A 278,256-nucleotide genomic window follows, 5' to 3' on the forward strand; every position below is an offset into this window, starting at 1 on the left:
CCCCAAATACACCCCGCGTTCTCCCCCCGAGCCCCCTCCCCAGGTCAGCTCCGGGGGGTGGGGGGGGGGTCCCGCTGCCTCGGGGGGGGGGGGGCTAAAGAGTGTGTGTCCCCCCCCCCCACCCAAGACACCCAAGCTGAGCCCCCTGCTCCTCGCCGAGCTGCTGCCGCAGGTGGGTGGGGAGGGGGTGTCGGGGTTGGGGGGGGGGGTCCCCGCCGGAGGGGGAAGATGCTCCCGATCGCATCACAGGCGGGGAAGAAGCAGCGAATCTTCCTCGGGGTGGTCGTCAGCCTGTGGGGGTGTTTTGGGGGGGGGGGGGGGGGGCGAGGAGGTCTTCTTCCAGCTCGGGTGAGGAGGGGGCCGGGCCGGGGGGGTGTTTTGGTGTTGCTGGAGCCCCTCATCGTGTCGTCGGGTCTGCACGGTGACTGCTCGGGTACCGCAGGTGGGGAAGATGCTGGTGAAAGCTGCCTGCAGCCCGGGCCAGGCGTTCTCCAACCAGGTATCCCTGTTCCTCTCCCTGCTCCATCCCTCCTCTTTCCTGGCAATTTCCTACCGTGACTTGGGATTTTTTTTTTTTCCCCTTCCCAGCAGCGTATCCCGCAGCCTCTCCCGAGACCCCCGGCACTGCTGCCACCCGTGCCATCCCTGGGCAGCAGCAGGGCATCCTCGGAACCCGGCTCCTGCGCCTGCTCCGGCCTCCTGCATCCCACCGCTTCTTCCCGGGAAACGTGAGTGCTCATCCTTAACGCGGGGGACGGATCAGGGCACCGAGGGGTGGCAGGGGGTCTCTGGCAGTGACCCCCCGGGCAAGGCTGGCTGTGAGCACAGCGTGATACGGGGATGCTGGAGGTGTTTAGGTTTTCTGGGTGGTACCACAGGGTCTTCTGATCCTTGTTGCCCCCTCCCCAGCAGTGAGTATCTTCCCATCACCCCCATCCACTCGTTTGAGCCACCCGGGGGGATGCCCGGGGTGAGGACCAAAGGGCAGGAGCGACTCGGGTAGATGGTAAGGACGGGGATGTGTGTCCCTGCTGTGGGGTGGGCACCTGGGCAGCCCCCTCCCCTGCTGCCCTGCACCGCCTGTGCCTTTTGGAGCACTAAACGCTCACCGGGGCCAGACCTTAAGACACGGGACCCTTCCCTACTGGGTGCTCCGGTCACGTAGTGATTTTCGGGGGGGGGGGGGGGGGATAGCTGTGGTCAGAGAGGATCTCTCTGGTTTCTGTACATCTCGGGGCAGCCAGCTCTGTGCTCCCACACCGCGTCCGTGGGGACCGCTTTCGGATGAGCCTGTGCAGAGCAAGCCCCAACGCCCTCGGGGCGGTTCTCTGCCTCCAGCCCCTTCTGTGATGCCGGGGAGATGCTACGGCAGCATCTGGCTGCCCCGTGGCTTCCGTCACCTCCGCCTGGGCTGGCTGGACGCCTTCCCCCTCGGGTGGTACCCCAGCCACATCCTGGTGGCTGAATCCGAGGAGGATGCTGAGGTCGCTCCGGATGATGCTGATTCTGCTTTCAGGGCCAAGGTGAGGAGGAGGAAGGTCTGCTCTCAGCGCAGGGGCCTGTGGCTCTCTCGCCCAGGTGATGGCCCCGGTGCGTCTGGATCACCTGGAGCAAGGGAAGGCTCCTGAGCACCCAACGAAGAAAATAGAGTTGTGGATCCAGGTGTGTGCTGGACTTTGCAGTCTTGGCAAGGGTTAATTCACCTAGTTTTGCTACACTTACTGCCGGACCGGTTGTGGCATGGCTTCTGCAAAAGCTGGCTGTGTCCCCTGGGGGTCTTGTCCCCAAGGGGGACGGGGGCTTTGGGGAGGAAGGGGGACAGTCGGGATCCTGTGATGGCAATCGGGCTCACCGCCTGTCTCTGCCTAGTCCCTGTTGGGGAGGAAAGAGGACGAAGCTGTGCTCATCGGTGGGGAACGGTCCCCATCACGGGGTGGTCCCATCCTGATGCTGACCCCACGGTCCTGGTGTGCACGGCCGTTTGCATGACACAGGCTGGGCTGGACCTGAAAAGCGGTGAGTGCCACTGGTTTGGGCATCTCTAAGCGGTGGCATCCCTTTCCTCTGCTTTTTGGAGGTCTGGCTGCTGACGTACTTCACTCAGTAGTGCTTCAGAAATCGAGGCTGAGCGCACACCACATTGTAGGGTTAATTTTCCCTTTCTGCAAGCTTTCCCTATTAACGCTGGGATCTTGTGGGTGGTGCGAGAAACCGGTAATTATCTTTTTTTACTATATAAGAAGGAGTCCTCCTCGCCAGCCCGGTGTGGAGAGCACGCAGCGTGCAGCCCTGCTGGTGTGCAGACCCAGCCCTGGCAAAGGGCCGCTTGTTGAGGAGCAGGTTTCCAGATGCGAGCAGAGTTTGCACCGCCGGGAACGCTCGGGTTTAGTTTCCAGTGGGCGAAATCCCTCTCTTGAGCGCAGGGACGGCAGGAGGAGCTGACGGCACGGAGCAGGAGCTGGGCTTTGCTGAGCAGCTCTAGGGCTGGAGGGCTTAAGGATGGGTGGATGCAATGGATGGAGGAGAGGCAGGTTGCTGGGGATTAGGTGGCAGGGGAGGGCTGGCAGCCCTGCCCAGGGTGACACAGCGGTGCGGACAAAGCCACAAGGGAACCAAAGTGGATTTTGGAGAACCCAGGTGAGGTTTAATCCAGCTGCGGCAGGCAGCGAGGAGCGTGGCACCTCCGGGCCACGGAGCGACCGGCCAAGAGGCAGCCCGTGGCCGCTGCCCACCCGGGGCACTGCAGACCACCCCTGCGGGGCTGCCACGGACCTTTGCCCGCTCGGGAGCCGGCACAAGGTCTGCCAGGGCTCAGCTCCCCACGCGTCGCCCATGGAAAAGCGTGGCCCTCGCTTGGGCGCATAGGCTCGGCTCCTCGCATGGCAGTTATATATAGCATCCCTGCTCTGGGTAACCGTGGCAACTGATTTTATTTTGCTTAAACCTGGCCCGGCATGTGACGCGGTTGGGAAGGAACAGCTGAGGGGAGATGAAGTTCTCCATGCCGGGTGCTGGGGGAGGAAGCTTGGCTCGGTCCCGGTGCCCACTGTACGAGACCCAGGTGTGGGCTGGGCAGGGGATGCGCTCGGACTCGGTCCCAGCAAATGGCCTCGCTGGGGACAGTCACCAGCCTTTCCATAACCTGTCAGGGCTCTGTTCCCATCCCCTTCACTCCTGTCTTTGCAGCCTCCCTGCTGGCAGTGGGAACATCTTAGGGGGTGGTCCAGCTCCCCGCTTTCTGCTGGGCTTCCTGGGGCGCACCTCACCCCCACTCCCTGCCATGCCGCAGGGCCCGGTTTGCCAAATTCGGGTACTGGTGGGAGGTGGTGGTGATTTTCCTGCTGGACGTCCGGGCAGGACTTCCCGGAGGAGAAGCCCGCAATGGTGAGGCTTTGCCACGGAGCTGAGCGTGGTGATGCCCGCAAAGATGTCCCAAAAGGTGGTTTCATTTCTGTAGCTTCTTGGACAGGGCTGTGTTTTGGAGAAGGAGAGGTCCCGCTCTGGCTGACAGCTCCCAGCACCTTCTCTTCCCGCTCTCACCTAAACAGGGCAGTTTTTAGCAGGAGATGGAGGCCATCGAGCAGCAAGCACCACTGAGCTACTGCTGGAGCCCAAAGCCCCCAGGGAACCAGCCCTTGTAGCCCATTCCCACCAGGACAGGCAGGCTGCCTGCTCCAACATCTCCCTCTTCACCCTGCTGCAGCGCAGGAGGCGGTGGGAGAAGCTCTCCTCCGAGGTAGTTTCGGCACAGCACGGGAGGGCAGGTCCCCTGTGCCCCTCTCCCTCCCCGAAGTGGCCGTGATGGTGGCTGAGCTTTTCTAGGAGATGCTGCAGTGGGATTTTTGGCTACAAGAACTACAAGGCGCTGCCAGTCTTGCTGGAGAAAGAAGAGCCACCAGAGACCAGGAACCTGGAACCAAGAAAGGGCTGCCGACACGGCAGAGGAGGAAGCTGAGCAGATGTAGGTACATAGCCAGGGGGGAACCCGGTGTCCCTGGTGCAGTCCCACTCATCCTGGGAATTCTCAGCGCAGCCTGCACCCCGCTCCGCAGCGCTGTGTTTTGGGGAGCTTGACCTCTCCCATCCCTAATGCACGTCTGTGTTTTAGCAGCCCAAGGCTGCGGACCCAAGCGTTGTCCTGCCCCTGGATGCTCTCCTAGCCTTTGTGTACTTTGATTTTGAATTTCTGTGGCTACCTGTACCAAGGGAAAGAGGAGCTCTTCGGTAGGCGTAGGGATGATGGGGGGGGTTTGGTGGAGCCTGTGTTGCCAGAGATCGTGCGGTGGGCGACGAGTCGTTCTTGTCCCAGGAAAACTCCCTCGGCTGCCTCCTGCCCTGGCCCAGGTCTCCCACAGCGTCACAGTGTTCAGCCTGGGGAAGGCGCTGAAGAAAGCAGAGCAGCCGACTCCATCTGGAGAGCAAAATCCAGGCGCTGGAGGTCAAGCTGGGTAAGCCGGGGTGAGATGTGCTGGGATGTGGGGTGCCGTCTTTGCGAGCTGCCGGTCACCCCCTCTCCTCTCTTCTAGACTAATGACTGCTTAGATGAGGAACCAGCATCCACCAGATCTCCACCAGGACCAAGCAAAGTCCCTGCACACCTGGATGTCACGCAGCGGGGTCACGGATGGTGGCAGGGTCCCTGTGAGCCTTTTCTGTCCCGGCCCTCTCCCTGCAGAGATGGGCTTGAGCTGGCTCCCACCCCAGGGCTGCAGAGCCAGGGCAGCCGTAGGGATGCGCAGGGTTTGCTCTGACGGGTTGTTTGCATTTAATGGAAACCTCTTAAGCAGGAAATCTTGTATCGGAGACGGGGCTCGGGCCGTCTCGGTGCTCTGAGCTGGATGCCCAAGTCGGGGACAGACTGGCTTGTTTAGGATGGAGGGACCCAAACACGGGGGCTGGTGCTCGCTGTGCCGCAGGCTGCCCAGCAGCTCGGAGGAATCGCTGGATGCGGCCGTGCCTGTAGCTATTTCTTCGCTGCAGTGATCCGCACCGTGCCGGTGCCGTAACTGCTGTCCAGCCCCTTGTCCCATGCAGCAGCGAAGGCTCCTGCAGCCTCTCCGTATGCTGAAAGGTTCGAATTCACTGCATTCGACTGTAAAATTGTATTTCTTGTGCTTTGCTGAAGCCTTTTCCTTCTTGCATCTCCAGGGGCTGTTCAATCCCTCTTCCCCCCCACCCTCACACCCCAGCCCCGTAATACCTGTCTTAAAATTACACCTCCAAACCAACAGTGTTCTGCTGTAGCCGGGGGGGGGCTGGGGGCCGTGCCAGCCCACGGTGGGGGGAGCATCCCCTCCTCCGTGGGTTCCCCCCCCCCCCACCCGCGGCAGTGGCTGTCGGGTGGCGGCAGAGGGCGACACAGACCCCGGCCGGGCGCTGCTCTACCAAAAACTTTTATTAGAGAAGAAGGGCAGAGCCCCCCCCCCCCGCGTCGCTGTCCCCCCACCCCTCCCCTGCCAACCTACGGTCAGGTCCGGCTCTAGGGACCCCCCTCCCCACTCCAGTTTTCCCTGGGTTTGCTCCTGGCTGGGTTGCATTTCCCTTTTGCATCCCCCTGCCCTGGGGTCTGGGCACCCCCCCACCCATCACTTTGCAGATGTGACACCCCCCCACCCCACCCCTAGCTGTGGGGCAGAGACATTTTGCACCGTTTCTGCTCGAAACGGGGCGGATTCAGAGCGCAGCATCACTTGATGCTCGGCACGGGAACCGCAGCGCTTTCCTCACCCTCTCCCCATGCCTCAAAAAATGGGATGTGAATGCTTTTACCCTCCCCCGGGGCGGGGCTACTGGGCTCCTAAGGCACAAAATGAATGGCCAGCAGCAGCCACAGGAGTGGTCCCATCCTCCTGCCACAAAGGCAAGGAGCCTGGGCCGGATCCGGACCTGGGGTGTGCTGGGCCAACACGGCTGCATGATGGTGCAGCGTCGAGCTGGGGTCTGGGATCGGCCAGCAGCACCCAGCCCGCTCCCCAATTTTCCCCTCCTTGCTCCACCACAAACCCCTTTTTAAGGCAAAGCCTGGCTGCAGGGGGGGCAGAGACAACAAGCTGACTGGGGGGGGGGGAGGGAAGCCCTGCTGTGCCCCCCACCCTGGCCCCAGGCAATACCTTGTCCTGGCAGGAGGGCAGAGCCATGGGGGCAAAGGGAGCAGCCAGCAGCTAAAGCCCCCCACCCCGAGTCCATCCCTGGGAGGGAGGAGGTGGGGAGCAGCCCCCAGTTGTGGGAGCCTGGGGGGGGGGATCCCCAGCCCCTTCCCCATCACCGGCATCTGCTCAGTCGTCGGCCACGATGGACAAAGCCCGCAGCTCGCTCAGCTTGGCATCGTTCTCCCGTTCCCGCTGCTCATCGCTTAAGCCAGGCCGGTCGATCTGTGCCGTCAGGTCCCCGAAGATCTTGTGCATCTCCGTGTAGTAGACGATCTGTTGGGGGGGGGGGGTGGACGAGATAAAGATGGGGGCGAGTGGGGCAGGATATTGGGGGTCTCCTTCCCCACCCCACCATGGGAGCCAAGAGGTGAGACGCTCCCAAGCCAGCCCCTCTCCTTAGCATTTCTGTTTCTAAAATAGCTTCCTCCCATGTGTTAATACCACCCCCTTAGATTATTACAACTCAACACATTTTAATAACACGCTGCCCTTCTCTGCTCGCTTCCCATCTGGGGAGCTGCGCACACAGGGCTGCTGCCGGCACCCGGCGCTGCCGCGCAGCCGCCGACCCTGTGCCACAGCCGGACTGTGCCCTGCTTGTCACCGGTGTCACCGGCACCGGGACGAGCCACCCGCCTGCACTGCTTGGTCCTTCAACAGGTCCCTGCTCCCTGGGCAGGGACACGGCGAGCGTGGCGAGCATCACGCCTGGCAGCACCATACCCTGCATAAAGCTGGGGGGGGGGTGGGTGGTGGTGGTGTTTTAATAATGTGCTAATTAGCACCGCCAATTAACTCTGGCAACGAGCAGCGCTTCCCGGAGTGGGAGCCAGTGGGTCAAGCGCAGGCAGATGGCACCGGGCTGCCTGCTCGGGCGCAGAAGAGAGAGCCGCGGTGCCCGGCGGGTGCTGGCAGCGAGCCCTGCCTGCGGACAGGGTGGCAGAGTCAGGCCCCCCGGCTCAGAGGGGTGCTGTGCCCCACGGGAGGAGGGCGATGGGGATGCCTGGCCTGGGTATCCCCCCATTTCTGATGGGGAGGGAAGCACTGGCCCGCCGGGCTGGATGATGCCAGCGTTGCCCCCATTTCGCAGAGGGGCACAAGCGAGGCTCTGTGGGCACCTGGGACTGGCCCCGGCATCTCCGGCAGCGCCGGTGCGGAGACACGCACAGTCTCCATGGAGACCGGTTCCCCTAATCTTGCTCAAAAATGTTGCTTATTTTGGGTAGGGCCGAGGGGAGCTGCTGGGGACCCACATGCCTTTGCCAGCCGCCTGCATTCCCCCTGCCTTCCCCTGGGTCCAGCGGGGTGCAGCGGGGGCTGCTCCAGGGCCAGGTCTCCCCACGCAGTGGGCGCTGGGTGATTCAGCATCAATGCTCATTTACACAGTGACTAATGAACCCCGCTTCACAGCGGCAGGGCCAAGCAGGCAGGCATGCGGGCATAAACCCTCCCCTTAGCCCCTCTCCGCTCCATTGCAGCCCCCTCCACCAAACCTTGGCCCTGCAGCCAGGTCACCCCAAAGCATCCTCCCCGCCGGCTGCAGCCCCCGTCCCATGCAAGCAAGAGATGCTGCCCCGAGCTGAGCATGCCAAAAACACCCCCCCACCACCACCACAATCCCTTGGCGATGCCATGGGTGAGCACGGTCCCTGGATGGAGAATTGTGAAGCCGGGCACCAGAGCAGCCCTGCGTGTCCCTCGTCCCCAACCCCGGGGTCAGACGGGCTCGGTTCATTCACATACGGCCAAGCGGCGCTGCCAATTCTGGCACAGAAAAGGCGCCGGCGTTGTTGAAACGAATTTCCCCGGGGTGGCAGGGCCGGAGGCAGCTGTGTGCAGCCGGGGGAGCTGCTGCCCGCCCCCCTTCCCAAGGATTGCCCCCCCACCCCCCAAGCCCCTGGGCATGCCAGCATCCACAGCAGCATCTCCTCTGTATTGAACGAGCAAGGCAGAGCAAATATTTCGGTCGCTGCCCCCCCACCGCCCACATGCCGCAGCCATTGAGCCTTTCCTGCGGGAGACCATGGGTCCCCAGGGCCCAGCGGCTCTCCTTGGGGATGCTCTTCTCCCCCAGTAGGACCCAGTGCCTAACCAGCAGGCAGTCATCTGGGGTGTTAGCGTGCATCGCCATCCAAGTCTCCTGTGCTTTATCAACAAGATCCCACAGGCATTGATCCCCCGATGCTTTTCTCCCATTGAAATACGGGTGAAGAGCATCACTGCCTCTATAGGGGGGGGGGTCCCTGGGGAGGGGATGCACCCCAGACCGATGAGGATTGACAGCTCCAGCAGCGGGGACCCACAGTCACCGTCGCGGTACCCACTGCCGGCAGCCCCGCGCCTGCCTGCAGCCCAGTACTTTTCCAGCTATGGATACCATATGCTCCGTCCCCATCCCATCAAATCCCATCTCCAACTCGCCTTTGAGACCGAGCCAACGGCCCCGAGTCCACCTGTCTTGAACTAATTCTGTTTCGGGACACCGTGTTCTCCTGATTTTCTATAGATCGCGTTTACAATGCCACAGCCGGGCAGCAGCGGTTTGTGTTTATATCAGCCCTACACAAAACAAAAGCCCAGGGTTGCTGCCAGAGCTGGATGGCAGCAGCCCATAGCCCTGCCCCATGGACAGTCCTGCCTCATAAGCCCCATCTTTCTCCCCATTTCATTAAAGACAGAGGAGTATCATGTTTTCTAGCTGGAAAACAAAGTGTAAGGCGGGAAGGAAGTGTTGTTCACACACTCGCCCCAGTGATAGAGCTCCAAATCTCCCCCTTTCATCTTCATGTGGCCACTTCAAAGTCCCCAGCCAGGGAAATATTTGCCTCCGTTGGCTTGGCCCAGGCACGTGGGTGGACAGAAGTATTTGGTGTTGAATGTTACAGCCCCTGCGAGCTCGGGGCATGTCATGCCGGCAGGAGACACCCGGCACCGGGGCCCACGGCCAAACTGTGCCATGGGAACCCAGCCACCCGGTGAGAAGGTCTTGGAGGGTCTCGTTGGGTCAAAGCCATAAAGCTGCTGCTCCAGAGCTGGTTTGAAGCGGGGTCTTTCCCTCTGCCATGGCACAGCTTGTTCCCAGCAAGTCAGTGGGTCCGTTCACAGCTCATCGTCGCGCTGGCCGGTGCCACTTGTCACACGCTTGTCTCACTTTAACACCGCCCCCCCCCAGCTTTCTCCCGGGCCAAAATAAAAGGGAAAAAACTACATGATTTTGCACCCAGGTCCACCTTTGAATGGTGGGTTTGGCCTGGGGACAAGGAACCCCAGAGTCACAGCCCCCGGCATGGTGCCAGCCACCGTCCGCCCGCAGCCAAAGGCAGAGCCGACACCAGCCTCCCAGTCCCCATTTGCCCCTTTCCCTGAGGGATGCGCGCTCAAGCCCCATCAGCCAACCATCGCTCCTAGAGGTACCCGCAGAAGAGGCTGAAAAATAGAAATTCCACTGAGTAACAGGAACACCCCCCCCCCCCCAGATGCTAAATAAGCTCATTGAGACATGGAAGGAGAGAGAACCTGGGAAGCAGCAGCAGGATGAATGGGGCTGGCCGGGGGCAGCAGCACAGCCCCATCCCTGTTCACATGCCTCCCATCGCCAGCTCAGACCTGGGATGTTGGGATGGGGATGCTCATGGCATCACTGCAGCAGCCTCCCCCCCGGGCTGCCCTCCCCTGCCCAGGTCCCTGCAGGTGAGCAGCCACTGCAGTGAGTCAGGGCTCCTGGGTGCTATTCCTGGCTCGCCACTGACTCATTAAGTTACCTTGGGCAAGTCACTTCCCTTTTCTTTTTTATTTCAGCCACCTGGAATGGGGGAAACGCTGCGCAGCCCCCCCGGCAAGAGCTCCTGAATGGGGAGGGGGCAGACGGCCTGAGCCCAGCCTCGGCACAAAGGAGGCAACCGGGGAGTGCCGAGCTCTCCTCCCGGCAGTGGAGATGCCGTCGTGCCGGTGCATCCCTCCCAGGGGGGTGGAAGGATGCAGCCAGCGCTGGGGAAGAGGGATGCGGCTCCCATCTAGGTCGGCGGGGAGGGCGGGATGTGACATGCTTTAGCATCCATCTGGGACCAGCTTTAGTCTAGCCTACAGGAGCTGCATCAGCTTTGTTATGACGCTGCCTCTTGGGTATCAAAAACGCGATTTCGCTCGCCTTTCCTAACAAAAATCCTCACCTGAAGAGAGGCAGGGCAGACAGCCAAGAAACAAAACAGAGGATTCCCAAGGAAGAAGAGGGTAGGAATGGAGAGTCTTGCAAACAAACGGCCCCGGCAACAGCACCCTGCACCTCCCGGTGCCCTGAGCCCATCGCTCCCCCCCGAGCTCCCGACGAGCCGAGGCAGGAGCCAGCTGGCAGCCGGGAGCCAGCACGAGCGGAGCGAGGGACATCATGGCCAAGGACAGAGGGGCAAAGCTGCTCTCTAAGGAAACTGCCAGCGGATCACAAACACCCAGACAGGGCAGGTGACATTTGGGTTTCAAGGTCTCGTCCAAACAACCCACCCACAGCGAGCGGCCGGAGAGGGTTTGCAGGGGGGAAGGGCCAGCGAGACTTTGCGGTGGCTCCAGGGAGTCTGGTTATTTCGGCTGCGATGGCTGGGAACAGGGAGCCCCGCGCGCCCGATTGCTAAGGGAACAGCAAGAACAGCATCCCCAGCACCCACCGAGGCGGCGGCAGGGTGCATCAGCACCATCTGGTAGGTGAATCAGCCTGCAGACAACTTGCTGGCAGCTCTGTGGAGAGGCCCCCCCAAGTCGGAGGTGAGATGAAACACGTGCTCTTTGCACCTCCTTGCAGCCACCCCACCGCACCTGTGTCACTGCAGCAATTCCCTTCCAAAAAAATACCGTAGGAAAACGCCCACGCAAGGAGCAGCACGTGGTTTCGCCCACCTCCTGGCGCTGGACCACCCCGCGATCCAGGGCACGACGTATGCCCGAGATGCCAGAAGTTCAAAGCTAGATTAGATCCCGCTAACGTTCCTCTCCAGCCTAAAGAAAAGGGCGAGAGGAGAAGGAAGACGGAGGAGGAGCAGCAGCAAGTCACAGAAGGAAGCTGGAGGATGGAAATTAAAGCAGGCTGTGGTTTATTTAGGCCACCCCTTCCTGCAAATCCTTGGTGTGGAGATTACACAGCAGCCGCCTCTATCTCTGCCAGCACACACCGGTTCTGTTACCAAGAGCTAGAAGAGACCCTTAAGATGAGCCCTGAGCATCTCATAATCTCAAACGAGATCCAACCCTGAGCTCATGACTACAAATGCAAAGCGACGACATACCCAGATAAATAAAGCCATCAAATGCCAGCGGCTAATGTATAACCAGGGCTTGAACCGCATTACACAGGCAACCTCGTGGCACCGGACATCATGTATGTACCCGGAGTGTCCCTGATATGAGGCAGACCCATATAAACCAGCGAAAACTCATCTCCAGCTGTCCTTTCTATCCGACAGCCACCACCACATCACCGCAGGTACTGGCAGATGCCAACGTGCTCTTCTGCCAGGACAAGGTCCGATGGTTACCTGCCCAGTGTCCCACCACTGCTCCCCATGCCCTCTCGCCACTTGGTAATTAAATTGCTGGAGGTACTGTGTGTTACCTGTGTATAATATTCAGCTCAAGAAGGTGCCTTTGCCCAAATTGCCATTCACACCCAGGTGGGACCCTGGATGCTCTGCAGCGAGGATGCCCACCAAAGGGACTCCTGGCAGTGCCTGATAGACGGGGGACAGCATCTCACCTGCGCCCGGACCAGCGACTCAAAGCTGGGTTTGAAGTAATCGATGCGGCTGCTATAAAACTTGGGCATTTCCTCCAGGAGCTGCTTGTTTTTGGCTTCAAAGTCCTCCTTCACCGGCCTCAGCTCTTCGCGGGCCTGGGAAAGGAGAGAGGGTGGGGAGTCAGACATCTGGGAAAATGCCCTTCCCTTGGGCAGACCTGCACAGAGGCCACCCCAGGCCAGTGGACTGCTCTGCTTTAACCTGAGGACAACCAGCAACCAGCTAACGGGGACCCATACGACCATCCACTGGAACCTGGTGGGACCCATGCGACCAGCTAACGGAGCCTGGTGGGACCCAAGCTCTGACCCTGGACCATGGGGAAAACCATGGGACACCTAGAGAGGCTGCTGCAGAGATCATGAGCCAGCTGGTCTTCTCCCCTTCAGAAAAACGGGGGCAAAAATCAGCCCCAAAGCTCAGTCAGGCTGGAGGACATCCCCAGCCACGTCCATGTCCCCTCGCGCTGCGATTCCCGAGAGCATCGCCACAGGATCCTGCCCCCACCGTCATTTTCGCCCGTGACCTTCAGCTCAGCGCGTCCAACTGGCTTCTTTAAACAGAAGCGTGGGGAGAAAGGGAAATGTCTCTGAGATGGTGTGGAAAAGGGCAGGAGGGGGTGGGCTGTGAAATATTAGACCGGTTCAAGTCTGCCACTTAATCCGGGTGCCATTCCGACGGGAGGGGGATGCGGGAGAAAGCCGGCAAGCCGAGCCCAGCCACGGCGCCGGTCCCGCTCCCTGGGACAGCACGCCGGAGGGATGGTATGGACAAAGCCTTAAATCATATCAGGCTTAAGTAGGTCTGAGAGGCAAATGAGCAAATTCATTGTCTGCCATGATACAAGGAGCATTTAAACTCCCGGGGTGGAGTTCACATGGGGCAACAAACAGGAGAAGACTTTGAGCAAACAGCTCTGAAGGGAAGATGCAAATTTGCAGCTCAATAAAAATACCTGGATGAGATTACGCTATTTTTCCATCAAATCTGTGGACCTCTCAGATGCCCTGGGTTCGGGATTGCTTAAGGTTCCTGCAGGCATTTAAGCTCACGCAGTGGTTAGTTAAGATCTTTTTTTTGGGGGGAATTAGATCACACAGAAGTTCATTAAGGGAAAAAAATTAAATAACTAAAACCTGCTTAATCACCAGGACAAAAGCATTCACATTTTTCCAGCCCCAGCTTTAGTCACCGAGGCTAAGCGAAGTAAGCTGCTTACTATTAAATCGGAGGTCTCTTTTGTTAAGGCTGATAGGGCTATTCTTTAACACAAAACTTAATTTTTGTGCGGAAAGTCATCAGAAAATACATGTTCTTTGACGCCGAGAAAGTCAACTGTTTCTTCAAGGATCAAGTAATGTTCTGCAGGAGCGACAGATTTGGGGAGAAATGCTGGTGTAGATTTAATTTTTTAAAAAAAATCATGATTTCGCTAAAATTTGGGAGAGAGAAAAGAATCTGGCAAAGCTTCCTGTTAACCAATTACTGCAATTTTCCAAGACGAATTTTTGTAACAGGTGGCAAACATAAAGCCTCAAAACGCTCTGATCTTCCCCTTTTCCCATCCAGCTGCTTGCTCAGACACGGAGGTCGGGGGAAAGCCCCCGTGCTTCGACTTCAGCGCTGGCTGCTCCTCTGAGCATCCCCAGCTCCCGTGGCTTTTATTTTCTTTTCATTTATTTTTTTGGTTTTGGAAAACTGGCTCTTTCCCTTTGCTGAGCGCTCCAATTCACATTTCTGTTATCAAGCGCCCTACGTGGCAATTTTACAACGATAAAAGACATCCTTCCAAAATGTTTTCTTTCACGGGGGCTTGGCATGGATGTCAAACGCCAAGAGAAAAGCTCTTCTCGAGTTTTCCCAGTGACCCTGCTTGGGTTTTGGGTCTGTGAGCATCACGGTACCTGGTGCAGCTTGGCAAGGACGGGGCCGGTCCTCTCCTTCTCCTCATATTTCTCCACCTTGGACTGCAGGCGCTTGTAGTCCTGCAGTGTTTGCTCCCGTCTCTTCACTGCCATGTTCAGGCTGGGAAACACACTGCTGAACCTGGTGAAAGGATGGGAATGGGTTTTGGGTGGGATATCTTGGTCGGATGCATCATCCAAGGCAATCTCCCCAGCTGAAAGTCCCCAAATAATTCAGGATTCAGACCAAAAATACCCAGGGGTTTAAACAAAGCCCATTCCAAACATAAAAGCTTTCATTGCAGTCTTCCAGGAGACTGGAAGAAAGGATCAAGTTATATATAAAGATTTGCAACGCCTTGCCAGGGTACAATGTTTGAGAAGAGAGCTAGAAGCACATGCTTGGGGATTTTTGTGAAGGTCAATTCATGTGTCGAAGGGTGTGTTTTTAAATAATAATAATAAAAATCGAGCCAATTTTGCAAAGCCTGGTAAAAGTACTTTGAAGGTCCCAACCTGCTTCTGACTTCTCCTGCCAGCCCTTATGCTTTTACCATTAGTTCTTTATTTTTAACAGTTTTCCTCCTCTCTTCCAGCTGCTGTATTCAAGAACATGGAGAGCTGCCTTATCTGGGACGGGGGACGGAAGCTGCTGCTGCAGAAAACAAAGCTGTTAACTCCACCGAGCAAACCAAAGAGAGAAAAATAAACAACTTTTCCCCCATACAGAGTTAGCTAATGTGTTATTTCCCCACATTTGGAAAGGGAATGAGCAGGCAGAGGACCTGAATCAAAAGTCCAGGAAAAAATAAACATGAAGTGCAAAATAAATCTGAACCATAGCAAACTTTGCTTTTTCGGGCAATTTCTGGGGTTGCAAACCCCAGCCTGCTGTACAGCAAGGCTTGCCCAGCTGAAGAGGAGCTCTGTACCCCACACAGAAGGATTAACAGCAGCCAACAATTAGCCAGGCTACAGGAAGATTCATATTATTAAAATGTGTTACAAATTGAGGAAACATGAACATCTGACGGGAAAGACAAGAGAGAATATTTTTGAACACGACAGAAGAGGGAAAGCCAGAAACTGGAGCATTGCTCTTGTCTCCCAAATTTCAGTAAATCAAATTATACTGGTGGGGACTGCACCGGTGCTGGGCTATAGGTTCATATGAAATGGGTCACACTACCTCCAGATATATTAATTTAACCTCCATAAATTACAGGGTCATTCTGGGGGGCCAAGGTCAGGAACCGGTCGTGAAAAATGTGTCTGAACAGCCTGGTGATGATTTTCACTTCCGAGAGGCAAGCAAACAGCTTTCCCATCTCTTTAAATTGAAAAAAAAAAACCCTCTTATAATCCAGGCTGGGGGGCACATTAGCAAAAAGAAAAACACAAATCTCACTTTACGACTGTAATTTGCTTTAGATGTAATCAGATGCAGGGCTAATACAGAGACATTCGGGTTCAAACAAAACCACGGGCGTTCGCAGCCCTGCACAGCCGCTCCATCCCCTATTAAAACCTCATTTTCCGCTGCCGTGCTCGCCCCGGAGGGTGCTAATGTGCCGGACCAGCGGGTGTAGAGGCAAAGCTTTTGTCCCTGAGCCTTACCCGTTTGCAAAGGGCAAATGCCATAAGCGAGGGGGAAGGGGAAATATTTGTGTTCAAGCATTTGTGTTCAAGCATTTGTGTTCAAGCATCCCTCGCTGAGATGGTGAACCGGGGATGTGTTCTTGCAATCCTGCTGGCCGAGGATAACCAGGACCGGTGCGTGCACGGCTCTCATCTGCTCACCACCCTGATATTCTCCCTCTTGACCGAGACTATCGCGAGAGACTATCGCAGCTGGGGCCGCGGCATGAGAAGCAACCTGCAAAAGTCATCAGGGAGCTCGCCCAGCGTCACCCTGCCGCCCAGCTGCCCGCGCGCGGATCAGATGCTGCTGCCCTGACATTGCTTTTTATGGTAACCTTCACACGCGGCTCCCCATTATATTTAAATGCCGCGGTGCCTTACACGTCCTGGCTGCGCCGGGCTCCAAGCGTGGATTCACCATCTCCTGGGCTCTGGGCTGCTGCTAAAATACCTCCTCCCTCTACATAAGGTCCAAAAATACGCCGTGAGAAGGCTAGGGAAATAGGGATGGGCAGTGAGGACCTCAAGGAGAAAGGGAAGGGGGTACCCAGGTTGGGAGGTCTCCTCCGTATAAAAGCACAGACGTTCTTTGCCGACGGCGCACACTTAATGTCAGCAGCTTGCGGTTGCAGCTTCTGCAGACATTTCTCCCAATTATTAATGAGCTGGCAATGGAAAGGAAGGATCCCGTCAGGCCAGCGGCTCTCGGCTTTATTTTCGTGTTATATCCCTGATGGGGGCAGGTTTGGTAATGACACGCAGCCTCTTGCCTCTCTGCATCGCACCCAAAAGCAGGGCAGGAGCAAGTTGCAGCTCACTAAGGACTATAGGGGCTGCTCCTCCGCAACACGCTGCTCCTCCGCCGTGTGCCTCCGGGCCTGGGAAACATCGGAGGAGATGGCCCGGGGCTGGGAAATCCTCCCTTCTCTGGTCTGCAGGGAGGCTGCGCACCAAACGCTGAGCCGTGGCCGTCCCCTCCGGGGCTGCCAAGCCACCAGCGTGGCCTGGATGTGGCCGTCATTGCCCGCGCATCCATCAACTCTTGGAAAACGCTTATCAAGAAGATGCCTCAAAAATGCTGGTACCCAACACTAGTTTTTCAATGTTTTTTTTCTGATGGCCCAGCTTTTTAGCCCTTTCTCTTCCACACTCTCTCATGCTCGGCACTTCCATGGTGCTCGTGCATTAGAAGAGCCATGAGACACCAGAGAATTAGCACGCAGCCATTTACATCTTACAAACTCGCTACCGCAGGGGAAGAGTGAACCCTTTAGCTCAGAAATGCAGCAAGTGAGAACACAGAAGACGATCAGCGACACAGTTTCCATTTACTTTGAAGTTAAATCTGGTTTCAAAAAGGAATAAGGCTTGATTTTTATTTCCCCCCCCCCCCTTTTTGTTCCTAGTATCAACTTAGTGTGATTTTGCAGCCCATAATGGAAGGACACTGTACTCCAGCAGCACTTTAAAAAAATATCTACAGCGCTGGATCTGAAGAGGCTGTTACTGTGTAGGCACAGCAACTACTGTCTCACAAGGACTTTTAATGCATAGATTATACGCTGCATTTCAGAGAGAGGGAGGGGCGGCTCAGCTCCACAAGCTGCCATTAGCACAATGCACCAAACTGGCTCCCCGGATCCGCAGCCATGCTGGGCACTGCCGCCCGGCTCTGGGTGTCCCGAGCTCCAGCCTGGGTGCTGGAAAACATCAGCGTTAAGCGATGGGTTGCTGAGGGATGCGCGCGAGGGGCTCGAACCACCCCCCCGAGATGCTCGAGGGGTTTTAAGGGCTGTGAGCAGCAAAGTTGAAACCCACTTGAGTTTCTGCTGAGCAGCCGCAGCCGAGAAGCGAAGCGGCGTGGGGATTTCTAAGAAGTTGCTTGCAAAACCCCACGTGGCAGCTGAGGTTGTCTCAGTGCAATGGTCCTTCACCGCCAGCACCAGCAGAAAGGACCGGGCCAGCCGTGGCTCCTCCAGACCCCACCAGTGTGCCGACCGAGCTCTTCCCGTGCCGACCGAGCTCTCCCTGTGAGTCACCTGGTTTAATTTTCATGCAGGATTAGCTTAGCTCAAGCAGGGAAGGATGCTCCTTCCTTGGACTGATCTGGATTGAGGCGAAGCTGCCTCTGGCTCCTGAAGGAATTACTCCGTATGAATTCCATATTAACCCAGCAGCTCTGAAATTCCCCTGGAGTTCAGAGAGAAGAGGGTTTCTTGCCCACATTGAAGTCCTGCCCGTTTTTTACTCCCTGTGTGTACAGAAATACGATCTCAAGCCAAGTGCCAGGGGTGGTAAACACCCGTGAAGGGTGATAGGGGCTCCCGCCACTGCCAAGTTATTCCGATGACTTAATAAACTGCTGCATTTCACGTCACCCCAGTGTCTTCACAAATATCTCATGCATGTTATTTACAAATGCTCCCTGTGGAAAGCCTGGCAGAAAGGCCATCTACAGAGCCTCCCGAAGCTGCTGCCATCCACAAACACATCCCTCACTCTCCCAGGCCCTGCAAGAACAACCCTACGAGGATCTCAAATGTGTTCCAAAGCCTTTGGCTAAGTATCACAAACCCTCCTGCCAGCGGACAAGGGACAAGGACCTTCCTTAGTGCCATGGGTGGTGAGCAACATCCGAACGGTACTAGCCACTCTGGAAATGAAGTCTGAACAACTACACCCAAAATTTTAGCATTTTAGCAGGACCAGGGAAGCCTCGCAAGCAAACCCTGGTTGTTTCACCCATCCATGCCCCCTGCACGTGGAGCAAGGGCAACGATTCCTCCTGCTGCAAAGTGCTCCGAGAAGCACAGATGAAAAGCCCTATAGCAGATGTGGGTATTTATTGATAAGCCCAGCACCATCCTCCTTCGTACGCTCCACCCAGACCCTGCTTTTGTAGGGGATGAGAGGGTCTGACAGCCGTAACCACTCACAAATCCCCAGGACCGCCCTCTGTTACTCGATACTTTCTTTTTTAATACAAAGCAAAGAAAATTGAAGCCGACTTAAAGAAAATTTGGTGGGTACGGTGCTAAAAGCACAGAGCAGGAGTGAAGGTAAAACAGCAGCACAGGGCATTAGAGCCCCCGCCACAAAAGCAGCTTGCAGAATAAGCCGCCGTTGTTCCCTGTCACTTTTTAGGCAAGGCTGCTGAGAGGGGATTACAGTACAGGCAGCTTAAGAGGAGCAGGTGAGGGGAGATACGCAGGGATAACTAAAAGAAAATACAAATTACTGTCTCCCCGCTGCTGTGGGGGGAGAGGGGGAACGTACCAGTGAACTCCTCTTAGGATGACAGTTTAGCCTTGGAAAAAAAATATAAATCACCCGATTCTCTGAATTATAAATCACGTTGCCACCTCGTCTCCACGCCAGCCTCCCATCAGCTTCCCGTAATTAAAGGACAGGGCTGGATAGACACTGCCACGGAAGATAAAAGTGCCACCAGGATTCCCATCACTGCCAGATTCGTTCGTTAGTCAGCCCAGCTGACAAGTCTGGTGCTTGAAAATTGAAAACTTCTCTCCCTCTCTGGTGGAAGGCTGCCGGCAAGCCCAGCGAGCGGCTCGTTGCGGGGATGCTCGAGGAGCGGGACCATCCTGTCACCTCCCCGCCTGCAGCAAGGTCCCCGACCAGCCCGTCTTCTCCTCTTCCTCTCCGTCCCCGCCGCCCGCCCCAATGCATCCCCTCTGCTCGCCCTGCGCCTTCCTCCAGCCCCCATTTGTAGTGTCAGCAATGAGAAAGAGGTTCTAGGGCTTTGGCGCAGGGAAAAATAATGGTAAAATCTTTATTTCTCCCCATTCGTCAGCGTCTCAACCACTTGTTGGCAGCCCTGTGAGCTGGACCGGGCTGGCATGCACGTGCGCTCTTCCCTATGGCATTATTTTAGGGACAACGGCTTGGATAACGAAAGCCAAAGGAAGCGGACGGGATCTACGGCTGGCACCGGAGAGGAGAAAAAGGAATACCAGAGCTGGGGAGCATCAGATGCAAAAGAAAGCGACGGTGGATGAGACGAGGAGGAAGTTTGGAGAGGCACAAGGATGGCTCAGCGCGAGGCCGAAGCATCTGGGCTATGTTGGGGGATGCCTGCCATTCCTCAGCCCGTGCCCACACGTCCGTCGTGGGCCCATCCACCCACCAGGAAGGGGGAAATTAAAACCAGCCCTTCCGACTAGAGCGAAAAGGAACAGAAACGAAGATGACGGTACAAAAAAGCAGCGAGCTGGGGATTAGGCTGAGCGCCCCGCGCGCGGCGGGAGGGGGCCAGGCAGCCATGTGGCTAGCTTTGTGCACGAAATCCTCATTAGGGGCTCGTTAAGGACATGAAAGCGGCTTTTCCTGCTTCCGGTCCCCGGCACCCCTGGGGCTGCTCATGGCCGGTTATCTGCTTCGGCTGCCGGGGAGGAAATCCAGCTCGGGAGTTCATGTTAATGGCAGGGTTATGGGAAGAAGAAGAAAAAGAAGAAGAAGAAAAAGAAGAAGAAGAAGAAAAAGAAGAAGAAAAAGAAGAAGAAAAAGAAAAAGAAGAAGAAAAAGAAGAAGAAAAAGAAGAAAAAGAAGAAGAAAAAGAAGAAGAAGAAGAAGAAGAAGAAGAAGAAAAAGAAGAAGAAAAAGAAGAAGAAAAAGAAGAAAAAGAAGAAGAAAAAGAAGAAGAAGAAGAAAAAGAAGAAGAAGAAAAAGAAGAAGAAGAAAAAGAAGAAGAAGAAAAAGAAGAAGAAAAAGAGGAAGAAGAAAAAGAAGAAGAAGAAGAAAAAGAAAAAGAAGAAAAAGAAGAAGAAGAAGAAAAAGAAGAAGAAGAAAAAGAAGAAGAAGAGCCCCTGCTCCGTGGATGCCAAGCACCGGTTGCTATCACCAGCAGATATTTGCTGACATACAACCCTGATTGATTGATTTTATGCATCAATCTGCTGCGAACGGCTCCTGGATCGCACCTCTGGGACCTGCCGCTGTGCTGACACCCAAGCCCCGGCTGATGGCACCTGCTGTGTCACCCCTGCCAAAGCCTCTCCGGGTCCTGCAGCAGCCCCTCGGCTTCGGCTGCAGGAGCAGGACCACACTCCAAGCCGAGGGGATGGTACCGTGCCACCGTGACCAGGACACCCCGACGCTCAGAGAGGTTCAGACAGCTCGAGTTTGTTAACTGGAGACCCTGCGGCACTGAAAATCGGCTCCAAATGTGAAAGGCATTAAAGCCCGTGAATCTCCAAACCACCTGGCTTATTTAAGCTGCTTCCTTCCTTAAATACTGACACACAATATGTAATACTAAGATGACACTACACAGTCTATCGCCGCTCCGCGATCTAGCCAATACACCTCGCTGCTCACCCGAGCCCGAGTGAAGAACTGGAAGACTGAAGTAAAAACCAGCTGTTTTTCTCCCCCCTTGCCCCAAATCCTCCAATCTGGTGTGAATTTATGCAGGCATCTCCCAAAGAGGAGAGCAGATCCCTCCTGACCTTTCCCAGCCACCCCAGCTCCTTGCCCAACCCACATGTTGAAATATGCAACATTCTCGCTAGAGCTTTGCTCCTTCCCTTAAGTTAAATGAGTGATTCCCAGCCAAGGGCTTCTTGGGGCTCAAAAAGAAAAACTCTGAATAACCCTACTTCCCCAGAAGCAGAAGGATTTAAACAATACGAGCCTCCACCCCCCTCTAAATCTACTACTGCTTTCTTCTACGTGGTTTAACAAATTCTCCAATATTTGTCTGAAACCTACTATCCCTGGACAACTGAATGGAGATTTTACTGCACATGTGCCTCTGATTACAATATATTACCACTAATGATAATTGCCTGGATTATACTTATCTGTTTCTTTGGCTAATAAACTATAAAAGACCACCAGTGAAGATGTAATAAAGTGCAGCTGTTGTAGCAAAAGCCTTTTTCTAGGTCAAAGCAAGTTTGGGAGAGGCTAGGGAGGACTGTCTCTGCGAGGGGAAGCAATACCTAACTGGAAATAAGAAGAGCTCCTCAAGGCAGCTTTCATTAATCTGAAACTTTTATCCTAGAAATGTTGCTGGGGTTTATCTGCCAGCAGGACAAGGCGAGATGCAAGCTCTGCATTTCTCTCCTGCATCTCATTAGCCTCAAAATGGACCCTTGGGCTCCTTAGAAATGTTCCTGGCTGCACAACTCGGCCATGAACGTACCTACACTTGCGGAGAGTCAGAAAGAGGGAACGAAAGGAACATTTTTTGCTCGGCATGGAGATGCAGCCTCTCCGAGCATGAAACATAAGCTGTTTAAGAGCACACAGCAACTGTTTGCAGGTGCCAAAGGGCAGGAAGGGAAAAAATACCATATTCAAGTTCAATGGAAACGTAGGAAGTTGGAGAGAATTGCCAAGACTGGAAAGCCGCCAGGATGCTGAAGTAAACACAGGACTGGATTGATAACCAGCGAGTTGAGCGTTACACCTTAGGAGATGCATTCCCAGGCACTGTGCTGGTGCCAAGGAGGAATAAACTAACTGCCCCCATGTCCTGCAAGACTCTGTTATTTCCCCAATGTTTCCCCACAACAGGAATAATATAACGTGATCTTGCATAGCTGCCTCAAACCTAAAGCAACAGGAAAGGGTTCTTCCCCTTCTGTACTGTCTGTGCTACAGCACAGTATCTAGACCAGCAGCTGAACACTGCATAAATGCAGAATAAGATGCCGGTGACGTGGAAATGGCTTTATTGTCTTTAATTAACAGCCCCGTACACTGCCCAGGGTTTAAAACACAAGGCAAGGTTTGCAGGGAAAGGTATTATCTTTCATTTCATCAACTAACGCAACTTGGGGAAAAAACCCATAAAGATTTCAGAGACACAAGCCCTTCTTCCTTCCAATTTTAACAGAATGCTGGAAGAAAAAGTTAATGTATCTTTCATGAGGACAATCTAGATAATAAGCAACACAATTCCACAGCACAAGCCTGGGATTTTTTTTTTCTTTCTTTCTTCATTTTCCTTTTCCTTAAATAATCAATGATTTCTGGTCATGGATAGATGACCAAGGTAAAACTTGAGTCATCAAACATCATGCCCCAGATAAAAACACACTGTAACCTCATGCACTAAGTGGTATATGAGATTTTACTCTCGGATTTAGGCAGAAACAACAACTTAAAAAAAACAAACCACCCTGTGTCAAACCTAAACTAAAATTGTTATTCAGCAATTTGCAACACTTACTGTCATATTAAAGTAATTTTATTTTATTTTCGCTCGCTTGCTCTGTTCTTGTAACAAAATAGCAAATCTCAGGATTTCAGAAGACATTTGGTACAGCAACTGAAGCACTCCTTAAATGTTCGGGGGGTACAGCCTGTGACACTGGTAATGGCTGCTAACGCCAGTGGAAATTGTGCAGACAGAGGGGAACTGCACCAGATGAGACCTAGGTGACAAAATTGCCATGGTACCGAGGCATGACTGAGTACTGACGCACCGTACGGCACCAGTTAGCAAGGAATGGAGGAAAATATGGAAACCTGCTACTAGAACGATACTGTCAACAGCTCCGGCTCTCACTCTCGGATAAGAATTTCTTTCCAAGCCGTGCAACCTGCGGACGGGCACAGTTTGGAGCGAGGTCCAGCTCCGGCACGCTCCCTGCCACCTCTCCTCCCGGTGACAGGGTGGCTCTTGGCGTGACCCTGCAGTGGGCTCCCCTCCACGTGCACACCGTGCTGGCCCTTCAGACCACGCATGGTCTGAAGCTTTTCCTGCAGAGCTTTGCAAGACTTTCTCCAGGGTCTGAGACGTCCCATCCTGGATCAGTTACCAGCCCGGGATGGGTGATGCTGGGGTTTTTCTGTCTGTACTTCCCACCTGCTCACTGTCTAGCTACGATGGATCTGGAACGTCTCTTTCTTTCCTGCATGGATGTATTATTTATAAACACGAGAGAACTTTCACTAAAAGCAAGCTTCTACTTTTTTATTTAGAAAACTTCGAAAGGAAAGAAACTTCTGTTCAAACAACCAACCACTCACCACCCTGGGCTGGATGGCACCCTGGGCTGGATGGCACTGTCTGTGCCTGCTGCCCACAGGGGAGCTCCCCGGTCGATTTTTCTCCGTCCGCTGGAGCAAGGTGTTGGTAGTAACCAATGCATCAACGGAGAGAACTTGAATGCTTTCATGCATTCAGTATTACTCATCTCAGGTGTTCTTTAGAGTACAGCTGAAGACATCTGGCAGGCTAAGACACAAGCGGTCTTCACCCTTGCCACAGAATAAGAGTATGGACTCAGCTAAACCAGCCCACCTCTCCATGCCCCAGCTGTAAAGCAAGGAGGATGCCATTTTGTCACAGGGATGTGAACTATAACCTCTTTCGGAAGGGCTGATTTCTAACCTGACAACATCTCTTTTGATGATACACTTCCCTGAAGTACACGGTTATGACAAACACTCGATATGGCTCATAAGACAATGTTGGTACTTACTTTTTCAAAGGCTCTATGACTGTCTTTTGGATCTGATTCACCTGTTGAAAGCAAAAGAGATGATAATATGTCAGGCTTGTTGAAAAAGCCTGTTTGCACAACGACACATTTGCACGGTGCCTACCATGGAATGATGTGGGTTTCTGAGCACAACCACAATGCCCCTTAACCAAAAAATAGCAAACTTCTCCCATGTGCTCCGGATGAGCTGAAATCCCCAGTACGACCAGAGTCAGAAGAGGAGTAAGATTATAGAGAAAGTCGTATGGGAAGCATCTTGGAGATGATGACAAAAAGGGAAGGAGGATCTGTCTGGAAGGGCGAGATACCACCAGCACCCCCTGGTCTCCCCTTCTTCAGCCAAACCCATATTCACCTTCTCCTGGTTGAAAGAGTCCATCCTCTTCATCGCCGTGTCGAAGGCTGTGACCATCTCCAGAAAGCTGGGCTCCTGTTCACACAAGGGGTTAGACAACAGGTCCGAAGAGATTTTGACAGCTGACTTGGACATGGCTGTGAGCAACAGGAGCATGCAAAGGAAAGCAGAGAGGGTCAGGTCGCAGCGGCTGCCTGGTGGGACAGCCACACAACCCCTCATTGCCAGGGCTGGCACCTGCATCTGCAAAGGGTGACCATGGGCAAAAATCGGGGACCTCGGCCACCGAGGCGGGGTTTAGCACAACTTTCCAGGAGACATTCACTGCTGGTTGAGAGAAAAGAAAGGAAGAGTCACCAATTCATTCACGTAAACACCCAGAGAACTGTTTTTATATAAGTAAGTCTGAACCACTCCAATGTACAGCTTGTGATGTTGCCAGAAATAATACCAGACTAACAAAAGCACTGTTCTCTTAAAAAAATGTAGATGTGGTTTTTTTGTATGTCTTTTCTCGACAGACTATTAAGTGTCACTCTCAGTCTCACTACAGCTCTTCCACAATGAGAAAAATCACAGTCCATTAAGTCTTTCAAATGGCTTTACAAAAATATATATTTGAAGTGGATTTAGTGCTGGTGGAAAAGGACCAGACTGACAGGACTGGAAGACGAGGTTTCTCTTTTACTCTCAAAATAGGCACTACACAAGCAGCAGAGACGCAAGCTGGCTAAGCACTTTCCCTCAATGAGCCTAAATTTTCTGCCTGTGGAGACCAACCCCACAAGCCAGGGGAAAATGCAAAGGCTGAAGTCTTTTTCAGACCCTGAGACTGCCACCAAGAAATCCAGAAACACCAGGTCACACTCTGACAGGCTTCAGTTCCTGTCTTGCTGAGCACTTTTGCTTGTTTTCCATCAGACACATCTCTCTTCCTATCCAAACACGTGGTCTTCAAAGGGAAAATTAAATCAAGGACCACTACAAAAGAGCAAGAAAATAGCTAAGGTACAGAATGGAAAAAAAGATTAATAAAAAGGCAAGCATCAATATAAACGGGAATAAAGAAGAAAAAAAAAGTCATGGGTACTAAAAAAAAATGTTCTTTTTCGTCAGCACTGTTGCTGGAAGTTATTCCAGTTTAAGATCAGAAAGCCAGATGCTTGAGCCGTGCTACAGATGAGCTTTGGAAAGACTCCTACTGTACTCACTCAGATATTAAAAGTTAAAGTCATCTGAATAATGGGGCTTAAGATCATAAATCAAGGGGTTAAACATTCTGATTTAAAGGTTACACACAATTATATAGAGAGCTCAGAAGCTAAATAGCTGGGAAGCTCAACGCTGAACGAGACGCTAACTACGGAATAACAAAGCTACCGTATCCGTCTATTATCCAAACATTAAGGGTTTAGGCATTTAAACCTTTAAACAGATGGGATATAATCCATATGTGTGACCACATCTGAGGAAGGATTTGTGCCAAAATGGGATGGAGTTAAGAATGGCAGAACTCCTTCAGCTGGAAGAAAAATTAGTTTCCCTTCACAAGGAGAGGACTGAAAGTGTACTGTAGCAAGGGGAGCTGCTGCGAGCAGCGGGGTCATGCCAGGAGGCCAGAATCCGGGGTTTTTCAGGCACATTCAGCAAGACTTTGGGGCAGGCACTTCCCCTGCATCACCAACTTCACCTGTACGGCTCTGAAAAAGCAGCCACGGTGCGTTCCATGGTTCTCGAGGCAGCTTTGCGGACCCCGGCACATGCTGGGTCCCCACTGGTGCGCAGGGAGCCGGGACTTCGGGAGGGCACCCCCTGGTCCCACCTCCACGTGCCCGATGGTGAGCCCCCTCTTCCAACTCAACAGGCACACTGCTGACGTGGGAGAGGAGAGGAGAGCATCGCCTGCCCCTCGGGGTGGGCTTCAGGAGGGTCTGTACTGCACTTCGCTCATAAAGCATGAGGGATGCGACTCCAATTAAAGGCAGTGATTTTAGAGAGCCACTGCTTGTTTGGATCGTGATAGAAGTAGTGGAGAACAGCCAGGCACGCTCCAGAGAGCAAAACTGAGCCACGGTGATCCACCTGCACCTCAGTTCAAAAGGAGAGCTTTTGTCTCCCATTAAAGAACATCCTCCTATTCTTTAAGATCGTATTTTGTTTGGGAAGAGGGTGGAGAAGGGGGTTAGTGATCTTCTGCCACAGTACAGAGAGCACTGCTAATAACCCGTGCCCTGTTCCCAGCCATGCTGCTGCAGCTGGCAGGGCAGCGGCCGAGCCTCGCAGGAACATTTTCGTGCAGACTGAGGAATCGGTCTTGTTCTGAGCTGAGTCTTTTTTGGCAGAAGGTGGAGACTCAAACCACCAGGTCCAGTTTGCTAGGGAGTGTTTGCAGGCAGTGAATAATCAACCCCCTCGGCACAGAGGTACAGTGGAAGAAATAAGACACTCAGGAGGACACAACAACGCTGATACACTGCCATCCTCGTCGGATATGGGGGCTGGATGTTGGCTGAGCAAGCACAGCTATCTCCCCTCGGGAATGGGCACTGCCAGGTGAGGAAAGCAGTCCTCAGCGCTCGATCCGATCTATCTCCTTTTCCTTCACCCATCCCTCACCAGACCACATTCAAAATCTTCCCTTACACTCATGATTTCATGCCTTTAAATGAGAAATCAGATCTTACTGGATCTGGCCAAGGCTCATTTGTGACTCTGCCATGTAGCAGAACGGAAAAAGAAAGTCCTCCCACAGCTCCTCTGGGACTTGAAATGCTCCATATAAACAACGCCCACTGCAAGGGAGGGGAGGGGAATCCTTAACAAGGAAAAACTTACCAAGGATCCCTGACAATGACCAGAGTCCCCAGAAAGGGCAGTTTTCACCCTGGAAAGAAGTCCTGGCAGCACCGGTTACCGGTGCCTTTCCCACCACTCTCCCTGTGCAAGCACGCGCATGTGCCAGCACTGTGCTGGGAACAGCGGGAGAGCGCAGGCAAGAGCCGGGATCCATGTTTATGTCTGGCAATATCCGAGCATGCACACACACATACGCACAGGTGAGAGCCTGTATCATGGGAAGCCCCAAATTTGCCAGCCCTCCCGCTGGCAAAGGGCCCGGTGGGGCTCCTTCCCACTCCCCTGCCCCTCTGTGAACCAAACTCCCACGAGATGAGTGTTGGACCAGTCCAGCCCACACCTGTTTGCGCTGGTGCATCTGCCTTGGCTCCGGAGCTGTGGGGGCCCGGTACAAATAGGGACTACTCCAAACCACATGCTGAGAAAAGCCATCTGTGTTTAAAACAGCTCTTTGCTGCATGTTTCTGCAGGCTGCCCTGCTCGGTTCAATAACCGGCATCCACCGAATCCACTTCTCCCAGCTCCCCTCCACCAGATCGCTCCATCTCCTCTCTCCCATCTTCGTTTAAAGCCCGCGCCACGCGGTGCGGTCGCACCGGTTTCCTACTAGAGAAGCTATGAATGGAGCGGGCAGGGGCTGCCGTGCCTTGGGACAGGACACCTGCAGGGCAGATGTCACCCCGCGCAGGCAGCAGCAGGCAGCTGCGGCGGTACACGCAGAGATGACTTGTTTATTGCTTCCTACATCGCCCACTGCCACGAGGTCAAGCCAAGGCAAGCAGCCACCAAGGGAACGAGCGGGGTTATTCCTGAATGAGAGCTGCTAGGTCAGCAGTTCGTACGCGGAACACGTACAGCGATGCCTACGTGGTGTTCTGCAGACCCCCCCCAAGCCTCATCCCACCTTCCTTGGGCTTCAGATTGCATAAGATGCCCTCGACTGAAGTAGGTGAATATGCACTGCTCGACACAATAGGCTCAGCTGGAGACTGCTCCTGCCTGTCAAACATGAGAACTGGAATAATTACTCCTTTTTTTTCAGCTGCAGAAACTGAGGCAAAGAAAGTGACTTGTCCAAGGCCACACAGCAAGCCACAGCTCAAGAGATAGGGACTAAGCCCGTAACATACTTTCTGTTCCCTCGGTTGAGATACTGCTCAGCAGCCCTCATGCAGATGGCCTTGTAACTAAGCAAACTGAGTGGGACTGAGATCTAGATTTGTTTTCCAGACTTGTCACAGATTACTCATGTGATCTTGAGAAAGTCACTTCATCTCTTTGTGGCCAAGTTCACAGTCTATGTATCCTACAGTTACATACCCAAGTCTGCATCTGTGCTTTTCTTCATATCCTTCTGAAGTTTTTTGGTCTGATCTTCCAATCTGAAAGATGGGAGAACAAGGCAAAGTCTGAATCTTGGAAAGAAACAAACCGAAGTGTATCATACGTGCAACAAATCATTTACGGGCTGAATATGCTGGCTTCTGTTATGAGTTAAAAATATCCAGGCAAGGCTCTATGAAGTTCAGTGCTGCTCAACCTTTTCTGGTTGTTTTCAGATGGTTTTCAACCTTTTCAAGTTTGTGATCTCTTATTCAAAGTCACATATTTTCTTAAGTCCTCACGCTTACCACAAATGGTAAAGCCAAATGCTTCCAGATGATAAGTGTGAGCTTATGCGACACAGTCGGTACGGTAAAACCAATATTTGTCCTCAGAGGTGTTGAGCTGTTCGGTAACCCCACAGTTTTCTGGCAATTTTACACTCTTTACTTTAGAGCTGCCATAATCTGCAAGCCTCAACCCCACTGCAAATACTTCTTAGGACACCTTTGAACACCCAGCCACCAGAGAAACTCTGAAGAATTAGAAATTACAGGGCAGTGAGCGATTTGCTGGGAAGAGCATAACTGGCTAAAATTTCCTGGGAAGACGCAGTAAGAGGGCACAACAGAGAAGTATGCTACTGTTCCTGTTTTACCAGTGTGGTTGATACTTACTGCTGAAGCTTTCCATATTCCCTTTCAAAGTCTCTCTCCACCTGTGGAAAGAAGAGATGGAAATCAGCTCAAAGGTACTGCAGCAGAGCCTGGAGTGGCAACTACCTGTGCAGGGAAACTTGTCCTCAGGAAATGCCTACGTGAACCCAGGCAAGCATAAGCTGCAGCTATAATGGGAGTTACACTTCAAAAGTAAATGAAGTCTTGGGTTTTTTTCCTCTAGACTCTCTCAGAGCAAAAGACACTGCCACCAACTGCGTCAGCTCATTCCAAGGATGTGCTCCAGCACATGAATTGGAAGCTGACAGAGTAAACGGGAATGCCTTAAAAGCAGAGAGATCGCAACTTAGCACGCGCTGACACAGGCGCCCACAGCTCGGCTCGGTGCTGGCGGGGGACGAGCCCGTTTTCTCTTCCAGAGGCACGATCGTCCCAGAAGCTGAGGAGCTGCTTCTCCTCCAGCAGCGTGCTGTAAAGGAGCCCTGCGGTGGGTCTGCCCGTGGCTGGCTGCCAGACCCCCATCCAGCCGCTCTCTCCTTCCCCATCCTCAACAGGACGGTTTTTCTCCCCGCAAACCCCTCGAGCCAACCCTGAGCCCCCCAGTCTCCATAATATTTGCCCCCTTGCTACACTCCTTATTCCTGCAATAGCTCCCTCTGATGAAATACTTCAGCTGGAGCAGCTGTCCAAGCGGACTGCGACACCTCGCAAAGGGAGGAGAAACCTGGGCTGGCGAAGAGCGCAGAGCTAAAGAACAGCCTTCTCCCAATGCTACATCAATGACTGCTTCCTCCTACTTGCTATCTGGCAGCAAATCTCCAGTGATACAAGATATTTTAAGGAACTTTCCTTCCATGCTGACTGTTTTAACACACACTTAAACAGTCATTCCACACCTCGTCGACCAAATAAGCAAATGGATTTCAATTGACCAGCCAAGAGTAAATACATGCGCTTTTGTTGTCATGGGATCAAAACTGGGTTCATTTGTGTTGTCAAGCTACCATGCTATTAAGGAAATGCTAACTGTTGCAAGCAGCCAGGACTAGAAGGATCCAAAGGTTTGTTCCAAATCTTCATGCTGTCCTCAGGATTTCAAACCCAGGCTTGATGTAACAGCATTATGCGAAACCAGAACGCTTAATAGGGACATTTGCTTTTCAATCAATACTGCTATTAAAAGACCAGTATTTTAAGACGGAGCCCAGTAATCCCGGTTTTCTCGAAACCTCCTTTTCTAAATATCTTTTAAATATCTTTCTAAATATCTTTTCGGTCCGCACTTTCAGATACACTGGAACTCCGCAGCGATGCGACCAGCCTGATCTGAAGGCAGCGGGTGACCGGCGCGGCGAGCGTGCCGAGTTTCAGCCCCATCCCCGGTGGACAGCTGTCCACGCCATCAGCTCCCACCATCCGGGGGATGCATGCTGGCTCACCCTGCCGATGAAAAACCTCCACCGAGCTCCAACTCCCTTTCGTGCTGCTAAAAATGGTCGCTGGAGAACAGGCATGGAGCAGTGTGGGGGCAGCTCACACGACTTCTGCCTGGTTCACAGTTCTGCAGAAATCCGCAGCAGCTGGTGCCTGGAGGTCAGGTAACCAGCACATAGTAAAAATCACCCTCGATTTCTATGGCTGTTCCGGCTGCTAAAATAACCAGGGAGTATTGCGCTCTATTTATATGCCTTATGTGTGAATTGTTTTGGTTGCAAACCAGAGAGGGTCGGGCACGACTCAAAAATATGTCCTCTGAAGGCTGGTGGCATGCTTTCCCTGGCATGGAGCTCCGGCCCTCTCCACGTTCGGGAGGCTCGTCCTTGTGTCTGCTCAGCAATCAGTGCCTCCGAGAACCGGAGGTTTTGGCCACGAAATGAAACTACCTGCAAAGATTCACGGTATCTGCCCCTTCCTTTTTGTTGTTCGATTCCCCCATCCCTGTGCAATGAGCGGAGATGAGCAAAAGGCATCGTCGCCTAATGGATACAAAAGAAGGCAAAGCTTCCCCACCCTGCGACCCTCCGGGTGACGTGAACCCCCAAGTCTTCCAGGGCTTCCAAGCTTCCCCGAAACACCCAACCCAGTCTGCCTGTGCGCTTTCTACGTACGATCGAGGTGAATCTACCAGGCGGCACTTCAGCTGCCCGGCCTGACTCACGTCTCCAGTGCCATCTATGCAGAGACAGCTGCCCAAGGATTGCTCTTATTTTTCACGCCCACAGTAGCAACTGGCTACCAGTCATCACAGTCTGCAGGCTGATGTAGCCCTCCCAGTCATCGCTGCTCTCATTTGCATCGCAGGAGCCCAGATATACGACACAAGCAGTGAGAAGCAGGGTCCCCATGCACTAGACAGAGAAGACCTGCTCTCACGTGCTCCCACCGTGCAGATTTACAGGCGGCAGCGACCGGTGGATCAGAGGCGGGCAAGGAGGACAAGCTGAGAGCAAGCCAAGTACGTTTTGCAGAGTACACAGTAATTCCCGCTCCCAGTAGCTATCATCAATGGCCACACATACCCAACACTTACGGCAAAAGGCTATGGATAGGATTATCACGTTAAGAGTAACGAGAACAAGAAGTACAGGCAAGAAAATTACAATATCCTGAAGGGAAGTTTCCATAATATTAAAATAATCCCACTTCTCTGCAGCCTCCTTCTGAAAACTCAAAATCAAAATGTGTTTCTGTATTGAACGCTTTTTCTTCTAGGCATTCAGGCTAGTTAATGCAAGATTGCTTGTCTCTGGGTTTTTATTTAAATCTACATAAAGAACGACGAGTTCTTAAAAGCATTGAAATAAAACGACATTCTTCTTTTTCACCCAGTTATTTTTGTTTGCAAACACTGGGCCTTCCACCTGTGATAACATCCCTCCTGCTTTAAGGGCAATATCATAATCGACACCATGGTTACAAGGCAACAAAGCAAGACCAAAGCCAATACTACAAAGAGATGGAAATAAGGGACTGTGATGAACCTTCTTATTCCCCTGAGGTTTATTTCTTTTCCTGGAGGAGGAGGACTAGCTGATTTCTACATGTTCCAGTGGTCTCAGCATCTTCGTGGGTCTTGGGAAAAAGAGGAAAGCATATGCTTCCTCCTCCCTCCTCTCCAAAAAAAAAGAAACCCATATAATTAGGCCAGAAATTCTGCTATAACCTGGAACTTCTGCTGAGCTTTTGCCATCCCATCAAGCAAGAGGAGATTCAAGGCAAGTAACGCAGGCGAATATTTGTTCTGCGTCTCGCAGCAGAGCCCTGAGCCAAAGCCACACTGCAGAGTGCGGGGGTATCTGGGACTTCACAGGCTTCGCCACCCAGCAAACTCTCCCATCTAGCCAGAAAGCTTTCAAGAAAGGCTGCTTAGGCGGCACGCTAAAAGGGAAAAAGGATGCACCTCCGAACTGCAGAGGCCAGTTACGTCCCGCTGAAGATTGAAGGAAGAGAGTGAAAACGAGTGAATCAATTTAACTGGCGTCACTTGACTTCACCCCACCATTTCTGCGACATTTGCTCCGTTATTTTGGGATTTCCAGCTCGCTGGTGGAGCCCAATGGAAAGGCGCTGACGGCCGGCAGCTGCAGTGGAATCCTCCTGCTCATGGAGCTCCTCCGTCCGACATCCCTGGGGAAGGCAGAGCTGCTGGGATGAGTCAAGGAAGGGAGGCTTGGCAGGCGTGCAGGCCCACAGCTCAGGTCTCCGCTCCCTGCCAAGCTGACTCACCCAAGGTTAGCCAGCGAGGAGGAGGAAGGCGAGCCGTCTGAGTCAGCCCAGGCCAGAGCGCTGCCGAGGGAGGCAAGGGAGGGAGGAAGGGGTAAAACCTGGGTGACGTGAAGGGGCTGTGCGCTGGGTTGCCCCATCCCAAGAGCCGGCTGACTCCCCCGGCTGCCGACCTGGCTCCGCGCCCCGTGGGGATGCACGGCTGGCTCTTCTTCCCGGCTACCTGCCAGCTCGGATAACCCAAGCCCCAGTGAAGAGCAGGGTACAACCTCGGGGTGACGCAGATGAACTTCAGCAAGCTGGAGCTGCGGGAGAGCTCGGAAGACAACTACAAGCTCTGGTTCCAGCGTAACCTCTGCTCGGACCGAAGTTGTCCTGGGGGAGGGAAGAACATCTCTGCCGTAAGAGGCTTCATCGCTGCATCGGATTTGAGCAATAAACATTCTGCAGAGAGATATAATTCTAACAGGTTTAACTCCTATCACTGGGCATTAGTTTAATTGGGCTGTGTTACTGTGTCCTCTGCAGCTCCGCTGACAGCAGGTCCTCTCTGCGCATTAGATCCTCCCACCCGGCTCCTGGCCTCTCGGCAAGCCCGGTGACAGCTGCTCTTTTCAGGGGAGAGGAGGGGAGAGATTATGCTGTCTGGAATTGGATTTGCCCAGGTTAAGGTGGAAACAAAGCAGAGGCATGTCTGGGGGGTGGGAGATCACTTCAGTTCACCAGCCGATATTTTCTACGGGGGTTTCCTTCTACCTGAAGAGCTAAACTGTGGCTGACACCATGCCCTTCTTCAAAGGATCAGAAGCGAGTGGGCATAGGGAGTCATGACTAATTCCCTCTGCAGCCTAGGCAAATTGCTTTTCAGTACTACTGCCGGCCTAGATTTGACACCAGCCCCAGCATCGTTTCATCAAGAAAAGAAAAAAGGTCCGTTGGCGAGCTAAGCCTCTCTCGGCAGAGCGATTCTCCCCTCTCCTGCACTCGAGTTACATGCCTCATGGAGAGCCAAATAAGTTAGCTCCTAACAAATGCCTTTTTTTTTTTTTCTTTTTCCCCTCCCTCCCCTCCTCTTTTGTGGTCCAATCTCTGCGAGTGGGAGATCCTCTACCCGCAACCACTTCCCTTCTGATCGGCTTGGGATGCAGCCTTGGAGATGCCACACCTTCCCACTTCCTGCAGCGGGCTCCAGAGGCCAACATCTGGAATATCACAGACCTCGGCTGCTACCGCTGTTCCCAAAAGCCCGCACAGATGGAGCGTCTCAGCTTGCAACTGGGAGGTAAAGTTGGGGGCCTCGAGCTCGCTAAAGCTACAAAGCAGCCCCATCGCTTCCACACCATGACGCTGAACGCCTCGCTCCCAGGGGAGATCGGTGGTTTCCTGCCATTTGTTCTTCTTTGAAGAGCTGCACTTTACACTTACTGTGAGGTTGCAAGGCTTTGGGCTTCCTGTTTTCTGCTTTCCACGTATCTGCTGCCTGGAAAGTATCATCATCATCAACACACGGCAAGTGGAAGCCATTTAAAAATCGACATCCGACTCTGAGCTACTGAGTCGTTGACACAAGAACTTGCTGTTCTTCTTGGGGGAGCTAAGGAAGAGGGGGAAGGAAGGAAGGAAGCAAGGAAGGAAAGGGAAAAGGCCTGGAAACACTCAGGCTACTGAATAAACCTCTGCCTGCCGGATATTCTGAGCTGTTCTATTTAATACACACACGCGCGCGCGCGCACACACATATAAGCAATGCCTGCCAACTGCCTCAGAAGAGCATATACCAGCAGCCCAGGGGAAGGCAAGCTCTCAAAGGTGCAATCGTTCATCTGCATGGACCCCAAGCTCCTGCCGCAGCTCCGGGGATGGCTGATTTCAGCTGCAATGGAGCACAACACAGGGGAGACAAGGTCTCTCAGACAAACCTCTCGCAACAGCAAAAGCAGCGGGAGCAGAGGGAAATCTGAAAGTGCTGGCAAGAGGAAAAAATATAGTCAACTTGGATGTGAGAATGGGTGGGATGGAGATCTCCAAGAAAGCTGGTCAAGACACCCAGAGCTGCAGAGCAGTTGGTTCCTGCAAGAGCCTGGAAGGACACCGGTGTTGGAAACACCAGTAAAGGGGACGAGAGGCAAAATCTCACGGAGCAAGGCAATGTGGGGTCTCCTGAAATGAATGGGAATGGGTGTGAAGACCTGAGACTGGTAGACTGCCTTTCCTGGGGGACCACAGAGAGCAGCTCCTTCCGCCGGCTGGTCGCCAGCCCCTGGAAAAAGGGTGGCTGAAGAGACGCAAAAACCATTGAGGGATTTTATCAGTCCTTGTCTTCATTGCCTGCCTGGCTTAAATTTTGTACTGACAGTTTGGAGCCGTTACAGAAAATTGCTGCTCTACGGCAGCAGACAACTACCAAATCCTTTAAAATAAAACATGACAATCAAGCCATAAAGGGAGTGGCAGAATTAGCCCTCTGCCTCCAGGGGAAAATGTCATGTCCCAAGGAGAAACTGCCCCGTAAACACGAGTGCCCACGCATCCTGAGGAATTAGCCGCGATGAGTGTCCCAGAGAGGAAGGATCAGAGATGTTAGCCTGTTCAAGGGATTAGGTCACCAATGCCGTTATAAAGACAAGGTCTCCACCGTGCTCGCTGTCGGGGCACTTATTTTAGAGCAGGTATGCAGGTTAGTTTTCAGGGACAGCTACTGTGAGGTGCCACAGCTTTTTTTGCACGGGACAAAGGCAAAGACCATCTGCTTAAGAAGGGAAAATACCACAGCCAGCTGCAAGCAACAGCACTTGGGATAGGAGTCTCAAATACACGAGAATACAAAATGCTTTTTTAATTTGCTTTTAAAGCAAATGCTGTGCAGCACAAATTAATTCACGCCTGAGCACTAAGCATCTCAGCTTATAAGCCTTTCTTTGGAAACAGTTATATTCAGCGATCTGAACCACTCCTCCTCCTCCATCTGCTCAGAAAGGATGAACAAACAAGCCATTGCTGAAAGAAGGAAGGAAGGAAGGAAGCCCGTTCAGCCATCTCCGAGGAAAACTGTGCCAGACCAAAAGAGCTCTTCCCCTCACCACCCCCCCCACCCCCCAAAAAAAAAAAAAAAAAAAAAAAAGAAACAGATCCCAAACCAAAATACTCTCCCTGGTTGGGGCTCCCCCTCACTCCTCGCACGAGGAACCGAGCGCTGGTCACACGCGGCAACAGGTTCTGCTCGCTCACATCTCCCTCCCACGCGCGCGCACACGCACACGCTCGCAAAATGGGACGAGTCAAAGTGCCGGCTTGACTCATCAGCCACATGATCAAAGGCTGGATCTAAAAAGGGGGAACTGGTTTACTCACTGTCTTGGGTACAATCTGTTTCTTGGGCTGCCCGATCTTGAACGGTATCCTGGAAAAGAGAGAAGAGGGAACGTGTGAGCAAGCGATACTGGCCTCAAACAGCCCAGCCCCGCAGGTCTCGTCCTTGGTGATGGGTTTTGGGGTGAGCAGGGCTTGTCCCGGGGCAGCGGCACCCCCTTCCAGCGTGTTCCCCCCCCCACCCGAGAGCCGGTGTCTCCCCCGAGGTCAGCACCTCCATCTGCAGCCGCAGCAGGCTCTATTCCCCACCCTCCCACCCTCCAGTAAGGCAAATCAATGCAATGGATGCTCCAGGCATTCCTTGGCAAAATAACGGCTGAAGAACACGCTATGTTTAAAAACAAATCCGAAGGGGAGGAAGAAAAAAAAATTTTAAAAAAACCAACAACCAAACCTTGTAAATATTTAGAAAGAGGATATTTAAAAAAGTAACAACCCGAGTGTCTGGAGCTGTGAGCTGCTTCAAAGGATTTCTCTGATACAACAGCTGTAGGAGCGGCTCACCTGCCAGCAGAGCAGCCTTCATTCTTAAAATCTGTAATATGGTTGCTAGTAAAAACTGGGTTACCTGAATGATTTTCCCCACGCGAGCTAGCTCAAAGGTGAAGAGTACTCAAAATAAATTACACAACATATGTAAGGGTGGCTGGGTCAGATGGTTACAGCCGCGCAGCCATCCTGAAAATAATTGGATTTCTTTCACCTATCAGTATAATAAAAATCCGGGAATTCAACTGCTGTTTTCAACGTATTTAATTAAGTTAAAGAGGTGCTGCTTGGTTAAAGCATCCCACCCAAAATCTCCCAACGTTTTCTACATCATACTGCTTTAACTAGAAAGAAAAAATTGGTCTCATGATGAAATGCAAGTATCTTTTCCCAGAGACGCCTCACCTAGAGCGTGCCTATAGCTCAGGGGCACTGGCATCCCATCCCAAATCTGCACCAAGCGCTTCTTGGGAAGGTGCCCGAGTCCTCTCTTGGACCAGTCCAAATTCTCACACTGTTACCCAAAGCCTAAGCTAGTAACATGCATTTGCGGACTCTGGCTTGGCCGCTGCTCACATTGCCTCCCCAGCTGGCTTTTCTCTCTGCTGGGCAGCAAACGTGTGGCTGGTTCTCCGTTTGCTTCTCATCAGCTTTACTTACAAGTTCCCCTGCACCGGCGCTGCTATAACACCGCTCAATCGGACAACTGGAACCCCAGAAAACATTTTTATTAGCATAACGTGTTGTAAAAGCCAGCTATGAGCAACGCCACGCGATGGGAGAAAGCGCTTGAGACGAAGCAACTCGCCATTCACGTGGATGAAGGAAAACCAAGATTATCCGACAACCTGATCCCTCCCGGCCTCGCTTCTGCCCATCTTTGCCGCTGTTTTCGAACCAACAGTGTAATTAGCCACCGGTAATAAACCGGAGCTGCAACCCATGCGTACCTCCCGAGCAGCTCAGGGAGCAAAAGCCAACCTGAGTCACCAGGTTTAAATTTAAATTTTTCTGGAGAACTTCCTGTTTATGGTTCTCCGGTTGGACCAATATAATTTTAGGTTGTTAACCCTTTCCAGCTCCTGTGGCAGGCCTGGCAACCGTGAATCACACTTCTTTTATAAACAAACACTCGTCTGGTGTATAATTACCCTTTCAATAACTGGGTGTGTGGTGCCTTACAGGAAGAAAGCAAAAAAAATAAGCATTTTTTCTTTGTGTTTTCCTCCATGGGTCAAATATAAACTAAAATGAGGCACCTCCCTTACTCTCGCAGGCACAGGCTGTCCCATCTCCAGCCAGGTGCCGTCACTCGATGTTTTTGGAAGTGATGGCATCAACCTATCTTGGTGGAAGGAGGAGAAAAAGATGTGGTCTTTACCCAGGGGAGTGAGTTACCCCAAGAAAAACCAGCTTGCACAAGAAGCCATGGTGGCTGCTGGGCAATCTACGGCAGCGTGGGAGCAAGCGCAGGGTTCAAGCTGGAGCTAGGCTGGTTCCTAGCGGGAAAGCACAATTAAAAGGGTGATTAAAGCATTACCTGTGCACAACCTTTCCCTCTCCCTTGTCCGGCCAGCCCTGCCAAAGGGGGTTATTTAGAGAAGCAATCCTGACCGTCTTTGTCCACCGGCAAGCTGGGTTAAATCAAGGCAATTCTGATAATAAAAGATGCAGGGAAGGGGCAGGGCAAAGCCATCGGGTGCCACCAAGCTGGCAGCGCAGGCAGCAGCCAAGAGGAAGGCAGTGAGGAGCACAGGGGTCCCGTCCCGTCCTGACCCCCATCTCTGCTGCACCACAGAGGGGAAGAGGGGAAAAAAAAGAAATATCCCAGTTACTTTCTTCCAAAACAAAAGAAATTCACCGGAGGGCTTCACAACACTGCAAATACACTTTGAAGCAGTAAATATCTCTATTAGCATCATGATATCAGTTGGCTAATTATGTCTGTCTCGGTAAAACCTCTAAAAAATAACCCCGCGCAAGTAATGTCTATTCACCAATTATTATTTTTTTGTTGCTATTTTACAATTTGAGATAATCTTCCTGGTTTCTGAATCTTTGCCTTTTAATATGGTTCAGGGCGGGGGGGGGGGGGGGGGGGGGGAGAGGAAGATGCATAAGCAGGAACAAAAGCAGTAAGGAAGAAAAAAGATGAGAGGTATGGATCTTATCTGAGCTTTTAAAACAAATGGATACCCCGCGCCTCAAAACACGACAGCAAGCTGCTGCTGGCACTGAGAATTTTTGTCCCTCCATGAGTTGGCGTCCCAGTCTGCAAAACGGGGAGGGACATCGTGCGCCTGACACAGCAACGTTACAACCATTTGCTTAAAAATTAAGAGCCGTTGGGTGCTTTATTCTGTTTAGAAAACGTATGGTGGGCACAATGCAAACAAGTTGGAGAGAAACGGGATCTTTCGCTGCCATGGATTACCGGCGTAGCGCGGTTATCACCGTTACCTTAAAAGCTGAGCACAGGTCTATATACACCGAAGGAAAACCAGAATCGGTGCATTTTTTCTTGATCTCTCATTTCTGCTGAGCGAGAGAAAGCTGGGGTTGTGTTTGGGGTGTGAAATCCCTTGAAATCCTGTTCCTGAAGAGCGCGAGCGCGCTGAGTCACAGCCAGAGCGTTCCCACCCCGGTCCCCCCCCGCGCCGCAGGGCTGGGGGAGCATCCTGGCCCCTGGCCCCGACCGGCCACCCGCACCCCACCCGGGGAGGTCGCCAGGAGTTTGGGAAAGCAGTGGGGTTCAGCTGGGAGGAAGGAGGGCGAAGCACTGCAGGGAGAGGGTGGGAAGAGCTTAAAGTCGGAAAAAAAGTGTGGGTGGAGAGAATCCTGCAAGCTTCTACTCGGGGATGCTCAGGAACCCCAGGGAGGGGAAGGTGGGAGAAGCTGTGGCTAATTTTCTCTGAAGTTTCCCCAGCAATGTCATATATTTACTTGGCTTTTCCATGTGCAAACCCAGGGCCACACACCAAAGCAGCTAATTCTCCTCTGGATGCACAGGAGAGTTGCAAACAAACCTCGCAGGCAGGGGGGGAATACAGCTCAATGAGGTCTGCAGGGAGCTGGAGTTTAAAACATGTAGCTCCCCCTCCCACTCTCCGCCAGTCCCCTGAAACGAAGGCACGCAGGAATTGCCAGCGTGAATCAGACTAAATCATTGCTAATTTAGGGAGGCGATGGTCCTTTTGCCACGTCGGACCGAGCAGGACATCAAACCTTGGCACCATCCCCGGCCCGGAGCAGGCGGTGGGGAGGCTGGGAAGCCTGGCCGGCGTTCGGAGCGTGCGCAGGCGATAAATAATCTGTGGATGCAATCCTTTCCCCCGTAGCACCTTTCATCTGAACATCGCTTTGCAACCCCTAATCAGGCCCCAGAAGACCCCGTGCAGATAAGCAAGGGATAAGCACAAAGCATTTTCACCCACAGCTGATAAGCCGCTGCCCCTGGGGATGCCGAGCCGCTTGCTGCAGAACCAGGGGCTAGGGAGGGAAGGATGGATGGACAGACGGACAAGCAGCACTTGAGGGAAAGGGCAGGGAGAACTGAGGCCGTGGCAATGTGCTCGCTTACACCACATTCTGGAGGTTAATTACCCAGTCACTTAGGAAAAGTGACGCCAAGTGTCTGGCGACCGTGCACCATCAAAATCAGTATTTCTGCCACAGGCGGTGGTGGATGTGGGCAGCGTTTGCCAGGGACCTGCAGGTCTCGGTGCGGTATGAACTGGTGGTAACGACCGGTTTTTATCGGTAACACCACTATCGTCAGACTGCCAACTAAATTCATGTTTTGCGAAAAGTGCCCGCTTCCCGTGGAAAGTTTCAGGGCTTTTTTTTTTTTTTTTTTTTTTTTTTTTTTTTCATCGAAACCCCAAGCACCAGCAAGCCAGCGCAGCCTGGACTTCTGCCAGAGCTCTTCACTCTTTGAATTGCCACCAAAAATCTCAATTCTTTCACCGTAAAGAAACCTCTCTCTATGCAGCCAGGAGGATGACACCCAGCCTCCCGCGCTGCGAGATGTGACCCCAACCCACCGAAGCCAGTCTTCCCAAAGATTTTGGCACGTGGCATGCCGAGGGCTTCTACAAAACCATCCATTTATACCTGATCCAGCCAAAAACTGGCCCCAAGCTACCCCAGAAACTCCCCCTGCGACAGTCCGGGGCCCTTCCCCAAGCCCTGCTCTGCTCGGTGGCGAGTCCTTCCCTTCGCCTGGGCTGTGCCAAGCTCCTGCTTTGGGAGAGGACTCGCCTCGAGGTGTAATTGCAGCCAGGAGACCTGCTCTGTTCATGGGACTAGCTGCTACCCAGGAGAGATCAAAGCGCTCCTGCGAACATCAACAGGAAAGTTGGGAGCATCCAAGGAAGGATGCGAACAAGGAAGGATGCAAACGTGGAGGTAGTAACTTTCACTTTCTCATTGCCATTATCAAGTGAATTTGAGCGAGCATCTCCACGGCTGGAGGGTGCTTCTCCTCCCCATGCCGTGCCTTCCGCACTCAGGGAAGCATCGTTACAAGACATCGCTGCTGGGAAAGGAGCTTTCCATGGTGTGATATGGGAAATTTCACCAGGGCACCCTGGAAGTTCGAGGGCAGCTGCAACCACCATCAGTAGCTGCTGAAGCAGGAGTAATTATCTCATTAGTGTTCCTGAGTCCTAACAAGTGCTGAAGACAGCCTGCACAGGACCCGAGGAGAGGCAAGGTGGCAAAGGCTGGCAGGACGCGTGGTGCTACGCACATGCACGCCAAGAACACCGACCCCGGGCACCTGGGCCACCGGTCTCACGACTTTGGGCTTCCTAAAAATCGTCAAAAGCTGCAAATCCGTGGCCACGCGGGCTGCCCCAGAGGCAGGGCGGGATCCCAGCCCTGCCCAGGTGAGAAAGGCACAAAGGCAGACGCGGGTTAGGCATTAATCTCGAGCATCGCTCCGGATGCCTCGCTGTACTACATCGTGTCCATGGAAACTGCATGCACCGTCCCACCCCGCTCCCCCCGCCTCGCAGGAACTCATAGCAACCGCTCTAAACACAGCGCGAAGGCAAAAAAAGGAAAAAATTATTCAAACGGATCACAAACAGCTTATGTCGAGGGAGACTCTGCGCCAAATTCTGGTTTGGGTTTTCTCTTCAGTGGAGACAAGAGGGGAGGTCACGGGGTGGCGAGAGGCAGGGAGAGGAGCGATGCGGGGATACGGTCCCTCGGAAATAAATGCATCCATCTCCACAGGCGTGCACTTCCACCTGCGTTTCAACCCCGTCCCTGTGAACTTGCAGGCATTAAGCCACCAATGGATGTCAGGGTGAGCCCCTGCAGCAGGGGAGAAGGCAAAAAAGAAGATGTAAACGTCCATTTTATGTTTGTTTAGGTCAGGCCGGGGAACAAGGCACCTTCCTCAACTTCGGCAGCAGAGAGGTGTGCCCGCAGACAGCAAGCTCTTCGGAGCAGGGGCTGCTCGTATCTCTGCATCTTGCACAGAGCCAAGCACGGTGTCAGTGTTAAGCAAATCAAAAATAATGTCAGAATCTACTCTCCCACCCATTCCAAGATGAGCATGAAAAAAATAATGATATTTTACTCACCCATCAAAAGAAAATTACTCACGCCAGGCGCGTGGGCGAGCAGAATTTTGCAAGGCTGTTTTAGGCCCTGACTATGCTACAAAAATATCCATTTTAAGCATGGTTGTGAAACACGGTTGTGGCTCAACTATAACACTGTTTTTTAGCTACCTGTACAAAGAAGGCGGAAAAAATAATAATTAAGAAATAACCACGTGCTAATCGCACTCGGAGGACCACGCCGGGCGCTGCGATCCCCCACCACGGCAGAGGACGCGGTGCACAGCTCTTGCCGGCTGCTCCACCCTGGGAGATGCGGCGTCCAGCCGAGGTGCCGGTGCTGCCCGCCTTGCAGAGGGCACGCCAGCGTTTCGGTTTCGCTGCGATAATACCTTTGGGATGTGCAAACCACCTTGCACGGGTGCTACACACGGCAGCGCTGTGCAGGGAGGTGTTTGGGAGCTGCGCGCACCTCGCTCACCACTTTGGTATCCAGTTGCTTCATCCAATCTAATTTTATCCCGCGCTCATCTTCAAATCCCAGTATCGTTGAAACCCAGAGAGAAGGGGGAGCATTGCCATTGACCACAACAGGACTGTGATTTGGGCTCCGAAAAACATCAATATTGATTCACTGGAAAGAAAACAGCGCCTTGGTCTATGTTTGCATTGCACCTGCCCAACGTGGCCACAGCACAGCTCCAAAACACGGAAAACAAAATGAATAACCAACAAACCTACTCTTACGCTACAACCCAGCTATGCCTGCCACCTCCCCGTACTCTCCTCTTCCTTTGCTAGCAGGCATAAATCCATCCAGCCAACCGTCCTTTCTGAGACAAGCAGCTCTTCTTCTTCACCCGCATCCCCAAATATTTCAGAAAACACATTTATATTAACTCTGGATTGCATCCGATAAAGATGTAGGGAGTTAAATATCGCACAACCATACAGTTCCACTCCCAACTTTAAATCGATGCCAGCTCCTTAGTCCACTTAGCGAGAGCTCCCTGCCAAGAGGCATATGGTTTAGCAGTCCGGCAACGGCAACCCCCCATGCAGACCAATAATACGCTGCAGTGCAACAAGAAAACACGTGCTTCACACTGCCTCACTATCAACATTTGCTTAACATATTTTTTCTCCCAGTAAATACCAGCTGTTGCAGCGGTGCCGAGAGGCAGCACTCGGATATCGAGCTGTCACACTACTAAAACCCCCTTCCCATTTGTAAAGTCACCTGCAGGAGCTGGGAAACCAAAAGAGGAGGTATTTGGGAGTCTGGTTATGAGCTGCAACAACATTTGGTTTTACGCGGTTTCATGACCCTTAAAAACCCTTTAGATGGTCACAAATCAGATGCTTCCAGCAACTGAGGGTGATGATACAGTAAAAGCCATCACTTCATTTCTCTTTATTTTATTAGAAGGAGGAGCGATAGCCAAGGTAATTGCTGGAGTATTTTCCCCTCTCTCTTCCAAAACACATAGCTGCAGGTGAGTGGTGAGGAAGAGGGGGATGCAGACACATTCAAGAGACTCGAGTCCGCGGCGAAAAGCCTAAAGGAAGCCACCAAGCTCTGCCGAGATTTAGAAAACATCTCATCTGTCCTTGCAAGGCTGTTGCCCAAAACAAGCCTACTCCTGCTCTAAATGAAGCTTAGCCTAGAAAGACAGCACTGCCTCGTTGCCTAGGTGCAGGAGTCAGGATTTTGGGGGTTTAATCCAGCCTCTGCCACCAGTGGGTTACTCTTTGGTCTCTGGAGCAAAGTTTTCCTGTGCTGGTACAACGGGCATTGCCGTGTTCCCAGTCTCGATGCAGCACAGAGAGCACCGACCCGTCGAGCGCTCGCAAATAGCGAGGGAAAGCAAAGGATTAACCACACACAGTTCAACAAGGCATCTACCATCCCGCTTGCAAACAGCCTCTTTGCCGGTTAATCTCTAGGGATTTCTCACAGGCCTTTGCAAAAAATTAATTAAGGTAACGAGCGTACAGAAGCAAAACTGGAGGCAGAGTTACATGCCGCTTCCCCAGCGTGATCTGCAGGACAGAGCTGAGGATGAAGCTCCATCCTCTTGATCGGCCGCAACAGCTGACCCCTGCAAAAAGGGGTTTTAATCAACGCTGCCCCGGGTCTAATGGTGCCCGTTGCCGGAGAGAGATGCACACACAAACTAAGCAAACACGCTCTGCTACACAAATGAACCTCCCGCCCCGCCGGCCTGGAACAAAGCTCGCTCCCTCCATGGAGACGGCAGAGCAGCAGCATCGGGGATGGACATGTTTTACTCTGACATTTGAGGAGCAGGGCACGACCCCAGCACAATCGGTTCCCCCCCCGGCCCGGCACGCATGCCGGCATTCGTTACCGCTGCCCGCTGCCGGCGGGAGCGTAACCCCTCGCTGTAGCGGCGAGGCGGACGTCACGCCGAACCCATCCCTGCCAGCCGGGCGCTGAACTCCAGCCCCCCCCGTGAATAGGGCGATTCATCCGGGGCGGGCGTCTGCGTGAATTATCAGCCAGGAGGGTTGGCAGGGCCGGCTGGCCGAACTGAGAGCGATTGTGTCTCTGACACGCCGCTGAAGGCCCGCGGGGTCCGAGCCCCTCACGTTCACGCGTAAGCGGAGCCACGACACGCCGAAGGACTGACGCTGCTGGAGAAGAAAGAGGAGACTCAGATTTCAGCGGAGTCTCCCCCCCTCCTTCTGGCAATGACCTTTTATTCCTCCCCAGCAAAAAGCGAAAACACCCGATCTCCCACCAAAAGCCACGTGGATTGTAAGGAAGCCACCAGACGCCATAAGCTACGGTCCCCAGACGAGGTCCTTGGAAACAGCGTGGCCAGACGGACACTGGAAAGCGTAGAGGCGAAGCGTTGCTGCTCTGCACCCAAATTATTCCTCATCCATCATGTGAAGGGAATACTTATCTCTTACGTTTTTGGCTCTGCGGCTCCTCCCGGATCAGGAGAGCGGAGCAGGTCTCTTCCACTGGCTGGAGCTTTCTGAAAGCAGCCCCCGGGCCATGCTGCCCACAGAGCTCACAAGGGCAGCCCAGGCAAAAGGCGGCCCCGAGACCCTCGTTAACCAGTGTTGTCTATAATCATGGCTGCTCTGAGATGAGTAAAGCAGAACAAAAATGAACCTGGTGGATAAGTGTGTATTTTTAACCAAAAGGCCCCATTTTAATAGGTACCCATGTGTGCGTCACTATATTGTTGAAGTATGTTTCCAGACCACAACTTCCCCCGCTCCCAACTCTAAAAATCTTCAATTTTCACCATGTGCCTGCCCTGGCAAACTCAACCTGAGCCCGCCAGGCAAGGGGAAGGCCTTTTTCTCCTTAGAGCAGCACATCCTTCACCTCTCATAACGGTGCTGGCTCTACGCGACTATCCAGGATGAGAAATCACACGCAGGAGTGAAGATTAATTTCTAATATAATCAGTTTAAATAAGCAGTGGGGAGACGCGCAGAAGCAGCATGCCAAAGGCACGGGGGTATGCGAACCGAGCCCTTCGCGAGTCTGATTCAAACACGCGTAGGAATACTTTTTTTTTTTTTTTTAAACAAAAAAGCTTTACTTTAATGGAGTCGAAGGCAGTTTTACAGCATTTCAGACTCACAGACGCGCTGGGGACGTTTCGGGGACACCCCGCCTCCCCACAGCAGCGCCTGGGCATGGGGCAGTGAGCCCGGCTGCGGGGAGGTGGGAGGGCAGGGGGGGCGTCAAGGGGCTCAGCCCCTGCTCCCCATTACCCGGGAAGAGGGCCAGGCCCACCACAGCTTGGGGAGACATGGGTGAGATGCCCCCCGGGTGCACAGGCCTTAGACACCCATATACTGCATGTGTGCCTGCGGACACAGCTTCAGGGCAGCTACACTGGGGGAAAGCCCAGCCAGCACTGGGGCCAAGCCTGGCCAGCACCGAGGCCAAGCCTGGTCAGCACTGAGGCCTGCTCAGGGCCAGCACTGGGGCCCGCTCTGGGCCAGCACCGAGGCCCACTCAGGGTTCACTCTGGGACCAAGCCCGGCCAGTACCAGGGCCAAGCCTGGCCTGCTCTGGGGCCTGCTCAGGGCCAGTACCAGGGCCAAGCCTGGCCAGTACTGAGGCCCACTCAGGGCCAGTACCGGGGTCAAGCCTGGCCAGCACCAGGGCCCGCTCTGGGCCAGTACCGGGGCCAAGCCTGGCCAGCACCAGGGCCCGCTCTGGGCCAGAACCAGGGCCAGCACCGAGGCCCTCTGAGGACCCACTCTAGGGGCAAGCCCAGCCAGCACCGGAGCCAAGCCTGGCCAGCACCAGGGCCCGCTCAGGGGCCCGCTCTGGGCCAGCACCGGGGCCCGCTCAGGGGCCACTCCAGGGGCAAGCCCGTCCAACACTGGAGCCAAGCCTGTCCAGCACCGGGGCCCGCTCTGGGCCAGCACCGGGGCCCGCTCAGGGCCAGCACCGGGGCCCCCTTAGGCCGCCAGCCGCGGCAGCGCCCGCTGTGAGAAGCCGGGGCCTGTCGGGCCGAGCCGAGCCGAGCCCCGGGGATGACGGCGAGCCGCAGGCCGGGCCCGGGGGCTGGGAGTCCCGCGGCGGCAGATCGGACCGGATCGGATCCCGGCACGGCCGGGCCGGGCCCAGGGGTCCCGCACTCACCAGCTCATGGTCCCCCGCTGCCCCGCGCCGCTCCCGGAAGTGCCGCCGCCTTCACCCCGCCCCTTCCGGTAGCGCCGCCAGAGGGCGGGAGGAGCGGGGAGCGTTAACCCGCCGCGTGCCGCGCCGGGGATGACGTCGGGGAGGGGGCGTGACGTCACGGGGCAGGGTAGAGGGGCCCGGAGCTGTCTCCGGAGGGGAGAAAACCGGCCAGAAAACACTTAAAATCTTTCGGTTTCGGTGCAAACCCCGGGAACGGGGCGGCATAAAACCAGGGCGGCCCGGCCCCAAACCGGGGGGGGAACCGGGGGGTGGGCGAGGGGTGGCGGGGAGCACCCTGGGGTGGGCGAGGGGGGCGGGGAGGGGGCGGCCGGGAGCATCCCGGGGGTGGGCGAGGGGAAAGGGATGCCCAGGAGCACCCTGGGGTGGGCGAGGGTGAGGGGTGGGCGGGGGCACCCGTGGGGTGGGCGAGGGCACCCAAAGGTGGGCGAGGAGCGCTTGGGAGCATCCCAGGGTGGGCGAGGGTACGGGGAGGGACAGGGGCTGCCCCAGCCGAGGAGGTCCGAGGGGAGGGCGGCAGGGACGTGCGGCAGGTTTGGAAGAGCTGGAGTGCCCAGTTTTGGGGAGAAACCCCCCCCAAAACCCAGCTCCGGGAGGCTGGGTGGGGGCAGGTGGGGCTACAAAGACATTTTGGCAACCAAAAAACCCTCTCTGTCCTCAGCAGCGTCCCCAGTAGCCACCAGCAGACACCGTCAGCCGTGACCCCGGGGGTGGTGGGATGAAGCGAAACACCCCCCGAGCTCTGGGTGCCCTCGGAACCCCGTTGCCAACCCTGGGGTGATGTCCTGGTTAGGGGGGAACGGGCTCGGCCCCGGTGACACCGGCCTGGTGACGGCACGTGCCGCCACACGGGGCTGAGGGGAGGAGGCCCGGGATGGACGCCAGGGGTGGCTTTATCAATTAGCAGGTGGAGGTAAACAGGGCGGTAATTACAGCCAGGGAGGATGATGCTAAACTGGGAAGGTGTTACCGACACCGATGAGGACAGGGGATTAGCCGAAAAGGAGTGCGAGGTATTGGGGGGGGGCAGACCTGGGTGGGTAACCAGCGGGACGGTGTCCAGGGTGGCACGGACCCCAAGCACCGATTTTGTGCCGGGATGGGGAGAAGGAGCCGGGTGCGGCGAGGGTCGGTGGAGAAGGGAGGTTGCAAGTCATCGTGGTGATGCGGTGGAAAGGACTCAATTTGGGGGCGCTGATGGGGTGTCAGAGCAAACCCCAAGGGGAGGCAGCCAGGAGGACCCTGCCGCACCCCCGGGAGGAAGAGGAAGGATGGAGCAAGGCTGGTGCCAAGAAGGGTTTGCCGGCGGTTCCTGCTTGCCCCGCTGCTGCTCCTGGATGCCGTCCCCACCGCCATGCCCCGCGTCCGCACCTCCAGGCGCGGGGAACGCGGCAAGGAAGGGCCGGAGGCAGAGCTGGGACGAGGGGGGTCCCGGCATCTGGGCGTCCTGATGGCCACGGGACTCAGGGAGCATTTTCCGTGGAGGCTCTGCCCCACGTGTCGCCCTGGCCCTGGGCACGTGCCGGGGGGCTGCGGGGGGGCGAGTCTGGGCCTTTCCTCTGAAACGCTCTGCCGAGAGCGGAGGTTGGAGCTGCAGCCCTGGGCGGGGATGGGGAGGAAAGGGGGGGACGCGGATCCGCACGGTGCCGGGTCGGGGCGATCCAGAAACCATCCAGACCTTCTGCAGAAGATATCTCCCGCCGGGGCAGCAGGAGAGGCCGAGCTGGTGGCCGGAGGCTGAGAAGACCAGGGAGGGATCCCACCAACAGCTGTGGTGTCAAGGTCTACCAGCTGCAAACCAGGAGCTTCTGGGTGCGGGTCCTCGTCGCTCCCGACCCCGGGGACGGAGTCTCGGCTCTTGGTGTTCCTCCTCAGAAGCAAATCCCATCCCGCGGAGAGCTCTTGGGTTTCAACAACAGCTTGCAAAACCCCGAAGACCCTCAGCAGAGAGGAGCGAGGTGTTGGTGGCCTCCTCGGCAACCCGGAGCCACCGTCGAGAAGGGAAAGGCAGCAAGTTGTGTTGAGCTGGTACGTGACTGGCAAGCCCTTCCCTCCTCCCCAGAACACAGATAGCCCAGAACGGGGATGGAAAGTGCCGTGTTTCCGTAGCAACCAACATTTTCGTGCAAGGTGCTGCACGCACTCCACGCGTTTTGCCACCCAAGGGTGCTCCTCACCTTCCTGCTCCGCGCTGGGGGGTGGGGGGTCCTGCCCAGTGGGATGCCTGCGCCCAGGTGGCAGAGCGGGTCCCCAGCCGGGCACTGGGGGCCACGATGCCCTGTTGATGCCTGGTGGGCTCCTTCCCTCCTCCTCCTCGCCCGCAGCGAAGGAGCCCAAAGCGTTGAAGCAACGTTGGGTGGCTCCTCGCCGTGGCGCGGTGATGCCGGCGTGGCATCTCCCAGCAGCCTTCGCTGTGCCACCACCTGCCCGTGACCAGGATCTCCGACGTGTTCCAGCACGAGCCACCAGTGGAGACGGGCATCACCACCGCCACAACAGCAGCCTCAGACGATGCTGGGGGCCGCGGCGGCTCTCCCCGCACCGTCGGCTGCGTCCGTGGCGGCTCCGGCTCCTGCCCATCCGCCTCGGCTTGGCCGAGCCGCGTGTGAGGGGACATCGCGGGGACCAGCGCGCTCCAAAACCGACAGGCAGCCCCCGATCGCTGCGGGACCTCCGAGGTGCTCGGAGCACCGAGGGAAGGGCACCCTGGCTCATCCCGACCCCACGCCACGGGCGGCAGCCCCCGCTGCCCTTTCTGCCCTGCGCCTGATCCGGCGGCCGCTCCGACCTCATCTTAATGGTCACCAAAGGCTCAACCACGCGGGAATCCACTCAGGGACGCAGGAGCCCACCCGTGGGCTCCAAAGCCGGTTCTGCCAACACCACGAGATGCCGTCCCTGGCTGGGCCAGGCGTGCCCTGAGTCACCGGGGCAGCCACCCCGGGCACCGTCTGCCCCCGGGGTTCTCCCCAAAATTAAAGCCTCTCCGAGCCAAGGGAGCTCAGCGAAACCCCAGGGACGGGCAGAGCTGCCCTGGCCTGGCAGGAGCAGCAGCTCCTCCGGGCCCGGCTGCGGATGCAAATCAAAAGGCAGGAAATTTGACGGCGGTGCCGGTACCTCCGCACCCCGGGAACGCCGAGAAAGACCGCGGTGCCAGCGCCGGCCACCAGCACTGTCGGCAAGCCTTGGGAAAAGGGGAAGCTTGCGGGATGCTCAACCGCTCCGGTCATGCTCCAGCCCAGCAGAGCCGGACCCGCGTGGACCGAGGGACCCCCCCAGACCCCCCCAAGCATCCTCCAGCCTTCACCTCCAGCACCAGCCCAGCTCCAGGAGAGCCAGGGCTCCAGCCCCCATCGCCGGGGAAGGATTTAACCGTCACAGGCCACCACCCGTGCGCCCACTCCAAATCTCCAAGCGCTTCGTCCTGCTGCTTCTCCCACCCGTCCCTCGTGCCCGTACACTGGCTCTGAAACCCAGTGGGTTATTTTTAACCCAAGCGACCCAGCCCGGTAAAAATCCCCTCTCCGCTCTGTACCTGGGGCGATTTGGCCGGCGAAAGGCGCGGGGGCATTACCGGCTGAAGCGGCACGATCCTCTTTCGCCCACCGTTATCCGACAGATGCGACCCGGCGAAAGCCGCCGGCAAAATGGTGACGGGGTCAAGGCGGCGGCGACGGCACGAGCGGGGAAAAATAAGACGCAAGGTCAAGGGCAAACCAAGGACGCGGTGGTTTTGGGGGGAACTTCAGGGTGCACCCCGTCCCAGTGCGGCCGGGAAAATTGGGGGGACGCGAGGACGGAGCCGGTCGCCTTCGGGGTCACCCAGCGTCCTGGCCAGCTGGTCTCGCCACGCCGTCCTGCGAACAGAACTGAAGGAGAGGGGGGGCTGAGAAAAGGTTGGGTTATTTTTAAAAAAATCATACCAAAAAAAAAAAAAAAAAAAATTTTTTTTCAGAAAATACAACACTAGAAAAAAATGTACAAACAGGTTTCAAAGACGCTCGTAAAGAGGCACAGCGCCCACCGTCCTACACATTTCAAGCCATTTTAACATCCCCCTTACATATTAGAGAGTTCTTTTTTTTTCCAAACCAATATAGATCTTTTTTAAGCAAGATAAAATAAAGATATTTACTACAGATTTTGATTGTCAGCAAACACAATATATTTACTGCATTAGCATTTGCTCACAGTGCAAATGGTACAACAATACATCAGTTCAATATTTCTGATTTTTTCCCTTAAAAATGCTGTATGCATTAACTATCATATTTGCATTACAACATGACAAATGAGCAAATGAAATGTGTGTGAAAATTATCACCTTTTCACAATATCAAGCATAATTTTTTTTTAACCTTAGTATAAGGTACTATAAATCCAAGAAATAAAAACATCCACAAAATATATTACATCTGGTATGATTTTTTTTTTTTCTCTAAGTACTCAACTTTATACAAAAGTCTTTCAAAAAATATCATTCCCTTAGGTTTGTGTGGTTAAACCTGATTGTGGTTTTTTTTGTTCCTTTCGGTTCACATAAATTAGACTGCATTCTTTCTCTTCTCTTTATTTTTTGTACGTTTTTAATGTTTTTTTTTCACATGCAGACATCAAACCTGGATAGCACAACCTTTTGGCAACAAAGATTTTTTTTTTAAGTCATTATTATTTTTGCTTAGTTTAGCTTAAATGTCTGAGCACAGTTTTATTAAAACAAAAGAAGAAAAAAATCAGAGCAGTCATGCAATGACATGCACATACCAGAAGGAGAAAGAAAAAAAAAAAAAAATAAAATAGAGGACTAATTGATTTTTCTCCTCCGTAGTTGGTTGGTTGTTTTAAAGTGACCAAATAAAATAAAATAAAAATATCTCACATTATAAAAAGTATTCAGCAAAATACTGGGGGGTTTTTTCTGCATTTCTGTAAAGAATTTCCCTTCTGCTTAAAAAAAAAAAAAAAAAAAAAAGAAAAAAAGAAAAAAAAACAAAACAAAACAAAACAAAACACCAAACCCAAAAGCTGCTGCCGGGACATCGCTCCCCGCCGCCGCCGCCGCCGCCCCCCGAAGTTACGGGGGACCCGCAGAGCCGCCCCCCCCCTCCCCTTGCCCCGCCAGCCCGGCCTGGGGGGGCCCGAGCCCGCTTACCTCCGCCGTGGGGAACCGGTGCTTGGGGGGGACAGGAGGGAAACTACGGGGGGGGAGGCACAGGGGGTCGGATCCAGGCCCAGTGAGGCAGAGAGGAGCCGGATCGGCTCCATCCCTCCATCCCCACCCGGATGGACCGAATCCAGGCGAAGCCAGTTCCTTAGGGAACCGGGCGGGTGGGATCCAGGAGGGCCCGATCCTGAGCAGCCCAAGCCCTTGGGAAAGCGGGTGGGTGGGATCCAGGAGGGCCCGATCCTGAGCAGCCCAAGCCCTTGGGAAAGCGGGTGGGTGGGATCCAGGAGGGCCCGATCCTGAGCAACTCAGCCTTTTGGGTCGGATCCGGTTAGCTGGGATCCAGATCAACCGGGATCCCGGGGATCTGTAACCCAGGACAGCCCCGATCCGGGCCAAACTGGGTGCGGGCAAACTGGACCCGGGAGATGCGGGATCCGGGTAAACTGGATCCGGGTAATCCGGGTCTGGGCAATCCGGGATACAGGGCAACTGGGATCCGGGCAATGCGGGAGTAATCCGGGTGCAGGCAGCAGGGAGCCGGGTCCGGGTAAGGAAGGGTGCGGGCACCCAGGACCCGGGCAGCGCAGGTCCAGGCAGTGCGGGTCCAGGCAGCCGGGATCCGGGCAGCGCGGGCAATCCGGGTGCGGGCAGCCCAGGTCTGGGCAATCCGGGTGCGGGCAATCCAGGTGCGGGCAGCCTGGGTGCGGGCAATCCGGGTGCGGGCAATCCGGGTGCGGGCAGCCTGGGTGCGGGCAGCCTGGATCCAGGTGATGCGGGTGCCGTCGATCCAAGCGCAGGCAGGATCCGGGTGCTGGCAGCCTGGTGCCGGTCAATCCAGGTGCGGGCAGAATGGACCCGTGCAGCGAAGCCCCCGGTATCCTGAACCCGGGTGGTGGTGGTGGTGGGGGGGGGGGGGGGTGAGGCTACCCCAGGGTCGTCCCCCCCCTCCGGGGAGCCATGCGGTGCGGAGGGCAAGGGAGGAGAGGGGGTGTCACCGCGCCGCCCCCCACGGTCCCTCAAGCGCACGTGGTGACGGCGGGGGCGAGGGCGACGGGGGGGCGAGGTGGCGGCGGCGGCGGCGGCGGCGGGGGGCGCGGCGGGGGGCTGCCCGGCCGAACCCTTCTCGGCCTTCTTCTCCTTCTGCTTGAGGTGGATCTTGGCGTGCCGCTTGCGCTCGTCGGAACGGGCGAACTTGCGGCCGCAGAACTCGCAGGCGAAGGGTTTCTCGCCGGTGTGGGTGCGGATGTGGGTGGTGAGGTGGTCGCTGCGGCTGAAGCTCCGCATGCAGATGCGGCACTGGAAGGGCTTGTGGCCCGTGTGGATGCGGAGGTGGCGGGTGAGCTCGTCGGAGCGGGAGAAGCGACGGTCGCAACCCTCGGCGGGGCATGCGTGGGGCCGCTCGTGGAGCGGCGTCTTGCTGGGCCGGTTGGGATACTTGCGGGGTCGGATGGGCTTGAGGGTGAGGGGTGGCTGCGGCAGCCCCCCGAAACCCGGGTGGATCTGCTTGTCCTTGAAGGCCTTGATGGTCTCCAGCGGGGTGATGGGGGGCGGGTTGACGCGGATGGGGTCCAAGCTCTGGAAGGGTTTGTGCTCCGTGATGGTGCCCATGTCGTTGGGGTGGTGGTAGAGGTTATAGTCTGGGATCATGGGGAAGAGGTTGCTGTCCAAGGCGGGCTTGGCCGCCTGGTAATCCTGGGGGGAGTAGGTGAGGCCGGGGTTGCTCTGGGGGTCGTGGAAGGAGACAGGCTCCGGGTAGAGGTCACTGCAGGAGGAGTAGGGCGGCAGCGCGGGGTACATCTGGTCCACCTCGCCCTGCGGCGGCCCCATGCTGCCCGCCGAGCTCTGCGTGCTGGTGAGCGCGCCCGAGGACGGCGGTACCCCCAGGATGCCCGCGCTCATCAGGCTGATGATGTTGTCCTGGCACCAGTTGGAGGGCGAGTCGAAAGCGAATTTCCCCAGGTAGGTGACAGTCTTGTTGCCCGGGGCGGGTTGAAAAGTCCCCGAATAAGAGGACAGTTCCTGACCGGCCTTTTCGTTCGCTAAGCCAATGTCCATAACATTATCTGCAAAAAGCCAGAGAAGCGGGGCAGGGTGAGCCGGGGAGGGCCGCGACGCCTCGGGGAGGGCGAGTGGGGGGCCCACCGGGGATGCACCGGGGATGCTCCGGACCCCCCCACCCCGCTTCCTCCTATCCCTCGCTTCTTCCACACCCCAAAAACTCCGCTCCCCGCGTACTGCGCCGCTGGCTGCCGAGGGTCCCGGCCACGGGGGGACCGGGGGAAGCGGCCCCCTGGGCTGCCCCGGGTGGGGGGGGGGGACGGGGACACGGACACGGGAGACACACCATCGCCGCCCCGCAGGTGGGGCCGGGGGAAGGAGGTACCTGCGGCTACAGGTAGGTTTCCTCCCCGTCCAGCCCCCGGCAGCGCTGGGCACTCCGCGGAGCCGGCTGCGGCCACCGACGCCGTTACCGACTCGCCGCCTTCCCTGCGCCGAGCCCCGGCGAGGAGAAACGGGGAGGGAAGGGGGGGGTTGGAAAGGGGGTGGGGGGGGTGGGTTTAGCCCGGCAAAGCTCCGGGTGGGAGCGGGGACACGCGGGGAGCACCCCCCACCCCCCGCGCTCACCTGTGCCCCCCGTGTGCGTGTCCCGTGTCCCCCGTTCCTCCGTGTGTGTGTGTCCCCCCCCCCCGCATCATAAACCCGGCGCTCCGGGAAAGTCGGCGCCGCGTCCCGGGGAGCCCACGCCGCCGCCGCTGCGGGGTTTTGCTATGGTGGGGGGGGGGGGGAAGGCGGGCGGCTGCCACGGCCACACGCGTCCGCGGTGCCTCCGCACCCCCGCGGATCCCGGCGGGGGCGGGCGGGCGGGTGGCCCCTCCGTGCCACGGGGGGGGGGGGCCCGGCCGTTTTCCGCCCCCCCCCCCTCCACCACCACCACCACCACTACCCCCCCCCCCTTTTCCTCCCCTCCCTCTCCCTGTTCCTCCTTCCCCACGGAGCCCGGCCGCCGTCCCCCCCGTACCTGCGGCGGCTCGGCAGCAGCGCTCGGCGGAGCCCTGCAGCGATCGCGCGGAGACACGGCGAGGAAAGGGGTGGGTGGGTGCGGGGGGGGGGGACGCTTCCCAGCCCCAGCTCTTCCCTTCCCTCCGAGGCTCCATGACACCCTACCCACAGCGTCCTCCTCCTCGCCCCACCGGCTCTCCCCCCCACCCCACCTCCTCCCCTTCTCCCCATTTTCCTCCCACCACCAACCCCCCCCCCCCCAACCTTACCTGCAGCCATCTGGTTGTAGTGAGCCACCGAGTCGCTGCTGCTGGAGAAAATATTCAAAGAGTTGGGGATCTCCTCTGGGTACAGATTGTCAGGCAATTGGTTCATCAAAGTGTTCATGGTCCCCGGCAGCTTCTCCAGTAGTTTGCCTGTCATAGCACTGGAGGAAAAGGCTGGTTCAACGTGGCTCCGAGCTCAGCTCCCGAGGAAACAACATCCGAGTGGCAAATCCGTGCGAGGGAAATCATGCAAGAGAAAAAGTTGGGGCGGGGGCGGGGGGGGGGGGGGGGGGGAGGGAGGGGGGCGGCGAGGAGGAGGAGGATGGGGGGGGGGGGGGAGCCGGGGGTGGCCGCGGAGGAGGGGGTGCGGGGAGTGGGGGGGGGGGGGGGGGGTGCGGTCCTCCGTGGGTCCCTGGTGGTGTTTCCTCGAGGGGGAGGGGGCGATCTGGCTGGCAGATGTGGTTGTAGAAGCGGGTGGGAGGATTTAACCCCTCCTCTCGTTCGCTCGCTCCCGCTCCCCGTCCCCGTCCCCGTCCCCGTCCCCGCTCCCTCCCGCGCTCGGCTCCGCTCGCAGGTTCCCTCGCTGCCGCCCGACTGCTCCGCCGGGGACTCCGCAGCCCATTTATCCGGGCGGCGGGAGCGCTCCGTGACGTAGCTGCCCATATATGGACAGACAAAGCCGAGCCGAGGCCGAGACGTCACAATGGAAGCTCCGCACAATGGAACATTAGAAAGCAGGAAGCGGGGCCGGCCGCGCGCGGGGACGGGCAACGGGGAGAGCGGCACCGGGAACCGGCCACCGGGCACCCTGCACCGGGAAACGGCCACCGGTCACCCTGCACCGGGAAACGGGCACCCCGCACCGGGGAACCCCGCACCGGGGCATCCCGCACCGGCAACCGGGCAACCTGCACCGGGAACCGGCCACCGGCTATCCTGCACCGGGGCATCCCGCACCGGGAATCGGGCACCCTGCACCGGGCATCCCGCACCGGGCACCTTGCGGGGGTCTCCCCCTCCTCCGCAATCACGCCCCGCCCGTCCAGCCATGCCGTCCCACCCGCAGGTGGTGGCGGCGGAGACTTCCCCCCCCCCCCCCCTCCCCGCCTCGCCGCCCCGGGAAGAAGCGGGGGCAGCCCACCCGTGCCGTGCCTGTCCCCGCGTCCTCCCCCGGGGATGCTCAGACACAGGCCCTTACCTGGAGATTTTACCCCCCTCCCCACACTCCTCCGTTCCCTGGAGAACGGGGGCGGGGGGGGGGAGAAACCGGCCACAAACCCCATCCCGCAGCCCAGGAGAAGCGGGATGGGAGATGTGCGGGGCAAACAGGAGTTTGGGCGGTTTGGTGGGAAAGGAGGGAGGTCAGCAGGGAAGGCTCTGGAGCGGCAGAAGCCGAAAATTCCTTCCCTAGCTAGTGATGACGGGGTGGGGGGGGGGGAGCCGGCTCCGCACCGAGCTGTCCCCCTCCCCACGGCCCGGGTCCCACGGAGAACAGTGCTTTGAATACTTTCAAACAGGTAACACTTGTTGGTCGCCTGTGATTTTAACCTCACCTCCCCCCTTTAAAAGTTTGGCACTTCCAAGGCGTCAGTAATTAGGTGGTTTCGTGCTAAGTGTGCCAACTGATGCTATCTTTAAAACCCTCCGAGTTATATAGCAAATGTATGGAAAAATGCTGTGTTGCAATAGCTCCACTTACCCAATTCCTGCAGGGCCGGCTTTGCAATGGGAGTGAAATCCGTGCTACGGGAGTGCTGCAGCTGGAGGGGACCGGGCACTGGCTGCCGGCTGCGGGAGGAGGGGGGGGGACTCCGGGGTAGGGGGGGGGGAGGCACTGGGGAGGAGGGTGCCGGTACTGGGAGCCCCGGGGATTTTGGCCCTGCGGTGCCAGCAGCCTCTCGGTTTGGGGAGGGGGGGGGGGGGGGGGGGGGGAGATGCTGCGGTGCAGGGGGGGGGGGGGGGAAAGCATGTACTGGGACTGGGGGTCAGTGAGACCCCACCGTGGCCTCTTTGTGAGTGGTGGGGGGTGTGTGACCCGTGTGTTCTATCCACTCCAGCCCCCCCCCCATCCACCGCAGCCCCCCCCCCATTGCATCGTCACCCATCCATCTCAGCACCCCGCTTTCATCGGAAGCCCCCTCCATCCTTCGCAAACACCCCCCCCCCAATCCCTCGCAGCCCCTCTCCACCCTTACCCCCCCCCATCCTTTGCACGACCCCCCCCTCTTTCTTTTACACACCCCCCCCCCCCCCCCACCTTGGAACTCAACCCCCCCCCCCCCCTCCCACCCGGGGGACCGCGGCTGCAGAAGCGGCTGCGGGGGGTGGGTGGTGGGTGCGGGAGGCGGCGGCGGGTGACGAGGGGGGGGGGGGGAAAGCGGGACGGCGGCGGGCGGGCAGCCGAGGGGAAGAACCATACAAGGTCTGGATCCGGCCCCGCCTCCGCTGCCTTCTTTGGAGGCCGGTTCCGGTGCCCCCGGCGCTGGGGAGGTGCGGGGCGGGTGCGCAGCGCCGGGCGGCGGGGCGAGGAAGAGGAGGAGGAGGAGGACGATGGGGGACCCCGCTGCTTTCCCCCCCCCCCCCCGCCTTTCTTCCCACCCGTTTGTTGGTTTTTGGGTTTTGTTGGGTTTTGGGGTTTGGGTTGTTTTTTGGTTTTTGTTTTTTTTTTTTTTCCCCATCAGCGCATTCCCACGGGTGGAGGGAGCCCGGCTGCAGCGGCGGGGTTGGGGATACTGCGGGTTTCCCCCCCCACACACACACACCCCCCACCGCTGCGTGACCGGCTCCCACGGGCACCCAGATAAGAGCAGCCCCCCCCCCCCAAAAAAAAAAACCACCCAAAAAACCAACCGCGAGCTGCCCCTCCTCAACCATCAAGCATGTTCAGCAACACCATCACCACCACCGCTTCTCTCCAGTTCCTCCAGACTTTATACTGGAGGGGGTGAGGGTTTGCTCGGCCTTACCGGCAGGCACCGGCGAGGCTTGCGTTGGGAATTGCTGTGCCGGAGCAAGAAGGCACTGGTCCGGCTCCTCACCCCACAACAGAGCAACCCAGCATCCCCACGGATGCCAGGCTGCCCAGCCCCGCTTTTGGCTCCCACTGACCCGGGTGGGTATCTGCCCCCCCTGCGCCGTGGGCGGAGGGGTGACGGTGCCACGGGCGTGTGAACGTGAACCCGTACCCCACCTCGCTCTCCCCGATGGGCACCTGCTCCCCACTGGGAACGCAGCCGTCCCCCCCCCTGCCGAACCTGGGCAGCTGGGGCTGTGGGTGCAGAGATAACGCCCCAGCCCCTCGCGGCGGGGTTTAAGCTCGATTCAAAGCTCCTGAGTCATAAGGGCCTAGTTTACACAAGGAGCTGGGCTAGGAGGGAGGCACGTCGCTAAACCCGGCCTGTGAGAACGGCCTAATCCCGCACAGACACCGTCTCAGTTACTAATAGTGGTTTGATGCCAATTGATGGGGAACGGCCTTAAGCCAAAATAAACCGAGGCGGCCTTAGACTGGCATGAAAACGGCCGCGTGGGGGTTGGACTGGCTTAGTTACAGCTCAGCTTAATGGGTTGGAGCGTCCCGAGCGGAGTAGTTTACCCAAAGGGAGGAAAAAAAAAAAAAACCTCACCTGGGATGCTCTGAATGGTTTTAAATTACAGCCAGGTCTGGATGGAGGCTGCAGCTGAGAGCTTTCACTTATTTTGATCATCCCACACGCCTGTCTCTTAGGCCATGCGAACCCCATCCTGATCGGGGTGTTTCAGTAATGTAAATAATCATTGCTGGCATCAGTGATTTCGCAGCCTGGATCTATGTGCATGAAATGCTGCCGGCCCTTCCTCAAAGCCGATGCAGAGTGTCCCACACCACCATTGCCCCTGCATTTCAAAAGCTCGTCATGTTAATAAAGCTCCAGCTTGGCCCCTGAACCGATTGCCTCATTAACCCCAGAGATAATGGGAAGAGTAATGCCATGACACCCAGGCAGCACGGGTGAGCCCGACCTCCTCTGCCCCTGGCACCCGTCTCCGACCCCCTGCGCCTCCTCTCTCCCCACCCGCATGTGCAGAGGTTGGGACAAGCCCTGACATTATTTAATAGTGTCCCAGCTGGGTTCGGTCCCCATAAGACCCCCACCAAGAAAGTGCCGGCAGCTTCCCCTGAGCAAGGAATCAAACGCAGCCACCCGTGCCAGTGCCGAGACCCCCTCCAGCTCCCGCTGCCCCCCACAGCCCCCGGTCCTCCCTATGTGATGCCGAGAGCGATGCACCCATCCCCGCGCACGGTGTGCCAAAACCCCACCGGCACCCCGGGGGGCTCGGGGCCGTGTCCCTCTGGGTGCTGTCAGCTGATGGGTGATTTTTCCCCGCTCCTCTCGGTCTTGTGACCGGGCTCTGCCGCCCTCCGGGTGATTCATGTGCCGTGAGCCCTGCAGGTGCACCAGGCTGTGCCACAGCCGGGGCGAGAGGCCACGCTGCACACAGGCTCTCCAGGGACCGCCGGGGCTTTTAAAAGGGGAACTATTCAGGGGTTTTTTGCCTAATTAATGACAGCATAAACGTACTTATAGGGAGGAGAACATGAGCCTGGTTTTCACGCCTTGTGGCAAGGCACACGAGATGCTCGTCCCCATTAAAGTCATGCCTAAACCTTGCTGGTGGTCTTGAGCCGAGAGCTGAGCTTGGACAGAACCGAGCCTTGGAGGCTGAGGGACACAATGAGGTGCTCCTCACCACCCTGCTGGGCAGTTCAGTGTCTTGGGAGCTCCGGGAGGCTCTGCACAGCGCATGGCTGTGGCTTTCGGGCTCTGGGGACCCAGCGTGGTGATGTCTCTGGTCCCGGATTACAGAGGACGCTCAGACATGAAGCTTGAGGCAGGTACATGGAGGCTTTCCTCCCCAGCCCCTTGGATTTGCTGTAGATGTAGATCTGGGGCTGGTAAGGTCACAGAGTCGTAAACAGAGTGTAGCTGGTGGGGACCTGAAAGGTCACCTACCTCCTACCCCCAGGCATGACTGTACTGGGGCCATATGCGTAGGTGGCTGCTTGGATGGACGACAACACGAGCTCTTCTCAGGCAGCTTGGAGAAGGGGAACAAATAAACCCCAAATCTTTCAGCCACCCGAACCGCGAGGTGGGTGTCGCAGAAGTATCTGATGAAGCCGCCGTCGTTTCTCAGGGCTGCAAGTGTTTTGTTTGCGAGCGGCGAGGCTGCACGGGCGGGATGCGGTGTTTCGGGGGTGTCAGCTCCCTCTGCCAAACACCAGCTGCCCAGATGTGGCAGATGCTGCATCGGCAGCAATTTATTCTCTGGGCAACCCGTGGCCTTGGATGTGAGAAGATGCTCAGCACCGGCAAGGTTGGGATTCGGGGTAATCTGTAATTTCTGGAGGAGGAGAGACTTTCTCCGCTGCTGTTGGGCGTGGGAAATCCTCATTTCAGGCCAAACTCTGGCTTGGGAGAACTCCAGCCAGGAGAAACTGCTGGGCAGCCTTCCTGATCCCGGACCAACACCCTCCCGGCACGGCCTGCGTCCTTCCACAACACCGTCACCCGCCTCACCTAGGTTTTCCTGATTTGCCTGTGAAAATTACACACCCTCCTCCTCCGGAAATATTCAGAAACACTTGCACTGAAATATGCATGGCAAAGGAGACGGACATCTCCCTCCTCCCTCCTCTTTGGGGGGGTGGCGGGGGCGGGGGGAGAGGAAGGGATCCACGGGCAGAACTTGCTGCCCTGGGGTCTTGCTGCCAACAGGTCGGTCCCAAAAGGCAGGTCCCCATGTGTTTCAAACCCCGGGGGGGGGCAGCCAGGCAGCGGGGTACTGCGGGAGCACCGTGGGTGGCTGCGGGAGGCCCTTTCCTGCCTCAGTTTCCCCTGTGGCAAGAGAGAGAGATCAGCCCTGCCTCACCCTGTGCAACAGCAGTATGAAAAGCTTGGGGTGGGGGGGCCAAAAAAACCCTTTGGAGCTGCTGCAAACCCACCCTGCTGAACCTGGGGCAGCGGGGCGGCCCGGGGCACCCTGCGCAGGCAAATGGGTGCTGGGTGGTCGGGGCTGGTCCCTGAAGGTGGCAGCACTGGGAGCCGGCTGGAGGGCAGGGAAGCACCCACAGCAGCATCGGGTGCGGAGGGTGATGCCAGGGGAGGCTCTGCCCGCACCCACCCCCTGCTCCCCGGTCCCCGCACCGCTGCCGTCCCCTTCCCCGCATCGCCCCGGCGGTGCGGCAGCAAGGACGTGCCGGTTGCGCTGTGCCACCCCAAAGAGCATCCCGCAGTTTTCCGCTGCTCTCAGGGCCCGGGGTCAGTGGGTGACTTCGGCTTGCGGCGGTGAGGGGCGCGCTGCCGTACGCACTGGGGAGCCGGGAACCTCTGGGTCATCTAAGTCCGAGACAGGTTTTGGTTTGCAAACCCGGAGGTCTTTCCTGCTATTATCCAGCTCGAAGCAACGGAACAATAGCGGTGGCAGCTGGCGCAGTGTGACCCAGAGATAAGGAGACAGCGTGATTAGCAGGAAAACGAAATAGTAGGTCCAGAGCAAAAAGCAGTCCCGAGGGAGCAGCACCGCTGGGAACGACGGGCTTTCCAGCCAGAGGACCGCTAGCAGAGATCAGGCACAGAGCTGGCAGAGACGGGGCTGCAAAACCAGGGCTGATGTTATGGGACAAGGACGAATCTCGGCATCGTGGCCCCGGCCAGGAACCCCAGAGCGACCGGGCAGTGCTGCAGCACCAGCAAGGGGTTTGCAGAGAGACACCACAAAGGCTTTTTTTTTAACCTGAAACCAAGAAACAAAAGAGGAAATGGATGTTTGCGTTTCAACTCTGAGAACTGTGCCATGACACACAACTCTGGAGATGTGAGCGGTTCCCTAATGGGAGAGGACCTCGTGGCACAGCCGGCGCCAAAGCGTGGCAGAGACTGTCCGAATCCACCGCGTCCAACAGCGGTGCCGGAGAAGGGGCTCGACCTTGTGCGAACGCGGCACAGAGGCTGCAAAGCCGGAGCAGGGCGTGAATCCAGCACTCGGCAGGATCGGGGTATCCATCTCGGGATGCTGTGCGAGGGGATGGATGTCCTCCCGGCTAGCCGAAGCCAAAGGCTGTGCAGCCTGGGAAAGCGCTGCTCCCGAGGGCTGCAGGGCTTTGCTTTAACCACCGAAGGAGAAACTGGTGAGAGGCCAAAGGCGAGGGATCTGCACAGCCATTGAAACCAGCCCGGGGGGAATTAGCCATTTCCTAGCAATGAGGAAATATGAGGTTAGCTGAGGACCTGCAGGGCTGCGAGGAGGGAATGGGAAGCGAGTCGCTACCGACAAGTGAGGACAAGCCGGCCGGGGGCTGCGGGGTGAGACCGTCCTCTGCTCGTGGTGCAGGCAGGGGAGGCTGGCAGAGCCGCGCAGCCATCCAGCACCTTCCACCACACCTCTGGATGCAAACCCCGAAAGGCATCTGCCTCACCCCGCAGACAGCCGGGAGTAAACAGCACCGGGCACCCAGGCACAAACTGAGGATGACGGGTGCTTCTGGGCAGGAGCAAAGCTTGGTGGTCCAGGACCACCGTATCAACAAGCCTTTTTTTCTTTTTTTTTTTTTTCCTACCGAGGAATGTTTCGGGCAAACCACATCTGAAGGTGCTCGTGCTCCCGGCGGAGCGGGTGAGGCTGCGAGCTTCCCACTGCCGCGGCTCCGCGCGGACAAACCCAGCCCAAACCGACTCGGAGAGCGAGGTGAAAGAGGAAACAAAACCCCAACACACTTTGTCTCTGTTGAGCATCCCTTGATGGGATGTCTGGGCATCCAGGGCAGCGTCTCATGCAGGCGCAGCCGCTTGCCCTCAATAAAAGCCAGCGTTTGCATCCCGGGGCGCTGCAAGAGCCCGGCTGAACGGCTGCCAGCCCCAGGGAGCGGGATGGGGGGGCTGGGACCCCCAAACCAGCAAGTTCTGATGGGACAGCAAGGTGGACTGGGCTCCTCCAGACAGCCCCACAAAGCTCCTCTGACGATATGCAGCATTTTGGAGGCCCAATAAGAATTGATTATTATTGCTAATTAATGAACCCATCACACCAGGACCAACCTGCACGCCCTTTGCTGCCCGACGGCCCCCTCCGGGTGCTGGCACGGCGCGCAGAGGTGGGGTTGTGGCCCCGTCCTCGCCTCGCCCGCCTTCCCCTATTACTTCAGGAGCCCTAAATTCCTGCTCCAGCCCAGGCTGCCTCTCCCAGGGCCTGCCCGGCTGCCGGGTCACCGCTCACGGAGCGGCAGGGACGGGTCCGCTGTATCCGACACCTCGTGGCCGCCGGCGAAGCCGAGCAGCCGGCTCCTGGTGGATGCACCCACCGCCAACCCCAGCCCCGTGCATGCACCGTGGCACGTCGGGGACCCCCAGGCTGGCGGTTTCATGTGTCCACAGCACGAGGCTTGAGGGCTGGGGGCTCAGCACGGGGCATTGGAGCATCCCACCAGCGGTGCCCATCACCCACCCCGTGGCCGATCTGGAGAGCCCGGTCCCTTCGTGGTGCCGTGGGGATGCTGATGCTCAGCTCGCCTGGAAAATCTCCTACGTTGGCATCCAAAACGGGCCGCGTTGTTTACCCCCGTGTCATGCCGCGGTGTTTCCACCAGCACATGGGGATTAAGAATCTTGACCTATTTCCCGGGGGGTGCAACAAGGCTTAATTCACTGAATGCTTGAGGAGTGCATAAGATCTGCAGATAGAGCCATTATGAAGTGTGAGATATCATTAATTAATTCATAGGTTGATATAGTTATGTGCTTAGATCATCATCAGCTGATCCTGCTAATCTCTTCTTGTGCAAGTACCTGTGCGAGGGGGAGCTGCTGCCTGGCATCCCTTTGCTCCTGGCGAGCTGGATTGTTCCCGCATCGTCCCCACGTGCCACCGAGACCGGGGGGTTGCAAGGGGTGGCCCCCAGTCCCTGTCACTTGATATCCCCTGCCCCTAAATCTACATTTTCCCAGGGTGGTCCCACCAGAGGGGAGATGCCTCCTGCTCTCCATCAGGGGATGGGACCCAGGGCTGCCTCCCCTTGAGCCAGGGGCTGAAACTTTTTCTCATTAGAGTAATTATTTCAATAATGATTAAAAATAGGTCATTATTACCCTGTTGACTTAGGGGTCGTGTTCAGCGCAGGCTTCTTCTGGCCTCCAGCCCAGTTTTGGAAAGAAACACCCCCCATGCACAGCTGGGAGCTGCCGTTGCTCCCCAGGAACATTCGATTTTCACAAGCTCGTTATTATTTTTTTTGAACCCCAAGTCTTCCTCTTCCTCGGCCATCCCATCAGGTGGGTGGGTTTGCTCGGGGAAGGGGCTGGAAGCGTTCGAAGGCAGCACCTCGCGACCCCGTCCTGGGGAGAGCAAAGGGGCGCCGGGCTCCATCCCGCAGCCATGCCTGGGGCTCAGCTCGCTGCCGCAGCCCCCCCAAATCCCCAGGAGCGTGTACTCCCATGGGCCTGTGGCCTTTCAATTCCCTTGGGCTCTGCAAGGCTGGTGCACGCATGGCGGGATGCCCGGCAGATGCAGGCGGAGAGGCCAGCGGTGCCGTGGGTACCACGTTACACCCCATCGAGCCCAAACACACCTGAGCTCACCCAGCTCTATTTTCTCCTGCCCCCTTCCTGGACCTTTCAGATGAAAAAATAAAAAAGCCACGACAGTGGAAAGTCAAGCTAACAAATACAAATAAAACTTCCTCTGGATGCTAAAAATGACAGACGTAGACAGAGAAAAAAAATTATATCGGTGACAATAACAGAGCGCGGAGCTATTTCAGTGCTGGGCTGTTCCATTGCAGCACTCGGCGCTGGGGTTGTGGCTGCTGAAAACCAGCCACTTCCCCAGGGACGTGACGTATTTCCTTTCCATCACAAACTGATTTAGAAGCAAAACTTTCTACATTTAGGCAGTGAAAGACTCAGCTTCTCTTTTCTCTCTCACACCAATGGTGAGCAAATGGAAGGAGAGATAAAGGGGGTGGGACCAGCACAAAGTGACTGTACGTGGCTTCCTCCTTTTTTTTTTTTGCTTCGTTCTTTCTAAATTATCAAAAAGCGAACCAAAAAACCACAATTAATATTTTCCACGCCGTGAAGGCCTTGCGTGCATCCAAGTGAGAGTTTGTGGCTCTGGGCCGGCCAATGCTCCTGCCGCACCGTGTGTTTGCAGCCCTGTGTGTGCCTGGTGCAAGGCCAGCGGCGCCCCGTCCTGCGTCCCCGCAGGGCATCGTCCCACCAGGGTGCCCGCTCCAGCCACCCAGGCAGATTCATGCTCTGGACCATCCCCATCCTCATCTCCATCCCCATCTTCATCTGCATCCCCAGCCCCATTCCCAGCCCATCCCCATCCGCATCCCCATCCCTGTCCCCATCCTCATCCCTGTTCCCGTCCTCATCCCCATCCCTGTCCCCATCCTCATCCCTGTCCCCGTCTTCATCTCCATCCCTGTCCCCATCCTCATCCCTGTCCCCGTCCTCATCCCCATCCCTGTCCCCGTCCTCATCCCCGTCCCCATCCTCATCCCCATCCCTGTCCCCGTCCTCATCCCCATCCCTGTCCCCATCCTCATCCCTGTCCCCGTCCTCATCCCCATCCCCGTCCTCATCCTCACCCCTGTCCCCATCCTCATCCCTGTCCCCGTCCTCATCCCCATCCCTGTCCCCATCCTCATCCCTGTCCCCGTCCTCATCCCCATCCCCGTCCTCATCCTCACCCCTGTCCCCATCCTCATCCCCGCCAGTGACACACAAGGGAGAGGATCAGTCTGGGCTTGCGGCGTCTAGCGAGAGCAAGCCTGGCTCAGACTGGGCAGACGCGGTGTGCGTCTAACTCCTCTCATCTCCAGCTCAAATTAAAACCAAGAATGATGGCGATAATTTCCTAGAAGGATAAACATCCGATCGCCTTTTCTCTCTCGTTCCACCAAAAATAAACACACCAGCCACAAGGAATTAAAGGCAGGGAGGAAAGGATGACTATAGTTTGACTGCAGGATGTCAACAAAGCATGACCTTTCATTTACACCGGTCCCTCCGCATTAACCTAACGGGCCAATTACACCCTCAATAGAGGGTAAGTATAGAAAAAGAGAAGGAGAAATCCAACTTTAGCAGACTTCCATGACATCTCTCTAAGTGTCATTTCCTCTGCTGCTAATCTTAGCGCCGATGGCAAGCCGGGCAGCATGTTTTGTATTTTTTTCCCTGGGTTGTGGTATGTTACCCAGCTTCCTTTTTTTGTTGCTCTTCTTCCCGCTGCATCCTGCAGCTTCACCCAGCGGCGTGTGCCCGGGGTGAACCGGGACCCCCTGGCTCCCGCATCCTCCTTCGCACCTTGCAGCCCGTCACCCCGATCCTTCCCGGTGGGGACCGAGGCCGGCAGAGTTTTGCAGGACCCATGCGACACGCGGCTGGAGTGATTCAGCCCCTGCGAGGTAAACAGACATTTCCTGCTGGAGGGAAAGTCCCAGCCATGTTTAAACCCCCCTGGCACGGAGTGAAAGCCGCTTTCACAGCCAGGGAGGGCAGCCAGGCAGGCACAGGGAGCGAGAAGGAGGCACAGACCTGTTTTCTCTCTTGCATCGGGAACAGGTTGCTCTGGGACAGACCCAGGGACTGATGCAGGGGTGAGATGCAGCAACAGGAGCATCGCCATCCCCTCCAAATGATGCTAGACCTCCCTGCAAGGCTGTGAGCAAGTCCTTCCCTCGTGCCTCGGTTTCCCCTGCCTGCAAAATGCCCCCCCCTCCTCCGGGTTCTTGCTCCCCGTGGTTTGTTCAAAGTGCCCCTGGATGCAGTCCTGGCCATCGGCAGGACAAAATCAGCTTTGTCACAGCGGAGCCACCAAGGACACGCTGCAAGGAGGACTTGCAGGCGGGTGAATCCAAGCCTCAGAGAAAACCGAGTCTTAGATGAAAGCCTAATTAAAGAGCTAATTAAAGGGGAGGTCCGGCTAAGTGGCCAGTAGGCAGAGCTCTTCTGATTTACGGCTTTAATTTCGGTTTTGCTTTCCAAGAGAAGCGGGCTGAGGCAGCGAGCAAGGGCAAAGGCAGGGCAGGGCCAGAGTCAGGCCAGGGCAGTGCCCGGTTCCCACGCTGCCGCCCTGCGCGGTGCTGCCGAGGGACCCCCCGGCTGGGCACCACGGTCCTGCTCCGGAGCCTCTGGGTGACATTGGGCCATGCCCGGCATCACCTGCACGAGGGTCTTGTTGGCAACACCCTGTCGTGTGTCCCCCCCCCCAGCTGCAGGGGGGTCTGCTCCATCCCATGCTGCTGGCACGGACCCCAAAGCAACCAGATTCACCCGGCGCTGGCCAGGCATCGCCCCGCGCTCGCCGCCGGCAAGGAGCTCACGCAGCCCCGTGCGCTCCATCCATGTTTTATTCTGAAAGCTGCAGGCATTAAAGCTTAAGACCCCCAAGGTGCAGGGGGAACATGCTGGGGGTCAGGCCAGAAATAGGGCGAGGGGACAAGAAGGTGATGCCGTTCTTCCCAGGGCACCTCTCGGGATGTTACCCTTGAAGGGAAAGAGAAACCCCTCCCAGGTTTTGGAAGCGGAGGGGCTGGGATTTCTGCTGGGAATCTGGGCTGGTAGAAGGGTGGGTGCATCCTCGGTGGGTCCCGGGGTCTCCTCCCGGTCCGGACGGAGGTGGCTCTGCGGTGCGGGAAAGAGAGTAAAGCTGCGCAGGGGAAGGGCACGATGGCCGGCGCTAATCCTCGTAGTATTTGGTGAGGAACTGGGTCGAGGCCACCGGGGAGCCCAGCCGAAACTGCTCCACGAAGCTCTCCATCGCCCAGGCTCCTGGGAAAAGAGGGAGAGAGGGTAAGCTGGGCTGCGAGACGGGCCAGATCCAGGCTGGGGCTGCACGCTGCGTGCCATGCGCCGGCTGCGGCTCTGCCCGAGGCGTTGCAGACCACATCCTGCAAACAGCGGCAAGCGGGGAGGCACCGGGCTCTGTCCCGTGGGGCCAGAGGGCAGGGAGCCGTGGGGATCCCAGCCCTCAGCATCCCCGGGGTGGGGGTAAATGGCATTGCCCCCCCTCTCCGCCCCTGCTGACCTTTGGAGCCGACCTTCCCACGGCTTCCTATGAGTCCATGCCTGGAAATCCCCCGGCAGCACGTGGGGGAGACAGCAGGAGATCCCCCAGCCCCTTCGCTCGCATGCACTGAGCTGCTGCTCCACAAATTTTTGGAGCCGAGAGTGTTCTTCATTCCTGACCGCCCCCCCCTCCGCGGCTGCCTGCCCTGACCCCGAGGATGCCAGAGATCTGGGGGCAGCTCATGGCTGGAGACAGCCTTGGTTTTTCCTACACTGGAGGTGGCAGGGAAACCCTCTCCGGGGCGGTGGGCAGGAGGGATTCCCTTGTCCCCGTGGGCCAAAAATCCCCCTGCACTTTGCAAGAGTTCAGTGTCGCGCGTGGGTCTGGCTCGTGGTCGGTGCAGCATCCTCCTCCTCTGCCAAAGGGGCTTTCCCCGGCGATGATGGGACCCAAGCGGCTCACGCTGCCACCTCTGTCCCTGCCTGGTGGGACACTGGGTAGGACATGGCCCTGGGGTTGCAGGGCGAGGAAAGGGGCCCGTTGTTTATCTGAAACCCGTCCTCCCCTCCTCTCCCCTTCCTGGCGCTGCTCTTTAATGTCACGCTGCAGACTGGCAGCCCTTATCTGCCTTCACATCTCAGCCCCAACTGGAGCAAACCATCCCCTTTGCTCTTGCAAAAGTGCTGAGCAAAACCCGAGCTGCTGCATCACCCGCGTGGGGTGAAGATGGCTCGGGGTGCCGGCGGAGCCCAGCTCCCACCCCCCTATCTGCCCCCCACCTCGGGCACTGGGTCAGGCCCTACCGTGAATCACCCCACAGCCAAAAAGCCCCCAGTGGGCTCTGCCAATGTTCCCGGTGCCGGCACTGCACCCTGCGACCTCCTGGAGCTGCAATAGGATGCGGTCAGGGAGATGCTCCGGTGTCTTGGAAGGAGGTCCCGGGATGCTCGGGCCGGACCCTGCACCCCGGCATGCCGGCTGGGAGGAGATGTTGAAATGCATCAGGCTACGTGTGGCTGGGGGTGTCCCAGACGTCCCCCCCCGTCGTCACCACCACCCACCGAGGACCCAAACCAAGCCGAGGGCAAGGACAGTCCCGCGTTTCCAGCGGCTCTGGCTCATCACCGCAGCCCAAGTCTGAGGGGGGAGATGCCCCCAACGCAGGATCCCGAGGGGGGAGTTTGGGTTTGCCGGTACCGCTGCCAAGCCAGGCAATGGCTGTGAGCCCTGGCACCCTCCTGCACGGCCGTCGGGCCCCGGCGTGTGCCGCAAACACCTCCATCCCCAAAAACCACCCCGGCAAGGAGGAGCAGCCACTCACTTTGGGGTCTCAGTCCATCCTCCCGCCCCAGCTCCGGGGGTCCCAGCGAGCGTGGTGCCAGGGGAAGGGGTCTCGGGGGGGGGGAACGCTCCCGCTGCACCCACAGCCCTTCGGCGGGCGCCTTTCATCCGCTGGGTTTCAAAGCGCTCGGCGAGCCCCGGGAGGGGGGAAAGCAGCCGGTGCCCCGTGGGATCGGGGTGAAAGCAAGACGTGGCGGCCCCCCGACTCCCAGGGGTGCCGGGAGTTGTCATTGATGTTCGTGAAGCCTCCGGAGAGGCACGGATGAAAGGAGCCGGGAGGAGGCAGAACCGCTGCAGGGCTGCGGGCGCTGGCCCAGGCTCTCGCCGCCACGCGTGGGGCCGGGGTTTTTCCTGACCTACTTTCCTACCTGCCATCGCACCGGTTGTGCCCGTCCCTCTGCGGGAGACGGGACCGGCTGCAGGGAAAGCCCCCGGGCACAGCCGCTGGGGTGGCAAAGCCAGGGGTGATACATCGGGTGGCTACCGGGTCTGGGGGTCTGCACGCCCCCCCCCCCATACCAGATCCAACCCCTCGGGGGCATCCGTAAACCGGGTGCCCCATCCTGGCATGACCGCCTGTACACCCTGGCACAGGGTGACAACTTTCTGCAAACTGTCCCAAATCATGCCGCCGCACCGGCCGGCTCCCAGGACTGGGGACTGCGAGTCACTGGGACCACAGAGCCGGGGAGGGGAGCGGGTGGTTGGCCGGAGAGCCACGGTCACGCTGCTGCCGATCCCTCTCGCCACCAAAACAATACGAGGTTTCATCCATGGCTTGGTCCGTTTTCAAGCTCGTTTCCCAGAGGATTATATCATGGCGCTCAGCCCTTATCTGAGCACCCGCCGGAGGAAGAGGAGCGCCCGCTGACACCCACACGTGCGGCAGCCACCTGATCCCTGAGCACCAGATGGGGAAACTGAGGCACGAGGCAGCTGCTGGGCTCGGGGAGCTCGGGGACCCTCTGGCCCCGCAGGCGATGGGCGCACGGGGCTGTTTCACAGCCCCACCATTGCACCCTACCCCCCCAAAACAACCGGTCCCCGCCTTCTCCCGGCCCCGCAGCGCTGGGGGCACGTTGCCGGCTGTAATTTATCAGCCTCATCAGCGGGGCCGTTCTCCCTGATAGGAGCCCTGATGCTTTTCTGCCAAGATTAATGATGTCCCAGCGGAGGTAGGCGGGAGGCCGCCAGCTGCTTTGGTCACCATTAACTTGCACCCGGGGACTTCAGGCGGGACCGTGTGCTCCCCGCAGCCCTTCGCTGCCTCCCATCCCAGCCACAGCCTTTCCCTCCCCGCCGGGGCCCAGTCCAACCCGATTTTCCAGCTGGGTGGATCGGAGGCACACAAGGTCGGCTCATGAGTCAATGCTGCAGCCCCGATGTGAAGCCGGAGCTGGAGAAGGATGGAGCCACGGTGAGGGCGACTAGCCGGCCTCATCCCCGCTCCCTGGTCCCCAAAGGACTTGCCTCTCCCTGGAGGCAAACATTTCTGGGAGGCAAAAGTCCATTCCCGGTTGTAAAATGCCTTTCCGGGGCAGGAGGAGGTTTGGGGATGCTGGGGAGCATCTCCCCATGCTCACTGGAGCTGGTGGGCATCTGGCACCGGGGCACGGCAGGGGGGAAGCAGAGGGTGGTACGGCACTGCCCGGCAGCTGCAATTAAGCCTCAAGATCTGCTAATTAATGTTCCCCTACAAGAAAAAGGAAGGAGGTGGAAAATGAACGGTCTCCATCCTCCCGCGGGTTGCAGATGGGTGAAAAGGTCCCCGAAAAGCGGCTGCCATACCACCCCGCCATGGCCGGGCTTCAGCGGACGCCTGAATTCCCCCGGCCGAGGGATTTTCCCGCAGCTCGCTGCAGCAGGCAGCAGAGCCCCACCGCCGGATCGAGAGCTCGCAGCGGGTGCCAACGCCTCGGGATGCGACGGGTGGCTTTGACATTTTGCAGACCACAAACTATTATCTTGCATCTCGCCAAAATACAAACACGGCTTGTAACCCTCCTGGGGAGGGAAGCGGGGCGAGCGGGGAGGAAGGGCTTTGCGCTGCCTGACGGTGCTCGTATGGCCTTGGGGACACTCCGAGGGTCCCCAACTTTGGTCCCAAGAGGGGACAGAGCTGGCGCCCAGTGACAATTTGCTTGCACGGCTGCAGCACAGTCAAAAAGTGGAGTGAATCAGACTCCAGTGGAGAAACTGAGGCTCCGAGAGAGTTATTTGACCAAGGTTGCACAGTGAAAGAGCTGGCTGGTACAGGGATTGATCAGAAACGCTCGCAGAGAAGGATCAGATTATTTTTTTTTTTTCCTGACGAAACAAGTCTTTCTGCTCAAGAGCCACCCTGGAGAAACACCTCTGCTGTAAACAACTGATTTCACCATTGCCACCAGCGACGGGCTCGCTGCAGGGAGCGGCATCGAGGGGACGTGAGCGGGGTGCTGCAGCCCTCCTCCAGCTCCGCCACTGCCTGCCCACACGCCCTTGGGCATGGCACCCGACCCGCTGCCCATCAGTGCCATCCCAGCCTGGATACCCCCAAGGTAGGGTGGGCACCAGAGACCACCGGCCACCGCGGAGCCATCCTCTCTCCCTTTGAGCTGCCGGCATTGCAAAGCCAGGCCGGGGGGAGAAGTAGCACAGATTTATTTTCCACGCTCACCATTGCCCCTCGCTTTTTAATTTCCCAGGGATTTGTACAAGGAGCGGCTCTTTCCGAGGAGCAGGGACGTGGCGGACGGGCAGGTCCTGGTTTAGTGCCCTCTTCTGGAGGCTCCTACCCCTCGGCTCCACCACCAAGCTCCTGCCATCCTTCCTGGCACACACCACCTTCCCCAGTTTGGCCCTGCTCGGCCCAGGACCTTTCCCCGTTCGGCCTCCAAAGCGCAGTCCATGCCTTTGCTTGGGCGGAGGGCGAAGGAGAGAGCGTCTCTGCGAGCTGAGCGGTGAGAGAAACGCTCTCGTGGGGCTCCGTGTTCTCCCCGAGCAGGGTCTACCCAGGGGACAAGCGGCCAGAGGGATGGATGCATGGCACAGCGCTGGTGGTACACGGCGCAGGGATGCGGCGCTGGATGCTGGATGCGTCCGGAGGTTGGGATGGGCCAGCGCCGCTCCCGTCACCTACCGGGTGCTCCGGTCAGGACATCGCTCCCTCGCCGGGATTAGCACCTGGTGGCGATGGGTGCCACCATCTTTGGTGAGATGGAGATATCGCTGCCACCAGATGTAGGGCAAAATAAAAGCAAGAAGAAGGGGCTGGTTTAAGGCCAAGCAAGATGGAAAACCCCAAGCAAGGCTGCAAGCTGCGCCTGCAGCATCACCAGGTGAACCCACATCTCTTGTACCACAGGAGGAGAGGACCAAGGCAGAGCCACAGAGGACCGGGCTGTGTTTCTCACCCGTGGTCCACTGGGGTCAGCGTCAGGCCCTCCTTGTTTCCAAGTGCTGCCAAAGGTGTTTTCTCCTCTCCCCGTGCGCTGCCTTCGCACCGTGGGGTCAGACCCCCGTGCTCAGCCGCACAGGGCTGGATGCACCAGCGGTTTGATTGGTGTTCATCCCATTATGGTCCCTGGGGATGGATTTATTTAAAACCCTTGAGAAACCAAAATTTCAGCCTTTGACTGCTTTTAGGGCTCATGCCCCTCTTACCAGCTGCCCTGGGAATTAAAGAGATGGGCTGCCGGCGGGTGGTGGTTCAATCCAGCAGCACCCGCCGGACAGGCCAAGCCTGTGATGCAGCAGTGAAATGGTTAAAAATAACCTTCAACCAACGACTTAAATTACAGCCTCTGCCGAGACAGCCGCAGCTGCCTGACAAACGGCGATGCTCAAGCATCAGATGTTGCGGAGAAAATATCCGCTGCTGTTTTAACGGGTCTTTCCCAGGGAGCCTGGGAAGGGCTGAGAAACTTGAGGATGGGATGGAGACAGTGCAGGGTGGGGAGCACCCAGCCACCCTGCACCTCGGGGGACGGGGGGACGGCGGGGGGACCCTCCGCAGGACACATGGGTCTGGTGGCTGAACCCCTTTGGGTATGAAATTTGGGGGCTGGAGGTGCATATTCTGCTAATAAGAGGATTTATCTGGAAAAAGCTCTTTGGTGGGTGTTCCAGGCTCCCTTCCCAGCCCCGGGATGCTGGGATGGGGATGCGGGTGCATGGCCCCAGGTGACACCAGTGGACCCCTCTCCTCCCACCACGCCAGGGACGAGGGGCCGGGGAAGCACCCCACTCCGCTAGCAGGGAGGGTGGCTTCAATGCATGTCATTAAGAAGCAGAGCTAATGAGCCAGAAAGCAAACCGAAGGGCAGAAATCACCCACAGAGAGACTCGCAGCAGCAGCAGCCCGCTCCGACCACGGGACAAGCACCACAGCCCCACACCGGGTGGGTTTCGGGGTCTCTCCCAGCACGGGGGTCCGGGGAGACCGAGTTTCCCCGAGCTCCCCCGCCGCTGCCTGCCTTCCCCCGGGATGTGCAGCGTTGGTTAACACGGCGCAGGGGTGAGTCAGGCCGGCACAGACAAGACGCACCGACCTGACCTGCCTATCGAGCTGTGCTCATGTGGTCCTGGCTGGGAAAGTTTTGAAATTTCCCTTGTCGAGGCCACGTGAACCGCAGTGCCCCGTGCTCCAGCCCAGGCTGCGCCAGAACCATCCGGGGAAGGAACCCACGTTTTGCATTTTGGAGGATGGATCCTTGCCCGTGCCGGGGGTCCCGCAGGTGACCCCACGCCCCAGGGTGCACCCATCCGGGATGAAGCAGTGGGGATGGTCTCATCAAGTCTTGGGGGGGGGGGGGTCTCGGCTGCTTGCCTCCATCCTTGGCGTGCAGCTTTTTGGGAGACGGCAGCCCTGTCCCTGCACCGCGTGGGGTGGAGACGAGCTGGGAGTTGGCGGGCGTTGTGTCAGCCCGGTTTGAGCAATCTTTTGCTAAACCATCTCCACGGCTGATCCTTATCTGCGTGCTCCGAGGTGGCGGTGATGCAACTCCCGCGGCTCGGGAAGGGGGGACGTACCAGCAAGGACTCATCCCGATTTCACAGCCCACGAGATCTCTCCCTGCTTCCGATCCCGCTAGCCAGGCCGTTACCAGCCATTTTGCCCAGAGTTTCTGCTGCCTTGCAAGGACTTAACACCCCATCCGTGTTCCGTGTAATGATTTGAAGTCCCTTTGCACCAAATGAGCATCGCCAGCCCGGCACTTTTGGCATGCCCGAGCACATGGCATTATCCGTACCCCCAGGAAAGCCACTCGGGGCATGGCATGGGGCCGGGAGCGAGGGCACGGCTGTTCCTTACCCAGCGAGACCCGCTCCTCGGGGCTCAGGGCGATGGCCTCGTGAGCCGGCTGCTCGTACAGGCGGAGCTGGTAGCGGTGGTACCCGCTGCGGGGTGGAGGCGTGGGCCGGACGTAATCTGGGGATGCAAAAGATAACGGCTGAGCATCCCGCCCAGCGGGACCCGCTTCCCACCATAACCACATGCCCACCACCCCGCTCCGGGCTGGGATCGGTTCTCCCACCCAGCGCCGTGCACCGAGGCCCCTCGCCACGCGTGGGGCTGGAGGGAGAAAGCGCTCAGCAGCTCACGTATTTCACGGGCAAGAGCAGCCACTGTGCCCCCCCCCCAAACCTGCCCACTCCCTTATCACCGCCTGGATCCCCCCCATCTGCCTGGGGGCCAGCTCCTGTTTTCCTTCTCCTGAAATAACCTGCCCCCAGCCTCCCGCTGCGCCAGCACCGCCCTCTCCTCCTCCTCCTCCTCCTCCTCCTCCTCCTCCTCTTTCAACTTCAGAGCCCCGGGGTGCTCCTCGCCTCCCTGCCGAGTGCCTCAATTTCTCCTCCATCACCCTTCCTATCCCTGCACCATCCCCGCCATGCCCTCTCCCCATTCCCCCCACACTGGGTGCAGCCTCCCCTGGATAGGGCCACGCAGGGACCTGCTTCGGTGGGGGGGGACACAGGAGTCTGAGACCCCCAGCACCCCGCCGGTGCATGGCCAGCACCCCTCACCCTCCCGGCTACCCCGTGGGGGTCTGGGGTGCCTGGAACTCTGCCGGCTGGGCTCCAGCTTGCCGGGCTTTTGAAGTCCTCCTGCACCCAGATTTGGAGGAGGAGGATGCTCTTGTGGTCGAAGCAGCGGGTTCTCAGGTGCTGGAAGTCCGGGGTTGTTTCCTCACCTGGCTACAGATATTCAACACGCACAGGCGGGCACGTCCCCGGCTGCACGCTGCGCTGCATGCACGCCCTTAACCCAGCCAAAGTGGGAGCGAGCAGCGCACAGCTGCCCAGATGTGGGGCCTGCAGCTGGCTCCGGCCATAGGAGCATCGTTGCCGGCTGGTGAGGTCAGAGAGGGCTGGTTGTCCCCAGGAGAGGGACATCCAGGGAGAGACTCCCCCCGATGCACGCGCGGCGCTGCCAATGCCGGCAGCCGCCCGTCATCCTGCATCAGGGATGGAAGGACGTGATGCCAAGGGATAAGATGCTGAAGCTCCTCCAGGATTCGGTCACCCCCAGCAGGGTGAGCCCCGGGCCCCTCTTCCCCACCCCCTTAGGGTGTAAACTCCGTGAGCCTGGCCTGTTTTTAAACCGAAAGTCTCTGTCGGTGCAACATCACAGAAGTTGTTGGGATTCACCCGCTTTTATCTCGTGTTTTTTCTTTTTGATTGTATTTCCACCACCACCACACCCCCCCGCCCCTTTTGCGCTGGTTTGGAGCTCTTCCAACCGCTGGGGAGTCTTTTAACCTCTTTTGCCTCCAGAAAAATAAGAGAAAAAGTGGCTCCTATTTCAGACAGCACCCAGCTGCGCCCTGCAGAAACCCTTCGTGTCCCTCCCTTGCGTCCCGGCGTGCTCGTCCCCACCGGGCACAGCCAGCTCTGCCACCGTCTCGTCGCCGCTCCCAGCCTGGGCTGCAGGAGACCCCATCCCCCCCGTGTCGGGGTCTGCACTCACCCGTCAGCACAAGCCCTTTGACGTCCCCGGTCCTCAGATCCGCACCCTGAAAGGACAAGAAGATGGGGGGTGAGTTGCTACTGGGACCCCCAGGAGAAAGATGTGGAGGGGATGGACCACTCCTGCCCCCCCGGCTGCACCCGCTTCTCCCCAGGGATTCGTTTTCCAACATTTCCAGTGTTTTCCTTGCAAATATCATTAGGGAGACAGGGCAGGGGGAGAAGGAGCACGCCAGGGCCTTTCTTTGGCTATTTGGGATTCAGAGGCTCTACGCACGGTGCCCCGGCACACCGGCAGTGCCGTCACCGCGCTGTCACCTGCACACAGGGACCATCAGTGATCCGGCGATCCAGGTGGGTGGTCCAGGCTGTGGCACACCGGGAGAGCCACGATAGCCCGTTAAAAGCCACGGTGCTGCTTTGCATGCAGGTTTTTGGGAGGGGAGAAGCGTGTCGGCTGGGAAGGGGCCGGCAGTGGAGGACCGCAGCGATTTGCACCGGCATTCCCGTGGCAAAGCTTTGCCCCATCGCGGTGGTTTTGCTCTCAACCGAAACTCCTGCCTGGTGAGCAAGCCCCACCGCCCGGCGGGCTTGGCTCTCCATCCCTGGCCTGGGACGCTTCCCTGGAAGAAGGAGGCTTTGCCGAGACCACCGAGCATCCCGCTGGAACTGGATTAATGGCAAGGGGGCAGCGGCGGGATCTTCGGCCGCATCCTGGCCCCTCGCAAGCCACCTCACCCCTGACCTGCTGTGCTATTCTCGGCCGGCCCCCACCTCCCACCAGTGCCGCCGCCAGCGCTTGTAAATCCTCTCCTACGGCACCCGTTATTCCAGTCCTGCCCACACACACGCCGCTGCCAGGGCTCCTCCGTCCTAACCTGCCCTGGGAGTTATTACCCTGAAAAAAAGATGCATCAGATAACTGCAAGCAAAAGTGCACGCGGGGAACATGGTCGGTTCCCCGGCTCTTTGGGATCAAAGCTTTGCTTTCTCCCAAAAGAAACCTGCTTTGCACTGAGTCACAGCAGGCGACAGCGTCCTGCGAGCTGCCGGTGGCACAGCAAAGGTCACCGGGAAGCCAAGTGCCCGCTCAGGTCCCTGGCTATCGGCTCCCCAACGCTGGCTCGCCACCTGGGCAGCCGGAGCCGAAAATAACCCGATGAGAGAGGTGATGACTAAGATTTTGGGCAGCGACTGGCAGGTTTGGATGCCTTGGGTCCCAGGGGGAGGGGAAGGTGGCACACGGACTGCCGGGGGAGAAGCACCCCAGGGTGTGCCGGAGGGGGACACGAGGCCGTGGGGCTATGCTGGCTGCTCTCTCCCTGCCTAGTCTGCCCAGATGTGCGAGCACAACCTGCCCAGATGTGCGCGCCGGCTCCACCCAGATGTGTGCTACCAGCCCACCCATGCGTGTGCATGCCCGTGCTGCCCAGGTGATGTGCGTGCCTCTTCCATCCAGATGCGCACATCTGCTCTCCCCAGCCATTGCATGCCCAGCCCCTCCAGCTGTGCCCGCTCCCCCCAGATGTGCCGGTCTTGGCTGCGGGGCTGAGCTGGCGGAGGAAGCTCGCAGCAAACCCCAAGCTCGCCATGCGGCCGGGCCGGCTGCCAGTCCCCGCTCTTCAAAGGCAGGGACTGAGGTTTTTTTCTGTTCCGGGTAGGGCTGCTCCCGTGCGGGGACCTCGCTGCTATTCCTGGCTTTGCCATGGGCTTATCGGGAGAAGCCGGGCCTCCTCCCTGTTTTTTTGCCTGCTGATGTGGGTTGCCTGCTCGCCCCAAGATGCAGTGGGTTCTGGCTAGCCCCGGGGATGGGAGAGTCAAAGGATAAAGTTCCTTTTAAGAGGCGAGAACAGGAAGAGGGCGGGAGGGAGAAAGTAGGGATGAGCACTGTAAACCCTGCCTTTTTTTTTTTTTTTTTTTTTTTTGTAATAGTAAACAGCTATTCTGGAAGCAAGGGAGCAAACTCTGCTCGCAATGGGCACAGGCTCCAGGGCTGTAGAAGAGGCTGGCGGGGTCGGGTGTGAAGCCCCGCTTGCTCCTGCAAGCTTTCCTTCCCGGGGTTCCACCGCCTTCCCCGGGGCAAGGGGGACCTGCAGCTGGGAAGCGGGTATTTGCAAGTGTCGGGGGAATGGTTTGCAGGGAGGAATAACTCCCCGCTCCAGCCCATTGCCCCTTTGCTGAAATGCTGGTGAGGGCAAGGGGAGCATCGCACGCCGGTGGCCCCCAAAGATCCCTGCCACGAGCGGAGCTAATGGACGCTGATGAGCTGCCGGGTTTATTAATGCCCTTTTATGAGAGCATTAATAGTTCCTAATGACACCATTTGAGCTTCCGAGTCTTTTATCTTCTTCTCTCTTTCCCCTGCCGAGGACACAGTGTAGGAGGTGGAATTAAATATTTCCACCCTCAGGTCCGTGCTGTGTGGTATCAAGTGCTGGTGGAGCACGGGATGCTGGTGGGATGCTTGCGCGGAGACCTGGACAGGCTTAAAAATCTGTGCCGTGCAATTTCTGTGCCAGGACCTCCTCTCTGTACTCTTTTCCTCGGCCAAAAGAGTGGAGAAAATTATTCCCCCCTCATTCCCGACACTCCTTTACCAAGCTGGACACCGGCTGCACCGGGGCTCTCCGGTAGATCGCATCCAGCCCTCGGTGTTGCCTGCTGCACGTCGCAGCGTAGGGCGGGGGGGGGGGGGGGAATAAATAAATACAAATAAATTAAGAAGGCAGTGAGTCACATTTTGTTTTCCTCTTGATCTTTTTTTTTTTTTTTTTTTTAACTTTCCTTTCTTCCCCTTCTCCAGAACGTGTCTGATCCCATCAGAGAGGAGGGGAAAGGGATGGGTGGCGAGCGCGCCAGCGATTCGCCCGGGCGAGGACGGAGGGTTATGGAAAGTGGGTGTGGGAATCGGCACAATCGCTGGCAGGGCACCAGGACAAACAGATGACGGATGGGACCCAGGGCTGCGCAGCAGAGCGGGGCTGGGCTGCTGCCGCCTTGCCGGGAGCGTGCCCCAGCCCGGCCCCGGGGACCCCATGGGATTTATCCGGGTGCTGGGGGGCCGCATCCCGCGGGGCAGCAGCCGAGGTGCCGGCCCGGCAGCGTGCTGATACGATTAACCAACAATTAACCAAGTGGGGAAGTTAATCCCCAAACAAACAGGGCTCCTCCTGCGCTGCTCGCTTATGGCACGCTAGCTTGACGGGGGGAAGGCGGCTTCAAAGCCGGCACAGCCAGGAGCCCAGATTTGTTATTCTCTCTTTCTGTGATCTTTATAATGAGGTCAGGATTTATGAATCGGCTCTCGGGAGCGCAGGGGAGCATCCCGGGCAGGGCAGAGCCGCCAGGATGGCAATCCAGCCTTCTGCAAGCGGAGCAGAGGCTCGAACACAGAATAAAGGAATAAGACGCTAATTGCAGCTGGATACGGATCTGTTCAACCGTGTCCTTGCAGGGGAAGGTGCACGCTTTGGGTTTTCCTCCTCTCCACCAAAGCCAGCACCAGTGGTGAGGATCGCTCCTACCCCAACTCCCAGAAACGTTCAGTCTCGTCCTGCTTTCCAACAAAAAGCATGTGAGAAAAAATCCCGGTCCAAGAGAAACTCTCCCTCCAATTATTTCTGCATGGAGGGAGGCCATGTGAGAGCAGGGCAGGGCCGAGCGAGCTCCCAGCACTCCCAAACTCTGGCATTTCCCAGCTCAGCTGCCCGTTTGCATTTTAGCTCACTTCCACACCGATCCCCGCACCGGGCATGGGATGGTGCCGAATTGCCCCAGCTCGCCCACGCCACGCCGACCCTCTCCCTGCCGGCACGGCTCCAGACCACCCTCGCTTTTCCGATCACCATCAAGCTGGGGTTTCGTGCCCGAAGGAGACTGTCAGCCCCTACCATGCAAATCCTTGTTTTATTATAAATGTCACATCCCGTTATGCCAACGTTGTTATGCCACTGAATTAAAGCTTGGCGCGTCCACGTCGTGTTCTCTCCATCGGGAAAGGAATTAGTAGAAAAAGAAAAATACAGAGAAAGACATGGAAGGAGTTCATGGAAGAAAAGCCCACCAAGGTGGGGATGTCCTTGTGCTGCCACGAGGGGAAGGGCACGGTGGGGAAGGGTCTCTCCCGGCTACTGTATTACCCGGGAAAGTGTTTTAACAGCAGATTCCCAGGGCAGGGAACGACTTAGCATTGGCCATGGTGGAAAAAGGTCCCGGGTGCTTGTGGCAACCGAGGTTTGTGGGGAGCTCGTGCACACAGGGAGCAAGGATGCTCCCCGGCATCCCTGGTCTGGGACGGCCCTGTACCCCCAAATCTGCCCGTGCACCCGCCTGCACCCGCAGGCTTTGGAGGAAACCAGAGCTCCCTCCCCGCCTTTCTGCATTAGAAATGCAGCCGTTTGGCTTTAACAAGGCTGCGATTTTCAGCGTTGCAGCAGACCCAGCGGGGTGCATGCACACCCCGGCTGGTACCACGCTGCCCGGCCCATCCACCGCGCCCGCTGGCTGCTGACCAGGTAAATCAGGAGAGAAGCTGGGAAATCAAGGATTATGAACATCCCGACACCCCACGCACGCTTTTGGCTGCCCAGCCCGTGGGATGCAGCTCCCTGCACCCCTCCTGCTTCTCACCGGCACGTCCCGGAGGTGCCGGAGCCCTCTCCTGCTTCGTCTCCATGTGCTCAGCCCTGAGCTGGGAGAACCACGGTCACCTTGCTGCAGAGAGGAGACCGAGGCTTGCGTCCCTGAGGCCACAGATAAACCCACACCGAAGCCTGGCAGAGCACCCAGAGCCGGTGCCGGATCCCATCGCGCCCCAAATCTGGAGAAACCTCCCCTTCCCGCTGGAACCAGGCCAGCTTCCCCAACCCCAAGATGTTATCCTCAGCCTCTGCTCTCTGGTGCTTCCCCATAGTCCCAGTTCCCAGATCCTCGGGATGACTCAGGGCCCTCAGCTTTTGCTCAGAGCCAGTTTTGCTCCTCTGGCACAGCTGGAGTTGTGGCACAGGCCACCCCGGACCCGAGGCAGAAATGATCCCCAGCATCTCACCGCCACCAAAACACGAGTACCCCACGCCTCCAGCCTAACTTTCCGCCTGGCTCTTAATTGCCCAGCCACTTTGCTTTTCATGCATGCAAATGACAGGAGATTAATCCACTGCTTGAGAATCTCCTGATCCTCTCGGCAGGCTCCGGCGATGCGCGGTCCAGCACCGCGTCCCCGGGGACCTGCCGAGCTACACAGGGCCGGATACGTGCGATTGCCCCAGCCCCGGTTGCCGGTCCCCCATTACCCATAGCCCAAGCCCATTATTTAATTTCCCTTAACTCTCACGGAGTTTCACCATTCCGGGTGATATTTGGCTTGTTCGCTGTCAGTCTGCGCATGAAAGTTTGGTAAACTACATCCGAGCCACATACAGGCGCAGGAATAGTGGAAAAGGGGCATTTCTTTCTGCGGGGAACTTCTCTTTGGGGCAGATCCAGAACCTTAGTGGGTGGCGAGGAAAAGCTAAACCCGGGAGGGTTGGTACCGCTCAGCCGGTGGACCTGTCTGGTTTTCGACTGACACGGCTACAAGCACCGAAACCGCTTGCCTTTAATACCATTGCTGCACGAATATGCACCGAAGCACTACGCAGCCTCATCCAAAAACATGAACTGAGGCTCGTTAGAGCCCCTGGAACCCTCCCCGAGGGTCCTCAGGGAGCAGAAGCAGCTCGAGGGGTCCCGTTGCCACCCTTGGGTCCCTGATGAAGGCAGTGATCTGCCCGGGTCGGACCAGGACCTGGTGGCCACGCTGGGATGTCACCGCTCCGACACAGCGCCGAAGAGCCTCTCCTCTGGCTTTCCAGGGTCAGCATCGCCGACGATTTACCCCGATTGCTTTTAGGATTATTAGGTAGCGATTACAGCTTCTTGGCGTGGCCCAGCTTTTTTTCTAGTTCGCTATAAATGGGGAAGGCTACCATAAAAATATATTAAAAAATAAATATCAGGCACGGTTGTAATTTAAATTAATGCCTGTCTGATACACCCTAATGCCCCAGGGAAGGACATGCTATAGGGTTATTAAGTAAGCAAAATAAACATAAATCACCTCGGTGTTTGGCTCTTTGCAAGGTTTTTTAATCTAGGAGCATGAAAGCAGCAGAGACAAAATGCTGCACTTAATAACCTGAACCGTACAGGATCCGCACGCTGCAGAGACCTTCACTGGGCTCCCACCTCCCTCCTAGAAGCCCAAGGACGGCGTTTCCAGTGCCAGAACATCCCATTTCAAAAGAGGGAGGCTCTGCTGGGTGGATTTCCAGCGAGCGACAGATACCTGCCTGGCTTAGGCGTTGCTGGCACAGACGCTCTGCCTATCTGCACCTTTCCTTAACGATCTAGGTGAGGGGTCCGAGGCAGCGGGGCGGAGGCCGTGATGACACTTGGATGGTTTTGAAACTTCAGCCAAAACACTTCTGTTGAAAAAGGAGGGTTTGTTTTTTTGGTTTGGTTTTTTTTTTTTTTTAAAAAAAAACAACCCATGATATTACAGAGGCAGAGGGTAGCGCTTGGGATGGGGGGAATGGGATGCAGGATGCTGGGCTCCGGCCCCAGACGTGCAGCCAAGCTGCTGCAGGAGGGCACGCGAGATGCGGCTCTGCCAGAACACTCGCAGCCTGGGTATAAGTGACGGATTTGGGAGGAGAGGTTGGCTGGCTTGCCAAGAAACTGCATGAAGGAGGTTTCCCGCTACCCCTTCTCTCCTGGGTCCCCGGCAGAGAAGCGTCAGGGTTCATTTAAGCAAGAAAAATGCACCGGTTGAATAAAAAGATGATTTAAATCAGCTTATGGAAAGGGCTTACACGCTCTGATTGCTGTCTACACCGGCTCTGCCTTGCTTTCCTTCGCCGCGGCTGAAAGCCGGAGCAGCGGGCAGCAGCACCCGGTGGGGTGGCCGCAAACCCGGATCACCCGAAAGACCCTTTCGGAGAGCGTCGCAATCGCGTCCTGCGCGGTTACACCCCGTCTCCCAGCCCCTGGGCCTCTGTTGTAAACCGGGATGATAAATGATGGATGCGATTGCTAAGAACAACAGGGATGTTGATAGCAACCCCAGGGGCGTGTTAGGAAGCTGCGTGGATGCCGGGCTCTGCGGCTGGCTGGGTTTAATATCCCGGCGGTGTTGCAATTGCGGGCGAGCTCACGGCGGAGCTGGCTGCCAGATGAGTCACCCTGACCCACTGGCCCGGTGCTGGTCCGCCGAGGGGAGGGCTGGCGTGGGCTTCGTCCCACACGCAATCCAGCCAGGACCCCCCCGTAAGCATCCCCTGCCTCCTCGGTGCCGGTGGGATGACGACCGGTGCTGCATCGCTGGGGTGGGAAGTGGTGCTGGGTGGGGAGGAGGAGGAGGAGGAAGGCTTGAGGATGGCTCAGGCGTGGGGAGGCGGGTGGGGGGCAGAAGGGGAAGGGCGGTTTTTGCACTTCGCCGAGTTTTCGCTCACTCTGGCGGGGTGGCACAGCTCAAACACGCCGCTTGCGACACCGATTTTCCCAGCAGCCGCCGGACCACACCTGCATGGCTCCGCGCGGCTGCTTTGCTCCGCTGGGCTTTGGCACGAGCCTGGTCCTTCTCCAGGAGGTCCACCAGGATCTCCCCCCGTTCACCCCATGGAGCCGGCGGGCAGGTCCCTTTCGATGCCCCCAGCGCTCGCTGGGGCACCCCCATCACCCCCAGTTCTGCAAAATGCTGCAAAAAACTCCAGAGAAAGGTGCCCTACGAGAGGTTTCAAAGCCACAAGCAAAGCCCCTGAGATTTCAACGCAGGGAACAAGCTTGAACTGGCCAGAAAAAGGGCTGGGTAGGACTGGAAAGGCCTTTTCCATCCCAAGTCTCTACCGTTCTTGAGAGTGGAAAACTTGTTTGTTCTGCGTGCGTGTAGCTTTAAGATGAGCTTGCTTTTCCAGCAGCAGATTTCCGGAGGATTCTTGGAGAAACACCAAATTTTGCCTAATTCAGTCATTTAAAGGCCTGTAGCCCGATTCTGTGCGGCCGAGAGCAGAGCCTGTGCTGAAACCCTCCCCTGGGGCCAGGCACGGGACAGCCGTGAGGATGTGCCCACGGGGAGACTCTGCCGGCTGCTTCGCCTTTGGGGACGGGAATTTATCTGCTTCAGGGGTTGCAAAGCGCCAGCGCATCCCTAGCACTGCCACCATCCAAGCAGTAGAAAACAGTAATAAATACGTCCGTGGGGCACGTGGGCCCGAACATCTCACGTGTGAACGGCACATCCCTCTGCGAGGCATAACCAGGCTGGCAGAGATGCTCTAAACTTCGGTTTGGTCCAAGGGGAAAGGCTGGTGAGGAGGGCAGGAGCCCGGTGGGTGCTGGAGGCAGCGATGCTCGGTGCTCAAGACATGCCATGGCTACTCTCAGGAACGACGGGAGGCTCTTAGAGATTAAAATACAGCCCCGCCACCTTGTATTGTGCTGCAAAGCTTTGGGAAGACAGAAAAACCTGATGTTTTCCAGCCACCAGCCAGCCTTCCCAAAAGAAGCATCCTCTCCCGCCTCTCCGGGGTGGTCCTGCGTTTCGGAGCGATTTTTTACACTGCTGACGTGACGCAAAGGCCAGATCCACGCTGACGCAGCAGCGACAAGCGGGGTTGAAAGGCCAGGGCATGAAACAGGGGCATGAGCCCAGATTTTGGGGGGGTGATACCCAGCGATGACTACCAATAGGGCCCGGTGGGTCGGGAGGTAGGATGCTGCGTGCATCACTGCATCCCACCCTGGCAGCCGAGCCGTGGCGTAGAGGGGGGGGCACGTCGGGGCCGGAGGGTGGCCGTGGGTGCGTGCGTACGCCACAAACCTCCCCTGCAAATTCCTCCTCCCTGGGGTGTCTGATCCCCGGCCCAGCCACCTTCCTGGGTGCGGGGGCGGATCAAAGCCCGCGCGTGCCAGCCCTGCTACCGCTCTGGGCCAACTTGGCTATTTTGGCTTCGTTAATCTGATGGGAGTGCTGGGGAAAGAGCGTGGGGTTGAGGGGGGGGGGGGGTGTTGATTTTTTTTTTTTTTTTAATTTTTGATTTTTTTTTAATTTTTTTTTTTTTTTTCTCCTTCCGTTGGCCAAAAAGTCTCCCCTTTGCATCTGATGACGACAGCCTCAGCTGGGACTCGCCGGGAGGGGAACGTGCTGTCTGGCCCCCGCCAGCGCATCCGGGCTGCCATGGGCTCGGCCTCTCCATCCCCGTTCCCCCCCCCACCCCCCCAAAGCTGCTTCCTGACGGCGGGACTTGGCAGCACTCGGAGGGAGAGTCCAGAGCTGCCCCTGGGACGGGAGAAAATCCAACAGGAAACATCCTCCACTGGAGCAGCGCGAGCTCCCCCCGCTTCCCTCCTGCTTGTTATTTTTTTTTTTTGGCGGGGGGGGGGGATGTCAGTTCTTGAAAGATGAGAGCTTTGGGACGCTCACGAGCCCTTTGCATTGATTTAGATGCTGAGAAAGAGCCAGGCGCGCCTTCTCGCCGGTGGTTTTTTGCTGCTCAGCATCCTATGGCCCCCACTCAAGGCAGACACGTACCGGGGCTGCTGACCCACCCCCCCCGCAAATCTGCACCCCAGCAGACAGGAGCTGTGCAGGCAAAGGTCTGGCATCGCCCGTCCCGTGGATGAGGGGTTAACGGCAGCAGCGTTGCTGTTGCTGCACGGCTGGCGGGCGCTCAGCGGTTGCGGCTGCCAAGGCTGCTCCGGCGGTGCCATGGACTTCCCTTTCTTCCATAAAAGTCCACCGGATCCGGGTTCCCGTGGGATGCTCCTTCGGAGCGGGAAGGAGGGGGTTGAGCCGCCCTACCTGGGGCGCGTGCAAGAGCCGGGGGCTGTTTGTGCAATGCCCCGTGTGCCTCCCCCCCCCCAAAAAAAAAAACCACCCTGGGAGCCAGAAGCCAGCACTTGCTCTTTTCCCTACCCCGGCTCAGGCTCCGGCAAGGGAAAACTCATTTTTTTTACATATTTCGGGGGCGGCGAAGCATGCGGCGGGCCCGTTTCAGCCCGGTTGGGCGAGGACGTGGGGAAAGCCGGGATGCGATGGCGAGGCTGGGGCTGGGCAGCGCAGACACGTGCTGCTGCTCGTGGCGTTTCATCGTTGCTCAAACAGCACTGCTCGTGTCCGGGCTGGGGCTCAGACCCACGGCTCCTTGTCTGGAGGGATGCGAAGATGGCGGAGGGGCTTGAGGGAAGGGGGGAGAGGAAAAGCGGAGGGGGTGTCCCCCCCAGGAATGCCCACTGGTGCTGCTGGAGGCTATTTCTGCGCCGTCTCCTTGCACGAACCGTGCTTTCCTGCCACTGGGAATGGGACGTTCCCCCCCCCAGCCCCAACAAGAAGAGCTCCCCCTCCTCCAGCCCCGATTATTTTGGGCCATTTGTGGGTGACGGTGCGAACGTAAAGACCAAGAGGTTCCTCCCCAGCCCTCTTCCCAAACCAAAGGGTCAAACCTGCATTTTCCCAGGTACTTGGATGGAGCAGAAAGGATGATATAAGCTGCTGTGACCTCCAGGGATGCTCGGGCTGGCCCCACACAGGCAGCGCAGCCTGGTTTGAGTTCAAACCCCACAGATTTAGGACCAATCTCCATCCTAACTCCTCCTCAGCCTATAAGCAGGGCCACCGCAGGGGAGCCTGTGTTTGGGTGGGTGTCCCCGAGCCAGGCTGGGTGGGGGGGTCCTACCCTGACCCCCAAAACCAGCTCACAGCCTCTCTGCCTTGCAGGCAGCACGATGCGAGCCCTGTATCAGTTACAGCAGCAGACAAGATGTCATCACACCAAGAGGCCGGGGCTTGCATCAGAAGTGTCTTGCAACGAAGAAAGCCAAATTTTTACAGGAGAGGCGCACACGCTCGCTCTCACACACACACATACACACAGCGAGCCTCGGTAATTAACTTAATAGGTTTCTTACAGAATGCCCCGTGAGTGATGCTCAACATATTCAAGTGTTGACAAGACGGCGCTGAACCCGACGCCTACACAACGGGCAAACCAGGCACCGAGCGCAGACACACCTTCATTGTCTGAAACTTGTAGTAAAACTCTAAACCCGCCCTTGTGAAATGGGGAGCCGAGCAGATGGGGCTGCGTAACCCTTTGCCTGCCGGCACCCGGTTGCAGAGCCCGGCAGGACACGCGTGAGGTGGCGGTGGGTCACCCCCAGCGGGGGAAAAATGAATTTATAAGTGTCTTGAAAAGGCTAGAAGCCACTGCAGGTGCTTCCGTACGCACATTCAGGATATGTTACTGCTGGGTTTTAGCCCACCGAGACAATTTGCTGAGCGCTGAAATAAATTAGCAACTTTTCATTCACCTATAAAAGTATTTACCCCGTAGAAATCTGCTGTAAATCCAGGGGAGCTGAACACAGCGGTGTCCTCTGGATTTGCTCCAGGTCAATATTTGGGCCACTAAAATAAAAAAGGGTTGAGCATCCCCCGGCGCTGCCGGACGGTCCCTCCCTGTGTCTCACCTGGATTTGCCCAGTTCCCAGAGGGATGGCTATTCCCTTCCCTCCTGCCTCAGGTAAGTCTTTCCTACAAAAGCTGTAATTTTGGCTGATCTGTGCTTGATGCCATGGGTAGCCTCAGCCCCCCAGCTGCGAAAAGCCAAGCCATGTCAATGCAGCACCACGGCCTGGCACCAAACACGCTCCTGAAAAGCAACCAGCACGCATGGTCACCCAAAAAAAAAGAGGAAAAAAAAAAAAATCTGTCAGAGGGATTAATGAGGAAACCTGTTTGGATGGAGAAGTTTTGTAAGAGGCAGCAGAGAGCCATCTCCTGCTGACTTGGGGTGGGATCTTGAGTCAGGAAAATTGCTTAAGAAAGGGTGGTCGTTCGTACAGGTTTCGCCAGGTTGGGAAACGTTCTCCCAGCGGCTGGGACCCGCGTTGTACAACGCGTGGAGCAATCCCCAGTGCTGTCATCATGATGCTGATGAGCTCCCAAACCCGTCGGGCTCACTCGGCGTCCCCGCCGCCTGCTCCGTGCCGGCTGGGTCTCACCGCAGCTGCACCCTCTCGCTATCGCACAGGGATCGGCTCTGGCAGGCTCCGGGGGGAAAGTCTTTCAGCGGATGCTGGCGATGCTTCACGAGCCTCGCAGCACCCGCCGGAGCAGGCAATGGGCTCATTCCAACATGTCACATCGGTTGGAAATGTTTCAGCCTTTTTAGAAGAAGGGAGGGCTGGCCCGGAGCCGGGACACCGGGTTTGGGTGGCTCCGTCCCTGCCTCCCCGTCCCCCATCCCGCTGCAACCTCGGGGCAGGCGCAGGGCACCGCAGGGATGCAGGAGCCGTCGTTATTCCTATTTTAAAGAGATGCAAAAGGCGTTCCAGAGATTCTGATCAACAGAGTAAAAGCACCAGCACTTGGGGCACAGCTATTTTAGGAGACTTTTCCGCCAGGAGCACAGAGACCGCAGCCGAGGAGCGCGGATGCTGCAGCGGGCAGCCGATGCTTCTCACTGCAGCTGAGACCTGGGCTGCGGAGAGCCGAATTCACAGCGCTACGATGTGCAGGGATTAAGGATTTAGCTGGGAGTTACCTCTGTGTTGTCAGGGAATTAAAGGGTTACCTGCGTGTTGCAGATGGAGGCTTAAACTTTTTACAATCACGTTAGATTTACAGCTCTCCGAAATTTCGACACCGTTGGGTTTACCCTGCCAGCGAGGATTTTGACTAGGTCGGGACGGTTCCCCTGATGAACCATGTGCTGGTGGGAACGGCGGTGGGAGCTGGGGCCCAGGCTTTGCCTACGGCCACATGGCATCCAAAATCAACCCCAAACCCTGCAAAGAGCCTGCCCGGGCTCTTGCAGAGATGGAGCCAAGTGTGATCAAACCCTAAAACGAGCCTTGCCCTGCCACGCAATGTAAAGTCATCGATTCAGCATTCATTGGAGAAGGAGTCTTTGCACTAAAGTCTCTTTTCGCTCCCCAAAAAGCACAGTGGTACCCAGGAAGGCTTGTGGGAGCCGGAGCATCCCTTCCGCCAGCACCTCCACCAGCGATGGGTGCTGGGGTGCTGCTCTCGGTCCTTAAAGCCCATAATCGAGGTGAGACCCCGAGGAGGCTGCGGACCAGTGAAGGCAGCAAGCCCTGCACACCCAGCAGCCCCTTCCCGAGAGCTTTCAAGGGTGAAAGCCCGGCATCGTGCGGGGGATATATGTCCCAAACACCCTGCAAAGCCAGGCTTACGCCGGCTGCACGCTGGCCAGCTATCAGCCGCCGATCGCGTATTGCACGGCAGGCAATCGCAGCCTGTTGCACGCATCGTGCAAACAACCTGCAAGCACGGCCAGGCAGGGGTGCTGGAGCTGTGCAATGCCCAGCCTGGGGCTAGCAGGCTCACCCACACACTTGGGAACGGGAGCTCTTGCTTGCAGCCCGGTGCAAGGACGAGCCCCGATGGCAGGCGGATAAGACTGCCCTTACGTAAAGCTCCGGGTTGCGTGGAGGATGCGCGGCGGGAGCAGACTTGCTCTGGCCCTGAGCTGCCTCCAGCACGGCCGGCCCAACCCGACCGGTGCCGATGGCCCCGGGATGGATCCAGTCCCCCATTTGCCCGCACGCAGTGGGATGTGCAGCGCCGTGCACCGGCAGAGCCAGCGGGAAGGAGACCTGGGGGTCTTGTCCCCTGCTCTGGCCCCCGTGCTGATGGTTCTCTTCCCAGCCCGGTCCCTCCGGCCGGCTGCTCCCTTCCCACTCCTTTGGTACAGAGAGGTGCAAAATAGGTTGTTGTTCACGAGGGCGCTGGTGATTATTAATAATAACTCAGCTCCTTCGTGCTCCAGTTTCCTCAGTGCTTTGGCAGCGTGCCACGAGGGCCCAGTGATTTAGTGCAACTTAATTATTCCCGGCGTTTCATCACCTCTTGTTTTTGATGTCTGTGTCTCTGTCAGTGCCTCACCTTTGTGACTAAGAGAGCCAGGGAAACAAACTGGTGGAAAAGGGAGAGAAAGGGGGAAAAACCCCAAGCCAGAGGGTGTGGAGCTGCTGCTCGGTGGCCAGGCAGGCAGGGAGGTTCAGGAAGGCATCCCACGGGGATCCTCGGTGTGTCCCCACCACGGTGTGGGGCTGTCCATGGGGACACATGCGTGGGGAGCCCGGCCGTGGGGTGCAGGGGGGGTCTCACCCCAAAACCACTTGTGGTTTCAAGCCTTGGCTGTTGCTTACAGCAGCAGAGCGAGCAACAGTCCGTGTCTGCTCTGTGCCAAAGGGAAAGGACGGCGTCGGACCTCGCCTGCCCCTTAAACACCTCCGTGGGGGAGCGAGCGGCTGCCCCGGCCCCGGGAAGTGTTGGATTTGCTGGATTTGGCTTGCGAGCGCCCGGGCGAGCAAATAGGGGCTGCCAGATGGAGGCCGGTAATAGGATTCCCACGGCTCCCGGTCTTCCATCGCCGTCACGGAGGCCGGGCTCGAGGAGCTGGGACCAGCTCCCGGGACGGTGCCTTGCATCCGCCTTGTACCCGCTGCACCCAGCGAGGGGACACGGGGAGCGGGGGGACATCGGGGACACGCAGGGGGTCACGGCGGTGGGGGGGGGGGGGAATGCAGGGATACGCATGGGGGACAAGCTGTCCCAGAGAAGGAGGGCTCGGGGCTGGCAGCCCATGGGGAGCGTGGGGAGCATCCTTCCAGGCGTGCGGCTGGATGGGGCCCAGCGCTGCCCCCAATCTGCTGGATTTCCCTGAGAAGATAAAGCCGGGGGCAGGCAGGGTGAGGCAGCCACCGTCATCTGCCAGACATTTTACCTGGGCTGGCAGGGGCGCAGCGACAGAAAATGGAAAGAATCGCTTTGAACCGCTAAAGAGCCTCTTCGGGGTGCAATAAGCGTGTCTAAGCCAGGTCTCCCACCCGCTCCCTCATCCCTCGTCGCCCCGTGCCGGTGCCGTGGAGGAGGGCTGCGACAGCCAGCGCATCCCTTCCAGCGAGAACCGCTTATCAGCATCAATAAAGCGAGCACCGCAGCAAACCAACGGGGCTTTGCACTGGGTAAAGCCACTGTGCTAAGCTAAACTCCGTTTTAAATAGCAATACTTCCTTTTCCTATAGTATTTTCCATCCATTCATTTCCAAGCATGTTAGGAAAGTGGGTGGGTGTCAGTAACCACATTTTATAGGTGCAGAAGCACTAGTTCAGCATGTTCAGTCACTAAACTGGTGTCAGTGCTGGGATTAAAGCACCTTCCCGCACTGGCAGGTGCCTGGTCCCATCCCCAGCCCTGCGGCATTGCCATGCCCATGTCCCGCTGGGAATATCCCTAAGCACGGTGAGGTGCTGCGATGAGAAATTGAGGGTCCCCTGTCCCATCCCACCGAGCGGCTTGCCCAGCTCGTTAGGCTGGGGCGCTTCCACGTTCAACAAAGTACGGCAGCTTCGCGCTTCCAAAGGGAACAGCAATGCAGGGCTGAAGAGCCGGGGGGAACTCAGCTGAGTATCCCTGTCTGCTTGGGAAAGCACCTGCGGGATGGGATACAGGACCGGGATACAGGGCCAGGCTGTAGCACAGGGATTCTGGGCTGGCAGGTAGGGTTGGGATGCAGGGTTGGGATGTGGGGTTGAGATGTAGCATTGGGGTGTGGGATTGGGATGCAGGGCTGGGATGTAGCACAGGGAAGCAGGGCTGGGATGCAGGGCTGGGATGTAGCACTGGGATCTAGGCTTGGGATGCAGCACTGGGATGTAGGGTTGGGATGCAGGGCTGGGTTGTAGCAAGGGGAAGCAGGGCTGGGATGCATGGTTGGGATGCAGCCCTGGGATGCAAGGACCAGGTTGTAGGGCTGCGATGCAGGGCTGGGACGCGGGCTGGGATATTGGCTGGGATGCTCACATTTTGCAGGGCAGCAGGGCAGCCCAGCACGTGCCCGGCCAGAGCGGAGGATGCTCCACGGCCCGGCAGGGGTCCAGCAGCCCCTTGCCTGCAGAGCCAGGGCAGCAGAGAGCCGTGGGGCCAGGCTGGCTCAGCATCCCTGGGAGGGCACCCAGCGGCAGGGAAACCCAGGCTCCACTCCAGGCCACGCAAAACTCTGCGAAGCGCCAGCAAACTGGGGAGCGGAGGACGAGAAAGCCAGGAATTTTCATTAAAGGGGGAGGGAAAAAAAAAAAAAAGAAAAAAGTATTTCCAGTATTTCCCTCTGTGTCTTTGGCCTGGTGCAGCCCTTCTGCTCACTGCTCTGTTTATACATGATAGACAACTAATTAACATCCAAGCCTCTTGAAAGGTCTTTTCAGAGGTAATGTACTGACAGAGGATGTCAGTAAGGAGCAGTGATTTGTCTAAGCAGTGATCACATTGTTTCAGACTGAATGAGGTGAATATTAAACTGCTTTAAATGCACTCTTCATAAAGCACTAATTACATACTCCCGGGGGAGTACGGGCAAGGAATACTAAACAGCAGAAAAGTCAACAGAGTGCTTTTTATAGTATGTTGCTGGGTTCTGTGTTTTTCTGTCTTTCTTTCTCTTGTGCGCTCTCTCTCGCGCTCACTCTCTCTCTCTCTTTTACAGTAAAATCACAGCACGCTGAAGAATACACATTTATAGCACAATGGTTCACATCTAATTATATGGCAATCATTAGTTTTAACCTGGGTGTATTATATTTTCTTTGATATATTGTGCCCCCCGGCATCTCTTCGCATAGCAGATTTCCAATGGCATTTTCTCCCCTCCCTTGAAAAAATGTGCTTTTTTCCATCATTAGCATTTGCTTATAATTTTTTTTTTCCCTAAACAAAAATTTTAAATTGGCAGGAATAAAAGGGGCAAGGAGGGGAGGAGGAGAAATCCGTTTAATCAAAATAAGAATCTGTTCCCTCCCTCCTGGAATCGTGCACTTTATTATTACCAAGGTAACTCCACTGGGTTTTTAAAGAGCAAAGGAAATACAGAATGGGCCATTAATGAATTCCTGCAGATCCTGCTGCGCTCCTGGTCTGGCTCGGCCCGACATCCTGATGGGGTGAACAACTACTCCACGCATTATTTATTTTTTTAATAGCACAACATGGCGGGGGAGATCGAAGGAACCACAAACCAAATCCTCCCTTCCCAGAAAACCTCGAGATCCTCTTATCCAGTAAGAGGAAACAAAAAGAAAAAAAAAAAACCAGCAGCATGTGGCAGGGCCCAGCGTCCTCGAGGAACCTGCTGCTTCCTCCTGGGCAGCAAAGCGAGAGCACCAGGAGGAGACGACGGGGACAGGGATGATGGGGACAGCGGCCACTTGGCCACCACCGATGTCTCCCAAAATGCATAGGGTATAGCTAAAATGCACAAGGTCTGGCTCAAATGCATAGGGTCTGGCTCAAACGCGCAAGGTCTGGCTCAAACACATAAGGTCTGGCTCAAATGCATAGGGTCTGGCTCAAACACACAAGGTTCAGCTCAAACATATAGGGTATGCAGAAGAGGTTCCATAAACGTGGAGTATGGCTCAGATGCATAGGATAGCATTCATACGCATAGGGTAAGATTTGAATGTATAGGTTTTGGTTCAAACACATAGGGTCTGGCTCAAATGCATAGGGTATGGCTCAAACACAAAGTACGGCTCAAACACACAAAGTATGGCTTAAACGCATAGGGTATGGCTCAGACGCATAGGGTAAGGCTCAGGCAAAGTATGGCACAAATGCATAGGGTCTGGCTCAAACGCATAGGCTACGGCTCAAACGCATAGGGCAGGATTCATAGGCATAAGGTACGGCTCAAACACAGCTGGTAGAGCTCGGAGAAGCAGGGTACGGCTCAATTCCCCAGGGCAATGCCCGGGATGCCAGGAGCGTTCCTCCGGCCGCGCGCAAAGGCGCAGCTCCTCGTGCCGATCGACGCCTTCGTCACCGGCGTTCGCCCGCGGCGTGGGTGCCGCTCGCCGCCTCCGAGGACACCGCACCGCCCCCGCCCGAGCTAAACCCGGCGCGCGAAGCCTCGGATGCTCGGACCGTGCCCAAAGCATCCCGTCCCCGGGATCGGTCATCGCTTCGTACAGCGCAAGGTGCCCACAAGGTCTGGCCGGGAGCCTCGTGCAGAGCAGGCGAGCCTGGAGCTGGCTGGGACCATGCACTGCCTTCCATCGAGGTGCAAACTTCATCGGAAAGGAAGAGTCATGCAGCCTTTAGATTTTTTTTTTCCCTTTAAAGAACATGAAAGAATCTGATAATTACTTCTATCTACCACCCAACTGTACTAATTACCAACCTATTTCTTCACAGTATGACAGACACAGGCTCTCCAAAACACATAGAGATAAATTAGCACTAATTGGTTTTCCTCTGGCTGTTTGAATTAGTATTTAAAGCTCCAATTACAAAGCAGAATAATTACTATTAATGTCCTGTCGCAGTACAAAAGGCAGATATCTCGCGAACAAGTCCAGGTGTATTATTACACTGATTATGGAATATTTAACCTGGCTCGTTAAGACAAAGACATGAGGAAACTTTAAAAAAAAATACAAGAAAGGGAAAGAAAACCGCAGATGGCGGCAGGTCCCTGCAGGGGATGGAGGGGGGGGTCTTTGAAACCTGGGATGAGAGAGGTACGAGAAGGAGCAAGGGAGAAAGCACAAAAAGGAAAAGACAGGGGATAAGAAAAGAGCAATTCTGTTAGAAACCAAAGGAGATATTGGAGGGATGAGGGGCAATACAAATGCCGCCCTCGCCAGCAGAGCCCAGCAGCTCAAAAGGCAGCGCACGGTGCTGTCGTCTCCTCCCCTCCCCAGGGCTCACAACCCGCTGCCCTCCTCCTCCTCCTCCTCCTCCTCCTCCTCCTCCTCCTCCTCCTCCTCCTCCTCCTCCTCCTCCTCCTCCTCCTCCTCCTCCTCCATGGCACTGGAGGCTCTGCATCCCTGGGGAAGAGCCCTTCGGCTGGGGGCCGAGCCCAGCTGCCCCCTCCGCAGCTCCCTGCCCAGGGATGCTCTGGAGCCGGCTCTGCGCCCCGGGATGAAGGGCTCTTGCAGACCCCTGGGCAGAGGTGGGAAGGGGCATGGGCAGGGCAGGCAGCTGCCATCACCCCTGGCACCAACTCGGCGATCTCCGTGGTGGTCCAGAGCTGGGACGGTCAGGCAGGCATATCCCAAAATGGCACTGAGCATCCCCAAACGGGATTGAGCATTCCCTCGCCCAGCAGCCCAGTGCCTATCTCTGCCCTTCCATCACACCCAGAAGCTGCGGGATCCCAAAACCCTCGACTCCCTGATGTGTGTGTGCTCACACATGTGCTCCAGCTGGGAGCGCACAGCGTCATCCCTTATCTTTCCAGGAAAAAAGACGAGGGTCTGGCTGGTTTGTTAGGGTTTCAGCTGTGCCGTGCTGCCGCGGGACCAGTGCCACGTTCTGCCTTCGCACCCGGCTGCTCCCCCATCAGCCGCCGGCTTCAGCCATCCCTGGAAAATCTGAATTGAGGGATTTGTCTGGACTGGGGTATCAGCACTTGCAGCCACAAGGGATTGCCCAGAGCCCCAGCCCATCCCCTGCCCACCGGGATGGGGGGCACCTTGCAGGCAGGGCTTCAGCTCCCGCATCCCCATCAACTCGACGGCAGCACTCGATGCCGCAGGGTTACATCCCACGCCGGATGGGACAGCGTGGGAAAGGGAGGGAAAGTCATTTTCGGGAGCGGGCACGGTGGTCTTCCCACCACCGTGGGAAGGCTCCGGGGCTTGCAAACGGGGGGCTTGCGCACCCCCCCTGCCAGCCACCGCCCCGGGCACGCTGCCTGCTCTCCCGGAATATCGGGCAACGCTTCGCCCGGCATTTCATCACGCTGGCACTGGCAGGGCAAGGTGCGGGCAGACGGGTCGGCAGTGCCCTCTGCTGCTCTCCGTCCCCTGCCACCACCCTGGGACCGCAGTGGGGTCCCCACTGTCCCCCGGGGTGGGGGGAATCTTGCTCCGGCTGCTGGTCCGGTGGGAGTTGTGCCTTCGCGGTACAGCAGATGATGGGCAACGGGCATCTCTCCTGGCACGACGGCCATCGGGACAGGCTCTGCCCGAGCACCCTCCCACAGCATCCCCGTCCCCGAGAGGGCACCCCGGAGAACGGGGGCCGACACTGGGAGGGCAGCATCCTCCCACGGCCGGGGGGGGGGGGGGGGGGGCCGTGGGTGTGTGGCGAAGGGAGGAGGACGGGGAGGGATTTCTTTTTAAGAGATAAGGTGGGTGGCGTGCGGGGATGCCAGCTGGCGATGGGCTATATTTCTACTGACAAGGCTTTACCCTGTAGGTGTGAGGAATTCCAATTAAATATTCAGCCTATTTGTCTGTGTGTGGGAGAGGGTTTGCTGTGCAGGAGGAAAGCCTCACATTCAGCTCAGTAGCTAACCATTAAGAGAGAAATTAGCTCAGTTCATCAAGGGAAGCCAGCGGAGGGTTTTCCTCGCTCTCCTACCTTGTTCCGGCCCTCGTTCAGAAACAGCGGGGAATAAACCCGTTGCATTTTGCAGGAGAGAGGTGAGCCGGCCAGCTGCGCCTGCCTGGAGAGGCAGAAGTGGATCCCAGCCTGGGAAAAGCCTTTTTTCCCAATGCCAGGGGGATGCGATCCCGACTCAGCCCACCCCATCGCTTCCCCAGAGGCTGCCGAGCGAGATCGATGCATCGGGAGAGGGGTCGGAGGGGCACGGGCGCTGCAGATTTAATTGCTCTCGCATTTACCGGTCACCTCCTTTCCGAGTCATTTACAATGCACTAATTAATCGGTGAGAACCAAAAGCCCTCGCTTCGAGATGATCTTTTTAAACCCGCCGGTAGCACCCTGCGAGAGTTGATGCTTTATCGATGAAGGGCCCTTTTGCTGGGGCAGCGCTGGGCAGTTGGCAGACGGGATCGATGGGGCTTCAACGATCGTCCCTGCCCACGCGCAGGTATCCGGGGTCGGGCTCAAGGCGGCGGAGGGGCCCCGGCACGGCGGTGGGGTGCAAATCCCCCGGGCCAACAGCTGGTGGAGGGATTGGGGTGAAAAAAATGGCATTTTGGTACCAGGGATGCTCCTTCGCGCAGCACCGAAGCAAGGGCAGGGTGGAGGGGGATGGGGCCAGATCCTGCGCCGGCCACGGCACCGATCTGGGAGGATTTGGGAGAGAACCGTGTTTCCAAAAAAAAAAAAAAAAGCTGCCATCGAGCTGATTTCACCATTTTCTGGAACTTGACACGTTTTCGCCCTTTTGAAATAACTTTCTGTCTCAGAATACCCAAATTTTAAATAGAACCCAAAGCGACAAGAATGAAAAAAAAAAAGACGACTTTTTCATGAAACCACAAACGATATCCTGTTTCCCTCCTGCCCGGTGCCTCTGTTTTGGGGAAGAGAAGTTGTTCCTGACGGGAATGAAGCTGTAATTTCCCTCTCCTGAACGAAAGCCAATCTCCCAGCTCCCCCAGGCGATGGGCAGCGTCGGGGGCTCAGGTCCCAGTGCCCACTCGCTGCAATTTAAGGCCTCTGAAAGTTAAGCCTAAACATCTTTCGGAGGAATACGAAGCCGTAGGTGATGGGGTGCTATGGAGCAGGGGGACGCGGGCATCCCCATCTATGGGGGTCCCGCCGCTTCACTGTCCCCTGAGTGATCAAAGCAGACCGCGGTGCGTGGCCTCACCGGGGTGAGAAACCGGCTTTAATCAGCTTAAAGTCCTCACTGTGAATTTCAGACAGAAAAAAATTAATCCTTTGGTCAAACTCCAGCCCTGCCACCTCCAGGTGAGCTAACCCAGCCGCGGGGGCTGGCGCAGGGACAGGCCTCCCACCCTGGGGACAGGTTTGCCGGTGACTTTCCCGATGCATCTGAGACGGTCCCAAAAGTAATCGGGGAGTAAAAGCCTCGGCTGGATCCCGTGGGATGCTCTCTGCCACGCTGAGCTTTCCTACCCCCTTCCCATACACATGATGCAGGAGCCTCACGGGGTTTCTTAACCACTACCAAATCTCCTCTGGCTCTGCTGTCAGCTTTACGGGGCAGAAAGCGCCTTTTTGGGGTCGAGCACCCCATCGAGGAGAAGACCCCCCCAAGGACCAGCCCCGCAACCTCCCTGCCCCAACCCCGCTGCTCCGCCGGCAGCATCCGCAGGTTTGGGGTTGAGATTGCTCCATAGATATAGAGACAGATAGATATAGAATTTTTATTTTTTTTTTTTCTTCCCTTTCTTTTAAAATCAGAAGCCAGAAACTCCATAGCAACCCGCAGCTCCCGGGGTCTGACTCCAGCGCTTTGATCGCGCTGTCACTTCGTTTAAGGCTACACCCCGGTAGGTGTGAGGAACTCCAATTAAGCATTCAGCTGGCTTGCCTGTGTGGGGGGACAGGCTCTGCTGTGGAGGAGGGAAGCCTCGGCGCTATCGCGGTGACTAATCGCTCAGACACCGGTTGTCTGTGGCACCAGGGGAGGGCAGGGAGAGGGTTTTCCTTCACCGCGCAGCTGCCTCTGCATTCCCTTTTCGGGAGATATTGCGGCTCCCCGTCGGGCTCGGGGGCTCCCGAGCGGAAGCTGGAAAGATCCCAAAGCATCTTCCCGGCGTGGTTGGGGCTCTGCCGAGATGCTGCTGCGGATCTCGCTGCCGCGGCCCCGGGTCTTTGGTGATCCCCCTTGCGCGGCCCCGGGGTCGCGTTTTCAGAGAGAAACCGCATTTCTGAGTTTTTAAGGTGCGCGTTTGTGCCTCGCCCGGCCCCTTGCCACGGAGGAGCGGTCGGTGCCTCTGCCGTGCACGTGCTTTTACGCCCTTAGGATGAGCATCCCTAAATTTGGGTGAGCATCCCTAAATTTGGGCGAGCACCATTAAATTTGGATGCCGAGCACCGTTAAATTCGGGTGCCGAGCGCCATTAAATTTGGATACCGAGCACCATGAAATTTGCCTGCCAAGCCCCAAACTGAGTATTTGGCCCTTGCCTGAGCGCCCACAGGGAGCAGAGCAGAGGATCCCACCCTCGACCACGAGCCCAGCCCCGGCCCCAGCAGAGACGTGCCAAATTGGCTGCCACCAAGAACGTCACCGTGCGCGAAGTTCGCAGCATCGTTTCCCACATCCTCCCGTTCCCTATGGAAACAGCCCGGCTCCACGCACCCGTCCGGCTGACGGGTGATGCCGCAGCACGCGGCGGGGCGCAGCATCCCCCAGAACACCCCAAAACTCCCCCCCTGGCCGGAGCAAGGACGTTTTCCCGGCGCAATGCCAGCTGCAGCACCCACTCCCGAGGGACCCGCGACCGAGGGTGATGCAGAGGTGTGGGATGCGGGTGCCCGGTCCCGGCCCCGGGGACGATGCCCCACTCCAGCGTGGGCACCGAGGCAGGGTACCCAGCCCTTATAAACACCTGCGTGAGCAAGGGCAAGAGGCGAGGAGCAGGCCAGCCGGCGCGGCTTCGCCCCCGCTCCCCGGGGAGGCGAGAAGGGGGCCGACGGCCGCCCCCCGCCACCGCCGTGGGCAGCAGCAGGATGTGCTGTCCCTCCCCTGCACTTCCCAGCGAGCGCTTTACATAACTTCTGCTGCTTAGTCACAGCTTCGACTCTTTTTTTTTTTCTCCTTTTTTTTTTTTCCCCTTTTTTTTTTTTTTTAATTTTTTTTTTTTTTTTGGAGCGATTTTCTCAGCCGCATCAGAGCGCGAGTCATTTCGGCAAGGGAAGTCCCTTCCTTTCTTCCGTTCCCTTGGTAACTGCACAAATTTGCCTTTCAAATGATTCATGACCGGGGTGCTGTAGGAGTTCCCTCCTCCAACACAAATCGCTCCCACACAACCACACATGCCCGATTAATCATTGATTAGCGTCTCTTCCGCAAGGTAGACTCGGCGAACGCACAACCCTGCCACTCTTCTCCGGCCACCGCCGCGGGGATCCCTGGATGCTCGCGGGGGGACGCGGACAAGAGTTTGCAAGACATCCCGTCCCCGGACACATTTCATAGACTATATATGAAACATTCCCAGGGTGGCGGGGACACAACGCCGATGGGAGCCAAGTGCTCTCCACAGGGCCAGCGATGAAATCAGAGCTCACGGTGATGGGTAAACCTGCCCCGAACTCCCAATTGCATCGGCAAAACTTTATTCTTGACGTAATTTTTATTTTCCCCCTTCATCCACCTTAGACTAAACAAGCGGCGAGCCGATCCAGAGGGAAACGCGGCGTGCCGCAGGGTCAGCCACCGCCACGGCCAGGCCGGAGGGACAGAGCCCAGCAGCAGAAAAGAGCCAGAAAAGTCCTTTTTGGGCCCGTGATGAGCAAGACGCAACGAGACGGAGCATCAGCCGGGGCTGAGCGGTGCCACGATGTGCCTCCGCACACCGATAGCTGCACTGCGGCTCGGGAAGCAGGCTGGGACAGAGCCGGGAACCGGTGAGCGCTGGGTGCCGGGAGCATCTCAGCTGGAAAATAAAATTAATCTGCAAAATGTCTCCATACCGTTTTGGTACGTTTTATCTGATTTATTCTCTCCTCGTTAAGAGGAGCTAATTAACAAACCATCATTTAAATAAACAGCAGCGAGAGTGTTTGTAACCTCTGCTTTATTGAATTGTGACAAATTATTAGCCTTTGCATGTTAAATGAAATAGAAACATCGAGGAAAAAACCTTAATTCCCATCTGCCTAACGACGATACCTGCTGCGGAGACGAAGGCAGAGGGACCAATTCACGGGGCGGCTCCCAGCGAGGGCAACAAACCGCGTGTCTCACACATGAAAACATCCCAAATAACCCCCAAAACAGACGGGTTTCTGGGCGCTGAATGCTTTTAGCACCGCGGCTTCACCCTAAATTCCCCTCTACGCAATGGCAGGGCCCGAGCAAAGCCAAGAGCATCCGCGGGACGGGGCTGGGCCGTGCGGGGCTGAGCGGAAAAAACCGCGAGCAGCTCCTGCTTACAAGAGCCTCTTTGTAGCTGTCGTAACCACCTCGCTCATCATGGATCCTTGGCAATATAATGATAATAATCATATAATGCACGTCTGTGCAGAGCCTGTCATCCCGAGCGCAGCCCCGAGCGCTTTGCTCGGCATCGTTGTGTGCAGAAGAAGAAGGTGCTGCATCGCCCCGGGGGGGTTGAGCTGGGTGCAGGGTGCCCAGAGCAGGGTGGAGGAGGAGGATGGCTCGGTGGTGAGGGATGAGGGCAGGGAACTGGAGGTGTTGGGGTACCTGGTGCTTTCCCCCTTTCCTCCCGACCCCAAAATGAGCTGCAGCAAGAAAAAGCGTGCTCGGTCCCCGTGACGGAGCCCCGTCCCCGCTGCGGGGCGGCTGTTCCCCAAGACACAGCAGAGCCGTAACGTACCCCCCCCCGTGGGCTTTCAGCGCTTCTTGTGTCCCAGGCGGAATTGCTTAGTGGCAGCTTTTCAAGGGGTTTGGGAGTGTAATTACCTGGGAGCATTAATTACAAGGCAGGCGAGCATAAACCCAAGCAGCAGCTCATAAGGAGCCGGGGTTTGCGGGGATGCAAAGAGGGTTTAACCCTCTTGCACACCGGGGATTTGCAGACCAAATTTCCCCCGGGCAGAGCACGGGAAGGGACCGGAGCACCCTGACGGAATGACGGACCACGGTGGCAAAGGGCAGAGCAAGGACAGGCTGCTCCCGGACCGTATCCCGGCGGCAGAGCAAGGTTTGCCAGAGTCGCGCCGTATCCTCGGGCAAAGGTACACGCTTGTGCAAACACATGTGCTCGTGCAACCGGGTGCTCTTGTGCAAGGAGACCTTTTCCCACCGCTTGCTCATCCCGGGGGCTCTGGCCTTCCCCAAGCTCCCTTCTGTCTTTTCCTCGGCTGCAGCCCGGTGAAGGCAGCGCTTTCCCCCTGACGCTGCCCGAGAAATTCCCCAGCTAGGCAGCTCTGTTCTCCCACAGCTCGGGCCAGTCACGCTTCGGTGGTGGTTTTCCCACAGCTGTACGTTACTGCTCCCAGCTCATTCCAGCGTCGCAGGCCCTGGGACGGCACTGCATCGTACGCTCACTCGCTGATCCTAACGCTGTTGACTAAAGACTACGTTTAAAGGTAATATAAACAGTTTGCTCTTTAAAACACATTTGAACTATAATTTCTATACATCGTTTCTGAACTTTTATTTTAAAACAATTAGCCAGAAAGCCCTTTTCCTATGATATTTGCAGAGCGCCTGACAGTAACAGCAATTAAACCCCATCTGTCTGCAGAACGTGAATAATAGCAGTTGACGCTCAACTTGGGATACGGCTCACGGGAAACCTGTTCAACACAAACCTCATCAGGGAAACACGTGCCCCAAGGGCCGGTGCCGGGTCCTGGCAAACGCGGCAGTGCCGAGGCTCCCACCGCTGCCGGGCTGCCGGCATTTCGGGGGGACTCGACCTTGCCTATGGAGGACCAAAGCAGCTTGAAGCTCAAAGAAAACTACACCTGAGCAGCAACCCCTTCTGCTTATTTTGGTTTTCCTTAGTTTTTTTTTTTCTTTTGTTAATGAAGGCTTCATTAACAAGCAGCAAGAGAAACTCACACTGCGGAACTGACTATTCCAAGGAGCCAAGTCATCAATTAAAACCACTTTTCTCTCTGTTCTTTCCCTTTCAAACCCTCGGTTTAATCACCCAAAAGTAGAGTCGAAAGGGCCCCCGCGAGGAGGAACACCACCGCCGCACCAACTATGACGTCTGCCCCGTCCCCCCTGACGGAGGCGGAGGGTCCCACCGGCACGGCGGGGATCGGCGATCCCACGGCATCGCAGAGCCAGCCGGCGGCACGGGGACCGGGGATGCTGGATGGCCACAGGATCAGGCCCGGCGCAGGTGGGGTAACCTACCCTCGCATTCCGGCATCTCCCAGAACAGGGATCCCTCCTACCCGCAGGATACCCAAAAGCTGATTTTTTTGTTCCCCACTTCCATCAATTAACCCACTAAAAAGCATTCCCTGCCCCTACAAGATTTTTCTCCTCGCTGGCCGCAGCTGGCACTGCTGGGATGCTGAACGCGCCCGATCGCAAGAGTTCTGCAAAAACGTCCCCGGCGTGTCCGTACGGCGCTTCGCCCGGCAGCCGAGAAGCAGCAATAACAGCAGCCGGCAATTAACAGCTGCTCTCTATTAATTTTAATAAATCCAAGTATTTTGGATAAGCATGACCCCCGTGCCGTGTGCTGTATAAACACGCTTCAGGGGAAAAGTTTCCTTTGGAGCACGTGGATCAGTGTCCCTTTGGGATGGGGACGTTCGCTGGGGCAGGGTGCAGGGCCACACGCGTGGGCGAGCAGCCGGCCCCCCGCAGCTCTCTTCCCAGCCTCTAATCGTGCAAAAATCCCGTAACTTTTAAGGTTAATAAAGCCCTTGTTTGCTTAAGATAGCACCTGTTTCTATGGTGACACTTGCAACCCGGAGCCTGTTTATCAACCGGCAAGGAGAAACGCTCTGACAAACGCAACCGCGGGAGCAAACACCGCAGGCGAGGACCGCCGGCGATGCCGGGACCTCTGGGACCGGACAGGGATGCTACGGTCCCCCGGCACCCAAACCCACCGGTCCCGCACCCGTGGGTTCCCCACCCCGCTCTGCAAAGGCACGGGAGCGACCGCAGCTCCTGGGGGTGGGGGGGCTGCGCCCCAGCGCACCCACCGCGGGGAGAAAAGCCGTTTATCGTGATGGGCGATGGGGTGGGAACAGCTCTCCTTCAAACTCCGCGTTGACGTATTTCCCCTATCTGACCCTGGGCTGGTGTCCGACCAGCTCTGTGCCTCAGTTTCCCCAACCATCCCCGGCGGGGGAAGGGGTCGGCGGAGCGAGCCAAGCCGAGCCGAGCCGTGCCGGGCGGCAGCAGCGCCCGGTGGGTCCCGCTCCGCTCCAGCCTGGCGCAGGATTTCTCCCGGCTGGCAGAACTGGTTTCCATAACGACTTTCTGTTACAAACATATTTTGATAAAAATAAAGTTAAAGCAGCGAGGCTTTAGTGGAGTACAAATTTGCTGCTCTCTCCCTCCCCCTTCCTCCTCCCCAAGGAGGGGGAATAAAGACGGAAAGCTTTCCATTTGAAGGGCAGTATTTTCTCCCTTCTTTTTCTTTCCCCCGCTGAATACAAAATGGAAAGCCTTGTTTACTGGATTTCTCTGTAAACTGGTTCCGACTCTGCCTAGTTACCTGATGCTCTACAGTATATACAGGATAATGTGATAAATTCATTTCCAATTCACTGCATTATCCTTTGAATATTTTAATGACTCATTGAATGGAGTAAAAAAAAAAAAAAGCTATTTCAAATGAACAATTATGCTGCATTAGAGTAAAGGCTGATTATATTTAAACACTGCTTGCATGGATAACGGGACATATCGACCTCCGCCTATAAGAGCTAATTTGGCTCTTATCTCTAAATAATTTTACACTGCAAATTACCATGAAAACCTAAAGGGCTTTAAAAACATTCATCAAAAGATATTATTCCACTTTGTAGCAACATTTTTATTTAAATTATTTTGAATGGGAGTGAAAGCATCTCTCGTGTTTGACAATCGGAGGAGCGGCAGAGCAGCGGCTGATAAGGAACGGCGACCGGCACCGCGGGGATGGGATGCTCCATCCCCAAACCCACCTGGAAAAAGCAAATCCAGTGCCGAATCCCAAACTTGGTGGCGTGCCAAGGTACTGCAGCACCTATACTGCCATTTAGTGCTGCCAGAGCCGGGTCCCTCCAAACCTGGGGATGGCAAAGCCGGGGCGATGCCGGGGCGATGCCGGGGCGATGCCGGGGCGCGGGGGCTTTCGCAGCCCCCCAGCCGTCCCGCCGGCCGCCCCGTCCCTCTCGGAGAAAGGCGCTTGAAAGCCCCTTTCTGCACCAAAGCAACAGAAGGTGTCATGTAAAGCCTACACGGTTATTTTAGAGCCAGTGTGCAAATAAGCCTGTCAGCTGAAGCTCCTCGGAGCCAAGACTTCCATATACCCCCCAACGATCTGCATTTCAACGAGACACCATGTGTCGGAGCCCGGGGAGCCGCCGGCTTCGCAGAAGAGATTTGGGGCTGGTGCTTTGGGAAAGCTCCGGCTGCGGCCTTGGGGAATGAGCGGGGGGGGATGCTGGGACCCCCCGCCCCAACACACACAAGCCCACCGGCAATGGGGATCCACCTCGGGGCTGGGGCGAGGTGATTTTGTCCTGGGGCCCTGCGAGGATGATGCTGGGTTTGGTGGGGTCTTACAGGGCGATGGAGATTTATAGGCGTGTAGGTGCGTGTATACGTGAGGGAGAGGTATATATATGGCATATGTATCATATCATTATATACGTTTCTATATATACTATGCCATATCAATATATATATTTTATATATAATATATCTCAGAATCACAGAGTATCTCAAGTTGGAAGGGGCCCATGAGGATCGTTGAGCCCAAGTCCCTGCTCATATATGTACACATATATATTTATCTCATGACAAAAATACTTAAGGATATAGGTGGGGTTGGGGTCAGCCCCGTTCCTGGCAGAGACGCGGCACCTGGAGATGGGAAAGCCCTTCTCCTTCCCAAAAATCTCCTTTTTCCCCCTCCTGCATGGCCTGGCAAGGAGTTTTCTGACCTTTTGTGCTGCAAACTGAATCGCCCAAATGCCGGGGAAAAAAACCACCTTCTATTTGTGCTGGTGAACTGGTTTTAATCCCGCATTTCCCTTCTTTGCTTAAATGATCTTATACTCAAAAAAAAAAGAAAAGAAAAGAAAAGAAAAGAAAAACACAATAATTAGCAATAGCGAAAGCCTCAGAAGGATCTGTGTACAGAAGGGAAAACAAGAGCTTGGGCTTCTTTGCGTTTAGTAAATATTAAAATTAATGAGAGACTTTCAGGACCCTGTTGTTAGAAATGCAGAAGGGTTTCTGTGAAGGATTAAAAAAAAAAAAAAGCCCTGTACACAAATCTCTGCAATTATTCTGAATGCTTTATATTTTTCAGCCAATTATAAAATTCATGGAAAGTATTAATATCCAATTTTAATTTGCTCAATATTCCCATTAACAATAAAAAGTCTAATTAAGGTATCTGTACAAAAAGCCCTTAGCAGTAATTTCAGAGAATAATAGAGGAGAATGACGAGATATTTCTTGTTAAATGCGTGCTGCAAATTAATTGATATCTTAATTAGACTTTAGTACTAAGATTATTAGTTAGATTGATTCAAGGCTGAAACACCTTATCTTTTAAAAGATAAAAGCAAGCAAGAGAGGAACAAGCTGATTTTCCAAAACCTTTCTGGAAGCAAACCAGCGATATGCCGGGACAGTTCGGGAGCGATGCCCCGCTGCAGGGTAAGGGCTTGTCCGTCTGTCCCATCCGTCTGTCCTGTGGCCACGGAACTGGGAAGCAGCAGGAATTGAGCCCAAACCCATTTTCCCCCTGTTTGCTTCCCCAGGCTGGAAATGCTTTTCTCAGGAAAAAAAAAAAAAAAAAAAAGAAAGGGAAAATTTGGCACCAGCAAGATTTTCACCAAAACCGCTTTTTTAACCAAAAAAAAAAAAAAACCAACCCAGCAGTAGGAGATGTTTGAAACGACCGGTTGTCTCTGCAGAGAAAACTGGTGGTGGGGAGTTTTCAAAGCGGGTTTTTTTCAGCATTTCCTTAGAAGAAGAAGAAGAAGAAAAAAAAAAACCCAGCAATATTTTTGGACCAGCTTCGCTCTATATAGCCTGAGGAAGCACTCCCCTACCTACACGCCGAGCACCATTTACATTTCTCTCCCAAACGCTCATCCTTCGGGATTTCACCGAGATGCTGCCGTACCGAGAGAGATATGCATCCCATGGGAATCCAACCCTCCGGGGCAGGAACGCCCGATGCACCCCAGCACTCGGAGAAGCCCCGAGCTGTTGGGACCCCAAGATACGGACCCCACGGAGTGGGACTCACTGGGATGTCGGTGACCAGCCAGTGCCTCCAGAACCGGTTCCTGGGGTTGGCTCTACTGGGAGCGTCGGGGTCCACCAGCACCAGCACGTACTTCTTGCTCTGCGAGAGAGGAGAGGAGAAGAGAACGCTATGGGCACGGTGTGCGGGACCGGGAGCTTGCACCCACGGCCTGCGAGCAAGGAGCAACCCTCCAGGAGTTTTATCAGCCCCCCCAATTTTTTTTTATTTTTTTTTTTCCCACGCTTTCCCACGCACGCACACTTTGACGGTTGCGCTCATGCAAAATGCACAGAGAAGGCGAGGGATGAACGCGCGCCAGGGGAACGCGAGGGCCACAAACCCGCTCGGGACGAGTTAGTCCTCGCGGTCTAAAGCTCTTCAAAGAGAGGAAGAACAGGGGTTTTCTGCTATCTCCAAATAAAAGGCACCAAAGAGAATTTCCTCCCCTGCCAGCCATCCTCTAACCACATCCTACAGCGGCGCAGGGCAGAGCCATGCACCACGGCACGGGGGACTTTCCGCCGAGGATGGCAATCCCTGGGAGAGGGGGATGGGATATTTTGGGGATTCAAATACAGCTCCAGCCCTGCGGCGGTGGCCGGAGACAGGCTGGATGCTCCGGTCTCCTTGAGGGTGGCTGCGAGATGCTAAGCTCTACTTAAAAAACCCCAAACTAACCAAAAGATGCACCAGGGATGCTGCAAGAAGGCAAAGCCGCTGCCTCGCCACGTACCCGGGAATTCCAGTACCTCTCCTGGGCGATGGCAACCGGGCAAAGAGAGCAAAGACTCATGGATGATGCTCCTCAGCCCCCCAGCATCCCCCCCAGCCCACCCCAGGTCCCCACCGAGGGTGTCCAGCACCCAAGGGTGCCACCGGCTCTATGAGACAACGTGGATTTTTTGGTCCCCTGAGGATGGAGCTGGGTTTGAAGTGACCTCTGGAGGCTGTGGATAGAAAACCTGCTGATCTCGGGGGATTTGGCAGGACCTCAGGCACCAGATTATCCTGCAAGCACCCAGATTAAGGGATCTATATCCTAATAAAACCTCCAGGTGCATCTGTCAGCTCGCCAGCGGTGCCACGCACGGCTCCAGCGTGCCCGAGGGCTGAGGTTTCATAAACGGCTGGGGGATTTAGCCATGCAATTCCCACCGAAATTAGCTGGAGCTCTGTGGCTAAATCCTCCGGTCGCTTGTGAAACCAGGCAGGGATTTTCGCAGCAAGATTGTTGGGGTTGAGACAACCTTTTTGCTCTATTTCCCAACCCCTGGTTGGGGCAAATGGGGCAAGCAAGCCCCGGGGTATTGCCGTACCCAGAGATCCCCTGTAGCCCCTTCCCTTTGCAGCCCACCAGAGCCCTGCATCGCTCAGCACCCCCCCTTGCAGACCCCACCTCCACGACAAGAACCGGTTTAACCAGAAAGCAGTGAATTTCGACCCATTCAGCAAACAGCTCGCAACTGTTGCAGAGAAAATCCCAAACTCATGCAACCGCCCTGCCTGGGAGAACGGGCGGCGAGGCGTTGCTGCCCCGGTGCATTAATCCCAGCCTGGCTCAAGGCATTTGCATCGCTGGGGAGGTTTTATGTCAAGAATACAGATGCATGCACGGAAAAAGGGGCCGTGACGGTGCCACTACATGAGGCCCAAGCTCAGGACCTCGGAGCAGAGCTGTCACCTCCCTCCCTGCGGTGCTCGCAGCTGCAGCCGACTGCATCGCTGCGAGCATCCCGGAAAAAAATCAGCAATATTCCTTGCCGGCGCTGAAATCGGCATTTAATGGGAAGGAGGAGAGAGGGGGGGAGAAGAAGCCCGACAACCCAAAAACCCTGCGCTGGAAGTGTGAAGGAATTTGAGCTCTAACTTTGGGGAGGGTGCGGAGCTGAGCACGGCGTTTCTGAATCTCTCGTCTCTGCTCGGGAGCCCAGCTGGTGGGAACAGAACGTGTAGTCATGGGACTGTCATCGTGTGCTGTCCAGGTTAACATGTAGCATTTCTATTACTATTAACAGACTTTCTGCTCCTCACTCCATCTGTTCTTCGAAATAATTGCAGTTGTACAGACCATGCCTTCGCTACAGGCAGGCTCTGGGGAGAGGATAGTGCTTTTATGCAAAAAAAAAAAAAAAAAAAAAAAAAAGAAAAAAAAAAGGAGGGGGGGAAAAAAAGTGTTAAAAAATAACAGCAAACACGAGAATAGAGTGCAAGCGAAGTTAACAGCAGGCTCGCAATTCGGTACAGATTGTGGCCTAGAAAGGTGGCGATGCACGCGGCCGGGGGCCGGCGAGGCCAGACCCCCGCGGGGACGGGAGCCGGGGTCAGCGGCCCGGAGCCGGGCTGGGACCGAGGGATTTTTCTCTCTCATTACCTGCAGGCCACCCTAAGAGGCACAATCCCTCACCTTCCACCTAAAGATAGCAAAGCCCTCCACGACCCGAGTTAATCTCCCGGTGCTTAGGTGCCATCACATCCCATGCCAGCAGCCGGGCACGGCTCCCGGGGCTGGGCCAGCCCCCCCGAAAATCACCCCAAAAGCCGGGCAAACCCTCTGGCCGGCGTCCCCGAGCGATGCTACGTACCCCAGACACGGGGTAGGTGGTTTTTCGCTGGCTCTGCTTGTAAGCAACAGAGCAGCCGGAGTGCTGGCGATTTTAGGGAGGGGGGGTTTAATGCTGAAATCCCTCCTCGACACAGGCTAACAGCATTAGCTGCTGTCAGGGCTCCAGACAGGAGCCAGCCCGAGTGACACGGGAGCTGCTCAGCTTTACAAGCATGAACCAGCCCCGGGGATTTTTGGAGAGGAGGAAAGCGGGTTTAGAGCAGAAAATTCCTCGGTCCTCCAGTGCAGAAGAACGGGTGGCATCTTCCTTTGGAGGAAGGGGGAGAGGGGGGAAAAAAAGCCATTTTGGGGTACCGCAGCTGAAAATTTGGAGTAACAAAGCAGCTCCGAACACCTCGTCACCCTTTTCTGCTCAGCCCGGGGCACAGAAGAGCCGCTGGTGCTGGGGGAGCCGGTGGGGAGCCGGTGTGTCCCACCAGTGGCACACCAATGGGGACAACGCTGGGCTCATGCAAAGGTCACTCTTCCAAGGGTCACCCTTCCAAAGTTCACCCTTCCAAGGGTCACCCTTCCAAAGTTTACCCTTCCAAGGGTCACCCTTCCAAGGGTCACCCTTCCAAAGTTTACCCTTACAAGGGTCACCCTTCCAAGGGTCACCCTTCCAAAGTTTACCCTTACAAGGGTCACCCTTCCAAGGTTCACCCTTCCAAGGGTCACCCTTCCAAGGGTCACGCTTCCAAGGGTCACCCTTCCAAAGTTCACCCTTCCAAGGTTCACCCTTCCAAAGGTCACTCTTCCAAGGGTCACCCTTCCAAGTGTCACCCTTCCCCGCTCCCCAAGCCATTCCTCTCACTAGAGCGCTTTGCAATTAGCATTTAACCATCGCAACGAGCTTCTGCCTTCCCCGAGGGGTCAGAGCTGTTGCTTTACCCCCCGGCTTTACACCCCGTGTCCCCGGGTGCCGACGTCCTGCCCTGCCTCAACACCCGAAACGGAGCCAAAGCGGCAGAGCTGGTGGCAGATGACAGCAGCGCTGCGTGTCGTGTTTTCCCTGCTAATTGTTTCTAGAGGGAAGCAGCAGCGATATATCCAGTTATTACTGCAGAAAGCATCAGCTACTCCAATTAGGCACAGGTTTAGGAAACTTGCTCCGAGCAGGCAGGGAGTTTTCAAGAGGCAGGCAGGCAGGCAGGAGAGGGATTTGTGCGCTGAGGATACACACACAGCTCAATAGATCCCGCGGAGCTAGGGCTGCACAGGAATTAAAGACTTATCCAAATGAAAGCAAATAGGGTGTTAAGCGACACACATGTAGAGCGAGCGGTTTCCTTGGAAACCAGCGCACATGGAAGCGGCACACATGCAGCGCCCCGGCATTTTCGGCAGCGCCGGGGCGGCCGCGGGGTTCTGCCCTGCCGGGGATGCCCGTGCTTGGCTGGGGATGGAGCCGGAGGAAAAGCCCCATCGTGCCGGCCGTGCCTGCTGCAGGGCATGGAGAAAAATGGCACGAAATGTGCTTTCTCCTGATTGCGAAGGGAAACCGGACGATGCCCAGCTTTGCCGGCCCCGCTCGCCTTAGAAATTCAAACCCAAAACTAAGAACAGTGATGGGCAAAGCCCCAGCCAGGCCTTCAACCCAGCGCCTGCTTCCCAGCACAGGGTATAAAGCGGGTTTAATTGATTTTGGAAAGTCCAGTTGGATCTTTCCCAGCTCATCCAGCCCTCGGAGCTGCTCCTCTGTTTGCGCTTGCCCGGAGCAAGGGCTGTTACGCTGCTCACAGCAAAAGTTGCCGGTAGCACCCAGCCCCTCTCCGGGTGAGGAAATAGGTGAGATTTCCAGTTGACCTATTGCCACCCACGTCCTTTACAGCTGCTAACGAATTTGCCAAGGTATAGGGAGCTGCTGCAGAAGCAAACCACGGCACTGACAGATTAAGACGGTATCTGAGCCAAAAGGCCCTCCACCTCCCCAGGAGCTAAAGCTCGGCATCGCAATAGCCGATATTATCTCGCTGCAAAGGATTTCAGGGTGATTGATGGCACGAGACGATGCAGATCGAGGCTGGCCGGTCCCTCCAGTGCAGAGATGGGATGTGGCGACGCATCCCGAGCACGCAGCGCCCGGGCGGGACCTTGCACCCCAGGGCGGTTTATGCAACTGCAAACCAGAAAATATAATAAATATACCCAAAGCGACCTGCCAGAGCGGGGCAGGAGTTCCTGGCTGGGCAGGGAGGTGGGCAGGGTGTCCCAGCATCCCGGGAAACATCATCCCGACTCTCCCAGGCAATGGCTCGAGGGCTCCAGCCTGCGTCCCACCGGTGCAAGAGTCAAAGCGGTGCTGCTCCTCCTGCGAGGTGGAAGCGCTGCGAGCACCAGCTGAGAGCTGAGAGTCAATCTGGGCTTTTTTCTTGGCTTGTCCCCAGTACTAAAAAGTTTCTATAACGGGCACATAGTTAGCAATTCTGCTGCTGATGCTTCGCCAAAGAGAAATTCTAGCTCCTTCTTCGGCGGTTAACTGCACGGGGCGGGGGGGGGGGTGAGGCAGGCAAAAAAATTGTTTGCAACCGAGTCCGTTATTGTGGCTTTGGGAAAGAGCTGCAGAGCGCGGCAGGATTTTACCGTCTTATTTTAAACCAGCACCTCACCACTTCCACCTTCTTCTCCCCCTGCAAAAATAGGTCAGCAATATTAACCCTACTCCGCAGGACTTGCCCAAGGGGACAAGCGGCACCGTCTTAACACTTGACCCAACTCCCCCAGCCGCGGGTCTGTGCCCCCCCCCCCGGCCCCGCGCTGCCGAAGGGAACTTCATTGACTTTCCTAACACTCTGCAACTCTCCCCATCCCTTCGCTCTCCCCCGGGACTCGCCGCAGCAAAGCCGGCCAAATATTTATGCAGCCTAATGTTCTAATAAGAATTGATTAATCCAGGATCGTTAAAGCGAGCCCGTTAAAGGTCTGTTTCCAGATTAAGGTCTTGGGATGTGTTAAGGGACCGTTCATCTGCTACAAAAGGAGAACAGTTTGTTTTCCCCTCCCCGTAACAGAATAAACCGGCTCCTCGCAATAAAACTGCGCTGGGTGTGTTACACGCTTAACGTAACCAAGCAGCAAGCGGGATAAACCTTCCAAGGGGTCCATCGTGCTGTAAATACAGGTTTGCAAGAGGAGGCTGCCCCTCCGGATCACTTTTTTTTGGGGGGAGAAGAGCAACAGGCTGTGCTTCCTCGCTCAGAGACCCCATTGCAGATCACGCTCCCCAAAATTGAGGTCCATCATCACCATCATCATCGCCTGCAAGCAGACTGCCAGATACACCGAACATCAGGGGAATGGGGCGGCATCTTCCAGCCAGAAGAGAAACCCAGAAAACACCAGCAAAAAGGGAATTTACACCCCAAGACCCCCCCCCCAACCCACGCTGCCGAGCCGTCGCTCCGTCCCCTCCGCTTTCCCAGTAGTTATTTATTGCTATTTGGGTGGCACGGCTTCGGGGCCGAGCTAACGAGCTTCGCGTGCTCGTCCCTGAGCTGGGGACGCCGAGGCCGGCAGCGCTGCCCGCTCCGCAGGCAGGGAGCTGGGGATGAACTCGGGGGAAGCGACACATTTTCCGAGCGGTCTGCGAGGAGGAGGAGGAGGAGGAGGCGGCGGCGAGCGGCCGCGATGGCAGAGCGCAGCCTTCCAGCCCAATTACTATCATGCGGGGGGACACATGGATTGGTGACATTTGACATTTTCTACAAAATATTTTGATGCAAAATGGCACCTCCGTCACAAATTATTTTCCAAATCTTGGCTTGGGTTTGGGTGGGTTTTTTTCTTTTTTTTTCTGAGGGGAAAAAAAAAAAAAGATTGCACAGGGTGACATTTGCAAACGAGCAAAGGAAAGGGCCATCGTTTCCCCACCATAAGCAAAGGGGGCAAGGTGGCCGTGTCACTGAGTGGACAAAGCAAACGGCACCAGCGGGGGCAAACGCACCAAAAAAAAATCCAGGCTTTGCTCTGGGCCATCGCCGTGCCCCCGCATGGCCCTTGGGGACCCTCAAAGGGCTTTTTTCCCCCTTCTCTCCCATCCACGCGAGGGAAGGAGCTGCCGCAGCCCCTGCCCGGGCCTGGGGAGCATCGTGGGGCCGGAGCCCTCCCCGGCAAAGCAGGGGTTACCAGCGCTGGGAATTGCTGAACCCTGTGCTACCAGACACCTCGGGAAAGCTGAAATGACTTTAAATGCCTAAACATTTTAAAACAAACCCTGGAACAATTCAGCTCCTAACTCCTCGCCTGCTTTCTCTCCCTCCTCGCTCTCTCTCTCCCATTTTTACGGTTTCCAGAGCTGTTTTACGCCTCATTACCTGCACACTGTGAGTGATGTCTGTCGGTCCTAGAGCTGTAAATACCTTAAATCATGCTTCATTAAGAATATCTATGGTGCTATTAAAGAGCTATAATAGACAACGAGTTAACAGATGATTAAATATGAACTCCATTTGTGTCAGTCACCAGCGTGCGGGAAGAGGCTTTAAGTTTTTTAAACTCGCTCTCATTATCTGGGGAAGTGGGGCTGCAGCTTGCGGGGATGGAGGGGGATGGAGGGATGCTGGGGTGGGGATGGGGCGCAGGGATGCTCCTGCACCAGGGACACCCGGGAAGGACCAGCTCCTCCGCTTTGTGACTCCGAGCCGATGATCCTGGCAGCCCTTTGCTTGGCTGTTCTCACCCACACAGGCAAATAACACCAGGCGACACATGCAACAGATTGATCTTTAGGGTCTAGCAGCCAGAGATTAAAAAGAAAAGAAAATAAAGGAGGAGGACGACGACAAGGGGAGGCCGGGCTGCTTTGGATGGGGCGGGATGGGGAGATGGATGGCTGCCCGGGAGGAAGGGCTGGAGGCCGGCAGCATGGACGGTGAGGCAAAAGCGGACTGAGCATTGCTGCCTTTCCGATAAAATAATAGCTCAGCACAAACAAATTGCCAAAGCGCAAATTAAGTAATAATTAATATTATTAAAATCCCACGAGCACACAAAAATACTGGGGAAAATTAAATAATGAGTGTTTTCTTATTTTCTGGATTAAGATTTTTCTCCATAAAAATAAAGAACAGTTTCATGGGAAGCTTCAGCAAAAGTGCATTATCCCACTATTACAATCTCACCTCCCTGCCGGGGCTCAGGGCTGCGGATGGTGCCAAACACCCGGCACGTGACCCGCCGCCAAACCGGCCACGGAGAAAGGGGTAAGAGGCAGGAGGATTTGGGGACAAGGACAGACCCCGGCTGTAGGAAAGCCAAGCTGGCCCGATAATTACCCTTCTTCAGCAAGGTGGCCATCGTCACAGCAGACGTCCCCACGGTCTTTGCAAGGACGCATTGGGGCTCTTTACCCCCCGTGGCACGTGGGGACGAGCGGTGCCTCCCGAACTCCTCGCCACCACCTCTCCCATCCCCTTTTCCGCCGGGATCAGCCTTAAAAACTGTCCAGACGTGGCTAGGGCTGGCACGGCCCCCAGGCGTGGGGACCTGCCTGCCTCTGCCCCGTGCCCCGCTCTCGCTTTGTTTTGGACGATGCTCACCCCTATGCGGAGGGCGAGATGCAGGATGGCGCTGAGCAGGTACGACACACCCTCCGCGGCCACCAAATCCCACCGCTGCCTCCGTTTCCCCAGCTCCAAAGGAGAAATCGCTGGCCTGATACCTTACAGGGATAACGGCACAATAAATTCACGCTCCTACAAGCGCCCGGCGCTCTGCAGCCTCCTTCTTTATCATTCCCAAATACGCCTCGACCCCTCGCTGCCAGCCACGACCCCGTTCGCCGGCATGCCCGCAGGGACCCACGGCCACCCCCGAGGCCGTGCGGGAGGACTGGGGGGGTCCCGGGGGGGCCGGCAGCGTGGGACGGCGGCGATGGCAGCCGGCGGCTGCGGGGGGACGGTGACACGCCGCTCCCCGGGGACCGCGCTCGTGGGGGGGACGGTAATTGAATCTCGGCGCTTATATTCAGCCGGAGCCGGCGCCGTGATTAAGTTAACTGGAAATGCCATTTCCGTATTGTTCAAACTCTTAAGTGCGCCAAGGTTCTTATTATTTGCTGCCTGTCCCCTCTGCTCCTTCGCTCCGACCTCGCCTCCCCTCCGGCATTGGGGTCAGGCTGCAGCGGCCCCCAGGGTCACCGAAAGAAATTAATCCCGGAGCCCCTTGGGAGCCGAGCTGGTGCCTCGGCCGTAGAGATTGCAAGGGCCGGGAAGGAAGATGAGCTCTCCTCCCTATTTGGGGAAAAATAAAAGCATTTCAGGAGTGGCGGGAGCTGCTCTGCCCGTCTCCATCCCCGGGGATGAAACGCCAGCCCACCCACCGCATCCATTTCCCTGCCACCATTCACCCCCAGCACTTTGAATTTGCTGCTCCCAAGGCGCAAGTATCCAAAAGTGCGGCGGGGGCCTTTCCCCCACCCCGATGCACCATCACCGCCTCTCGATCTACGGCCAAAATCACCGAGAAATAACCCTCCCTGCTACGCAAACCGCTCTTGCCAGGAACAGGAGGGAAGAGATGCTCAGCTCAGAACTTCCCTCCCTAGTAAAATATTTAATAATAAACTAAGAGGAGAAGCCAACTGTCTCCCTTGGATGTGGTTTTCATTTGGAAGTTAATAGGATTTTTATTCCCATCCAAAATATCGTCTTTTTTTTTTTTTTTTCCTAATGTATGTTTTGTTCTAATATATCCATCTTGTCATGCTAAATAAAATACAAATCGTATCAACGTAGCCCAACCGGGAGCGACGAACACCCGTGTTGCACTCCCGTTTGTCTCCAGCACACAGACACACCAGCCACCCTCTCCCAAGGCTCCTGGCCCCCATCACTTTGTTAATCGATACCGGTCGAAAGCTTTAAATAATATTTTAAATACTCCAAGTGAGAAAACGTCCACGTTAATGTGTTAATTTCCATGATGCCTTGTTGCTTTGAAATCCCTGAAAAATGGGAAGCTTAAATGAGTCCTATGAAAAGGAACAGTGCATCATTAACACAGCCAGATCCATATCACAGACTGCAGCAATTACCATCCAGTGAAACACTGCAAGCTGTGAAGAGCTTTCATTACCAGGGGTTTTACAGGTCATTCACCTCTGGCCAATCTTACGCTAAAACAAGCATTTTCTGCACCACAGATTCCAGCTTCATTTAAATCCGTAATTGCTTTGATTTCGGTACATATGGAGCACAGGGACTTCATGACTAAGAAATCTATTAGTCAATAAGTTTGCTACTTTTATGGACCTTTAGTCATCTTGCCTCAATTTCTTCCCAGGTTGGGTGATGGATGGAGATGCTGATTTCCACGGTGGGTGCGATCTGCCCCGGCTCCCCTTCGCCGCAATTACGTTCCCGGGTCACCGAGGGGGAATTCAATCAGGGAGCCGGGATGCTGCTTCTGCCTCGGAAACGCAATTCCCTGCCGCCGGCAGCCCCGTGCGGCAAATAGCCCTTCTCCAACCTACAGCGAATATTTGATGGTTTTTCATTATTTCCCAGGCCGCGCAGAAGGCGTTTGATACAGGGGTGCTCGGGTGCGAATCAGACGTGATCCCTCCATCACTATTTTCCCCCTCCAAGACCAAGCAGCCCTTTGGGGAGCTGCCGACAAAACAAAAATGTTTTGTATTGCTTTTTTTTGGAATTTATTTCTATTGAAATGGGCATATTCACCATGCAGGTATTAGAAAACTCCCCAATTTAAGAGCCGCAATTTGCACCTTCGTATAAAACCCCGGGTGAATTGTGTATCGCGGGGTTATCTCTTCCTCCGTGGGTGCTGGCGGAAACAAGAGACAATAGTCTATTCTCCTCCGTACGGGTTCCTACCCAGCCCTGTATCCAAGTGCCTTCCAGGAGTGCATTAAATGATGCGATTAACATCTGTCACGTGCGGTTCAGTCTCTCTTTCAGTCTCTCCCGGGGGAAGGAGCCACACGTGCAAGGGAAGAGTTTGTTTTGGTGGGTTTATCTTCTTTTTTTTTTTCAAAGCGCGCAGCGCACCGAGGAGAAATGCATCTCCGTGGGCAAAGCGCCCTTTGCGGGCTGGCCGGAGCGGGGGCTCGGCAGCGGTTGGCATCTTGCAGCCGAAGCCCTGTTATTTGGGGTGATGGGCCAAGCAAAAAGCTGGTCCTGGGGTGAGAGATGCTCTCGGGGAAGGTGCGGGGGGCAGATGCCGAGGGGCCGGAGGAGCCCGCAGCGGCGGCAGCAGCACTGAGCAAAGCCTCGGCTGTCGGCAGCAGCGTTTGCACGGGGCTGGATTCCCGTAGCAGGAGCTCCCTTGTTTGCTTATACCCCAAAAAGGCTGAATCCTGCTTTAAATAATGCGCGGTTCCTGCACGTTTCCATTTGTGCCCTGGCAGGAGCTGAGCCCGGAGCTGAGCCTGGTGGATTTAAGCAACCTACCGACACCTGAACGTGGCCCAACCTGCGGTCGGTCCCAGTCCCAAAACCAAACCCAAATCCCACCATCGTGCGGGTGCAGGGGTGCTGCCTTTGCTCCCTGTCCTGCCAGCACCCAGAGCAAGCCCTTCAGTTTCCAAAAACTACCGGCTTCGACACCGGACAGCGATGACACGCTGCCGCCGGGCAGCGATGCTCCGGCGTGATGATGCAGAGCCGGCAGCGACGCTCCAGCCTTCAGGAAATTTGGAGAAAGAAGAAACAACACCCTGCTCAGCCCCATTTCGGAGGGGCGAGGATCGAGCCCTGCTGTGTTTTTTGGGGGGATTAGGAGGAAGCAGGATAGTTGGGTCTTATTGCATCTTAGGAGGACAGGCGGGAGGATGGGATGCTGCTCCCGCAGCTGGGATCCTCTTTTAATTGATTTCTCATGGTTTATTGCCTCTTCGCTTTAATTGCAATACAAATGTTTGCTGATGCAATTATCGTGCATATGCGATAAAGCTGTTAGAGGGTGTCGTTAGGTCGTATTTCTTCATTTATTTTAGGGCGTGTGAGGGAAAGCGAGAAGTGCGCTTCCTGCACAGATTTCTGGCGATAAAACATAATTCCAAGGTGGGTTTCTTTGTGGCGGGTTGGTTTTTTTCGGTTCAATATACTGAAAGCAAAAAAATTTGCCTTACAGCAGCTCATCTGGGGGTGAAATAATCCACTCAACATTCAGATTATCAGCTAATGCGCATTTGCATTAGAATAGGCTAGAAGAGCTCCCGGGATGGAGCAAGATCCCTCCGGATCAGCCGCTGCCCTTGCACAAAACACCAACGGATCCTCGCCCCGAACACAAAACCACTTATGGATGCGGCCTCTGACCCCCCGGCAGGGAATATTGCTTGGGAAGGGGACCCTCCCATGGGATTTCATTACAAAATGTTTACATTTAAGAGTAATGGGGGGGAGGGGAAAAGCAGAGTTGCCCAGAATTGGCCAGGGCAGCCCGTCTTGAGCCACGGTGGCAAATTCCGGATCTCTCCCAAGGGCTTGGACGTGCCCCATGCTGGGATGCCGGCACCGACCCTGCAGCATCGATGGAAGACCAGCTCCGTGCCCGGCTCAGCTTTAAACCACCAGCAAATTTGGGAGCAGTGGCCGCATCCCCACTGGGTGAAACGAGGCCGAAACGCAACGCCCTGCAGGGAGCTGCAAAATCTTGCACGGCGAGGGCCGAATCCTGCGCACGGACCAGCCGGCAACGGCCCAGGGAGCCCCGTCAGCTGCCGCAAAACCTGACGCTGCACCTTTCCCATCGCAGCTGTCAAAATGAAGCTGTCGCTGTGACGGCCTCCTCGGAGCCTCGTTAAAAATGTGACGGTTCCCTTAGGCTACCAGGGGAGACATGGCCAAATTAATGAGGATGTGACAGAGTTTACGGGTCAGATTAGACTCCTCTTCCCATGGCTGCGCTCGGCATAAACCTGAAAATTGAGTGAAAAGAAGGGAAGCCGAGGGTGAGGGACCGCGAGGGGTTCGGGGAGCATGTGCGCTCACCAAAAGAGCAATCCTGTACTTGTCATAATTAATCAGGCACATGTTAGACAAGCAGAAAGCGCTCGGCCCCTCCAGTAAGGGAAGGGAATTAAACCCTCACCTCCTCGCCCCATGGATCTGGCCTCCCCAGGATGCGCCGCGTAGGGAACAGGTTTGCAAACACATCCTTACAGCTCTCCTACTTAATTTCCCCATTTAAAAATATATAAACAGAACTGATTTTTTTTTTTTTTTTCTTCCCCCTTTCCTTTTCCCTTTCTGGAAAGCAACCCGCTTCCAGCGAGAAGCTGTGACAGACCAGAGACGTCGCTGCCTCGGAGCGCTTGGACGAGGGGTATCTCGCACGTGCGACGACGACGAAGGGTTTGCACCCTGCGAACACACGGCGCCGGTGCAGGCGACTGCCTAAAACGTTGAGCATCTGCGGTCCCAGCCCAAGCAACGGGGACTTGGTACCTCTCGAAGACACGTAGAGAGTCCAGCCGGCCACGCTGGAAACACCTGGCGGTAGCGGCCGCTTCTGAAAACCTCAGCCCCTATAGCATAGATATATATATCTCTCTCTCTATATATATAGATATAACCCTATAGCCCATGCCCAGGGGTGAGGGGATGCCTGTTAGCCCTTCTCCTCCCATCAGCAGCCCTTGAGGGGACCAGGGAGCCTGGGGAAGCACTGAGAGAGTCCCGTTTGAGGGCAGCTATTTAGTCTCAAACCCTTAAAACTGAAATAAAGCTCAAAACAATCCTGAACCAACCCCTCGAGCCCAAACAGCAGCGAGATTTGGGACCCAGTCCAAGCTCTGCAGCTTAGGCCCATCTCCAAATATCTCCCAACAAGTTTATTTATGGAAAATAAAATCAGTCCAAGATGTTCACAGCTCAGGAATATTTAATGCTATTTGGTGAGAAAGTATTTCCAGCAAGGAGGGAACCGCACGGCTCCCCGAGCCCGGCTCCCGGGCATCACCGCAGGGATGATGCTGGCACAGACCCGCACCAGTCACCCTGGGAGCTCAGAACTGGTCCGACTGGATCAAACGCCTCCCTAATTTAGTTCGTACCAATCCTGCTTAATTAATTGGGTCTGGAGGCATAGCGCTGGGCTGTCTGCTAAGGTAAGCCGTGGGAAGAGAAGATGCTGAAGCGTCTCTGAGGGGGAGCATCACCCCTGGGTGCCCACCGCAGCACCCGAGGATGCGCTGCCCGGGGACCCGACCAGACCTATCCCCTTCCCAGTGCGCCAGGAATGGGAAGGACAATTCCCCCGGTTGGGAAGAGGAGGAAACGGTGACAGAGCAATAGCCCAGGTGATGCTCAGATACAGAAACACTCTCCCCTGCCGTGCCGCCCGCTGCCCATCGCGGGCAGCCATGCCGCCGTTCTGCGCGGTGCAACGCTCCGGCCGTAAAAAAATCCGTAAAGGCACTTTTGCACCCAAAACGATGGGAAAAGGGGATGAACCGCTCGTCCCCAAGAGGCAGAGCGGCAGGAGGGAGCGCAGCCCCGGGGGTGCGGGGGGACACGCCGCCATCCCTCTGCCTGCCGATCCCACCGGGAGCCACGGTCGCCCCGGCGCTGAGGTTAAACCACCGACACGGAGCTGTCTGCCGGGGCAGCCCAGAGTCAAGGGCAGGCCAGACGCAGCGGTGATGGGAGTCACTTTAATAGACACCTGCCACCTGATGGGGAGCGTTAATGCGTCCCTCCGCTCCCGCCGGACACGGATGAGCATCCTCAACCCGGCGGGGCGATCGCATCCCTGCCGTCGCCGTGAGATGGGCTGTCACCTTGGTAAGGGGGGGACGACGACACACAAAACAGCCGGGGAGCGGGGGAGAGCACCGGGGCAAGGCCTGGCTTTTACAAACAGCTCTAATATCCCTGGAAGACGTCTCCGAGTCATGCACCGGGTTGGAAATGTCTCCCATTATAATTATGAGTCATTCGTGACTCAGTGACATTTCTGAAATTAAAAAGCAGTCGCTGGCCCAGCCCTTTGCTGCCCCGCTTGGCGGCTGCGCGAGCGCTACATAACTTATTTTTAATGCTATTTCCCAGACAAACCACCACCCCCCCCCCCAGACCCATTACCCCCCACCCTGGCTGTGCAGCCGCTCGGGGACAGTCCCCTGGGATGGCAGGTTTTGCATTCACACCCTGAAGTCTCTTTTTTTTTTTTTTTTTTTTTTTTTTCTCCATGTGGGAAAAGCTGGGATCTGAGCCCAACTTTTCTGCCCGGATTGCTCCCGGGGGCAGAGCCGGGTGTTGTGTCCGCTTGCACCGAGGCGGCAGGAGCAGCAGCCCCAGGGATGTCACGAGACAGGCGGGATTTCCTAGAGCGCCACGTTTAAATGCAAACCCCTTAAAATAAATAAAAGCAACCTGTTGGGTATTTCCAACAGCGTAGGACTTTTGACGAAACCTCCAGCAGAGCGCGGTGCCCGCAGCAGCACAGCACGTGCCGACGCTCGGTGCAAATCCAGGGCCGCGTCGTTGCTGCAAACGGCTGCACGAAAAAGGGGGTTCAGGGACCCGCGGCTGCAGCGGGGTCGGGACGGTCACAGCCCACCGGCGTGTGGTCCCCAGGGATGGGCCACTAGGCACATTTTCAAAGGCAGCCTTACCCTCATCCCTCAGTTTTATTCTGGGAACGGCCAAACCCAGGGCAGGAAACGCTCTGCGAACCGATAACCCCCAATCGCGCAATTATTTCCCCTCTCCTCTCCGCAATCTCTTTACAACCCGAGGGCTCCGTTATTAAAGATTTTAGAGGCTGGGAGGCAGCTGCCCTCGCAAAAGGCACGGGGCAGGGATGCTCAGGAGCAGGGATGCTCGGAGCCTGGGATGTTTGGGGGTCAGGATGCTCGGGGACCGGGATGCTCGGGGACCAGGCGTGACAAGCCACGTTCGCCGACATCCCCATTACTCCACGCAGGGACAAAACCCATGGGAGACCGGTGAGGCCGCGGCAGGGCAGGGTCCGGCACCGTAGCGGGACCGGTCCCCCAGGGCTGGGAGGTTTTGGGATCTCACGGAAACCCAGCGCGGTGCGAGAGGTCTCTCTGCACATCACATTTTGCCATCTGCAGCAGGTGAACCGCCGGCACGGCTCAGCATCGCGCGGTGGCTGGGGAACGCGTGCCGTCGGCGCCAGGACATATCAGAGCAGAAATAGACCCGGAGCCGTCGTCCCCCCCACCGCCCCCTTTTTACTATTATGTCTGAGAAGCGACGTCTCTCCTTTTTTTTTTTTTTTTTTTTTTATGATGATTTAATCGCTTGGTGATGAGGGCTGCCTGGCTGGGATACAACTGAGCTCTGGGCATCGCCAAAAGAAACGGGGGATATAAAAAGAGGAGGAAGCATCAGTAGCAGCGACGCTGATTGACAGTGAATGAAATGAAGCGGCCAAATTTCATTGGCGTGGTTTGAAATCCCAGGACGATGCAGATAGCTGATGGCTCCTTTCCTAGGGTTTTGCCAGAGCTAGCGTTTGCCTTTCATCCTTATTTAATTCACTGTTTGGAGACTGCCACAGGTTTTGGGGTGGGTTTTTTTGTGTGTGTGTGTGGCGGTGGTATTTTAATTGCATGTTTCCCTCCTGGAGGAACTTTTTTTTTTTACATACCAGTGTACGGGTGTGTGTGCTGAAATGCAGCTGGGCGTGCAAAGGAGAGGGGTACGACGGAGGCAGGAGCCATTTGCCCAGCACCTCGGCCGCAGCCCTGCCTCGTGGCCTCGGGCCCTTGCCGAGAACAGTCCTCAAGTGCTTGTGCAATTTATACCCTGGGTGCCGATAATTAAAGGACTCAAGGTTGAGGTTTGATAAAGCATTTTCCTGGAAAGGCAGCGTCCCTTGGGGCTCAGACTCTGAGCGCAGCCGCTGCCGGCTGCCTCGGGGGGATGTGGGTCACATCGCCCGGGCAGGGGTCCCGCAGGAATCCCCCCCGCACTCGTCCGCCTGTAGCTATCCCTCTCCCGATTACTGGATCTTTACTGGGAAAACCAAGTACGCGAAGGCTGCAGTCATTTCAGGGGATGGAGCACCTCCCTGGGAGCATCTCCTCTTCGGCCCCGGCAGGTCCTTGCCACCAAACAGCAGCGAGTGGCACCTGCAATGACATTCCAGCAAGAGAGGACCAAAAGGTGGCAAAAGCACTATTTTCCAAGCCTGCCTTCCCTTTTCAATGGGGAAAGGTGCCAGGTCGGCAGGGCTGCGGCTCCCGGTGCTCGGGTCAGCTCCGGTGTCCCGCTCTGCCGGCGGCTGAGCCCGGGCTGGCTCATCTCACAGATGACCTGGGAGAGGCTGAACTCAGAGCATCAGCCCGGAGGTGGCCAGGAGCAGCCAGCGACACCGGCCAAGTTGATCGAGTCCTTCTTCTTCCTCACGGCCAGATTTCCACCCAAATTCCCAGGCTTTTCACTCCAGCTGGAGGAAATCTGGCAAATCCATCGACTGCATGCAACCTACCCCTGTGAAAAGGAAGATCTCCCGGGAGCAGCGGTTCCCAGAGGGACGGGAAAAAGCCCAGCAGCTGCAGAGAAAACCGGGGGCAAAACCCCGAGCAGCAACCGAATCCCGACCCACGTGGCCAGCGTGTGCCCCCCACCGCTGCCACCCTGGCTCATCGCCCCCCAAAAAAAGCAGCCGGGTCCACGCAGCGTAGTAAGAATTACAAGAGTTTTAGCAGAGAAAAACTCTGCTTTCGCAAACCTGGTGGGTGCGACGCCGTGCCCCCCAGCCCCAGGTTCATTTTGCTCTGGCATCACCCTCCCTCCCTGCTGCCGTGTGCCTGGGAAGGGGCCTGGCAGCATCACGGGGGGCTGCGGCATCGCGGAGGGGCTCGGCAGCCTTGCCGCTTCTCCTCCTCCTCCCACTCGCCAAATATTTGTTTAATGAGGGAATTCCTGTCACACGTACGTGGGCTCCGGCGCTGCGGGGAGCGCGGCTGCCTGCAGCATCCTCAAACGCGAGAAAAACTCCGGAGACGGCTACGAGCCCCTCGATTCACCGACACCAGGCCTGGCGCAAGGGTGATGGCCGCTTGCAGCGGCGCAAAGACCCTTTGCACGGGGGTTGCGGCTTGCTGCTTTCTTGCGGCAGCACCGGGGCTGTGCCGGACCGAGAGCACGAAGAGCTGCTGTCCCCGAGCATCCCCTGTGTGTCCCCCCCGCCATCACGACACCCGTCGCCCCGCCGGCCACCCCTGCTTTCAGCCCCGAACCGCAGCCCGCGACGCGGCCACTTTGATCCGCTGCTTAATTCCTCCTTCCCATTAATTTCTGATCAGGCTCTGAACCTTCTCGCGGAGATGCTGAGATCAAATGATTAGTTAAGAGACAGTCAGGCGAGGAGAACATGAAAGGGAGAAGTTTTGTTTAAGGATATTAACCCCAGCGAAGCGGCGCGGGAAGCGGCAGAGCCGTGAGCCAAGAGCTCCCTCTGCTCCCAGAAAACCCTCCACGACCACGAATTCACCCGCTTCACCGGGACCTGCCTGCCCTGGCCCTTCCTCGAGGCCCCGCAAACTCATCACACCCCAGAGGCAGAAGGGACTTTGGGCACAAGCTGCTGCACGGGGAAACGCTTGCTCCAGGGGATGAGTTGCGGCTAATAAAGCATCAAACAAGGGCAAAATGGTCAGAAAAAACCCCTGAGCTGGCTGGTACCCCCTGGTACCCTGACTGTGCATCAGCCCCTGCAACAGGGGAGACCCCCTGGATGCAAAATACGTTACCTATAATATAATATCTGAGTTATTATTTGATTAGAGGTAGCCCAAGGGAAAGAGCGGCACTTCTCCTATCGCACGAGCATTCCCCAGGACGGGGGAAAACGAGGGAGTTTGTATTGCCAGCGCCAAAAGCGTCACTTGGGAAGGGAAATAAATAAATGTCAGGCCAGAAAGAGGGACTTTGGGGGAAGGAGAGCTCTAGTACTCAAAATAAAGGGGAAAGCAAGGAGCAGAAAATTATTATTTCAATTACAATGAAATTGTATTTTATTAGAAAATGTGGATTCGTCTTTGATACTTGATACCTAGAAAAGCAATATCCAGGAATATAATACCCCGTCTCCGTGCAAGGAGAATGAGTTATTAAATCAGAAGATGAATGGCTTGCAGCGCAGCTAAGTGCTCCGGTTAAGAGAAAAATAGTTATAAACTTACTCTTTGCCCCAAAACGCATTCCTCCCCCTCATCCCCGGGCCTCATCTCTCCCCTCCAGTGGAACTCACTCATGTACCTCATTTCTATGGCTTATAAAAATTCAGGAGGGGAAATTTTAATAGAAGGAAAAAAAGTGAATTTAGAGGTGGTTTTTTTTTCCCTTACACTTCCCCCACTTTTAAAAAAAAAATACACACGAGGAATAAAAATAACCCGCATAGTTCAATTGTGGGGAAGTAGTGAGGATGTAAATGAAGGTGCATTCTTATGTATAGCAGTGCACCCAGCAGCCCCGTGGCAGGGCGACTCGCTCGGCGCCTCTGTTCTGCATGAATAAATATGTATAAAAATGTAATGCTGCAAAGAACTCAAATCCGATAACCGAGATAGTGTTTCGCACAGGCTGGGAGCAACACAAGCCACCAGCTTTTCTTCTTCTTCCGTATTTATGTAAAGAACCATTGAAATGATAATGCACGGCCCCCTCCCCATACAGGGGCATAGCGGAGCCTTTTTGTAGCGCTGGATGCAACCCTCCTCCCCAGATATTAAGGCCATCGGTGCAAAACCACTGGTGACAGTGGCAAATATGGGCTTTGCTCGCCTGCCGGAGAGGGCAGCGCGCCGGTCCCGCGAGCTCAGGATCAAGCCGCCCGCTCCATCAAGGGGCTCCGAAGACGTGGCAAATATTTTCCTCGAGTCCGGCACCGAATCTCACCTACCGGAAAAATCCCTTGGCTTCCAAGACCCCAAGCAAGAGAGATGCTGGAAGTCACCCGATGACTCGATTAGTTTCAAACACGCTGCGAGCGCTCGGACGCACGCGTGCCGACCCACGGGGCCAGCCCGGGACAGGACCTCCCGAGCATCCCCAAACCCCTCGGGAGATGCAGCGGCGGCAGCGGGTACCCGAGCAACCTCCTCTCCCCGTGGCACATCCAAGCAGATGGACTTTTCCCTCCCCCCCCCCCCCCAGCGCTATGGACTTTTTCCGCTCCTTTGCCCCCAGATAGCCAAGATATCCCCCAAGCAGGATCTCCCGAGTCCCCCCTCCTACCCCGGCATCGCACGGCAGCCCCCCGGCACGGCGCGGCTGCCTGGTTCCCCGTTACACAACCCTGCTCGGGAGATCCTACGTGGGCAGACGTGGGTTTTCCTCTGAATTGACAACAGCTCTCGCTGCAGCTCAGCAGAACATGAGCAGCTTACATAAACACTGCTCAGAGTTACCCTGCGTGTGGGCTGCACGCAGCCGCCCGGGGTGGGGGGGAAGGCAGGGAGCCGCCTTTTCCCCCTAATTTATTTTATTTTTTTATTTTTTTTTTCTCCGTATAAAACAACCCAAACCCGAACAAGCTTCTCCTTGTGGGGGAAAAGGCAGCGCGCGAGAGAGAGAAATGACTCAAGTGTTTTGTAACTTGTCACATTCGAAGCTGCAATTTGGAGGCAGGAAGGAGGGATCCAAAATAGTCGCCCCAACCCCAGCTTGTATAACCGAGATCCCCCGTCCCCCTCCTCTCCGCCGGGAAAAAGGGGGAAATTTCTGCCGCAGATTGGCAGCTGGAAAGAGGCAGGCGAGCTCGGGGTTGTTACAGCACAGGAAGGAACCCCCAAATTGGGAAAAATTACTCAGCTGTGGGAAAAGCTCCTGTGCTGGCGGGGAGGCACCGGGGAAGATGCTGCAGGGGAGGAAGGCTCCCAGGGATGGTTTCTCTGGATGCTGCGGCTCAGAGCCCGGCGACAACGCTGAGCTCCCTGGCACGTTGTCCCAAGCAGGAGGTGATGCTCGGGAAGCGCAGCCGGAGCAGGGAAGCAGGACGGAGCGGGTTTCCCTGCAGAAAAAGGGACCTGGTCAGGGCTGCGCCTCGATGGGCTGAAGGGCATCAATGACCTCCGGTGCCAAAATTGAGCCCAGAGTAGGCTCAAGCCCCATCAGATGCCGGAGAGGGGACAGGAGATGCTTTTTCCTTTCCTCCTGGCTCTCTCCCTCCTCCTGGATCAAAACCACCAGCACCCTTCACGGCTTTTTCATCCGCGTGCTCAGCGACACATCCCAGCGTGACCCACGAGAGCCCGGCTGCACCCAGGCAAAGCGCAGGGTGACGGAGCAGAGACATCCCCCCCAACCAAATACACCCGACCTGCTGCCAAATCCAGCCTCGGAGTCTTTCCCAGCCCCAACAAGGTCCGAGGCCGGAGCTGCAGGGCAGGAGCGTGCCCGGCTTTGCACAGCATCCCTGTTCCAGGAGAGTTTGCTCCTCGTTACAGCAAACGAGGTGCAGCAGCGGCGGGGAGGCAGGAGGGATGTTTTCCCCTTTGGGTACCAACCCACCGTGGAGTCGGTGCCAGCATCACGCAGAGATGCTGAGGAGGGTGCAGGGGAGCTGTGCCCAGCTCAGCCCCTGATTAAACGCGATTTCAGACCCCACAAACTCAATTTTCAAGGCACGAGTGGCAGGAGCATCCGGAGGTGCCTGCCTCCTGCTATAAACCCTCCTGCCCACCCAAAACGCCGCTAATATCTTTTGAAACATCAAGGCAGGTCCTGGGGACGGCAGGAGATGCAATAAGTGTGACACCTCGCCTCGGGGTTCATTGATCTGCCATCGACCGCGGTGTTGAATCTGACTTTGAAACCCCAGACCGGCTTTGGCATCTAGCTCCGGCCTCGCATTTTGTGGGGGCAGCACTTCCTAAGGGCCTCCTCGAAAATAAAATGGGTAGGGAGTTTAAACGAGGGGAGGGCTGAGCTTTGCAGCCTTTTCTCTAGCGTCACCCCAGTTAATGCTTTTAAACCCCGAGTGCCCGACACCCACGCCAGCATCCATCACAGGACAGCGCAGGCTGTGGCCAGTACCCAGAGCATCCCGGGAAAATCGCAAACACGGGGTGGGGGAAAAAAATAATTAGGTTATTTTCAATAGGGTCATCTGCTTCTACAATGCAGGTTGGCTTTGCAATAAAAAAAATAATTTAAAAAACCCTATTTCTTTACAACAGACCTACCCAACGGGTGCATCACTGCAGCTTTCGGATTAACGGGTTAAAGACAAAGTGGTTACGAAGGTGCTCCGTGATGGCAGGGACTTGCCCATGCACTAAACCGGCACCACTGAGACAAAAAGCTGAATTTCTAACTCTTTGGCCAGTGCACGATCACACACTCTCCTGGACATTCCCGCTGGGATCCCGTACAGCCCATGGCACATCCCAGCTCCACAGGCACACGAGCGCCGGCTCGGACTTTAACACAAAACTGGGTGATTCAATACAAAGTATACATCTGCAGAAGCAACACAATTATCTCTCGGAGTTAAGCATTGATGGATAGAAGTTTTAATTACCAAACCTTTTCATCCTCCCCCACACACAAAAAGTATATTTTCTGGCATGTTTATTTAATAATAAAATATGATAAAATTATATGTTAGTGGAATAAGTGCATGGTGTGTGTAAAGCACAAGACAAGCTGAAGTCTGTTTTGTCACCAGAGCTGAAAATATTAGCTCCTTTGATCTCTTTGGCTCCAAAGCAGCTCCAGAAAGAGAGAGCAGCACATGCAGCAAGCGCATCGCGCGCCGCCTCGGGCCCGTGGGGGGGTTCGGGGAGGGCAGACCCCAGCTCCTGCCTCTGCGCACACCAGCCTGCTCCCCGCTCACGCAGGGCGTTAGAGATTGACAGCCTCCACTCCTGCACACGTCCCCGGCTCTTGATTTACCCAAAGAGAAGAGCAAGCACAAGCCAGCTGCCTTAATTGCCATGGACAGGGCTAAAGGGTGCCCCTGTCACCCATCAGTATCATTTAGGGCTTGGGAAGTGCCCAAGTCCCATGGGGAACGCCCATTAGACCTCCGTGTTCATATCAGGCTTAATTTCATTTGGTCCTTAACGCCACTGTCTGGTTCACGTATCCGTGCTGTACAGTAACGCTGGCTGATGCATCCGATCCCCTGGCACCAGGACACGGATGCTGCCACGGCACAGGAGCAACCCTCCGCTCCAAAACCTGCGTCTTAATGGGGAACAGCACCAGCTACAGCCTGTTCGAGACCGAGGAGATAGAGGTTATTCCCTTCCCGACATATAGACATCAGGAGGTTGAGGTTCCCGCTCTCCCCGCTTTGCATCGCAGCCCACAAGTAATTCTCCAGCAGGAAAATTCTGGGCCCCCCCCACCCTCCTTGGAAATTCACAGCCAACCTGCTAATGAGTCTTTGTGAAACTTGTGCCTTCTTACCTCTAATTTTACAGCCTGTTAGGATTTGAGCTCTGTGGACAGCCTCACATTTGGTTTCGAATTATAGGCTGAGTGGCTGTTCTCTCCTATTATTGTGCTGTCAATCTTGTATTAGCACATTATAATATGGTACACTGAATGCATCTGTTCTGTATATCACAAGTCCTAATTGTCATTTGTTGAATCACTTTGTCTTATATGATTGTTAAGCAATTATTTCATCCAAAGCAACTTAAACTTTGATTACTGTATAGTGTTTACAGGGATCAAAGTAAAATCATCAGCTGCTTCAAACATTTTGCTGTTGAAATAGGCACAAGCGTCTGTTCCGCACACGCGTGGATGCCAATACAGAAGCAATGACGAGGACAGACTCGATGACCTGTAGGTTCTTGCCATCTCCGAAGCCTGTCCTTCTGCCCAGAGGGGAACGTTATTTGTCCAGGATGGTTAAGTGTCCAGCAAACGTGTAGGTAATGAAAAAGATGTGAAGTGACATTTCTGCCAAGATTGCTCACGGAAAGAGGCTCTCATCACATGTGGCACCAGCTGTCCCATCGGTCCCCTCCAGCGGGGCAAGGGCCCATCACGGAATAACACCCCGCACTTCTCCAGTGCTTTCCATCAAGGATGCTCTCCCGGGAAGCCCTCCCGCAGCCCAAGAGGCACAGAAATTAAAGCAGTGTTTTGCTCAGAGGTGCGTGGACGGGATTGCATCCCAAACCAGCTCTGCCATGCAAACCTCGACCAAAGCAGAGATGTTTGCAGCGTGCCAGACCCTGCGTGGTCCTGCCTGGGAGTGGGTTAGCAGAGGACAGGGCTGATGCAGCACAGAAGAGCCTGCAGGAATTTTTTTTTTTTTTTTTTTTTGCTTTAACACCCCACACTTAAGCCCTCAAAAGAGGCTTTTTGGTAGCTCGCAGGCCTCGCACCAACCCCTCTGCTCAGAAGTCGCTGCAAAACCGGGACGAGCCCAGGCGCCGGGGAGCCGCTGGGCTGGCAGTCCTCTGAAGTCAGGGATGCTGGCATGCCACGGAGCGGTCCCAGGGCATGGGAACCCAAACCAGCATCAGCTCCAGCAGGGCAAAAGGGAGGGGTTCGTCACCAGGGGCTTGGGCTAATCCCCATAATATCTGGCTGACAGCATCAGGAAGGAATGTTGGGCCATTGTTTTTTAAGTAGCCCAGACAGGATTGAGAAAAAAACATGCTGGTGGCTCCTTAACCCCAGACGGTTCCACGAGCCAACAAGGATACACAAACTGTCAGGAATCTTCTGCGTAAAACCATTTTCTTTAATGAGTCTTGAATTTAACCTGAGTGCCACTCAAAAGCCCTCTCTTCCAGCCAGCTGCAAATCACCGCCTGACACAACTAGAGCACATCCCAATTAGGAGATTAAGCAGACCTTCTCCTCCTTTTGTTAAAAGCTAATGAATTTCCTCATACAAGTAATTTTCCAAATAACGAGCCCCAGACCCTAGAGCACAGAAGCCTTTATAAATCAGGGCTGTCCCCAACCAGGCCGCCAAGTGTTCACAAAAGGGGGAAGAGTCAGGGCCAAGGCCACGGCATAACCAGCAAGTGGACTTCACCACGGACTCCGGGCACGATCCAAGCTCCAGGGAGAGGCTCATTCTCCTGCCCTCCACCCCGGGCACAGGCATGATCCTGGCTTTCCAGCCCCAGAGCAGCACCCCAAGGTGCTGGTTACAGGTTTAGGCAAAAAAAAGCACACGCGGCCACTGCTGCGTTAAGCCTGATGCGACCCGTGAAGGCATCATCCCATGGTTTGCATGGCTGGGGGGCTTTTCCAGCTGTCTTTTCAGCTCCAGCTCATTCTGCCGTGGAGATGGTTTTGAATAAGATACTATGAAAATGTATAATTCTTAAAAGAGCAGAGGAAAGGTGGCAAGCTGTACAGCTGCAGAAAAGCTGTAGCTCATGGGTGCGCAAGTTGTCTTCTCAGACTGGTTTGGACAGGAGAGGGTTCTTACAAAAACCATTTAAGTTTAAAAAAAGTTCAGTTTGAGGTAGGAACCCCGAGAAAAGCACTTTGAGACATCCGGCCCCTCGGCCAGAGAGCAAGTCCTACCCCTTACCCCCAGCCTAAAGGAGCAATGGCACAGCCTGAAGAAACCTCTAAGGAAGTTGTCAAACCCTGTGATGAAAATGAATCTGGAAGAGCAGGTAAAAGGTAGTGCCGTAAACTGCAACTTGAGAACATCGCGGCAGGTAAATTGCTTTTTAACAAGCAGACAAGTTCTATCAATAGCATCTACCGTATGTTTTTATAAAGTGCAGAAATATGTTTTTAAAAGGCCAGTAAATAAAGTTCCTATCGATTTGATCTCAAGCGTAATCTGTTTTTCTGTCTGCCACCAACAGTGGTAATAAAACAGAATCATGTAACGGCGTTTCGGCTAATGCGACTATACATCACGGCAGGGGCTGCGTGCTCGCTGGCGATCTATCATTTTCTATTGGGATTGCTTAGCTGCAGAATTTATAAACTTGCCCCAAATTGATGCAATGTCCAATTTTCTTTTCCAATTTATTTTTGGTTGAGCAAAGCAATATTGAGGCAGGACAAGGAGGGTGCATTTCCCATCTATCCAGATGTTCTCCACTGCTCCTGCTTCCTCCTCGGCCTGGGAAAGGACCTGGCAGCAGCTCCTCTGCCAGAGTTTTTGGGAAAATGCCGACAGATACTTTAATGGCTACATTTGGTATGCAAAGGCTGCACGGGATGCCCGCAGAGCAAGTTATCCGATGCTCAGAGGGGTCTCCCACCAAGGACCGAGCATCCTCAGCATCGCAGGGCGGCATCCCACACCCACCCAGACCTCCGCAACACCAGGATGGTCCAACTGCCTGCTCCGCTCCAGCCCAGGGCTGGGGGACAGACGCTCCCCACGCGCCCAAGCCACGCACGCAGCAGGTTTGCGTAACTGTGCCGAGCACTTAAAGGGTTTCCAGGGTACCCAAACCATCAGTCACCAGCCTCCTGTGTCTGGCAACGCATCTCTTATTCCTTTGCCTGCTCGCAGCAATAGCAGCCAGATCTAACGGCTGCCTTTGTTGCACCAAAGAAGTCAAAAATGGGTCTTTGGGGAAGTAAGAGTGATGTTTGATAAAAGCTGCCTGCCAGGCGGCAATGCCCCAGTGCCTAAAGTGGATAAGCATCAATGGATATTAAAAACCCTATAAACACACACCAGATGATGTATTAAAGTCCCCCAGGCCAAGCAGCGGTAGATGCCTATCAAAGCTCAGCTTTGCAAGATGCCACCACACTTTAAGGACCTTCACCCACAAACACATTGACGTCGCCTTCACCAAGGAGCATCGAGGCTGTGAGCGGAGACCTTGGGCACAGGCAGGGTGAAATGTGGCCCCCGCCAGACCTGTCACCAGTATCTGGAACGAGGATAGGAAATATCCTGTCCCCCCCCTGCTCAGAAAACTGATAAATATTTCTGGAGATAAAAACAAACACTCCGCATTTGGCTTTTTTGGTGGTTGTTTTTCTTGAAGAGACAAAGTGTTCCACAGAAAGCAGACACTTCCTACACAAGTTTTCATACTCAAACCCCGAGTATTTCTGCCACCGATTTTGACAGAAAAAGTGTAGCCAGCCCTTTACCCAGCCCATCTCTCACCACTCCATCCACGAGATCCCCGAGCCTCGGCAGGGCCTTAGCACCCTGCTGTGCCGAGAAGCATCATGTATAGGTGGAGATAACTTTAGCAAAGTGAGGTTTCCCATTCTCACTTGGGAATAAAAAATAATCCCGTTTCCTGACCTTAGAAATCCCATCATAAACCATAAAAAGCAACCCTGTTGCCTGTGCGCACCTCGGGCCCCAGCACAGAATGAGGCAACTCTTGTTACCACTCGCTTTGAGGTGAAATTTTGGGGGAAGAAAGATTATCCCAAAGCATGCTTACAGGTTCAGGAGTAAGAAATACACATAGATTCCTATAGAGAAAGCCTGAGGCAATTTGGAGCCAGTTCTCTGCAACCAATTTAAGGCCATCCAGCCCGTTGCCCCAGTTGAAATCACCAGTTTGCGCGCTGCAAAAGCTGGAAGCCTCCCGGCTGCGCCAAGATGGGGAGGTGTTTCTGGCGAAGGCCAGGGGAGAGAATAAACGCAAACCAAGGGAAGCGGCGAGGCCCGTGTCCTCAGATGCCGCCTCAGCGCAAGATGTGCCGAGTTGTCTTGGAAAGAAACGGTGCCAAATCCGCCAGCGGAGATGAGCCATCAGCCAGCCCTGATGCCAGCAGGAGCTGCAGACCCTCGGCAACGGGCTCCCCGGGGACCTGCCCACCCCCCGAGTGCCACAGCTGGCATCCCATCCCAAAATAAAAGTACACAAGTGACACACGTAGCTGGCTCCCAAGCCCAGCCTCGGCAGGTTCGCTCGTCTCCTCTTGTTTTCAGGTTCAAAGTGCAAAGCCTGCATCCCCCCAGCAGAGCCGGGCAAGGGTCTGGCTCTGCTTATCCCCCAAATCCTCCCCGCAGCGGGCAGCATCGTTTACAGGACAAAGCAGCACCCACCGGTATCACCACAGCCAAGTCCCTTCCCTTCTCTCTGCCGTGGTTTGCTTTCCAGGACAAAAATAAAAAGAAAAAACAACTGCCTACATGCCTGGGAGATTTCAAACTACTGGAAAGCAACGCACAAGCGATAGATGATTTTATGTATGGCATCCTCTGCCAGGGAAGATGATTTTTTTTTTTTGGAAGAATCAGACATCTTTAAGAGAAAGTTATACTTCAAACCATGTGATCAACAGGGGGAAGAGACTTTCCAGACGGCAATGAAGCAGCCAGAAAAACTGATTCTTAACACATCAAGGAAAAGCCAAGACGCACAAGAGCCGAGTTTCTCCCTCATTAGCTACGGCTGCAGCGTCCGCAGCTGCCAGGGTTGGAGCTAATGGGGCAGGGAACTGCACATGGCAGTTATGGGGGTGCTGACAAGGATCACCCCGGGAATTTGGGAACAAGGTCTCCCCTCCAAGCTCATGCCACCCCATCCTCCAAAGGGCCGCGGTCCCCAAACTGGGCAGGTCCCAGTGGGACACCGCGGGGTGCAGGATGCCACCCTGACACCCAGCAAAGACCCCCCCACAACACCCCACTTGTCCTCCTTCTCCTCTCCTACCCAAGGTACCCCCCCCCACCCAGAACTGGCAGAGGGGGGAGCACCCAGGAGGGGTGATGCTGGGTGCCCAGCATCTCCCAGTGCTCCCAGTGCCGGGACTCGGGAAGTTCAATGCTGCCACCCGGCGGCAGCGAGTGGGAACCGCAGCTCTGGGAAAAAGGGGGGGGGGGCACCCAGCAGGGACGGGGCTCCCCCCCCACCCCATTACCACCCCCCCCCACCAACCCCGCGCGGGAGCTCATCGGATTCATTAATCCGGTTTCTGCGAGAGCCAGCTAGGGGTGTAAACCCCCAGGCAAAGCGTGGGTTTGCTTTAAAAAGTTTGCAAGCAATTGCAAAAAAAAAAAAAAGATTTTTTAAAATAAATCTAGGCATGCAAATTTTGTAGCCATTTTTGCTACAACGTAAAAAAAACCAAAAAAAAAAAAACAAACAAAAAACCAAAACCCCACAACATTTATGGAGATCCAGTTTACCCACATCTCAGCCTCAGACCAAACCCCTGAAACAATGGGGAAGCATGGAGAAAAAAAACCAAAAAACCAAACAAGTTCGAAAGTCACCCTGATTGCAGGCAAAAGTTTAACAAGCACAACTCGAGTAGCTGATAGCAATTTGGCCGGGGGACAGCGGTGCCAAGCAGCACATGACACAGGGTGAACAACCCCCCGGGCCCTCCCCAGCACCCAAAACGCAGGGACTGGGTGTCCCTGCCTGGCCCAGCTCCCAGCCAGGGTGTCAAGGCCAAGCTCAAAGCACAAGCACGCACGTGCGTAAGCAATCCTTTCCCAGCAAATTCCTCCCCTGCAAGCTGGCTACACCTTTAATTAGCAGGGAGAAGAGGCAGCTACCCCTTAGCGACGCGATTCGGGACTCACCTTCTCAGCCTGGGGGTACCGAACGCGGGGGCTGCCCCATTCCCTGCTGATCCGCCGCCGGTACTGGTGGCACTTGGGGATGTAAGTGCAGCCCACGTCACCCAGCTCCGGGTAGATAATTTCTAGATCCCCCCTGGGGAGAAAAAAAGGGGGAGAGAAGAGCCTGTAGGGTAGGACCACATCATCCAGGGGATGGGAATTAGTGCCAGGGGATGGGAATTAGTGCCACTTGCCAGCCAGGCTTGAGCTACGATTGCAACGCTGGGCAGGAGATGCAGGATCCAACTTGCTGGGCACCTTGTACACCAGGATAAGCACCCTCCCATGCTGTAACATAGCCATGGGGTGTGCTCCCTCTCCCAAGCAGCAGCAAGACTTTAAACATTCATTATGCCTCAGCACAACACTCAGATTATTTCCAGGATTTTTTTATAGTCTTTAAAAATCATGGCCCGTACGGGTTCATCTAAGGCTTGGAGAGCAAAGTTACCCCTACTGCCCCTCGGCCTTGGACAAGCCGTTTGAACTCTGAACCCCCTTCTCCCACTCGCAATATGAAAGCGGGGAGAAGTCTCCTCTGTATTTTAGGCACTGGTAGAGCAATAACAGGTCAGATATCTCCAGCTCCGACTTCTGCACAGAGTGCTTTCCCCTTCTGCATTATCTAACAGAGAAAGGGGCCACCGGGGCAAGCTGTCAGGTCACCACTAGCAAGTCTCAAGGTCACCCTGAAGATGAGGTGCCACCAACATGACCCTCACAGGAGTCACCCTTAAATCCTGCAGCCCGAGGCGCTGCTGAGCAAATGCCCGCACGGGCACGGGGCTTGCACAGGGGAAGCTGAGAGTTGAAAGCAAGGTGCTGCTCCTCATGGTTCGTGGGAGGAAGCTGGGGCCAAGTGAAGTCCCCACTTGCCTTAATCTAGAAGCTTAAGTTGCTCACACGTAGAGAGCATTTTGGTTAACTAAGTAGCAGAAAGGATATTTTTGATGCGGAAGCTCCCAGTAACGTGGGATATTAAGAAGCCCCCAAAGGCAAGAGGCACACGTGTGCCTCTGCTTGCCCGGCCCTGCCTCCCATCTCCAGCAGCAAGAGTTTAAGGCAAGGACCTTCAGTATTAAAACACCTGATAAAGGGGGGCAGTCGGGGGCTGTTCAGCTGGGGGCCCCAACTGCTACAGCAGCAAACCGCCTGTTAGCACCTTCAGAAGCTCCCCAAGGCTTCCTCCTCTTCCCATGCCCACACCTCAAGCATTAACATCTCTGCAGGATGAGCTTTGAGGTCTGTGGGATGACCTGTTCTAGCACTTTCCTTCCCCAAAAGTAGCCTCCTTCCTCTGAGACTTTCTGCAGAAAACATTTGTCAGCTCCGATTCTGGAAGTCGCTCCAAAAACCCTTGCAAAATGGACCAAGGAACAACTTGAGGTGCCCAGAGACACCAAGATCTCAGCTTGCAGCGCATGTAGGCACTGCTCGGCTTTGCTCTGGCCCACATTCCTGGCAAAAGGAAGAAAGCAACTAATATTTATAGCCCTGGCAAAAGGGATACTGGAATTAACTGTCCCAGGAGGTGACATGCAAGGGCAGCACATGACTGGCCACCCAGGGCTGGTGCAGTTCAGCAAGGAGACAACAGGGAGTCACTCACCTGCAGAACTCGCCGTCCACACCGCTGAGCATCTGGAAGAAGCAGGTCCGCAAAGGGTCATCTGGCCAGGGGGACTGCTCCTCCCGGGCAGCAGTGCCAAGCAGGCTGGCAGCCAGCAACACGGCACCCAGGAGCTTCATCCTGCCCTGCAGAGACCGAGGGACGGAGAGGGTCAGTCCCACAAGCAGAGCTGTGACCCAGCACCGCTCCCCCAGCACCTGTGAGCACCCACAGCATCCCCACCACCATGCTCCAGTTCAGCCCCCCCCCCCCCCCCCCAAAAAAAAAAAACAGCTCCAGGCAAAGCACACCCAGCCTTACACGTCATTTATTTTTCCACTTCCACCAGTTCCACATCATTAATCCCAACCATGCCAGAAATGAACTGTGTTTCCTGCTGCTGCCCTGTGCCAGGGAATACCAAGTCCCCAGCGGGCTTACAGCAAGATCCTACATCTTAGAGGACCCATTTCTGCCCACCTGCAAGCAAGGTGCATTCCCACCCTCCTGCATGGCACCAGGGATGGGCACGGATGATATCACAAACTGGGCAGCCCAGCACAGCCATGATCACCACCAGTGCTGGCCCTGCTGCTCTCCCTAGGACTCTAATGGGATGGAAAAGATGGAAAAATTGCTATCAGGCTAACGGTCTCACCAAGACCATTACTGGTGGATGCACAACCAGCCGTGACACGCTGACCAACACATCCCTGACCCCAGGCAGAGCCCCTGCAGAAGACCAGCACCCTTGAACCCAGCCACCCTCTCCAGAACCAGGGCAGAGCTTTTCCTGCAGGAGGACAGCCACGACCACCCATTTTTAAGTCCATACAAAGCACGAGCCAAGCCCCCAGGATGAGGGGAGCTGGGGTATGAGGTTTAGGTACCCACACCCCTCACCTCCCTGGGCCGCGGCGAGGCACCTGCAGCAGCCTGATGGACCCGGTGGCCCGGGACCACGGTGGCCGGCCCTGCCGAGGCACTTACCCACCGGGTCCTGGGGATGGGCGAGCAGCTCTGAGGCAGAGCCTGGAGGTTTGAGGTTGCCGTGGAGATGGTTTCCCTGGAGGGAAGGGAAGAAAGGACCGGGGATGAAAACACAGCCCGGAGAAGGGGCAGTTCGTCCCCTAAAAGGAGCACAAAACCAGGCAATGGGTTTTCATCCCACAGCACCCTTCTTCAACTGACCCACCGGCTCCGGGTCCTCACCTGGTCCTAATTCCCCGCTGCACTAGCAACTTCCCAGCTAATTAGAAAGGATGCAACCCAAACATTTATTTGCATTAGCCTCTCTTCTCCATTGCCTAATCAGTTCTGGATGAGGCATATGCAAAAAACCCACTGTCAGTTGGGAATAGGTATTAGAACACATACTGTATCATTATATAATGAAGTACCGGCACGCAGAGCGAACACGAGTAAGTACTAGCGCCACTGTCATTACGGAGAGAAAAGGCATCAGGCTTAACTAATTAGAAACATTAATGTATTGGGAATGATCTGGAGGTTTAGGGGCTAATGGCTCTGGTTCCCATGCTACAAGATGGGCAAACCCCATAATTAGAGCTCTGATCCTGCAAACAGGCTCACGTGAGTAATGCTTCTCCCATCAGAGTCAGGAGCACTGGTTTGCATGAGTCAGGATCACCAAAATGGGTTTACATCCTCACATGCTATCACAAGCTGGGGGGGGTGTGGGTGTGATAATTTGGGGTCCCAGGGGAGCCACACAGGGGGATTGCAGCCCCAGGACTGTTAATCATTACAGCTGCCCAGAGACTCTCCACCATGGAAAGGGGGATTTCTTAGAAAAGAAAGACTTCTCTTGAAAAGCTGACAGCTCGGCTGAAAGCTTGGAAGAGGGTGGCAGGTGAAGGGACAGTGGCTTTGCCCAGGACAGACACAGGGACTCACACACTGGGAGAGCTGTAGACATGGACAAGGGACTCTTCCTGCCAAAGTGAGTCTCACCACGGTAAACCCATCTGTTTTCACTGTTTATTCAAGCACAAAAGCAGTGAAGGCTTGCATTGGTGCAGTCCTGGCAGCTCAGACCCCCAGGTCTGTCCCAGGGCAGCAGAGGAGCACCGGTACGTTGCAGTAACTGGCTCCAGTTGGTTCCTGCAGTAAGTTTGCAGTGGTTAGTTTGGGTAACCGCTTTGCAGAGGTTGCCCAAATAACAGCAGAAACCAGAAACAGGACTCCGAACAGGGGTATTTTCTTTTAAGCCTAGAAGCAGAGAGAAGCCCTTCACACAGAGGCAACACCTCCACCTGGAGACCTCCCGAGAGGATTGTCACCAAATGGGATCGGCACAAAAGGGTTTGCCAACAGACAAGGTGCAGAGGGATTCCCCCCGGGAATGCTCTGGAAGAAAACGCCATCAGATTAGCAAGCTCTCTCTCAGCATCCTGTGCAAGACGAACTATGGCTTTCTCTCTAAAAGCTATTTGCAGAGTAATTACAAAGATCCTATTTCTCCTGCTCAGGAGTTGCAAAGGCAGCAGGAAGCCCGTGCAGCAAACCCATACGACCGGGGGATAAAATGGATGGGAAAGTTACTCTGCCAGAGCCAGACAACAGCTCCTGTGCTGTGCTCCCGCAAGGTCAGACAGGCTCCTGAGGGGCACAAAGCCACCGGATTATTTGGTTTTTAGACACATGCACAGGACAGGGTGACTCACGAGCTGGCAGCGCTGCTGGCTTTGCTACCAGACCATAACACACCTGCCCCAGCACAACCCTGCCTATACAAACACTCCAGGCCTGGCAAACCCTCCCAGGAGATGGGTAATTTCCCCCAGCATCCATCTCCTCTGGTCTGCCTGCGCCTGGAGCGCTCGCAGCCAGGGAGAACCGATAAATCACATGCCTGAGAGCCCGCACGGAGCAGCCTCCTTTCCAGAGAAGGATCCTCCCATGGGAAAAACACACATCTGGTGGTGTCAAGCCAGGTACTGAATAGGAGCCAACCTCCTCTCCCAGCAACCCCAGTGTGTTTGCATGTCACCTCTCCTGACTAAGCAGTGCAGGACCGCAGGAATCTCGTCCTTCCAGCTGCTGGGAAGCCTCCCAGTACAGTGCTGTGGCTATGCAGCTCATTGCTGGGGAAAATATGTTCATCCAGGATTTCCCCCACATTCAAGAATGAGATGCTGCTCTCCACTTAGAAGCTTCACACTGGTGGGGTTTTTTGGGTTTTTTTGCAAATCCATTATTGAAAACACTACTGTAAACCCTCTCCTGCTTCTCAGTTTTACCATTTCTGTGTAGACCAGGCATGGGTCTGCCTTATCGGGCACCAAACATGACCCCAGTAATTTAACTGTGCTCAGACTACGCACTGCACCTCTGCACGTGTAACCCCTCAGCTCACCCTGGCCTCTCTTTCCTCCGAACCCCAGCGGAAGGAGAGGAAGGAATTGCTTTTAAGCCACTCTTAATTTGGAGGATGGCTTGAAACAGCCCTGGCATGGAGCCACATGGGCTGTGCTCCCTGCCTTTCTCGCACAGCCCTGGATCACAGGACTGGGAAGTTCCTGGCTGCCAGCAGCAACTGATATTTGGGAAGAAAAACAAATCTTTCAAAGGTACCAAGTCCAGCCAGTGGGTTTTGGGTAGATTTGTTTGGTTAATCAGATGAGAGAAGCAATGATGTGAAGCCCAAGGCAGCAAAGTGCTGCCTACACATGCTGCAGTCCCACTATCACTTCAGTTCATTGGGAGGAGATACAAATGCAATATATATATTTCCAGCAAACCAAGTCAGGTCCAAGAGCTACTTGAAAGCCTTTCACAGTTGGCAAAGCTAAGATATAGGTAAGGAAATCATAATTTTCTATTAATACTAAAGATGAAAAGGCTCTTAATAAAAGGAAACTACCTTAAGGCAGGGAAGGAAGGGAGAAGTCTCAGGCTTACTTTAGCAACTGCAACAAAGCACACGTGAAAGCCAAAGCACCCGTGTTGGGAGCCAAGTTACACACATCAGCTGCTACACGAGGCCACAAAACCAGTGCTTGCAGAGGAAAGAACGTAGCTTGTTGCAGAGGAGGCAGCAGCCCATCTGGGTGCTGCTGAGCCCCCCAGCCCACAACATCACACCTTTGCAGCCCACTTCTTGACACTCTCCCATAGCCCCATAAGCTGCTACCAAGGTCTTAAAATACTTGCCAGAAACCATTAGGACACAGCTCAACCAAAAATCAAAGTATTTCAAGGAACCCCATGGACATCAGCTGAATCTGACAGGCTCTCAAAGCTTTCACATGCATGCATCTCCCTCCAGCCCTCTTGCATGGGCTTTAACGCAAAACAAGTGTTTCCAGGTCAGAATTTCCCCATAAATGTTCATAAGAGATGAGCTTTTTATTCTGACATGGGCCCAAAACATATTGTTTGTGAGCTTTGGAATTTCCCACCAAAGCAACTGGCTTCCTGTTGATGTTAGTTTAAGATTAACCAGTGCCATTTATAATCCACTTCATAGTACTGGGTGAAGTCAGAAGAAACAAAGTCCCTGCGCCATAAATAGCTATTTTATTTCATGGAATCTAAGTTTACCTCCATCCCATTTCATTAAGCAACCTCGGCTCTCCCCAGACATTAATTGCCTGCAGGGGCAGAGCAGGGAGTCATCGCTGGGTTTGAGTTTCCCCAGTCCCAGGACACAGGGAGCCTGGCACTGTGGTTTTTTGTTTTGTGTCCCCCCCCCCCGCCCCAGTTTGTTTCAGGCTGCAGCAAAGTTATAGCATACCACTAAAGTCCATTAGAAACTCTATCCCTTTCTTGCCACAGAGCCAAGACTGTTGCTTTGCCCTAATACTCATGAAAACAAGGGTTTATTTTGCTTTGCATGAGGAAAGGCATTTCTAGGCAATAAATCTGCTCCTTGCACTCCTAGCCACGACCCCCAAGCATTAGTCCAGCCCAGCTGCCGCAAAAAAGAGCTCAGCTCTTCCTTCAAGGTCCAGCATTTTCCTCTGATTTGGGCTCCTCTCTGCCTCACTTTCCCCATGATGATGCCACAGAGAGTCCCATGAGCAAAGCACCCAAGAAACTCATAGAAACCAATTCCTACAGTCTGCACAACAGCTGAAAAAAGAAGTATTTATGCTGTTGATACCCAGCAGCAAGCCTGTCGGAAGGACTTGGCAGAACCTTGGCAGCCAGGGGAATTTGCTCAATCTTTGTCTTGCAGGAAGCCCATTTTTCAGATATTTTTTCCGTAGCAATCAGCAAAGGAAACAGAAAACCACATGCTTTCTCCCCATTCATAACCTGCTACACCTTCAGCTATGCCCTGGCCACTCTGTCCCTCTTATCTTACTTCTTCATAGGCTGTCCTCACATTTCCCTCTTTGCATGGCTAACAATTTCATTCCCAGCTTCAAGTGAATGACCACAAGGGCATCTTCACCTTGCCCCAGCCAATCCACAGGGCAAGAGCTTTGTGAATTAAAAAAGCATTTGTCCCAGAACACACCATAAATATGCATCTGCACCGATTTGTGGAGCCAGCTCTCCTTCTTGGGAGATTTTAAGGTTCTGGGAAGAGTTAAGTGGATTCAGGGGATGCGACAGCTTTATTTGGCTCAGGTGGTCTCCAGTTTTCCTGGGTCTGTCTAGAGCCACATAAGGATCAGGTGTTAAAGACCCAGGTTGTCACTGCAGAAAACAAAGCTGCCCTCAGCTAACCGCCCAGCAGCAGCAGCACCAGCCCTTGTGTGTGTTGCTGGAGTAAGATGAATCTGAACCTGCTCCGGGGAGACAGATTATATCACTACCTGGATCATACAAGCGCAAGAGTTCAATAGCTGAGCCTATATTTCTGTGCCTCTACAGCATTAATAAGATGCTGGGGCAAAATACAGAGCAATGTGGTTGCATTCACCTCTCCCAACCAGACCCTTGTGAGCCTGCAGCCTGAAACAGCAGAGTTTTGCATTTTGCAAAACGCCACGTGGAGATTCATGGTGCAGCCTGAGAGATTAACAGAGAAGGATTTTTAGCTTTTCTCTTTTTACCTGCCAAAGCCCTGGGTCTGAACTCTCACCCCTGCCTGCCCCGTTTTGCTAGCAGCCAGCTGTGTCCAGTCGAGCTGGATTAAACCCTGCCACTGTCACCACCAGCAGTGGAGAAGGTCCCGAGTGACCGAGGGGGAAGGGTCAGAACCCCAAAGGGGGTTTAGACCTTCAGCACCCACTGAACAGGAATCTCTGCGGGATCAGGGAAGGGATGCACAATGCTTTTTGCCCTTTGGAGCTGCTAGCATCTTGCAGGCTCCTGCACTCGCATCCCAGCAGGAGAAGATGCAGTGCAGCACAAACCGAGCACCAGAGCAGACGCAGGGCTACTGTGAGCCCCCAAAGCCTTCCTTGGCAGCAGACCCCCCTGAGCACCAGCCCCTGTGCCTTAGCCGGCCATCACGGGAGCACCCAGGAAAGGAGGAATATTCAATATTTGCCAGGCAATAAGCACATAGTTGGGTGCAGTCCCACCCCAAGCCTGGCAGCAGCCCACAGAGCCACCCCTGCATTGCAGCACATGGGGATCACCCCTTCTCCTGCCAGCCCGCTCCCATCCCAAACCTCAGCTCCAGCAGCACCACGAGCAGGAACGCGTTACGGCCCCTGCAGCATCCGACACAGCCCTGAGCCCGAGCGCTTGCCCTGGCACGTCTGCATAGCATACGAGACACAGCGGCACCTTCACCCGTGGTGTTGCATGGCTCAGGGATGGGGCCACCCACCCCTGCATCCCATCCAAACCCCGTGGGCGTTCGCCCCATCCACAAATTCCTCTCCCGGAGCAGGATTCTTGGCACCCTTGGAGCCAGCTGGCACAGTTTTGGGAAGGGTCAGCGGGCAGCTGCAGTCTGCACAGCAGCTTCAGGAGCAGAGCCCGAGGGAGGTGACCTTGGTGGCCGGTTTCGCTGGGAGCTGGCGGGTTGCACACTCGCAGGCTGGATGTGCCGCGTTGCACAACCACACCTGCCAGAGCCCACCCTGCCCCGGCAGGCACCTTGTGACTGCTCCTGCCAGAGCCGCAGCTCTTGCCGGGGAAGGTCTTCTATTTTAGGAAGAATGTTTTCATTTGGCCTATATTAAGCGCATACATTTCGCAGTCACAAGGCAGGCGCAGAGCTGCGCAGGAGCCCTCCTTTCCTTCAGCGCCAGCAGCTCCGCAGCTTGGCAGATCCCGCATCCCAGCGGTGCTGGCACACGTGCAGCCGAGCCTGTTGCTCACCAGGGCACCGTCTAATGCAATTAGCTCCCGTTTGCATCCCTCCGTTCCCACGCTTGCCGAGAGGCTGCCGCAGCCCACTGCTCAACACCTCTCTCAATTCAGCATTAAGGACCCTCCCCGGCTCCCAAAGTCAGGGGAAGCCACTAAGCTGCAAATGCGCAACATCAGCACGGAGGTAAAGCATTGAGAAACCCTCAGGTGTGGCCTCCGCTCAACCTGCCACCCGTGCTCCCCGCGGGGACTCTGCGTGGGCAGGGTATGGCACAGGGACCGGGTTACGGAGGGGTCACCTACCCCAGCCAGGCGCTTTCACCTTTCCTCCCTCCTTTCTCCTCTTCTCCCAGACACTGCACCCTGGCAAGAAGGTGCGTCTCTGCCCCGTGCCTCGTGGATGCCCTAATTGTGATTACAGCCCTTTAGAGATGACAGCAAAAAAAAAATAAACAAACACCCATTCCCAGTACTTGACATCTCACCAGCCAGGCTGGGTGATGCTCGTGGGAAAGCCCTGGGGCAGCACGTTAATGAGGAGCTGGGGATGAGGAAGAAGCATCTTCTGCTCTGACTCAGGTCAGGCTGAGCCTGGCCCCACAAATCATCCCATCAAGGTGCAACAGGCTGGCGGGACCCGGCTGCTTCACCCACCCACTGCCCACCCTGCCGCTCCCCCCAGCCAGCCAGGCAGAGGGACCTACGTGGTATTTAGGCCAGCTGAGCAGGGATGCCTATAAATAGCACCGTTTCAGATTCAGCCTGCATGTGGCTCTTCCCTTCAGTCCCCAGTTTATTTTCTCCCTCTTTCAGCGGCTCTCTGCAGCCCGAGATGAAGGGGAGCACAGGCTGGACCCTTCGTTAAGTCATACGGACAAAACAGGGAGACAGACTGGTTAAATCGGTCCAAATCCCCGATGTCGATGCACTTATACCAGATTAACCTTCGCATCAATAGACTACCAAATCACACTAAACTGGCTTAACCCTTCCTTAAATGGGTTTAACTGGTCTGCCACAGGGGGCTCATACAGGTTTAATGAGCTCAGCTGAGTCCCAGCAATAGTGCTTTCCTGGGAAGCCCTGAGCCCCCATCACAGCTCCATGCAGAGGGGGGCCCCAGCCCCCCCCCCCGAAGCTGTTTTGTGGGCTAGAAGAAAGCAAGGCTACTTCCCACAGGTACCCATGGTCGGGGGGGAACTCCTGAGCATGGGTACCTTTTCCAGAAAGTTTTTCCAGCTTCCCCCTCACCAAGCATTCACTCCCAGACCCTCAGCACCCTGGCTCTGAACAGGACTCCAAGGTGACCCCAATTTACTGTTCCCCCCACACTGACAGGGCTACCAGAGCCTCTACCCCTACATCCCAACCAGCTGCAAAACAAGAGGGAAAACAGCCTAAGACCCCCCCCAAACACACAGCAAGGCAGCCAGCCCCCCCCACTTTTCCACCTACCCCTCTTTACACCACCAGTATCAACAGTAGTGCAGCAGCAGAGGAGCCAGCGGCAGAGGGGAGCCTGTGCCCAGCCAGATCTGGCAGAGCCCCAGCCCCACAGCCAGATCCTTGGCAGGGCTGAGCCCTGGAGCTGGCCCAGAGGCTGAGCAGGGGGCAGTTTGCAAAAGCAAGGGCATGCAACCCCCCCCCAGGTTAACCCTCAGAGCCGGGACACAAGCTAAGACTGCAGTTTGCAGAGGTCAGGGCCATTTGCAGGATGCTCTAAGTTGCACAGAGTGAGCAACTGCAAACCAGGCATTGCTCCGACCAGGGAACATCTTCCTTGCTCTGTGACACAGCAAAACAGGAGCCTTTTTAGTACCTGCCACAAATTTAGGCATAAAAATCCCCCTTGGCTTCCCTTTCTAGCTTAGCTCAGCTTGGGCCAGAGCCTCCCGTGAGAACATACCGTACATATGAGCAAGCCCCAGGTGCCAGGCACACGCAGCAGCAGCAGCGCCCGGGGCATAACAGCATCTCAATTAGAAGGTGAGGCAAGACCTGCACCAGCAAAAAAAAAAATAAAAAAAAATGCCATATGTGTGTGTGCTGAGCAGCACGTTCCTGCCTGTTATCAGCTACATCAGTACCTGCAGACAGCATTTGCCAGAGGTCCTCTAAGAAGAGCAGCCCAAGCAGAGCTGGTTCAATCCTAGGGGCTCCTCCTGCTTCTTTTTAAGCCCAACAGACACCTGGTGCCCATCAGCCCATTAGCTCCCTCCTTTCCCATTGACTCACCAGCTGGTCCCACTGATTCACCCCTTCGAACCACCTCTCCTTTCCGTGGCCCGTGGTCATTTCCCTGGTCCCTTGGTTCCCATTGACTCACCGCTGCTCATCCAAAGCTCGCCCTCTCTTTTCCATTCCCATCCCGGTCACTTCTGGTCAATTTGACCCCCCCTTGCCCTGGTACCTGCCTTCCTCCTGACCAGCACCACACCATCAGCATCCCTGATGAGCTGCAAGGAGCGCGCTGGTGAGGGACCCACAGGCTGGGCAGCTCATGGCTCCCAAAAGCACCTCGCGACCTTTGCAGAAGTGCCATTGCCAAGCCCCAAGGCTGCAGGGAGAGTTGGCTTTTTCAGGGGCAAACGATTCCCCCCCATTTCTCACCCTGGCTGGCATCTTCTGCTGTGTTGTCTTCCACGGACCGTGGGAGAAATAGCAACCAATTTGCAGAATTTAGATGTAACCAATGGCTCTAGCATATTCCTTCATACTTCCCATCCATCCCTCCATCCAGGTCCATTTTCTCCCACTGCAGTACAGGAAGCATTTAGGAATGAGTCTGAAAGACTTTGGAAGCGTAGGGAAACGGGATTTTCGGGAGCAGGGAGATGCGGGCTCCGGCGCGTGCCGTGCCGCAGGCACACCCAAAGCCGGGCTGAGCTCCGAGTGGAAAATTCCTGTCCGTTGAGCACGGATTGTGGTTCAACAGGTTTTAGTCCCGGCCCCTTTATTTGTGTCAGTGCAAAAACTCATCCCTAGGGCATTTGTTTGGATCACATGGGCGAGTGTATAAAAATGAGTCCTACCTGTCCAGGCCAGTTAGCACCTCAGGAAAGCCAAGGCAGCTGCTGGACCGGAGGGGGAGAACCGTGGGACGGTGCAGAGCTGGTGCACGCAGGTAACTCTGCCGACTGCCTGGAGCAAATTTATCCCTCATTTTTTCCCTAGGGCTTTGGTGGGGCTGGCCCCGGTAGCGGCGATGGGATATGGTGAGGCTGAGGGCTTTTCGCCCATGCTGGGGAGCTGCAGGGGGATGCAAAGGGGTGTGAGGGTTGTGGGTTTGGAAACGGGTTGGTGGGCTGCGCTGGAGCGGAGCTGCTTTGTGCCACAGGAGTAGCTTTAAGTGCCGCCGCAGGCTGTTTCCAGCCCTGTGGGCTGCTGCAGACCCTCCGGAGCAGGTGATGCTCTCAGCAACTCCTTCTCTCATTGCCCCTTCGCTCCCCTTCAAGCTGGCGAGAATTGGGCTGTCAGGCCTCGACAGGGCTCCGCGGGGCGTGTTGGTGGCAATCCAGGTTTAATGAGTAGCCCGTGGCCGGTACGGGCAAAGAGGAGGGTGCTCGGGCAGAGCCACATGCGAGAAGACACCGAGTTATGGGGGCAAAGAGCCTCCCAGCGTGGGACGGATGCCACCCTGCTCTCCCACGGGAACAGAGCAGGTAAAACCGGTGACTCTCCGTGGCCGCTATTTGCCGCTTCAATAAGGGGTGTTGATGTCTCCTGGCAGGTAGCCGGGGCCGTCCGAACGGCCACCAAATGCTGCCGTCACCTCCCTGCCCGCCCGCCTTGCCGGCAGCCTCCGGCTGCCTGCGGACCACCAGGCAGGGCGACAGGCAGCCCTGCTGCCGCTTCGTTCGGCCGGGAGCCGTTAGGGTAGGAAGTGGTTTTGGGGGCTCGGGTGCTGTTGTTGCACAAGCAAGGGCACGAGGCACGGCCGCTCTGCCGTGGGCCATGGCTTGCAGCTGGGCTCTGCGGCGAGGAAAGGGGATGATGCTCCCGCTCACCCACCCGTGAACCTCTGTCCTGGGAGGGGGGGACGGACTGGCCTGTTCCCGGTGCTGGCTGCTGGTGGTTTGACACCCCCGTGTCCCCCCTTTTCCTGCCTTTCAACCAGCCGTCGCTGCTGAGACAAACCCAGGCAGCTCCTCCGCTCCCTCCCTCAGCCCCTCGGGTCTTGCTGGGGGCTCTGGGACCCCAGAAGTTTTTTCCCTACCCAGCATTGCTTCTTCCCCTTCCTCTGCTCTCCATCCCTACTGGAGACAGTTGCTTAGAAACAGACTCCTTGTTCTTTGATATTTTTTTTTGAATTTTTTTTTTTTTTTTTTTTTTGAAATATTGAGATACGTGGGCCCCCACCGAGCCCTCCCAGACCCCACACCCGTGCTCCGTGCCGGGTGCTGGCTGCAGCCAGACCCAGGGACAAAACCCAGGAAGGTTCCGCTTTCCCCCTTCTCACTGAGCATCGGTCTCCAAGCTGCGGCAAACCAGGCAGACACCCACCCCGCACCCATAGCAGCTCCCCGGGTGCGATGTGAGAATTAATTCCTTGGGGTTGTTTGCTCAGGGGGGTTATTTTCCTCTTCTGATGAAGAGCCCAGGCTCGTTGGCAACGCTATCAGCCTATTTTTGCCCTGCTCTCCCTAGCAAGAGAACCAGGAGAAAAGGGAAACAGAGAAGCCACAGGATGCACCGTTATAAGAGGAACTTTCCCCAAATAGAAGCTTTTCACAGTTTTTTCACGAGGCGTCAGCAGCTCTTAATACTGTATGAGGCTGTGAATACTGCATGAAGCAGCCGGCCGGCGGGGAGCCTGTAAATGTTTCAGGCTGCAGCTGCAGCCGTCCCACGAGCGTGGGACCGGCCGTGCATGCCCAAAACCTGGCTGGGGTGGTAGGGGGAAGCAGCTGGAAGAGCAGCCTTAGCTGCAATTTCATATCAGCTGCGCTTTCTGCGCCAGGCAGGGCCGTAAATCCAATGCGTCCCAGCTGGAGGATGCCGAAATCCTGCACGCGTGGACCGAGACCTTGAATTTTGCCCTGAGCGGGTTTCTAGTTTCAAAAGATCTGACTGGAAAGCCCCAGATGTTCATTAGCTCTGTGCTAGGGTAAAGGAAGGTTTGCTTTGCTTGTCTAATACGTTGCATTTTACAGGAGCACACGGCTCCTTCCGGGTTTAAATATTTATAAATTGAGTGATGAATCCCTGAAATTCTGCAGCGGTGTCGATGGCAGGATGAGTTATCACCCGTGGTGTATCAGGTGGCTGTATTTCAGGGCTGGGAGACGGGATCCAGGCGTGTAGCTGGGTAATAATATGTGCACGCAGTGAATTTCCAGAGCACCCCAATCTGCTGGCTCAGAGATAGACCTTGTCGCTTTGGCAGGACAGGGGAGGAAACGTGCAGAAATGCTCTTTTTGCTTGTTTTAGACCTTCCCCTCTGGTATCAACTCTTTCCTGGACTCTCTTTCCCAGTCCTCTCCCCACCGGCATGGCGGCACATCCCATCACAACGTCTCCAGCGGCACAGGGCCCTTTTGCCCTCGCTGTTCCCCCATCATGGTCGGGTGGGGTTTTGCCATTTTTGCAGAGTGCTGGTTGGAGATTTCTCCTGCCTGCTGGGTCCAAATGGACATTAAACCCATACAAACCATTTGTCTAAGCTGCCTTCTCCCTCCCTGGCTGCCCGGTAAGGGAAGGCTGAGCTCTCCCCGGCCTGCTGATGGGGCTCGGGAGCCCACACGGATGCCTGGGGCAGCTGTCCGGAGCAAGGAGACCCCTTGTAGCATCACCCAGGAAAAAAAAACCCTGCAGGATTTGTGGTTTTCAGAGCAGCAAAATGGAGGGGTGACCCTGATTGCTCTTCCTGGGTGGATCTGGGAAAGGACCAAGCACTGCGGTGGGTCTCCAAAACCCACTCCCACTTCCCGGCAGGAGCCAGGCGTCTGCTGGCTTTGCCAGGAGCGAAGCCCAGGCTGGACTCTGCTCCAGCCTGACGTCTTGCAGGCACCGTTGATCTGGTGACAGGAGAAGGAGGGGAGAACCCTGCTGCCCTGCCTCGCTCCGGAGCTCGCGGGAGGGAAGCTTTGGCCAAAGCAAACATGCCGGAGGGCTCGGTGGTCTGCTGGCCACCCCGGGAGCCAGGAACCGCTCGGGGTGCATGTGCCCGCAGAGAAGGCTTTTAGCCCAAGGGTAAGGTGCTTGGAGCAGGGGAGTGGTACTGGGGGACCCCTTGAAGGCACTGGCCAGCCACTGGGGCCGAGAGGATGCTGGCACCGTGAATCCCAGCGCAGGGCTTCAGTGAAAGGGACGGGTTTGTTCACGCCTGTTGCATGTATCTGTGTGTCTCTCCCATCGGCTGCTTTGTACGGTGAAGGTGGTGGCGTGGGGAGAGCAGACCCGGCAGTGAGATGTAGGGACGGCGGGCAGAGCCGCTCGGTAGATGAGGGACATCCCTCTCCCCGCACAAGGACGCTCGCTTCTTGGCCAGCCCAGGTGGGCGTGCAGGACTTGCCTTCCTAAAGCCTTTTTGTCCCCAGGGTGGCGGGGGGACGTCGTGCGGGAGCGGGGGACGTCCACGTTTTGGGGTGTTTTCACAAAGCCCTTCTGCCCTTTCCTTTCAGAGGCTGCCAAGAGAAAGAGATGGAAACCCAAGGGAAAGGCAGCCCCGCCGGGAAGATGACTGCCATGGATCACAGCCTGTAAGTACCCTCCCGCCGCCGCGCTGGCTCCTCCAGCCTCCCGGTTCAGGCACTTTTCCTCCGGCCACTTTCTCCAGGGGACTTTGCTCTTTGCTCCCTTCCGACACGTGCCTCCGTTCCCCCCCGGATAAGGCGGAAAACTCGCGGCAGGGCTTAGGGCAGAGCAAGGCAAATGCAGGTCTCCGGCAGCGGGGACTGTGGGAGAGCGTGGTGCGGGGCTGCCGGAGGGTTTTGGGGTGTCTCCCCACTGCAAGTCTGCTTTTGCTGGGGCGCTGCTGGTGAGGGATGCATTGCCTTGGTCCTTCAGCCCTCTGCAAGGTGGATAACGCTGAGCTCAGCTTTAGTTAGGGATCAGGGTAGCGGGCACTGGCCGGGGCAGAGCTGGGAAAGCTGCAGCGGTTGCAGAGCGTTTGCTGGCTGCTCCAAGGAGCAAAAGGAAAATGAGTTTGCATCCCTGCATCCTGCAATTTGGGGGAGCTGCGGTGCGACCTGCATGCTGACCCCCAGAAAGGCTTGGCAGGGGCACGGGGAGCACCTGGGAGGGATGGAGATGCTCCTGGCATTAAAGCCTGGAGAGCCGTAAAGTGTACTGGGGAGGGCACGGCTGGAGGAATGTCCGCTCGTGTCTCCGATATCCCGAGAGCTGCTTCATTCCTTGCTGGGAAGGGGGAGATGGAGGGAGGAGGATGCTACGGGGTGAGAAGGGATGCTTGCTGCCAGCGGTGCGAGCTCCCCCGGCGTGACCCCCAGCGCTCAGCCGTCGGGTTTGGAGCTCTTTGCCTGGGAGCGAGGGTGATTACGGAGCCGGGCAGATGGGAGCCCTCTGGGACAAGTTCAAGAGGCTTAAAGCGGAGAGAGACATAGGAGCAGGGAGCAAATGGCCTTTTAATTACAGCCCTGCCAGGGCCAGCGGTGCTGAGGGAGGGGAGTTATCGCCTTGCAGCCGTGCCGTGCCATGCCGTGCCATGCCGCAGCGTGGGCTCGCTGGGGAGCGGTGGGATGCGGCGAGTCGGCCGAGACTTGTGTTTCTCTTCCCACAGAGAAGAGGGGCTGCAAGTAACGGCCACGTGCTCCCCAGATGCTCCCGAGCCCCTTCCCCTGCCCCGGTGTCCTTGCCGGTGCCTCCCACCACCAACTCTCTCCTCTCGGCAAAACCTTCTGCCGGGAAAGGGGTCGGTGCGAGCGCTGCAGCCTGTTTCGGCTGCAAAGTGACAATCGTGCTTTTGTTTTGCCTAGCAGGGAGGGGGGCAGGCGGGAATTCGGCTGCCCAGAAAGCTGCCAGGAACTCTTTATGCCACAATTAAGCACCTGCTACAAGAGAGCAAATAAGCCAAATCATGCGGCTGGCAAACAAGCTTTACGTGTTCCTTCCCCGTGACCCACTCCAAGAAGAAGAAAGCTCAAAGCTGCAGCTCGGCTGCTCGCAGCTCCCGGTGCAGGGAAATAAATAGCTTCGCCGTGAAGCCGCTTAGCTTCGCTGCCGGCTCGCCGGCCCGCTGTGGGCACGGAGACAACCCCGGGAGCTGCCTATGCCCGGCACAAAAGCCAAAGGGCTTCCCCCCTCCCCAAATAAGCGACTCCATCTCCTTCTGCTATGGAGAGAGAGATCCCCGTCCTGCGAGTTAGGTGAGGCGGGGGGCGATGCTGAAGGGAGGGGGGGGGGGGGGGGAACCGGGGTTGGGGGGGTCCGCCGGGGTTGTGATGCAAAGGTGCGAGGTGAGACGAACGCTGGGGGTTTTTGACGGCGGTTGACGCGGCGTTGCATCACGGCCGGCCACGCCACGGCCTGCGAGCCGGCCTGATCCCAGCAGCGAGGGAGCTGGGGGGGGGGGGGGGGGTTGGCTCGTCGGAGGAGATGGGGGGGGGGGAAAAGGCAGCCGAAAGCCTCGGGAAAGGATGGCGAAGCATCACATGATGCGGATATACGGGGTCAGAGCAGCGGGACCAGCGTGCCGGCCGCTTTCCCGGCAGCCACGCTGCAAAGATGACTCTTGAGTTTTTGATGCCCTAGGGTGGCGGGGCTGGGGGGGGGGGGGGGCAACCCTGGGGGGGGCTATGGGGTGAGGAAGGGGCTGCGAGGAGCGCTGCGGGCTGGGGTTCAAAGGCAATATCGCAGTGTGAGGCCTGTGCTTGGAGAGCACGGATGGATGGGGGCAGTTCTGCCTGCCCCCCCCCAGGGAGAACCAGCCCTGTAAGGGGCTGGGGTTGCTCCTGGGGGGGGGGGGGGACGACGACACTTTTGAGCAGCTGCATGAGGGGTCTCCTCCGACACAGTCCCACCCTCAGCCTGGTAGCAGGGCCCGGCTGGGACCCCCGGGGGCTGGCAGCCCTGCGCAGCCCCCTTGCAACAAGGGGAGGGGGGAAAGGTGGTCTTGGGGGGGGGGGGGCAGGCAGAGGGTGCGCCCCTTCCTGGGGGCAGGAGCGAGGTTGGGGGGGAGCGGGGAGATGGAGGTGAGATGCAGGGGCAGGATGAGTGTTGGATGCAGCAGGCGATGGGGGGGGGGGGGGCAGCAGGGTGGGGGTCCCATGCAAGGGTGGGTTAGGGGCAGGATGGAGATCCATCCAGGGCAGGACTTGGGGGGGGGGGGGGCAAGATGGGGACCCTCCCCACGCAGGGCAGGATTAGGGGGGGCAGGAGGGGGCCACGACAGGATGGAGACCCCTGCGAGGTGGAGGGGGGGGGGCTAGGAGCAGGGTGGGGGTCCCCAGCGCAGCAGGATGGGATCCCCCTTCCGAGACACCCCAGCCCCGCTACCCGCCCGCAGCCCCCCCCACCCCCACCCCGAGTACCCCCCCCCCCCCTCCTCGATCTCTCTCAGCCAATGGGCGGCGGCGAGGGGGGGGAGAGGGCGGGGCCTCGGCGGGGCCGCTTGTTTTTTGTGAATGAAAGGCGGGGCGGGCCGGACTGCAGCGCGCCGTTCCGCGCAGCGTTCCGCGCAGCGTTCCGCGCAGGGCTCCGCGCAGCGTTCCGCGCAGGGCTCCGCGCAACGCCGCCTTAACGGGGCCGCGGATGCGGGGGAGATACCGGTATGGGCCCCCGCGCCCCAGGCCCTAAGCCGCGTAGCGCGGTACCGAAGAACGTAGAGACGAACCGCGCAACTTGCGCCGTGGCCATGTCCGGAGGGGCGAGCCCGGTCCCGGCCCCTGGGAGCCGCCGCTTCGTCTGTGTTGGTGTAAGTACCGGGGATAACCCACCCACCGCCATCCCCCCCCCCCCCCCCTTCCTCCCCTCCCCGCCATCCGCCTCCGCGCATCCTGCTCCGGCCCGGGGAACGACGAGGGCCCGGCCCCTTCGCGATGCGTCCACCGCCGCCTTGTAATGCCCCGTCCCCCCGGCCTGGGTGCTCCGAGCACCCCCGAGCCCCCACGCAGTGCCCCGCACCCGGCCCCGGTGCAGCCCGCACCCCCCAGCCCTCTTTGCGATGCCCCGCACCCCCGGCCTAGGTCCTCCCCAGCCTCCTTGCGACGTCCCGCACCCCGGATCTGGGTGCTCCGAGCACCCTCGGCCCCTTTGCAAAGCTCCGCACCCAGTCCTAGTGCTCCCCAGCCCCCTTGCAATGCCCCGCACCCCCAATCCTGCTGCTCTGAGCACCCCTGGCCCCCTTGCAATGCCCTGCACCCCCAATCCGGCTACTCCTTGCACCCCCGACCCTATTGCAATGCCCCTCACCCAGTCCCGGTGCTCCTCAGCCCCCTTGCAATGCCCTGCACCCCCAATCCGGCTACTCCTTGCACCCCCAGCCCCCTTGCAATGCCCCGCACCCCCAATCTGGCTACTCCTTGCACCCCCGACCCTATTGCAATGCCCCTCACCCAGTCCTAGTGCTCCTCAGCCCCCTTGCAATGCCCTGCACCCCCAATCCGGCTACTCCTTGCACCCCCGACCCTATTGCAATGCCCCTCACCCAGTCCCGGTGCTCCTCAGCCCCCTTGCAATGCCCTGCACCCCCAATCCAGCTACTCCTTGCACCCCCGGCCCCCTTGCAATGCCCCGCGCACGCAATCCTGCTGCTCTGAGCATCCTTGGCCCCCTTGCAATGCCCCTCACCCAGTCCTGGTGCTCCCCGATCCCCTTGCATTGCCCCCCACCCACAATCCGGCTACTCCTTGCACCCCCGGTCTCCTTGCGATGTCCCGCACCCGCTCCCGGTGCCCCTGGCCAGCCGCATCCCCCGGTGCCGATGCCGTTACCGGGCCCAGCCGTGCTGCAGCCCCGTTTGGGGCCCAATTCCCGCACCACCACCCCCACCCTGAACCCCCATCACCCCCCCCCATGGCCTGCACAGCCCCAACTGCCTCCGTGGGACCTCCTGGACCCCATCTCCTCCCCCCCCCCGCCCCAGTCCCCAGTTGCCGGGAGGGTCACGGGAATTGCCGCGTTATTTTTGTGCATTGCTGCCGTTTTGGGGTGGTTTCCAACCCACTCCCCCCCCCCCCCCCGGGTTTTGGGGGTTCTCCTCCCCTCCCGAGGTGCGGGATGAAGGATTTTTAGTCTGGGAGTTGCTAAGCGACGGCTCCCGGGGTGATGGTGCAGTTGCCTTGGCAACCGCAGGCTGGGTAGCCGGGAAAGAGCAATTTTGGGGTTCTCCTTGCGGGAGGGGAGGGATGGGAATTGGATGCCCGTAGTTTGGGTGCAGGACTGCTGCGGGAGAGCGGGACTGGGGGGGCTGCTGGCCGGAGCGGCCTTGCTCCCCAGAGAAGGGCTTTTGTTGCGGGGGGGTTGGGCAGAACTCCGATGTCTTGACATCTCTGGTTATTTTTTGCTCTCTGGTGGGTTTCGGAACCGTCCCTGGGGAGAGAGGTGATGGTGGGGAAGGTGGGGAGGGGGGCTGCGGAGGCGGTGACATGGTGCTGCTGAAATTGTCCCTGCAAAGAGGCTCAGCCCCCTCCTGGGGCGATGTCTCGTGGGTGGGGGGCTGCGAGCCACCCCCACGGGGCTGCCGGAGTTCCCCAGCGTGCTTTTGCTTTATTCGGAGCCTGCATTTTGTGCCCACCGCTGTCCCCCTCTTCCTCTCCTCATTGCAGACGCTGATCCCATTAGGATTTAGCCTTTAATTCCCTCGGGGCACCAGACTTCCCAAGCGGGCTCCCAAGTCCCCGGTGCTCGGCTGGATGCGGGGCAAGCATCCAGACTGCCAACCGCAGTTGTCATCTCTGTGTGCCTTCAACCCACTGTCTGAATGAGCTCGGCCGACTTGAGAGCACGGCTGGCCCTAAAAATAACCGCAACAAAGCTCCCTGAGCACTAACACCCCCCCTGGAGATCTCCTGGCCCTACAGAGCGAAGCTGATTCCCGGGAGGAGCAAGGGACTGGGAACAGCGGTGGATAGGGATGTGCGAGATGGAAATTCATTTCCAGGGGCTAACGGGGAAGGAGTCAACCTGCCCTGACTCCTTTTTGCCGTGCAGAGCCCAAGGAGGTTGCTATCCCTGGTTTTCAATGCCCTCAGCGGACAGCATTCCCTGCATCCCAAAGGATGGAGGGGACGTGGCATGCGGCGACAACTACTCGGAGAAGTTTTGCCTTGGGACCAGCCGATGTCTAAGCGCTGGCACCTAAAGCGACCTGGATTTGTGCCACCCGCCTTTGCCTACGCTTGCCCACAAGGCTTGTGGCTCAATCCTGCTTGGTGCTGAGCCCTCTCACGTGCCGTCTCCTCCGGGCTGGTGTAGCCAGGTGTGCTCAGAGAGCTTGCGCACGGGAAGGAGGTGCTAACATTGGAAAGTCCTTGCCAGGCTGCTAGTTTAGGGAACTGCGTCCGTGGTCCCCGCGTGCAGGGCTCGGTTGCCATCGTTACCGGGTATTTTAGCTCACTGAGCCTTTGCGCTGGTGGTTTATTATAGCAGCTCGGGAGGCCGGTGCCAGGAGGGAGTGACAAGGGGGGGGAGAGATCTGCAGCTTTGAGAAGTTCAGAGCAATTGGGATTTATTTTTTTTTTGTCCTTCTCCCCTTCCCTCCATCACCTCCCTGCTCTTCCCCTTGGAAATCTCATAAATCCCTTGCTTAATGCTGTGATGAGTTAATTCTGGCTGATTTAAACTCTGGGGTTCTGAACGGGCAAAGGGTGGTACACCTGGGGTGCCTTTTTTGCCAGGTACGGGTGCTTCACATCGGCTTTGCAGCACCCATAGCACCAACCCCCCTCTCGGGAGGGTTCGGGTCACACCTGGTCCTGGGAGGCCAGCGATGCCGGGAGCCTTCCCAAAGCCTCCTGGAAATATAACGAGTTTTCTTCTCCTTTGCTGCTCTTAGCTGGAAGCAAATATCCCCTCTGGGAATGGGGCTGGAAAAGGGGGGGCAGGTCGGTGTCGAGGGACAGACCTGGTGCTCCCCCAAGACTGGCAGCCGGCGAGGCTGGCAGTGCCCGGGTGTGCGCTCGGTCGGGCGGATCTGGAAGCTTCGTTTGCAAAAATGCTGGTGAGGGAGAAAGGGGAAAGGAGGAGGGGAAAAAAAAAAAAAAAAAAAAAAGCCTCATCTCACATGAACAAGCATGAGCCAGGGCCAGAGAGACGGGGAGGGAGGAGGGTCGAATCAAACGCAGGGCATGTGTCTGACGCGCGGCAGAGAACGCACGCTGCCACGAGAACATTAAATTTTAAAGGGGACTGGCGGGGAGCGGTGGGCAGCTGCCTTCGCTCCCTGCCTTCGCTGGGGCTCCCGGTTGCCGGTCGTTGCAGAGCTTCCCCCGTGCTGCGAGGGGCTGGCAGCTCCGAGCGTGAGTATCGGCATCATCTTGTTGCTTCGACCCCCTCGGCATCCCATCCCATCTGAAGACAGCCCCCCTCCCCCCCCCCTCCAAGCTTGTCCCGGCTCTATTCCCTGACCGCCCCCCTCCTCCTTCCCTCTGCAGGTCCCAATTAATGGATTCTGACATGGATTATGAGAGGCCAAACGTAGAAACTATCAAGTGCGTCGTGGTCGGGGACAACGCGGTGGGCAAGACCCGACTCATCTGCGCCCGCGCCTGCAACGCCACGTTGACCCAGTATCAGCTCCTCGCCACCCACGTGCCCACGGTGTGGGCCATCGACCAGTACCGCGTCTGCCAGGAGGTGAGGGATGTCGGGGAGCGGGGCAGGGATGTCGGGGGGGGGACACGGGACGGACTCAGCTCATGGACGTGACGTGGGAACCCCGAGGAGATGGAGTTGCATCGTCCCCGTAGCGGAATTGTGAATTACTCCTCCGTACCCTGCACGTGGTGGGGACAGCCTCGCTCTTGCAGGGCTCGAGGACTCGGGAGCTGGATGGTGTTTCTGTTCCCGCAGGTGCTGGAGCGCTCCCGGGATGTGGTAGACGATGTTAGTGTGTCCTTGCGGCTCTGGGACACTTTTGGTGACCACCACAAAGATAGGCGCTTTGCCTATGGCAGGTAGGGGAGAGGCAGAGCCTCGTGCTACCCCGGGCAGGGAGGGAGGGCAATGCCAAAGCACGGCGGGCTTGGCTCCGTCGCCAAGCCGGACCTTGACCCTCCTCTCCTCGCAGGTCCGACGTTGTGGTTTTGTGCTTCTCCATCGCCAACCCCAACTCCCTGCACCATGTGAAGACCATGTGGTACCCAGAGATCAAGCACTTCTGTCCCCGCGCGCCCGTCATCCTGGTGGGCTGCCAGCTCGACCTGCGCTACGCCGACCTGGAGGCCGTCAATCGGGCACGGCGACCCTTGGCCAGGTGGGACTCTCGTGCCCCGGAGACGTCCGCGTCTGCCCAACGCTTTCTCCTTATCACGCATCTGAAGAGGTCTCTTCGTTATCTCCCCTCTTTTTCAGGCCAATCAAACCTAACGAGATCCTTCCCCCGGAGAAGGGGAGGGAGGTAGCCAAGGAGCTGGGGATCCCCTATTACGAGACAAGCGTGGTGGCCCAGTTCGGCATCAAGGACGTCTTCGACAATGCCATCCGTGCCGCTCTCATCTCCCGCCGTCACCTGCAGTTCTGGAAGTCCCACCTCCGCAACGTGCAGCGGCCTCTTCTCCAAGCCCCCTTCCTGCCCCCCAGGCCCCCTCCGCCCATCATCATCGTCCCGGACCCCCCTTCCAACAACGAGGAGCGCCCAGCCCACCTCTTGGAGGACCCCCTGTGCGCGGACGTCATCCTGGTGCTGCAAGAGAAGATCAAAATCTACGCACACAAGATCTACCTCTCCACCTCCTCCTCCAAATTTTACGACCTGTTCCTCATGGACCTGAGCGAGGAGGACCAGCAGAGCGCCGCGGGCCATGGCTTTGGGGTGGCTGTCACCGCGGCAGCCGAGCGGATGCTGCACCAAGAGGAGAGGCACCACGGGCGGGATTTCCTCCTCCGAGCCGCGAGCTTTGACATCTGCGAGAGCACCGAGGAGGCCGGATCCGGCCAACGAAAACCGTGCCTTAGAGCCTCCACCAGTGATGGGATCCTGCGGGGCAACCGCTACGAGAACGGGGAACGTGGGCTGCGGCGGGGAAGGGACCTTTCCTCTTGGAGCCGGGCTTTCACCAGCATCCAGGAGGAGATGGCAGAAGACCCGCTGACCTACAAGTCCAAGCTCATGGTGGTGGTGAAGATGGATGCTTCCATCCAGCCAGGTCCTTTCCGGGCCGTGCTGAAGTACCTGTACACAGGGGAGCTGGATGAGAACGAGCGGGACCTCATGCACATTGCTCACATCGCTGAGCTGCTGGAGGTCTTCGACCTCCGCATGATGGTGGCCAACATCCTCAACAACGAGGCGTTCATGAACCAGGAGATCACCAAAGCCTTCCATGTCCGGAGGACCAACCGGGTGAAGGAATGCCTGGCCAAGGGGACTTTCTCGGGTACGACTCTTGGCCGAGGGGGAGCCGCAGCACCCCGCTCTCCCTTCGGGGGGGCTCTGCCAGATGGATGGGGGGGGCTCGGACCCCCTGGCTTTGCCCCATGCATGAGTGGGGCAGCCGTGCCGTGGGTCAGCAGGCGCTCACTCATCTTCCCTGGGGTTTTTGATCACGCTTTGCATTTCTGGGATTTTTATAGCTTTTTTTTTTTTGCCTTTTTTTTTTTTTTTTTTCCCCAGAAAGTGTGAGTGTAATGGCCCTTCCCCAGGGTTTCCTGCTCCCCAGCCTGTCTGACAGCTCTGTTTATTTACGGGAGAGCAGCAAAGGCGACTTCCTTCCCTCCCAGGCCCAGATTTTCACAGGGTCATCTGATTTACGAGGAGCAATGTGCCCTTGGTAGGACTTCCCCAGCTTTCCGCCAAGCACCACGTGCCACCGGCTTGTACTGCGGTGCCGCGGGGTGATGTCCCAGGGGGTTGTGAATGTCCCAGCCTCCCTCCGGCTGAATTTGTTTCGTGATGATGGACCTTGATGTGGTCAAGCTGTCGCTGTCAGGGGACAGATGCGTGCTGGCCCCTGGTGCACCTCGGGGAGAAGCCGTCGTCCAGGGTGGAGAGCAGAGTTGGGGGGGGGGGGGGGGGCAGGAGATCCCCAGCATCGTTCCGAGCTCTCCCAAGGACTCAAGTTTGGGCGAGACATTTGATTCCTGGGGTTTTCCCCTTTGCCTTCAAGTGTGTCATGGTAAGTCTTGGGAAAATCCCTCAGAAGAGCCAGAGCCCTGCCACAGCCCTTCCCTGAGCTCCTCTGAGCTGGCGGGGGACGCTGCGGGGAAAAAAAAAAAAAGAGATGCTTAGGACAAATTTTAGGATATGCCAGGCTCTATCCCTTCCCTCCGCTGTCCCCGGTGCGAGACATTTTGTGGCAGGGGGTGGCTGAGCCCCCAGTAATGGGGACGGGTCCCTGTAGCATCCCTCTGCTTGTCCCCAGATGTCACCTTCGTGCTGGATGACGGTGCTATCAGTGCCCACAAGCCCCTGCTCATCTCCAGCTGCGACTGGATGGCCGCTATGTTCGGCGGCCCCTTCGTGGAGAGCTCCACCAACGAGGTGAGGAGGAACCCCAGGATTTGTCCCGGGATGGTGGGACAGCCGGGGACGGCCGTGGGGTGACGAGCGGTGTGTGTCTCACAGGTGGCACTTCCTTACACCAGCAAGAGCTGCATGCGGGCGGTGCTGGAGTACCTCTACACGGGGCAGTTCAGCTCCAGCCCCGACCTTGACGATATGAAGCTCATCATCCTCGCCAACCGCCTCTGCCTGCCGCACCTGGTGGCTCTCACCGGTGAGTCGAGGCGGTGACGGTGTGTCGTCCCCCCCCCCCCCCATCGTCCCCAAGCTCGGTGGCAGCGGGATGCTTCTGCTGTCACCCCGTTAACTCCTCGTGTCCCCCACAGAGCAGTACACCGTCACCGGTCTGATGGAGGCGGCGCAGATGATGGTGGACATCGATGGGGACGTGCTCGTGTTCTTGGAGCTGGCTCAGGTAGGACAGGAGCCCGTGCCGGCATGGGATGGGGATGGAGCAAGGTGGTGCCACGCAAGAGGGGTCTGGCGGCTCGGGCCGGGGCGGGTGATGTTGTCCTGGCAGAGAGGACAACCGGGTCTGGTCTTGGATGTCGCGGGAGGAATAGGGTGAAGCCCTCCTGCTTCCCCAGTGGTCCGTGCCGTGGTGGCTCTGACGCGGGCTCCATCTCTTCCAGTTCCACTGCGCCTACCAGCTTGCCGACTGGTGCCTCCATCACATCTGCACCAACTACAACAACGTCTGCCGCAAGTTCCCCCGGGATATGAAGGCCATGTCAGGAGGTGAGCGGGGGCCGGAGTGCGATGACGGGGGTCCTGGTGGTCCCGGCACTGCCCTCACACCCCCCCCGTCTCCCTGCAGAGAACCAGGAGTACTTCGAGAAGCACCGCTGGCCGCCGGTGTGGTACCTGAAGGAGGAGGATCACTACCAGCGGGCGAAGAAGGAGCGGGAGAAGGAAGACTACCTCCACCTCAAACGGCAGCCCAAGAGGCGATGGCTCTTCTGGAACGCCTCCACCTCCCCTTCCTCCTCTCCTTCATCGTCGGCAGCCACAGCCTCCTCTTCCTCCTCTTCCTCCTCCTCCTCAGCTGTGGTTTGAAAGCCCGTCCTTGCCCTGGCTCCAGCATCCCTGGGAGGTGATGGGGAGGAGAAGGAGGAGGAGGAAGAGCGGGGTGATCTGCCCCAGCATCAGGCGCGGAGCGGACGCCACCGGCCGAAGCCCCAGAGGAGATGGTGGTAGCAGGGGCCCGTCCCTGCGGAGGGGCTCGGGGTCGGGCGCCAGCCCCCGGCGCTCCTGGAGCCCTGCTTTCCCCGCGCCGCAGCTGGCAGCGCGCTGCAGGACTGGCAGAGACCGAGCAGCAGGAGAAACTCATGTTTACAGGAGCACGAGGGCTGTGTTGTGGTTTTATTTTGTTTTGGTTGGGGTTTTTTGGTTGGGTTTGGTTTTTTGGTTTGGTTTTGGTGTTTTTTTTGAACATCAGCAGCATGAGGAAGAAGAAGAATCCCATCCCGCTTCCAGTTTAATTTGTAACCACAAGCTGCGGGATATGGTTGGTTTGTCTGATGGCATCTCACCACCCTGGGCAGCCAGAGCCGCTGTGGGGGTCCTGCCACCCCCCTTCGACTTGCAGCAGGGTCAGGCAGGGTGCAGGGGACCCCGGTCCCCAAATGCTTCAAGGCACTGCAGCATCCTTCTTTCTGCTCACAAGTGCGGTCTGTCCCAATTCGGGGAGCAGGAGGGGACAGGAGCTCTCTCCTCCCTGCCTCTTAACTTTTTGGTTTAGTTTAAAAAAACTTAAAGCAAAAAAAAAAAAAAAAAAAAAAAAAAACAAACCACCAATCCCACACCCACCCACCCCTGCAACCTGCCACACCAGAAACCAACCCCAGGCCCTTGGCTTGGGATTTTAGCCTGGAAGGCTCCATTGTAATAAATGGTATTTTAAAAGCCCAGCGTGGTCCCTGTGTGTTTGGGAGGAAGCGGCTGGACCCAGGGCAGCCTTGTGCCCTGCTCGGGGTGACACCGGCACCCTTCCACCAGCGCTCCCGGGATGGACAGGGACAGTGGAGAAGCGTTGCAGGATCCGGCCGTCAAAAAGCCTTGTACAACGAGAGAGGTGGCTTTACCATCCGACTAACTTTGCGTGTCCCACCTGTGTCCTTGTAGGTGCACAAACACAGCGGGTACCAGCAGGAGATGGCAGCATGGGCCCAGGGGCTTTGCAGGATTTCCAGGCAGGGTGGGTGAGCAGAAGGGACCCGAACCTCCGCTCGCCCTCCCCAGCTGGGAACGGGAAAGCTCCTTTGAGCCCATCCCTGGCAAAGAGGCTGCTGCCGGAGCGAGCACGTAGGGATGCTCTGGCAGGGATGCTCCCGATGGTGTCCCCTCCTGCTCAGCATCGCTCCTCTTCCCGGCTGGCCTCGGTAGAGCACCTCGGAGTCATTCGTTTCGCACGCTCATCCTCAGCCACAGATGCAGGAGCAAGGTTGCAGCTCCGGTGAGCTTACACTCGGTGTTTTCACACTTTGCAGCACCAGCGAGGAGGTAGGACGAGAAGTTTCTTTCCCTTTCAAATCTGGGCGCTCGCCGCTGCTTCCGAGTCCTGTTTGCCTTCCCCAGGTCAGGACCCAAGCCCCTGTGTCCTGGCATTAAATCCTGCATGTGCCTGGCTCTGCAGGAGCTCCCTGCCCAGGTTTGCATGCTTGGGAGGCACGCGGGGGCTGCCCGGGACAGGACCTCGGGCACGAAGCCTCCTGGCAGGTCACCAAAAGCTCCTGCTTTTAGCACTCGCCCCAGCCCTGCGTTCTCGATAAACCCAATTGCAGTGCAAAGGCTGGCGGGCAGCTCAAGGGGGCTTTCTGGGGCGAGCAGAACCCTTTTCTCACTAAGCACTGCATGGATTTGCAACGCGGCTATTGCAACACACAGAGCCCTGGCTGGGTGTAGCCGGAGCGGGCAGCACCGCGGTCCGTCCCCCCCCGGCAGCAGCAGCTCCGTCACGGGGGTCAGCAGCATCGTTTGGCCCCGGAGTCCCAGCCCCTGCACACCCAAGGGACTGAGGTTTCAGCCTCCTGCTTTTGCAGGCGACTTAAAAGAGCACGGGATTCATGGCGTAGGTGTAAAGGCAGAGCCCAGGTTGGCTGCTGGGGACTTTTCCTGGTAGAAGCATCGCTGGTGGGGACCGTTCCTGGCAGGATGCCGGTTGTGGCAGAGCACTAACGCCACGGGCTGGGTCCTCAGTGCCAGGCGGAGCAGCTGCTGAGCATCTGGTCCAGCTCCTTTGGTGCCCACTGAAACCCAGAACAGACCATCGCCAGCGTTGTGGCAGAGCGAGGGAAAAAAAAAAATTAAAAAAAGATGAGAAATCAGGAGGATTTTTTAAAAGTTTATTCTTCCTTCATAAAGAGACATGTAAAAACTGGAAATAGCAAACTGGCTGGGCCAGAGCTCTGTATAAAAACACACAATCATGCATAGTAAAAAACCACTATTTTTATATTAGCTTTTAAGTTAATATATGTACATGTTTACAATTACTAAATAAATACATAAATACAAACTGTCTGCTTGTGTTTTTTGAGTGTTGTAAGGAGAGGGGAGAAGGGGTGGCAGCGGGAGGGACGGGCGCGTTGCGGCACAGGGCAGCCCTGGCCACGGAGAGGGGCTGGCAATGCCCCTCACGCTCTCCCACCGCGCTGGGGAAGGTCACAGAATCACAGACTGGTTTGGGGTGGAAGGGATCGTACAGATTATCTAGTCTGGTGGGTCCTGGTGGGCTGGGCAGTACCAGGGTGGCAGCACATGTAGTCAGCTCAAGTAATGCAGTAGTTTTCCCAGCCAAGTTGTCCCTGAGCTACGTGTGAGAGCCAGAGCAAGGGGCAAAGTGTCTGAGGAGCAACCCATCCAGCTGGAGGATGGACGGCGGGTACCCACGGTCTGGCTCGGACCTCAGTGCATTCACTGGTTGGGGACAGGCAGGGACAGCAAAGCCACCCCACGGCCAAGGGAATGGGAACTGACTTGACCGAGGTCACGGAGAAGGAGGTTTCTGGCACGCCGATGGTTTGCTGCCCATGTACGCCATCCTGCTCCGAAGAGGAGCTCACTCGCTCCCTGCACTGACCCTTTTCTTAGGCAACTCCAGTGATCACGGAGCAAGTAAATCATTCCCACCCTCCCCTCAAAGTCCAGTTTCAAACTGATTCCTAACAGCAAGCAGAACGACTATCAGCTAAAATACAATTCAGTCAACAGCTTTGAGAAAGTTCCCCGAGAACCCAGTTAATGCTTCCCCATCGAGCATACAGTATTAAGCTTGCTGGCTAGCTTAGAGATGTTCTACAAGCAGAAGCCATTGCATGATGCCAGGAACCCTCCAATAAAGGATGATCCAGTTAAAAACCGCAGGGATGCCTGCAACCCGCAAAGGCCCTTCTCTGCACTGATCCTGAAGATGTCCGTATAGTACCAGCACTTCCAAACGAGACGGTCCCAGAGGCAGCTTGCAATAGTTTTAGGCTCTTTGCATTGACCCAGCGAAATCAAGGCACCGGCTTGGATTTCATAAGGAAGCACCAACGCCAAGCCCATAGCTTCAGCAGAGAGGACCGCGAGGTTTGTACTTCATGAGAGGATCAAATCCTCTGGGCTCAGCTGAACTGTACAATGGCTTCAAGAGAGGAGCCACAGGCGAGCTATAAAAAGATAAAATTCAAGTGTTCTTAGAGGTATTCACGGCTTCAGCTTGAAGTAGGGAGATGCAGGGCCTGCCCTGCTCCTCAGCTCACTTCGTATTGGAAAGATCCCTGCTGGACCAGCTTAGAGGAGATGTCCTCTGCAATCCCTCCGAGATTGATCTGGTGCAGGGTCTCCAACAGCGTGTTCACGGAGGCGTTCATCCCTTGTCTGTTCTGCCACGTGTTGAGCATCTGGAAGAAGGGCTCCAGCGAATACCTGTCGTTCATCTCCGCGAGGGCAATGTCGTTCTCCAGCAGTTCAAGGGCTCGGCCAAATCTCTTCCAGTCCTTGCAGGGTACGTCTCGGGCAAAGATGTCAAAAGAGAGTCTCAAAACTAGAGGAGGGAAGGGAAAAAAGCTCAGAGAACAGGGTAGAGCACGGACAGCTGGGTCAGAATGCATTTTGCCCAGAAAGCTCATCCTGCAGGCTCACTCCCTCCCTACCCCCCAGCACATCTCTTGGGCCCCAACACTTACGGATAACGGGGTCTTTTCCTTGCACTGGAACCAGATTCCTCCTGGGTTGCACACTGGGCTGTGAGCTCCTCGGCACCACCACCTGGAAAGACAACGTCCTATAGCACCTACCAAGCCCTGGCACCAACGCTGTCCTGGAGCCCCTTTAACGGGGGGGTTGGAGACCCTCTCCTGGGGGCTGTTGGGGCAGGAGATCACCACCTCACCCCAAGACACCCACAGTTTCCTAATTTGGGATGACAACAGGCCACGAGCAGGGGAGAACTGCCTCATGGGTCCTGGCCAGGGAGAGAAGAGCTCTCTGTTTGCTCAGCATCAGTGTTAAACCTGCAGAAGACTCTGGCAGCTGACTGCAAAGAGCAGATTTTGCAGTCCTGAACCCAGAACAAGAGACCCCTTGCAGTCTCTGTGCAGAAACCGTAGTCCAGCCCTGGAAACCCCCCAGGCTGATGAGCTTGGTGTAGGCAGAGAAAAGCATCAGACCTCGACCGAGCACGACGGAGCAGAGGGGCACGCTCACGTACCTCTGGCCCCGGAGCGCTGGGAGTCACCAAACCGGGCGCCCTGGGGAGCAGCTGATCCCTGGAGAACCGCTCGTTGCGGATATTGTCCTGCGTCCCCAGGCCTCCCCTCTGGTACCTCGTCAGCTGCCGCCACAGGTAGTCCTGCGGCGGGAGAAAAGCACAAACCAGCCGAGTTGAGCGGTCCCGGGAGGGCAGAGCTCACGCCGACCCCTCAGGGATGCCGTCTATGGCGGTGGCACTCACCCTGCCGCGGTTTCAAGGGCACGGCTCGCTTGCTCACCTTGAGCTTGAAGGGGCCCCCGTATAATGCAGCCCTCCCTTTAACCCGGGGTCCCCAGATGTGCCGGCACCTCTGCCGGGGAAGGGTTAATGGCACTGGAGAGGGGGCTGCAAGCACCCCACATACAGCAGGGCACTACCAGAGACCCTCCTCTGCTTGGCCCGGGTCTACCTCATCCCTGCAGGGGCCAGACTCATCCCCCTGCTCCTCCAGCCCTCCCAGGAGCTGCAGGCAAAGTGGGGAGCGAAGGGCACGGGGGACCCCACAAACGGAGCTGCCACCCCCTCTCCCATCCCGGCAACTCACCATTACGCTGCAGGACTTCCCGCTGAGGTCTCTCCCGTCCCCTGGAAGATGAAAACCGTGCTGTGATCCCTCTTCTCCCAGGCAGGTCCCTCTTCCCACCCAGCCCACATCCATGCAGACCCCACCCCCGGCCAGAGCGAGCGCTCCGGGGCTCCCCCGCACCCGGTGCTCACCTGGGGAACGTCGGCAGCAGCACTTCCAGACGAGTAAGGCGAGCACAAGCACGACCACAAACACCACCACTACGACGGTCGCGATCAAGTTGTCTAAAGTGGATAAAAGAGGTTGCGTGGGGAGCTGCTCCTGGTCTTCTCAGCAGCAGCTCACATCTCCGTCCCCCAGCCCGTCTCCCCTCCTCCAGCAGCCCCCCACTTACTAGATAAGCCGGAGAAGGTGCCGGTGGGAGGACCGCACTGGCGATCGCTGTGCGGCGTGCAGGGAGCCTGCTCCACTTCGTCCTTGGGACACCTGGGAAAGGGGGAGACGGGGCAGGCTCAGCGGCTGGGGATCCCAGCACGGACCCCAGCGGGACCCACCATGTCACTCAGCTCACTGGGGCCGGCACTTCTGGCACATCTCGCAGGGGTGGTCCGGGGAGCAGAAGGTGCCGTTCTTGCAGGCGCACTGCGTGTCCCTGACAGCTTGGCAGGGGCTCAGCTCCACCTGATCTGCGGGCGAGAGGAGAGACAGGTCTACCCCAGCCCCTCCGCACCACGCTCCTCCACCCGCTTCCTTCGTTAATGGGGCTAACGACACGAGCTGACCCATAAGCCTGGGGAAGACCAAGTCACTCTCTGCTGTTGAGTTTCAGCCTTACCCTTTCCTGCCCCACACCTCACCGTGCCCAAGAGAAAAGCAATGCTTGCATCAAAGCTCCACCAGCAGCCTACAACGCTGCCGTGAGCCCAGTCCTCCTGGTCCTTGCTGGAGGTCTCGTGTCCAAGCTTTGCACAAGGGATGCTGCATTGAACAGAGACATAGGTCTGGCACAAGCCGCTGCACCAATTCCGGACCAAGCCTGCTCCCCGCAGCCTGAGCCACTCTTTGGGGATGCTGCAGGTGACCGTGCTCTTAAATTGAGAGGTCACCAGTCAGCTGAACCCAGCCACTGCTATCAGCCAGCATCGCCCTCTTACACACCAGCTCCTACCTTCCCTACACGTCCGGCAGCCAAGGCACTTGGTAAAGCTGTTTGGGTATTCGATGTATTCATCTTCTTTACACGGCAAACACTTGCTGGAGCCATTTTGCTCTTTACACTGCTCTGCAACGTAAGTGCCTGCACGAAGGGGTGGTTGGGGAAGAGGAGGAGAAAGAAAGGGTGTATCTGTGAACATACAGCACAGGACGGAGATGTCTTTGCAAAGAGGGAGCTGATTCCACTGCCAGTGAAGTTAAGAGGCAAACAGGGAACCATCAAAAGGAAAATGTTCCCATAATGAGTCCTTAGGTCTCAGGCCAGTGGAGCAGGGGAGAGCTGGAGCACCCACTGCCTCCTCGTGAGGAGCAAGGACACGTGGGCTCTGCAGGCAGAAACACAGCGAGGCCGCACATGGTGCGATCGATGTTTGAGACGACCTTACCCGCGGGGCACTTCTTGCAATAGCGACCGCTGTCTGGGTCTCGGTAAAACTCTTCCCCTCCCCTGCTTCGGTCCAAGGCATCCAACTTGTCCCTCCTATTCAGTGTTGCTGCAGCAGTTCCCAAAGAAGCCTCCTGTTAAAAAAATATAGAAAAACCCGGGTTAAACACCACCCCAAGTCCACACGGCAAGGGAAGAAAGAGAAGGGCGAGAGCTGCTCTGCCCAGTGTGCTCAGGTGAAGCAGGAGAGGAGCCCGGGGACAGCTCAGAGCCGCTGGACCCAGCGGCCAAACTTCCCCTTGATGCAGGTGAAGAGCACTTTCCCCCGTACCAGGGTGGTTATTTCCTTGGCAAAGCACAAGCAGGAGGTTTGCGGAGGGATTCCCGTGCGCCAGGTTATCAGCAAGGCAAAGGCTCGCTAATGCTTCCTTAGGATAACATCAGGCCCCCTTTCCTTCCCCAATTTCTGAGCGCACGATCAAACAGCACCGAAGAAAATGGAAGGGTAGGGAAGAGGAACAGGGAGGGCGTTTGTGGGGAGGAAACCAGCCCCGTGTCAAGGCTGGTATGTGGCTCCTGTGCCCACAAGAAACACCCGGGCTGCTCCAGGCTCCCAGGGGACAGCACATCCTCTGGTGTTTCCGCATTATCCCCGTTATCTTGCTGCGGATCGGGAAGCCAACGGCCCCGTTTCCGCCAACTCACCGCGCACCTTTCTGCTGGCTCAGCTCTTTCTGTACCAGCTGGGTTGCTCCGGCTGGTGGGGGGGGGATGATGCTCAATAGGAATGACCACTCGCCCCATCAGGGTACCCCAATGTCCCCAACAGGGACAATGCCCTTGGTCTCCACAGGGCACGGCTACTCCACGGATATAAATGGATATAAATCTGCCCCTACCTCCAGCATCTGCCCCTCTACCCTGGGTTATAGGAAACGATGCCCGGTCACGCACGGCAGTGACAGTCTGGCAGAGGCACTTTCCTCTTCCCTTCCCATACACTGGGCATGAAACCTGCCTCTTAAAGCAAATATTTCTTCTGTGAGTCAGAAGCTGCCTTGAAAGGCTGAAACAATAGAGATGCAAGCTCCTGGGCCAGCCTGGTCATCTACAGAGCCAATCCCCCCCTTCTCCTCCTCCCCGGACCTCCAGCTCCCCGGACACTTCCTGCGCTTGTACAAGGAAGGGTGTGAGCGTTGAATCACGGGACTGCGAGAGTGGCGCACACCCAAAAAAACAACACCGAGCTCACAGACACCACAACGGAGACGGGCCAGGCCATGAAACGGGACCATCTCCAGACCCTGACTTGGAGGGATCAAATCCACATCCTTCCAACAGCTTCTAGCTCTGCATCTCCCGCTGCTGCTTTCTACAGCTGGGAGGGTTTGCAAGTTTAAGGGTTGCTTTTCTACCCAGCTTAGGAGAGAAGTCTTGCTTTTACCTCCCAGGCACGAGCAGCTCTCAGGGCTTTACCCACTCTGGTCTTGAAAGCCTTCAGGACTGAGACTAGGCAACCTGTCCCACTGCCTCGCTGTTCCCGTAAGGGAATTAGAAAAGTCTTTCCTCCCCATTCAAATTCTGGCAGGCCGTGAAGGTGATCAGAGCAACAACACAGCATTATCTGCTGTTTGGAAAGGCCCCTTAGGTGCAGGATTTCATTGCTTTTCATGAAAAAGCGACTCGGCACACTTTGCACAAGTGCACGATAAGTTTATCAGCCCACACCACCTTCCCCAGCAAGTGCGGTTCCAGTACATCACCCCACCACAGAGCCCTCGGCAGGCAAGGGCTGCCATCCCTGACTAACCTATCAGTCTTGCAAAGCACGGGGAGAAGCCAGGCTGGGAGCCGTGGGCGAGACGCAATGGTATTCAAGAGTAGCTTTCACCCACAGTAAACATCCCAAGAAAGCAACGTTGCCTCAAGGCAGAGGAATTACCAGGAACAGGAATCCCCAACACCCTCATCAGCTAAAAGCCTCTTCCTTCTGGATGATCAGGTCTGGAGAAAAAGCTCTAGGAAGCATCAAGCTTTGAGAAGCATCAAGCTTTGAACTTTCCCTTCTTCCACCCCCGATTTGTTTTTCTCCTGAAGTGATCCCAAGGAAGGAGTTGGACCCTACAGCAGTGGACAGACCCCTCGCTGAACTCCTGACCATCGGCGAACATCTATGCAGCGTTAATTAGTACACAGCCCTCGGTTGTAGCGAGAGAGGCTCTTAACCAACAGTGTTAAGGACCAGGGATAAAAAAGATGCCAGGCAGATACCCGACATGCCTCTGCTCCAAGGGCACAGGTCTGACGAACGTGGGGGTTTTCCCCCCCAGACTTTCCAGAGATGGAATTTGAGCTCCCGCAAACACGGAGATTCAGCAGCATTCCTCCTCAGGAGCCTGTGGCCCAGGTCCAGGCATGATGCAAGAAGCATTGGTGAGGAAAGGAAGGAAATGCAGCCACAATATCGTATGATTATCACGTGGGCCACCACCAGTTCTGATCAGTTCCCCCTCCCCTTTTCTTTTATTAAAAAGAAGGGGGGAGAAAAAGTAAAAAAAAAAAGGCTGTTAAGAGCGTGCCTTTAGGTGGTGGGTTTAGTAAGGCTTGACTTTATCAAGCAAGTCTAAATAAACTCTGATAGGGAAGGAACTGGAAGAGAAGCTGACTCTCTTTTAAAACCTGTTACGGGCAGTGCCGCCTTTAGCGACAGCAATTCCAGCGCAGGAGCAGCGACCATGTGTCCCGGGGCCGCGGCTCCGCTGGGCTGGATTACAGGCCAGCCCTGGGATAAAACTCAGGGTAGGATCCCTGGGATAAAACTCCGGGCAGGATCCCCCTGACTTCAGGTGAGACGAGACTTTAGGTATTTCCGAGCTCTAGGGCAACGCCCAATCCATGGGGAAATATGATACGCGCAGGTGGGATTTTCTGTCCTAAAAGCCAGCGGTGCTAAGGCTTTGGACAACATTTGGGCAAGTTGGAGAGGCAGCATTCCTGCACCAGGCAGCCCGGAGCTGCCCGCATCCGACCCTGACGCTTTCGAACATCCCGCGCGGTCTTGGCATCGCCACGAGATCCCGACACCAAATGGCAAAGAAAGCTTGGAAGCGAAGGCACTGGAAATCCCCTCCAGCGCAGGCAGCGCCATAGGGCGAGCCTCCAGCCCCACGTCACTTCTGAGCCCCACGGCCCTCGCACCGCACCGGGCCAAGCGTTTGCGCACTTGCCCGCTCGCTGCCCCACACCCAGCAGGGCTGAGATCACCCTTCCCGTCCCACCTCCACGCTGCTCCACGGCTTCAATCCCACCCACCCACTCCCCCCCCCCCCCCACCCCGTGCCCTGCAAACCTGCCCAGGTGAGCCCCCACAGCCCGGCTCCTCTCCCATGGGCCCTGCCCAGGTGAATCCCCCCGGTCCCCACTCTGCCCAGGTGACCCCCCAGTATAGCCTCAGTTCTCCCCATCGCCCCTGTGCTGTGGGAGACACCCTATAGCCTCAGCCCCCCCCCCGCCATCCCCTAGACCTGGTGAGCCCCCACAGCCCCTGCTCTCCCCATAGCCCCTAAATCAGGTAAGCCCCCCAAAACCCCTGCTCTTCCCATAGCCCCTAAATCAGGTGAGCCCCCCAAAACCCCTGCTCTCCCCATAGCCCCTAAATCAGGTGAGCCCCCCAAAACCCCTGCTCTCCCCATAGCCCCTAAATCAGGTGAGCCCCCCAAAACCCCTGCTCTCCCCATAGCCCCTAAATCAGGTGAGCCCCCCAAAACCCCTGCTCCCCCCACGGCCCCTGGATCAGATGAGCCCCCCTATCGCCCCAGCTTGCCCCCCATACCCTCTGACCCATATCAGCCCCTAACCCCCAATCTCCCCCTCCCATAACCGCTGGTAAAGGGGACCCCCCCCCCCAATCCCCTGCTCTCCACAGATAAACCCCCAGCTCCCCCCACCCCAGCGTCACCCCCCATCCACCCCCACCCCCTGGCCTGCCTGAACCCGCACCCCCAACCCAGGACACCCCCCAAAACACCCCCCTCTACCCCCTCCCCACCTTAATGTCCCCCACCCCCCAGGACCCTTTCCCAACCCGGCGGACTATGTCCCTCGACGGCGCGGCAAGCCCGGGCATGCCGCCGCAACACCGGGCAACACCGAAACGGGGGTTCCCGGGTGTCCGTTCGTGTCCCGTGTCCCCCCCAGACTCCCCCCAACCGGTAAGCGGTCCCCACGCACCGCGAACAGGAGCAGAAGCAGCGGGAGGCAGCGCCTTCGGGGCGCAGCGCGCAGCGCCGAGCGCATCTTGCGCGGGAGCGGAACGGAGCGGAGCGCTGCGACCCGCGGCACCGGGCAAAGGCTCCGGGACGGCGACGGTGACGGGAACGGGTCGGTACAGGCCCGGCCACGGTTTTGCTGAGACGGGACGAGAGGTTCGCAAGGCGGTGAATGGCACAGTGTGAAAAAACGCGCCGCCAAAGGGGCTTATATAGCCGGGGGGGGGGGGGGGGGAGGAGGAAGAGGAGGAGGAGGAGGAGGAGAAGGAGGAGGAGGGCTGGCTCAGGGCGGGTTTTTCGGCCAAACCTCCTCATGCTCCTGCCACCACCGAGAAACCGCACCAGGGTTTCAGTGTGGGGTTTGGTAACGACTGCCGAACTCGCCTTTCACGGCACTTTTTATTTTATTTTTTTTTTTCAGCGCCTCTTATTTTCCTTTCTTTTTTCTTTTCCCGTGCCAAAATGGGTTTCGAAGCTCCCAAATCTGATAGGAGTCATCGGGAATGTTTCTCCCATCAGGAATGTTTCTTCCAGGGTGTTCTTCCTTCTCCGGCTTGCATTTTTTCCCCATCACGCAGTGGCCGCCTCAAGCGAGCGAAGCCACAGGTTTTTGTTTTCCAGGGAAAAGGGGGTTACAAAAATATGCACTGGCGAGAAATCCCGGCCACTGCCGGGGGGGCCACTGCCGTGCAAGGTGGGAAGGCGCGGCACGGTTCTGCCAAAACACTCGCCTGTCTTGCAAAGCAGTCATCTTTTCGGTCTGAGCTGGAAAGTGGGGAAATTCCACCTCGGGTTTGTTTTTTTGGTGATTTTTTTTCTTGGGGGGGGGCGGGGAACTTGAGCTGAAAGGGAGAAAAAATTAAACCTTTGGACTTTCTGCCATTACACAATCAGCTCTTCTGCAGTCAGGTTATCTGGATAGTGTGTAAGAAAAATTACGCGGACAAAAACTATGATCTTACTGGCATCATGGAGACATGGTGGGACGGCTCCTATAACCAGAATGTTGGAATGGAAGGACACGGGCTCTTTAGGAAGGAGAGGCAGGGGACACGAGGAGGGGGTGTCACCGACCATGTCGATGACCAGCTGGAGTGCACGGAACTCCGCGTGGGGATAGATGAGGAGCTGACAGAGAAGCTTATGGGTCAGGATGAAAGGGAGGGCAGGGACAGGTGACATTGCACTGGGGGTCTGCTACCGGCCACCCGACCAGGAAGACCGCGCGGATGAGGCCCTGTATAGAGAGATAGGAGCAGCCTCGCCTTCACAAGCCCTGGTCCTCATGGGGGACTTGAGGCACCCCGATATCTGTTGGAGGGACAACACAGCGGGGCATAAGCAATCCAGGAGGTTCCTGGAATGCGTTGATGATAACTTCCTTCTCCAAGCGATGGAGGAGCCAACGAGGAGAGGTGCTATGCTGGACCTTCTTCTCACCAGCAAGGAGGGGCTGGCAGGGAATGTGAAGCTCAAGGGCAGCCTTGGCTGCAGTGACCGTGAAACGGCGGAATTCAAGATCCTTAGGGCAGCGAGGAGGGTGCACAGCAAGAGCAGACTTTGGCCTCTTCAGGGATCTGCTGGGTAGAGTACCATGGGATACAGCTCTGGGGGGAAGAGGAGCCCCAGAAAGCTGGTTCATATTCAAGGATCACCTCCTCCAAGCTCAGGAGTGAAGCACCACAACAAAGAGGAAGTCAGGCAAAAATGTCAGGAGGCCTGCATGGATGAACGAGGAGCTCCTGGACAAACTCAAACACAAAAAGGAAGCCTACAGAGGGTGGAAGCAGGGGCAGGTAGCCTGGGAGGAATAGAGAAAAACTGTCCAAGCAGCCAGGGATCAGGTTAGGAAAGCCAAAGCCCTGATAGAATTAAGTCTGGCCAGGGACGTCAAGGGCAATACGTAAAGTTTCTATAGGTACATCGGTGATAAAAGGAAGACTAGGGAAAATGTAGGGCCTCTCCAGAAGGAAATGGGAGACCTGGTTACCCGGGTCATGGAGAAGGCTGAGGTACTCAATGACTTTCTTGCCTAAGTTTTCACCGGCAAGTGCTCCAGCCACACTGCCCAAGTCGCAGAAGGCAAAGGCAGGGACTGGGAGAACGAAGAACTGCCCACTGTAGGGGAAGATCAGGTTTGAGACCATCTAAGGAATGTGCAGGTGCACGAGTCCATGAGAAGCCTCCACGGATCCTGAGGGAACTGGCAGATGAAGTTGCTAAGCCACTATCCATCATATCTGAGAAGTCGTGACAGTCCAGTGAAGTTCCCACTGACTGGAAAAGGGGAAAATTAACCCCCATTTTTAAAAAGGGAAAAAAGGAAGACCTGAGGAGCTACAGGCCAGTCAGTCCCACCTCTGTGCCTAGCAAGATCATGGAGCGGACCCCCCTGGAAACTATGCTAAGGCACATGGAAAATTAGGTGATTGGTGACAGCCAACACGGCTTCACTAAGAGCAAATTGTGCCTGACAAATTTGGTGGCCTTCTACAACGGGGTTACAGCGTTGGTGGATAAGGGGAGAGCAATTGACATCATCTACCTGGACTTGTGCAAAGCATTTGACACTGTCCCGCACAACATCCTTGTCTCTAAATTGGAGAGACATGGATTTGATGGATGGACCACTTGGTGGATAAGGAATTGGCTGGATGGTCACCCTCAAAGAATTGTGGTCAACAGCTTGATGTCCAAGTGGAGACCAGAGATGAGTGGCGTTCCTCAGGGGTCAGTATCGGGACCGGTGCCATTTAACATCTTTGTCGGCGACATGATTGAGTGCACCCTCAGCAAGTTTGCTGATGACACCAAGATGTGTGCTGCGGTTGACATGCTGGAGGGAAGGGACGTCATCCAGAGGGACCTTGACAGGCTTGAGAGGTGGGTCCGTGCGAACCTCATGAAGTTCAACAAGGCCAAGTGCAAGGTCCTGTGCATGGGTCGGGGCAATCCCAAGCACAAATACAGGCTGGGCGGAGAATGGATTGAGAGCAGCCTTGTGGAGAAAGACTTGGGGGTGTTGGTTGGCGAGAAGCTCAACGTGACCTGGCAATGTAGATTGGCAGCCCAGAAAGCCAACCATATCCTGGGCTGCATCAAAAGTAGTGTGGCCAGCAGGTCAAGGGAGGTGATTCTCCCCCTCTACTCCGCTCTCATGAGACCCTACTTGGAGTACTGCGTTCAGCTCTGGGGCCTCCAGCATAAGAAGGACATCGACCAGGAGGGCTGGAGCATCTCTCCTATGAAGACAGGCTGAGAGAGTTGGGGTTGTTCAGTCTGGAGAAGAGAAGGCTCCGGGGAGACCTTAGAGCAGCCTGCCAGTACCTAAAGGACGCCTACAAGAAAGCCAGAGGGGGACTTTTTACGGGGGCATGTAGTGATAGGACAAGGGGTAATGGCTTTAAACTGAAAGAGGGGAGATTTAGAGTAGAAGAAGGAAGAAGTTCTTCACGGCGAGGGTGGTGAGGCCCCAGAACAGGTTGCCCAGGGAGGTTGTGGCAGCCCCATCCCTGGCAGTGTCCAAGGTCACGTTGGATGGGGCTTTGGGCAACCTGGTCTGGTGGAAGGGGTCCCTGCCCATGGCAGGGGGTTGGAACTAGATGAACTTTAAGGTCCCTTCCAACCCAAACCATTCTATGATTCTATGACTTGTTAATCTTTTCCTAACCCTGAACTCCGAGCTAACTAATCCTGGTGTGTGTTAGCGGGATTCAACAGCCCAAGGCTTCAGGCAGGCTCCCTCCCTCCCTCGGAAATGCCGTGACTCACCGGAGGCTGCGGATGAATAACTCATAACTGACTGATGCTTTTCTAGGCACTGCCCAAGGCGGAGGCAATGGCAGGTGAGAGCCTGAAAATGGGTGCCAGGGCTCAGGTGGGGCTGCAGGAAAAAAGCTGCTTGCCAGGTACAGAGTTCAGTGTATTGAAAATCTGGGTGCCAGTGGGGCTGTTGACCCGTTCACTGGTGTCATCATCAGCCCCAGGACTTAGAGGAAGGCAGCAAGGCTCCTCGGGTCCAACGGCGTCAGCAGAGCCGTGGCTAATCCACTCAAGATGTGGATACTTGGGAAGCATCTTCTCTTTGGTGACCACACTCATGGCACAGCGAGCCTTGTGCGCCTGGCCACGCTGAGCAATGGAAGCCTGGTTTTCTCCTTGCAGAAGTTAGAGCCTGTCTATGCAGAAAATAATTAAGCTGAAGTGTGATTTAAAGGAGAAGAAGAACTCCTGCTTGTTTCCTGGGTGGGTACTTCTATTACAAGCCCCAAAAGTATGCAGGCCCTTTGTTTAACCAAAACCATGTGTTCTGTGCTCTAGATACCACTGACTTCAGCTGAAGTCATTTGTGTCCTTAGAGAACATTTAATTTTTCAGTTAGGTCAGAACAAATGCTAGTCCACCGCATTTGCATATTCTGTGCATAGTCAGTCAGATGGGAAAGGACCTGGTCCATCCTCTCTGAAAAATCGGCCTGATGCTCTTTAGGGAACTGCTGTGCATAAACTCAGACAGGAGGAGGCTGGATGTAGGCCAAGGGGGACACAGAAGTGGAGCTTCCCAGTTTGCTCTATAGTTTATACTGGGCCTTCAGACACATCTCAGCAGCGGGAAGCCATCCCTCAGCATGCAGACCCTGAGACCTCATCCTCCTCCTGCCAAACACTTGTTACGAAGCTGCAGTGCCTTCTCCGTCCGTCTCAATCTCCCCGTTTAGAAACTTCGACTAACAGAGTTATCTGCACTGACAAACCACAGAGATAATATTTTTACACAACTCCAAACAAAGACGGCTTTATGTCCAGCCTGTGGGCATTTAAGCTACCGAGTGAAGTCCATGATGCTCGCCCTCTCCCACTCCCCAGCCGTCCCGCGGGGTGGGACGCCCTGGCAGATACGTCATTCACCCGCCAAGCAAGAATTTCCACCCTGGCTGTGCTGGCATGCCGACGTTTCCATTTAAGGCTGATTTGCAGGACAGGCTCTGGTCACGGGAGAGAGAGGGGCGTGTGTTTATCACCCAGGGACAGGCCTCCCAGCAGGCACCCACTCCTTATCGCTAGCAGCCCCGCTTATCCCTGTGGCTCTCTCTGAACCATGAGCCCCCCAAGAGCTGGGGAGCCTGCACCGCAACAGAAGCATCGGCGTAAATTAAGCACATTGAGAAGAAGAGGGGACCCACCGTGGTTTTGGGATACCAAATCCCCCCCAGCTTCCTCAGCTCTGCTGCAAGTGGAAAATAAAATGAGTGCAAGGGTTTGAGCAGGACCGTGGTTTGCGTCCCGCTCCCTTGCCGCAGGGAGAAGGGAGATCGGAGCCCAAACTGCCCACAGAGGACAGCCATAATAAACGGCCGGCAGTCTGGGGAAGTCTAGTCTTATCGGCCGCGGCTAGTGGTTAACCTCGTGCGAGTTGGCTGCCTCTGTGGTGCTTGATGGTTCAGACCCTTGCAATATTTGTGTCCTGTCTAATGCGGCATCTGTTTGTTCATCGTCCATCTCTAAAAGAGATTGGGGGGGGGTGAAGGAGGCTCTAATCTCCCCTTCCAGAGCATCTTGCTTTTAACTGTGATCCTCAGCACATCCCAGGGAGGTGATGGGGTACATGCCTATATATATTATTTTTGAACATCAGCATTCAGTTTTACCTTCAGCTTTTTGTTGCCTTTCATCTGGTTTTGTGCCTGGAAGGGATCTGAAGCAGCCCGATAATTTTGACCTTCCCTGCTCTGGATAAACAAATGATTTGTCTCATAAATAGCAGGTTCCTCTTTAAAAGAGAGAGGAAAAGGTCTTACGGGCAGTCGAGGCTGTGAACTTCGTGAGAGCAGAGCTCCACTCCCCACTGCACCACAGATCATTTCTTGGGCAAGCCTGGGCAAACTATTCAGTCCCTCGGTGCCTCAGTTTCCCCTCTGCGGCAGAGGGATGCTCAGACTTCTGTCTTGACTCCCTTTGCCTGCCTTATCTTTGGGATCCGGAAGATGCTTAGGGCAAGTGGGTGGATTTCCTCATCCTTTCTCCCTTCACATTTCCTGATGCAGCTTCCCCGCCTCCGAGCATGCCGCCGCTGGGCAGGGGAAAGGGTTAAACTCTTCTCCTTACCCTGCCAACTCAGACGGCTCCTAAAAGCAAGGGGAAACTTTAAACAGCAAATGTAGAGTTGGAACTAAGATCTACCCCTCTCCCTTCCCCCCTCCCTTTTGTCCCCTTGAACCAGGACTTAAAAGGAGCTCTGGGATGAGGGAGAGGGGTGAGGGTGTTGCAGACTGTGAGCTGCAGCCCAGGCTCCGTATCCAAACCAAGGCACCTGCCAGCTTTGAAACTGGAGCAGAAACTGGAGCAGAAACCTCTGGCTCGGCAGGCCTGTGGTTGAAATGATTGATATTGCCTAAAATCCAGCTTTCTGCTCAACCTTGGAGAGTCCCATCCCAGCTTAAATCTCCGTGGGGCGAAGCTAGGGCGTTACAAACTCCTAGAACAGCCTGCGGCCGCCCCACAGATGCCCGCTCTAGCAGCACAACTGCTCCGGCAGCAGCAAGACCCGCTGGCTTGGCAGGGCAGAGCCACCTCCTGCTGAACTGCTGCCCAGTGGGGCCAGTCTCATCCCCTGCCACGTGTAAGCCCTGAGACTCCATGAAGGGACCGAGTTGCTGTTGTCACATCCCCTTGCACAGCTACAAAAGCAAATGAAAAATTGCCTTTGGGGGTTATACACTGAGGATGCCTTGCATCTTTTCCCCAAGTTTCTCAAAGCACATGGATGCATTCTTCAGCCAATATATATTTTTAGTATCTATCTTGTATCACAGTTTTTTCCACAGCTGAATTTCCAGGAAGGAGTTTCTCCTGTGGCAGGGTCCTGCGGGAGCGGGATTAGACCATCACTTGGCTCTTTTATTGCCGAACATGTGACGCCGCGGTCTAACAGCCTCCAGCGCTGCAGGTTCAAGGCCAATTTTCTCAGGTGTATAAACACAGCCCCGTGCGGTTCCTTTGAACAAGACTCGTGGTCAGATGCCGCCATTCAGCTTCCTGGATACAGCGTTTGCTTTGCTGACTGTGGCCAAATTGTGCCCTCCTTAGCAGGGAAGAGCCAGGCTGTTTTTTGGCAGAAGGGTTGCCGGAGATCGCAGGCCCTCGGGTATGAATGGCTTCACAGTTAGAAAGCAACGTTATTTTGGGGCTAGCACTGAAAGGATTAATGTAAAATTTCAGCTTGACACAGAAAGCTTGGAAGAAGATAAAAATAGGCTCTTGCCTCTGCTGAGTCATCTCCTGATTTAAAATATGGACTGGGGTGTGTTTAAAGGCTGCTCTGAGACCTGCTGCCTTCATCTAGGTCTGGCCAAGGGAAGAGAGCCAAGATGGTGTTACCAAACCCTCTGAATGGACCATCGCTGGCTTTTATTTACCAATGTCAGTGCCCTTTCCTCACCAAGACACTGCGAGTCAGCCGGGCTGCATTAAGGAGCAACTCTGACGATGAATGTGAAATAACCTCAATGAAAACGAAACCAGCAGTCACCCGTGGTTGCAAGCAGCCTTGCCTGAGTGCACCGCAGCCCCAACAGGCTCTGGCACAGCTCAGCAGCCTCGGGAAACCCTCGTAATAAAAACACAGGGTAAAACAAGCTCCACGTCCTGTGTCTCTGAGGGCACAGCTTGGCTGATTTATCCCCGATTTCTGGAGAAACCGTGTGGGCACGGGGTGGCTCTTGTGTTCCAGCGGCTACAGGGTTAAGCCGATGACTGCACACCACTGGTCTGACTCAGAGCTCACCAGAGAAAAACTGACCAAAGCAATAAAGCAATCCTTCCCTCTGCGCCTCTCAGGGAAGCCAAAAACATCTGAGAAACCTGGAAAGTCCAAAGTCCCAGCACACGTGTTGGAGGCGTTAATGGTTCTGTCTCCATCACGCGAGGGCCGATTAACCACGGAGTGTGCCCATGAGGGACAGGGCACTCCAGTGCTGAGGTCCCAGACACAGCTCGATTCCCCCCTGCTCTGCAAGAAACAAGAAATATCACATATGGTGAATGCAGTGATACAGAAATACCCAGAACTTGGCAGCTCTGCTTAAGCAACAGCGTTTGGCTCCCCTTTTTTTAGTAGCATTGAGCTTTGCTCTGAAAACATCAGGCTTCGCACAAAGAAACTCCTATCTCTCGCTCCTCTCCTGCATCCCGACATTCACGTGATGCGAGGCTGTCACCCTTGGGGAACTGGGGAGAATGGCAATCACGCTGCCACATGAAGGAAAAAAAGAAAAGCAGCTGTGAAAAGACAGGAAAGCCAATATCTGTGGATCTTAGCTGAGACTTGAGGCCTCACGAAGCAGCGCTGCCGCCAGGGCCCTCAGCCGCCCCGGCAAGGCCAGGTGTCGGCCCGCGCTGTTCTCAGGGTGCACTCGTGGGTCAGGGACGTCAGGCAGGCGCTTTAGCTATGCGGTTTCTCCCTCTTCAGATCTCCTCCAGCGTTAACAAGCACCAGCTGCCTGCAGCAGTCAGAGGAGCCGGTGCTGGGACAATCCTGCTTGTCCCCGCGGTGCCACCAGCTCAGCCCCATGCGGTCTGTGGGGTTCGCGTGTGCGCAGCACGCCCTTTGCCATCAGCAATTGCACAATCCTGCCCGTGCAAACGGCTGTGCACTGTTACTGGAGGGATTTTTGCTAGGAAGGTATGGTGCAGTGCTGCAAGTGCCTGGGAGGACGGCGGATCTCCAGTCTTGCATGTTTGCAGCCATGGCTGACCTGGCTGAACCATCGCTTCTGTACGTGCCTGGCAGTGCCTGCACGCTGCACGCCCACCAGCAGCACGTGTGGGTCTCTGCACCACAAGAGCGACACAAATAAAGTGACAAAACACAAATAAAACGACAACAGCTTAGTTTTAACTCGGTCCCTCTATATTTGAAGACCCCGCAGGCCAAGCAGCTCCTTGCCACGTTAATCTTGTATGGTTCAAACCACGAAAAGTTGCTCCCCTTGGCATTTTCGCCAGGTGCCCGCTCGCTTTCACTGCTGTTTGTGTTTGGAAGGGGCAGGGGGCAAGGCTGACAAGCCCCAGTGTGGGGCCCAAGGTGGAGGCCCCCCAGAGCAGGCCCCCAGGGGCCTCAGCCTCCAGGCCTGACTCCAGCAAGGGGCAGGGGCCCCATTCTGCAGAATGACATCACCCCCGATGACATCACCACGTGATATCACGCACGTGGGAGGGCGGGGGTGTCTGTTGGGGGGGGGGGGGGGCAGGACGAGGCCTCGACCAGGCCCACTTAGCTGCCGCCATGCATGTCGGGAAGGCGGCGGCGCGCAGTGCGCAGGCGCAGGGCCGTACCACAGCGGGCGAGGGGGGGGGGGGCGGCGCGGGGCACGGGGCGGCCCACACAAAGGCGGCCCCGGGGGGGGGGGGGGGGGAGAGGGAAGTAGTGCGCATGCGCTGTGTGTGTCTCCCCGGCAGCCAGGCGGGTCCCGGCCGGGCGGAGGCCGCGGCGGAGCCGGGGGCTCGCGTAGATGTGCAGCCCGGGGGGGGAGCCGCCTGGGCCGGCCCCGGCGGGGGACCTGCCGCCCGAGTGGGAGACGGACGACGAGCGTATGGCTTTCCTTTTCTCGGCCTTCAAGCAGAGCCGTGAGGTGAACAGCACCGAGTGGGACAGCAAGATGGCCTTCTGGGTCGGGTTGGTCCTGGCCCGCGGCCGCCGCCGGGGAGCCGTGCGTACTTGCCTGCGAGACCTGCAGCACAGCTTCGAGCGGCGCGGCAGTCTCCCGCTCGGCCTCGGCACCGTCCTCCGGGAGCTCCTCAGGTACCGGTGGCTGTGGTGGTGGTGGTGGGGGCCTGGGCCTGGCAGCCCTCCCGCTGCGGGGGCTGGAGGGCAGGGAAGAAAGGCCTCGGGGGGGGTCTCTGGGGAGGGGGGACGACGCTGAGGAGGGGTGGTCGCAGAAGGAGGGGGTGTAACGGAGATTTGTACCTATGGATGCGGGCAGGGAGAGCTCCATGTCGTGCCAGCCTGGAAGATGCTCGCTGTGTGCATGGCAGGGAGAGCAGTGCAGGGTGCTGGATAAATGGAGGGGTGCGAGGGGGAACACGAGGGAAGGCTTGGTGCTGTTCTTGGAAGGGGGGTCGTGCCTGCCTGCGCGAAGTGCTGGGAGTGTGGGAGAGCGTGAGGGGGTTTTGTTGCCGTGCCAGGGCTCGTAAAGGAGAGGAGAGAGCACACAGAGGTCCAAGGGAATACAGGGTTGTGTTGTGCGGGGGGAATTTGGGAGCCCTGTGCAAGGTAAAGGGTGGACGGGGAGTCAGGGCAGCTCACCCTGGGGCTTGCAGGAGGCGTGGGAGGGCAGTGGGCCGTGGGGAGTGCAGGAGATCCCAGGGGAATACTGTGCTGGGAGAGCTCGTAGGTGCAGGGGGAGCTTTGTGTTAAATCGGGTTATGTTCCCTGAAACAGTTGCTTTGATGACCCAGCTGCGAATGGTATGTAGTGGTGTACGGGCATGTGACGATGCGATGCACTGGTATTTGCAACCAAGTGTTTTGTGTTGCAAAACTAAAGCCTGGGACGGATACCCTTAAGAGACTCAAGAGCAGCAGGAGCTAGCGGAGTCTGTGTCTGTAACATAACAAATAAAATCTCTGAATCTGAGAAAAGCTACGTTTTCAATTTAACACGCAAATGAAGCATCCTGAACTGTGCAACTGTCCCCTCTAAAAAGTGACCCTCCCCGTGAATTCCCTTGTTTGATGCCTCATCAGTTTCAAGTCAGAAAACCTGGAGAAACTTGCCAAAGTGGAAAAATAGTAAACAAAAGACCCTGGTGTCCAGAGGAAGCTGGGGAGGAGTGGAGACCTCTGTGTAATTTCATACCCAGTAGTAACATGTTTAGCAAGAAACTAACTTTTAGTTAGAAAACACCACTAGGACTGTGGATGTACAAAGTGTAGAGCAATGTTTCATTTAAAAATTCTCCATGCTGGCACTCCTGCTCACTGCCAGTGGAAGGGTTTAGGACTGACCGTATTCAGTTCTGCGTGCATGTCTTCTCTCTAGACGTGGCAAGCTGCAGAGGGAGTCAGACTTCATGGCCAGTGTAGACAGCAGCTGGATCTCCTGGGGTGTGGGAGTCTTCATTCTGAAGCCCCTGAAGTGGACTCTTTCCAGTGTGTTGGGTGACAGTAAAATACCTGAGGAGGAGGAAGTTCTGATTTATGTGGAGCTGCTTCAGGTGAGTGGTGTTGAGAGCTTTCTCAAGAATATGCATCTCCAGAAAAATCACAAGTCATTTTATGTGCTATCAAGGAAGGATCAGGGTTGAATAGACCTTCATTTGTACTCCTTAGGTGTTTAAAAGCCTGTAGAGAAATGGATGGAATAACTCAGGGATAAGAGGTAATTTATATCTACAGATGTTCCTTGAAACTAACATAGTGACTTCTCGCTGACTTCCAAGAAATGGGAGGGGTAGGCTTGCTTGCTTGTGTAGGAAGACAAGTAGTATGCTGTGAGACAGCTGTAAACCTCAGGTTTGAGCTTGTGCAAGTGTCGTATTGAGTATTGGCAGATTGAGTGCCATCCGTGTAGGGAGAAACGGGTGACGTAGAAGTTGCTGGCTGTCAGTCCAGTGGATCACTGAGCTGAGCTCGCATGTGTGTTATTAAAGGCTGCTTTCACTTCAAAGCCCGTGCTTTCAGCTTGCCTTTTCAGACGTGATTAGAACGGCCCTTGGATCCTGTCGAAGACCCTTTTCTTTGGCACATTGTTAGTGGTAGACCTGTGGGTTGCATTGTGAATTCATGTAACTCATTGTTGCTCAGTCTGACTTGGATGGTGTGGTGCTGATAGTTGAGACCTTGGGTCCTTCTCTGTGTTGCTGTGCGACTGTTAAAATTAGCACCAAGACTTGCTGCTGTTGCATGCAAGTGGCGTCTCAATGCCTGGGACTAGTAGAAATGCAAGAACTCTTTAGATGTGTTCCTTTCTTTGTAGTTAGTCCGATAGCAGATGGTGTCTTCCCTCTGCAGTGGGTATTCCACAGCCCTTTCAGAGGGTGTGTGCATGGGAGAGGAGAGAAACCTTTTAAAAAGGTGCCTGGAAAACCACAAGCCTTGATGTGGAATCTGGGGCTGGATGGAAAGAGTTGTTTCTATAGTCTTAAGTGGACCTTAACTCTCACTTGAAATGGGGAAGACTTTTCTTTTTCCTCTGTCTACATACAAATGATGCAAAATGACTCCGTGAGCACAATTACAGTGTGGATTAAAGAAAAGCTTTTATTGGGTTTAAACTTGGGGTGGGGGGGCAGGGGCATTTCAAGAAGGGCAGAGGAAGCCAGCTTGCTGCCTGTGTAGTTCTTATGTTGTTCCATAGCATTAGCACAGGGATTGTGAATAGTGTAGTTTTGGTTCTTGTGGAAAACCATACTGTTTTTCATTCCATTAATGGTGATATTTTTAAAGCACTGTAATTGCTTTTGAAAGTGAACATACAGCTCGTACTGAAAGTCTATCTGGCCCAAAATATGATGCATCTAACTTTTCACCTTCAGTGAGTGGGAGGAAGCAGGTGTGGACTTGGCAGCTGTTGTGAAAGAAGGAAGAGTGCTGTGTAAACTAATAAGACAGCTCTGTTGCTTCCTTTCAGGAGAAAGCAGAGGAAGTTTATCGCCTGTATCAGAACTCTGCACTTTCTTCTCACCCTGTTGTTGCCCTGTCAGAGCTGCGTTCCCTCTGTGCCAGTGTTTGTCCAGATGAAAGGACGTTCTACTTGTTGCTTCTCCAGCTGCAAAAGGAAAAGAGGGTCACGATCCTGGAACAGAATGGAGAGAAGGTACAGGGTAAAGGTGACTGCTTTTGGGTGGTATAATCCCTGTCTTGCATTTCACCTGGCTGGAAAGAATACTTTATTGGCTAAATATGGATGTTCTTTGTTTGGAAAAGGAAATTCTATGTACTCCAACACCGTAACCTGGTTATAGATGAGATTAAATCCTCATTCTTGCATGACAAGTTCTTCAGACATTTGTAATACAGCTATGTAATTTAACAGCTAGAAAATCAGCAGATACTGTAGTTGTCTACCTGCAGGTTGACCGTTCCCAGCTACCCAAATTAAAATCATTCCATGCCACTGGAATCAGTGTTCCACTTTCTGTGAAAAGGTTTTCCTGTCTGTCAGTAGCTACAGAGATGCAGGCACACTCATCTCTAAGATGGCATGTTTCCCTGTAGTGTTCTGTGCTGTACAGTTCCGTACTGAAGTACTCAAAGTGTGACGTTGCCGTACACTGTTCAGAGCACCAGGACAGCTTTAAATCTTTAGGGTGTTCCATTATGGCTTCCTGTTTTCACACTGATGTTACTTGATCCTGTCTAGTTTAATATTGGACTATATGGTGAATGGTAAGTCCTCATCGATCTATTGCAAGGCTTAAACTGAGGGTATAAAAGCATCTTGCCCTTCCATCAGAGTGGAAGTATTTCTAGTGCAGGCACAGATTCTGGAGACAAGTGACTCGAGCATGTGGTTCTCTTTCTTTAGATAGTGAAGTTTGCTCGAGGTCTTCATGCCAAAGTCTCCCCGATGAATGATGTGGACATTGGAGTATATCAGTTGATGCAAAGCGAACAGCTGCTGTCACAGAAGGTGGAGTCCCTTTCCCAGGAAGCAGAGAAGTAATTTGGGGAAGGGTGGTGGGAAGAACGTCTGTGTGATGTAGAACTTTGTATTCCCGTGACATAGTTAGAACAAAGCTGCTGCTTTCTGAAAGTGCAGGTCACTCTTTCCTGTTCAGTAAATGTAGAAGCCACAGTCATGTGGTAGGGCAGGTTTTCAGTCTTTGTTTCCTATCTCCATGAAAACAGCATGCAGTGAATAGATGTCACAAGTTTTTGCAAAGATTTGGAATGCATTCAAGGACTACTGAGAAGCAACAGTGGCTTAAGGGTAGTTGTATCCAAAATGCATTGTTACATGGTCACCTGTGGAGTAGAGCAGGGTAGCGAGGATGGTTGCCGATTTGTGAAATAACTACTACTTGCAAAGGAATAAGCTGCTTTTCCTTCTTGCATCTGTACAGGTGTAAAGAGGATGCCCGGAGTGCTTGTAGAGCTGGGAAAAAGCAATTGGTAAGTACTGTTCTACTTGGGAGGAACTACAAGTTAGGTGTCTTGGAGCTGGTCCGTAACTGCAGATAATGACCAGGGTTAGCCACTGTATACTTGAACTTAGATGTGTTGAAGTGTTGTTTCTGAGGTCAAAGGTCTCCTTAAGGTGAAGATAAGAATGTGTTTGTCCAGTGAGATGTGCTGAAGAGAAGTGGAAATAGCTAGCTCTTAAAACCAGCTGTTGTATGTGTGCCTTGCTGCACAGGGATTGCTATTTTTTTTACACTTCCTTTGGCTGCTGCCTGGTTTGTGATCCAAGTCTGCATATGTAATGTCTCCAGGCGCTGAGATGTTTGAAATCCAAACGAAGGACGGAAAGGCGCATTGAAGAGCTTCATTCCAAGCTGGATGCAGTGCAGGGGATCTTGGATCGTATATATGCCTCCCAGACTGACCAGATGGTAGTGTGTTAATTTTGTCTTGTACTTCTCGTGTTAGCCCTGCTCTTCTCATTTGTGCTGCTTTACCTGCTTGTCAGAGCTCATGTCTGAGGGGTGTAAGCTGGCTGGCGAGACTTTATTCTCTGCTCTGATGTTGAGGTATTGTGCTGAATAAACCTGCTTGTGGCTTTATTTTCTCCTTGTGTGCTAGTGTTCCTCTGAGGGTCCTGCTTGGATAACAGGTCTTGAGAGAAGCTTACGCTGCCTGTTGTTTGTTCTTGGTTAGCATTATGCATCTTTCTCTCGCTTTTTTTTTTTTAAGGTATTTAATGCCTATCAGGCTGGTGTGGGAGCTCTGAAACTGTCTATGAAGGATGTTACTGTGGAGAAGGCAGAGAACCTGGTGGATCAGATACAAGAGGTATTGAAATAAGAGCACGTCTAAATAAATAAGCAAGTAGTGTGTAGCTGTACACAGCAAGATTGCCCAGCTATTAATGCTGAGGCTTCTGGCGCTGTTTGGTTTCTATTCCATGTGTCACCAGAGCAAACTGACTTAATCTTGATCTTTTTAGATCAGCAAGCAGGGGTCTTCAGATAACTGGCTGTGTTTGGTTTTATGTATTGTTGGTTAGTAATCACAATTTACGTTAAATTTGTGCATTTCATGTGTTCTTTTGGTTAGCGATATTGTGCAAGCACACAACTTCCTTAGAAAAAGTTTAGCGAGATGTATTAAGAAATACAAGTCATAACTTTTGGAAGCTAGAATGCAACTACGTGCATAAAAACAGGGTCTTAAAACTGCCTAACCCGTAATCTTCTGCAATTCAGTAAGGGTAGGGAGACGAGTTTATTCTGAATGAATTGAAACTAAGAGAGTAATCTGTCTGCATAAGCTGGTGTGAAAAACAGAAAAGGATTACTTTTTTAGCAACTTCAGCTCCATGTACTTAAATGGTGGCTTCAACTACTGAGCTGAGGGGCTGTCTGTAAAATTTCATAGCTAAGATGTATTGGTCTTTAGCTTTCTTTTTTTGTTAGCCTACGCTGCAATATGGGCTTGTTACTTATGTGAAAAAAGCTGAAGTTAGGGAGATTTTTAAATTAATTTTTTTTGTCTGTGAAATTCTGGTTTAGGTTTGATTCTCAAACATGCTAATTGGTCTTGTAGCACTTACTAAATAATATTTTGTGTTACCGCTTTTGCTACTGAAAAAGCAGTCATGTTGCAAGTCTCTCTTTTTGCACTAGTACCTGCTGCCTTTAAGTTAACTTCTGATTTTTTTTTTGTTATTTCTACTTTTCACATAGGTGGCTACAGTAAGACATAAGATTAGCTTATATTCTGTATCAAATGCTGTGTATTTTTCCTCAGCTTTGTGATACTCAAGATGAAGTAGCCCAAACTCTGGCTGGAGTGGGGATCAATGGTCTAGGTATGTTTTGGGGTTTTCATCCTTTGCTCATCTTCTCTTGCCACTGCCCTTTGTGCTTCCATCCCTTCCCTGCTCCCTCCCCACATATGTCTAGTCCTCCTTCCTGGGATGATAAGCACTTACTGAAATACCAAGGCTGTTGCTACTGGTGCCTTGAGAAGGGAGTGATGACTGACAAATTTTCTCTGACAGCGGGTTGCAGGGGAATTGGCATTTGTGCATCTGCAAATCCTTGCAGTCTCTAAGTGCTGGTGGATTTCAGTTCAGAGTTGTGTAACATTGATGTAAATCTATTTTTAGAGTGGCTGCTGCTTTGTTTCAGATCTTTTGCCTTTGGCCTGTGTGGTTCTGCAGCTTGTTTGTCTCTGCTGAAATGTTTTCTTGCCCTTAGATGCTTCAGCACAAAGGCTTGTAAAGGAATAGCTTCTCCCTGAGATCAGGACTAAATTTTCACCTTTTGAAGAAGCACAGCGAGTTCGTTGTTGTTATAAGTAATGATGGATGGGAGTAATAATACCTCTATTAAAATTGGACTTTAGTCTGTACTGCAGTTATGCTACTTAATTCTGCTTGGAACTGAATGTTTTCTTTAATCAGCAGAGATGGACACAGAGGAACTTGAGAAGGAGCTGGACAGTCTCCTCCAGGACTCAACTAAGGAGCCTGTGGATCTGCCTCCTGTTCCCCAGAAGGTGTTGAATCCACCCATTTCTGATGCTGAGCTTGAAGCTGAGTTGGAAAAGCTCTCTGTTTCTGATGGAGGTAAGGATGTTAGCAAGTCATGTTAGCTAGCTGCTATTAGGATCTATGACAGCCTTGCAAATTGAAAGATGTCTAGCAGAACTAAAGTCTGAGCCAGAGTCTTTACCACTTCCAGTTATAAGGTTGAAAGCAAGCCCTCCTGGTATCCCTGCCAGGTGCTCAATGGCATTGTCTTTCACTACCAGACTCAGTCTTGAGAGAACTGCCCTCTTTGCTAGAAATTCTGCCTGGACTTTTTGCCATGGGGTATAGGAAAAGTTGAAGGCCCTATGAAGGAGCTAGTGCTTGGACTAATTTTTTTTTTTGGGTCATTGTTTAACAAAGCCAGGCAGTGTTTTTTGTACGTTATGTTAACAGTGGTAAAGTAGACCAGCATTTTCATGCCTGTTGCTGCCAAGCACGCAGCATCTTCTCTGTCCTAGAATGCTTATTATGTCTTATGTGTTATAGGTATGATGTCTGCTTAAACTAGTACTAAACTAGTCTTTATTTAGTAACAATGAGTGACCAGAGCTTATGGGTGTGAACTGCATGCTGAGTTTTCCCTAGACCTGTCTTGGGACAGGGTAAATAGACTTGAATTTTCCTTTCAGGAATCTGTAAATGAACAATTACACAGGACTGTCCATATAGGTTTGGTTTTTTTCTTATTTGGGCAGCTGATGTTCTCAAGTTTCAGAGCAGAAGAACACTCAGCATTCCATATGAAACAGGAAGCATGGGTTTCCAAGAGAATGCAATTGAATATTGAAGCACTGAGGTGCTCTGAAATGGTATTTGTTGGTTATGGATGTGGTTGATCTGGACCCTCTCACTGATGAAAACTGATCTCTTTCTCTTGCAATTTTCTTCATAGATCTGGCACAAAAGACTCCCTCTGCTTCCTCTGAACCCAAAACAGCTCTGGGACTGAATCTCTAAAGACCCAACAGCATCCTGTTGCTGCAGTTTGAGAAGTTGTCTTAAGGTTCCTTAACTAATGACTAGAACTTCTGGGGAGAGGAGTAACACTCCCCTGTTCTTCATGGATATCACTTTGCTCAGCAACAGGATCTCCTGCCATGACAATCCACTCTGGAACTGGCCCCAGCTGGTGTTTGTCATCTCTGTGCCAACATCTGCACTGGTCTCAATTTGACTTGTGATTCCCAAGTCACTCTGCGACATCCAGTCTTCCCTTCTGGGAACGCAATTCACTATTCTGCCCAGTGAAGATAAACTCTTCTATGTCCATAACAGTGCTTGTTTTTTGGTTCGTGGTATATTTTTTTTTTTTCCTTTTGCTGTGGCTGATGTTGAGAATCTGAGTTGCGGCAGTATTGCAGTTGCTCAACATTTGGCTGTTTGTGTGGTTGTTTAAAACACTTGGCACATAAGTACTGTCCTTGACATAAGTTATCTGCAACAAGCTTAAACACCTGTTGATAGTTCTATCCCTCCCTGTCTGTATTTTGCACGGTCGTGGACAACTAGACACTGTAACTGTTAAATTGTAGGAGATTTTGTTGCTGCTCTAGGGGGCAGCAACTGCAAGCACAAGACAAAAATAATTCCTCTTTCTGTAATGACACTAAGGCCTTAAAAGGGAGACCTGCAAAAGATTTTAAATTAAGGATTCTCTTACGCTGCCTGTTGTGACAAAGGCTTGCGGTCACTATAATACAATTTTCTGCTTGCTGTTACTTGAAATTTGAGCTGCTTGCTATTTTTGTATCTTCCCTGTTTGCAAAACTTCTTGGGAGCTGCAGGGTGATCTGCTTTGAGCTCTCATACTGGGTGATTTGGGGTGGGAGGAGAAGGGATGCATCGTTTCCCCTTTGAGAGCATGGTTTCATACAACAGCCTTGACTTTGCCTTCAGTCTTGATGTTGCGATTCCACAGGATTATGGGTTACCAGAAAACCCCAAAACAAAACTCTGTAAATGTTTCTCATGCAAAAAAACCCAAGCACAGCAACTGAAGGTGTTTTTTTTTAGAGGCTGTCTTTACTCATCTTTTGCAGGTCACTTTTTTATTATGTGTATGCACATGGAAGAGCAGAAAGCCTGATACCTAACATGAATAAATGAATTCTTTCAGGAGGGGAATGTGCTATTAACTGGGCTTTCTGCACACAGAGCCTGTGTGTGGCAGGGGAGTGACTAGCTACACCTTGATGCATTGCCAGTCCTCCTCTCTCTGCACCTATCCCTGACTCGGAATGTATTCCTGTCACCATTTCTACGCTGCCTCCTGTACCAAGCTCCATGGCTTGAGCCGTGTGGATGACAGCTTGGGTGAATGCTAAACTAGGGCTGGAGTTCCCATGTCCTGTTAATTATTGGTGAGCCAGCTTTAGCCCCAGAGAACAGGGGAAGAAATTACAGGTGTCACTAGGGTGCTGCGTTGGCTCTGCCTTCACAGTCACTTTGTACAAGAGTGCAGACTCCTGCCAGAGAAGGTGTGCAGTAGCCAGCTAGCAGTTTACCCAGGCTGCACACAGGATTATGTGAAATGACTTGAAGCTCTGTATTCCTTTCCTTTGTAAGTAAACGGGAGAAAAACCACTGTGTTTTCTGCCTATGTGTAATAAAGGGGAGGAACCAGAGTCCCTTGTGGTGCCTCCTTTTCTCTGTGCCACAAATCACTGCCATATTAGTGCTGTTCCAGCTGTGCTTCTGCATCTATAAAACTTGTCTGCTGAAAGTAAATGGGCAGTTTCCTGGGCTGCTTTGTTTAAAAAAAAAAATAATTGAATAACTGCTGTACCAGACTTTGAGTTCCCTGAGCCTTTTCTCTTTGTTTTAAAAAAGCTCAACAATTACTATCATTTAACAAGTCGTTTGTTTTTACCAAGTAGCCTGTACTGGCTTTTGGTTGTGGCGCCTTAATTTTATGAGTATCATTTTGGAAAGGCTTACTTCTTTGCTTCAGCTTGTCTTGGCTTTCCACTTTTTCATCATTGTGCATCTCACAAACTAGTGCAATATCAGGACCCATGCAGGATGCAGTCCTTTGCCTAAGCCACCTTGCTGTTGCCATGGAGAAAACTGCTATGCCAGGAAGTCAGTTCTCTTAACTGACCCTTTGGTTAAGCCTTATGCTGGGACAGTTTTTTCTGATTGTAATTCACTTCTTGTTCTGATTGTAATTAAGCAGTGCAGCTGAGGAGACTAGTATGGTTTTTTCCTCTGCCTAAAGACAATGAATCTAAACAGAGTAACCTGGTATATAAACTGTTCAAAACACATTACTCCTACTTCCCTCTGATACAAAGATGCCTGAAGTAAGCTTTGAATTTGCAGGCAGTCAAGCCTGTTTCCTCTGGCAAGAGGTTTGATCGGAACTGGCATGCTGGTCCCTGGAGAGCTACTGTGGTTGGGTTTTTTGCAGGGCTCGGGTCTTGCCTCCAGCCAGTATCACTGGATCTTTTTTTAAAGGATCTGACTACCCCTCACTTTTACCCTGCTATCGGAACTTGTACCTTCCGTGGAAGTAAAGTGCGAAGTAATTCCTGTAGGAATAAACACTCTCCTGTAATTCTGTAATGTATCTGAGAGTGCCATTCTGGAAGAGGCATATAAGAGTTAAACCCAAGCAGCTGCTGCTTTATTTGAAGTGGCTTGTAATTTTCTTCCTTTGATGCAAAGTGGGGAATGTAATCAAGATGGCTGAATAGAGAATTTTAAGTATATTTTGGTGAGACAGCAGGGAAGGGAAATAGAGGGCAGCTTCTTGCTGGGTGAGGAAATTAAATACAAAAACCTAGAGCTGAATTGCCACCAAACTGGAACCTTATCATATTTGAGTGCTGTTTAAAATAGTACTTAACTTGATTTTCAGAAAAAATAGCAGGTGCTTATGTGAGGAAATGGTGCAACTGTTTAGGAATATAATGCAGCACAACAGTTTTCTCAGTAGAGAAGATTGCATCTAGCAGGCAGGAGTAGCTGCCTGCATTTTGTTTTGAGTTACTCTGCTTTGCTTGCTTACAACAGCAGGGTTAACGGTCCATCCTTCATTGCATGTCTTCCGAGACGCACAGAACTTGGGTAATGTATTGGATCCCTTCCCATCCCATCTTCCCCTCTCCAACCCAGCTTTGAATGTCTGCTTCAGTGTAAGTTGTGTGCAAGGGTAAGATCCTTTCTTGGATGTTTTTAAGCTCCTAAGGAGGAGGAAGGCTTCCTTGTATCTTGAGGAATGATTTCCTGGAATGCCTCCTGGCTTAGCACGTGCAACCTAAGTGTGCCATGAGGTCCCAGTCTAAGCCTCTGCCATGATTTAATACTGTATGACAGGTCACCTGCCATTGCTGCTGTCTTGAAGAGCAGCGAAAGCATCCTGTTGTTTGTGTCTTGCAACTTAGATCTCAAAAATATTTGTGCCCTGTAGAGGCAATATGAGAAAAATGCCCTTTGGGGCACAGATGACAGTGCATCTGCATGCACCCTTGCACGGGTTAGTGCACTGCCAGGGTCCTGTGGTGTCTGGGCAACTAGATGGCCCTCCTTTTCCTCTGATGAAATTCTGGTAAGGAGGAAGGGAGCTGGCCTGACACAAAAGACCCAGGTGGAAGCGCTGAGCCATGAGCCGGCTGTTGGTGCCATCTAGCTGCTCTTCCTGGCATAGGCACTTGGCAGGAGCAGGCTGCAGACGGTGGAACTAATGAGGCTTAATTAAACAAAGCCTTCAGAAGTAAATGCTGTGACATGCTGGCAACAAGTTTCTTTAACCTGTCACAAAGCAAGCGTGCTGTTTACTTTAGGAGTAAGCTGCTTGGTGCTGTATCTTCAAGAGAATAATTGCGCTCTTGTTTGAAAGTTGTTCTTGGGCAGGTCCTCCTCTAGCTGGGCTTATGCAAAGCCTGGGTCACAGAATCAAGTTAATTAAATCTCAGTGCAGCTGAGCTCACACTGTATAGATTGGCTGCTGCTTTCTTCAGAAGTGGTGTACATGACAGGCAAAGGCAGAGGTCATCATGATACACTACAGCAACTATCAAATGTCAGGAGTGAATTAATGCTGAGCTGCCTGGTTGTTTTTTCAGTTTGATTTGGAAAGCTTTTGCTGTTCTTTCCCACCTTGACCAGTTTACCAGCAAGGCTTTTCTTAAAAGCAGGTGCCCATTTAAGCAGCCCTTACAGAACTGGCTCTCGAGGAAACTTGCCTCCTGAAGGATTTTTCTGACATTTCTTGATCAAAGGAGCCCTTTTGCTTACAGAGTGGCTTTAGTTACAAAGTGATGGATTCTAAGTGCTTCCAAGGCTAACCCGTGCCTTAGTAGGTCAGACACGGTTGCTAATATTGTGGTGTTTTTCTCCTCAACGTAAGAAGGGACGGTCTTGCAGAGCCATTTGCTTGTCAGTCTGGAGTAAGAGCTTTATGGCGTAGGAAGAGGAGTAGTAGAGAGGGGGGATAGCCCTGCTCATTCCTCCAGAGCTGCCCCCAGTTCTACAGTACCACAACGCTTGTGATTGCTGCCTTTCGGTCCCAGCAGACTACCAGGCTGTGACCCCACCTTTGGCACGATAGGCAAGGCAGCAGGCTGGGGCTGTCTGGCTCTACTCAGCCCTTGGGCGAGAAGGAAGAGCTGTTCCTGTGCTTTTGGAGGAATAGTTGGTAAGGATAGCAAGGAGACCTCTTGGGGGTGACCACTGTTTGCTGACAGGGCTGGGTACTGTGCTGGGAAGACATTGTGATTTTCTGGTTAATGTTTTCAGGTGTCAGTCGATTGCTAATGTGGAATTAGCTAGGAATTAATGTGGAATTAGCTAGGCATTAAAGAAAGAATGGTGAACGTGAAAGAGAAGCTACCTTGTATCACTTCACTGAAAGTACTCATGTTTATTAAGGATAAAAAAACTTATGGAAGCTGTGTTCAGCATCCTCTTTGGTTCTACACATAACCCCTACTGAAAGAAAGACTGTCTGAAAACTGTGTTGTCTGATACTTTCAGAAAGAAAAAACTTTCAGATTTGTACAAGCGTTTTTGTGTGTGTGGTTTTTTCCTTTTTTTTTTTCTGTGGACTTGAAGGAACTTTGCAGTGGAAAGTAAATGCCAGTTTTGCATCACTTGCAGCTGGGCAGCTCAGGCCAGGGGGGAGTAACTACCTTAGGGTCATATATCTGAGCCGTGGCTCAATGCCTGTGCAGTGAATTTAGGCATCTCTTATTCAGAGATGAAGCACACTGAATTTCTATCCTGATTTGCATTGAAGACCCTCAAACCCCACTTGAATGTTTGTTATTTTACCCCTTCAATCCTATCACCTAACTCCCAAGCAACTTACCCTGTCAGCTGTGGACTCCTAATGCCATATTCGTCTTGGCTCACAGAGGACCAACCTGGTGAGTAGGGCACCTGGTGTGCAGACAGAGAAGGATCTCACCTGTGTGAAATCCAGAGGCAATTAGCAACAGAGGGAAGAGCAGACAGCAGAGCAGCCTGGTTTATGAGCAGAGAAGGTCCGTCTGCAAGAGCAGAGAGAGCTCAGATTCCCTCTTGCGTCTGGCAGCAAGTCCCAGCCTGGCCAGCGCAGAAGGGATTGACTGGGATTCTGTAGCAGGCATCAGATCAACAACGGATGAAGAGCTGCTGAGAGAGGAGAGGGAGGAAGGCTTGCAGCAAAGCCTTCCCAGCTCGCTCAAGTGCTGGAGGTGAGTGCCAGCTCTTTGTGAGCGACAGGCTGCAAAGAAAGAAAAGTGGGGTGGGAGGCAAGAGGGAGAAAAACAAACGCCACGCTGTCAGCTGGAGACTTGGAAAAGAGTGAGAGCTTCAAGCACTTTTCCTTGTGCTGGGTCATCTGGCAGAGTGCGAGAGCTGGGAGGATTGCAGTTGGTGCTTCTGAGATGTCAGCAGAGCAGTAAAAAGGGGGTTTGGATGCTGATGGGGACTTGAACAGCTGTGAAACCTCTCCAGGGACTGGAACAAAGGGGAACCCATGGATGGTTTTTACTCCTCCGTGGAAGGAGATGGGCAGGATGTCATCAATGATACCAGTACTAGGAAGAGCTGGGCAGAGGAAGGCAACTCCGAGTTGTCCTTCCGGGTGGTGACAGCAGCCTTACTCTTCCTTCTCATCCTCACCACGCTCCTGGGTAACACGCTGGTGTGCGTGGCAGTGGTCAAGTTCAGACACTTGCGCTCTAAGATCACCAATTTCTTCGTTATCTCCTTGGCAGTTTCTGATCTCTTTGTGGCTGTACTGGTGATGCCCTGGAAGGCTGCCACCGAGGTGGCCGGGTTCTGGCCCTTTGGGGCTTTCTGTGATGTTTGGGTGGCTTTTGATATCATGTGCTCCACAGCCTCTATCCTCAATTTGTGCATCATCAGCGTGGACCGTTACTGGGCCATTTCCAACCCCTTCCGCTATGAGAGGAAGATGACGCAGCACGTGGCTTTCATCATGATCGGAGTGGCTTGGCTACTGTCCCTCTTGATTTCCTTCATCCCTGTGCAGCTGAAGTGGCACAAGGATCGTGAGCTCCTTAGCCAACAGGAGCCAGGTTTTAACGTCACCGGGGAGGAGGAGAACTGTGATGCCAGCCTCAACAGGACTTACGCCATCTCATCTTCTCTCATTAGCTTCTACGTCCCTGTTGCCATCATGATTGTGACGTACACCCGCATCTTCCGCATTGCCCAGCGGCAGATCCGCAGGATTTCCTCCCTGGAGAGGGCGGTGGAACATGCCCAAAACTGCCACAGCAGCGACTGCCCTCACGACGCCTCCCTGAAGAACTCCTTCAAGAAGGAGACTAAGGTCCTCAAGACCCTCTCTATCATCATGGGCGTCTTTGTCTTTTGCTGGCTGCCCTTCTTCGTGCTCAACTGCATGGTGCCCTTCTGTAATCTCGACCTTCGTGAGCCAAGAGAGCTACCTTGTGTCAGCAAGACTGTCTTCAACATCTTCGTCTGGTTCGGGTGGGCCAACTCTTCCCTCAATCCTATCATCTATGCCTTCAATGCAGACTTTCGGAGAGCTTTTGCAACCATCCTGGGCTGTGGCTGCCTTTGCCCCCGCAATGCAGTGGAGACGGTGAACTTCAGCAATGAGCTGGTCTCCTACCACCACGACACCACGTATCAGAAGGAAGTGGTGACCCTCAGCTACCCCCAGCTTCTCCCTCATGCTCCTCTGCAGACGGAAGACAATGAGGTGTCCTTTGACGAGGTTTCTCAGGTCTCTGAGCCCTCTCACAACACCTGCCCTGTGGATGTCTTGCCTGCAGTCATGCACGTGGAGTGTGAAACGGCTGTCTCGCTGGAGAAGATTACACCTTTCACCAGCAATGCGTTCAATTGAGGCAGGGTTGGGAAAAGGGTGGTGGGATGGTCTTGAGGAGAGATGGAAACAGGGACACTATTGCAGTTGCCTATTTTCTGAGGAGTTTGAGGATAACGTGGATATCGCACACTCTGCCTGGGCAGGAGTTTGCATTAATAAGTGTGGAATAGCCAGAGTGATTTTCCAGATGGCTCAAGGGGTTTTGGATATGTGGTTTTGTAACTCACAGATTCAGACCCAGCCCAAGTGGGCAGTAGAGATCTCTGTTGCTGCTCTCTAGTTGACCCATAGAAAAATGCCTTCTGCAAAAGATGAAAATGCAAGGGCTCAAATTCCACTTTCCTTGTGACTTCAGCTGAGAAAGCAAAGATTTGTGTGGTCTGCTGAGCCTCTCCATAGTCAGTGAAGTAAAAACGCAGCTGTGCTTGTGGGGAGAGAGGCTGGTTTTGCCACTGCCTGTGTCCAAAAGGCCATCAGCCCAAGGCTGCTAAATGGACATGAGCCAAATGCAACTGCTCGCTTGGTGATAACCGCTGCTGGCAGAACTAGATAATCCTGCCTTGTGCTCAGCGGGACAATGCGTAGCAGCCTTTAGCGAGGGAAACTCGCGTTCCTAGTGGGCTGTGCAGGAGGGAGGTGATGGCCTTGCTAGGGTAACTCTCTTTAGGCTCACCTCTGACTGTCTCTCTTGCTCAGGCAAATTATCCTGCAGGTCTGGACGGGTATGCAGCCACCTCTCCTGGAGCCCCAAGGCTGTGCTTGGTAGCAGCTTGTCTGGAGCGTGTTGCGGGGAAGGATTTGACATGCTAAAGGTGTGCTCTGGCCCCTGGAGCAAGAGCCAGCCTCTCTAAGCTGGGATATCCACAGCTGAGGGCAGTCTAGGATGAACACAAACTGTGTTTTAGCCCCAGGATGTTGGACCCTTTGGGAATGAGGGTGTCTGAGCCCTTCAGACTCTGAGGGTAGAGGAGAAAATCAGATGTTAAAGCAAGAACATTGCTGTTTTGGTTTCTGCGCCTCCACCACATCTTCCATCAGTCAGGTCCTCCTCCTTTGCCTAGACTGTTTCTTCTCCCTTTTACTTTGTTCTCCCTCTAATTCCCTTCCTCCCCCATTTCATTCAGGATCCTTCCCTGCTGCCTCCCTTGCTGTCTCATTTCAATGATAATGGCTTCTTAAGAAGCACTCCTTGCTCACCTGTGCTCTTTAATTAGCCTCTCCTGTGCGTATGGGAGCTTGTGTCTGGTTAGCTGGGGGTAGAAACAGCAAGTGAACAGCCCCCAGCATTTCACTGCCAGCTGTGACACGGTGACTTTAGAAAGGTGTTTTGATCCGTGCCTGGTTAAACACTGCAGCAGCAAGTGGCACATCCACGTTGTCTTCAATCTGAGACATCTTTACCTCTCTGGCACAGCAGAAGAGCCTCTCCCCCTCCCCGGCAAATGTTAACAAAAAGAAAAATCAAAAAGTGATAATTACAGAGTAACGGTAATTATTAAATAGAGCCCAATTATAGTCAAGTTACAGCATAATCAGCGTGGGAGGGGAGCAGAGCTTACTGTATCTCCAAGGTCGATGCTTGGATTTTTCTAGGGAAGCACTGGTAAGACTCAACTTCATGTATAACCGTCTCTCCCTGTAGCAGTGGTGGCTAGCTGTCAAAACCGAGACAGTCTCGGGGCTTTTCAGCTCTGGGAGGACAGTACAGCCTAACTTAGAGAAGGAGTTGGTGTTCCGAGATGGGCACAATCACCTGGTGTGTTTCTAGGAGGCCCAACGCAACTAATTTCATTTGAACGTTGCTGCAATACATATGATAATTTCCCACGCTAAAAGCAGGGTGTTGTAGCATGTGTAGTATGGTTGTGCTTTACTTTGGGACTCCTGGCTTGGTGGTGAGAGGGAGTCAGAATGCCCAGCTTTTTTCAAAGCAGTACTGTCCTGGTCTCCCTGTTTTTGAAGAGTTTACTGATACTCAATCTTGTGGCAAAGTTCTGAGGTTTAATCCATGACTGTAAAGAGACTGGAGAAAAGCAAGCAGCTCAATGTATCACTGTTATCTGTGATGAGTTGCAGGGTGAGCCTGCAAACAAAAGACAATGGAGAGGGTGATATGATCCTTTCTTTTTGTCTAGTTATTGTCTGCATTTAACTTGTGTTGGGGAACACTGTAACAGTCCCCAGCTCCAAAGCACTGGGGCTCTCCTCTACCAGCAGTGCAGTGCACCAGCTCCCTCCGGCTGGACCTCGTAACTGTGGCTTGTGGCCTGGCCGGTCGCTGGACGGCTGATACCTTCCTGGCATCGGCATCAGAAGAGACGAGGTGGTGACAATGAGCTAAACCAAAAAATTCCAGGGTATGGAACAGGCCTCTGCGCATTACAGACATTTCTGTGGTCAGTCTGGGAAATGGACAAACGGCTCCAAAACAGCGTAACTCAGGCTTGCTTTGGCAAAACTGCACCTTGTTTAGCTGGCTTCAGAATGGGTTTCATTTTTTCCTGCTATGGGTTTCCTGCACAGGTCTCCTCTGCAGTTCCACTGGGATGCATCCTCCTCCTCCCATCCTAAAGTCGTACAGTGCCTGTATTTCAGAGGTGAGTGAAATGAATTCCTACCTCGGGCTGATCCTGGAGCAGGGACTATGAGTCGGGACTCGTGCGTGCTGTCGCTAGCTCTGTTCCTGCCCTGTAATCCCAGGTAAGCCAGTTCGCTTTCTGGAGCTCTGGTTTTGCTGTGGGTGAACTGGGGGCAGCAGCGTTGGCTCACCCTGCAGACAGGTTGTGAAGACGGGTGGGTTTTTGGGGCTGTCGGGGTAAGCGCAGCTGTCAGCACTGAGCAGTCTAGATAAGAATAAAATGAGTAAATAGGAGCTCAAATCCAATTTGGTGTGAGCTGGATTGCAGAGTAAGGTAAGAAACTGGCATCTTTAATGCTCGGAGTGTCCCTCTGCTGCTGTGGCAGCTGCTGTGGCGGTACCGGGGCCCCAACATTATCTCATTAGGTGCCTGGTTACATGAAGAGAGAGATCATTAACTAGGGAGAGGTATCTGGGACCCATCAGGCACAACTCAAGTGTCCAAGGCCACTTGCTAACCCTGGATACACAGGGACTAAGGGAAAAGGAGCATTGAAATCTCAATTTAAATGGAAATTGGAGGCTGCTCCTGAGAGAGAAGGAGCAGCAGCTGGCAGCCCGTCCTGAGAGCTCAGACGAGGGGCAGGGCTGATGGGACTGGTGCTGCAACTTGGAGGTGAGCCGTTGGGGCTGGCCAGGACTCGGCTCCCAACCTGAGGAAGCGTGTGTTTGGGGAAGGAGGACCTGAACGGCACCCGGCTGGGGACAGAGGTGGCTGCCCGGGCACAGGGGCTCTGAGCTGCCCCTGGCCCATGCTACGGACAGGTCTAAGTGCCTCACCAGGCACTGCTGTGCTTTGCCCACTCTCGTAGCTCCCCCTCCATTCCCCAGCCCTGCGCAGACAAAAATCCCGTTTGTCTGAAGCCGCAGCAAGCGTAGTCCCGTCTTCCCAGGGGACCGTTGGTCTCAAGCTCTGGCCGTGGGCTCTAGGCTCCTTCGAGCTCTGCAGGGTTTTTCCTCTTTTCTTTTTTTCCCCGTGTAGTTCCTGCTGCGATGATTGAACAGCAAGCACCCCAGAGCTATTTAGTGCTGTTACAGTGAGACACGGCAGACTGCCCAAAAACGCTGCTGGAAAGTCTGCCGTGGAGAGAAAGGTCTGTGGTTCATCTCTAAATGCCAGCAGCAGCCTAAGGGGGGGCTTTGCTGCCAGCCCCGCTGTGGTTTGCACACACAGGACAGTGGCACCACGTGCCCTGACTCTGGTTTGCAGTGGAGGTAGCTCCAGTTCTGGAAGGCTGTGCTGCTAGTCCTGAATTCAGGACTAGACATCTCAGCCTGGCTCTAAGGGAAAAATGAGAGCAGAGCTTTCGTGTCTCAAACCTAGGCTGGAAATTGTGCCTCCCTGCTTGTATCCGTGTAGGTTGGAAAGGATGCTGCAAGGCTGGGAAAAAGGCACTGTCTTAGTCTGTGCGATCACGAAATCGATGCACATTTTATTATGTCGGCCTGGGGCAGACAGGAAGACTCTGGGAATTAACTGCACGCGGGTGGTTGGTGCAGTTGCCGCAGCAGACGGATGCGGAGTCGTGCCCGCCGCTCCTTTCCCGGCTGGGTTGCAGGAGGGTATCTGGGTGGACGGCGTGGGGCAGGGAACGGCTGTTGCCCTTGAAGAGATTTTTTTTTTCAGGTTTAGGAGGAATGGATTTAGCAGAGAAAGGGAGAAAATAGTGGAGGGGAGGGGAATGGGATGGCTGGTGTAGGTTGCTGTCTTGCCTGACTTTGCTTCCAAATTGGAAACATCAGCTGCTCTTCTCATCAGGCAGAGGCCAGGGTTGGTCTCCGAGGAAAGCAGCTCCAGACAGGGGTCAAGACTGAATGAGGGTCTCCAGGTGCTTGGAGGAGTCTGGCAGAAGCTTTTGTGAAATCACAGGCCTGGCTTTCTCAATCTATATGGTAATTTTGAGCAATCAGTCAGCTAAGAGGGGAGAGGCAGGAGAGATTAACCCTGCCGAGGAGGATTTTGTAAGAATAAGGCCAGAATCTCTCCCGGTGCCAGCGTGGGGACGGCTCTGATGTACCAGCCGTGCTGCCTCGGACTTGTCCCTGTGTCTCTCACAGTGCGTGGAGCATGTAAAGGAGCCCAGACACAGTTCTTTTCTGCTCCTACAAGAGAAATAAGGAAGGTAATGAGTTACCTTTGAGCATATCGCTAACGAACAGCGTGGTTCCTTTTCATTGACCTTGCTCCCATGCTGAATGGCAGCGACTTCTCAGCTGGGAGCAGCTCAGGGCCACGTAGTGACCAAACAGGGATGATTTCGCTGAGCTCTGCGACGGATTACACCCTGGGAAAGCAGTCAGTTGGTGTGATGCTGTCCTTGTTTCTGTTCTGTGCGATGTTTCCAATTCTTGAGACCCTTTCTCTTCCAGAAACTCTCACCTGGGGCAAATTGCTCCCCCCCCCCCCCCCAGGATTTATGCATTAACTCATCAAGGAGGGAATGGGAAACTAGGAGAATACTTAGAAATGTTGAGCACCTGTAAGTCTCATTGGCTTCACCTGGCACTCCTGAAACAGGCCCAAATCTCCCATTAGTCATCCCAAAACTCAGGCTCTCAGCATCAGAGGCTACTTCTGACTGCTTTACCTGCTTTGTGCTACCGTCTCCCTAAGGAGGACGACAAGACGGTGAAAAACTCTGGGAATTTTGGCTGGAGTGGAGGAACCTGTGTGATTATGGAAAAGCGTTAGTACTTCTTTCTGGGGAAATTGCGCTAAGGATAATGAGGGAGTAAAGGATGTCCCAGCTTCAAAGCTCTTCTAGGTGGTACCTGCTGCTGTGAGCTGCCACCTCCGTGGACTGGGGTGAGTCTGGCATAGACAAAAAGGGGTTTGGTTTTTTGGGTTTGGTTTTTTTGTTTGTTTGGGGGGGTTGGGGGTTTTTTTGGGGGGGGTGTTTGGTTTGTTTGGTTTTTTTTTTGGTGGGTTTTGGGGTTTTTTTTCAGGATTTTGACCAGGGTGAGTCTGGCATCAACAAAAAGGGGTTTGGTTGGTTTTTTTTTTTGGTTTGGGTTTGTGGTTTGTTGGGGGTCTTTTTTCAGGATTTGGACTGGGGTGAATCTAGCATCAACAAAAAGGGGGTGTTTTTTTGTTTTGTTCTTTGGGCTTTTTTTGTTTTGTTCTTTGGGCTTTTTTTGTTTTGTTCTTTGGGCTTTTTTTGTTTTGTTCTTTGGGCTTTGGGGTTTCTTTTGGTTTGTTCTTTGGGTTTTTTTTGTTTTTTGCTTGTTTGTTTTTTTTTTTTTTCAGGATTTGGACTGGGATGAGTCCGGCATCAAAAAAAAAAGAGATTTGGTTTAATTATTTTTTTTTTTTGCAGGATTTGGTGTTTCAGGGGCCACGCCACGGGTGAACATACCCTGTCCCCCACAAACCAGACCCTCACCCTCTCCCGCCACCACTGCTCTGCCTCTGGCAGGGTCCCGGTGAGGGAGGGGGGTGATGTTGATGGTGCGAGCTGCCCCATTCCCAGCGCATCCCTGAACACGCGCGGGCCAGAGCTCCTTGCGTGGGAAAAACACTTTTCCCCGTGCACGAGCGGCAGCGCGGCCGCGGGACGGGGCGGGGCTCCAGGGGCAGGGGCGGGGCTTTCCAGAGGGGAGGGGGCGTGGCGTGGCTGCAGGGGCGGGGCTTTCCAGAGGGGAGGGGGCGTGGCATGGCTGCAGGGGCGGGGCTTTCCAGAGGGGAGGGGGCGTGGCGGGGCACCGGGGCAGGGGCGGGGCTTTCCAGCGGGGAGGGGGCGGGGCTTCCAAGTGGGAGGAGCCGGGAGCGGGCGCAGGCGCCGCGCCGGGAACTGCCGCTCGCCCGGGCCTGGCGGTGAGGGGGGGGGGAACACACGGGACACGGACACGGGGGGGGGGACACGGACACGGAGCCGGGGTCGGGGGGATGCACGGAGCCTCCCGGGGTGCTGGGGAGGGATGGGGGTGGGGGTGGGGAAGGGGGCGCGCAGGGGGATGGGGGGGAACGGGGATTTGGGGGGGTGGGAGGGGGTTGCAAAGGGCAGCACGTGGTGCCGGGGGTGCGACGGGGAAGGGGGGTAACGGTGTAAAGAGCAGCAGAAGCGGCTGCACAGGGGTGTCGAGGGGGACAGGGAGTCATACAGGGTGCTGGGGGTGCACAGGGAAAGGGGTGGGGTGCGGTAGGGTGCACAGAGCAGTGCTGGGGGGGGGTGGCACAGGGAAGGGGGTAACATGGTGCAAAAAGCGGCACGGTGCTGGGGGTGGGTGGGGGAGGGGGATCATAGGGGTGTCGAGGGGGGCAGGGAGCCGTACAGGGTGCTGGGGGTGCACAGGGAAAGGGATGGGGTGCGGTAGGGTGCACAGAGCAGCGCTGGGTGCTGGGGAGGGATGGGGGGCGGGGGGGGGCACAGGGAAGGGGGTAACATGGCGCAGAAAAGGAGCACGGTGCTGGGGAAGGGGGATCACAAGGGTGTCGAGGGGGGGAGAGCGCCATACGGGGTGCTAGGGGTGGGCAGGGGTCAGAGCTGCAGCGGGGTGCGCGTAGCTGCGCAGAGGGTGGGTCGGGTTTTTGCAGGGGGTGCTGGGCACCCACGGGGGGGGGGGCAGGGGAGCTTGTAGCCAGCTTTCCGTGTGTCCCTGTCCCTTCGCAGGCCTCCCATCCGCTGCCACCCTGGCGCTGCGCTGCATGGATGGCGTTTTCCTCTCGCCCAACGAGGATGAGTTCGTGGGCAGGATCGCCGAAGAGCTGGAGCACTTCATGCTGCAAGGGCAGCACCACAGGTGAGCGTCCAGCCACGGCGGCGAGCGGCCGGGTGGTCTTCGCACGGGGTGACCCGCTCCCCGCTGCCACGTGCGGTCCCTGGGCGGTGGCACGTGCCGCTCCGGGAGCAATGGTACGTTGTGACTCTTGTCTCGTGTTTTGCATCAGTTCGGCGGAGTGAAAACGCCGGCTGGGTTTTGCGCAGCAGCGTTTGGAGCCTGGCTGCAAGGTCTGGCTGGCTGCGGAGCTCCAGGCTGGCTCAGAGCATCCCTGCAGGCCAAGGATCGGCTTGGGGTTTCTGCCGCGCGCCCTTCTCTGTTCGTGCTCCTTCAAGCGGGTTTTTTTTTTTTTTTGACGCTGGTGGCTTTTGCACCAGCCGCAGTCTGGCCTCGCTTACTAGTCAGCCTGACGAGTTATAATGAATAGTTTTGTAATCAAACTTTCATTTCCCCTCTCTGCCGAGGGCTTCCTGTATGCCGGATCCTCCTCTGTGGCAGCAAACTTCACCTTGGATTGCTGCGTTGTTTTCCTTTGGCCAGGCTGGATCTAACTGGACGTGGTCCCTGATCCGGTGACCTTTGAAAACCTCAAGATGGCCAGAAAGAGGGTGTCAGACAGGAGCAGGGGTGGGATGGCTTAGTTCAGCTTCTTGCCAGCTTGTAATCACCTTAAATATTTGTTTCATTGCTTTTTAAAAAATGTTTGGCAGAGAAAGTACCCGTGCAATTGTAAAACGCTCAGAAGCGAAACCGGAATTGTAAAAATGTGTCTAAATGCAATGGAATTGAATGTGGTGGCTATTCATCCGTTCATATTCTTTGAGTTGCTGGTTTCTGGAGCGCACTCAAGCTGGGAGGAAGGGGACGAGTAACAGCCTTGTGCTGGTACTTTCCAGCCATTCCCAGAACGGATACAGGCAGGAATGGGAGTCCCAGCCAAAGGCCCCGGGACCAGGCAGCCCCAGCTGCCCCGCGCTCCCAGTGCTACATGCAAAGAGAGCACATCTGTCTAGACATCCAGGATGGAGAAGGGATTTTTGCTCTTTAATACCAGAAAGTCCTGCTTGGCTTTTGGGCTTGGATTAAACCCTCCAATGGGGATGACTTGAGGAAGAGAGGTTGTTAAATTCTTGCTACCTCCCCGTCTTTTTTTCCTTCCTGCAAATTGATGCCCTCGACCCATCTCTTTTCAGAGTGCTCCTGTTCCCCCCCCTGTCCAGTCGCCTCAGGTACCTGATCCATCGGACCGTGGACAACGTGGATTTGTTGAGCAGCTTTTCTGTGGGAGAAGGATGGAGGAGGAGGACGGTCATCTGTCACTCGGCTGTAAGGTACAGTGCAGTGGATGTAATAGTGCTTCTCTTTCTATGACCACGGGGTTTTTGTTTAAGCTTACAAGTACAAAGTTTGTGTGCTGCTTCCCTGCAAAGAGGAGGCTGTCTGTTATTGATAGCACCTTCCAGTCATTAAGGAAGCAGAGGCTCTCCCCCCCCTCCCCCCCGCCCCGATCTGCTGATTTCTATGTGGATTTGGTGCTTTTCGTCCTCTATCTTTTGCAAATATCACGTTACCTGGGTTCCTCTGCTCCCCGCTCACGTCCTGCCGTTCTTTTGGTCCTAGGCTGCCCAGCGAGACTGGCGACCAAAAACCCAGCAGCAACCCCCCGAGACCGCACCGACCTCCACAGCCGTGGGGCCGGGGGGGCCGAGGCGGCAGGCTGCGGCACGGCGGGGAGATGCACGGAGACAACTCTCGAGCTTGCGTGGGGTCTGGCAGGATAAAAAGGCCACCCAGGAAGAAGCCAGATAAAGCGCTGTACATCCCCAAGGCGATGCGCAAGAAGGCAGAATGGGGGGAGCAGGAGAGCCCGGTGGCAGCTGGCACCGAGTCGGGTGGGAATACAGCACGGGAAGAAGAGATCTGCCCGAAAGCTTCAGTCGGGGATGCCCAGGAGGAACTGGGCAAGTCTGAAGGCAGCCCAGGTGGTGTCTCCTTAGCCCTTGGCAAGCAACAGGAGCCTGGCGAAGAGTGTGTTTCAGGAAAAAATAACGATGAGGCAAACAGCGAGTGTCCTCCATGTTGTATGGATGTCCCGCCGTTAGAGAATAGTAACGATTTCTCTGGGCAGGAAAGTCAGGATAAAGACTGTTCAGATTCCCTTACTTCTGTACACAATAAAAGCCCAACTGAAGCAGAAGACCAAGATTTGAGCTGTGACAACGCTGTTATACCAGAAGACAGCAAAATCCTGTGCCAACTGCGAGCTGAAGACCAAAACAGCCGGGATGCCGGTGTATTGGAGTGCGGCAAAAACTCCTCCCTATCAGAAAGTCGTGGCAATAACTGCTGTACGGACCTGGCTGTAGCAGAGTCAAGTGCGGCATTGCCGGTGCTGGAAAACCAAGGAAAGAGCTGCGCTGCTGCCAAGAGCCTGGAGAGCGGTGGAAACGTGTCACCGCCTGAAGAACAGGGCAAGGACTTTGTGAATGCCGGCCTGGTGGAGGGAGTCGAGAGTTTCTCCGAACTGGAAAGCCAAGATCAAGAGTGCCCCAACGCTGCCCAGGTGGAGCATACCCAATGCCAGAACCCTCTAGAAGCCCGAAATGAGCCTCTGGCTGCAAGTGAGCCGGTCTGTGGTGCTGACCCATCAGCTCCTGAGAACCAGAATGAGCGCTGGGAGGATGCTCCCGTGCAGAACCGCAGCGGGAAGGTGCCCGTGGCAGAAGAGGAGGACAAGGAGTGTTCTGGTTTGGCCGATGCGCTGTGTCGTGAGCTGCATTTGTCCGCAGGCGATAAAGAGGAGAACGCGGCCGTCTGCGGACAGGGGAGCCTCGAGGACGACTGTACCGCAGAGCTCTTCGCAGAGGTAGTGTATTGCCACGGGTTTGTTGTGGGGAGCAACTTTGGGGAAAAGAGGTCGGCTCAGGAGTCAGCCCGAGGGGAAGGCATTAGTCCGTGGCAGGAGAGTCCCTGTGCCGGGGCTGCCCCAGGTGGCTGCTGAACCTGTTGGCAGGCGTGTGACCGCAGAAGTGGTTTGCCGGGACCGAAGTGGGGCCCTGGAGGGTTGCTCTTCGAAGTAACACCTTGTCTGATAATTTTTAATTATTATGGTTTTTTTAAATGTTCTCAGATTGTGGGTTATTTAACCGTGAAGGACATAAGCATTGAGAAGATCAGCTTTGATTATTCCAACTACGGAGATGCACAGCTCAGCGAGGGGGATTTTGGCCACGTAACTGAAATCTATGACTTCTCCCCATCGCTGAAAACGGAGCACCTGTTAGAAGCGTTCTCGGATTTCCAGTGAGTACCTCTCCGAGAGCCTGAGCACGTTGCGGGCATGAAGGGAGCAGTATTCAGACTTGAATGCACAACAGAACCTGATTCAATTTAAATTTTAGTTTCACCTTTATGGCCTTATGTCTTACACGCTTTCTGTGCCTGAAAGGACGTTTTCCTGCTGTTTATGCATGATTTAAAACACAACCGGTTCTTCAGGGCTCTGCCATACACACAGTTATCTACGTGCGGGCTTATTCCTACTGCTCTGGCCTCAGTGAGAGTCTTTAGGTACTTTCTAGGAGCTTCTTTGTTATTGCATTCTAGTGCCTGAGTGAAACGACATGCTTACATAAGTCTTTGCAAGAAAAAGGGCTCAATCCTGCTGTTGGAGATAAGATTTATTATGTAAATAATGGGGAACAGAGCCCTGTGCTGGAGGGAGTGACATTGGATTAGTAGCAGGACCAGAGCAAAGTTCAGACCTTCATTAGTGATAAACGGTGCTGGTGCAGCTCTGAATCAGTCTCACTTCTGCCAGAGTGCGCAGATACAGCGTCTGTAGGCACCTCTCCTTGTTTTCCTCCCACCATCCTCCTCCTCCTCTTCTAACATACCTGGCGGATTAGATGTGAACACTTCACCTCTTCGGATCCCTTAAATTAAAAACCACGATTTACATTTTAAATAAGCTGTCTTATTGTCTGTTGTGTGAGTTTCCTCTAATGTATTTTTTTCCCCACTTGCTGTGACAGTGAAACTGAGCTGAAAATTGACAGATCTAATCTGAGCAGTGGATTGTATTTTCTGTGCTGCAGGAAAATCTTGGAACTCCCTGCTCCCAAACTCACATTTTCCACTGACACTTTATTAGATTTTTTTCACATCAGTTTCTTCACTCTAAGCTTTGTAAACCACTTTTATAAATCACTTGCTTTTATTGTAGATGTCTGAGCAATTGGGTTGTGTTTATAGAGCACTACATAAATGACAAACAATATCTCTGTGTTACAAGACAGCCCCTGAAATTGGTTGATTTTGGCCAAGGGTTCCTTTAGAGAAGAAGGAGTGTTCTTGGGAACAGCTACTGGGGGTATTGCACATTGTGGCCTTGAAAGGGGCGCATCTACTGTTCTTCTGTGCCTTCCTTTCCTTCTCTTTCCCCTCATGTAAAATGGGTATAATGCTTTGAAAAGCACCAGCTGTCTACATACAAATATTAAGTACTCTTGATAACTCGAGGTGGCTGATGGGTTTTATTGTGTGGGGTTTTTTTCTTTCTTATTGATGAATATTATTCTATTGTCTTTTCATTTCAGCGAGAGTGGCTTCAAAATCCAGTGGGTGGATGATACGCACGCCCTGGGAATCTTTTCCAGCCTGTCTACAGGTAGCGTGACTCGATCCGCGGCTGTGATTCAGGGACCTGCAGAGCTGCTGGGGTTTCTCTGCTCTTGCACGGTGACCCTGTACTGACGCGGTGGTTTGCAACGCGCGTCTGCCGAGTCTTGCGCTCGGGCTAAGCTGTTGCCAAAGGTAGTCATGGTTCATCACATCTTTCTTCCTGCGTGCTTCGAACTTGAAAGGCTTTTAAGGCTTGAGAAGCTGGAATTACTGCGGTGGTGTGTGGAAACTCTGCTTTGCAAGAATAGCAGGTTTTTAATTGGCTTGGATAATAACCAGGGCACCTTTTGTATATGGAGCGACTCACGCTGCATTTCTAGAAATTAATCTGTTTTGCCAGTTCAGGTTTTTTCTCTCTTGGAACCAGGCAAAAATTCCTGCAAGCGTACAATAACGAGTGCTTGTGACCTCCTGGGGACCTTACACGTGCAGCTGCACCCAGGTCCGGACACCAAGCCTCCTGGCAAACTGATCTGCTCAGGGCAAACACCCCAGGCTCAGGTCAGAGCCATCCCAAGAAAAGTTTCCATCCAGCAGCATATGTTGTCCAAAAGCTTAGGCTCTTTTCTTGGGATTTAGTCTAATAATGACAGAGGTGTCTTTTTAAAACGTGTTTATATTTTCTTGGGACTCTTCCTGTGCAAGGAAAGTGTGATATAAGTAAGCCTGAGGTGACCAGATTGAGCTTAGCTGTTTTAGTATGAGTCCCGAGATGATAACGCATCAGCTGCTGAAGCTCAAATTATTCGGTGGTGTTATACCATGTACTGATTTTTATGATTAAAGCCACCAATATTCAGTCTGCTAATTTCAGCAATCTTTGTTCTTTTGAAGCATCTCAAGCCCTGGGGCGACGTTATCCTTCTTTAAAGATCCGACCGTTGATCCATGCAACAAAGCAGTCTAAAATCAAGGCACTTCAGCGACCAAGTAAGACAATCTTTTTTTAAATTATTAGTAGTAGTATTTCTTGGTTTACCAGACCTCTGTATCCTGAGTGGTCATGATGACAGATTAAATGGGGAAATATATATTAAGGACCAGTATTTCTTTTTTTTTGTTTGTTTTTATGGCTTTATTGACATTGCAGGACAGTGAGCTGTTGTGTTAGAGTCTTTAGTAAAAGCCTGCAGATGCATTTTTCTACAGTATTTTTAGCCAACCTGTATCATAGTTATGTTAAAACTTACTGTGTCAGTAATGCTGGTTTCTGCCCATTAGCAGCAGGCAGGAGTGGTTGGCATAGGTGAATGTGATGGCAAAAACAAATTTGCAGAAGAAGACTATGTTATATTTTACTTACAGGAGAGATAACTACAGCTGTTACCTATACTTAAGTTTACAGTCACTCTTTCTCTCCTGCTATACAAGGGCTGGAACAAAAAAGCATCAAATCCCGTTGCTTCTTGTTTTCTCTTCAGCTAAGTGGTTTGCTGAAATTCAGGCTTAGTCCTTCTTGTGTTACTTGCTTGTCTTGTGTAAAGTTTTAAGTGAAGAGTTACGTTGTTCAGCAGACGGGTGTAGCTGTAGCAGTGATCGCAGGAAGACAAAGCGTGGCATATGCCAGTAAGTTTCTCTGCCCTATTACTCTGTGCGGTTAAAGATAACAGATGAGACGAAACCCAGAGCAGTTACATTTTGTGGTTGGCGTAATTTTATTCGGTATCAGGTGAAGGAAAAAATTGTTAAGCTTAGCCATTAACATTGTTCTATTTCTTTTATTGCCTTTAAAATCATACTGTAATCAGTTATACTTGCCACAGTAAAGAAATGCCATGAATCTTGTAGCAGTAGAGACTTTGCTGAATGTACAACTATACTGTTATTTCTACAGTACATTGCAGTTGAAACAAATATCAGTATTACTGCTTTAAAGGGACACTGTCACAGTTAGAAGTTCCTGAGATTTTAAGACTGCTAGATTTAAATGAAATGTCAAAGAATTGGATTTAGTTTTGCACTCCCCTCTTCGTGTATTTTCATTCATGCTTCCTGATTCCTGTTGCTCTAGCCTATTGGCACACTTCGGAATCAGGTTATAAACTCCTTCTGGGGAACATTTTATATAAACTCTGTATTCAGTTTGAGTAGCAATTTTTTTTTCCAAATACAAATTTGGATCTTAATTAGCTGACAGTGTCTCTTTTTTTTTTTTTTCCTTTTTTTTTTTTTTTTTTTTTCTCTGAGCTTTGTCAAGAAAGAGTGGCAGTTTTATTTCCCAAGCTGCGGATGCTTTGAGTCTGCCCCTTTTTCTTTAAGCTGCTGATGGGCTGCCTTTATTAATAAACCTTCTGAAAAAGCAAGCAAAGCCCCCATTGCTAACTGGATAATAAATTTGCAAACGGTTGCTGATAAATGATTAGGTAATTGCCAAATCCAGACTTCTGTGGACTTGGTAGAGTTTTGGTGTATTCAGTTCTTGTAAGGTGAAACTGTAGCAAGCCACGTGTCTACCAGAAAATGGAGGTTACTGGCCAAAGGGCTTTTCCAAAGTGTCTGATAGATTTAGCTTTTTAAAAAAAACGCAGATCTTGTTTTTCCTTGCTGCTTTCTAAAGATTTAGACCGCTGGTTCTGATTAGTCTAAATTGAGATCAAACTTGACTGTGCGCCTTCATTTTGTTCTCAGAGCTGTGACTTGCTGAATTTCGCCAGAACAGTTAGGAAGCTGTTCCTGAAAGCAACTGGGGAACAATTCTCTCTTCCACTGCAGAAGAGGCTTGGAGCTTAATCATAGCCAAATAGCTTTTGAACTGTCATTGAAAAATCCCAAGTACAACTCTGGAGGCACATCTTTCTAAAGGACAAGGCAATTTACTGGATAGGGGTAGAAGGACTTGCTCGTGCTCTTGGGCTAATTCTGTAAAGGAACTAAGAAAATACAAATCAGCCCTTCTGTCTGCCAGTCTTTGGGCTTGGCCAAAAGACTGCTCCTGAACAAGCACTAACTTAATGATTTTCACTCATTTTTTACCTAGAGCTCCTTCACCTTGCAAAAGAAAGACCCCAGACTGACACTGCGGTGGCGAAGAGGCTGGTGACCCGGGCTTTGGGTTTGAAGCACAAGCAGCAGGGCGTCTTGGGCACCGAAATGCTCCTACCGGAAAGCTTGGACCAGGAGGAATAAACCACCTCGGCTAACAAAAGTTGTATAGATGAGCATGGCTGTGATATTAAACTGCATGCAGAACAGTGAGTTGCCACAGGGATGTTCTCTTATGGATTAGCACCGTCTTTTCTTTCTAAAATTGGGAAGGGAAAAAGTTTACTATTAATGAGATCTTGAGCTCAAGAGCCAAGCCCTGTGAGGGTTGCTGTTAGCTCTTCGTTATGGAGAGCATCTTGCCCTACTCCGTTTCAAAGTGTCTGTTATTCACTGGGACACTTGCAGAAAGTAAGGCTGCTTATAGAAAAGCCTGTTCTATAATTTTGACAAAGATGCGTTAGAGTAAGGGAATTGTATCTTCTTGGCCAAAATTCAGCTGTAAGCAAGAGCAGAGCACCTGCAGGAGTCAAAAAAAAATCTGTTTAATGTTTACTTTGCTGTAATGTTATTGTTAAAATATCCCACAAAGGTGGCAAGCATTGAATGCAAGTGAATTGCAGGGGTTTTTCCTTATTTACATAGTGTTTAAAGAGCCTGACTTGCTTTGTTGCACTGTTAGCAAGGAAAGTTGTCATACACTGATTAGGAAAAGAAAACCAGAACTTGCCGGTTGTGATTTGCCCAGAGCCTGGTGTTAAGAGATGCTGCAAGACACTTTGTTGTGGCAGCAGCAACAGAGCATCCAACACATCTCGGCCTCTGCTCTTGCTGCACAGTCTGGCATCTTGAGAACAAAATGGAGTTTTCCAGCTTACAGTAGGCTAAAAACCTTTGCTAGCTGCTACCCTCTGGGCCACTGGCTAAGTGACAGAAATACTCTGACCAGGCATTAGCAAAAGACTTCTGCATTATTTAAGCCTCACAACATCCCTGTGAGGTAGGTTATGGAGAGCACAAGTTAGATGCAGCCAGTCTAAATTCCCCCTGCGGATTGAAATGGTTAGCTGTAAGTACTCGGTTAACTTTAGCTGCTTGTAGAAGTCTTCTGTACAAACACAGAGGGAGAAGAAACTTCAGTACCAGGAATTGTGAACAAGGCCCTAAACTTTCATGGAGTAGAAATACACAAATGGCATATAAAACATTTTTTCTGGGTAAAACGCTTTTATTCAAGTAGCTGTGTCTGAAAATGTGTAGCAATGCGTGTCCTCAAACAAACAGAGGAACACACGTAGCACCATTATGAATTTACCAAGTGTAAAAATCCTTTTAAAGAACAACTTACACAGGTGGGTCTGACAGCACACGTCCCGATCCCTGATGATGAAAGCCATGAAGTTACCTCTGTAAGGTACAGTGATGATACAATGCCTTAACTAAATCTATCCTTTAAAGAAAAGACAGAGTGAATATCCAGAATTAGCAGGTAATATTTAGATGTACGTAGAATCTATTGGGTGCATAGCTTACTGCGTAATGGAAATTCACAGTCCAGTGGACTCATCATCAGGAGATCCGCAAAGTCTTCTACCTGTTACAAGGGAGGTGTAGCTTCGTGGAGCCCTGATGCACTCGTAGAAAACAGTTCTGGCATTAGCTGCTCCGCTTAAGAGATTGTGTTGGGAGTTGATTGTTGAATACAAGAGTTTCACTTCAGTATTAAATTACGCTTTATACTGTTCTGCCCAGAAAAAGCTGCTCCAATTTTTTTTTTTTCCTTTCCTGTGTTTCTTTGCTAAAATGCAGTAATGACGTGGCAGTACTGAGGATTAGCTGTGATCAAGAAGCAGCGTCACAAATGGAGGCGTTTGCTTCAATGGTGCGTTCAAGCTTGAGTCAAAGAGCTTAAAGATACCAAGATTAATGCCTTGAAGAAAGTGAATGGTAAAGGCATATTTAGGTTGCTGGTACCCAAACAAAGGCAAATTGTGCTTGCTGTAGCCTGGACCTACATCTGTGAATAAAGATGGTGCTGCAAAGTGGAGGGAGAAATCTTTGTGGAGAAGGTTGGAATGGTGAAGATATGGAGCCAAGTAGAGTTTAGAAGCCTGCTCCTAACTACCTCAGTAGTAGGGACTGGAGTTAAGACACATGGTGGTCTGAGCACCTAAACTGGGAAGGAAGGCATCTTTAGAAAATAATTTACCTTGCTAAATTTAGAGTTTGATTGTTTGCTTGATTTTCTTTTTTTTTGTGCAGTGGTTAGGGAAATCACCGAAGCAGGAAACCTCGGTTCTTTAAATAGTGGGGTGGGAGGCGATGCCGTTCTATCGGGTGGACACCTTGTTATTTGTGAGTCCGCTGAAGTGATCGAACTTCTGTTCCGTTTCCTCACTGAAGGAGCCACCTGGGGAGTTTACAGAAAGAGCACAGGGTTGAGCAGGAGGCAGCAAAGGCAGCTTGCAACACAAGGCAAAGAACACACTGGGGTTTTGTGTAATCTGCAAAAGATGCTGTGAAAATGAAGGGCTCAAAGCAAGTACTAGAAGAGCAAAGATTTTCCTAGGCTAATTAATTAAAGCCTTAATTAAATCTTACAATAACTGGAACAGCCACGAGTCCCCATGAGTACTACATCTAGTCTTTTACGTATTTGGAAGGCTAGACTACAACCTACCCTCAATTTCACTGCTAATCGTTGTTGCTTAAAAAAATTGGGCGATGACTGGCAGGACCTGTGAAATGCTCTCCTTGAGGCTGATGGTAAGTGGGGTTTGTTCACTCTTCTTAAGTAGGACCATGCCTTTACTTTTTGCTAGTTGAGAGACAGTGACAGCTAAACACTTATTTCTAAATAGAAATATTTTCAAGCTCAGCTGGAGAGCCCATCCAGCACTTCACTGGCCATTCATCCAAATGAAGTGGGTTTGGCTTTTCTGAACTAGGTCACAATCTGAAGCGTGACATATGAGACAAGTATTTTCTTAAAAAAAAACACCAACAAGAAATTAATGAGAAAAATCAGTGGTTACATGGATTTTTTTCAGGAAAAACACTCTTTGAAGAACTTTAGCCAGCTCTGGAAGTTGCCTTCACCACTGGTTTTATTTGGAGGTTGGCAGGCAGTTGCTGTTACACTGTTTTTAACACAGAAAATATATTATCTTACAAAGCCCCCAACTTAATTCCATTTTAAAATGGTCTTGACAATTGACTATTAATGCAAATTTAAACAAGTTTGGCTCTGATATTTCCAAGACCCCCCAAAATTCCAAATGATAATGTTTTACACGTATTCAAGAAAATACTCGGTTTTCCGTGACTTTCAAGGGACAGCAGAGCACTTTCATTTCTGGCTCAAGCAGAGGGCCCTTTTCCACTGCTCTGCTTCACACCCCCTTGTCCTTGTTTGCTCTTCAACAAAAGAGAAGCTTTGGGGTCTGAAGAGGTCAGTCCCAGGTTGGTAATAATTTAAGTCTGGGAAGAAGGTGTAGTTGTTTGCCTGGACCTACTCAGGCACTCTATAAACAAGTTCTCAGATTGCATGAGAGCCTTCTTTATGTCTGACAGCCTTGGGAGGGAAAAACGCTTTGTAGAAGAGATACAGCTGGAACATCTGTTATCCCCATTCTACCAAGCCTGAGGCATTTCTTTCGGTCCTTGCACGGAGCTGGTTTACCAGCGTTGTGCTTGCTGCTCCCGTAACACGTACAACGCAGCACTAAGTAACGAGCTGTCCCACCGCCGTCCAGCCATCCTACTCTTTGCAACCTGTAGCAGCTTGACCCTATAACAGAGACACGGCAGTGTCTGCTTTTGAACAGTCTACAGCAAATAGGACCAGTGTAGTTTGGGTTCAGTATCTCATCCTTCCGAGCACGTACAAACAGCACGTAAGCACGTTGCAGTGGAAGCGCAGAGAATTCTTAGCGAAGAGCCAGCAATGCAGTCTGATCTATGCACACAACAGTCAATAAACTTCCCCCCTGCAGAAGTCACTCTCACCTATGTGGCAGTTGTACATCCAGATGCGCTGCCCATCGTACCGGCTCCTGCATTTCATCACGTTATTTGAATAATCGGATTCGGCAACTTCATAGTTTGGGTTGATGACAACCTAGGGAGTGATGGAGAAACGCAGCATAAAGTTATTTAAAGGTGGACTGGATATAACGCTTACTAGTCAGACTGAAACAGAATCAGCTTTTTCATTACACCATAATACCTTTTTTTTTTTTTTTAACAGGAAAAACCTAACTCATTTTGCAAGGAGACAGAAACTACTTGATTAAAGCCAGATCAAGATCACACCTTCCCACCAAGATACACCCTCAAACACCTTCTCTACATTTCACACGATAGCAATGCAGACAAAAATAATTCCTCTTCCCTTCACTCCTCTCCAGTTTAAGCAACTGGTTTTAGAACCAAAGAATTTCCCCCACTCCACCCACTTGCACAAAACAGACTGTAGGCATAATCTTAACTCCTCATGCAAACACCACAAGAATAGCACTATTTAATCCGCAAGTGCAGCGAGTGTTGCTTACAAACAGCTCAAAAGCTTAGATCGAGACAACAGTGGGATGCTGTGCATATATATATGTGACATGTAACACAGTGTGTTAACAACAGTAGCTGCACGTGGATTGTGTAGGACTATCATGCATTAGCTGCACGTGGATTTCTTAGGACCATCATCCCTAAACTGTGGTTATTGGCCCTGATTTTTCACTCAGGGAAATATGTGATCTGATAACACTTTGTTGTCCTGTTTGGTAATTTTTTATCTTTTAGGTATCCTGGGAACATAATCTCTTTGTAAGTGGAAGTTTAGAGCACTGTAGGAGATGTACAAATAAACCAGTCGGTTACATCTTTGACATCCCTAATGGATAAGATAAAAGCAAAAGCAAATTTCTCAAAAATGTCTCAAATCCCCTTTTTCTCCCGTACCTGGAAGAGGTAATCGCCTGGTGGGACATCAGTAATATCAATCCACTGGCAGTCGATGTCGTGACGGTACACATCCCAGCATCCAACTGTGATTCCTTGTTCACCAAAATTGGCGCATTCGTACTGTTTTTGCACATCTAAACGATAACAATAAGAGTTAAAGGCACAAAGTGTTACACTCCCACCCTCGGGCACATCAGAGGAAGGGCTAGTTGTTCTCCAACTCCCACAGATTATGAGAAGCTACAGGCACAGATTTAATACAACAGTGTCTTTCTCTCTCAACGTCTTGTATTGAAATACACGTACGGCAGGAGCTGCCACCTTCCACACCTCATCACCCCGAGGCACGTTTTGGAATTTCTCACTTTACAGGCACCAGAAACCGCACACTGAGGTTTTCAGAGCAGCTCAGAATAAGGACGGAAGGAGCTGAGGTCTGAAAACCTCAGCGTACGGGGCCTTCGGGGCTTCTTTTATACCTGTAGAGACCACCCCATAACCTCCGGACTGGTTTCTGGCCACATTCCAGCCCCGCTCAGGACTTCGACAGCGTCTCTGAAGCCAGTCACCTGTATGGGGACAGCAATAAATCCCCAGCACAAAGGGCTCTGGCAAATATACCTGCTTCGCATTCGGTGTCTTCCAGGCAGAAACTGGCTTTGTGTCCTTCAGCCACCTTGGTTCCGTTGAGGTTCAACAGATCATAGTGGGTGAAAACCTCCATGCTGTGGTAATGCCTGCAAGGCACAGACAGGGAGAATTCTCTTTAGGGAAAACAGACACCTCTTTAATTACCGGCTCTGAAGGGCTGCACGGTCTGGTCCAGCAGCTCGGGCACGACAACCGGGATGCGAGTAGCCCAGACTGGATTCTCTGTGCTGTTGCATCCCTCAGGCCAGGCATTCCACCTCCCAGCCCCGTGGCCGCGGGGGTAAATACACGACAACACGTGAAGTGCCGCGGACCAAGCGGCACTACAGGATGTAGAGTCGGAAACCACAGCTGGGAAATATTCCCCTGGGCATAATCCTACATGGCACCATCGCCCGTGCTGCCTTCGTGCTGGCTCCTGGCCCGGGTATTTGTTTACACATCAAGTGCTAAAGCTCTTCCAAGGGGAAGAAAGCATTGCCCCAGCCTTCACCGGAGCACGCTGTGTTTTATAACGGCAAAGGAGGGAAAAATCAAAGCCGTCATCTTTTCTAGTGGCCCTGCCGCTCACCAGAACAAGAAATATTTCACCTGCTCCTTAACAACAGGCTGCAAAGAGAGCTGGGTGTACCCAGAGCAGCAACCCGGCTATTTTTATTTATTTTTAAGAAGCAAAATGTAAATTTATTGGCAGAAAACTAACAACAGATGGAACCAGCTTCTCTCAGCACTCCCTCCGCTCAAATCTAAACAACCTGACAGCTGGGTTCACACATGATACATTTCATAATTTTAAATAGGGAAGTGTTAGTGTCAACTCAGCCTGGGCTGCTACCAGGAACGCTCCGGCACTGTTGGGCGCAGCAACAGTTCGGAGCGAGCGTGCGGTCTGTGCTGCAGACCCCTAACTAGCAAAGTTAGACCACAGCAGGGTTGTGGTGATGTTGAACTCGGGAACGTTGCCTTTTTCTATGCCACGCTGCTGGTTCAGCAAAAAATTAAGCCTGTGCTTCGGTCCCGTTGGAAGTCCGTGGGACGAGCAGAACAGGAAGCAGATGGAAATATCCGATTAAAACAGTCGTGTGCTCCGTGTGGTCGGGGCTGGGCACATAAATGCGGTCATGCTGATGCAACGCATTGAATTTGATCCCAGCTTTGGAATCGGGAGTAAACCCACAGCATGAGCACGTGGCGGGCAACAGGAGAGCAACCGTGGGTGCCGAGAAATCGCCGTATGTGTACCCCAACTTTGGGAACACTGCGCTGAGACACGGCAGAGGTCATCTGCGTAGCTCGACTCCGAGGAGCGAGGCGACTGTGCAGAGACAGGCCCTAATTCAAAAGCCATTGCTCTGGAGTTGAAAAAAAAAGAAAAGAAAAAAAAAAAAAAAAAGGAAAAAAGTGCAGAAATCCTCTCCTTTCCAGCTGTAAAAATAATCATGGCTTAAAAACTTCCAACCACCATTATTGCAGCATCACTGTGCACACATATTTACAGATAAAGGAGTAAGGAGGGAAGGGGAGGAAATTTTTCCTCTGGAGAGTGGGTTTCTTCTTACCTCCTCCTGCCTTTCCCCTAAAGAAAAAAAATTAAGAAATTGCCACCTGTCAGAAGTTAATCACTTTTCACTCCCTGCTACAGGTCTTTCCCATTTTTGTTCTGCTTCCACATCAAAAGCCAACTAAACAAGCTCCTAGTGATGGAGTGAGGCAGCTAGGAAAGGAGAGGCATTCTGCAGTGGCTGAGCTGTTGACTTTAAGGCTGTCTAATTTGGCTGCCTCTGATAAAAGTTTGAGGTTCTCAAGTCTGACTCAGTTTCTGAAATATGTCTGAATCATTCAAAGAGGTGTTTACATTCTGGTGTTTACAGACTGGAAAGATTGAAAAGGAATTGAGTTCATCCTCCTCCGTATAAACAGAATCCAGTTTAAAGCACGCAGATGGTTCTTGGCCTCTTCCTGATCCTTTCCCAGTCCCACCTCACTTACACAGCCTCTCCCAAAGAGCTCCAAGTGCCCTCCTTCCTAACCAGCCTGCGACGTGCTCAAAGCCTCGCGGTACCCACGTATTCCCCCAGCCCCTTCCCAACCGGGCCAGAAAGGCCGGTACTCACACCGCACCGGTCCGGGTTTCCCCCTCCCTCAACATACCGTTGCCTATTTACCTTGGGTTCTGTGCCGCCAAGGTTTCGGCTCTGCTTGCGCCTCCGATTGCAAACATTACGAACCAACCTGTCTGCAGGGTAAGCGGCCAAAGCTTGCCCCACACCGCGACGCTGACGCAGCGCTACCTATACATCTCGCCTCGCTCACGCCGTTTATGAAGACTGCAGGGCTGTTAGATTTGAGAATTTGCTGCTCTAATGTTTTCACAAGGGAAAAGTCTCACAACAGTGGCAGGATGAGAGCTGTGCGCCGAGTTACTGAGCTCCCTTTTACCCCAAATTAGAGCAAATCAACCTTGTAACAGGCCCTCATTGCAGAAGCAAAGCATCTGCATGGCTTGGTTCCAGTTCTCTTTCCTCTCCCTGGTTTACTTTGGCTGAAACTGTCAGCTTCCCCCTGAAAAACGATGCTTTTATGGGGGCGAGTTTACTGTTTGTCAAAAATAAGCACAAACCAATCTCCCAGCTGTACACAGTTTAAGCGGAGTCGAGAGGCATTTAAAAAAAAAATGCAGAATTACACCATGTTCTTGAGTCCTTTCCCAGGTGAGGGAAGTAGCAGAGATGGCTGCATCTTTCTACACCCAGCGGGGACATAGGCACACGCTTCCTTCTGGCCGTATATACGCATACTCCCACGTATATACTGCCCTCGTGTATACATCTTCCCCAATGAGAGCTCCACATCTGTCTTATTCACGTACCAGTTCTTAACTATAATTCCTACTGTAACAAGCTGGTTTCTCTGCTGTGGGGTGATCACAGCTGCCCTAACACACGTCCGCAGCCGTGGTTCCAGCCCTGTACTCCCACGGTAAGACAGTCCCCCCCGGGGCAGCAGAAAGGGATGGAAGGAAGCACCGACCGCGCAAAAGCATCTTGGCGGCACTCACCGGTGACAGTCGTGCCAGACCCAGGCGTGGCGGCCGTTCTTGGGGCGAAAGTCGGACTGCCCGTTGTTGTGGATCTGGGAGGAGAAGCGCAGCAGGCGCCGGTACCCAGAGGTGACGGAGGTGTTGACGGCCGAGCTGGCCAGGCAGTTCTCCTCGAGCGCACACTGCAGCATGAACATAGGGCGGTCTTCCAGGTAGGCTGTCTGCTCCACCAGCTCGGCGTTGAGCACCAGGTCAGGGGCAGCTGGCGGGAGGGAAGGAAGGTTTAAAATTAACTGATGGGCTGCTAAAAAAACCCACAAAAAACCCCCACAAGTGTCTGTCAGAGGTGGAGGCCGGTCCCTTCCTTGCACTGAATTTCTCAGCCCCATCAACGGCAATTTGCCACTGTTCTGACGTATCCAAGGCATAGCACGGACCGCTGCGTTTCTCAGGGCAAACACTTATGCCAAAATGAAACAAAACCCGAGTTACTCACTCTCCGAGCAGGACACACCAGCACCAAAACGACCACCTCCTCTGGGACAGGAGACATCGGCTCCGTCGTGACGACAGTGGGCCAGGGACATCTCTGTCCCCGAACACTTGACACCGCTCATGACCACGCTGTCAGCAGTGACATCTCCGTGCCAGTACCAGGTTTCCTGGGCAGAAAAGCAGAAAAAGGCCCTTCACATACTGTTCAGTGTTTAGTGGACTGCTGGGGGGGGCGTTCATTCCCCTGTACCTTGCATTCTCCCTCCAGGGAAGATCAATGCAAGAGCCCACACTATCGAGAAGACAGATCTTGCCAAAGGGTGCTAAAGCAGAGTAGCTCGGGAAATGAGCCCAAGTCTAAGTAGAAGGCTAGGACTGGAATTAAAATCCATATTGACCATGTTCCCTGCTCCAAACATCTGACCAGTGTTAAGCAAATCTCCCTCCTTGTTTCTGAGCTCTGTTAAAATCTCTGCTTGTTTTTAATCCAGCTGTAAACTCACTTTTCCACCCTGTTGTGCCCATCCAGCTGATGAATTCATCCTCGGGATGTTTTAAGTCATCTAGGCTGTGCCTTTGGGAGAGATGCCCGGCAATTAAACCACATCTGTCTTGTGACATCTGTGCACTTGGGAGGGCCACAAGTAATGCTAGAGTGCCTGCTTGCACAAGGAGGGGAGGCAGAATTAACAGCCATGCTGGGAATGGCAGTGGAACCAAGGCATTTGAGGAGTACCAGGACCAACGGGGTCTGCTAACCCAGGGTCTGCATCTCTTGGTTCTGAGGGGGCATTCACAGATGTTCAAACCCTCCTCACTACTCATCTTCATCACCCACTTTTACAAAACTTGTGGGAATGACAGAAAATTAACTCATAATGTAAGACCACTCACAGAACTAAGTGCACGAAACCCTGATGAAGCTGCAACTGCAAAGCTTGGGAGAAAGAGAGGGAAGAAAGAAGAAGAAGAAGAAAAAAAAAAAATCAGATCTGTTAGTGTCAAAGCTGGGAGCACGTTTCCAGGAAAAGAAAACCCATCTGTACCATTGCTTCCATTGCAACAGGCTGTTTGTTAACCCTGTTAGCAACACTCTTTGCACACCCGCACACAGGGCTGCCCTGTTCTACACAGTGTAGCTTTATGCTCATGTAGCTGGTGCAGCCGGGATATGCATAAGGGCCTTTTCTGTTCTAAATACCAGCAGTCTCAGCTAAAGGAAAAAATGTCTTGTTTCTTGCCGGACTCTCAGGGCTATGTCAATAGAGCCAGGCAGTTGGAAAGGCCAGTGTTCAAGGGACGTGGCTATCCTCAGCTCTTGTGCTCTGCTTGGCAGCTACGGAAGCAAATCAGCTGGTGGAACCAGCTTGCGCAGGGGGATCGCTACAACAGCAGCGCGGGCAGCTCCAGTCTTCTCCCTCCTGGGTATCTGACCCCTCAGGGACGTGCAGATCCCCTCTCTGGCCATGGATAACAGTTAAATTGGTTGGGATCCGCCTGCCCAGAAGCCCGGCGTGTCCTCCTGGATCCTGGCTTGGTCACTCCTTAAAGACAAACTCATGGCAGGACTGCGCTCTCCAGGCAGAGTTTTAACTCTCCGTTTTTGCCTACGGTCTCTCCTGCTTTCTCAATAAGCACCCACCAGCCCCGAGGATGCTGAGGCTATTAGACATTTCAAGGCCTTATTGTTCCTCCCTGCACAAAACCAGCAGGCAGTCAGCAGATACGCTAATTCTCACTGGGTTTATCGCTGCAGCCCAGCAGAGCCGGTTGTATCTGAATGCCGAGCGGGCCAGACGCGGCAGAAAAATACAGCAGAGATGACCGGACCCCAGGGCTGGAGAATGGGGACAGCCTCTGCTCTCTGCAACCACATTTTTACTTGTTTGCCCAAGTTTTCAATTTCTGGAAATTGTTTGGGGAAAGTAGTTTTCTTTCCAGAACTGATCTAAGGCTGTTTTCTGAGTGCGGGTTTCCATCTATGTAAACACACATGAAGTTTATTTATTCAGTGGCCATTTGAGCCTAAGTTTCCCCAAAGCTGCTGGAGATTGTTGAGTCTCAGTTGAAATGCCTCAAAAGGGCTGCATTTCCAGAGCACAGCAAGACAGCAAGCTCTGGCAGGGGATTACTTTGTCTTAGGGAGAAACCAGATTATTTTAGGAGCCCAAATCCCCATTTTGCCAGGGTCCGTGAACTGCAATAAAGGCCCAGAGGTTATATATTTCCTTTCAAAATCTACCATTACACCTATGTCTGCCTGCCCCTCTTTCACCTTGTGATCCTCAAGGGATGCATCAATACAGAAGAGTATCTTGCACCAGGACTATTGGCCAACGCCAACTACTTACACCTGATGCCATTTATCCATCTGGGAACTGGGTGGGAAGCTGTTGCCCTCCCTTCTTCCAGCTCTTACGGTTGCTGCTTGCTTTCCTCCAGCCAGCACAGCAGGCTGCCATTCACTGCGCCAAAGAGCTTCGCTGGGAAAGAACACTTTATTCCTTTGTGGTTATCCCAAGCTTCTTAGTTGGTAGTTTTTATCCCTTTATTAAGTGCCAGTCTTAGTCGTGTGCAAGCAGGGAGGGCTTAGGGCATTTGTCATTAGAGGAGCAAGAAATACAAACAACTTGGGGAGCTAGGGTACAGCTCCGCTACACGATAACGTACACGCTGTACTGAAAAGTAACTACAGGAGCAAAATCAAATTGTTTTCAAGTGATTTGACACCAGGTTACACTTGGCTTCCACACTTCAGTCAGCTTGAGGAGTTCAACTCCCCCCCCCCCCGTGACTCGGGGAGGGCCAAGAAACTGCACGTAACCACCAGCCCAAGCAGGGCTAAGGGAGTCGGGCTTCCCGGCACATCTGAGCCCCGAGCAGTATGAAAACAGCAGCTTTGCCCAGAGCTGCAACAGCTCCTTCTGCTCTGAATTTCCCCCAAAGGCTGTTGCGCAATGAGGTTTAAACCTTCAGGGTCTCTCCGGCGAATGCTTTGAAGCCGAATGCTGTGGTTTGTGGTTTGTTTGTTTGTTTTTTTTAAATAAGCCTTCCCCCTCCAGTAGCCCCGACCCAACCGCACCAGTCGTCGCGACCGAAACACACGCACGGGAGGGCACGGGGGCTCACCTGGAAGGCATGGCTGGCGAACCCCAAGCCCAGCTGCCGACACACCACCATGGCTTCCACGGTGCTCCAGTTCTCGCTGCAGACGGTGCCCCACTTCAGAGTCCCGTTCCGCTCTGCCAGGACCTCCACCCGGCCCTCGTAAGGGTTGCGGCCGCCGCTCAGACGCAGCTGCAGGGCATAAAAACTCGTATGTCAATAAACATCATAGCAAACTTCAGAGGGAAGACGCAACAGTTGGGCAAGCAACGCTCAGGGTCTCCTCAAGGCTTGCGGTTAAAGTCACCGAGCCCAGAAACCTCGGGTCAGCTGCTAGCGGGGCAGTCGATGCAGTTTGGGTCTTCATCTCCCACCGTGGACAGGAATCAGTCTAGCCAAGCCCCGCATCTGAAAGTGGCCTGTACCAGCTGCAAGAGAGTAACACACTCCCTACAAAAGTTTCCCCCCTCAGCTCCCTTTGGACCTTCGGCAGGAGGAGCATTTACTCAGAAAAACCTGCGTCCGCTTCATGCTGTTAGTTTTTTAAGCCCCACGTGGCAAAGATGACAGCAGCACCCATGCTAGCAGCCACCCGGGTACCACCGTCACGAGACCCAACCAATATCCCATCACAAGAGGGACATGGACCAGCTTTACAGGGCCACTGGACTGCACAGGCTGCAGCCGAAGTGGCACTTCACCCATTTATAAGGCCCCCGTCATGCTTAGGGATGCTCAAAGCTCAGTACAAAAAAGGGAGCGTCACCCTTACTTCCCCTCCTAATACAATGCAGGTGTTAAAATCTACATCAAATAGGCACAGCTTAGGTGAAACGATTCCTACCCAGATGCCCTGCACTGCATAGCAAGGGAGGGCAGATGATGCTCCAGGACGAAAACACGTCGCCACGCTCACTCGGCTTCTCACCTGATTCTGGAAACCCATCGCTGGAACGTTGCACCTCACAGCAGCATCTTCTTCATGGTTACAGCCCTGCGACTCCATGTTGAACTTACAGTCTGTGACTGATTTTTCAAAGCCCGTACAGTCAATTTCGTTTAGATGAATTGGACCCATGCCTTGGGGAAGAAAAGAAGAAAAAAGAAAAGAGTTCTTACTTCTGCCCATGCTACTGTGTGGTGAAGAAATATCCAATAACAGTTTATTAATACGTTGCAGACATCACACTGGCCTCTAGCATTCAAAACACGGTAACCCTGAAAAAATTCCAGTGATTTCTTGTACAAATAAAACAAAAAGCTGCGAGATCATTATTAATAATTTTACCATTAAATTCTTTCCAGTAGTCTCTGGGACTCAAGCACACAAGAATCACAGAAAAAGCCAAGTTTCCATTGTTACATAATCTACAAACTTCAGCTGCAGGAATTTGCAAATTATGACCTTTTGGCTGGGTTCTGTGTGCTGGAATCTGCTCCCAATCAAGCCCTGACATTTAAATGAGACATAGACACGTTTGCTGGGACAACAAAATGTAACACCACGGGGATGCGCGAGAAGTCAGTAAAACAACTCCGGGGCAGGTGTGTGTTACAGACTCCAACACCACTGATGGAAACGAGAGCGAGCATCGTTTCATACTGCAGAGAATGGTCTCAAGGTGTTGGGAGCCAAATTGAACCATTTGGTTCCTCCCTGGACAAGTGGCAGCAGACAACTGTCATTTCTACCAAAGAGACACACGCGTATGAGAAGGCAATAATCCTGCCTGCAAAGCTCTCGGGTCCTGTTTCCAAACTGAGCCCGAAGCTGGTTAGAAAGAAGTTTGGCGGGGATGAAATCAGAGGTTCCATCAGATGATCTTCCTCGCAGGAGAACAACCAGTCTTTCTTGGAGCCCATATAATCCATGAGTAATTGCTGATGGAAACACGCTGAGCAGATTTGACAGGACATCCCTTGCAAGTAGCAGATGTAGAACCTGTGGTCTCCAGCAGTTTCTAGGAAGCTTTGAGACGGGAGGCTGAGAATAAAAACGCTCCTGAACTTTGCTATCAACGTGCTCTCCGGACTTGGCGTAACCAAAACGCTGGCAGACGCTGGGCTCCGACCTGCAGGTGCTTTGCTTCACCGCAGCCCTTGGCCGGGCACTTCTGCCGGAGCCGCAGGTGTGCCCATTTCTGGTCAGCAGCCAGGAGCGGCGTGACGATGGCAGTGATGCAAGGCAAAAGCCAAAGAAGTTTCCAGGAAAGCAGCATCCACCCACCAATACCCTCCAGCAACCCTTTCCATTAGCTGGAAGAGGTTGGCCAACACCAGATACAGGAGTTCAGTTTGGAGTTCGCCTCGTTGGTATGCATAGCACACACCGCTAGGCTGCCGGAGGCCAGGCTGACCGATCTGGGTAATGGAGGTAGAAAAGCAACTGTTTTCTTACCATTTCTGACAGCGACTATTGCTTCTTCATTCCTGCAACGCTATTCTCATCATAGCGCGAGGGAGGAGGGCTCCGCGGAACCAGAGAGCTGTACCTGTCTCAAAGCATTCAAATCAGCAGAGGACAGACTCCATGGATGTGACAACCTGCCTGCTGGCTCCGTTTCTTCGTCTGTACCCAGAGATGACACAAATTGCCCAGTTAGTGGCAGAACTGCCACCTGGGCTCTGATCAGCAACCTCCCGGGCATGCACTGCCTCACCACAGACCCTTTTTTGCTCAATCCTCTGGAAAGGAAAATTTTACGCAACTTCAAGCCTGCTCCTTTTAGTTCAAAGCAAAGGGCTGACTCTGGAAGGCAGGAAAAGGTAATTGGTTTATTAACGGTAGGTGGGATCCTTTTGCTTAAAAACCTTTTCCCACTGCCATCTGGAGCCTTTCTAACTCTATGTGGCAGCCAGCACGCCTGTGACTCAGAGACCTAACCGTGGGTGACAGTTTAATGATCTGTCTGCTGAACCCCTCACCTTCTCAGACTTCTGCTGAGGCACAGGGAAAACAGAGAAAGAAAAAAAAAGAAAAAAAGAAAAAAAAATGCTCTCTAGCATACTTCCACGATTGTGTGGTGGAATGAGTCAGGATGTACCCTGGAGCCTTCTTCTGACAACAGCAGCAAGAACAACACAGGCAGAGATAGAAATGTATTGGGTTCAATCTCATCCACAGAATTAATTTGGCTCTGGCCACCTTTTGCACCTTAGCACTTCGGCCAGCCCTGTATCCACCCATCACACAATATCTATACAATGTGGGAGCAAACTCCAGGCTGGGGTGGCTGGGGAATGCGTATCTAGCCTTTTTTGCTTCTCTCTTATTAAACTCCTATTTGTGGTCTACATCTGGAAATGGTGACACTGACCTAATCATTCTGCAAGCCACCGAACAGTTTGAGTAGGAGGAATGCCTTGACGCTGACCAGAATTGGAGGGTGATGCACCAAGAATGCAGGATGGATCCCGTCCGACGTTCTCCACTGAAAGAGCCCGACGAAGCCATACCAATGAAATGACAAAGCAAGAGGGCAGGGCCACGGCACTGATCCACGTAACCCTGGCATGTTTGCTTTTCTCGGGGAAATTCTTTTACAGCACATGGAGGCAGTAAGTGCTGCTGTCCTGGGCACTGAAACACAGCCAAACTGCATTGCTGCATGTGCTGAAATATGGTGATAAAAATTATATTTCCTTCTATGCCCTTCCCTTTAGCAGACGAACAGGATTACGACTGTATATCCAACATATACGTTCACGTACTGCTTGAATTATTTCTATATTCTCCCTCCAGGGATGTTGCAGTGGACAACATGTTCAGGAGATCTGGGCTCAGTATCTTCCTTTCAACAGACTCTTGTGTGAATAAGGGTAAATTGTTTAGTCTGGATCTCGGTTCCCAATTTATAAAAGGGGGAATAAATCATCCTCTCCGTACCCTGAACTCTTTGTGGTAGGCACTCGTCTCCCACCGGTCACTTTGTCTTAACTGGGACTTCTAGACACTGCATGCTGATTTAACACATAGCCCGTCTTTATGCGTTTCACCCTGTGAAATTAAATCTCTAACACAGCAATGATGAGACTCCAGTTAGTCTTTGAACGCCCAAAGTCACCGAGCCGCAGCCGTAACAAAGCAAAGTGCGAACACGCGCGCGGACACAGAGTTTAACTGCTGTGAGACTCCCCTGCGCAACGGGAGCGGGGAGGTGAGTTTGGGTCGAAAGAGCTCCTTTTCCTACCACAACGTGACGATCCGGCTGCGGAAGGGAGTTACCAAGCGCTTGTCGTCCCAGAAGACGGTTTCGACAGGGAGCACTGATTGATTGCCAGTGTTTAACATTAAAAGAAAGGAAAGCGTGTGGGAATCGGCAGCCGCTGCTAAGAGTTTCCAGACTGCGGCTGTGGGAGATGGCAGGGAACGACGTGTTCTCCCCCTCACGTGGCAGCTACTTCCCCCCCCCACGATGATTACGCTGTTTCCTAGATGCAGCTAAACACATCAGCAGCTCCCTGCATCCCACCGCAAGATATTTTTTGGCAAAGCCAACGGACGGGTCACATTTTAAAGCTTTCCACATTCTGGATACCACCGCTGTGCTTTACACGTGTTCCTTTCCCTCCCCTTCTCCAAGCCATGCTGGGCTGAAAAAATGTCACCCGTTCATTTAGTCACACAATAAAGGGTTTGGTTTGGTGTCGTTTTCTTTAGGGTTTACACTATGGGAGCAAGGTGTGTGAATCAGAAGGTGGTTTGAGAGGGTGTACGTTAGGCTTTGAGTTACCATTTACCACAGTTTGGGATTTAAACCAACTCCCAAATACAGGAAATCCAAAACCAAACCTGGCTCTGAACTGTTCAAATGCCCTTCTATTTATAAATGGGCTAAATTAATGTTCTGGTCTTAAACTGGAGCGTATGTGAAGTCTAGATCCGGGACGCATTTTTGCCAGGAACCTTCTAGTAATCCATTATACCATGATGTGGATCTAGAGAACTCCTAAAGAGAATTTGAGAGCAACGGATGTGATGATAAAGAAATAATTACTGGAACAGTCTGAGGGAAAGGTTAAACTCATCATCACTAGACTTCTTTCAAGGAATCCCGAATATCTTTCTAAAGTCACATATTCCAGTTCAGCCTCAAGCTCCTGGACTCAAGAGACTTATTAAGGGCAGAGAATAAATTCCTGGTCCCCAAAGCAAACATCCCAGTAAAACCACGCTCTGCCCTGAATCGTGAAAGGGTTCTTGGAGGTGGACAAGGCACGAATGGTCCCCGGAGCTCTCATTGCTCTTACCTTGCCCGAGTCTCGCGCCCGTTATTGCTTCCTTGGCGCTCCCGAAGCCCAGCTCTCGGCACACCACGCTGGCCGACACCAGGTTCCAGTTATCGTCGCAAACCGTTCCCCACTCCCCGTTTTTCAGCACTTCAACTCGTCCTTCGCCAGTGTTGGCTCCCCCTTTCAGCCTCACCAGTGGTTGCTGGAAGACACAGACAGAAGCGGAGTTACCCCTGCCGAGGAACGAAGCATCCTTTCTTTACAGCTCTCATTTATGGCATGTGGCCGCAGGTAAGTTGTAGACCAGAAAGTATTACCCTGAGGCACCTTAAAACAACCGCCACATAATACAAAAGGCTAAAAGTGCTGGACAAAAGGAGATCTTTATCTGCTAAGACTTATGGTATGCGTAGACGTACGTTTCTCACGTCCCTATACATGGGCAGAGAATAAAGAGAGACAACTCAGTTCTCTGCAGTTTTCCTGCTTGGATTTAGGAGCCTTTTTCGCACAAGCAGTTCTGCAGCAGAAGAGTGCTGGACATGAGCGCAGAGGAGTGGCTGGACATGCAATAACCCAGCTCTCGTACCGTATCCCTTGGGAGCCTTATAGGAGGCTTGGGAATTGCACCGAGCCAGCCAGCGCACTGCTCTCATCCACTTGCTGCCGGTGGTTCAGCTGCTGGATGGATTCATTTGCTGTACAGATCTCCAGACAGGGGTCCTGGGTTAACCGAGGAGACCAACCTGGAACTCAAGCCACGTAAAACCTATCTGTCCGCCACAGTTACGACTAGCGTAATAAGTGATCTGGCAGATCACAGTCAGAAATATACAGCTGAGTGGCAGGTCCAGTTCCGTTAATTTCTATTCTTATAATTCTATTAGTCACCGACTATACATCGCATACAGCTTTCCCCGGTTCCAAGCAGAGGGATCTGCCAACTGCTGCTGCACCCGAGAGATGGGTCGTTGTGATGGGAGCTGAGTCTCAGGCACGGGAACACCACGCGATTTGTGCAGAGTCCGAGACCAAAAAAAAACCAACCAAAAAAACCAACAAAAAAACAACTTAACTTTTAAAACTGGAAGCATATACAGTTCTCCAGGCTAGGGTCACACGAAGGACATCCAAAGCCTACACAAAGGCTTAAGGAATTACTTGGCAGTGCGCATGGCTCAGCAGATTAGTAATGATTTACAAGACCTTTCACCTTTGAGGCCTAGATCCTGCAAGCTCTTGTGCAGAGAAGTGCCCGGACTCCAGGCAAGCAAAGCCACAGACAATACTGCACTATTGCCACTACAGCAGTGACGGGAGGTGTTGTTTGGGGTCTTCTCAGGTGCCAAAAGAAAGCCCACTCCTAAAATCACAGAGGTATAGGGATGGGTGATGCAGGCTACAGGCAAGATCCACAGCACCTCATGTACCCTGCAAAAAAACCCCTCTCACCCAGCATGAAGGGCCTCCAGACCCCGAGATCACCCCTGTATCCTCAGGCTGCACATGCCTTACAGCTAGAAAATTTCCCTTAGCATCAGCCTACAACACGTTTGCTGCAAGTTAAGCTCTTCTTTCACGTTCAGTCGCCCCACTGACACCGAGAACAACCGACTCCAGGGTCATTTTATAACAGCCTTTTGCATATCTTAGAATTTTTACGCTACACTCAGCCCTCTCCTTGCTAGACTAAACACAGCTTTTTCAACCTTTCCCGTAGGCCATGTTTTCCCAGTCTCTCAGGGCATTTCTTTGCCGAAGATACAGGGGGGCGTTAGTGAAAACGCCAGCTTATTTCCCTTGTACCTCTAAGGGAGAAACAACCCAGCGGTATTTAACTGACTGTGAAACAGCAAAGCCCAGCAGCAACTGGGCACGCATTCAATTGGCTTGAACGGAACAGCTCAAACAGAAACGTGACAAATGTATTTTCTTACTACTTGCTCACAGCCTTGCCAGCGGCAGCAGCGAGCCAGTCTCCCACCCTCCTGAGCCTGTAGGCAGAGGCAAGGTACCACGTATTTGCCAGAACACAAACTCAGCTGGGCTTGTAGTGGGAAAGGAATACAAAGAAGGGACATTTGCACAACGGGCTGGTTTGTGGCTATTGGGCATACACGTGCTCAGGCCCTACAGCTGATGGTGAATAGTTACACCCCCAGGCTTTTCCTACTTGGCAGGTTGCGTTCGCTCCCCGCTCACCTCCTGCCTGAAGGCTTTTCGGAAGCCACTGTGGCTGCTGGGGGCAAAGGCGCGTCCAGGGACGCAGCTGACCACTGCCGGCATCCCGTTGTCACACGTCGCGTTCTTCTCCGCATCCACGTTGAGGTGATTGCGCAGTTTGCAGCTGGAGATGTGAGCTTCGTTCCCGCTGCAGTCCATCGAGTAAGCCCAGTAATGCTGCTTCCTTCTGCTGGCAAACATCCTTAAAGGAATAAAAGGGAACAGGAAAAGAAAAGTTAGGAATCCATAAAAACCGCACTGTTGTAGCTACGTTTGGGAAAAAAACACCCCACCTTGGAATAAGATGAGGATTGAACAGCGATCTTTGAAGGCTGATCCATTCCTACACACAATGACCCTCTGTTAAGGTGTCACTTGGGAGTAAATAGGTCATCTCCTTAAGCTAAAGATCAGAGTATGAATCAACAGTGCAGCTAGAGCAACAACTACGCACTCGAAGGAGACACACATAATAGAGATCCCCACGTTATGCAGGGGGCAGAGGTCAGCTAATTCAAAAAGCAGCGTACAAACAGGGCGAGCTCAGGCTGGCGAAGCCCCCAAAAGACCTCTCCTGTAAATGAGCTGTCCTCTTTGCCGGCCATCACCTATCAGCCGTGAGAAGATGGCAGACTGGGAAAAAGCCACGGTTCTCCGGCTTCTCTCGAAGCTGCAGCGTTAACAACCGTGAGCCTGAAAGCAATTGCCGAGAGCGATTCCCTTGATGACATGTTCAGAGGAGATTGGCAGCAGTTTCTGCTTCTTGCTCCCAAAATGTAGTACTTGCCTGGAGGTGCTCCAGGGACTCCTAGGGGGGAAGGGGCATGTGTGATAAACGAGAAAAGGAAGTAATCCAGCTTCATCCTAACTGCACTGCACTGTCAGATGACTATCGGAGCTAAAACAGTCAATAAAAGAAAAATATAGGTCGCATCATTTTCAAAAGGGAGATGTTAGAAGTTAAGTTAAAAAGAAGTCAAGGCACAGCGGAGCCAACGCCCTGCCACGATCTTGACGTGGCTTTGTGAGATCCCTGTGCTGCTCCTTATTCCAGGACTAGCTGCCACGCAGCCCTGGTGATCCAAGGATTAGGTGTGATAAATGGCATAGCAAGGTGGGTGGAACTTGCTGGGAGAAAGAGCACCAATTCTGACTCACTGTAGCACGTCCCTGCAGGACAGTTAGCCCCAAGAGGATCTGGTAAAGGGACAAAGAGCCTTTCATAGGTTGTTGGTTTGAAACTAAAGTGGACAGGTCAAGGTTTTCCAAACTGATGCCTTTTGGTGGCCCCGTGTGGGCTAATTTGCACTATTTCAGATGCTCGAGAGAGAACTATCTTCACCCCTTCTGCTTGCTAAGCTTTGCTGACAAGCTCAGCAGTTGTCTAGCTCATATGGCTCGCTGCCACTGACTAATCCTTTCTGGAACCAAATTCCTCTAGGTTGAGGTTAGGGCCAAATACAGCCGGGCTAGAGATAAAGATGCAATTGCATCAGGTGATGGGGAATAAATGCTGCACTGGAAAGGCTGGAGGATGGGGCAGGGCTGAGATCTCTCCCACGGAGCGGTGACAGGCAACCTGCCCGTCTCGTAGGTGAAACGCTGGCTGGCAAACCAGAGCTGTCAGGGACCCTGAACCAAGAGAAAATGCATGGGAAATAGGAAGGGGGAATAAAAATTTTAAAAATAAAAAAGGAAAACCAGGGAGAATGCAAGCAGAAAGAAAGTGCCAGCCACTTCCCGGCTAGAACAGCTGGTTCAATTTGGACCAAACCTTGAGGATTTTTCTTCCTTTTAATTAAACCACTCAGGATACTACTACCTGCCTACCAAAAAGCCACGAAAGCCTCTGCCCTTGGACGGCTGGAGCTCAGCACCGAGGTCCCACTTAACACGAACTCTCGGACTGCGGAGCGACAGGGCAGATTCGGGCACACGTTACACACTGGAAAGGATCTGGAGGTCCCTGCGTTCAGTGACACCACTCCATACCCTCCCCTAGCACGAGCCAGCTCTGCCCCACCACCCTTTCAGTCTGCGTGCTCAGTATGGAAGTGAGAACCTGCAGGAGTATTTTCACTGTGGGCCCTCTGCAGACATGTGCGGAGAGCTCCATCAACTCCAGAGCAGACAAGAAACACAGCCTTAGAGAAGTAATTATGGGGATGCCTTATAATAGCAAACAATGACCTCATCCTGGAAATTTCATGAGGCATGAACATCTGGTTGGTATTAACGGTCCTTAGTAGGCTGGGGAGAAACAGCCAGAGAAAGCCCCACCTCATTTCCCCAGACCGACTATATTAAAAAAAAAAAAAAAAAAAAAAAAAGTAGAAAACAGACAATCTTTACAGAGGGAAACTCAGGGCATTCTCGTTGTTTACTTTTTCACACAGAAAGGGTGCAACCCACCTTTCACTGGTCTTGGCATAAGCCAAGAGCAATGCTGCTTAAATCAGGGTTGCGAGCAAAGAGTCATGCTGGGAGAGTTTAGCCAATTCTAGGTCAAGTTGGAGCCCAAACCATTTGTGCTAGTGAGGAGAGGACCTTCATCACCATAAGCTTTAAACAAAGACAGAGGTTAGGCCCAAGGGCTGTGGGAAGTGGCCGAGGGTTCAGCTAAGGGAACCTTGCTATGTAAGAAAGCATCTGAGAGGGCTTGGAGAGCAGAAAACAAATCATTACACACATACGTGCCGGGAAAAATCACCCCAAACCCACTGAACGGAAGCTGGTGAACTCCTCTTCAGAGGTACGAGCATAAAGTTTCTACCCTTGAGAAATTCTTCCAGCATTTACCGAAGTTAAGGAGTTTGCTGTCTTCAGCCTCAGGGAGGCAGAAGAGAAGCCAGACCTGCCACCTTCTGCCAAAGCCCTTAAGATCCCAGCTTTGCTAGGGAGAACCCAAACCGCGAGGATTTCTGCTACAAGCATAGAAGGGATTAACCGCCCTACACATCTGACCAGATTTATAATGCTATGAGCAGACTGGTTAAACTGGGAGATGCTGTTTGGACTGACACTGAACAAAATATCCTGGAACTGCTGAGCTCCTCCATCTGTTTCATTGACAAATCACAAAGCTGTAAGGCCTCCAGAAGGCATCAGGTCCATCTCTCTGCCTGAGGCATCTCCGGTCACAAACTTCTCCTCTGCCCATCAGCAAAATGCATTTAATTCTACTCTGCTTTCTCAACCGGAGCAGGAATCGGGAGGAGGACTTAACAAGCGGTGCCCATATAAAAATCACTTTGAAGAATGAACAAGAACATGGAAACAATATTGAGATTTGTTTCATTTCCTAACATAAATCGTGCTGTCAACTGCAGAGTCTAAGTTACATTCAGGAATAAAACCCTGGCACCAGGACAACAATGAACTAAGTTGTTTTCTTTCAAGCAAGATCCATCTGCAAATCATTTCACCTCCCACCATTGTGCAGAAGCAGAGTATCAGCTAGGTCAGCATGCAAAGCTGTAGTTTGTGGGGAGAGGGACGGGTGGCTACGTGGGAAGGGGGTACTTGCAGCCCTGGCCAGCAGAAACCCAATTCCAGCCCATCTCCCAGCTGCGGAGCAGGAGCGGGAAAGGATCTGCTCTTGGGAGAATGGTATTTACAAATTAGGGAGAGCAAAGCCTGAGAAATGAGAAGAACATTTCTGAGGCTTCACGCTCACATGGAGAGAGGGTTTAGTTCAAGTGACCAGCCAGAGATGAACTCTGCCCTCCCCAAGACAGAACGCGACCAGAAAGCACGTGGGACAAAGCGGAGAGCAGTGCTCCGTGGCCCAGGCGAGCAGATTACAGCGGTCATCATTCCAGTGCCTTGGTCGTGAAGCACAGATCACACTTGTGAAGCTCTCAGCCCAGAACCGGGCGGTTTCCTTCACCAGCAAGGCTACCAGTAATGCTGGTTGTACCTACAGCCTCTACCAGTAACACAAAGCACAAACGCAAGTGCCCCAAGAAAGAACACAGCTTTTTAAACTACGCTAACCAAACAAAACCGTCTAGCTGACAAAGTTTTACAAGTCTCTTCCCTCCAATAAAATGACATCCAATCCTCTTCCAACCAGGGATAATATTCAGCATATTTTCCAAAATATCCTTCTGTGGGTGCAGGAGCCCAGCAAGCCCTTCCTGCTTGCCGAAAACAAGCAAAGGTGAGTGAGGTATTAGGGCACTGAGGCTAGTTAAGCGATCTGTCTGGCTCAGTAGCAGAGATCTCCAAGCCTGGTATTTGCAAGCGCTGCATATTCATAACTCCAGCACCGGTGAATGGGATTTTCAACATTGCTGAATATTATGCTGAACAACTAACTGTGCCTCAGTTTTTCCATCTCTACGTGTACTACTGCAAGAGACAGAGCAATTACCAAGCACCCTTTCATTTAAGGCAGATGGCTCCAGCTGCTAAAGTTAATGCTTTTCTTGGAAACATCACAACCGAGAAGCAGGAAAACCCTACTTTGTCTTACTAGAGATAATTTATTCTGCCCGCCTGCTCTGATGCAGGGGATGGGAATGTCAGAGGTGAGTTTGAGGGAGACATGCTGCACTGATGGGAGCAAACGCTCCTCTAACTGGTGTCCAGGGCAAAACATGACACTCTCTGGTAGCAATTATTAATTCACTAATCTCCCTGGGAAGCCTGAAAACAGAATACCACTTGGGTTATTTATTTTATATTCTTTGTGCTGCTATGTGGCTTTACGCTATTCCAACCCAAGGACCTCTTCAATTGATCACCATCTTGCTAATGAAAAGAATGAAACGTGGCCAGCCAGTTCCAGAGGGAGCTTTCAGAAATAGCAATTGCACAGGCCAAAAGGAGCAGGCAGGAAAACCACAACTCCTGCCTGGAGAATTCAGTTCTCCCCCTAACCAGTTGACACTTTCCCACTCCATAGGTCACAGTGTAAAAAAGAAACGAGACAGAATTTCATTTCAACTATTTTGCATCTGCTTTAGGGTGTTATTTCTAGGGAACAGTGTAGGAAGAATGATGCTAGTGATGAAGGCTGCTGAAAAATGCAAGCTGAAGCAATGACAACAAAAAAAAGACCAGAGCTCCTGCCTTTCAAGAAACAAGAAACACAGCCTGAACCGATCAGCCCGCAGCTCTGAGAGTCCCAACATTCTCCCTATGGGTCACTATTTTCTTCCCTCATTTTAAAGCAGTCTACAATTACAGGAGGAAGAAGTAGCACCAAAATCACAATTCCACAAGCACCATCTCAGAGGCAGAGGCGACACTGGGAGGAGCAGCATGGAGACACTACTGACATTTCTAGCTCAGCGCTCACCTCGGCTCAGAGCAGGCTTGAACGGACACAGCAAAGTCCTACAGCTGGAGACGGCTGGCAGCTCTCCCAGCCTGGGACCCTAAGGAATTGCCAGTGCCAGAGGAGCTGAATTGGGGTTAACAACAGCGGGAGATTTACTGGGAAATATTCCCCTGGGCAGACTGCTCCTCTGCGGGCGATTTGGCAGCTGGACCCCCCCGAACCGCGGACAGTGAGCCTCCGTGAGAGGCAAAGCAGCTGGTAAATGTGGGTAAACATGTCACGAGAGGTGTGAGACCAGGAATTGCATGCAGTAGCGGGAAGGAGGAACCTGGGCAGCGAAGCACAAAAAAAGGCCTGTTTTATTCCAAGATTACTCGGCTGGAGCTTTCAGCACATACCAGATCTGATCCTACAGCTGGCTTTCTGCAGAGGGATAGGGCAAGCAGTTAGATTTTCTTGCAGCTGATAGGTTTACTGGGAGAGTGTGATCAGTTTGCTCACATCCATCCATCCCTTGCACATGAAACAGAACCTATCAGTGGTGGAGAAAATGGCTATTCTATAGCTGGGGGGGGGGGGGGGGGGGAGACTTCTTGGGCCAACTGTCCACATCTCCTATTATAGGACCCATCAAATACTACAACTGATACCGCACTACGTCTTCAGCCAGAACGGTGAGGATCAAACGGCTTCCCTGTCTGCACAAGGAAATGCTTGACATTTCAAATATTTACACAGAAGGAAAATCTGATCTGAAGGAATGAAGCAGTTGGAGGTTTTTCTACCTCAAGGTCTCCAGTGTCATTTGACAATTTGCATTTTTGAACAAGGCCCCAAGTGTTCAAAGAAACACGCTTGTGTCTCATACAAAGCTCTGCTCTTACTTGTAGACGTTGGTGTTGTATTTCCTCTCGCTCGGAAATCCAAACATGCCACAGACAACTCGGGAATTTTTCATAGTCCAGTGCTTGTCGCAGATCTGCTTCCAGGTCCCTTCGTCCTTCACCTCCACGTAACCCTCTGTGACAGGCACCCGCTTGCGGTAGGTGGCGAGGATGGCACGGATCCTTATGTCCTCCACCTGGATGTTCATGTTCTGTAAGCATAAAAAACACAAGGGATACTGGCCTGCGAGGAAACTGGTAGTGTAGGCTTTGAGGTGGGGAACAAAATCCAGTTCTGCTCAGGGTTACGGCTGAACAGAGGGAGGCAGAAAGGAAGAGCTGTTTAGGAAAAGACACGACAGGGAAGCAAAAAAAAACCTTTCCACCTTTGTGCAAATCCATCCTCCGTCCTGCGAAAGAGGGTGCTTTTTCTCATTAAAAAAAAAAAACAAACACAAAAAACCAAACCAAAAACCCAACAAAACCAACCAACCAGCATTATTTTACAAATGGCTATATAACAAATCTGCTTTGTTACTTAAATTCCTTGAAGTGCTTGTTTCAGAAGGACAGTGACCTTCATTTAGGCTCAGCTACTATGGAAGCGAACCGAGCTCAGCTTTCCTAGGGCCACCTCAATGCTGGCAGGGTGCAGGGAACGGGAGCCCAGTAGGGAAGGAGGTTGGGGGTCCCATCCAGCCACTGGGCATCCCTTCCCCACCTGGGTAGGGCAGGCGCTGTGAAAGCTGGGATCCCGATGTGCTGACACCGGCATTTCTCCGCTTCCCCGAGCTGGGTTCCTCCTCCGGCTGAAGCGTTACTCGGGACAGCAAACGAGACACGAAGGTTGAATGGATTTCACATTTGGAGCCTACGTGAGGGCACTGCACAAAGCAACCTTGCAGGGACCCAAGCCCAAAAGCAAAGGCCGACTGGAAAACATCCGCTGTGGCAAGCAATTACAAAAGAGCTACTGAAAATTTCATAACTTGCTTCCAGGAGACCTTTTCTTGTCAAAAATGTATCAAACCACGTGGTTCTGCTAACAATTACATCAGAACCGAGGAATCCTCCCCTGCCCTCGCTCAAATTCAATCACTTGGAAAAGAAAAATGCCCAGAGCTTTAAAAAGACACGGCACGCAGAGGTATTGAAGTCCGGGAGATCACAGTGGGACGTGCACAGTCCTGTAAATTACACGTGGCGCATCCATTCTCCAGATGCTTCACCGACACTGATGCAACTAACAGACCCCGGGCAAGTGGAAACCAACTGCGGAGACAGAGCCTGCCGGGGCAGGGAAAGGGACAGGCATCAACTCCTCATCCACGGCTCTGCTACTGCTCTGCCTGCATCACCTTGGGCAAGTCACTTAAGGCTTCCCCCCCTTTTTCTTTTCTTCTCCCTCCCCGCCCCCCTTTTTTCTTTAATTGTCCACATTTACCACCCAGTTTTACAGCAGACCAGATCACCGATTCCTCCTTCAGGAATTCAGTCCTCCAGCAGCTCGGCTGGAGCATCCATGAGACACCCCCGGTGCCCCTGGAAAATAGGACCTCGTGATTTATTCAGTAGGATAGTGCTACTCGTACAAGGTTCACAGTTTGGGCTTAGGTTTTACAAGCTCTTGTAGCCCTCGAGAAGAAAAAATAACCACAACGATATCCAAGTTTGTTACACCCGAGACGCTTTAAGGTGCTCAAAGGGTCCGATGCAAGAGCAAACTTGTACGCCTCCTGTGTAGTCTGGGAAGTCCATTTGCAATACAAAGAGTTTCTCCTGAATTTGGCAGATTCTCTTGAAATATTGCATAGCTTTTGCCTACGTGCTGTCAGGAAAGTATCAGAGCCTCTGTGCATTGAAGGCCTCCCCAGGCTCGTTTCCAAAGCCTGCAACTCACTTTTCCCCCGGTGCAGTTTATGAAATCTTTCCAGCTCTTCACTTGATGGAGAAAGCATGTTTACCTGGAGCTACAGGCCAGTGCTGCCTGAGAGAGCACCTTGTTTCTCTGCTTCCTCTACCTTGCCTGAGTTTCTTCACCAGGAAACAAGAAGTAATCAAAGCCTTAAATCCGTTCGGAAATAGCTTTGACTGCTGAAGATCTAAAAGTGTTTTTAATAAAAGCCTATTAAAAGGATTAACCCAAAGGACAAAGCGCCAAAGCTTAAAATTGCACTGGAAAAGCACATGAAAAGATAGTAACTAAGGACGAAATTTGCATTGACAGCTGAGAAAGTGGGTGAGACGGCCTAAGTGACTTTCTTCCGTCTGTGACTGCAGGCTATATCCACCCTGTATAAAGCCCTAAGTATGTTTGCTACACGTAGTTACGTCAGCATCAGCCCTACTGCATGTTAAAGTAACTGAAATGGAACATTTTCCCCGACTAGACCTGACATCACCAACATGCTAAAATCCACCCGTGGTTTTCACTTGACAACCACTTCCATTTTGCTTGAATTTAGCCAGGCCGGGGGCTGCAGCTGGTCCTCGGCACGATGGAGAGGAGGAGCTTTTGGAACAAAGTATGATTTCACATTCAGGAATGATGTTCAAGATGCCTGTGTTTTGTGAGGAAGCTGCCCAACAGCAGTTGCTAGCCCCATTTGAATCATGCAGAGTGCCATTCCAGATGTTAAACATCTGCCTGATGCTTCCACCACAAAGCAGCAGAATCATTATTCCCACGTTGCACCTATTAGTCATCGTTAATACAGCACTATTCTCACTACTGCACCACGAGAGGTCTTCGCAGAGGTGGAAGGCGGTGACAAATCTGAAAAGCCTCCAAGGAAAACAGAGGACTCAACGGATGGGAGAAAGCAACGATTCTCAGCCACCTTTTGCAGATTGAGAAATAAGGTGCAGAGAGAGCAATCTGCTTCTCCAAGGACCACAGGGGCAGGAAATCTCATCCAGTATCCCGAGGCCTCAGCTCTCACCTCCCCACAAAGATCCCTCCTGCAGCAGGGAACATCGACTAAACCTCCAGCTCTAAAGCACTCACATTCTGATCAAGCGCATTTGGGTTTTCTTCTCCTTCCCACCCCACCAACCTAGTAGGAGCTGCGTTGCGTAAAAACAAAGACATCCAGCCCATCGCCGACACCGGCCAAGAACAGATGCTGAAGAAAGAGCATCTGAACAGGGCAACATGCAGCAATTCTTCCCTGCTGTATTCCTGCAGCTTCCGAGCATCTGTATTCTCAGACTTTCCAAGCCAGAGGGTATATTTTAATGTTGGATTTGCGAATCCATTGCTGGGATTTATGATATCAGAGCAACAGGCCAAGAAAGCAACCAGCCCATTGAGTCAGAAAAGGAGAGAGAGAAGTCACAAAGTCGCAAAAAATAAAAAAAGGAAAACAAGGAAAGCTTGGGAATGCTGTTAGGTACCTTACGATTTGCCTGTTATTTTTTGCAATTAGTTCAGCAGCTTAGCAATAAAACCAGGTTGCTACACGTCCTTCCAGAAGAGCTCTGACCACTGCAGGAGTGGCGATGCTGGAGTCCCAGTAAAGGATCCGGAGGTGCCCTGACCTAGTGCGGTAGCCGTGATCCAGTCGAGGACTCGAGATGCCGACATTTCCTACCTCCAGGCTGTGTGTTTGGGCTTTTCCACTAACTGATTGGGCTGGGTTGTCCTTGCTGGTCATTTTAGAGAAGTGAAAAACAAGGTGCAAATTGAATGGCTTGCTCTTGGACTTGAAAAAACCTTGTCAGAGCCAGCATGGCACCTCAGGCACTGCAGGCTCTGGAACAAAGGTTCCACAACATATCTCTCTCCCCTCAGAGATGCTGACATAGACACAAAGAGAAATCCTGCTCTGACTTGGGACTCTGCTTAGTGAATCCAACTCTTTTGTCATGTTTTTTTGCCCACATTTGCAAAGGAAGGAAAAAAAAAAAAAAAAAAAAAAAAGGTGAACAAACTAGCAATAAGCCATCATTTCATTCCCTCGAGGGTATTTCACTCTTCGGATAGCTATAGCAGACCAGCACGCAATGACATTTTCATGATCTGTCTGAGAGCAAAACCAATCCACATCCATTCCCCTTTCCGCTCAGAGAGAGTAGGTTTAGCGCAGAGAATTATTGATACAGCAACTCAGGGGTTTGCACCGAGTCTGAACAAACAGCAAAACGTCTGAGAAGAATTCAACATGCTGTAGACCTCAGCTTTATACTGAAAGATTAAAGAACAACAGATCAAAATAAGTATACTGTAGGTGTCTCAAGGAAAAAGGACCACTAAGAGCTTTCTCCCGATAAGTCTTTGCAGATTTGAATGGTTTCCTTTCACTGCAGTTTTTGTTACAATGGAGCGTTCAATAACGCAAATACAGGCAGACATATTTTATCTTCCAATACCAGCGTGTAGAGCAGCTGGGCTAATGGTGAAAACAGACTCCACATAAAAATCGGAACCAAACAATACTTAATAGCTAGAGCAGACCTTTTGAAATCACCCTCTCCATCCTTTATGTACACGTGGAGACAAACGCCTACAACAAGCTGTCATATCAACAAGGAAACCTTATCTCTGAAAGCTTTACTTATGCCCCCATTATAGCCATACACTGAAGCTATAACAGACTGGTAAATCCTCTGAAGGATACCTGAGCATCACAAAGCAGGTATGTGCAACCAACTCAGGAGCCGAATTTGCCAAGCTCCCGCCTCAGGTATCGACCGTGAAGTAAAGCCTTCAACAGTATTTCAGGAGCCAAGCAGTCATTCACCAAAGAACAATACTACCTCTAGGAAATAAAACTGGGTTGATTGCATCGCAGATTACAGGTAGGGAAATAGAAGTCCAAGCCCCAAAGCCAATAGGACATGGTTTGCTCAGTCTGAGGTTAAGGAACACAAAGCAGGCAGGGAGGCAGAAAACCACGCACAAACCCGCAGCTCGGCTCCCTTGATGCAAGGGGAAAATGCTGCTGGGGATTTCGAGCCACAAAGCAAGAGAAAAGGCCAAACCCAGAAAGAGTTAACTCTCATGGCTCCTACATAATAGTCCTCCCCTTCTCGGCTAGCATTGCGCAATTTTCACCTATTTAGGCCAACAGCTGTGGAGATGTATGTGCCAGCCCTTTTCCTCCCCTCCCCAACCTCCAAGTCTTAGAATTCAGCTACTAGCATAATCAGACCTGGATCTCCAACCTCTCCTTTGCTTATGAAACAATCCCACCCACATACTTGAGGTTGAATCAGCTCCTGCCTTTGCTTTCTGCTCTCCAGAATGCTGCTGGTTCAGAGGACGGCGCGTCTTGCATGGAGTTTGCGGGGCTGCTCCACTGCTACTGGCCTCATTCATCAAGCTGCAGCTTTGCTTTCATCAAAGACATCCATTCTGGCACAGACAAACTCCATAAAGGGAGTAAGCACGCAAGCAATAAGAAATCCGAAGGCATTTTTCTCCTGCTTGAGTTAAGCCTCCTTAGCCTTGAAAGGTGTGAAGAAATAAAAAGCAAGAGAAAGCGGGGTATGAAGGGCAGGGGAAGAAGTGTAGTACGTCTATTCCTAGATTCAATACGCTGGCTTCCACATCAACTCGCTTTTCACTGGAGCCACTTGACTGTATATAGTGATATAAAAACCAGACCAAAGCTAAAATAACTCTGTGGTCTGAGGCCTGCTCAGTTCTGCTACGGATCTCCGGTGTGATTTCAGCCACGCAAACTCGCTTCCCCACCTCCTCGCTGTTACCTCTGGCCTCTCGCTTCCTCGCCCCTTCTGCAAAGGGAAGGCGATGCAAAGCCCACCTCACCTGCTCTGAGCCGCAAAGCCTCTGCAGCAAGGGCTTCGCGTCTGTATTTGCCCAAAGCAAAGATGCGATTTCGGTTGGGACTTCCAATATTAATACAATACAAATTAGTATAAAAACAAGGGGGGGAGAAAAGCGTCAGACTGTTCTGGGTTGGGCCGTATTCCCTTCCACCCCGCTCCTTTCTTTGCCAAGAGCCGCATCCAAGACCCACGTTGCTGCTCCTCTTCAATCCCGGACACAAAAGCCCACCGCAAGCCAACATGCTGCGCTCTGTTACGAAACCAATGAATCTCAGCTTCAGAAAGCCGGGGCCTGCCCGGAGACAGGGAAAAGAAAGGGGTTTGTTTTTGAGCTTTCACAAAAGGATTCCTGGCTCGGAAAGTTTTCACATGAGCCTCAGCTGCTTTTGTTTCCACTCTCTGAACCAAATGCTTCCCCATGGCTTCGGATCTGATTGCAAAAACTGACACAACTTTCATAACATTTTCTTTCACCTTTTGCCATCTGTTTTGTGTTGGCAGAACGGCTATGCCCAGGACAGCACGCTCGTGTCCTCCTCCAGTGCCCAAGCTCAGCGCTACCCTTTCTTCTTGCAGCAGCCCTGAGGATGCACAGTAATCAATACAGGGAGGAGATCCCATTCCTAGAAACCCGACTGCTGCTTCACGGACTGCAGACGCTACCCTGGTTCTGAATCACTGGCTCCTGGCTGAAAGCAAGGCACGGCAGCTGGGATGTCAGAGGGGCTCTTTAGAAGAGCATCTCAACACTCACTTTAAACACACGCCCACACGCTCCGTGATGACATTAAGAAACCAGTTAGAGAACTGCATGGGGCAGGCGGGTCTGAACAGCTATGGCTCTGTGTGTGTCTTCCCTGCGGCCAGAGACACTACTCAAATGCAGGCAGAAAGGTAACTGGAATGAAATTTTGCTTCTGTGTATTTTACCTTTTTTTTAAAAAAAAAAACACAAAAAAACCAACCATCATCACGAGCGATGCTAAGGATTGCAGAGTAAGATAGGGGAGGTATTCAGTACTGGCTCCGGCAGCTATCTGGTTGCCAGGTGATTGTACAAACAGACAGCTTAGGCAAAGGTGCGCTTCTTACCACGAATCATTGATTTAACAAAGGCAAGGAGCCTGTGTGCTGTCTCCGTCTCACCTATATTCATTGCTCTCCTGCTTTATGATTGCCCGTGATGCACTCGAACTGCTCTTTCCTTCCTTACGCCTGACCTATCCCACTGCCCCTTAGATTCGGAAACCTGTTCATATCATCATTTCTCATTTACAACGGAGCTCCAGGATTTCTTGGCTTCCCAAACACCAAGACATTGAGGCTGCAACTTGGACAAGAAATGAACCGATTTTTTTATTATTAAGAACATAACACAAAATCTTTCCACATAGGCTTTGCTCATCCCAGAAGCATCTTCTCTCCTGTATTTAAACCCTTCACTTACTCCCACTGAAGCCTTGACTTCCCGTGAAGTTGACTTTTTTAGAAAGCCACCTCTTCACATACATCGGAATGGGTGGAATCTGTTTTGATTTAAACATCTAGAGCTGTGCCTCTAAGTCACTAACAAGGTCCCAGCTGTTAAATAAACATGGTGAAATAGATGCTGCAAGACAAAGACGGTTGCCTGTGGGGGACAGCAGTCCCCTGGGAACATTACGCTGTATTGGACTGCAAGCACTTTTTGTTCTGGGTTTGTGCAGTACAAAAGGGTAAGGGATGAGAATGCAATTCAGGATTAGGGTCCAGGAGCAAATACAGTGCAGATTATAAATGACAAAAGCCGAGGCCTTTGCTAAGCCGTGAAACGCTTCAGGGGCAGCCTCATGGTTGCCAATGCAAAGCGGGCTAATGAAAAGCACTAGAGAAAAGAAACACTGGTGACAGAGGCGAGTGAGAGAAGGCAGGAGCACTGAACCCTGGAGATACTTTGGCATGGCTGGGAGGCTGAGCTTTGGACGGGATGCTGCTCTGCTCCGGGCGCGTCATGGCCCGAGGGTTTCGCGATGAGCAAAGCTTTTACATTCTCCATTTCCTTTCTACCGAGCTATTTTAAAGACAATCTGGATCGGACGCAGCAAGCTAGCCAAATTTATTACCTGACCTCCGCGCTGCAAAACAGAACAAGATTATTCTCTGCTCTCAGGCTTAGCTAAATACTGCCTTGTGTAACAGAGGAACGCTATCGCATCCACCACGACAGCCGACAGCTACTCGGGCCCTGGATACAGGCGGAGCGAGGAGACAAACGGTTAACTGTTCCCCGAGGAACGGCAGCGAACCAGTACCAGCCTCGGTGCTTTCTCAGCCCTACCAGTTCCATAGCTCATACCTCCTGCGAGATGACAAGTGCCAGCTCTCTGCCCAGCAAACCCAGCACCCTGACACGCCACAAGCCATCACAAAGAAACCATTGAGGCAAGCAGTTAGAAACCATCGCACACACTTTAAAATTATAGCGCTAAAGAAACACAGTGGCTTACCCCAACGGCAGCTTGATTAATACTTGTCTGGAGTTAGCTCCAGAAAAGATGCTGAAGACCCATTCTAGACACACAAAACATCAGCATTTGTGTTACACATGGGCTTATGTTTAGAGAAGTAAACGTTTACACCAAGGGGAAAGAAATTTAAACACTGTTGTCATAGCAAACAGGCAAATAAACCTTTTATTGTCAAACATTCTTGAGAACGGGACAGGCGAGACATAGAGCTCAAGCCTGAGCTGGTGGTGACCTAAGTTGCAGCTCCCCACAGTACAGAGTCTCTGCTGATTTGCGTGGCAAAAAGCTAGACGAGAGGAAGATTTATCTGTGTGCCAGGTGACAAACAATGACCCTGTCCTCTGCCCCTCCTTACACCTTCCAGTCAGAAACAGCTCAGCATACGGGAGCGTTTTATATGGCCTCATGCACAGAGCCCCATTTAACTGAAAGTTCCCGAGCAGGACTTCGCAGCACCCTTTCCCACTGGTTAAGAAACTTGGACGATATACTTCAATCCACTTTTAACCTGGCATAACCAGAGCCTTTGAGCCACTGGGCTTTGAAGTGAGAGGTTTTTTTCTGTTTCACATACACCCAGAAGGGAAAAGAAGGACAAAAATAGCAGCACAGCCTGGTATGTTTAGCTAGACCTCGTCTGCCCACCGTCTGGCCAAAGCTACGGTCTAGTCTCAGGTACCAGATCTATTTGTGAACTTGTAACGGCTGCAGCAATTTGATATATTTAGAGTAGGTCCTATTTGAAGCCTGTGTGTATGCACACAGAGGAAGAGGGTGGACAACAAATATTTTGTTAAGGATGTTTTGGGGAATAGGTTAAAAAAAAATACATATCGTGCATTTATTTAAGAAATATATTAAGGGTAGGAGTTAGTTACTGTGGTCTTAAAATTGCTGGTCGACCCAGTAAGGCAGTTGCAGGTGGGCCTGTGCTGCATTTGGACAACACAAAGTGGCTACATGTCCTGTTTGAAAAAGCAGGGACGGCATTCCCTGCTTATGGTTTTGTGAACACACATCAAATAATTTTGATTTCGGAGCTTCTGGCATCCTGCAAAAGCTTAGGAAAACATCTGAGACTTTGCACACATTTAAATTGAGGCTTTGGCACTGTATGAAGGAACCTTAAGGCAGGTCCACGCTACCTCCCCCGACCACTTTCAGCCACTTGTGCCCTGCAAGACAAGAAATGACCAACAGTCGTACCGTACCTTCTGCATCGATTTTATCCTGCTCCTTACACCTTTTGCCATAGCATATCAGCGGGAGGAGGAAGGCAGTTCAGGCCAGTCTAGAGGCACAGATTCTGCTCCCAGCTCTATTCTTGCACTTTGCTGTGCTTCCAGGCGAGTCAGCTCCTAGAACCTGGCCCTTCCCCTTGCTGGTTCCCCCTGTCCCACCTGCAGAACACAGTGCTTGCTTGGGGCAAACAGACAGCACGAGGCCCCATGTGCTCAGAGATCTTTAGCTAAAGCAGCAGATTCCACTTGGTTTATTTTACAGAGCTTGAATTGTTGCAGCTCGGTGTATATATTTATAGCACTTAACTGTCTGTCCCTCCCAAACTCCCATCAGAGAGTTAGCAAGAAGTTTCTGTGTTCTCAGCTATGCTTTAAGCACTTAAAGCGAAACAATTAAACTTTTCTTTTCCTCTGAGCTCCCAAAACACCACTCACAATGTGCCTGCCACTTTGTAATGCCTCCAAGAGTTACCATTATGAGTAAAGTGGGTAACGTGCTCTGCCATCATGGTTAGACCCAAGTTGTACATCAAGCCACTAACGTGAATTAGAGTACACGAAACAGAGCTTTTACTCCAGGCTGTGGCTAAAAAAGGAGAAAGACAAGCAAAATCAAACTCGAGTTAAACAACGGTGTTATTTTAACAACAGCTTCGGCCCCGTCATACTGGATGCGCAGATGCCTCCGTGGAGGATCGAAGCAAGCAGGTTGAGCACCAACTTCGAGTTCCCAGCCAGCCACACGGCTGTGGGCAGCCTTTATGTTCACATACAATTACCGGGTTAAGCCATTCTCAGCCACACACTTGCAGCACTTCCAAGCACAGCTACTGCTTTTTTTTTTTAAACCCTTTCAGGGTGTGCGGCTTACTCTCGCAGAGCTGGGGTCCGTAGGAAGAGAGAAAGGACGCGATACCAGCGGGATACGTACCTGCTTTTCCCCTCCTAATGCTCCCAGAGGCAAACAGGCAATAACAAAGTCAAACCACAAGCCCTGCTCTCTCCATTAACGAGACACTGTCTGCGTATTTAGTCTACATACTTTAAAGAGGAGGGGGGAAAAGCCTCTCTGTAAAATGCACTCAATGTGATCACGCTCGCGTCGGCGTCGAACAAACACTGCTCTCCTAGCTTTGAAAAGGTGAGCAACCTTCAGTGTTTATGCAGCCGCTGAGCTAAAGGGGTATCAGGCTAATTCTGACCAGGCAGCAGCCCATGAAAGGGCTGTCCTGCTATGCACATTCATCACCCTCCAAGAAATAATCCTTTGAACAAGTCCCAAGGCTAAAAGTTGCAGTGGCTGTGGAAAATAGCAAGCAAAAAACGATGGGAGTTTCTCTGCCCTTTAGCAAGAGACTGATGGATTTCAGACCTGCCCCAACCTTGGTCCTGTTAGAAGAGTTAACCTCTTCCTGCCTGTCTCCCATCTTCTTATCACAGATCTTCCATCACTCACCCTAGACTGAAACGTTTCACTTTGTCCTGTGACCGGCAACTTGTCTGTCGTACGGAAGCAAGGGTCGGGCACTGCCCCTTCCCAACAGGGCAGGGAATGGAAAGTCTCAGGGACAGGGAAAGATATGATGTAACCCTCAAAATATGAGCCGTGATAGGAAAAGATCTGTCTGCGCAGACACACGTATAAGCAAAACAGTTTATGGTGATGGAAAGTTTCATCCTATACTACTTATCTGCAGCATTTCCAAACTGGGATATGGAGGTATGTACGTTGTCCAATAAAAATAAACTCTGCTCGAGCTATCACGTTGCTTTTAAAAGAGTGTGAACTCTTTGCCTGTCAGATTTTAGGAAGTAAGGCCAGATTTGAGTAAATGTCAATTTGCACAGCCCCTCTGAGCTGGAGCCCCGTCAAAATGAAGTCAGATGTTGTCTTATACCTACTGGCTTTCCACCTTAAACCTTAGCAGTACTTGGCAGCCCCAGAGAACTCAGCACTAAAGGGTCTTTAAGAGACTTTCTAAATGATGAATTTAAGGCGGTCCATCTGTCCCTGGCAGTGGGAACACACAGAGCTCCCTATTACAGGCAAGAGAAATCTAACTGCCATGGCATATGTTTGGCGATGGGTTAACCAGGCTGCAAAAAGCATGTATTTCCCCTGAACGCTTGCAACGGGAAAGCGGAACAAAAGCGCTGCTCCTACCCCACTGCAGCTTACAGCCCGATACGTGAACGTACACTGAAGTCAGCGCTCGCTCCCGTTAATCTGCTGGCTGTAAAAACATCAGTTTGCAAACAGCCAGATCCTCTTGGGAATCATTACAGTTGTTACTAACTAGTGTGGGAAAACAATGCTGGAAGGTGCAATTGAACAGATGAGCTCTGTGCATCCTCTTAAACCAGGCCTATTTTGAGTAAAGCCTGGTTTTAAAAGCAGCTTAAGGGCAAACTGAATTGTCTTCCATTGGAAATGTCAGTGGGAAATTTGTACTGGTTTAGCTCCATCAGTGCAATAGCTGAAGCCAGTGGGACTGGTGGACAGACCTGACCACAGCATTGCTGCTCAGTAGAAAATTCCAGGCCTCTCAACCCCTGATCTCATTCCAAAGAGAAAACATCACTTGGGCAAGCTTTGGGCTACAGACTAAAGAACCCTGCAGCTTACAAAACGATGATGTTTCCTCTGATGAATGCGAGGTATGATATGCAGAATTCCCAGGCACGTTAGAGAGGGCAAAGACTTTCAACTTGCATTCACACAAGCCTTTTGACCTCCCTGTTTTGGAGTTTATGACCCTATGAGTAACCCTGCTCATCATCTTTGACTCAAACTATGTCACGCCAGCTGCTAACGAGATAAAGCAAAGATTAAGAAGAGGAGGAAAGCTGAGAGAAGGGGAAAGAGTTTAAACATTTGACAGCTAGCTGTGACTGAAAAGTACTTCCACACTGGCATCTTAAAAATTTATAGCACATCACCTTTAGCCTTAATCCTGCTGCAATGAAACCAGCAGAAAAAGAACCCTTCGGCTGCCAGTGATCTTACAGGGATATAAGAAAAATCAGCTCGGTTTTGCAGAGTAGAAGCAACACTACGGTACTAAGTTGTTCATAAAATTCAGGCAGCGACAGGGAGGAGAGAAGCACGTACACACAGACACGTAGAGCTGGGGGTTACAGCAGCCACTGCCCAGAAAATGCAACACTATTTTCTACCACCAGGACAAAGTCACAGGGACAGCCAGGCCGCCAGCTCTCAGCTTAGAAAAACAGTTTTATTTTTAAGTACCTATTTTACTTTCTTCCCCCCACCAGTTCAGTGTCTTTATTCACCAGTGCCCCTCAGCAATCGCTGTGAATGCTGTTCCTTTTCACATCAGTAGATGCCTTCATCCATACATAGCTCCCTAGAGCTGCCAGGACATGGGGAATACGCCTTCTCTTACACCGATTTCTCCCCAGTGACCCTGTTGGTGAGTCAGGCTTTTGCTACGTGAACTGCTTCAATCTCATGGTTCATTTTACTGATCATATATGAAGCTTAAGCACCCACACAGCATCAGTGCGAGCTAGCCCTCAATTACCCAATGTGTTCAACTCATTAGTCAAACTCCAGTGCTTAGCTAATGGAAAAGCAGAGCCCTCCAAAGCTTTTATGATTAATATCTGAAGCATCTCAGAGTGAAGTGACCTCCGTCTAGACTAAAGCATCTTTTCTTCCAGGCCTCTGTTTTGAGGATTCACTGTGGCTTTGGGGAAGCATGCATCTGCCAAAGCCATCACTGATGTTCCATGATCTCGCCTCATTCCCCAAGCAACAACGGTGCCATTGACAGAGGCAGCTTGGGATCCCTCCGGAAAGCCTCCTTTCCCTCCTTAGCCAAGTGAAGCGAGGTCAAGGCAACGAAGAGAATTTCAGCTCTCATATCCTCTACCTGCACCCTTGCACAGGAGCCTTCCACGGAAATGCTGAACGCTGCCTACTCACCCGTGCTTCTTCCTAAAGCCTCGGCAGGGCAATGAAAGGTTTCACTGAGCATGTTATCTTCCCTTGTCAAGTATGCTGCACTGCATTAACCTCCAGTGGAAAAATCTGGTAGAAGAAAATGCTGGGAGGCCCTTTCCAAATCAGTGGCTATGAAGTAACTGCTAGAATAATTTTGGTTTAAAGGGATAAAGAAGGCTGTATCCATTGTTTCAGATCACAAACAAAGTCAAGATTCAGCCATGGAAACGACACCGTGATACGCGATACATCCTGGATTCCCTGTCTGCTTAAAATGAGGTTTGACTGTGGTTACTGGGTAGACTCTTCCGATAAATTTTGACCAAAGGCAACCACTGAATTCACATACTGAAACACCATAGCATCCGAAACAAGGAAGATGTTAGCTGAGTCACCACAAATACTTTCCAACCTGAGAAGCTGAAGGAAAAAACCCACTACTTATTTTCTTTGAAGAGCTCAGCCCAACTTCTTTCCAGCGCAGCATTCTCCCAGCCCTTGATTCTGCAGGAATCTAACAAGTCCACTGGAAGGTGATTCAAGCATTTTGCTTCTGTCGTTTCCCCAAGAGTCTCAGCCTCAGCCTACCAGTCTAACCCAGTCACGATCCAGAACACTTCCCCCAGGGAACAGCCCACATTTTCCTCTCTTCAATTCCTTTCATCACTTCCAGTACTAATCCCCCATTCCCACAAATATTTCCACACAGTTATCATGGTTACTTCATCATTGCTTAGCCAAACTGTGCAAAAATATCTTTATCTCTTTCCTTATATATCTGCTTACTTCAAGCCATGGCTGTAAGCCCTATTAACCTCCAAATCCAACCCTACCTGCTGACCCTCCTGTTACACCAGAGACCTCCAAATTGGTCCCAGTACCAAAAGGGAGGCATTAGGGCAAAGAAAACTCAGTAATTTAGTACTATAAACCAACAAAGTCACTCACGTGTAAAGTCTGCGAGTACAGCACTCATCCTGTCTCTCTAAATTAATTCTTAGAAACTTAATAAACCAGTTTTCAATTTTGAAAATTGGTTGCGGAACAGGAGTAATATCTTTTCGCCTTACTCTTACGCTATAAAAAACCCTTTCAAATTCTTATTATACATATAATGCTGTGAACAGCTGAAATTGAAATCTGAAAGTTGCATCTTTAGCCAGCATCTAGAAGCACTGTCAAGAGTTTGCTTTAACCACAGCGTGCAGCTGGGATAACCTATCACGTGTAGCAGCGGACATCCCTGTCCGCAGAAGGCTCTTGATTAGCGGCTTGCAGTTTTAAGTACGTTTACCTCTATTTGGTTAAGCAATGAGTTGTCAAACTTGAAGCCAGGGATTCTCTTTTCACTGCAGACCACTCCCACGTCTTCGGTGTGTTTGCAGTCAGTTACTCCCCAGCCATTTGACGTGCATGCTGCCAGGGTGGTCTCCTTGCCATTACAGTGGACATTGTCCATCCAAATTTTCCCTGAAGGGGAAAGAAAATAGAACTCAGACTCACAAAGAGGGTAAATCTAGACTGTACTGAAAGCAAGTAAGGCTGCTGCGCTCTTGCTACGTCAGGGGAAGAGATTACTGCTAATATAAGCTTGAATAAAACAGCTAAGGAACATCAATGATCCACCTCAAGTACTTACTAACTGGAAACAGCTCTGCCCCACAGCTTTCCCTTTCCCTTCTCTGCATGGTAATTAAAAAATACCACCAGCCTGAAGCAGATCTCCGCTGCAGTCCTGCTCCCAGCGATAGCTGACCTCCTCTGATGACAGCCACTTCAGAGCACACAGCGTCACCGGGTCCCCTCGATTTGGCTGATTAGACCCTGCCCTCTAATTATACTCACCAAATCATCCCTTCTGTATTTAAGGCTTCTCTTTACATCATTTCTCGTTTATCAACCCCTCATTAAATCTCTTGTAGGAGACAGCTCAAAGTTTTGATTAAGTGCCCTAACTTTTTAAAAGCTGATTTTTGCAAAAGCTTCAACAAACCACTATTGATTGGAACCTCCTGTTATTTGGGTGCTCTTTGAAAACAAATTGCCAGATCCAGTTTCCAGACTGTAATCACCATTTTCCCTCCAGCAAAAAGTGCGTGCGTGTGCACATGAGCATACACGTGTACATGCCTATAAATACTCTATTTTGAAAAAAATCAGGTCCCTCAGAACTCACTTCTAAGATGAGCAGACAAAAATCAATAGCTGTCACCTCCAAAATTTAGGTCATGCTTTCCCAAAAGCAGCTGAGAGCTAAAGACCCAACAGCATCTCCGAGATTCATCTTTTCAAAGTGCTCATTTTCCCTTTGGAAACGTGCTGGGCACATGCTGCTCTCCCGCAATTTGCCCCCTAAATTGCAAGGACCGAGGGCCAACAAGCAATTCCCATATTTTAAGGTACTAAATACTTTGCTCGTATGAAGAGTAACACGTTCTTTGGGCAGAAAGGACTGCCTGACCTTCGGAGTCACTAGGAGATTCTGTAGCTGTCCCAGCTTTGTTCCAGCAGCCCCAAGAGGTTCAGTTGGTTAATCACCAGATGCTGGATCCGCCAGCTCTTGCCACGCTCGCCAAAGAGGAGAGCGGAGAGAGCTCCTGCAAAGCCTGGCTCTACCTTGAGGAAGGCACAATCCCCCGGGCACGGGCTCTCTGCATCGGGATTTACCCCGCGCTATTCTGGCGCGCAGAGAACACTCCCTCCCGTTAAATCACGTGGCAGTCGGTTTCTGGTTTGTTTTCAAATGTCGTGGCCTCTTTCTCACTTGGAAATCTCCCGCTCTACCCCAAGAGCCAAAATCCACAGCTTGGGACAACATTCAAGGTTTCGCATTTCAGTCAAGTCACTGTTAAGGCCTGCTTGCTCTTCTACGGGCAAGTTTATAGGCGTGAGCACTAACGAGCGGTGCTAAGTAACAGACGTACAGCACGTTCATCCCTGCTGCAGTGGAAATAATCTGTGGGTTACATCAACAGCGTGCCAGGCTTCAATGTTTGCAGAGAAAATTCTCCATAGGTCAACATTTAACTAACAGCATATCCAAAGATGACAATTTTATCTGTTGAGTTATATACTATTACGGAGCTATTCTCTCTCAAGCATTATGATTTTAAGAATTCATTGCTGCAACACACATTCACCTTCCCAAGTCTTTGTTCAGCACACACTTGGGAATGAGGTGCAATAAGGTGCAATCCGCAATCATACACACATCCATCACATACAATTTCAAAGAGCAAGAAAGGATGTACAATTTGGGGTGAGGGTGAATAGCTTTTCCCCACCAGGAACAGCCCGAGAGTGTCCAAGAGGATCATTATAAATAGAGTCCTATATAGGTCACGAAGCGTGCACACTCCTTTGGGGTTTTATAGGCTAGTCTACATTGCAGAATATGGTGCGTGTGTTTCTAGAGAGCTAACAGGGCAAAAGAAAGATTTGTGTAGCATCACATAGGCAGTCTGTTTAGAGCCTAAAGAGTTCAGAGGAAAAAATAATAGGGGGAAGGAGTGTTTAGATGCCCTGTCTGACTCACTGCAAGGCAATGGAAGTGTGAATAGGGAAACGGACCATCTATATATTACACTTGTGGGTGCAGGTTCCCTTTTGACGAGCTGTATTGGCTACTGAAGAGCCTCCTACCCTAATTCTCTGCCGGCTGCTCCCCAGCATCCCCTGCCAGAGTTCACATGCCATGTTCTGGTCCTTCAGCTTTTACCTCATCATTCCTTAATTTGTTTCAGTCAAAACAAGCAAACACCTATTATTTAAGCTGTTTAACCTAATGGGACCCTGATTTAAAGAGGCGCTGCTTCGTTGGGAAGCTATTTCAGTTACATTCGCAGGAAATATCACTACATCTTAAATTTGATTGACAGGTCAAGAATTACTGGGGGTTGGAGTTAGCACAATACCACCGCTCTGGTATTACCTTCTCCTTTTCCATACTTCGAGCTCGGTAGCCAAGACACCGCTTCCACATAGCCCAGCTCCCTGCAGACCACGTGCGCAGCGTGGATGGAGAAGTCGTCGTCGCACACCGTGCCCCACTCGCCGCTGTAAAACACCTCCACTCTGCCTTCGTTGTGTTTTCTCTTCTGCCCTGCGAGGCGCAGCTGGATTTTGGGAACATTTGCCGGTCTTTGGGGGGGCTGGTACACTTGTGGGGGTGGCTCAGGGTAACCGGGGAGGTAGGGCCAGTGTTCATACTGGGCAAAGCCCAGCGGGCTCAGGGAGATGAAGAACAGCATGATCAAACAGTGGTTATGGGTAAAACCCAGGAATCTTTCCATTTTCAGTGCTCACAGTTCTCAGAGCCAAATCCTCTGCTAGCAGCTGCCAATCAGTGCAGGTAGGTACTGTGTGGCTGTCCTGAAACGAAAGAAAAGTTTGAGTAAGGCTGGGAAACGACATGGACTTTATAGCTTTTGCTTCAGTGGGGAATAAAGCGATGGAAGATGCCCAATATGTCTAATGCCACCTGCAAAAACCAAAGTCAAGTTAATTGTTTCTTGTGGGTTGGATGAACAAACTGAAAAAAACTCCCAACAAAACCACCCATTAAAACCGTTTGTAAGTTTAGGTCAACTTGCCAATAGTTTCAGCTGGAAAATACTTTCCAGGGCAAAATTCTACAGGTTGCACGTGCTAGCAATTGATTTTCCTATTTCTCTGCAAATCCAGTAGTTCAGTGGCTCCAGCAAGCTACGGCAAACCTTGGTTCAAATCCTACCAGGGCAGAACTGAGCCATTTTTCTCCCATACCTCCTTCAATAAAGAAGCCAAAACCATCACTTAAACAGCGGAAGACCAGAAGGGTAACAAAATGTATTATAATATGGTGAGAAGCGAGGTATTTATGTTGAAGTCTGTTTTCCCAATACAACCGTAGAAGACTTGTATCCATCACTGCACGTCCGATTTCATCTGTAGAGAATCAACACGTGTTACCGAACGCAGACACTTTGCAGAAGTAGCCTTGGCTAACCTTGTTTGTCCGATGGAGTAGTGGCTAACGGTCTCGTTTTTGGTTGCTGCGTCTGGATAGGGACTTACTTATCATACAAGTGCTACCTCCTTAAATAAGCTAGTCATTTAAGGTATGAACCAGCGACTTTTTGACTCATTAGAGGAATTTTCAGCCAGATGCTGTGCAGAGTTTAAATCCCGGTCCTTTTCTGCCCGCTTCCCGCTCGTGTAGTCCCCAGCCTTCACCCCGGCACCCAGCACGTGGAGCGGCCAGGCAGCACACGTGGGGGTTGAGGATGCAATAGTTTCCAAATGAAGCAATGCCAAAGCGCAGTGGGAAAAAGCTCCCCAGCCCTTTAAAGCTCCATTATTTCCTGGCAACCACCAAAGGGGAGGGAGAAGGGGAAAGATTTGGCTCCAAAACCAGATGTCGAGAAGCTAAAATACTCCAGGATTTTTGCGAGGTCTTCGCTATCCCTAAAAAATGACCAGCAGAGCACATACTCATATGAAGACAGAGCGAAACACATTAACCAGCCTTTCAAGCTGCTTAATGAGGAGATGTATCAGAAATCCCAGGCAACTAGCCTGGAATTCAAGAGGCATCAGTTCAAACCTCAGCTCTGACGCTGACCTGCTGTGTGACCTCAGGCAGGTCACTTCCAGGGCTGTGCCTCAATTTCCCCTTGTGTTAAACAGGGCCGGTGATCGTGAGCTTCCTACTGAAGTGCTTTGAGACCTGGGGATGAAAGGCATTTGCCTAAAGAATAGATAAATGAAACAGAAAGCACGTGAGTTAGAAGTCTAGCATTGGACATCAGGGAAGGAAACAGGAAAAGCAAGGGGAGACTTGACAACAGGCCTAACTAAATTGGGGTGGGGGGGAAATATACAGCAAAAAAAATCTTGGAAAATAAGCATTTGGTTTCAAGGAGCCACGTACTTTAATATGGGTTTCGCAAGGTTGAGATTTGTAAATTTTCATTAGCCATTCAGAGAAACACAGCTATGGAAACAAGGTATTTTTCAATTTTTTGCAGGTCAGGAGGTAAGGCTGAGAAAGAGGAATAAAATAAACTCCTGCCCCACATCAGAGAGATGGATGGGAAAAGAGGAAGGAGAACTGCTTTCACAAAGCTGCTTCCCTCCAGCAGCAAACAAAGGGGATTTCCCAAAGCAAATGCAGTCCACAGGGCAGGATATGTGTGTTCTGTAAAAATAAAAGACTCCTGAGTCAAGGTACATTAGCACTAGTCAGACATTCCCGACTTCAGTACCTACCAGCACAAATTTCAAAAGAAACCTCTTACAATGTTTTTCACGGATACAAGATGGTTTTTAGCACAGAGGATAAACACATGGGCACAGCAATTGTCATGAAGAGTATAAAAAAATTCAAGTAACCCCCTTAGATCGTAACAGAGAAGAATAACATGTGTTAGTTGTAAGTAAAAATACTGAAGAGGGATGTCCAACTGCAACCCTCACAGAACCGCAAGCCTAGCGGTCTTCAGAAAAATCTGGGTTTCAGTTTTAATCTTCTTTAAATATCTGTTTTGACCTACTTCATTTTAGGTGGCTGTTGTTTCTTGCTACTGTATAAACTGGATTTTAAAAGCCTCAGCAAATATTAACCAAAAAACTAAGCCGGACTGAAACAACCTCTCTCCAAAAACTAAGATGAGGGGGTAGCAGAACCCTGCCTTCACTCGAAGCTAGGTTTCTAAAAAAGTCATTACAGCTTTCCCATGGCTGTCCCACACGCACAAGAACGCGGCGCTCTGTTTATATATTGCTGGGACCTTCTGTAGCATCTGCATGGGCTTGCAGGCAGCCACACGAAGGATATTTGAGAAGGCAAAGGCAGATAACGTGTGGTAAGTAGCCTTACGGTCAAGTCCTGAAGGACCTCTAGCTCTCAAGAGATTAGAAGGCACGCCAGCATAATTAACAGAATATGCCAAATTCCCCTCTAGGTTACAGTTTTGGTTTATGATACTCCAATATTGAACTAAATAAGAATATTTTACAGGAGAATAGGATCGACAAACAGAGCGTACCAGCAGGTTTCACTCGTCCCTCTTGCGCCAAGGCAAACATTGACCAGCGGTCAGCTCTGCGCTCAGGTTAATAGGGGTCTTTCGTGATCAGAGGCCAAGGAATAGCTAAAAGCTGTGCAACACCAGTTTCCAGGACTGCTTTCTATTCAAACAAAAGCTCTTGAGTCATTTTACTGAAGGACTTCAGCCAAAAGACACAATAATTTGGGGAAACCATTCAGAGGCAGGATGTAATAGTTACCAGCTGAGAGCGGTACTCCCTGAAGTGTTAATTAATAAAGCAGACGGATCACTGCAAGATGCCAGAACCTTTCGAAAAGTCACAGCGCTGGGAGACCTCATGGTCCATGAGCAGCTGGGGGTGGGCTGTCACAACAGGCTTCCAGGTTCCTTTAATTGATACCAAGATTAGTCAGGGAGATACTAATTTAGATTATAGTAAATATCGTAGGTGTAATTTTCACTCTTGGCAAAGTCCTGCTGAGTCAGACAGCCCAGGAGCCCCAAGACTCCAAACGGCAACTGCAAGCGGGTTTGCTTTTGTTCCCCAAAAGCTTAGAGACTTCACAGTCAGGCGAGACTAAGAAAAAACCACCATTTACCATAGAACTGAAGAAAACCTGGTGAGGGAGGATAAGGTTGCCCGAGAGCCCCTGTTCCACAGAGGGAAGCGTGACTAGCAAAAAGGAATTTTAACAAGCACGTATGAATACAGTCCCAAACCTTCTCTAAGGAAAATGACTGGGGGAACACGTCTTGTGCTCAGGTCGTACAGCATCTCATACCTCATCTTTGTCAGGATCCTGCAAGGATCAGGAGGGGCTCCTCGAGGGCCCAGGGTAGGTGCTGGAAAAACATTGAGAAATCTCTCTTTTAGTCCTATTCCACCTGCGGATGTGAATCCCGGAGGAATTCTCCCTAAGATCAGAACAGCGGCGATCCTACATGCTCCAGGAGACAACACTGCAGTGTGTACTAGCAACCACAGTCCGCTTTTCCTTCAGGTCGTATTACCATCCGCTTCAAAATAGTTACACATTCAAACATTAAGAGACAAAGCTTTCACAGTGTTTGCATCGCCCCAGAAATAAAACCTTCCATACCCAGAGGTCTTGTTTATTGAGGTGCTTAAGAGAAACTATTCAGACTAAGTCACGATGTCAGGAAAAGCAGAATCCAGTGGAATTTGAACAGAGGCATATTTTAGTATTTCCACAAGAAACAGCAGCCTAGGTACAATGGGGAAATTTCAGGAGCCCAGTGTGCCCAGCAGCATCCAGGGAAGCCACCTAACACTGCAGTACTGAAAAGGGCTCTCAGCTTTCTGTCTCCTATCAGGATCGGTCCCGAGGGACAACAGGGAGATTACGGCACCGGAGGGGATCGGGCATCTTCTGGCAGAGGCATCCATCCACACCATCCCGGTCAGTTTTCACTGGGAGGCAAGACAAGCAGTAACACAGGACCGGTCTAGAGGATTGATAAAGCAGCACAGCAAATTTTACACCACTTCTTTCACTCCACAGCACAACAGCCACACAAGTCCTGGTTTTATTCTTTCCTGGATCCTCCTGAAATCTCTCTCCTTCGCTACAAGACGTTAGTTTTACTGCACTAGCATCAAAGAAAACTATCACTGCTCTTTGATGAAAACAGTGATGATTCGGCGACAGGCTCACTCAGATAGAAGCCAACTGCACACACATTTATGGCAACATCATTATAAGCCACAGTAACAAAATTTGATAAGGAAAATATTTAAGTAAACCCACTCCTCTGCTGCTATGACCAAGATTTGGACTCATTTTTCCCCCACGTCTCAAAGAAAGCTGCACATACTGACCCTCCTAAGAACAAATCCAGGCTTAGATGCGCAGGACGTTTGGTTTGTGCTGGCTATTCCCTTTATTGTAGGGCTCATTCCTCCCCTCACACCCTCTCTTTAATAGCCTCCAGATTTATTAATGATGTAATCCAAAAAGTATATATTTTGGTCTCCCCATTCAAAAGAATCCAAGACAGAACATGAAAAACCTATTGAATAAAGTCAGTGGAGAAGCCAGGAAAATACTCCAGGTCTCCTGGCTCCCCATCCTGTACTTCAGGCCGTAAGATGATTCTCCATCACCACATTAACTTGTAATTTAAGGCTTTAAGGCATGCTCCTGCTAGCTGCTGACTCAGCCCTTTTCAGGACTCCCGTCTTAAGCCTCGAAGGGAACGGATGGACACAGGCTTACAGGAGAACGTGCAATAGTTTCATTTCAAAATAATATTGGCTTTTACTTCTTCAGAGAATTCACCAGGTGAAACTAATAGGCTATTCATCTCCCCAAATCAAAAGCTTGCTCCTACCAGCAAGAATCCCTTTTTTAATTTCACCAAATCATCCAAACAATAGATCAGCTCAGACAAAACCAGCTTGTCTGCTCCCATCCTTGTCCAGACAACAAAAGGAAATTCTGGAGTGCTTGATACGAGTCCTTTGTGACTGCAGATCCAGCAATGCTCCATTTGGCTTGGCATCCGTCAGGAGGAAGAAACAATTAGCACTCCGACCGCTGCTGGCACGCCTGGGTCTCAGCCAGAAGCACCAAGCAGTTGGTATTCAGCCACTTGAAACGGTACCGCCCGAATCATAGACCCTGCATTTCCAATTCCATGCCCCGTCGCCCAAAGCGCATTCCTCAGGCGTGCTCACGCACCCCGCAGCGGGCACGGCCCTGGGACAAGACCAGGATTTCCCACTACCACAGAATAAGTTCTCCAGCCAACGCAAGGGCAATTCACACTGACCCCCTCTCCAATACTATTGGAGGGAACAGAAACGCTACCACTCGCGCGGGCAAGAGTTCAGATACGTTCTCCCATTGTTCCAAGAGGCTCAGCCCCGCCACATAGGGCTCATGCTTTTGTAGATTAAATCCCCATTGATTGTAACGCCGGTGTAAGCCACGAATGAGAGCCCTCTTGTTCACACTCTTAAAACACTAAGCCATAAAAGTCACTGGCAGGACCAGATATACCGAGCAATGGCAATAAATCCAAATCTACGGCAGAGACCCATTAGCTAGAGGAACCAGTACTTACCTCAGTGGATAAGGAGCTCTGGAGAAGACCACGTGCTCCCCATGAAATCCCCCACCCCACTGCACAACAGGAAAACATCACGATAGACTGACTGGGGTGACCAGAAAAATCCCTGTCACTCTTAACCCTCCTCCTAGAAATCCCTAGACATCCTTCGGACTGACTTCAGTGTAACTGAACCTGCCTTGGAGAAGAACAGAACAACGCAGGCTTGATAAGAAAACTCGTGTCCAGTGTTCTGTGACCGGGGTGACCTCCTCAGGGACAAGATGCCATCCTGCTACCCCTGGTGGGGCAGGCGAGCCCCTTCTAGTGTCAGGACACAGCCGCTTTTAGGGGAGGCAGCAAAGGCTAAGGCAATCCCAAAAGTGTGCTGAAGGTGGAAGTTGGATGACTGAAGGAAGCTGAAATGTTGCTGGGGACGTCTAAACCAGAAACTAAGTTTTTTTTCAGTAAAGTGCTGTATAGGATTCAAGGCAGAGAGAAGCAGGGCAGCAGAAATCATGTCAGGATAACGTTTTGGTATGTTACAAATCCAGAGACTCTGCAAGCTGGAAGGATGGCAATATAATCTGCTAGCGATCGCTCTGAGGAACAGAGCATTTCCTCTGAATTTCTCTCCACAGTTGAGGAGAAAAGAACCAATGCCTATTAGCCAGTACCACTGAGCTCTTGCCACTTGCTCATCCCTTTCAGTCGGACTCCCTGGAGCTCTCTGATGAGCGTAGGGCTTTCAGAAGTCACTTCAGAGAGCTATCGCTGCTCAGGAACTGAAACCTGCTACCAGGGAGCCAAGACCTACCTTAAGAAAGCAAATTACATGTTACTGCAAACTGGCCAAGGGCAAGCAGTAGCAAATTCAACAGGTTTTTTCATCAGGGAAGCTACCAAATGCAGTTTGCTGCTTCTGGTCTGTTGAGATGCTGCAGGGAAAGGGAGAGCAAAGTCCCAGTATGCCCTCTCACGCAGAGGTAAAGCTTACGTAGTCCAAAGCTATAGACTTGCCACAACTTTACCAGCCACAAGATCTCACTCGAGAGAAACATTATTACTTAATAATTACTAAAGAACCTTCTGGCATCTGCTTCACATTCAAACGTACCTACACAGATGCCCACTTTTTTTTTATTTCCTCCCAAAAGCCTACTGAAGTACGTACTACCTGAAACAGAAAACAGTCCGGAGTGTTTGCCAACTGATGAGGATAAACTATAAGACAGCACTTTGAACAGACAGCAAAAAAAGGTGTATATAGCCCAGGAAAGCAGGTTGCCTGCCATCACTTGCTATCGAAGCTAGACAAGAGAAGAGAAGCTCTGATGGACAAACAGACTAGTTAGGAGAGTAGGAAAGAAAAGGCATTGTGCTTGCGTTTTCTTTTAAAAGACAGCTACGAGTCTAACAACGGAAAAATCCGTGTTTGTGGAAGTTGCCTAACCAAAGCCATTTGCATCGTTGTTTGATTAGATCTATGAGATCCAAATGTTCAGAAACACGCTGCTCTCCGGAGTTGCAAGGACACAGCAATTTCTGCAGGGCAAACCACTCGGATCCACGGTCAGCATGTTTCATGAAAGGGCTCAGCTGAAGCTTCTTCCAAATCCAAATACAGGCTATGGCCTCTTCTCGGATCTACTTCAACTAAAGCAACTGGCATTTGCCTTCAGTTTTAACCCCTTGATGCATTCATTTATCTTGGAAGGCAAAAAACTTGCCTGGGGATCAGATGGACACATGCAGCATCTCTCCACGTCACAGTTGCAATTCAAATATGCTTCATTTTGGGAAGTTCTTTATTTTCCTTATCTCTTCCCTTTGCCTGGTGTCAGAGAATGAAAATGAATAGAGATGTACATCATGACAACTCTCAGGCTCCTGGCCAGCACCAGCTGGCTGTTCCACAGACCTTGTGCTGTACTCTTAATAGGAAACAGAACTTCTTCCCAAATACACTTCCAAGACAATTAAAAAGTGATCTTGGAACCTAGTAGTATAAATTCTTTAATTTGCAGCTAGTGGATGTGATTATGGTGACCAAGCAATCTATTTGTACTTAGCACAAGCAGCAGTGGCAACTAGAGCTATATGATTCAACTCCTCTTTTCATGAAACATACACAATTAGTTCATGACATACACAATTAGTTCATGAATCAAGACCCTACAAAAAGGTACTACATTAAAATCCACAGCTGACACACACACTCACAGAGCCAGATCTGTGCATGACCTAAGTTTGAAGACCATTAGCAAATGGTAGAGATCCTCCAAGGAGGAGATCCCCCTCATACCCCTGCATAAAGCTGTCTTAATTAATACAGCCTAAGTCATCAGCGGTACAGGCGCAGGACAGGTTGCCTTCAGAACAGCATGCTTCTCCTCTGAAATACCAAACTTCCATCAGCATTACTACAGATCAGGAGTGGGACTTTTCCTCCTCAGTGTGTACATTTGCAGACATTCATAGTAAACATGTATCTGCACACACACACACACACACACGGTCCCAGAGGATTTCACAGAAAGCGCTTTGCAAACTGACTGGCTGATCGGCTAAATCATTCCATCCACTGGAGTTACGATCGCTAAGAAAGGACACCACTGTGTTTTAAAACGGCACCAAGAATGTTACGAAACAGTTCAGGAGGAGAAAGAATAAAAGGTTAAAATAAACATAAAAGCAAGAAATGGAAAAAAACAGAAGGGAAGTTAGCAGTACAGTAAGGTAAAGACAATGAACTTGGAGTCAAACTGTTGGAAAAAATCCAGAGAGCATTACTACGGGTGCATTTGGGAGTCTCTGCTTAACTTGCTAAAGGATAGCACTTTCAGCAAAACGCATGGCTTCTCTATTAAATCACTCTGCCAAAGACAAAGGCATTGTTCTCTACTACATCACCAACACCCCCTTCAATCTTGGCAGCTTTTCCAAGCTGCTAAAACTTTTTTGAAGGTTTTTCTAAAGACCTCATCTCTGCAATCCTGCCCCAGCACTCATAGAACAGCACACTGGATTCGACTGGAGAGCAGACAATCTTAGAGATATCTTGAGCCTCCTCACCACCGGACTGAAGTATTAAACTTCAGATTAGGAACTCATTTTTGGGAGGTGCTTTCCAACATCATCCTGCACTTAGAACTCAGATGGCATGAAATTCATTCCTGCAGCAACAAGCATCCCGCACACTACGTTGAAGATGTGGTTTGTCCCTCTATGTGTTGCTATTACAGTATTTCATGCTAATATTTCATTTTATGTTTTTGAACTGCTCTCTAGCTTCCAACTAAGGAAATTCCACCGCTGTGGGTGGTTCAATGCAGATGAAATTAAACTGGCAAGTAGGAATTATTTTCAGCCCCTATTCAGTACAAATTTGAAAGCACTGCAATGTCATCATTATGAGCTGATTAGAGAGATGCTAAATAGTTTTCCTACTACACTCCCAGATAGCTAAAGTGGGATCTTTCTCTATAGTCTTCTAAACGATCTCAGTCTTAGATCTTTTTTGACCCCCACACAGCAACATCTGTTTAAACTAAACAGCAAAAATTAATCTAAAAGAAGGCAGAGTCATTTGTGCACATACCGAAGAATCAGAACTCAGCCTGGGCTAGGTTCATAGCAGAGAGAAACATCCCACCTTTCTGTGCTGCAACTTTTCAGGTGGATACCACTGCCTATGCTGGAGTCATCCTGAAAACTACTGTGATTGCTGCATGATAAAACAGCCTAAAGAAAGTTGCTGGTAGGCTAACGGCTGCTTTGCAAGGGGCTGTGAATCCCAAGCAATGACAGCAGAGAAGTTTCTTAACTAGGGACATAACTGCTTTGCACCTTCTGCCAATGGGAAACATCTGCACTGAAGCCTTTTCCTCTGAAAGCAGTTATTCAGACAGGAGAATTTAAACTGCTTCTGAAGTTTAGCTGGTAACATTTACACAATGTTGATGGCATGTACTGTAGCTTTCTGGTCTAAATCAAGCATATTTTAATAATACTACAGAATATGCATTGCCTGAACTCGTAGGCAGTTTGCAACATGTCTTTTTTGTTTCATCTGTGCATGCCTGTGAGCAAGTAACTTGGTCACAACATCTTTGCAGAGTGACACTGAGTATCCGTGTCCTCCCACCCCTGCCAAATCAAGTCTCCGGGGACAGGAATTAGAAGAAACATCTACCTTCTTCCCAGCCTGTTATGTCTAAACATCATACTTTATAACAAACTGATGGGAAAGAAAGAAAACGCATTCAAAGAGAAAAGGGAAGAAGCGAAATAAAACTTCCAGCCCCGAAGCAAGAGAGGGTTCAAAATGTTTAAACTAATTCATCAGCCCCTTCATCTCCAGCAGTAATGCCACGGTTCCCGGCAGGACCGCCTTTACCTTGGAGTTAGTGGTGGTAGGCTGTGCTGGGGGTCACCTCTGCCTCGTCGTGCTTCATGAAGTTCTTTCTTCTGGGCTGAGCGCGCCGACTGAGTGGTCCCCTCTGCACTGGAAAATATCCTGCAGCCAGAGAAATATGCTGCAAGAAGCTGCTGCTTCCTGGCAAATTTCACTAGAGTTTGCGAGCAAACCCCTCCCAAGACCCAGCCCCTTCAGCCTCAGCTCATAGCGGGTGATATCATGGGCTTGTCTTGTAATCTGAGCAGAAGGACTGCAAACAGAAAAGAAATGGGGGGAGAAAACCCAGCCGGAGCTGCAAAGAAGGAGGTGGATTAGGAGCACGAATGCTTTCTCAGGATGTTCCTAGAGAACAAGCATCGCGAATCGTATCGATACCAGTGTTAAATAATACAGTGTAATCCCAGCAGCTTTTAAGCACCCCGGTTTGATTCGGAGCCTCACAGTGCAAAGCACTCTACAAATACAGTACAGCATCTTCAGACTTACACCCCTTTCTACAGTTTGGAGAGTTTGCAGCGTGCCATCTCCCCAGCTATTCACTATCACCCACCTTAACCCTTCAGCATCCAGCAACTGCTTTTCCAGCACCTTGATGTTCTTAAAGCTCCTGACTGCAGCAGCTCCAACCAAGGCACATGCTTAAAAACCATCTAGATCTGCAGCAAGAGTTACTCCATAGTCCCTGATGTCCCCAGGACTAACCAGAGACTAAAAACAATTCTTCATTAAAAAAAACAACAGACCAATCAAGAATCCCAACCTCTGCTGTGTCAGAAAACTCAGAGCATCTGTCGTGCAAACAGCTACCAGTGAAATAGTAACACTGGTCTGAGCTAGTTGAAGCAGTTCTTCTATCAGCAAGTAGCAGCTAAATCTACAACCTTTTCAACTAGAGGGGGGGGTGTGTATTTTTAAAACTGTCCTTTTTTTTCATTTAGGCATTTAATGCATCATAACAATTCTATTCGCTTTTATTTTCTGTAGCTGTGAAAATAACAAGAAAACAGTGGCTTTCAAATCTCTGCTACAGAGAAGACCTTGAAATTTTGTCTTCTGACCCAATTTTGGACAGCAACACATTTTGAAGCGTCAGCATTTCCCAAAGAATGGAAATCTATTTTCTCACCAGCTTTGACCTTGGGTATTTAAATCCACGTTCACTGGTTTTTCAAACAAGTCAGCAGAAAGTGGATAGGCACAGAAAGAACAGCAGGTATTCCTGAAGGCTAACCTGCGAAGGAATATCCCCACTTATTTCAGTATATTCATATTTGTAAAGGAGTTTCTAGCAAGCCCTTCCCTAGTACAGGACTGCTGCCTCTAAGCATACTCTTCCAGGTTAGTCCTGCCTGGTTTCACATCAATTCTCAAATTAATTCTATTCATTATTTTGGAAAGTTCAAGTGCTCAATCCACATCTCTGGATACATTTCCAGCAATGTAACACCAATGTAACCCTACAAGAACATGTCATCTGGCTTCTCCCTTTTCCCAGGGTTTTCATCACTTCCTAAACACAATTTACCCACACCAAGTAATGCCTGCCTCCTGCTCAGAGCACAACTCCATTTTCTCAACCCCAACCACAGGAAAAGCAGCATTTGTTCTTAGTCCCAGCTGCTCTGGCACTGATGTACAGAGCTTCCCCACTCTCTGATGCCACCTTTTACTGGAAAGGGATATTGCACTGAACTGGGCACCAACATGAGAAGATTCTGCAACATGCTGGCAACGGAAAGGAAGCTAGTTTGGAAACGTAATGCAGCCCTGCGTAATTTAAACAAGATCATAGCTTTTTGGTATTGTCAGTTCGTTCTGTGAAGCTCAACCTTGCTTACAAGGGACTGTAAGGTGTTCAGCACAAAGTCTCCCTTCGCTCCCTGTTTCACGGGCTTTATACACGGAGTAGTCTGGTGCAGAACCGAGGGTTCAGCCCAACACAAGAACGGCCCTGTTACTTGCTGGCATAGCAGGCTTCTGAGATGGTACCCACCCGGAGGAGACTGGGACACGACAACCACATTCCCACGAGTTGGCAAAGCCTCCTGCAGGCAGTCCCCTAGGGTCAATCGTGGTGTTAAAGGAGAAAAAAAAAAAAAAATTAGAAAGAGGTCAGTTGTTTCTTGGTGTGATATACAGAATGTCAAGATGTCAGGAGTTAAACCCAGGATGCCACCGAAACAGAGCTTGGCTCTTCTTCCCAGGGAAGCCAGCGCTAGTGGTAAGCAGCCAGAGGTTTTGCATAGTAGTCCACGGTGCCCTAATTCTCCCGGACCGGCGATGGTCACGAAAGAGGTGAAATACTGCAAATTGCAATTAGCGTCATGGCTATCAGCAGAGCACCACCTAATGGGCCAAGCCTGGCTGGACTCACCTCGCTCAGTCTCAGGGACATCAGGAGAAAAACGTGTCACAGCAGAAGCTCCACAGAGCAGAGCTATTTCAGACTGGCTGGAAGCAGTTTGGCCAGAGGAAGGAATGTGTGAGCGTCTGCTGAGCAGGGCATGGAGAAACATGACAGCTTGCTGGAGGAATGTTTGCCGAATGCCCGGGTCGGGTAAGGATACAAGCAGCGAATGCCATGCAGGCTTCCAGCTGATGGAAGAGCTCGGTGGTTGCATAAAATGAAACATTCAGCAGGAATTCAGCAAAGCTCTTCAAGGTAACACGCCGGATTCAGGGAATTTGCTGCCCCCTTCATATTGCAGCTGGTTAAGACCAAAAGAAAAGCACCTAGCAAAGAAAAAACCCCAAACATTAGAAAAGCTCTCAAAATCATACAGCCTACAGAACAAAACGCTGCACAAACTGGATTTGCATCATCTGATCACGTAAACAGGAGACCAGGGAAACCACTTGCCAGGCCCACCAGCCATCCTCTCACCTCCCAACCTGTTGAACCGTCACCTCATTGCTCTTCAGGCTCCGTGGAGTTCGCTGCCCTTCACCAGGAGGGAAGGGCAGATCTACTACCACATATCTTACGTATTTTACGCTCTTCCCAACAGTAATCTTTCAGCTTCTTCCAACAAAGGGGCAAAGATGCATCCTTGCGGGCAGCAATACCACAGCCAACAGCAGGCATTGGTTTTCTGCTTTCGGTGACTCCACACATACTGGGTGTTTTCATGCAAAATACTTGTACAAGGACCAGCTACAGCTGAATCTCTCTCACCCACGCACACAGCCACCATTTCAGGTCCACATCCCCAGCCTACATGTTTTCTTCTGCATCTGCCCGAAGGACACACCCTGCCACATGGACAAGTCAAGACTGGTTTTGACCAAGTAGTCACAGTCATGGTCCATGCTCTCCAAAATTAGGTACGCACTATTAGGTTCTATAATCTCTCTTCTCCAATTTTCAGTTCTTTTAAAAAGGGAAGGCTCATTGCCTCCCCAAACCTTGTGTTTTCACCCTGTAGACTCTCTGGAGCCGCAGGTCGACCTGACCTTTCAAATTCACCGAGCAGATACGCTAAGCTCCGTAAAGGTCGCTCTGCACAGAGATGATCTAGGCGATACCTAAACAACTAAAGGACCCAACTGCTCTGTAAGAGTGTTAACGACACGTGGCAATTTTCACACCAATTGGCCCTAGTGGAAAGTTCCCAAAATGTGCGATTGGAGAGCTGTATCCCTGATTTTGAGCTCGTAGGATGGCTAACAAACACCAGAAATTCTGGAGAAGTAGGTCTAAGCATCCTGCAAAAAAGGCATAAACCAATTCATATATATGTTTAATCCCTACTGGAATGTCTACGGTTTCCACATCAGGAGTTTGGTAGCGACTGAACTGACCTCCCAGACTCCCATCCCCTGCTATTTGGTTACTGTTAGCTGCTGTTGAAAGGACTGTAAACGTGCATTGCTTCTGTTCAGGGAGGGACCCTTGCATGACACAGATCTTTTCCAGCCAGCAAAGCTGGAAAAATGAGATTAATTTTCTATAAGAAATAACATCAGTCCTTTGAGAGCTCCTTCTCCTTCCTCCTCTGCATGCGTTCTAGTCCAACAGTCAATGCAATGCAGACAATGACCACATCATGCTTACTTTCCACCACCCACTTATTTTCCACACTTCAGAGTCATCCCCTCAAACCTGCAGGCCTCACAACTTCTCAGTCTTGCAGTTAATGTTAGCTCACTAAGGCACAACGCTCTACAAAAACATTCCAAAACAAGATCTCTGCTGAAGCCCAGACTCTTAATAAATGGCCCATCCCAACAGAAGTGCAGATCAGCCTCGTATGAGGTCTGTGATAGACCTGCGTCTTCCAGCTCTCAGTTTGATCCATCATCTAGAGAGTAACATACCTTCAACATCCATTAAATACACCTACTTCTGAGCAAAAAAAAGGCTCATACACCAAGGTGGGTGAAAACCTGAGGCCCCGAGAAATACTCACAGCAGATAGATTTCTATAACAGGCACAGGAGCTCAGAGATGATGTCTGCTCTTGTACGTGACGGCAGCTGTTCCTTCTCAGTCCCAGGCAGTTTGAACAATAAAGCAGCACATACCCAGAGAAAGCACATACATCTTCCCCGTATTTCTCTCCTTAAACTTTCAAAAAAGGGGTGGGGGGAGGCCAGTTAGTACTCAAATCTCCCGACTGGCATGTGAGCTTTTGGTTTTCCTAGACCAAGGAAGACCTGACTGCAAGGCACTTTGCAAATACTTTTCATTCTCTATCTGTAAAAGCAATTACTCAGAGATCCTAGCTGTCTTTGAGCACTGATTCAAGGAGTCAGCTGTTGAAAGGCAACTTCCCCCAAGCAGTCCCCTGACGAAATGCAGGTGGCATGCAGTATCTGACCAGCACACACCTACATCCTTCCCTATATGTACAGGTTCCTGACAGATTCCCTCTGTGCAACTCAGCCATCCAGGAGATGAGCATAGAAGTCTGTCGTGGTTTAACCCCAGCCAGCAACTCAGCACCACGCAGCTGCTCGCTCATTTCCACTCCACCCAGTGGAATGGGGGAGAGAATCAGGGAAAACAAGTAAAACTTGTGGGTTGAGATAAGAACAGTTTAATAGAAGGGAAAGGAAGAAAATAATAACAATAATAAAATGACAACAACAACAATAATAATAAGAGAATTGGAATATAAAAAACAAGTGATGCACAACGCAATTGCTCACCACTTGCTGACCGATGCCCAGTTAGTTCCCGAGCAGCGATCCCCCCCCAGGCCATCTCCCCCCAGTTTATATACTGGGCATGACATCCCACGGTCTGGAATACCCCTTTGGCCAGTTGGGATCTGCTGCCCTGGCTGTGTCCCCTCCCAACTCCTTGTGCCCCTCCAGCCTTCTTGCAGGCTGGCATGAGAAGCTGAGAAATCCTTGACTTAGTCTAAACACTACTGAGCAACAACTGAAAACATCAGCGTGTGATCAAGTTCTTCTCCTACTAATCCGAAACATAACACTATACCAGCTACTAGGAAGAAAATTAACTCTATCCCAGCTGAAACCAGTACAAAGGGTGTAAATGAAGTTTTGCCCCTAAAAACTGTGAAGAGAGTGAGATTTCTAGAAAGGAGAAAAGAGTTTGAGAAATCCAGCTTCACCAATTAGAGGCAGGGACAAGGCTGTGGGAAAGCAGCGTAAGCTAATCCTCCACGTGCGGTGAAATGACTCACGCAAAAGAAGTCTCCGGGAAAGAGGGCTGCATTTTGTCGTTTTACCCTGAGGGATGACAGAGGTCCTGGAGGTTTACCATCCCCTCCCACTAGATGGCAAGAGTCCCCCTCCCGGAAAGGGAGAAGAGAGGAAGAATTGAACAGATGAAGGCCATTTGGTTATAAAAGGGGGAAGATGCTCAAGAACACAATGTACTGGTCTCCATAACTCCCAGGCAAGTGCAGCAAATCCTTCTTCATCCTTAAAAGGCGTTATGGAAACATCTGGTTTAATGTCTTTTTTTGCTGATTCACTGTGACAGGCCAAAGAACACATCCTAACAAGGACGGTGACTGCTAGCGGTTCTGTTCTTATGCAGAAACTTGAACAATTACTTCAAGGCCAGAGGCTCCACTTGCTGAATTTGCAAGAGAGCTCACTGCAAGGCCAGGACGTGGGATGCAGAAGGGAACAGCCATGTAGGAGATGCATTACACACCCTTGCATCTGATCCCACCGTTTCATTAACAAACTTCGTGTGTATATGATCAGCAAGCAGCTGAGGACCCTCAGCTTTCATGGCAGGCAATGTCCTAAATGTTAACCCGAGATTACTGCCTTCCACTATTTATTACTGCCTGCGAAAATTTGGCCATGGCAACCTAGAGCGGCCACCTAATGGGGGAAAAAAAGTGGCACTGTTGGAATCTTGATTGCAAGTCAGCACTGGAGTTATTAGCAGAAGAGAAATGCTGGTAAAGTGCCATACACATGAGGCCTAGGAATAGAAAACTTACGCAATCTATAGGTTCAAATCCCGCCCTGCTCTGCACATTATTTGTAGCAGGGAACATAGAGCTTATAATTTCCAGGACCCTGGAAAGCATTTGGAGTTCAGGAAGACCTGGCTTCAGTGCATTTGTATGTGGCCTGGTACAAGGGTGCTGAGCACTTCCTTTTGAAGATCGGGGCTCTAAAAAGTATCTCCAGCAACACGTATCGCTCATCATCTAGGAAGACACCGCTAACCCAGTCCCAAGCAATTTCCCAGCACCACTTCCTACCAATCCAAAGACCTCGAAGCATAAGCAGGCAAGAAAGTCGCTGTCTTCCTCCCCTGCTTTAAACAAAGGGTGGGAAACCTGAAAAAAAACCTGTCAGGACCAGGTCCCCTGAACACTACACACACAGAGGCTGGTGGCCAGGGAGAGGGACACAGCAAGTCCTCACGAGGCTCATTTCGGCTTTCAATGAGCTTCATGCGTTATTTAGTAGCAACAATGGCAGAAACAATGGGACAAGTAAGAACAAGGTGCCCCCGATCAGGCATGCCATCAAGTCACTACTATTGACTGTCCCCTTCGCTAAGTGCTGCAGAGACAGAAAACCTTTTTGTTTCCACAAGCTCCAGGGCTACCTCCTTAAGGCTGGTGTTCCTGGAGGAGCCATGTGCTTCCTCCCTTCCCCACCCTCTCCATCATACCCTACCTTTCTCATGGGTATATTTTGTCTCCCAACCACTTCTTCCATTAGGGACCACATTTGGCCTTGTTTCCTTTGGACATTTTCCACACACAAAAACACAACAACAAAAAGAAGAGTGATACGTTTAAGGGGCCATGAAGCCAAAAGCTTCAGTATCATTCACCTGCCCTTTCCAGGTCACTGGGATAGGTCAAAGAGCAGTGGCCTTGCCTCCCCTCTGTGCTTTTCTGCGTGCCTTACCTGTCTTTAATGGACCTGGAGAAAGCACAAGGTGAATAGGAGAAGCCGAAGAAAGAAAATAAAGCATGTTAATGCAGAAACAGACACAAACAGATAAACATTACCATTGTGGCTTGGGAATCTGAGCCCAGGAACAGGCACCGAGTGAAAACAGGTATTGCTAAGTCTCTTAAGGGAATCATGTTTCCCCTGGTGTTGTTGCTTAGCGTAGTCTCTTTGGAGCAGGCTTGTCCATGGGTGGGATGGAAAAGCTTCTTCCCCTCTCCCCCCGCTTTCATTTGGAGCTGCAAAAGAGCTGTAAGAATAACATGGTTTTAGTCTCCTCCTCAGGAGATGTCACAAACTTCTTCCTGCTATTCCAGAGTCCCTGCTCCATCCTGCAAACACCTGGCAGGGGGGGAATGAAACAAAACAAAAACTGACCACACACACGGTAATTCTAATTATTGGGACACTATACAGCCAGATTTTCAAAGAAGAGCTGAATTTGCAAACGCTTCCCACAGGTTCAAGCACCAAAAAGCACTGCAGTCTTTTAAATCCAGGCATTTAGGTTTAGCACTTAGCTGATTGCTTTTGAAAATCTGTGCCTGCTCCCCATGCCTTGTGGGCTTTAAGCTCTTAAAGCAATTAAAGACACCCGCGCATCTGTCAGCCTCAATATAGCAAATACTAACATGCAATGAACTCGCACAAAGCCCTTGCAGGAAGGGCCTCACACAGTCCGTGTGCTGAGATTTCGTGGTGTGGTACACAGGATGGTGTGCGGCTCAGTCTCCCCCTTGCATTGGGCGCTGGACTGCAAAAGCCTCTCTACCCATTAAACAGCAGCACTTGGAGCACCCCAGAGGAGGTGCCCATGAGGAACAGACTGTTCTCCAATCCCAACTCTACCCCACAGGCCATCCCATCTGCCTCACAGACACACCAGCAGTGAGGCTATGGGAGCAGAGTGATCTGCAGGGTGCTCCTGTTGCTTCCTTACACAGACACGCTCTCTGATTGCACTACAAACCCGAACGTAAATATATAATCAGGCCAACATGCTCAGCACCATTTTGTTGCCCTACACTGCCCTAATGGTCAGGCTAGTACACAAAGCTAGTTTTTAATGGCCTTTCTTCCAAAACACACTTTCCCAGGACAAAATCCCTATTCTCTTCCATACCCAAATCCCAAGCACATCCCAGTTACAGCATCAAAACCACCTCCTGAAAGAAGCAAAAGCCAGAGGTTCCAAGTCATTGGTGCTCTACTCTTTCCAAAGGTACAGACCAAGGACCATCAACCTTTTTAGACCCACAGCCTAAGAATCTACTGAAATTCCTCTCAACACACTCATTTCTCTCCAAGCAACAGCAATCTACCCCAGGACTGCTGCTAAATCAATCCAAAGCCACCAGTCAGTTTTAGGCTTGGTTTTCCACTTCAGTTCCTCACTGCAAACCACACTGCACACTTTGCTCCCCTTCACAGCATCCTACCACACTTCTACTGCACCTTCCCCACGGTTCCACAGCAATGAAAACACAACCCCACCTTCTCCAACAGGGCTAAAAACCTTCACTTTGAAGCTAGAATACCTCAGATAAGCAGTAACCTCTCCAAAGAGCACCACACCAGAGCACAGCACCATCTGTTCTTCCTTAGCCTTGTGCTCTCCCAGCCGTTATAGGCTCTTGCTTCTAATGAGTATGATGGCTCTCTCCTGTGCACCCTTAGGAAACTTAATTAACTCAGCTGCCTCTGCTGTGCCCCCTATACCTGTGTGAGATCAAGGGGCTTAACTCCCAGCTTGCTGGAAGTAAGCAGGCTCCCAGTGCTGCTTTCCCAGTATACTCAACCCCTTGAAGCTCACTGTACTCCTACCAGGGTGTGAGACTGTGTGGCCACGGATGGAAAAGCTGAGAGTCAGGGTTTAAAGAAACTCAGCCCATTCCCCTCAAATCTCTCAGTTAGCATCACAACCATAAAGACATAATGCAGCAGAAAACCTGCACAAAGAAATACAAATCCAAGAAGCACCTGGGGGAAACAGTTTATTGGAAGAAAAAACCCCAGAAGCTGTGAAAGTGAGGCTCAGTGACTAGCATTACCATGACAAATTGACCCTTCTCATGCACAGGGAGGGGCACCTAAGCATCTAATGAGATTCCTTAAAAGACCTTAAAGAATTTAGGAAAGCAAGTCCCCAAGAAGATAAGAGCCAGCTGGTTTTAGTTTTGAAGATACTAAAAGTTCACCCCCCACCTCACTCTGAAGCACCCTGACACCTGCTCTCCTTACCAAGCACTTTACCACCCGATATCTGAATGAGGAAAAAACAGGTATAAAACAGGCCTCAGTGCACTACTTTGAATGAATGAAGAAAGATTGTTTAAGTTTGTAGGCCTTAGACTTGTTTGAATCTGGTTTTTCATGCACTGCTTAGATTTTTAATGAACAGTAGCTGCTCCCACAACCAATCTCTGCTGGCAGTATCTTTTTACCATTACAGGAGGAAATTGTATATTGGGTCATCTTTATTCTGCCCTTCCTGAACCAAAGCACTAGAAAAAGCAGGACAATACTGCTAGGATCCTGGAGCAGAAAAAAGGTCAAAGAAAAAAAAAGACACTGCACACTGCAGAGCAGT

At 53.3% G+C, this 278,256-nt stretch overlaps 9 protein-coding genes across 31 annotated transcripts; 4 read left to right on the forward strand and 5 right to left on the reverse strand.

The window, feature by feature from the left end:
• Positions 1-5,621: 5,621 nt before the first annotated feature.
• Positions 5,622-47,244, reverse strand: BIN3 (bridging integrator 3). Of its 5 annotated transcripts, XM_049830667.1 has the most exons (12): positions 46,959-47,244; positions 36,234-36,282; positions 33,056-34,362; positions 32,886-32,945; positions 32,560-32,786; positions 29,160-29,200; positions 28,480-28,541; positions 24,304-24,440; positions 23,928-23,968; positions 13,834-13,975; positions 11,890-12,024; positions 5,627-6,422 (listed from the first exon to the last, which is right to left on the reverse strand). In XM_049830667.1, the coding sequence occupies exons 7-12, from the start codon at positions 28,505-28,507 to the stop codon at positions 6,276-6,278; spliced, it is 630 nt and encodes a 209-aa protein (XP_049686624.1). In that variant the 5' UTR covers positions 28,508-28,541; positions 29,160-29,200; positions 32,560-32,786; positions 32,886-32,945; positions 33,056-34,362; positions 36,234-36,282; positions 46,959-47,244; the 3' UTR covers positions 5,627-6,275. The 5 variants fall into 5 exon arrangements, with proteins under 5 accessions (XP_049686625.1, XP_049686621.1, XP_049686624.1 ...); XM_049830666.1 differs by having other exon boundaries at positions 32,560-33,257; positions 34,308-34,362; XM_049830665.1 differs by having other exon boundaries at positions 32,560-34,362.
• Positions 47,245-47,745: 501 nt separating this feature from the next.
• On the reverse strand, positions 47,746-55,703 carry EGR3 (early growth response 3). Of its 2 annotated transcripts, XM_049831176.1 has the most exons (3): positions 55,452-55,703; positions 52,168-54,245; positions 47,746-50,884 (listed from the first exon to the last, which is right to left on the reverse strand). In XM_049831176.1, the coding sequence occupies exons 1-3, from the start codon at positions 55,603-55,605 to the stop codon at positions 50,834-50,836; spliced, it is 2,283 nt and encodes a 760-aa protein (XP_049687133.1). In that variant the 5' UTR covers positions 55,606-55,703; the 3' UTR covers positions 47,746-50,833. The 2 variants fall into 2 exon arrangements, with proteins under 2 accessions (XP_049687133.1, XP_049687134.1); XM_049831177.1 differs by lacking the exons at positions 47,746-50,884; positions 55,452-55,703 and adding an exon at positions 54,566-54,646 and having other exon boundaries at positions 51,808-54,245.
• A 12,124-nt stretch (positions 55,704-67,827) lies between these two features.
• Positions 67,828-148,625, reverse strand: PEBP4 (phosphatidylethanolamine binding protein 4). Of its 8 annotated transcripts, none has more exons than XM_049830796.1 (8): positions 147,030-147,124; positions 145,878-145,979; positions 138,333-138,478; positions 136,685-136,817; positions 107,668-107,766; positions 76,798-76,843; positions 75,142-75,258; positions 67,828-68,266 (listed from the first exon to the last, which is right to left on the reverse strand). In XM_049830796.1, exons 3-8 carry the CDS (start codon positions 138,470-138,472, stop codon positions 68,175-68,177), a joined length of 627 nt encoding a protein of 208 aa, XP_049686753.1. In that variant the 5' UTR covers positions 138,473-138,478; positions 145,878-145,979; positions 147,030-147,124; the 3' UTR covers positions 67,828-68,174. The 8 variants fall into 8 exon arrangements, with proteins under 8 accessions (XP_049686753.1, XP_049686755.1, XP_049686756.1 ...); XM_049830798.1 differs by lacking the exons at positions 145,878-145,979; positions 147,030-147,124 and adding exons at positions 139,323-139,398; positions 139,545-139,653; XM_049830799.1 differs by lacking the exons at positions 145,878-145,979; positions 147,030-147,124 and adding an exon at positions 148,607-148,625.
• Positions 148,625-163,793, forward strand: RHOBTB2 (Rho related BTB domain containing 2). 3 transcript variants are annotated; one of them, XM_049830788.1, is made up of 11 exons: positions 148,625-148,698; positions 152,199-152,276; positions 159,129-159,330; positions 159,547-159,650; positions 159,764-159,949; positions 160,048-161,072; positions 162,057-162,175; positions 162,260-162,410; positions 162,523-162,611; positions 162,829-162,934; positions 163,014-163,793. In XM_049830788.1, the coding sequence occupies exons 2-11, from the start codon at positions 152,218-152,220 to the stop codon at positions 163,250-163,252; spliced, it is 2,280 nt and encodes a 759-aa protein (XP_049686745.1). In that variant the 5' UTR covers positions 148,625-148,698; positions 152,199-152,217; the 3' UTR covers positions 163,253-163,793. The 3 variants fall into 3 exon arrangements, with proteins under 3 accessions (XP_049686745.1, XP_049686744.1, XP_049686746.1); XM_049830787.1 differs by lacking the exon at positions 148,625-148,698 and adding an exon at positions 151,748-151,767; XM_049830789.1 differs by lacking the exons at positions 148,625-148,698; positions 152,199-152,276 and adding an exon at positions 155,084-155,449.
• A 1,822-nt stretch (positions 163,794-165,615) lies between these two features.
• On the reverse strand, positions 165,616-174,526 carry LOC126051499 (tumor necrosis factor receptor superfamily member 10A-like). Of its 3 annotated transcripts, none has more exons than XM_049830790.1 (10): positions 171,504-173,330; positions 170,061-170,193; positions 169,628-169,756; positions 169,031-169,145; positions 168,854-168,945; positions 168,651-168,743; positions 168,478-168,518; positions 167,892-168,032; positions 167,368-167,449; positions 165,616-167,225 (listed from the first exon to the last, which is right to left on the reverse strand). In XM_049830790.1, the coding sequence occupies exons 1-10, from the start codon at positions 171,729-171,731 to the stop codon at positions 166,933-166,935; spliced, it is 1,347 nt and encodes a 448-aa protein (XP_049686747.1). In that variant the 5' UTR covers positions 171,732-173,330; the 3' UTR covers positions 165,616-166,932. The 3 variants fall into 3 exon arrangements, with proteins under 3 accessions (XP_049686747.1, XP_049686748.1, XP_049686749.1); XM_049830791.1 differs by lacking the exon at positions 171,504-173,330 and adding an exon at positions 174,290-174,526 and having other exon boundaries at positions 165,658-167,225; XM_049830792.1 differs by lacking the exons at positions 170,061-170,193; positions 171,504-173,330 and having other exon boundaries at positions 165,658-167,225; positions 169,031-169,437; positions 169,628-169,755.
• Positions 174,527-183,764: 9,238 nt separating this feature from the next.
• On the forward strand, positions 183,765-197,025 carry CHMP7 (charged multivesicular body protein 7). 2 transcript variants are annotated; one of them, XM_049830553.1, is made up of 10 exons: positions 183,765-184,125; positions 185,365-185,539; positions 186,955-187,140; positions 187,852-187,985; positions 188,390-188,438; positions 188,759-188,878; positions 189,180-189,278; positions 190,236-190,296; positions 190,894-191,058; positions 191,915-197,025. In XM_049830553.1, exons 1-10 carry the CDS (start codon positions 183,836-183,838, stop codon positions 191,977-191,979), a joined length of 1,344 nt encoding a protein of 447 aa, XP_049686510.1. In that variant the 5' UTR covers positions 183,765-183,835; the 3' UTR covers positions 191,980-197,025. The 2 variants fall into 2 exon arrangements, with proteins under 2 accessions (XP_049686510.1, XP_049686511.1); XM_049830554.1 differs by having other exon boundaries at positions 190,897-191,058.
• Positions 197,026-197,946: 921 nt separating this feature from the next.
• On the forward strand, positions 197,947-199,357 carry LOC126051387 (D(1) dopamine receptor-like). Its single transcript, XM_049830552.1, has one exon. The coding sequence runs from the start codon at positions 197,984-197,986 to the stop codon at positions 199,346-199,348; it is 1,365 nt and encodes a 454-aa protein (XP_049686509.1). The 5' UTR covers positions 197,947-197,983; the 3' UTR covers positions 199,349-199,357.
• Positions 199,358-200,928: 1,571 nt separating this feature from the next.
• On the forward strand, positions 200,929-214,561 carry R3HCC1 (R3H domain and coiled-coil containing 1). 5 transcript variants are annotated; one of them, XM_049830550.1, is made up of 10 exons: positions 201,952-202,030; positions 204,583-204,774; positions 205,286-205,391; positions 206,579-206,708; positions 207,881-208,018; positions 208,308-209,553; positions 209,818-209,990; positions 211,286-211,356; positions 212,205-212,300; positions 214,348-214,561. In XM_049830550.1, the coding sequence occupies exons 4-10, from the start codon at positions 206,614-206,616 to the stop codon at positions 214,494-214,496; spliced, it is 1,968 nt and encodes a 655-aa protein (XP_049686507.1). In that variant the 5' UTR covers positions 201,952-202,030; positions 204,583-204,774; positions 205,286-205,391; positions 206,579-206,613; the 3' UTR covers positions 214,497-214,561. The 5 variants fall into 5 exon arrangements, with proteins under 5 accessions (XP_049686504.1, XP_049686505.1, XP_049686506.1 ...); XM_049830548.1 differs by having other exon boundaries at positions 201,934-204,774; XM_049830547.1 differs by lacking the exons at positions 201,952-202,030; positions 204,583-204,774; positions 205,286-205,391 and adding an exon at positions 200,929-201,927.
• LOXL2 (lysyl oxidase like 2) lies at positions 213,002-268,361 on the reverse strand. 2 transcript variants are annotated; one of them, XM_049830545.1, is made up of 14 exons: positions 268,242-268,361; positions 257,671-258,110; positions 255,034-255,209; positions 240,232-240,443; positions 234,040-234,262; positions 231,856-232,039; positions 227,534-227,685; positions 226,630-226,797; positions 223,502-223,667; positions 223,024-223,267; positions 219,936-220,051; positions 219,312-219,448; positions 218,361-218,472; positions 213,002-216,762 (listed from the first exon to the last, which is right to left on the reverse strand). In XM_049830545.1, the coding sequence occupies exons 2-14, from the start codon at positions 258,029-258,031 to the stop codon at positions 216,683-216,685; spliced, it is 2,331 nt and encodes a 776-aa protein (XP_049686502.1). In that variant the 5' UTR covers positions 258,032-258,110; positions 268,242-268,361; the 3' UTR covers positions 213,002-216,682. The 2 variants fall into 2 exon arrangements, with proteins under 2 accessions (XP_049686502.1, XP_049686503.1); XM_049830546.1 differs by lacking the exons at positions 255,034-255,209; positions 268,242-268,361 and having other exon boundaries at positions 257,671-258,078.
• Between the last annotated feature and the right edge of the window lie 9,895 nt (positions 268,362-278,256).

This window comes from Accipiter gentilis, chromosome 28 (assembly GCF_929443795.1).
Source record: "Accipiter gentilis chromosome 28, bAccGen1.1, whole genome shotgun sequence".
Taxonomy (NCBI): Eukaryota; Metazoa; Chordata; class Aves; order Accipitriformes; family Accipitridae; genus Astur; species Astur gentilis.

Coding starts and splice junctions, on each gene's coding strand:
- EGR3 (XM_049831176.1), bottom strand. CDS start 55,605: ATGACAGGCAAACTACTGGAGAAGCTGCCGGGGACCATGAACACTTTG. Junction 54,246..55,451: donor CTACAACCAGATGGCTGCAG/GTAAGGTTGGGG, acceptor GGCTTTTTGCAG/ATAATGTTATGGACATTGGC. Junction 50,885..52,167: donor ACCGGTTCCCCACGGCGGAG/GTAAGCGGGCTC, acceptor CCTCTCCTTCAG/TTCTGTTCGCAGGACGGCGT.
- PEBP4 (XM_049830793.1), bottom strand. Junction 107,767..136,684: donor GGTACCCCCAGGCTGAGAAG/GTGAGTCCCGAA, acceptor CCTCTCTCGCAG/AGCAAGAAGTACGTGCTGGT. Junction 68,267..75,141: donor CGAGGAGCGGGTCTCGCTGG/GTAAGGAACAGC, acceptor CTCTTTTCCCAG/GAGCCTGGGCGATGGAGAGC.
- LOXL2 (XM_049830545.1), bottom strand. CDS start 258,031: ATGGAAAGATTCCTGGGTTTTACCCATAACCACTGTTTGATCATGCTG. Junction 223,668..226,629: donor TCGCCAGCCATGCCTTCCAG/GTGAGCCCCCGT, acceptor TTTTCTGCCCAG/GAAACCTGGTACTGGCACGG. Junction 220,052..223,023: donor GTCTGGCACGACTGTCACCG/GTGAGTGCCGCC, acceptor TGTGCCTTGCAG/GCATTACCACAGCATGGAGG.
- LOC126051499 (XM_049830790.1), bottom strand. CDS start 171,731: ATGAAAAGCAATGAAATCCTGCACCTAAGGGGCCTTTCCAAACAGCAG. Junction 168,744..168,853: donor CACCTTCTCCGGCTTATCTA/GTAAGTGGGGGG, acceptor TATCCACTTTAG/ACAACTTGATCGCGACCGTC. Junction 167,450..167,891: donor CCAGCGCTCCGGGGCCAGAG/GTACGTGAGCGT, acceptor TTGTCTTTCCAG/GTGGTGGTGCCGAGGAGCTC.
- CHMP7 (XM_049830553.1), top strand. CDS start 183,836: ATGTGCAGCCCGGGGGGGGAGCCGCCTGGGCCGGCCCCGGCGGGGGAC. Junction 184,126..185,364: donor GTCCTCCGGGAGCTCCTCAG/GTACCGGTGGCT, acceptor TCTTCTCTCTAG/ACGTGGCAAGCTGCAGAGGG. Junction 188,879..189,179: donor CCTCCCAGACTGACCAGATG/GTAGTGTGTTAA, acceptor TTTTTTTTTAAG/GTATTTAATGCCTATCAGGC.
- LOC126051387 (XM_049830552.1), top strand. CDS start 197,984: ATGGATGGTTTTTACTCCTCCGTGGAAGGAGATGGGCAGGATGTCATC.
- RHOBTB2 (XM_049830788.1), top strand. CDS start 152,218: ATGGAAACCCAAGGGAAAGGCAGCCCCGCCGGGAAGATGACTGCCATG. Junction 159,950..160,047: donor GCACGGCGACCCTTGGCCAG/GTGGGACTCTCG, acceptor CCTCTTTTTCAG/GCCAATCAAACCTAACGAGA. Junction 162,612..162,828: donor TGTTCTTGGAGCTGGCTCAG/GTAGGACAGGAG, acceptor CATCTCTTCCAG/TTCCACTGCGCCTACCAGCT.
- BIN3 (XM_049830668.1), bottom strand. CDS start 42,105: ATGGACGTTTACATCTTCTTTTTTGCCTTCTCCCCTGCTGCAGGGGCT. Junction 24,441..28,479: donor AAGCACAGATGCAGACTTGG/GTATGTAACTGT, acceptor TGTTGCTCACAG/CCATGTCCAAGTCAGCTGTC. Junction 23,969..24,303: donor ACTCTTTCAACCAGGAGAAG/GTGAATATGGGT, acceptor TGCTTTCAACAG/GTGAATCAGATCCAAAAGAC.
- R3HCC1 (XM_049830547.1), top strand. CDS start 201,837: ATGGGTTTCCTGCACAGGTCTCCTCTGCAGTTCCACTGGGATGCATCC. Junction 211,357..212,204: donor CTTTTCCAGCCTGTCTACAG/GTAGCGTGACTC, acceptor GTTCTTTTGAAG/CATCTCAAGCCCTGGGGCGA. Junction 212,301..214,347: donor CAAGGCACTTCAGCGACCAA/GTAAGACAATCT, acceptor TTTTTTACCTAG/AGCTCCTTCACCTTGCAAAA.